The sequence below is a fragment of the Tenrec ecaudatus genome, chromosome X, assembly GCF_050624435.1.
Source record: "Tenrec ecaudatus isolate mTenEca1 chromosome X, mTenEca1.hap1, whole genome shotgun sequence".
Classification (NCBI taxonomy): Eukaryota; Metazoa; Chordata; class Mammalia; order Afrosoricida; family Tenrecidae; genus Tenrec; species Tenrec ecaudatus.
Genome location: NC_134548.1, coordinates 44,663,321 through 44,948,217, shown reverse-complemented (window position 1 = coordinate 44,948,217; position 284,897 = coordinate 44,663,321). Strand labels below are relative to the sequence as shown.

Below are 284,897 nucleotides of genomic sequence, written 5' to 3'. Positions count from 1 at the left end.
TACCGCCAAAAGACATTAGACTACCCCCCACTTACGGGTGGGAGAGCCCTGATGTAGAGGGTTATGAGATGCACTGTTGACTTCAAGATCAGCAGTTCGAAACCACCCGCCGCTCTGCCAGTGAGTACTCATAAAGAGTTCCAGTTTCGGTAACCCACAGTGGTAGCTCTACCCAGTCCCATAAGATCACTATGAGTCGACATGGACTCAATGGCAGGGAGTTGAGTTGACGTCTGGGTGGGAGTGTGGGTTAGTCTGGGTAGACTAGGGAAACAAATCCACAGAAACTCATATGTCTGAGAGAGTTTTATATAAAGGGTACGTGTACATTCAGAAAGCATCCCAAGCCAATGCCGCCCATGCCCATAAGTCTAACATTGGCCCATAGGTCCAACACCAATCCACAAAGTTCTCCTCCATCTCACAAAACACACACGATGCCTACTGCAGGAGGAAAGTCAAGTCAGTGAATGTGTAAGCATCTCCGCGCCGGCAGGGGTCTCCACACGGCTGCTCCAGCACCCAGGGCTGCATCAGGGCAGGTCCATGGGGCTTCTCCTTGGGGATGTCTTGCAGGAAGTGAGCCTTGCCAGCTGAAGCAGGGATCTGGCTAAGGCAGCTGCATCCTGGTCCGACTATCAGAAAGCAAGAGACCCGAGAACTCAAAAGGCGAGGCTCACCGAGCCATTTATCTCTCTGCCCTTTAATTGATCCCACATGTGTTTATCAGCCAGGTTGGCACAATAAACCTTAACTATCTCAGAGTCTTGTTTTGATTCCTAATGACACTGCTTGGAGCAAAGTCAGCACCCTCAGTCAGAATATAAGCCAGATGGGGATGTGGTTGTGAGGGCCTGGGGAAGGCAGAACCAATTAGAAACAGTGATGCCTGCCTTAGGCAGGGGAGTGGGGGGCCACACTGAGCTCACGCATTCTCTAGTCCTTTCAGGTTAGTGGGGTCCAGCTGCTCTCTCCCACCCCTGACTCCACACCTGCTCTCAGGAAGGGGTTTGGGGTCAGTCATTTACACCCTAGTATGAATTTAAGTTGCAGCCCTGGGAGTGTTGTGAGTTATGCATTGGGCTGCAGACCACAAGGTCAGCACTTTGCACCAGCTGCTCCATGGAAGAAAAATGAGGCTTTCTACTCCCATCATGATTGAGAGTCTGGTTGATGGCAATGTATATGAAAGTGTGCCTAATACAATTGAATGATGGATTGTCATAAGAGTTGTAAGAGCCCCCCCCCCCAATAAAATGATATTTACAGAAAGGAAAGAAAAGAAAAAAATTTAGTCTGGGAAACCCACAAGAACAGTTCTACTCTGTCCTGTCGGTTCGCTATGACTTGATGGCAGTGAGTTTAGTTGAGAAGGATTTCTAGTTTCATTATGGAACTAAACGTCTTTGGTCTCTTCTTTCAAATGCCACTGTGGATGGGAGGGAGGGAGGGGCGTGATGAAGGGAGAGAGTCACTGGTCATAGTAGGGAAGATGGGAAGCCGAGGGGAATGCCCATTTAAATATATCAGCCGTCCTCAGGTCTACGTCTCGAAGGCCAGGACTCCCTCTAGTCTCTAAGACCAAGAATGGGTGGGCAGGAAATGCTGCTCTGTGCATCCTGAAGGATTTAGAGCTTGCAAATGTGTTACACTGATTTTAAAAAAAGAAGAAAGTGAAAACATGCCACAAAACTCAGAAGAGATGGGCATATTTGACAAATCACTTCTTTGCAGTGAAATACGAGTAGCACGAATCTGGATCCGAGGTGGCAAACGGGTGTCCCGCAGCTCCATCCCAATCCAATATGTGCTGGGGGGGGGGCAGTCAGATGATCTGGCACACTGGTTCCCACCTGCCCACCCAGCAATGATTGACTGGCGTTTGGCCAAGGCAGTTGACCTCTGAGGGGACAGATGGCCCTGTTTGCAGAGGCTCATCAGGAGAGACCAGCCCCTAGAGAAGGACATCATGTTTGGTATAGTAGGGGGGTGGGGGAAAAGAGGGGCCTTCAGTGAGCTGGATGGACACTGGGGCTGCAACAATGGCTTCAGGTATCGGAACGATTGTGAGGATGGGACAGGACCAGGCAGTGTTTCCTTCCATTGTGCATAAGGTCACTACGGGTCGGAACTGACTTGATGGCACCTAACAACAACAACCATGGCGATGAACAACAGCCACTTTTAAAGAACTGTAAGTTAAGTTTTCGGTGGAAGTACAGCATGAAATGAAAAAAAAAAACCAATGCCATTTTTCCAAAAACATTTGGATGCTCCATGTAGAAAATGACAGATATCATCAGCATGCAAGATCAGTGAATTTGCAGAAACCAAACATGCCCATGCATAGGTGGAGAAAGAGTACCAGTATCCAGAAACGCCCTGCTGTTCCTTCCAAGTCTGTAACACCACAACCCCCCCCCCCAAAAAAAAAACAAAAACACTATCCTCCTAACAAGATTTGCCTGTTCAGGGACTTTACATACGTGGAATTATAGAGTATGTAGACACGGAAATCTGGCTTCTTTCACGTGCCATGACATGTTTAAGATAAATCTATGTCATGCTGATGCGGGTCATTCCTTTTCACTGCTGTATAGCATTCCAATGTGGAACCAGACCAGCGTGCTCTTATTGCATTGAATTTTGAAGACCATTTCTGTTGTTCCCAGTGTGAGCCCTTTAGTTTCCCAGTGCTGCCCTCGTAGAACATCAACATGGCTCGCTTTAAAGAACAGAAAATGATCGTCTCACAGTTCTGGAGGCTAGAAGCCCAAATTCAAGATGTCCGCAGAATCAAGTCAGTCTCAGTCTCTCTCTCTCTCTCTCTCTCTCTCTCTCTCTCTCTCTCTCTCTCTCTCTCTCTCTCTCTCTCTCTCTCTCTCTCTCCTCTACGGAAAGATCTTCCAGGTCACTTCCAGCTTCCAGCCTTCTTGGGCAGATCATTCCTCGCATGCTGTCTCCCCGGTATGTGTAACCCTGCCCGAGCGACTCTTCTTTTGATTAAACACCTCTCAGAAGTGTTTAGATTTGGGGCTCATCCTATTCCAATATGACCTCAATAACGTAACAGATCAATGTGTGCCAGAAACGAAACAATTTCCCCAAACAAGGTCACATTCACAGGTATTGGGGATTAGCACTTCAACTTCTCTTTCTAAGGATCACAATTTAATGCACAGCAGGAGCTGCTTACAGAATGCCAGCCACAAGCATTCTTCCACATGTCTCGGGGCCAACGAAGACACTCATTCTGCCGCATATCTGCTTTGGGACTCAACCCTTTCGCTGTACCAATCTGCCTTACAGAAACACTTGTGGACAAACACAGCCTGTGCGCCGGGGCAATTCTTGTGGCATTATTTGTAAGAGTGAGAAATGCAAAGACCTGCACTCCACGCCTTCTGGAGCCAAGGGGGCTGGATGCACCCCTGAAATGACTGACCTACAATTATCTTTAAACCTTAAATTGAAAGTATCTCCTGAAGTCTGAAAAACAGGCAATGCTTCTGCTTAACTGATCCAAAATGTGTGTAAGAAGTATCTATATGGGATCAAAGTGACAAGAAGAACTTGCAAAGTGACATAGGAACCTTAGGGGACAGTGACTTACTGTTAATGGGGGAGTGTCATGGAGCCACACGGCAGCCTGGTTGAAATGAAGAGCAGAGACTTTTTGCTGCTGAGCAAGGCAATTTGCAAATTGGGAATCAGGGAGTCCAGAGGATTCTGAACTAAGGGATGGTGGGGGTGGGGGGACACAATTCAGAGGGTTTATATAAGGAAAGATAAGGCACTGGAGTAAAAATTCAGTAGTTGGTTCACATTTAGATAATGATTACAAACTTGGATAGGGTACATCAGATTGGTAGGAGATTACAAATGTTTGCAATGTTGTTGTTGCTAGGTTACCAGGCAATCATTCAGTTGGTACATCAGGCCTCCACCATCATGAGACCTGTCCCATCCCCCAGCCTTGCATGACTGCCGAGAGGACCCGCATCGTTCTAAAGTTTATTTGAGTACATATTTGTTCTGAGAATTGTTTTAGACCAGGCAGGCAAAAACTCTGAATAAAGTAAAATTACATTGTTCTCTGAACTTGTTTACCAAGTCCTTTTCTCGGGGCACAGGGGAAAGTTACCGGAATGACAGGCTACATTCCAGATGCAGGGGTTACTGTCCTTTCCAAATAGAGTTGGCACCGCAGAGCTTAACAGGGCCACCATCTCGGGTCATTAACCTGAGCCCTTCCGTAACTGCTTGCGTCACCAGCGCTCCATGTATACAAGTAGGAGTATGTTGACCACACAACCCCCCAAAAGTTACAGCACCAGAAAGGGGGAGGCCTGGGAGAACAGTCGCGGTCCATCCTCCGCCTTTCCTCCCTAGCTCCCCGGAGGGGTGGTATAGAGGTGGCAGATTCTCCTCACCTCCTGGGTTCGCCAGAGCTCTGAGGCTTTGGGCCACTCCCTTCAACTGCCAGCTGCTTCCTATGAAACCAGCCAACCACAGTCTAGGTTCAGCCCCGAGGCAAGGAGGCAGCTGTCACAAGCCTTTCTTTCATCTTGCCCCTTTTGTTTGCTGGAATCCTTTGGGGTGAGGACAAGCGCCCAGACACCTTGGGCTCATCTTCCTTCCCCGTTTATGTAAGCAAGCCACTGTCTGAATGGAAAAGTCTGTCCGGCCTGGAGCTTGCCCTTGACTTATCTTACGTTCCCGGCCACCGACACTGGAACCTGTTGCATGAAAGCAAAGCCAAACCCCAAACCCTTGCTGACCGAGGTCGGAGTCAGAGGGACCCGCAGGATGGCTCCCAATTGTTCCTTGTTCTTCTCTGGTCACTTTCCAGCACCCTAGCTCTCCACCCCCAGTCTTGGGGTCGCCTCTATTTTGAGCCAGTTTGTCATTTTCCAAGTGAATTCACAAAAGAGAAAGCATGCCTTTTCCAAGTGTATGTGTGAGTGTGCATAAATACTGAGAAGGTTAGGTAGCTAAGACACAGGGATAGGGACAGATAGGGGGTGTCCCTCCCATGCCTGCACAGGCCCCCTACGGGAGGTTGGGAAGGAAATCAGGGGATCATTAGCCACCCAGGAAGATCTTAACTGAGCATGCTCCAATTAAGGCACCGCCCACCCCAGCCATCTTTACACCTGGGCAGCCCAAACTAGACCCAGGTGGGCTTAATTCAGCCCATGGCATCAACTGATAACCTTCAACCACGCCTCCCAGGTAGAGGTTTGGAACACCCTGGCGGTGGGAGACTGGTCCTTCTCTTCCTTGCCCCTGCTCGGGCCCCGTGCAGGTCTCTCTGGCCTCGGGTGAACATGTGGGGGGGCGCACTCCCACCGAGTTGCCGTGTTCAGCTGTGCGCCCCAGTGCGGCTTGCTTCGGTTTGGCACGCTTCCCTGAAATAGCCGGACTCGTTCGAGACTGTAAAACCTGAACCTTCGCCCCATCCTTCATAAAAGCCCACTTGGATCACAAACCAGGTTTCGGCATGAATTCTTTCTCGTGGGAAGCCAAGAACCAAGGTATTTCCCACCTGAGAAACCTCACAAGAACATTTCACAGAGGAGCCAACAGCATTGATTACCTTGGGGAATGGCCTGCGGGGGGGAGGGGAGGTGGTGAGGGAAGGGGCGGTTAGAGGCAGGAGAACTGACCTTTGAGGGGCAAAGTCAACTCTACCCTCAGTGACTACCTTGGACATCAACCGTGAGGTTCCATGTCCTTAGGCCACCCCACAACCTTTAGTCAAAGACTTGAGGGATTGTGCTTCCTTGAGGTGAAATTTTATGGACACCAATTTCCTTACCACTGCTATTTCCCTGTTGACAGAGGATATAAGCCCCTCTACTTACGAGCTCCTTCCCAGAGAAACTCCCCCTGTGGCAGGGCCAGTGTCTCCTGCGGGAGTGGGGACACCATGTTAAGGTACTTGATTTCTCCTCTCGTCTCCAGCCTATGCTGAAGGCCAGAGTCAAAACCTGAGGAGGGGTCAGTGGAGCCTTCCCAGTCTCTCCTCAGCCTACCCCCTCCTCCCACCCCCCTATCTCCACTCCCCCATCCTGGTGCGCTTTCCTTGCCCAGCCGCCCAGGAACCCCGCCTTCTGAAGACCCATGCTAGCCTTTATTCACTCCGTATGTGGCTTTTGGCGTGCCTGCTTTGCCATTTAAGATGATTAGCAGGCTTTATATGGGTGCGCCTTCCCTCCTCGACCAGGCAAGATGTTCCTTGGAGGTAAGGACTAATCCACAGCCTCCTTTGGAATCTGTGTAGCTCTCGCATCAACGTTTGTTTAGCAAAGGGTAAGACAGCGTTGCTGCCTTGAGTGAATACTAGACACAGCCTGTTAGGAGGTTGCTGAGAGGATGCACGCAAGCCTGGTGTGTCTCCCAATTCAGTGAGGCATACCCAAGCAGTTGCCACTGAGTTGATCCTGACTTGGTGACCCCATGGGTGTCATAGCAGAACTGGGCTCCCCAGGGATTCCAGTGGTCAGAAGTAGATCTCCAAGCCTGCCTTTGGAAGCACCCCATCCTCTCACCTTTCTGCTAGGAACCAATCACAGTAGCCATTCGACCCATCCAGGGACAGCCAATGAGAGAAGCCAAACCCGAACCCGCTGCCACTGAGGCGAGTCTGCCTCAGTGACGCTACAGGACAGAGCCGAGGCAAACTGCTCCTGTGGGGGTTTTGAGACGAGGCACCATGTCAAGAGCCTTCCTCGTTTGTGCCGCTCCTCCATGTTAAGAAGCCTCATGTCCTTTTCCAGCGACTCGTCTCTCCATCCTAAGTTCCAGTTATTCACTGATGCCTGCAGCCATCTCGTCGTTTTGAGTCGCGCCCCATCAGCAGATAAGATCCTGAAGGCTTTACCCCCACAGGCTTCACTCCATCCCTGGCAGGATGGTCCACTCGACTGAGAAGAGGGCTGGTCCTCACTCAGGTTTGGGTGCCTTCTGACCTGAGGGCCCATTCTCCAGCACTGTCTCTGACAGTGGTCTCTTCTCTTCAGTAGGCCTTCAGTACCTGACAATGTTTTGATGCTGTGCATAAGGTTGTCAGGGGCTAAGTCCCCAGAAATGGACAGCATATTCCTTCTGTGTTAGTCTGGGTACATTAGAGAAACAGATCCACGGAAACCCATATGTATAAGAGAGAGTTTTATATAAAGGGTAAGTGCCCATCAAGAAAACATCCCAACCCAGTGCCACCCAAGCCCACAAGTCCAACATTAGCCCATATGTCCGAAACCAATCCACAAAGTTCCTCCTCCGTGTCACAAAACACAAACAATGATGCCAAATGCTGGAGGAAAGCCAAATCAGTGAACGTGTAAGCATCTCAGCACTGGCAGGGGTCTCCACATGGCTGCTCCAGCACCCAGGGCTGTATTGGGATAGGTCCATATGGCTTCTCCTCAGGGATGTCTTGCAGGAAGTGAGCCTTGCCAGCTGGAGCAGGGAACTGGCTAAGGCAGCTGCACCCTGGTCCGACCATCAGAAATCAAGAGACCTGAGAACTAGAAAGGGAAGGCTCACGGAGCCATTTATCTCTCTGCCCTTCACTTAACCCCGCATGTGTGTATCAGCCAGGTTGGCACAATAATATTTAACTGTCTCCCCTTCTTCGTACTCTGTTCTCAGTCTGGAAGTTTGGCTGGAACCTATTCCCTTTGAGAGACCCTGCTCTATGTAAATGCCAGTGACATAACTTCTAGCACCACAGCAACATGCAAGCCACCAGAGTACAACAAACTGACAAATAGTGGATGGGATCAGAGAGTCTCCTCTTCCTCCCTCAGAGCAGTTGGTGGGTTTGAACCACCAACATTATGGTTAGTGATCCACTGTTTAGCCGACAGCACCAGCAGGGCTCCTTATAGACAACATAACCTTCCTTATATCTGAGGTCACCTTTCTAGACCTTCTCAGTTTTCCTGTCTGGAATAGGGTCCCTCACCACCGCCAGAAACCTGCATCTGAACTCATGCTCCTGCCCTTCAGGAAGTCAACCATCAGATTGCACTGGGCAAATCTACTGGCCAAGACTTCTTTCAAGTGTTTAAGATGCGGATGTCACTTTGAGGACGGAGCTGGGGCTGACCTCAAGCCATGGTCTTTTTAATGGCCTTGTGTGAAGGCTAGACGACGAATCCGGACTGAAGCATTTGAATTGTGGGGCTGGCAAAGACGAGGTCAAGTACCCTGGGCTGGCAAGGGAGCAAAGAAATCTGTCTTGTTGGAAGGGCAGCCCTGAGGTTCCTTCGCTGTGAGGATGAGGAGACCTGTCACACTGTGCTTGGAATGTTATCAGGAAGGACAGTCCCTGGAAAAGGGCCTCAGCCCTGGTGGAGCAGGAGAGTCCGTGGAAGATGAAAAAGACCCTCAAGGAAAGAGATGGACACAGCAGCTGCAGCGAGGGCTTCAAACAGAGCTACATTTCCTCCTGCTGCGCATGAGTCAGAATCGGCTCGACAGCCCCTTGCCACAGTGACAGCTTCTTTCTGAAGATGATCAGATCGCCAGCTCTTTCTTGGAAGGCACCTCTTGGTGGACTTGAACCTCGAACCTTTCTGTCAGCAGCCAAGCACAGAACCGTGGACACCGCCCACGGATCTAAGATCCCCAAGAAGGTTCCTGACCAAAAGGCAGTGGTGTCATACAGTACTCCTGGTGGCCATGGTGTTTTAATCAAGGACCAGGGCAGAGAGATAAGCATGCATCATTGGCCTGTGTGAAGCTCCAGAGCCCCCCTCCCCCTCCCAACCCGCACTGCAATGACACAGACAGATGCAAAGTTCTCTTCCCTATCCCAGCCTTCACTCTGCGGAGCTTAGTGTCCCTGCAGCGAGAAGCGCTAACTCACAATCTTTTTTTTTTTTTTTAACTAACTCAGTCTCTTTTTGGCACCGAAGGTTCCTGGCCCAAGGTGCAAACGTGCGGAAAGGAGAGGCAAATGAAGGCCTCTGGCTGGTGGCCCTGACACTTGGTTCTGAGTAGGCCCTTCCCTCTGTCACCGGCTCCCAGGTGGATGTGTGTTCCTCAGCTCCCCCCTGCGCTGCTACTTCCTATTTCAGTTCTCACACTTTCCCTCTGATGCCAGCTTCTGATTAGAGGGCTAGAAAACGGGCCCAGGGAGAGAACTAACTACATAAGTGGGGACAGAGAGCCAAGACCTGGCTTGGTCACAGTCTCCATGGCCTACACGGGTCAGTCTTGCAGACATTGGTGTCTTGGGTCGGGTTCCCTGGCAGCAGAGACCACAACGGGGTTTCTGGGGCAAGTCCAGCATTGAGTGGAGCTTTCAGGAGGAAGAGGTTAAGGTACAAGGAGACGGAGGGAGTCAGTGAAAGAAGCCAAGCCAAGATATGAGTTCCAGCAAAGTCTGACCTCAGTCTAATTCCACTGGGTGGGGGTGGGAGTGAGGGTGGAGGGATGGGAATGGGGCTCTGGAGTATGTATGAATGACATCATTGAATCATTCCTCACTATAATTGATGCAAGAGGACTAGGTCTTTATACTCCCATATCAGTCACCCATTATATTAGGCTGGGTTCTCTAAAGAGGCAAAAACAGTGACACTTATAAAGGAGGAAGTGTACCGTATATACTCGTGTATAAGCTGAGTTTTTCAGCACATTTTAATGCAGTTTTTGTGGTAAAATTGGGTGCCTCCGCTGATATTCAGGTCAGCTTATACTCAAGTATATATGGTATATCAATAAAGTAACTCATAGAGTTGTAAAAGTAGCTATGTCCAGTCTGGTTCAAGTCTGTGGATCAGATGCTGAGCTTCAGGATTTTCCTGACCCTCATAGCTGAGGAGGCACCGGGGGTTGAGGTGGAAGTGGAAGACTCTGATGAACCAGAAAGCAAGAAGACAAACACAGAAGCAGGAGGCCACAGGCTGATGGAGGCAGAGCAGATGGATCCTCGTGGATGAATCCATGAGGTCAGTCGCGTGGCTACAGGCTCAAATGAATCCAAGGTTGGCAGGCAATATGGCAGGCCATTTGCTCCAGTCCAAAGACAGAGATGGGTGAGACAGGTGCAGGATCCAGGCCAGCAAGAAGCGCTAAGCCTTCCCACAGAGTCTGCTTGAATAGGATTAGGCCACACCCCAGAGGAAACTTCCTTTAGGTAACACTCCACCCTCATCTTCCCACAGCTGCTTGGCTGCTCACAGCAGATTCCGTCATGGTGTTGATTATCTTACTGTAAATCACATCACGAGGGAGGCCTCCATTGCTAAAGTACTGAGAACACAGGCCCAGCCAAGCGCAAGAGAAGAAAGATGAAGCAGAGGTCCAAGTAGAGCAACCAGGCGGCCCCTCCAAAGCCACAGCCGCAGGAATATGGAATGCCTGAGGCCGGGACACTGCTACAAGCTGCTGACCGCGTGCTACCCACCGTTCCCACATCTGGAACTTCTGTCGCCATTCGATCGCCGAGAGACCCCTCACCTTGCTCACAACTAACCAGTCCGGCTTTGAGCCTTTGCCCTGGACCTACGTTTAACATTCTGGACTCGTTCTGCCCTCCGTTGTGGCTCGATGCAATGTGCACAATAAATCATCTCTTCTGCTGTCTTGGCTAAAGAATTAAAAAAAAAAAAAAAAACCTTAACTGTCATACCCATTGACTGCAGGTCACCCCCAGGAGAGGCAGGGAGACATATAAGCTCTAACTCACATCTGGAGAAGAGTGAAGCTGGGAGCCACACACCCCACAGCTGGGGTGGGTACGCCTTCAGTGCTGAAAAGCTGGGTGGACCTCAAGAGCATCTGCACAGGGCTGACCTCTCAAACAACATCAGGAAGGGAGGAAGGTAGACACAAGTAGAAGCTTCTGAGGGTTACTAGATGCCCTGCTGCTCCTGCCAGCTACCTAGTGCTGGAGTGAATGGGCCGAGAATAGGCTCGTTCTCGACAGGTCCAGGCAGGATGCTTGGGCAGGTGACTTCAGATGTGGGTTCCACCAAAGCCTAGCCTTCAGAAAAGGTTAAAATCCAGATGGTCACTGAAAACCACGACGTACGACCCTGCTTTCAACCTCTGGCCTGAGAGACCTCAGGCGCTCTCCAGAAAGCTCCAAGGCTAGCTAAGTGTACTGATGGGACTAACCCTCATCACGTTACAGCCAATTCTCTCATTTAATTCTCGCAAGAAGGAGTAAGGCACTATCATTTACCATCTCCATTTACAGAGGAGGCGCCCGAGGCCCAGAAAGGTTAAGCAGTTTACCTCAGTGGTAGAACCAGGAACCCAAGGAGTCTGGCTAAGGAGGGCTAGGCCTCTACCCTATACTGACCCTGGCTGTCCCTCTCTCTGTGAAAGACAGATGCTAGAAGGCCGGAGACCACCTCAGATGCCTTCAGGGGGAGGGGTGTTTATCAACCGAGGCATATATCAGCATCCCTTAGAGGTATTTGTTAGAATACCGAATCCTGAGCACATCCAGAACCGACTGACTCAATCCTGGGTTGGAAGGGTGAGGAAATGGCATGGGAGTCATGTCTGACCTGCTCTGGCTTCACTAGTGGGAAGGAGAACCCAACTCCCCATCTGCCCAAGGATCATTCCTCTGCGGCAGAGATCAGACATACCTCCACTCTCCAGCCTTCTTCCCTATTCTGACACTGACCATCCCTCCCCTGACACTCTACTTCTCTGCTGGATTTGATAATCTGTTGCAATTGCCACACAGAATTCACTGAGAATACTCACAATTAAGGAGACTGATTAGATAAATTAACAGGTTACTGCATATCGGGAGCGGAAAGCATTAAGGATGCATTCCTTTGTCTACAGCATGTCTCTCCTCAGCCATACCAGCAGCCACATCTCTCTCTCTGGTCCTCAGTCTCTCTGTCTCCTGGTCTTGGTGCTGCAGCTTCTGTGATGTCTGTCGCCTCCTCCACTTCAGGCAGGAATCTGGCATGAGTACTACTGGCTCTTTCTTATTCCTGGCCATGGGATTCCCATCCCAGCTTATGAGAGCTCACTTTTATATTCAGCAAAATGGCCAAACTGATCAATCCCGGAGTTAGAGTCCTCTCCACCTTGTTTGCATACAAAGGCTGCTGCTCGATGAGCTATGCCAGGTAACTTTACTTCCCTGTTAGGAGAAAACTGGAAGTCGACACCTTCACCAACCTTCCTAGGAGTTCTGATGCAAGGAGTCTGTCTGCAACTCTGAAAAACATCTCCAGTGAGTCAAAGGAAAGAGTAGAGACTGGTGTCTGGCACGCTGGGTTCAAACCCTGGCTCTTTTACGACCTGTGTGACCTTGAGAACATTAATAATCTTTCTTAGCTTCGATTCTTCACCACTATAAACGACTATAAAGACTACAACTTCTGAAGATTGTTGCGCATTTTAAATTGTGAATTATTATGATATGACATACTTCCCATTTTATGTATGCTGAAAACCTGTATATTTGTATTTTTTACATATGAAAATAAATGTTGGGCAAAGGAAGTAAAGTGGGGTGGTGGGATAGAGGAGGAGGAGGGAGGGGTTTTTGCCTTTTTTCATTCTATGTATTTTATTTGAATTGTTTATAAAAGGAACCTCCAAAAATTTTTTTAAAAGGAACCTCCAAAAATTTTTTTAAAGGAACCTCCAAAATGATCACATATGTACCATGATTTAATCAAAACCAAGAAGATTTCATAAAGGTGTCACACAAGCCATTGGCAATTGGTTACTAACCCAAAAGTTGTTGGTTCAAACTTAGTGAGTAGCTCCACATGGATCAAAGGCCTGTGGAAATGCTTCTGTAAACGTTGTTGTTAGGTGCCGTCAATTCCGTTCTGACCCCTAGCGACCCTATACACCACACTGCCCAGTCCTGTGCCCTCCTCACAACTACTCGTAAGCTTAAGCCCATTGTTGCAGCCACTGTGTCAATCCAGCTTGATGAACTTGCGACCCTTACTCTTTTTCACTGCCCCTCCACTTTACCGAACATGATGTCCTTCTCCAGGGATGAGTCTCTCCTGACAACATGAGGCGAAGTCTCATGAGTCTTGTCTCTAAGGAACATTCCGGCCGCACTTCTTCCAAGACAGATGTTTGTTCTTTCAGCAGTCCACGGTATTTTCTGTATTCTTCACCAGCGCCACAATGCAAATACCGTATATACTCGAGTATAAGCCGACCCGACTATCTGCCGAGACACCTAATTTTACCACAAAAACTGCATTTAAAATATGCTGAAAAACTCGGCTTATACACAAGTACATACAGGGTACATAGATGCTTCTTCGGCATTCCTTATTCATTATCCAGCTTTCACATGGATATGAGGTGAATAAAAATGTCACGACTGTAAACATTGCAGCCAAGAAAACCTTACGGAGCATGGTTCTAACTCTGTAACACATGGGATCACTATGAGTCAGAACCAACTAGGAGGCGATAGGTTTGAGGTGTTTGAATAGATGAGGCCTGGCACCCAGTAGATGCTCACTCAATTCTATCTGTGGGTAAGATTCAAATGATCATCCAGTATCTGTTGAGTGACTATTATGTGTTGTTAGATGGTCCCTAAGTAGTCTCTGGCTCATCGTGCCCCAATCTATGTGTATAACTGAAAGGCTCATGCCCAGCCCTGCGTCATCCTCACATTAAGAGCCCAGTTGTACAGCCACTGTGTTGATCAATCTTCCTGAAGATCTCCCTCTTTTCCCAATGTTTCTCTACCAAACACCATGTCCTTCTGTAGGGGCAGGTCCCTCCTGATAACATGACCAAAGTACGTGAGACCAAGTCTTGCCATCGTTGCTTCTCAGGAGCACTCTGGTTGTCCGTCTTCCCAAGACAGATGTGTTGGTTCTTCTGGCAGTTCCTGGTACTTTCCGTATTCTCCACCAACAGCAGCATAATCCAAATGCATTCATTATTCTGAAGTCTTCCTGATTCATGATCTTGTTAGGAACAGATTGCCGTGTTTAGTTCCATTGGGAGGTAAAGAGTACCAAAGTTAGGAACAGAAAAAAAGAACCTCTCAAATGTCCAATGGCAGTGTTTACTTTGGGTCCAATGAGTGATCCAGAAAATAAAGATTCTGCGCTGTTGAAATGCAGGAAGGAGAGAGAGGATGTCCAGCTGCCTCCGCAGACAGCCAGGGCAGGGGTGGCGGGGCTGGAACAAGGCTTGGCAGAAAGGAGATTTCATTAGGCAGAGAAAGGGGGAAGAAGCATTCTCCTGGCAGAAAAGAGCTTGGTTCTCAGGGCAAAAGGGAGATGCTGAGTGGACATTCTCGCGGGTGAGGCGGTTCATGAGACACAATAGTGCTCCACGTGAGGCAGGCAGAGTGGAATAGCAAATGCCAGCCTCTCCCTCCTCAACTGAAATGACATAATCTCTTCGCCCTTCTGCTGGTTGGACCACATGACGCCCAAGACCGCCCTTTCTTCATGTGGACCAGGCCTAGAATGGAAAGCCAAGTGCCCGAAGGAAGGGGAAAGGCCACCCTCGCCCACCCCTCACTGCTGGGTCTCAAGTAGACAAGGGCATGGAGGTACAGAATGGAGGGTGCGTGGTAACGTGTGCAAGGGCACAGCGTGTGGGTGCACACTCCATGGGAGACACATGGTGAGCGTGGGACTGCTGTGGGAGCGGGATGCACAGTGTAACGGTGGGCTGGAGTTCTGGCGCTCCTGCGCTGTCGTCTCCCAGGGTGAGTTAAGAGCGTGCTAACCACTTTCCAGAAGGCTAATCTCAGCGCGATTCAACAGCAGGTAGAGGAAAATCAAAGAGGGCAAAGTAGTCGTCCAGACAGCATGCCATCTGCCTTGGGTGGTGAGCCAGATGCCACAGGAGAGAGTGTGGTGGCCCCAGGAGACGTGGGAACACAAGGCCAGCGTTCCAGCAAGGAATATGGCTGGGGAAATTGACATTCCCAATAGCACCCTCGCTTCTTCCCTCAGCAGCCGAGTACCCTTCCATGGGGGTGTGCATTGGGCGGCCTTAAAAAAACACACAATATGCCGCCATCCTGCTAGCTCCAGTGCCTGTGTGTGTACAGGCAGGTATGTACACAGAGAGGTGGCGATAACCACCTTTTTCCAACGGTAAAGCTTGATTAGTTGAACACCACGAGGCCCTGGGAAATTGAGTTTAAGAGAGGGGGGGGTGTGGATAATTGGAACAGCATATAATCTCAAGACTGTTAAATACACAAGTCAGCTGAGCGCGCGGGGGTTTGTGGCGAGCTCTGATTAAAACGAAGTTTCTGATAATCAAAGTTTTAATGGCAAAGGCTCATTTGAATTTCTCCAGTCTAGCAGGGAGATTAGCTATCCTGTGCATGGAATATCTTGTGATAGATTCCATTCTTCTCCACCCCGGCGTGGGATGACATAAACGGCTTGTTAGAGATTTGTTTCGTCCCCAGTATTCTAGCCCTTTGTTCTGCCCCCAGCACTCGCCCGGAGCCGGACTGGTCCAGGATGTGTTGATCAGACACAACGAGAGGGAAAGTCGGGGCCTGCCATCTCGCTAATTTCAAAATCAAAGCCATCCCAAGCTCCCCAGAAGCCTAGAGCCGCCGAGAGATAGGCCAAGTTTATAAACTTCCCTAATTGTTTATTGCAAGGATGGCAATGACCCAATATCCCGGCCCTCCCGGGGCTTGAGATCAGAATATTTCCACCAAAAGACGATCTAGGCTGGAGTCTGTTTCTCCAGTCCTCTTTCCAGATGGCCGGAATATGCAGACATGGGGGGGGGGGAGACGAGGGGGGGAAGGCAGGGCGGAGGACACGAAGTCGCTGAGAATTCCCTTCCTGGCTCCAGGCGCAGTGCTTCTTCCTGTCCCTTTTCTTCTTCCCGTGGGACAGGTGTCCGAGGCCCCGTCGCTGTCCCCAGGGGAAATGGTCCCCGCCCGCCACCAGCTTTTCTCTTCCCCCTCTAGAAGGCTGACCCGTGCGAGCGGCACCTCTGAAACATCCTTTGGGAATGAAATGGCTAGAGCGCCCCTCACGTAGGCCCGGGCGGCGAGAAAGCGCTGACCTGGCACAAAGGACGCTGGTTTCTGCAATGGCAGGGAGCACGAGGGCCACATCGCTCAGGGAGGCCCGGAGCTGTGGCTGCAAAGCGGTCTGCCAGGAGCATTGCCTCGCCGCCGCCGCCGCCGCGCACTCCCCGGCGGCCGTGCTAGAGCTAGTTACTGCTAGCTACTGCGGGCCTAGCCATTCCGCCCTGCTCCTTGGAACACAAAGCCCGCCTGATTGCTGTCATTTGTCCCTGGCCCCTCGCTGTAAATAAACAGGAAACGTCATCAGAGCCAAACCAAACGCCCTGCCGGGAGTCCATGCGGGCTCCTGGCGACCCTCTAGGACACAGTAGAATCTGCCCCTGGGGGGCTCTGAGACTGGAACTCTTCACAGGAGTAGAAGCCCCGTCTTTCTCGGGAGAGGTGGCTTCAAACTGCTGACCTGGCAGCTAGTACGATGCCACCAGGGCAGACCGCAATGGCCTGAACTTGAGTTTGGGCACTATCACACTGATTCACTAACGCACCTGTTAGGTGAATGAATTTCCTTTCTTTCTATCTTTCTTTGGAAATGTGGGATTGTGTGGGCGTTTCAAGGAAAACAGGACGGCTGGCCCCTTGAAGCACAGCGTGGGGAGCCACTGTGCTGCTGTCTAAAGCCTCGGGGAAGGAATGATGTCACGGAACAAGTGAGGACACACCTCGGTGCCGGGCCTAATGAGAACGTCCAGAGGCAGGAGCTTGGAAGCTGAGAAGGCGCCCGTGGGTGCCTGCGGTCCAGGAGGGCGCAGAGGCGGCCACGCCCCTGGCTCCTGCTCCCAGCTGACAGGCTCCTCCCAGGGCAGGAAGGTCCGGAGAGGCCACGCCCCTAGCTCCTCCACCCTCCAATCCCCACCACCATCCACCCACCTCCACTCTGGCATCCACTCCATTTCCCTGGGGTAATGGAGACCTGAGCTGCCCCCACCCTAAGCCAGGATCCCTGTCCTGAACTCCTTGGTTTGCTTTGCCTTCATTGCGTAAATCCAGCTCTGGCCCCAAGCCACCGAGCATCCCAAGTCTGCGTCACCTCTGACACCACCAAAGGGTCACATAAGCCTGACCAGCCTCTGGGCTCCTGAAGAAACTTGGCACCCTTAAACCCCTTTCTGTCTCCCCTCCACTGGGAACCCGCTGTGTCTTTCAAGTATTGTCATTTGTCGTCAAGTGTGTGCATATCCCATCTCAAAAGATATTCCTTGGTGGGCTGAGTCCTTGGAGCTATTGAGGGGACTGTGGTCCCGGGTCCTGCGATTAGGGGGGCCCACAGGGGGCAAAGCAACCACTGGTGGCTGTCAGCTGCCACCCAGTCAGCCCCGACGCCTGATGACCCGACGACGACGACGGGGAGTAGAACTGCTCCCTAGCGAGGTTGGGACCTTTCAGCCATAGATCACCAGGCCTTTCTTCAGCAGCACCACTAAGTAAGTTCCAACCATGGCCTTGTAAGGAAAATCCCAATAGGGAGTTTGAACCGTGGGGAAAGAAACCCAACACCCTGCCTCCCCACCCCACCCCTTCCCCATGTACTTCCTCATTCCCTGAACGCACCCGCACCTGTTCCACGACCCCTGACCCCTTCCTACGTTCTTAACCACCTTGCCTGCTCTGGAAGTCCCTGCCTATTCCAATTCTGTGACCTTACTCTGCAGAAAAAGTATAAAAGTTACTCCCACCCATCACTCGGGGGCCCAGATCTTCCAGAACTTCCTGCTAGTTCCTTTGGGTCACCAGCCAATAGATTTTCCCTCTTTCAAGCTCTCCAAGAGTGCCGCGTGGCCATTCCTGAGGCTAGTCAACCTCCAAACCGAACTGACTGCCATCACATGGGTTCCAACTCCTAGCGACCCCACGGGACAGGCTAGAACTGCCCCCTGGGAGATTCCGAGAGTGTAACTCTTTTTTTTTTTTTTTTGAGTGTAACTCTTTACTGGAGTAGAAAGCCTCATCTTTCTCCCAAGGAGCAGCTGGGGGTTTCGAGCTGCTGATCTTTCCGTGAGCAGTTCAACTTGTTACCACTATGCCAACCAGGGCTCTGAGTAGAGAGCACTTAAGTTCTTGCACCTCGCAGGGACCCCTGGTTGGCCCTCCGGTCCCCTTATAAATCCTCCTCAACACATTCACCAGAGGTCAATCAGCCCCAGGCATTCGGAGGGAAGCGCCTGGAGCCAAGAGAACAGGGGAGGGCCAGTGTGGCCGGAGCTCCAGCAGGGAGGCAGACGGCTCGTAGTGTGGAAGTGAGGGCTTTCGGTGGGAGTAAGACCTTACCAGTTGTGGCAGAGTCTGAAAAGGGACATTGGCTGATGAGTGAGAAGTCACCTGCCCCCACCTCTCACTCATCCCTCCTGGCCTCCCACCTCCCCCCCACCCCGCCACCACCCTCCATAGCTTCCCAGGGGCAGGTCTGGGCCAACGGCAGGCTGGCAGAGCAGGCGGTCAGGAAGAAGAGCTAGCTGCAAGCAAGAGAGAAAAATGGACAAGCGAGCACCTTCCAGCATCTTTGGTCTGACCATAGTGACCTTCAGAGAGGAATGGCAGATGCTTCAACTCCACCTTCCAAATGCTGGGCAAATTTCTCTCCTGGCCGACTGGAATGTGGCGCCACAAAGGGAAGGGAATTCTGGGAAACATAGCTTCAAGTTAGGCCGGGTGTTCGAGTCGTGACGTGGCTAGTGCTCTTTTGCATGGCTGGTTTAGAGGGCAGACTGCGCTGCTGCCGGTCTTGGGCCGGTTCTTCATCCCAGGCTTGGTTGCTGGGCTTGACTCGCAGTAGAAAAGACCTTTGTCCAGTATCAGCTTCTAAACCTCACCCTCCGGCCAAATGGCACACGGTCCTCTCAATCCGGTGAACAGTTCCAAAGGGAGATTTCAGCTGAGAGACCCAAGGAGACAGGAAAGCAGCTAAGTATTGGTGGGTTGCCAAAGATTGCTACCTCCATGCCCCAGTCTCTGCTTACAGTGTGCCAGGATCGATGCTGCCTCCTCTTGGAACAGCCCCATGACTTCGGAGGCTGTTATCTATGGCTGCCTCGACAAATAGAGTGTGGCTGAAGTCATCCCTGGCAGGCGACCTGCAGGACTATCCATGCTTACTGCCATCGAGTCGATTCGGACTCCTAGTGACCCTACAAGGACGGTGTCACACTTGTCCTTTGACTTTTTTAGACTGTCGATCTTGACCGGAACAGCCAGCCTCATCTTTCTCCCACAGAGTGGCCTTGTGGTTGGCAGCCTAGTATTTCACCTACTGTGCCACCAGGGCACCTGTCACGCACACACCCTGTTCCCTCAAAACCCACGTGCTTAGAAATGCAGCTCCTGAGCTGATGCCAAGGGTTCCAGTAGAAAGCAAATGTTTTGAGAAGGATGAGGGCAACAAATGTACAAATGTGCTCGACATACACTGGATGGATGGATGGGTTGTGATAAGAGTAGTAAGTGTCCCCAATAAAATGATTTATTAATTAAAAAAAGAAAAGACAAGAAATGCAGCTACCATGCTGTGAGGAAGCCAAGTGGTCACCTAGAGAGGATTCCGTCAAGGATCTCAACGGAGCTTCCAGCCAACAGCCAACCCCACCCCTAGCCCTCGAGTGACACCCCTCAAGCCCCACCCTTTAAGCCACCACCCCTGACACAGCCAGGGGCAGAGACAAGCTGTCTGTCCCCTGACCAAACTGCAGATTTGTGGGCCAAAGAAAGGCTTGTCCTTGTTCTGAGCCGCTCAATCTGGCGTGGGCGACCATGCAGCAAGAGATCCCCGGGGTCTACGTCTTCGGGACCTAGACGGTCACGGGCAGGGTGGGAGGGGTGGGGGGTCAGCGTGGCCTGGGCATCATCTTCTGGGCTGGGGCTGCAGCGACTTCAGACACTCCACTTGCATGCACCCAAACCTCCAGCGCCACTGCCTCGAGCTTGGCCGCAAGATGAGACTTTTTGCACAGATCACACCCACCTGGGCGGTTTCTCTGCGTTCTGTGGCCGCTCTGGAAGTCTTTCCCAAGCAGCGCGTTTATTAATGTTGATCCAGCCCCGGACCGAGTTTGAAGAGGGCACATGTGCAGCAAGAAAATGGGGGAAGCAGGAGCCGGAGCTGGAGGCGAGGATAATTAAAGGTTAAACGCCAGGTTTGCACTTGGTATTTATAGAATTTTCCATGCTTGGTGTGAGGGTTTTCAAACCAGACCGTGTGGGACGCTCTTAAAGGAGGGAAAGGATTTTTTTTAACACAAAGAATCAAACGTTTTCAAAGGTAACATAATTAAACTGGCATTGTTCTTTCTGGTGACACCCTGTGAAGGTAGCTGGGGCTCTGTGAACCAAACGCAGGCCAGCCTAAAACTCTCTTTCCATCCCAGACTCCCAGGGTGGTCAACAGGGTGGTCCCCCTGGCCATGGAAAGCTAGCTTGGGTCCTGGGGGTGTAATGGTTACAAGTTGCGCTGCTAACTGCAAGGTCAGCAGTTCGAAACCACGAGAGGCTCCACAGGAGAAAGATGAGGCTTTCTACTCCCGTAAAGAGTTACAGTCTTAGAAACCCACAGGGGCAGTTCTCCCCTGCCTTGTTAGGAATCAGCATCAACTCGACGGCAGAGAGTTTGGTTGGGGGTTAGTGTCTGAAGGACAGCGAGTGTTGCTTATCACATTGGATGCCAGCCAATGCAAGTATAGGTGCCCAGGTGGCACCTGAATGGTCAGCTGGAAATGACTCAATGACACCTAACAACAACAAGGCCAACATGAGTTCCAGGGACAGTACCCGCGTCACTAACAGGTGCAGGTGCAGGCAAAGAGAACCTTGAATCGGCTCCGGTAGCTCCCGGCTGACAGCTGCTCAGCAGCAGCTAAAGGCAAACCCATTTGAATTCACTTCGGCTTTCCTTTCATGTTCTTCTAGCCTCTGGGTTTTGGGGTGGTTTGGGGGGGGGGGCAACATTTAATCCATTCCTATTTTCCATAGAGAACTTGGGGGAAATGACCATCTCTAGTTGTTATCTGATTTTAACATAGCTCGTTTGCTGTCCTAAAGGTTGGTTGGGGAGTGGGAGGTGGGATGGGGATGGGAACAGAGGAAGAAAGGCCAGGGATCACACACTACAGCCTAGTTACCGAGGGCTGCCGTCAAGTCAGAAAGGCTACTAAAAGGAGGTGGCTTTGAAGAATAAGATTTAAGGCAAAAGTCCCCGAGACCACGTCTGGATTCACAAAGTAAAGGAACTGAGGAAGTTGCTAGAGCTGTTCTTTCAAACCATACTTTCCGCCATCCAGTCGATTCCGATTCACAACGAAGCTACAGACCCTGTGAGTTTCTGAGACCACAACTGTTTACGGGGTAGAAAGCCTGGTCTTTCTCCCGCCGAGTGGCTGGTGATTTCCAACTGCTGACCAACCCGTAACCCACTATGCCATCAAATCTCCTCTCAGTTGCTCTTCAGAGAATGAATTTCTTACACTTGGCTAAAGATTCAAAGCGGGGCCTTGGCTCTGTGAATTCCTTCCATGGGTCTCTGTCCTAGCTTCGGTGTCTTCTTGCTATCCTTGGCATTTTTCTTTGTTAGTAGACAGATCTTCACGTGCCATCTATCGTGTGTGTGTGTGTGTGTGTGTGTGTGTTCTGGTTTTTTTTTATAAGACACTCCTCAGAAGTATGAGCCTTTATTTTTAATTTTTTAAATTTGTTTTTTGTTTTTAATGAGCCTTTTTATAAGACACTACTCAAAAAAAATCAGGAAAGGTATGCATCAGAGTTGTATCCTTTCCCCGTATTTATTCAGTCTGTATGCTGAGCAAATCATCTGAGACTCTGGACAATATAAAGATGAATGCAGCATTGGGACTGGAGGAAGGCATATTACCAACCTGCACCACGCAGATGACACAGCCTTCCTCCCTGAAAGTGAGGAGGACTTGAAGCCCTCGCTGATGAAGATCAAGGATTACAGCCTTCAGTATAGATTACAACTCAATGTAAAGAAAACCAAAATCCTGACAACTGGACCCACAGATAATGACAAATGGAAAAAAAAGATTGAAGTTGTCAAGGCAAGGATTTCATCTTGCTTGGACCCACCATCAACGCTCATGGAAGCAGCAGTCAAGAGATCAAAGGACCCACTGTGCTGAGTGTATCTGTGTATCTGCTGCCCGGGGTCTCTTTAAAGTGTTGAAAAGTGAGGATGTCATTTTGAGGATGAAAGTGAGTCTGAATCAAACATTGGCATTTTCTTTCTTTTTAATCAGCTTATTGGGGGTTCTTACTGCTTATCACCATCCATCCATACATCCATTGTGTCAAGCACATTTGTAAATATGTTGCCATCATCATTTTCAAAACATTTTCTTTCCACTTGAGTCCTTGGTATCAGCTCATTTTCCCCCCTCCTCCACCCTGCCTCCCTCATGATCCCTTGATAATTTATAAATTCTTATATTTTCATGTCTTACACTGACCACTGTCTCCATTCACCCACTTTTCTGCTGTCCCCTTGGCGGTGTGGGGGGGGGAGGAATATGTCGATCATTGTGATTGGTTATCCCTTTCTCCTCCCCCCCAACCTTCCCCTTCCCCTCCTAATATCGGTACTCTCATTATTGATCCTGCGGGGTTCATCTGTCCTGGATAAATATGAGCGTTTTCAAATGCCTCATACGCATGTGACGGCCGGATATCGGGTAAGGAAGACCAAAGAAGGATCAAAGCACTGGAATTTGGATACTGGCAAAGAATATTGAGGGCAACGTGGACTTCCAAAAAGACAAGCAAGTCTGTGTTGCAAGAAGTGCAGCCAGAATGCTCCTTAGAAGGGAGGCTGGTGAGACTGTCTCATGCGCTTTGGACCCGCTATGAGACGAGGCCGGCCCCTGGAGAGGAACATCCTGTTTGGTGAGAAGGTTAGGGAGGATGGCAACTAGACCAGCCTGGGTAAGGACAGGGGTGGAGCTCAACCTCTCTAACTGCCACAAGTACCTAAGTGGTTGCCATGCTAAACGGAAAGGATGGAGGGTTGGGGACTGGAGGTTGCAGTTCACTCAGAAGTGCCACAGAAGAAAGACTTGGTGATTTCCTTCCCAAAACTCGACCACTGACAACCCTAGGGCGCATTGAGCACAGTCCTGTTCTGACCCGCACGGGATCACCGTGAGCTAGAACTACCTTGACACCCAATGGCTTTGGGCAGCTGCGCCAGGCACTCTGGTTGTTGGAGGCCAAACTGAAAATAGGGAGTTTTTTGGTTGCCTAGTGATGCCATAACAGAAATACCACACGTGGGTGGCTTTGAAGAACAGAAATGCCATTTTTCACAGTTCAAGGGGCTAGAAGTCCAAACAGAGGACATAGCTGTCCTTCCTCGTGGGTGTCAGCTGCCAGTAGCTACCAGTGGCACAGGCACTAGAGTTCCTGGGCTTGCTGCCTGTCTCCTTGTCTGTTTTCCTCTTCCCTCTATGCATGTCTTTTTATAACTCAGAAGTAATTAGGGTTAGAACCCACTTTACATTCTTGTGACCTTATGAAGGTAACAAACAAAACCCCCCATTTCGAAAAACAAACCAAACCAAACCCCCTGAGTCGATTCTGAGTCATGGCAACCATTTAGGTCATAGTAGAACTGCCCCTGTGGGTTTCCGAGACTGTGACACTTTATTGGAGTAGAAATCCCTGTCTTTCTCCAGAGGTGCTGCTGGTGGTTTCAAACTACTGGCCTTGCAGTTAGCAGCTCAACTCGTAACCACTACGCCACCAGGGCCCCGGTAAGATTACTGCGGATCAGTGGTCCTCCAGCTTCAGCCTACATCAGATTCACGTGGAGGTTTTGTTAAAGCAGATGGTTGGGCCCCACTCCAAGCATTTCTAATCCAATAAATCTGGGGTGGAGCCTGATGCAGTCTTAGATGTTCCCTGGCGATGCTGCACCTGCTAATCTCTTGACTGCTGCTTCCATGAGCGATCTGGAAAAAAACAGAGAGTTTGCTGGGAAATGTGAACTTCATGCACGTGTGCGTGCGTGCGCGCACGTGCACACACACACATCTATCAATAATATCTCAGAAGCGACCTGATTTTAATTAATAACATTACAATGAAACAGCCAGAGAATAAAAAGAGACTTTCTGAGAATAAAAATTGAGCTTTCGGAAGTGTAACATTTGACAACAGAAATGAACATGTGAATCAAAGAATCGGAAGATGGCATGGGGGAAATCCCCCCAGGAAATAGAGAAAAGAAAAAAGACTTGAGAGAGAGAGCTTTTTAAACATCATTACCCTGAAAATACAAATGAGAGAAGTGTTGGAAAGCAAAAACATTAAAATAGAGGGGAAGAAAACATCAAAGAAATCACTCAAGTAAATTTCCCATACCTGACAGACATAAGTTTATAGATGAAAAGGACTAATGAGTACCTAATATATCTAATACACTGAATTAAAATGAACCTTTAAAAAACCCTCACTACTACTGAGCTGATTTTGACTTCTACTGACCCTATAGGACAGGGTAGTGCTACCCCTGTGAGTTTCTGAGACGGTAACTCTTTACAGGGGGAGAAAGCCCCATCTTTCTCCCTTGGAGTGGCTGGTGGTTTCCGAACTGCTGACCTTCTGAATTGCAGCCCTGTGTAAATGTATATTTCTACGAAACTCCAGGACACTGAGGACAGAGATTTAAAAGCTTTTAAAGTTTTAAAATGTATTTTATGTGCAAAAGATCAAGAACCAGAATGGCATTGGACTTCTCAACAGCAACTCTGAAATGTGGAGGGAAATGGGAAGATGCCTTCAACATTCGAAGGGAAATGATCTAACGTATCATTCTATAGCCAGCCAAACTAGCACTTAAATGTGAGCGTAGAAAAATATATCTCTGACATGCAAAGTCTCAAAGATTTCCTGCCCAGGCATCCTGTCTCAGAAAAATCCTGAAGGAGGTGATGCACGACAATGCTGAGAAAGGTCAAGAAAGAAGAAAACATGTGAGCCAGGACACTGGGAGTGCCGCCCGAGATAGAATGAGGGGGTATCTGCAGAGGAGATAACAAAGGGAAATCTTAGTAGGACGGCCATTCCCCGGTCACAAGGACCAACCAGTCGAGACTAGAGCTGCTCAGAACCCTCCTAGTGCCCAAGAAGAAGAACTTGATGGATTCCCTGGTGTGTTTGGACCCAGTGAGGGGAGCTCTAATCAACAGGAACAGAGCTTGGACCACAGTAATCTTCTCGAAGCTGGAGGCAGCCAGGCCATGGTAATGATGCTCAGAGAAGACAGCCAGGCCAGAAGTCAGAATGTCCACACAAAGATAAGGACTGGCTCCTGCCTCTGCCTTCCTCCACCAGCAGTCACATTCTCCGCCAGATTTGGGAAGACCAAAATATTTGGGTCAATTTTACCATGCGAAAAGCAGTGGGGTGATCATCAAAATTCAAATTCCTCCATCATCATTCCAAATGACTGCAATCGCTAGGGGTGGAATTTCAAATGTGCAAGTCTAGGTGCTGTCACGTGTCGAATTGTCAGGGGTAGAATTGCTGTTTGAATGATTGTGGTGACCACAGTTGTGTGGCACAGACCGTGCCGGAGTACCAGTGGATTGATCTATGCCCTTTGTCATTAACTCATAGTGGGGCATGAACTGATTTATGAGCAGGACCTTTTCCCTTCTTGATGATTTCTTTCAGTGGTCTGTTTAAACTCCAAATGAGACCAAAGGAAGTGATTCAACTGTGCTCTCCCCTTTTCCACCGCGGAACTGCAGTGCAAGTAAGTATCTCAAACAAATTCACTACCGTGGAGTCAACGGGGACCCTACAAGACAGGAGAGAGCGGCCGCGGTGGGTTCTGTGACTATAAATCTTTGCAGACTGTAACTCTCTACTGGAGTCGAAAGCCCTGGCTTTCTCCCAGAGACGCTGGTGGTTTCAACCTGCTAAACCTGAAGTTAGCGAGTTGCCCATCACATAACCACCATCTGCCACATCACCAACATTACCAATTCCCTAGAGTGCAATTTGCTTCTCTCTTAGTGATTTGCATGAAGCCTGATAATGGCATTCAACAGTTTTTATGAGGTAAGATGTAGGACTAAAGGACCCCTGGTGGTGTAGTGAGTTATGTTTGGGCTGCTAACTGCAAGGTCGGCAGTTTGAAACCACCAGCTGCTCCCCAGGAGAAAGATGAGGCTTTCTGCCCCCTGTAAAAAGTTACAGTCTTGTAAACCCACACGGGGCAGTTCTCCTCTGTTCTATAGGGACACTCTGAGTCAGAATCAACACCAGGGCACCGAGTTTTGTTTTGTTTTAAATCATTTCACTGGGGGCTCATTCAATTCTCATCACAATCCATCCATCCATCCATTGTGTCAAGCACATTTGTTGCCCTCATTTGAGTTTTGTTTTTTTGAGAAGAGGCTGGACTAATCAGGATGGAAAAGGTTCCCAATATGTTAGAATAAATGACAAGTTTAACCCGTGGTCCTCACAAAAAAAGTTCCGCAAATATACACACACAAAAGCTCCAAGACCTTCACTCTATAATATAATCAAGAGTCCTGTGTAGAGAACCCAATTTTGTGGCTAGCACTCTAGCTCCATCTTTCTCCTTGCCACTCCCCCCAACATCCACCAGCCCAAATCAGTGTTTCCCAGACACTCACTGTGTCAGAGGTAAGTCTGGAGGATGCCCTCCAAAGTCCCTCCCCTACCCCAATTCATTCTCCCCTATCAAGACCAGGGGTCACTCTGGATCTAGCCCAGACATAGTCTGACACTCCTGCCTTCGTGTCCCTGAAGCCCCACCCACATACCTAAGCACCTTTCTGGTCATGTACCAGGACAATTCACTGCCCATCTCTCCTTGGACTAGGAGGGAAGTGGGGCAGGGGGACGTGGAGAGTGGAGAATGTTATGTTACAGGTCTATCTTTGAGTTCCAGCCCTCAGCACACAATCTGGCCCTGAACCCCAGTGCTGGACGTCCTGGTTCTTCAACACTTTGAAGAGGTCTCGTGCGGCAGATTTACCCAACGGAATATGCCAGTTTGATCGCTTGATGACTGCTTCCATGAGCATTGATGGAGGAGCCAAGCAAGATCAAACCCTGCAAAGCAAAGCTCTCTATTGATCATGAGGTTATCTATCGGCCCACCTGTGAGAATTTGAGTTTTCTTTGTACAGAGTGTCACTTAGGAAATGTCCTTACAACTGAGTCGTGGTCACGTGGTGCAGAGGCATGATGCAGAGAGCCGAGCAGGAGGCCTCCTCCCTCCTTCTGTGTCAGCTTGTGGGGACTTAGAGCAGCTTCCAGGTGCCCAGTGATGTGGATTTACTAATCAGATGACCTCGTTTAACTTAACTCCCAAATGAGCCACTGGGCTTAAAAAGATTCCCGCCAAGGACGCATGTGTTCAGAATCACGTGGATCACATAAGCTCACCCACACAAGATGGAGGCTGAGCAGATGTTCCTTCTAGAATGAGCTCTTTTATCAGCCACATTATCGGGCAAAACCAACCATACTCTAATCAGATTGGAGCTGAAGCCAACCTCAGAACAGAAAATATCAAAAGGCCATTTGAAACACGAGCTTCGCATCCTGGCTGTTTGCATGAGGAGTCTGCCTCCCAGCGCACTCCCGTACAGTGGGGTTGACTGCAGAACGGGAGGGGAGATGCTTCCAGGGCAGAGAGCCTTGGCCATTCATAAGTACATGGGCTTACAAGGAAAAGCAAATACCTGGGAGTCATTATCAAATGGTTCAAACCAATTTCGGGTAGAAAAATGTGTGTGATTTGTTATCAAGTCATTAAATAGCAAGATCTAGCCGTAGGTCTAATAACGACCGTCATTTCATCGTGTTAATGACCATAAATGCTATTTGGAGGAGTCCATAATCGTGGTAATGTGATTCCAATGCTATCATCACCGTGGCTTGTCGCCTTCATTCGGAATGGAAGGAAATGTTACATTTGAGTTCAAGGCTAACGAAAAAGAAGAGATCCTTTCTACCGCCACCCTCCTTCAAATCCACAGGCCCTGTACGCCTTCTCCCTCAACCTCGGGTACAGAAAGAACCCCTAATTGCTAGGGGCCATCAAGGCAGTTGTGACTCATGGTGACCCTGGGTCCATTACTCGGTCCTGCACCATCCTCTCCACTGTCGCTGTTCAAGCCCGGTGTTGTAGCCACACTGTCTCGGCTCTAGAGCAAAGGGAGGGCTACTGGCCCCAGCCTTCACCGTCTTACTGCCAGGTGTTCAGTTAAAACGTCCTAGTCTTCATCTGATTCCGAAATCCTACTGAAGCGTTTATTACTTGCAGGCACACAGTTATGCAATCTGTTCTTGGAACTCAGTCAAGTGCCAGGTCTCTGCCCTCAGGATTGTCCACAAGGACGGGTAGTCTCCATTGAGGTGCATTCGAGTTCCAAGGAACCATGCTTCTGACCATCTTTTCATTTTTATCCTCTCGGTATTTTTTGATGTCCGTATGTATATATTAAAATATATCTCTAAGTCTGAATGTAATGTTAGACTTCCCCAAGACAAATAAAGATTGGATTTATACAGATACTAATCATCAAAACCAGACTCATTGCCACTGAGTTGGCTCCAACCCGTTGGGACCCTATAGGACAGAGGAGGACTGCCTGTGTGGGTCTCAGAGACTGGGACTCTTTATGGGAGTAGAAAGCCTCGTCCTTCTCCCCCAGAGTGACTGCTGGTTTTGAACTTCACTTGGTGGTTAGCCCGGCGCATAACCACTACGCCACCAGGGCGAGATGCTAAAAATGAAAACCAAAACAAACCAAAACAATGAGGCATTCACACCTAACTCATGGGGGACTCAACAGAACGGAACTCCATTAATTGGGGTCACCTACACCTCACGTGAAAGGTACACTGTGCATAGTTGGGGCAATACTTAATTGGCAAGATGTGATTAGTGTTCCAGCTAGAACGGGCACGGGTGTGCTCTGTTAGGTGGCAGGCCGCAGGGCACCACTTCCAGTGGTGCCAGCCACGCCAGTCACAGACTCTATTTCAGCTAATGGCAGAGTTCTTACTTGTTCTGGGGAGGAAAACGGAAGGCACCATCCTTGATGCTGATGAAGGAGCCCTGCTGGCGCTATCCACTCAGCTTTGAACTTCCCCAGCCGCTCCTGGTGAAGCAGGTGAGGCTGTCTCTTCTCATTACGAGGCACCGCCTCAGAAACCCTCTGAGTTGAAGTTGACTCAATGACAGTGGGTCCGTTTGGTTCTGCCAATGGGCTAATGCTCTGGCAAAGGAAACAAATGTGCTGTGGCAGCTATTTTGGGAGTGTGGAGTTCTGATTCGGGTTTTTCAAATTCTAAATAATCATCCCTTCTTCATTATGCTAGCCCACCTAATCTACAATATTGATTAAAGACAAATACACTTATGTCACGTGCTCTATACTGGAAAAAAATTCAAGTAAAGCGCAATCAAAAGAAGAAAAAAATAGGCACAGAGTCTTCTCCTCTGTGTTAGTTTTCTATTGCTGCATAACAAAATTACCACCCACCTAGAAACTTCCGACAAGACATTTAACAATACACAGTTTCTATAGGTCAGAAATCTAGGCTTGCTTCGCTGATTCCTCTGCTTAGATTCCCACAAGGCTATAGCCAAGACGGCAGCTGGGGTCGTGGTTTCATCTGAGGCTCAGCTGGGGAAGGATCTGCCTTTAACCTGATTAAGGCTGTTGGCCGAATTCAACTCCATGTGGTTGTAGAACAGAGTGTTTCCGTTTCTTGCTGCTTTTGCCTGGAAACCGCGCTTCACTCCCGGAACCTACAGGAAGTTCTTTGCCACAAAGGATCTCCCCATATGGCTGCTTGCTTTCTCAAAGCAAGAGCCCTGAGAAGTGCTCTCCCTCACAGGGGCTGTCACTGGATAGTCCTGGAACCCATTGCCAAGTAAGTAGGCAGCGGCCTCACCGGCTTTCACCGAGTGGATGCTGACTCACAACAGCCCTACATGGGGCTTCTGAGGCTGGACCTCTCCAGGGGAGCAGACTTCCTCCCCTTTCTCCCTTAGAATGGCTAGGGGGTTTGAACTGCTTATCTTGCACTTAGCGGCCTGATGCTTATCCAGTGGTGCCACCAGGGCTCTAGACTGCTGAGAAAAAAATCCCTGGGGTGTAGTAGGGTAAGGGTTCGGTGGTTCAAACCCAGTGGCCAATCTTAGAGAAAAAGATGAGACTGTCTGGCCCCAGTAAAGATTTACGGGCTCAGAATCCCTAAGGAATAGTTAGTTCTCTTCTGTCCTAGAGAATCACTATGAGTCAGAAGCACCTTAATGGCCGCGTGGTGGTGTTTTGTCTGTTTGTTTAAGATTGTTGGAAAGAGAGAAACACTTAGCCTGTCACCAACTAGTCACCTGAACCGATAGCCAATCAACCTCCAGATATATAAGTAAGACCATTGGGGTCTTGTATATGCTTACATATCCTCATGGAAGTAGCCGTCAAGAGATCAAAAGACACATCGCACTGAGTAAATCTGCTGCACCAGACTTCTTTAGAGCATGGAAAGGCAAGGAAGTTACTTTGAGGACTAAGGTACACCCCCCTCCCTCAAAAAAGTACCTCACTGCCATTGAGTTAATGCTGATTCATAGTGACACCCTATGGGTTCTAGAGACTGTCACTCTTTATGGGAATAGAAAGCCAGGCTTTCTGCCAAGGAGCAGCTGGTGGTTTCAAACTGCTGACCATGTGGATCATAGCCCAATGTGTAACCACTACCCCACCAGGGCATCTGACCCAAGCCATGGAACAAAGGAACATTAGTGGTGGACTGTGGCGGTTTTGATGGAACTCTGGCACTGACTGCAAACCACAGGTCAGCAGTTTGAAACCACCAATGGCTCAGAGAGAGAAAGACAAAACTTTCTACTCCCATGAAGAGTTACAGTCTCAGAAACCCACAGGGGAAGTTCTACTCTGTCCTACAGGGTCACCATGAGTCCAGTCAATGGCAGGTTTGGTTTGGTGGCAGTTTTAAAACATGGCCCAAATTGACAAGTTTCCCATCGATAGGTAGCATCTGTCTTCACCCTTGATAGATGGGCTTTTCACTGTTTCGGCCAAGGGAGGAGAGCAGAAGTGACACCGTGTGACTTCCAAAGCTGGGTGGGAAATGCCATGCAGAGTTGGCCTTAAAGTCGCAAGGCGTTCTTCTAAAGGAGGAGTGCCTCAGTGGAGAAAGCCTGGTCGGGTGCGCCAGCCAACAGTCACAGCGCCAGCCCCTCTCCAGCTGGCTCGACCCTCGGACTAGACCTGGGAGGGAAGCAGCCATCTGGAAAGGGGGTCCTCCAGCCTCCATCGGTTTTCCTCCCCCAACTGAAGGTCCACATCGAGGAGTTGAGACAGGCCGTCCCCTCTGTGTTCTGCCCAAATTTCTGACACACCAAATCCATACGCATATCAAAATGGTTGTTACTTCAGGACACTAAGTTCCCTGGGTAAGGACTAAGGTGCACCTGACCCAAGCCATGGTATTTTCCATCACCGTGTCTGCATGAGCAAGTTGGCCATTGAATAAGGAAGACTGAAAAAGAATCGATGCTGGCAGAGAACACTGAAAGTCCCATGGACTGTCAAAAGAGCAAAACAAGTCTGTGTTGGAAGAAGTACAACCAGCATGCTCTTTAGAAGCAAGGAGGGCGAGACTTGGTCTCACGAGCTTTGGGCATGTCGTCAGGAGAGACCAGTCCCCGGAGAAGGACGTCCTGCTTAGTACAGCAGAGGGGCAGCAACAAAGAAGACGACTCTGGAAACAAATCGATTGACACGTTGGCTGCAACAACGGGCTCAAGCAGAAGAACAATTGTGAGGAGGCACAGGACCAGGTAATGAATGTTTCCTTCTGTTCTACATGAACCCACTTGAGGGCACCGCACAACAAGTTCCCTGCATGATGCCAACAGTTAAGGGCTGAGACCAATAACTAACCAAAAGGTTGGCAGTTAGAACCCACCCAAAGGGGCCTCAGAAGAAAGACCTGGCAATGTACTTCCGTAAAGATGGCAACCATTAAGATCCCTGTGAAGCATTTCTACTCGGACACAAATGGATGGGGTCACCGTGAGTCAAAATGGACTTGACAGCAACTCGTTGCTGGGTAAACTCTAGGATAGAGAGCGTGTTGTACAGCAAGCGTAGAAGAGGCACTTCTTTTTTGATTTTTTGTTGTTTGGGGTTTTTTTTTAGAAGAGGCACTTCTATCGAAGGGAGGGAAGATGGATGCTGGGCAGGCAAGAGCAACAGTAGGACTACGCATATTTTTCCTTCGTCTCAATGGGAGGTGTGTAAGATGTGTCCTGAGCCACGTGTTGCTGCCGCAATGATCGTTGCTCCTTGCTCCTTCAGGGCTTGAGTGGGCTGGAAGTACGACCCAGCACGGTGGACCTGCAACTTGAACCATAGCGCCAGGAAGGGTTCTGCATTTGGTTTTCTTGTTCCGGTGCTGAGACTTCATCTTGGAGCACGGCTCCTACATTTACATTTTTGCACTGTGCCTTGCAAATTTGGTAGCAGGTCCTGAATGGAGCTTGAGCGGCCATCTTTAAGCCTAAGATGACCGTAGGGACAAATGGACGACACGCTCAACAGATAAGCTAGGTGATAAAAGGAGCTTGGATCTGTGGGTATTTCCTACCAATCTTGGGTTGCCTAGGGTGATGGTTCCATTTTATATCAACTTGATGGTCCCTGTATGGAACAAGGGATGGAGCCCAACCTCTCAATCAGGTTCTACCCTGGTGATGCCTCTCCTTGGAGCCTGTGAGTCTCTATAAGAGAGACACTGAGGAGGAGTGAGCTCGCTCTTGCTCCTCTTCACCTTCCTGCTTGCTTGGATTCGGCATCTGGCTCCAGAGCTGGAGGCCCATGTGGCCTTCCATTGCTAGGAGATGCCATATTGCTGCGGGTCTTGGATCCATGCGACTCTTCATCCACCAGTCTGTGATCTCCCAGCTTCCTGCTTTAGCTTCCTGCTTCATCCACTGGCAGCCACGGGCCCAGGGACATGAGTTGGACTGGGCTGGGCCACGTTGTGATATAAAGTTCTTTCATACACACACACACCATACACACATATGAGTGTCACTGGTTTTGTTATTCTACACAACTTAACCTAACACACCTACCACCGTGCCTATTATGTGACCGGGCCTCTATATTGTTTAGCCACTAACCAGCTGTTGGTGAGTTGACTCCAACTCAGAAACCCATGTGTGTCAGAGTAGAAGAGTGTGCCATAGGGCTTTCAGTGGATGGTTTGGGGAGAAGTAGATTGCCAGACCTTTCTTCCAGGGCACCTCTAAAAAGTCCAACTTTTAACCTTTCAGTTAGCCAAGCACATTAACGGTTTGTACCACCCGGGGACTCCTCTATCTTACTTAGGTTACTGTTATTTAGGGCTTTTTAATCACATCTCATTGAAACTAATCCCTGCTGAGATAGTGTGGGCGTACGCATTCACAGTCTCCCCTCCCCCACCCGCAAGTATACATATTCTGCGCACAGAGCTATTGAAGTATATTTCCCTGCATCCCTTTGAGATGGGTGTAAACATGAAACTGCTTTCTAGCCCACGAGATACAAGCAGAAATGCCAGGTGGGATTTCTAAGAAGTATCCTTAAAATGATATTTGGCTTTAGACTCCCAAGGCCAAAACTTAATGGTGAATCCGTCCTCTGGTACCTTCAGATTTTCTTCATTAGACATTAAATCTTATATGATACTTAGATTTTCAAAAGGGAAAGGTTGGAATTCAGGGTGATATGGCCAAAGACAACCCAATGAAAAGATAAGTGTGGTGGTTACACAATCTGTTGTCAACTTAAAACTATTAAGAGCAAAGGGGTGGAGTTTAGCCTGTCAATCAGGTGGCAACTTGATGGCCTCATTTGGAGGCACTAGGGAGATAAATAGCTCGTTGGAGGTGGGACACACACTCACTCTCTGCGAGACAGTTCTGTTGACAAGACACATGGAGCTACCCTGATGGAGCCCAAACCCTGGAGCTGGAGGAGTCATGTGGAGACCCACACCAGTGCTAAGATGAGCTGCTTCCACCACCACTGAAACCACAAGACTTTCCACCCACTTGCCTGTGATCTTTCTGCATTCAGTGCCATTGCATGTGTTGTGCGAGTCTGAAGAGGAATTTATAGACTGGTATCGGTCATATGGGCCAACATCGGACTTATGGATTTGATCTAGACTGGACTGGGATGTTTTCTTAATACACAATTACTCTTTATATAAAGCTTTTGCTTGCATACCGATGAGTCTCCCTGGATTTGTTCCTCTAGTCTATCCAGAGTAACACATTAAGCAAAGACCTTAAATAGACATTTCTCCAAAGAAGATATACGAGTGATCGATGATCAAAGGAAACGATGCTCAAAGCCACAAGGAGATATTAGCTCATACCCACTAGGAGGGGTAGTACCACAAAATGAATATGGGAGAGGCTGTGGAGAAGCTGGAACACACACCCATTGCTGATGGGGGTGAAAATGGTACAGCTGCTGTGAAAAGCATTTGAGGGGGTCCCTCAAAAATTTAATCATAGCATTACCATGTGACCCAGATTTCCACATATACTCGGAAGAATTGAAGGCAGGTACTCAAACAGATATCATTGTGCACCAGTATTCTTTTTAGTGTTATTCACAGTAGTCAAAAGGTAGAAATAATCTGTGTCTAACAGTTGAATGAATAAACAAAATGTGGTGTGATATATATATATACAATTACTATTATTCCTCCTTAAGGAGAAATCATGGTAAAATAGATAATGTACAAAAGGAAAATTATTATGAATCTATTTGAATGAAATATCTAGAATAGGTTAACAGAAAATAAAATAGTGGTTGCCATAGGCTTGAGGATGATGGACGAGAAGTATTGGTTAAGATTACGAAGTTTTTGCTTGCGATAAAGAAAAACTTTTGGAAATAGTGTTGATCATTGAACAAGGCGATTAATGTAATCGATGATAGCTGAATCATATACTTCAAGTGGCTAAAACAACAACAAAAACTATACCTAATACCATGGTAATAAGAAGTTATTCAAAGGAAGTGGATGGTCCGTTTGTGGCCTCCTCCATCTGACTGGAGGTTGTAAACATCTCCCCTCAAAGCATCACAAACACGGTTTGCTGTGACTGAGCTCTGAGAGAACGCACCCCCACTTCCATATTAATTATCTAATAGTGCATAACAAATCACCCTATAACTTAATGGCTATCATGGTTTATACTACTTGGCTGATTTGGCAGTTATGTAATGATGCTATTTGACAGTTATCTAATGGTATAGTTATCCCCCACTATGTGATCTGATGTGATCGGCCAATCCGTGGTAAGAAGATTAGGGTAGGATCCAACACGTCATGCGAGTCACCGCCTTGATTCAACATCATGGGAATTTCCCTAGGGTGTGGTCTCTATCGCCTGTTATCCCACAGGAAATTAAAGGAGAGAGAAGTGAACAGACAAGGCCGGATCTGAATATCACTAAGAAAGAGGAGCCTGGAGGGGAGTGTGTCCTTTGGACCTGGGGCCCCTGCACTGAGAACCTCCCAGGCCCAGGGGACGACTGATGCTAAGCCACACGGGAATCTCCAAGGAACAGCGGGCCCACAATGTTGAAAGGACACAAGAACATTTCCAGAGCAGACACAGAGAAAAAGCCTTCCTCTCGAGCTAGGGTCCTGAATTTGGACGTCTAGCCTGCTCAACCGTGAGAGAGTACATTTCTGCCGTCCACTTGTGGTTTTTCTGTTACAGCAGCACTAGATACCCAAGACAGTAGTTTAAAACAACAATAGGAATTGATTACATCACAAGATTTTTATGGGTCAGAAATGCAGACAAGACACAGTGAGAACAGCTTGTCTCCGTTGCACGATGCTCAGGAGTTCAGCTGGCAGCCTCGACAATATGGGGTTGGTACTGGCCATGGGTTGTGGGCCTCAGTTGTCTCCATGTGGGATGCTTGGGTGTCCTTACAAGATGGTGACAAGCACTCCACAAGAGGGCAAAGTAAAAATTACAACATCTTGTATAACAGGTCAAAAGCAGGCATCAATTGGGACAATGCTGATTCTCTGTAGAAGGGAACTGGACAGTGTAGGGGTGGGGAATGCCCGGAGGAGTGGCTCACTGAGACCATCTTCAGACTGGCTACCTCCCCACTCTGTCATCTCTAGTTGCATGCTCATGATAAGGACGGTGGGTCAGACAAGATCATGGGCTCTCCGACCCATGGCTTTGGAGAAAGGGACTGATCAAGAGACATCATCTAAACTGATTCAGATGTGTCTTCTCACATTCATCCCTGTGGATCTGGCCTCACCGTCATTAGCAAAATCATCATCATTGCCTCAGCCACTGTTACCAATTACTGAGCCTCTATGTACAGAGGCTATTAGGTATCCTACAAATATTATCTCTTTTTAATCTTGTCAACATTTGAAAAAGAAGCTAGGATTAGCCCCATTTTACAGATAAGGAGAGTGAGGTTCTAAAAGAATAAACAACTCCATAGCTAACTAGTGGCAGACCCATGTGGTGTACAGAATTTGATTGTACTTAAAAGAATGCAGTCTTGCCCTTGTTTCCCCGAGAAATAATTCTAAGCCCTTGGAATTTCCTGAGAAATTAAGGGACCTTTGTTATCTGAAGTATCTCTGAGGATTTTGGGTTAATGAATGAGGACTGGCCAGACTGGAAAGACCACCATAAGAGACATAATTTAATCTGTCATGCATATATCATTACATAGTAATGCCTGAGACCAATAAAGGTTCGGAACAGGGAGACTACAAGAGCTTCCTGGTTGGGAACCAGTGGAGAGGTCTGAGGGGCCGGCCCCAATCCCAGCTACATGGACAGCTGTCCCTCCCCCCAGAAGAATTTATTTCACAGGACAGCGCTGAAGCTACAGCTCAGGGAGAGGAACATGTCTGATCAGAGCACACGGGAGCAAATGAAGGAGAAGGAAGAGAGAGTGGAGCACATCCTGGCCCACCAAGCCTTGATGACGATATTCCCGCTCTGAGCAGCCAATGCACAGAGAAGACCATATGGTTGGCCACACTATGAGACACGACATCCCGCACTGACCCATAGCCCTACAGGAGACAACACTGGAGACACAGTGTGGGAATTGCACCCAATCTGATCCCACACACCGAGGCAAAACACTAAGGACATGCAGTAGAACAGCAAAGGAATGGAGCAGCGAAGAACCCAGAGAATACCAAAAATAGACTTTGGGGCCAGGGCTTGGCAACCCATCAGACTCGACCAGAAAATACTCATAAAGGCCAACAAGCAGTCCTTGAACTAACTACAAGCTTTTCTTGTTGTTGTGTTTTGTTCTGCTTTTTGTCATTGGCTTGTTGTTGTTTTGTTTTGTTTTATTGCTTGGTTTTGCTCTGTCTTGTTTTTGTGCATGTTATTATCTTGGCAGGTCTGTCTAAATAAGATAGGCTGGATGAACAATCTGGAAGAGAAAACAATGGGACCGACAGTTTGGGAGGACATGGGAGAGTGGGCGGTAGGGGGAAAGGTAGTGGTGTTAACAAACCCAGGGACAGGGAACAAGTGATCCAAATCGGTGGTGAGGAGAGTGTAGGAGGCCTGGTAGGGCTTATAAAGGGTAATGTAACTGAGAGGAATTACTGTAACCCAAATGCAGGCTGAGCATTATAGTGGGACAAGAGGAAAATCAAAGGAAATAGAGGAAAGAGCTAGGAGGCAAAGGGCATTTATAGAGGTCTAAATAAAGGCACATAGATATGTAAATATATTTACATATGAGGATGGGGAAATAGATTTATGTGCATATATTTATAGGTTTACGCAGATGGGCATTGGGCCTCCACTCAAGTACTCCCTCAATGCAAGAATACTTTGTTCAATTAAACTGGCATTCCATAATGCTCACCTTCCTGACACGATCGCTGAAGACAAAGCAGGTGCATAAGCAAATGTGGTGAAGAAAGCTGATGGAGCCCGTCTATCAAAAGATATAGTGTCTAGGGTCTTAATGACTTGAAGGTAAACAAGCGGCCATCTAGCTCAGAAGCAACAAAGCCCACATGGAAGAAGCACACCAGCCTGTGTGATCACAAGGTGTCAAAGGGATCAGGTATCGGGCATCAAAGAACAAAAAATCATATATTTGTGAATGAGGGGGAGTGCAGAGTCGGGATCCAAAGCCCATCTGTAGGCAACTGGACATCCCCTTACGGAAGGGTCGCGGAGAGGAGATGAGCCAGTAAGGGTGCAGTGTAGCAACAATAAAATGTACAACTTTCCTCTAGTTCTTAAATGCTTCCTCCCCGCCACCCCCCACTATCATGATCCTAATTCTACCTTACAAATCTGGCTAGACCAGAGTATGTATACTGGTACAGATAGGAACTGGAAACACAGGGAATCCAGGACAGATGATCCCTTCAGGACCAGTGGTGTGAGTGGCGATACCGGAAGGGTGGAGGGAGGGTAAGGTAGAGAGGGGGAACCGATTACAGGGATCTACATATAACCTCCTCCCTAGGGGACGGACACCAGAAAAGTAGGTGAAGGGAGACATCGGGCAGTGTAAGATATGACAAAATAATAATTTATAAATTATCAAGGGTTCATGAGGGGGGTGAGGGAAGGGAAAAAATGAGGAGCTGATGCCAAGGACTTACGTGGAGAGCAAATGTTTTGAGGATGATGAGGGTAACAAATGTACAAATGTGTTTTACACAATTGATGTATGTATGGATTGTGATAAGAGTTGTATGAGTCCCCAATAAAATGATTAGAGAGAGAGAGTATATATATATATATATATATATATATATATAGAGAGAGAGAGAGAGAGAGAGAGAGAGAGAGAGAGAGAGAGAGAGAGAGAGAGAGAGAGAGCGAGCTTCCTGGTTGGCAAAGAGGAAGTAATATACCCTCTTTGGGTTTTGGAAGCTCCACATTAGGAATCCTTCCAGAACCCACCCATGTGTCTCTTCCTTAAAAGGATCCTGACTTGTATACGTTTATATAAAAAGTATGTAATCATAAATATGATAATACTTTTTTGCAAGTTCTGTGAGTTGTTCCAACAAATCATTAAAAGTCTCACTGCCACCAAGTGGGTGCTGACACATGGTAACCCTATAGGCCAGGGTACAACTGTCCCATGAGCTTCTGAGACTGTAACTCTGTACAGGAGTCAAAAGCCCCATCTTTCTCCCTTGGAGAGGCTGGTGATTTTGAACTACTGACCTTTTGTATCACAGCCTGTGGTCGTTACATCAGCTGGAGTCAATTTGGAACTTAGGGTATTAAGAGTGAAAGGGTGGGGTCTCATCTGTCAATTGGGTCATAGCCAATGAGGCCTCTTTGTGGGCATGGCCTTCTCCTGAGGATTCTGGAAACTCCTGTATTTTCTATCTGGAGGTGGGAGACACTCTCTCTCTTCTCACTCCCTGAGAGATGCTCTGCCGACAAGACACTTGGCACTAAGTTCATAGACCCTATGCCCTGGGAACTGGAGGAGCCACGTGGAGACCCTGCCAGCACTGAGATATTTCTACCACCACTGGATCCACAAGACTTTACACCCACTGGCCTGTGATTTTCCTGTATTCCGCATCAGTACATATGTTTCATGAGTTTGAAGAGGATTTTATAGATTAGTATAGGACATATGGGCTAATCTCGGACTTGTGGACTTGCTTTGCACTGGGCTGGGATGTTTTCTCAATATTCTCACTATTCAATTGCTCTTGTATATAGAGCTCTTTCCTATACACATGAGTGCCCATGAATTTGTTTCTCTAGTCTATGCTGACTGACACACAGCCCAACACGTAACCACTACACCACCAGGGTGCCTTAGCAAATCATTAAACCACAAGATCGTGGGAACCAGCAGGCAAAAGTACAGGAGCCCCAGGGAGTTTCCTGAGCTTGTGGCTGGCATCATTAAAGGATCATGGGAATTTGCAAGTATCAGGTCAGAAGCAAAGGTGGCCTGTGGACTCCAGAGTTTTCTGCTGGTATCTGCTTATTTGGCAGTCTGAAGGTCACTGTCCTTTGTCCTTGTAAGCTCTGACTTAGCTCTGGGTAGCTGGGGTCAGTGAGAAAGAGGTAGCGTTGCACGGGCAGCTGGTGATGGAGCGCTTTGGAAAGTGGGACAGTTGGGATCTGATTAATGTTTACAGTGGGGGGACTGGATTTATGTTGATTCTTAGCCACGGATGAAGTTTACAAGCCAAGAGAGTAAAATCTGAAAAGGTTAGACCACTTTGGAGCTAGCTAGTGACAACCCTTGAATGCCAACGCAGAACTCTCTGGGCCTTTGTTCTGACCCGCACTGCCTCTGTGTCTTTCCAAGATGCCACTGCTTGAAGCCTTGGACATTTGTAGCTTGTAGGACCACTTTTGCTCTAGTCCTGCATTTAATGCTTGAAGGTAGCCCATCCTCACTCATACATAATTTATGAAATTTTGTCATGCCATTGGGGTTGATAATATCTCCTCTTAAAATTTGGTGAGTCCTAATACAGCGATAGGAAAAAAAAAACTTTGGTGAGGGGACAAGGGCAGAAGCAAAGACAGAGGACAGTTAGGGGTGTCCCACTCTTCAGTGCTTGTTCTTCACACATTTGGGGGAGACCGGCTGTAAAACCAGTATCTCGTAATAGGAAACTCCATGAAGACTCTAGGGCAGTGGTTCTCAAACTTTGACACACCTCCCCGTCACCCATGAATTTGCTCACCCATGAACTTGCCCCACTTGCAGAGCTTCAGGGACAGCAACTATGAGGGAGAGCCTGAGCCTCTGCATTCCTAAAAGTTCCCCGGTTATCTGGTTGTTGCTGTCCACGCCTGCATCGTGAGTAGGGATGTGCTGGGAATGAAGGCCTCGCCATAGGGTGCCTATGACTGATAGGGCACTCGGGAATTCATGTTTTCTCTTCTTTCTTGGTGCCTGGCCACCCTATGCCATCTCCCAGTTCAGTATGGTTGCCTGAGAAATCACCACCAGGTCGAGATTCTAAACAAGCGCTAGAAGGAACGGGGAAAAAAGGGTCAGGCCATTCCTTTTAAGGACATCTCCCAGAAATCGCATACAAGACGTCCACTTACATTCCAACGGCCAGAACATAGTTACAGGGCTATACTTAGCTGCAAAGGAGACTGGGGCGCACAGTCCCCCCAGCCCCCACCTGCTTGACGAGGCTCTGGGCCCTGCTAAAATTGTATTCTTGCTGCAGAGGGTTGTGGGGAGAGCGATTGGGGGAGGATGTGTGATTTCTGCCACAGGGACCTTCCAGTTGGTTGGGGACCAGGAGCAATCCATTCGCTATGCAATGTCCGTGTCGACCTGAGCATCCCTGCCCTCGGGGTCACGGGTACCGTCCGGCCAAGTCCGATGGCTATGCATCCCTTGGCGTGGCCTAGGGTCACATGTTCTCCATGCCGAGGCCGTGCACAGAGGATGAAAATGAAATTCAAAAGCTGGACACGGGCGTCTTAGCGCTCCTTCCCGCTGGTCTGGTTTGCTGACAGAGCGTCCCCTGGCCCCTGGTTCTCTGGCCTCCTGACATCGGGAAAGGAAGGTCCAGATATCAGCAGCGTTGCTGGGTGAGGGGTAGAAGGTTCCTTGAGGAGAGACCGAGAATACCAAGCTACTGCATTTAATTACAATCATCCCGTTATCGTGCCAGACAACGAAGGCTTGCTTACCCGACAGCCCTGGGATCGAAGGTGGGGACCAGGCCCTTTCCAGACTCCGTAGCTAAGAGGGCCAGGACAGGCTCTCATGGGAAATAGAACAGTGCCAGGATTCGAAAGGTGACACATTTTCCGCAAATCCCTGACTCCAGGATCCTATGTGTAAATCCAGCTCTCCGTGTTCGGACCAAGAGCCCTGGCGGCGGAGTGGGGTGCGCATGGGGCTGCTCCGCCCGAGGTCTGCAGTCAGAAACCCCCAGGCACTCCTCCCGGGAAAGACGAGGCTTTCGGCTTCCACAAAGAGTCATGGAGGCCCATCGAGGGCGGTTCTACCCTGGCCTATCCATTCGCTATGATTCCAGATCCATTCGGTGGCAGGGCGTGAGAACTAGTTGGTAGAAGTCGTAAAGAGATATTGCTGTTCTCAGATTAACCCTTCCAGCCACTGGGTGCCACTATTGATTTGTTCACATAACCAAACTGCAAAAAAGGCTTGACTCCCGTGGGGGGAAATTCTCAAGGTCAATTACTTTGGTAAAGCAGGAAATGAAAGTTCAACAGCAACAACCATCAAAAGCAGCCAGCCTGCCTGGGGATAGCAAGTCCCTTGGATGGATGTAGGTTATTTCGTTTTTGACTTCCTTTCATCGGGTAGTGGCCCCTAATGTTGTTTCTCTGTGTATCTTCTCCGTCTTTCTCTCGTCAGGAAACTGCAACACTGGGAATGGTGTGCTTTCTAAGGTCCTTTGTCGTTCTCCAGAAGAAGAGAGACATACGAGTGTGCTTGCTCCAGGACGCATGCAAATCATTTACACGGAATTCCATCGTCACCAAGAACAAACGTTTTTCAAACACCTCCTGCATATTCAGTAGCATTCCTGGGCGGTACAAAACGCTTTCCCCACTCAGCTGCTAACCTGAAGATGGACGATCCAAGTCCATTCAGAGATTCCTTGGAAGAAAGGCCTGCCTGGCAATTGACTGAGAAACCAGCCACTGAAAGCCTTACAGCGCGCCGTGTGGCTCTGAAGAACGCCACATGGCACGATCTGCTTGCCTTGGGTCTTCTGTCCCTTGCTGCTGCAGGCATCCCATCTGATGCAATCGCCAGCCAACCCAGGGTTCCAGTTAGGGTTCTTGGTGGTGTCGTGGTTACCCATTAGGCTGCTAACCGCAAGGTCTGTATGTAGTTCAAAACCACCAATGGTTCCTTGGGAGAAAGACGAGGCTTTCTACTCCTGTGAAGATTTCCAGTCTCGGAATCTCACAGGGGCCGTTCCACCCTGTCCTATTGGGTTGCTGTGAGTTGCCACCCAGTCTATGGCAGTAAGTGGGGATCAGTGGCAGGCGAGGGAAGAAATACAACCAGAAGGCTTCTTAGAAGGAAGGATGAGATGTGTGTGTGTGTGTGTGTGTATTGGTGCACAATACTTGTAGATATAGCACATAATAGTTATCTATTTGTGATGGATTAATTTTACTCAGGTTAATGTTTTCAAGGTTCTACCATGTTTTTGCATGTATCAGGACTTCATTTCTCTTTATGACTGAATCCATTGTATGTGTGTCCCATATATACATACATATGTATACACATATATAAAGGTGCATACATATAAATAAACTCATTACCATCGAGTTGATTTGAATTCACAGTGATCCTATAGGACAGGGTAGAACTGCCCCTGTGAGTTTCTAAGACAATTACTCTTTTTTTTTGGTATGTTTTTATTAAAGTTCTGAAGCGGCTTCATGGTGCAACTCCAGACATTTGTTCCAGACTCACCCCCAAGCGGTTCCTTGAAGCTCAGGTTTGGGAGAGAAGCTTAACAAGCATTTACATACCTTGTCCCTGCTGCAACTTGATCAGATTGCTTGTATTTCTGCACTTTGGGCTGCAGGGCCATTCTGTGGCTGATCTTTAGGCATGTTACTAGTAAGTCCAAATGATCTGGAGCAACCAGATTTTGTTTCTCCACTTCAACCACAAGATCCAGGAAAGTCTTGTCTTTCGATCGTTTGCCCCGGCCTGCGTAACCCTTCATGAGAAAGATTAATGAGGACACATCAGACTTGCCCAAGTCGTCACTGGTCTCTATCAACAGCGCCCTATCGTTAGGAACAAGGTGAGTGTTCCTGAGCAGCAGAGCCTCCTCTGCTGCTTTGTCCAGCTTCGAGCTCCGCTTGAGCAAGTCAACCCGCCTGACTCTGTACAGCCAGTCAACCCGCCTGACTCTGTACAGCCAGTCAACCCGCCTGACTCTGTACATCAGCTCAGCCAAGCTTTCAGGAGACAGCTTACCTTTCTCACTTACGATAGCCAAAAGGTCCCTGACATCGGATGGAGCCACATCAGCAGCAATGTTCTGGCACAAAAGTAAAAGCATCGCCTCCTCGGCTTCATCAAGTGCCTCTTCTACTTGAAGGATGACGGCAGCAGGGATGCGGTACAGAGTCATCCCAAGGAATGGCAGCAGTAAAACACCCGTCCTTCCCAGAAAAAATCTTGAAGCTACTGACCTCATCTGACGGCTTTCTTCACGTCGCTCGGAATCCTTTCCAGTACGGGAGTTCGTCCTGCTGTGGCCCGGGCTTCCCTCCAACTGGCCGTGGACAAGCCTGACTCTGAAACCACCGTGAAGAAGGAAGCAAGGCTGTTGTTCTTAGTGGGAGTTAAAAGCCTCATCTTGCTCCTGAGGAGCAGCTAGGGATTTGGGACTGCTCATCTTTCGGTTAGCAGACTAACTCATAACCACACACACACACACACACACACACACACACACACGGATGATGAGACATTGTCTCATCCCAAGAGACATGCTTTGGGCCTGCTGTCCAGGAGGGATGAGTCCCGAGAAAGACATCATTCCTTGGTAAAGCCGAGCGAGGGGCAGTGAAAAGGCAGAAGGCCTGCCGGGAGCTGGACTGACACCGTGGCTGCCACAATGGCTCCAGCCGAGGCAGGAGAATGAGGAGGCTGCGGGAGGAGAAAGTGTGTCCTTCTGTTGTACTTTAAGGAGCCTGTTGAGTCCAAACCAACGAGACGGCCCCGAACAAGGGCAGGGCTGGAAGGGAAGAGGACTCTGTTGATGGGAGTGGAGAATGTGGCCACGGCTGTTAGGGAGGGTTACACAACATGACAGATGCCTTTGCTTTCCTTGAATTGTACAAGTGACAAATGTGGACTTCGCAAATACAACATTCCTTCTATTTGGACAATGTGGTTGTTTTTCAAAGTCGTCCTAAACTCTAAGCTCAGCTTCTCCTACTGGAGAAGCCAGGACCTAGCACCACACACGCTCTCATTCTTCTTGGGAGCTTTCATGACCTTGGGCCCAGCCAGTGACCTCCAGACAGAGCCACAATGGCAGAGAGAAATCTCCTCACAGGCACAAGGCCCCGGGGGACCTTCGCTAGCCCAGTGGAAACCCCCTGGCAGCACAGCATTGCTCTGGCGCCCGTCCTTTCGCTCAGTGTCCGTTCGATTGTGACAATGACCGTTCACCAGGTACATTTCTCCTTGCCTCACCACCCAGCTGTGAACCTGGGACTCTGAGCCGTCCTTCACCCTGTGCTACCCTGCTGTCTGCTGTCTGCTGTCACAGATCAGTGCCAGCTTCCCGAGGGCAATGTTCTAGGCAAGGAGAATTGCTCCTGAAATTACAGGAGACCCCCCTAGGGAAATGACAAGGAGGAATTAATCTTCCCTCGCTATCTTCCAATGGGGCTGGTTCAGAACTGTTGCCTCAAGAAAATGGGCGCCTGGCTTGGGCAGAAGACACTCAGTTCACTACCACCCCCACCCCACCCCACCGCTCACCCCCGTCCAGCACTGCCATTAAGAAAGGGGCAAGGCCAAGGTCAAAATTGTCATGACTTGTGATTCTGACAGCCCCTGTGTCTAAATTTCCCACCGGTTTCGTAGAAATCTTGGATCACAGACGGGGAGTATACTCCAGCACTTCGCCCTTGGGAACTGCACTCTGCCTCCCATGCCAGGTTCTGTGCAGGGGACCCCCTCTCTGAGCTCCAGCCACTCAGCCCTGCCCTAGGCAAGGCCTTCCCCTTGGCTGGGCCCCTCTACCTGGAGCTCATAGTTCTCAGACGTGTCACCACAGGAGCAGGCACTGTACAACCCAGCCACAGTTCTGAGAAGTCCTAGTGGCCTAGTGGGTTAGGCACTGAGATGCTAATTGCAAAGTCAGCAGCTGGAAACCACCAGCCACACCCCAAGAGAAAGATGACGCTCTCTTTTCCTGGAAAGAGTTAAAAAAAAACACCACCACCTCACTGCCATCAAGTCAATGCTGACTCATAACAACCCTATAGGAGAAGGTAGAACCGCCCCTGTGAGTTCCCAAGTGTCTGACTCTTTGTGGGAATAGAAAGCCCCATCTTTCTCTTGAGGAGCAGCTGGTGGTTTTGAACTGCTGACCTTATAGGTAGCAGCCTAGCAGGACTCCTCCCATAAAGAGTTACAGTCTCAGAACTACACAGGGCCAGTTTGATCCGGTCCTATGGGGTCACGATGAGTCAGAATCAACGTGGTGATCACGAGTTTGGTTTGGTTTCCATGGTTCTACCCAATCCCCATAAAGCCTATTATATGAAAAAGCTGAGGTAGTGGGTTAGACTGGGTTCTCTAGAGAAGCAAAGCCAGTGATGCTTGTTTGCGTGTGTGTCAATGGAAAGAGATTTAGATCAAGAAATGGCTCCCACAGGTACAGGGGTGGGGAAGTCCAGTCTGGTTCAAGTCCGTGGGTGAGACGGTAAAGCTAGAGGCTTCTCCTGACTCGGGTGGAGGTTGATGAATGAGAAGCAGCTAAAGGAAGCTGTAAGACCACAGGCTGCTGGGTGCCACATTGAATGAATCTGAGATTGATTGAAAGAATGCAAGGCCGGCCGTCTGCCTTGGCTGATGGCTCCTGGGATCCACAGGGGTTGATGAAGCAGATGCACGGTCCAGATTCAGCAGTAGCAGGAAGCCAGCTTCACCATGCTGTCAATTTAAGAGTCAGCCACACCCTAAATGAAGCATCCCTCTACTATATCAAGACTGGCCAGATTAAGGAGGTGGCACCCAACCCTCTTCCTCCCACAATTGCTTGGCTGCTTCACAGAAGCTGCCACCCTGGAGCCGATCACACTATGTTAGATCAGATCATGCGAGAATCCGGGCCCAGCCACGTTGCCATAAAGCCTATCACAGGTACACACAATGGTTTATAACAACAAGCCTCCAGTGAAAGATAGAGTGCACTGACCAGGAATCAAACCCATGTCTCCTGCACAGAAGGCAAGAATTCTATCACTGAACCTCCACTGCCCATGAATTAAACTTGAAACTCACGACTATCCAGCCATCCTGACGCATAGAACCCTATGAAAAGCAGTGCCAACTCACTGCCATCGTGGCAATTCTGACTCATCGTGACTCTACGGAACAGAGAACTACCCCTGCAAGTTTCCGAGACTGTAACTCTTGACAGGAGTAGAAAGCTTCATCTTCTCCCAGGCAGCAGCTGGTGGTTTCAAACAGCTGGCCTTGTGGTTAGCAGCCCAATTCATGATCCCCTCTGCCACCAGAGCTCCTTACTAGTAAAAAATCCAGTTCTCAACGGCAACCACATGCGTGTTCGAGGAAATCAAGCAGGCACGCAACCAAATCTCATTGGTAATTACCGAAGACTGGAATGAGAAAGTCAGAAACAAAGAGGAAGGATCAGAAGTTGGAAAATACAGCCTTCATAATAGAAATGAAGCTGGACATTGAATGGTAAATTTTTACAAGACCAATGAGTTCTTCATGGCAAACACCCCTCCCCCCCTTTATTTTGGAACAGTGTGCACAGGAGCTGTGCATGCATACTTGCTAGATGGAATACACAGGAATCAAATGGACTATGCCTTTGGAGAAGCTCAGTATCATCAGTCAAAGTAGGAGCAGAGGACAACTGTGGAACAGATCATCAATTGCTCATATACAAGTTCTAATTAGAATTCTTCGATTTCCTCATTGAAGGTTGATGAGGACATTTGAATGCTGGTTGTAGTAATTTTAGGCATATAGTTACTACCCTAGCATAGACAGCATTGTACTTCAAGATAGATCTTTAAATATTCTTTTTGACAATTAATGCGACATCATTCCTCTTGAATTTGTCATTCCCACCATAAAATTGTCCAATTTAAATTGGTCAACACCAGTCTATTTCAGTTCACTGATGTCTATCAAGTTTTATGTGTTTCATTCCATTTTTGACATAATCTGGTTTGCCTAGATTCACGCTTTGTACACTCCACATTCTGATAAATAATGGGCGTTTGCAGGTGCTTCTTCTCATTTTGAGTAAGACTCCATCGGCAAATGAAAGTCCTGAACACTTTATCCCAACTACATTATTAAGGTTGACTCTCCTTTGAAGAGGCAGCTCTTCCTCGGTTGTAGGTTGAGTGCTGCGGCGGTGAGATTTTAAGTTAAGTTGGATTTGGGCGAAAATGTAGGTGTGGAGTCCAACTTATAAATCGGGGTAGTCTGGTGATGCCTCCTTGGGGTGGTGGCCTTTTTATAAGAGAGAGAGAGAGAGAGAGAGAGAGAGAGAGAGAGAGAGAACTTCTTTTTCTCTGCCCTTTGCCTTCCTCCTCTCTGGGACTCTGTGTCTGCCTCCAGAGGTGACCTCATGTGGGCCACCAACCTGAAGAACACTATGCCCTACCTTGTTTCCATTAATCTTGGAGCCACGTGACTCTGCACCAACCTGTGATTCTCCTGCTTCCTACTTCATCTTTCTGTGTCATCGGCCCGCAGCTACATGAGACTGAAGAGAGTCCAGCTAATTGGACCCATGAGTTCAGTTGGATGCCTTCATCAAGATGCCTTATTGCACAAGCAAATGTGGTGAAGAAAGCTGACGGTGCCCGGCTATCAAAAGCATATAGCATCTGAGGTCTTCAAGGCCTGAAGATAAACAAGTGGCCATCCAGCTGAGAAACAAGAACACCCACATGGAAGAAGCACACCAGCCTGTCCAGACTTGATTGCTGAGGACAAAGCAGGTGCATAAGCAAATGTGGTGAAGAAAGCTGATGATGCCTGGCTATCAAAAGATATAGCATCTGGGGTCTTAAAGGCTCGAAGATAAACAGCTGAGAAACAACAAAGCCCACGTGGAAGAAGCACACCAGCCTGTGAGATCACAAGGCGTCAAAGGGATCAGGTATCAGGCATCAAAGACCAAAAAATAAAAAAATAAATCATAGCATTGTGAATGAGAGGGAGTGTAGATGGGGACCTATGGCCCATCTGTGAGAAATTGGACATCCCCTTGCAAGAGGGCCACTGGGAGGAGACGAGCCAGTCAGGGTGCAGTGTACCAATGATGAAACATACAATTTTCCTCTAGTTCTTGAATGCTTCCTCCCCACCCCACCCCACTATCATGATCCCAATTCTACATTACAAATCCAGCTGGACCAGAGGATGTACACTGATACAGACAGGAACTGGAAACACAGGGAATCCAGGACAGATGAACCCCTCAAGACAAGTAGTGAGTGCTGATACCTAGAGGGTGGAGGGAAGGTGAAGGAGAAAAGGGGAACCGATTACAAGGATATATATATATATAACCTCCTCCCTGGGAAATGGACAGCAGAGAAGTAGGTGAAGGGAGACGTCAGATAGTGTAAGATATGACAAAATAATAATAATTTATAGATTATCAAGGGCTCATGGAGGAGGGGGGAGCAGGGAGGGAGAGGGGAAATGAGGAGCTGATACCAAGGGCTCAAATAGAAAGCAAATGTTTTGAGAATGATGAGGGCAACAAATGTCCAAACGTGCTTGACCCAATGGATGGATGGATGGATTGTAATAAGAGTTTTACGAGCTCCCAATAAAATGATTTTTTAAAAGATGCCATGTTGATATAAAATTATATATAAAGCTCTTTCCTATACATCTAGGAGTGTCACTGGTTTTGTTTCTCTAGACAACCCAGTCTAACGTAAGTGCCCGGCAACCTGCAGGGCTCACCTTCTGCTACTGGATCACACAATGTCCGGCTGCTATGCTAAAGACTTCCAGTACCTGATCCTTCAGAAATGGACCGCTATTCCTCTTTCCCAGTCTGCTTTCAGTCCGGAAGGTCTGTGAAACCTGTGAGTGTGGCTGATCCTCCTGGCAGCATAGCTTTCAGCATGACAGCAATGGGAAAACCCCCGCAGCACAGCAAACTGATAGATGAAAGGCGCGACTATTGGTTCAGAGCTCCATAAATGCAGAGCCTGAGATAAGGTTAAAAGCCCCAAATCCCAGTGAGGACCAGGTATTATGGCAGGGACCAGACCAAATACAGGGATACATATGGTAGACAAATAAAAAGGAGGTAGGGAAAGGAAAAAAATAATAAAGAAATGGGTAGCGGGGGCACAGGGCACTAACCCACCCAAGGGGAAGGTATTATTTACATTCCCACAGGGAAAGAGGGGCCAGACTTCAACCCAGTGCTCCAAGATGTGAATGCAACATGCCGGCATGGACTAGGGAACCAGTGTAGAAGTCTGAGGGGCTTGTCCCAATCCCAACTACTATGTGGACACCTGCCCCTGCCTGCAGAAGAATTTATTTCAGAGGACAGAACTGAATCTGCAGCTCCGGGAGAGGGACATATCTGATCGGAGCACACAGGAGCAGATGAAGAGGGAGGAGGAGAGAGTGGAGCACAGCCTGGCCCACCAGGCCTTGAGGACGATGTTCCTGATTAGAGCAGTCAGTCCACAGAGAGGACCACGTGGCCCGCCCCACTATGACACATGACGTCCTTCACTGACCCATAGCCCTACAGGGGGCAACAGTGGAGACACAGTGGGGAAATTGTGCCCAATCTGATCCTGCCACACTGAGGCAAAACACTAAGGGGGTGCAACAGAACAGCAAGGTCCTCAGGGAATGCTGAAAGTGGACTTTGGGGCCAGGGCGTGGTGCCCCAACAGACTGGACTGGAAAACACTCTTAAAGGCCAACAAACAGTCCTTGAACTAACTACAAGCTTTTTTTTCTTATTGTCCTTTGTTTGTGGTTGTTGTTGTTTTTGTCATTGGTTTGTTGTTGTTGTTGTTGTTGTTGTTTTGTTATATATTGTTGCTTGCTTTTGCTCTGTTTTGTTTTTGTGCATGTTATTATCTCCGCAGGTCTGTCTAAATAAGACAGGCTGAATGAACAATCTGGAGGAGAAAACAATGGGACCAACAGTTCTGGGGAGACATGGGAGAGGGGGAGGTGGGGGGAAAGGTAGTGGTGTTAACAAACCCAGGGACAAGGGAACAACAAGTGATCCAAATCAGTGGTGAGGAGGGTGTAGGAGGCCTGGTAGGGCGTGATCAAGAGTAATGTAACCAAGAGGAATTACTGAAACCCAAATGAAGACTGGGCATGATAGTGGGACAAGAGGAAAGTCAAAGAAAATAGAGGAAAGAGCTAGGAGGCAAAGGGCATTTACAGAAGTCTAAATAAAGGTATGTACATATGCAAATGTATTTATATATGAGGATGGGGAAATAGATCTCTGCGCATAAAAAAAGCCCCAAATCCCACTGCTGTTGAGTTGATTTCAATACACAGTGACACCATATAGGGTTTCCAAAACTGTAAATCTTTTTTTTTTTCTCTCTAAACCTAAAGCCACATTCAAAAAGCCCCTGGATGGAAGACCTGCATAGCCATCTTAAACCCAGATTGTGTTCCAGCTTTATTTTCTTCTTCATTATTTTCAGAGGCTTTTTAAAAACATTTTATTAGGGACTGACTCATACAACTCTTATCACATACATACATCAATTATGTAAAGCACATCTGTACATTCTTGCCCTCATCATTGTTAAAGCATTTGCTCTCCACTTAAGCCCTTTGCATCAGGTCCTCTTTTCCCCCCTCCCTTCCCGCTCTCCCCTCCCTCATGAGCCCTTGATAATTAATAAATTATTATTTTGTCCTATCCTGCGCTGTCCAGTGTTTCTCTTCACCCCCTTTTCTGTTGTCCGTCCCCCAGGGAGGAGGTCCCATGTAGATCCTTGTAATCGGTTCCCTCTTTCCAACCCACTCACCCTCTACCGTCCCAGTATTGCCTCTCACACCCCTGGTCCTGAAGGTATCATCTGCCCTGGATTCCCTGTGCCTCCAGCTCCTATCTGCACCAGTGTACCAAAATTGTAAATCTTAATGGGAGCAGAAAGCCTCATTTTTCTCCCCTGGAAAAGGTAGTCGATTCAAATTATTGACCTTGAAGTTAGCAGCCAAACAGGCAAACTACTACACCACCAAGGGTCCCTGAGAGAAGGGTATTGGTAGCTTTGGGGGAAAGTGATCCCAGGAAGTCTGTGAAAGAGTAGGGAAAGAGAGGCATTGAAGAGAAACCAATTTATGGAGGTGTTCAGGAACAAGTTCCCATGGTGGGCAACTGAGTATCTCCGTGGGGGCTCTCAGCAAGATTGTGTAGAATACTCCTCAGAACCATCCCCAGCCCTCACCCACGCATCCACATTGCCATGTGTTCACCCAGGGCTGTTAACACCACAGCGTCTAGGTGGCATGGTTATCACAGGCCTCTGGGGCCCATAGGCAGGGAACAAAGGAAAGATACTCTCCTAACCACTCTCCACAGCTGAGATGGGATCAGGAGCTATGGGGAGGGTATCAATGACACCCATTGTGGCCACCAACTCTTGTTGCCAGAGTGTTTCACTCACTTTTCCTTTTTCTCTACAAAAGGAGCCATCCTGGCACTGTACTGAAAGCTCTTGGATGGAAACCAAAGGGTCAACTTCCAAAAGGCTGCTCACCGGCTGCTCCTTCCCAGGGCAGAAAGGAATGGCAATCTTCTGTAAAGATGACAGCCTTGGAGACCTTTGGGGGGCAGTTGTACTCTGTCAGCACGGGAGATAAACAGCAACGCGTCACTGTGATGGTTAGCGTTTACGTCAACTACATATACCTGGGTGAAGGGAGGGGTGGAACTCAACCTGTCAATCAGGTTGCAGCCTGATGGCACCTCCTGGGGATGGGGACTTGGTAGAAGAGACACCCTGAGCAGGACCGAACTCTCTCTTGAGCCTTCACCTTCTGCTGGAGCTGGATCCTGTGTTATCTCCTATGGTGTCATTGATCTCCTGTTGTCTGATCCCAGGCGCCATCTGAGGATCGCTGACTTCATTTGGCTGACTTCGGACTCGTTTACTTCTGCATCCACCCATCTGGGGCCCCCCTGCTTCCCCATCCTGCTCCCCCATCCTGCTTCCTGTGCATCAGCTTCCACAGCGACCTGAGTCGGAGAAGTGGCCAGCTTCCATCTGACCTACAGACTCGAACCAGGCTGGACTTACCTGCATCTACAACTCTGTGAGCCGTTTCTTGATACAAATCTCCTTCTATACCCACACACATACACGTGGCACTGGATTGGCTTCTCCAGAGAACCCAGCCTGACACAAGCTCCTTTCCAACGATCTTGGGCCTCTGGGAGACTTCAGAAGCCCTCCATTGTGCCGATGTGATGGACCCCAATTGGGACGGAGGGAAATGGGTTAAGGCAGCCGAATGACTGGGGGAGAACTCAGCAAAGTTTCTTAGTATTTGTTTTGTAATTTTCCAAAACCTCATGAGAAAACCAGGTAGGCCTGGCTAGGGAATCTTTAAGAAAAAAAAGGTCTTCCAGAGCCCGGTTCTGGTCCCCACATGGGTGGAGACGCCCTTGGATTCTAGTGGCATTGAACAAACAATAACAGGTTAAACAAGGACTCTGAGCATGGCCACCAAGGCCTGGTTCTTCATGAAGGAGACCTGTATTTTTAGCTTCTTGTAACTTTCAGTCATCCAAATAATTACCTCCCCTTCTCTTCCCTGCAAGTGTATGGCATTGAAAACAAAAACATCACAACACATTTCCTTTCCTCCTTGCCTTTCCAGAAAGAAACCTAAGGGCCAGTGTTATTTTCTGCTTTTAATCACTGCTTGACAGGGATGGAAAGTTAAGTCATGTAATTGCTTTTGTGTTTCCTCGTCCTTTTCACTATTTTGGAAAAAAGAACTCGTTCAATGGATAAAATGTGGGTTTACACCAAACCCCAAACATCACGAGCCTTAATGGGAACCATGTGTGATTCCGGAGAATGTGCACCTAATTTGCTTGCGGAGAAGAAATGACAGCTCGGCTCTGCTCAGACACAGAGTGGGCAAGAATGATCCAAAAACCTGTCTGGGGACAGATAGCCGTTTCAAGGTCGCTCAAAGTTTTATATATATATTAGTGTGTGTGTGTGTGTGTGTGTGTGTGTGTGCATCTAGTTAAAACATCCCTCTGGTGGCCTAGTGGGCGTGGTTGGGTAGCTAAGCGTAAGGTCAGCAGGTGAAACCCACCAGCCACTTATATATTAGTGTGTGTGTGTGTGTGTGTGTGTGCATCTAGTTAAAACATCCCTCTGGTGGCCTAGTGGGCGTGGTTGGGTAGCTAAGCATAAGGTCAGCAGGTGAAACCCACCAGCCACGCCGAGAGAGAAAGATGAGGCTGTCTGCTCCAGTCAAGGTTACAGCCTCAGAAACCCAAAGGCGCAGGCAGTTCCACTCTGTCCTGTAGGGTCCCTATGATTAGGAATCGACTCCATAGAAGTGGTTTGTTTTGCTTTGTTTTTATAATGTTAAAAAATCAGGTGTATATTAGAATAGGATTCTTGAAAGCAAAAGGCTCCTCCAAAGACTCGAGTCCTAAACCACCTGTCCAGAATTGGAAGGCTAAGGAGCGCCTGGAGCCGCCTCTGGCCCCTCCTGCCGCCTCCCCACTTGATGGTCCGCAAACCGATGAGGAAAACGTGTGGCCCTCTGACAGAGGCCAAAACCAAGGGTCTAAGCCAATGGGGGCTGCAGCTGGTGCACGTCAGAGACCTCCCCAGCCCCTTTGCCCCTCCTCCTCTGCGGCAAGCCAAACCTGCGGCCCACGCCCACCCCTGAGAATAGCACCAGGAGCCTCGGGTGGGCTGGGGCTAGTTGCCAAAGGAGCTGAAAGACCCAGCGGATTCAAGGACCCTTGACTTCGGCTCCCTAGTTAAAGGCACATGTCCGTCCACAAACGCTGGCTGCAGCTGCACTTCCCCACCCCCCTGGGCGGACGGATTTATTTCATTCTTGCTCAGGGACTATCCACCTAGCTGGGTTTGGAAGCTGGTCCAAATGTTAACTTTGTCACAAAAGCTGATGTGCAAAGACTAGTGCTCTTTGTTTTCCTGAAATTAAAAAAAAAAAATTGGCACTCAAGTCTCCATTTCCACTGATGGTGGAAAACTTTAGTGTGCCTACTCACCCCCCTCAGGCACTGCCATTTCCAGGTAGTTCCTGTTGCAGTTGGTAACTGTGGTCTGCCCTTCTCCCCACCACCGCCACTGGTCCTAGCGTGAGCAAGTGGCCCATAGCCCACCCTTGGCACTCGCTGACCTCTGCCCATCTGATTCTCTTTAACTGCATACCCAGCCACTCCCAAACTTGGTAACTTGAAAGACACTCCAACCTTCTTTTGCTCATAAATCTGCAATTGGAGCAGGGCTTGGCAAGGACAGTTAGCTGGGTTCCACCTGGTGTCAGCTGTAGTGGCGTGAAGGATGGAGACTGGAAGCTTCTAAAACTACGGTTCTCAACCTGTGGGTCGAGACCCCTTTGGGGGTCAAACAACCCTTTCACAGCGGTCGCCCAATTCATCACAGTAGCAAAATGACACTGATGAAGTAGCAACGAAAATCATTTTATGGTGGGGGGTCACCACAACATGAGGAACTGTATGAAAGGGCCGTGGCATTGGGAAGGTTGAGAACCACTGGTCTAAAGGCTCTTGCTGGCCTTGACACTGACTGTAGTCTAGGACCTCATCTAGGGCAATCAGCTGAAACACCTCCACATGCGCTCTCATAGTCTAAGCTTTCTTACAATATGGTGGCTGGGTTTTCAGGGTGAGTGTACTGAGAGAGGGAGAGGAGGAGAGAAAGAAAGGATGAAGAGAGAGCGAGCCCTAGGCAGAAGCTAATTAGGCTTTCATGGCTTGATCCTCAGAAGGGATTTGTCATGGTGATCACAAAGGCCTGCCTAATGTCAAGATGAGACAGAAATGGCTTTCCCCTCGTGAGGAGGGAATGATTAGGTTCTGGAAGAGTACAACCCAAACGAACAGTCATTGAATCCACTCTGAGTCACAGCAGCTCTGTGGGTATGAGTGGAGAACTGTGCTCCATTGCAGAGGACGAGTTTTCTGAAGTTCATCACCCAGCCTTCCTTCCGGAAGTCTCTGGGATCATAAATATTGTTGAAGCTCCTGCCACAGACTTTGTGAACCCCCTGGTGAATACAGTCTGCCAAGACCATGCTTCCTGGTGCATTTCCTGCTAGCCTTTTTAGGTCTGCCATGGTCTCTGGTTCATTTGGTCTGCTCTGGTGCCCTCACCACTACCCAGAGGCCTCTGGTTCCCAGGCTCACAGACACTTCTGTGCCCATGTTGGGGAAGGGAGACATTTCCTGAGGTTCTATTTCATCATGGGAGAAAGAGGAGGCTTTTTACTCCCATAAAGAGTTACAGTCTCAGAAGCCCACAGGGGTAGTTCTACTCTGTCCTACAGCATAGCTATGAGGCAGAATTGACTTGGTGGCAGAGTTCAGTGGTTTTGCTTTGGTATTTCATCATCTTGAGGATTCTGGGAGGCTGCCTCAATCCTGATAGCTTGGAAGCTTCCTCAGCTGTAGCTGCCCTGGTGCTTGGCACGAAGCTGAATGCGAAGCTTCTCTCCGGAATTTGTGAACATTCCCAGTGACCCCCTTCAGGAGCTTTAGCCATCAAGTACTCATTCCAAACAGCAGGAAAGAAGAAACAGTCACCAAGGCAGGGTCCTCCCACTAAGGATCAAAGCCAAACCCACTGCCATTGAGTTGATGCTGACCCATAGCGACCCTATAGGACAAGACAGAACTGCCCCCTGTAGGTTTCCGAGACTGTAACTCTTTACAGGAGTAGAAAGCCTCATCTTTCTCCCACAGAGCAGCTGGTGGTTTTGAACTGCTAACCTTGTGGTTCGCAGCCCAACGTGTAACCCATTACTCCACCAAGGCTCTCCCATTAAGGATACGCATTACAAATTTTACACACCTTTGTTTTACGCTCTATTGGTCAGAGCCCTGTCACCTGGCCACATCTCCCTGGGAAACGTAGACCTTATTGGGGCCAGCAATGTGGCCATAAAAGTGTAGAACTAGTTTGCCAAGGAAGAAAGGAAAAAGGAATTTTCAGGAGAACCTCTATCTCGATGAGGGACAACGTTGAACTTGAGAGCTCCTGCGTAAATCAGAGTCAGTGATTAGACACACACACGCGCGGGAAAGTAGTTGGTAGAAGAGCATTTTCAGGAACAGATGTGTGACAGGAAGAGAGAGTTAAGATGGTCGAGGAAAAGCGGCTAAGTGGCAGATCCTTCGGGTTCAGGTTAGCTAAGATAGGGAGTGCACATCTGATTCGAGAGCTGCGTTCTGTTTTACATTGCTTTCCTTTTCTGGTGGGGGTTGGGAATACACGCGGCAAAGCGCATGTCCCCTTCAACAGTTTCTACAGTTACCACTTAGCGACACTGCTGACATTCTTGAAGTTGGGCAAGCATCTCCACCACCACCCCAGCTCCCTTTCTGGGTCGTTCCTCCCCAGTGAATGGCCGCCTCAGGTCTCTTATCTAATCGCTTGAGTTGGTGTTATCAGCGAGATTCCATAGAGATAGTTCTTGTAAGAGCTTAGTGCTCAAGGCAGAAATGTTTGCCTAGTTCAGCTGAAAGAAGACTGCAAGGCATATTTTTGGTTTAAGATTCCAAGCTTATTACCTCAGTGCAGCAGCTGGTTTCATCCAACTTTCCTGACTCCGGGAACTAGAGTACATGAGAGTCTGAACAGACAGAGTTTCCGAACCGACTTGTCAACATCTACAATTCCCACTGACAGGATGTCTTTCTTGGGTTAGAAGAGTCCATTCCACACAAATAGTTGAGTTCCAATTCATGACAGGAAAACAGAAGGCTGAACTAGCTTGATGGAGCCTTTAGCAGATTCCTCATTTCTGTCAACTTACTAGCTGGCCATCCTTGGTGTTATGGAGTGAATTGTGCCCCGCCACCACCAACAGCACCAAACGTCCGATCCTCTGTACCTGTGCATGTCACCTGGTTTGGAAAGAGGCTCTTTGCAGGTGTCATCAATTAAGTTCAGGAGGTTATACTGAAGACAAATGGGCCCTCATCCCTGCTGTGCAGGATCAGGTAGATAAGAGAGCATCACCCCGGGGAAGATGCCTAATGAGGACACACCCACAAGCCCAAGGTAGAGCTGCCTGGGGCTACCAGAAGTTGGAAGAAACCAGGAAGAATCTTCCCCAAAGCTCTTGCCCTCCGGCTGAGGGAAAGGGCTGAGCGAGGCAACGTCCTGCGTTTGGACTCCCAGCCTTCAGAACTATGAGACCGTCAACTTCTGTTCTCCGACACCACTTACTTGGTAGCATTTTGAGACGGAAACTTTCGGAAACTAAACCTTCCAGGCAACTTCTCTCTCTGAGCCCCAGCTTCCTTTCCAGGCCTTGTTGTGAGTTTTAAACCAAACCATGCGTGGAAAAGGTTCCCGGTGGGCTCTCAGGTGCCTTGTTAGTTACTGGTATTGGGGCATGTTGCATTTTTTTTTCTGGAGTGGCAAAGGGCCCCTCTGAGAGGAGGGGGTGAATGTGGCTATAGAGAGAGGCCTGGGACGGGAGGGAGAGGGGTGAGGGCGGAGGGTGGCACTTGGTACTGGGTCATCAGGGATAGAGCATAGATTAGTGAAAACCCAACCAAACCAGAACCCATTGCCAGGAAATCTCCACTTCATTAGCAATCCTGCAGAAGTGCCCCATTGGGGGACGCCGACTGCCACATCTTTCTTCTGCGGAACAGAATGACTGGTTGGATGCCAACCTTTCGATTTGCATCGGAGCGCGTGAACCACAACGCCACCAGGGCTCCTTTGGCATATGGATGAAGAATTGCCCCGGTAAGATTAAACGGACATCTAATATTGCACCACACAAGATGGCAGGCCGCTGCTTACCATAGAAACCCACGAACTGTGAAGGTTTGAATAGAAACTAAATCATCTCAGGTAGCAACAAGTCCAGGTCAGCTGTCCACTTCTGCAACGGTGGCCCAAGAGGGTCAAGAAGGAACCAGGGCCTTTCTCTGTCTTCTTCCTCCTCCATCCTTAACAGTGACCGCTACATTCACTCAAGGAAAAGAAAGCACAGCAGCAGAAGAAAAATTACTCTGCCTTCCCTTGGCAATTAAAACCTTTTGCCCATCGCCCAATCCAGGGTGAAATGTAGGTATCACCTGCTTTGAGAAACACTATCTTAGGGCCTCAGTAAGTGACTACACACCAGGCTGCGATCTGCATGGTCAGCAATTTGAAATCACCAGCAGCTCCGAGTGAGAAAAAAACTGGGCTTTCCCCTCCTGGGAATAATTAGAGCCTCGCCAACCCCCAGGGGGTTGCCATGAGCCAGACTGACTCCCTGGCAGTGAGTTTGTTTGAGGGAGGGGCCTTAATCTAAAGACTGTCAGCACGAAGGGGCTTGGAATGGGTACCTGGGGTTGCTTCGCTGGTGTGGGCTTTGTGGTCGCTTTGGTTCAGGAAACACGTGGAATCCAACGACACATGCAATTCAGAAATGGGGCCTACCCAAACTCCTTAGGACATTTCTTAACGTCTTAACTTTTCTATTGCTATAAGGTGACTGAGGGAGGGAGCTGTGTGTGTGTGTGTGTGTGTGTGTGTGTGTGTGACTTTTTATTTCAGTGAAAGTTTACAGAGCAAATTGGTTGTCCATTCAACAATTCATACACATTTTGTGACATTGATCGCAATCCCCTCGATGTAACCGCATTCTTCCCTTCCTCCAGGTGTTGACCATTGCTCTTTTGCTCTCTTGTCTTCTGTGCTTTACCCCCAGGCAAATGCTGCCCTTTTGATATCATCTGATTGGTTGTTCTCAGTTCTTGCCTCCCTGATCTTATTGCTCACCCTATAGGACTACCTTTTGGCTGCAAGTTAAGCCACTGGGGCGAATTCAGTTCCAGTCTTGAAAGGTGTCTAAGGATCACGGTCTCGGGGGTTCCACTAGTAAGCCTGGTCTTTTTTAAAGTCAGTTTTGTTCCACATGTTTCTACCACTCTATCTAGGGGCTCCGGCTGTGACTCTTTGAGAGCATTCAGCAGTGATGGCTGGGCACCATCTAGTTCTTATGGTCTTCGAGGCTGAGGTTCTTTGACACTAATTGTTTCATCATCGCATCTTTTTCCCTCTTCTTTGCTCCAGTCGGTGAGCAACCAATAGCTGGACCTAAGATAACCATTCACAGGCTGTTAAGTACATTAAAAAAAAAAAAAGACACCAGTACATACCAACGTGGAATGTGGAACATTGACTTAATGGTACCTAAAAGCCAAACGAAACTCAATGCTAGTGAGTCAATTCTGACCCACTAGTCGTAGAACTGTCTCTGTGGGTCTCAGACTAAATCTTTACTGGAGTGAAAAGTCTCATCATTCTCCCAGAAGAGCAGCTGGTAGTTTTGAACTGCTAACCTCAGGGTTAGCAGCCCAGTATGTAACCCACTACACCATGCTATGTCAATTGACCTTAGTATCCCCCTGGGACTATGGCCCTGCGCTCCCAGGCCCAGCAACTCATTCACTTAAGGTGTTTCATGGGTAAAAAAAAATTTGCATAACATTGCCCCCTACCTGCTCTATGAAATTCATGAGTATAGTTGCAATGCCTATAAAGGCAAATGTAGGAATGCCCTCTGGCAAACCTATAGCTATCTGTGGGTGTAGTCCCATTTACCTTCCCACCCGTGGGTTGCTTGCGTGTCTATGTCAATTGTTAGTAGTATGATTTCCATCTCTGCGGGATTGTGTATGTAACGGTTGTTACCTTTAACTCGCATGCCTCTCCCAGCGTCTTTCTCTGCCTCGATCCTTTGGTGCTGGCCTCCCCCTCATTGTATATTGACTTTCCCTTCACCCAAGTTCATACAGGTCGACCCTCTAGTTAATGATTTAGCCTCCCTTCCTCTCCCACCCCTGGTAAACTTCAAAGAACGATTCTTTGTGTGTAACCTTTTTGTGGCTTTCTATAGTACTGGTCTCACACAAGATTTGTCCTTTTGTGATTTCACTTCGCATAATGTCTCCGAGGTTCATCCATGTTAGGAGTTATTTCGCAGATGTAGCCTTATTCTTTAATGTTTCACAGTGTTCCCTTGTGTGTATTTCCCATCATTTGCTAGTATTCCATTGTGTGTATTCATCATAGTTGGGGATTTGTCAGAGATCTGTCTGTAGGTGGGTGGATTTGTTTCTGGGTTCTTAATTCCATCGCTCTATGTGTCTGTCATTGTATCATTTCGGTTGTTTCCATCTCTTTTGCTGTTGTGAATAATTCTGTGAGGAACACGGGTGTGGCCATACATGTCTGCTGATAGTTCTCTATGAAACGTCCCTGGTAGCGGGACTGCTGGATCGTACGGCATTTCTATTTCCATCTTTCTAAGGAAGTACCGCAGTAATTGCACCACTTTAGAGTCCCACCAAGTGTCCGAGGGTTCCGCTGTGTGATACCCCAGGTTTCCACACCCTCGCCCTCATTGGTTGTGTTCTTGGTTTGTGTTTTAACTTGGCTAGGACGAGATGGTATCTCATGGTTGTTTTGATGTGTGTTTTCCTAAGGGCAATTGACTGGGAGCATGATTTCACATGTTGGTCAGCCCCCTGAATGGCTTCTTGGGTGACCTGTCTGTTCTGGTCAGTCCTCTGTCCATTTTAAAAATGGAATTGCTTGTGCATTTGCTGGTGGAATGTTGACATTTCTATCATTTTAATAGTCCCTTGCCTGGGATGTTGTTGCCACATATTTGCCAAAATAGGTTTCCTAAGCTGTAGTTTCTCTTTTTCTTCTGGTGATGCCTTTTGATGCACATAAATATTCCATCTCTAGGAGGTCCCAGTCATCTCATTTGTCTTTTGCTATTTGTGCATTCTTAGGTATGTCTTGTTGGTCTATTTATGCCATATATTAGTCCTTTGTTTGCCACCATTTTATCTTTGATGATCTTTCGAGTTGGAGGTTTTTCATGTAGGCCTTTTATCCATCTCAAGTTAGTTGTCATATGTGGTGAGAAATCGGCTCCTGTTCCATTTTTCTGCAAATGGGTATCCAATTTTGCACATACCAAAATAAATGATCTTTTCCTCATTCAATGGGATGCAATCCTTTGTCAAAGATCTGCCATCTGTCGAACTGTCAAGTCAGTTCTGATTCCGAGCAACCCCAAGTGCAACATAACAAGCACCACCCAATCTCGAGCTAGATAGATTTGCTTCTGGGTTTTTAGTTCATTTCCATTGCTCTGTGTGTCCGTCGTTTCATTGGGTTGTTTTGACTTCTGGAGCTGTGTAGCAGGTTTTGATATCCGGAAATGCGAGGCCTATCATGGTTGTTGTTCTTTAATCGCGCTCTTTCCCTTCCCCTATAAAATTGCCGATTAGCTTTTCCATCGCTTTAAAGAATGATGATGGAAAAAAAAAAAGAATGATGATGGAAAAAAAAAAAGAATGATGATGGAAAAAAAAAAAGAATGATGATGGAATCTGGATCGCGATTGCATTATCTGTGTAAATCGTCTTGGGTAGTGTTGACATTTTAATACTGCGAAGTTTTTCTGTCCGTGCGCGTGGATGGCATACTCTTCCACTAGGTAAGTCTCTGGGTTTCTTGTACTGATGCTTTGTGCTTTTCTCTTTTTAGGTATTTTTGTTTCTCTGGTTAGATTTATTTCGAAGTATGTCATCTTTTTCATGGTTGTTATCAATGGTATTGTTTTCCTAATTTCTTTTTCAGAGTCCTCTTTGTTAGTGTAGGGGAATCGAGGTTGATTTTTGTATGTTGATCTTGTACTTTGTCACTTTGCTGAATCCATCTATTAGTTCCAGTAGCTTTCCTGTTGAGTCGCTGGAATTTTTTTATGTAAAGAATTTTACTTCTTCTTCGCCAATTTGGATGCCTTTTATTTCCCTTTCTTCCCTTATTGCTCTGGCTAGGACTTCCAACACAATATTGAATAGAGTGGTACTAAAGAGCATCTTTGTTTGGTTACTGTTCACAAGGGGAATGTTTTAGTCTCTCTCCATTGAGCATAATGTTGGCTGATAGTTTTGTGTATATGTCCTTAATTATGTTGTGGAATTTCCCTTCGGTTCCGATTTTTCTGGGCCTCTCGATAAGAATGGTTATTGAGTTTTTTCTTTTTTTTTTTTTTTTATATTGAGTTTTTTCAAATGCCTTTTTGGTATCCATTGATATGATCCTATGGTTCTTTTCCTTTATTTACATATGTGGCAGATTGTGTTACTAATTTTCTAATATTGAATTGATATGAATCCCACTTGGTCATGATGTACTTTATGGAGTGGATTCTCTTGGTTAGGATTTTGTTAAGAATTTTGGCGTCAGTGTTCCTGAGGGATATTTATCTACACTTTTCTTTTTCAGCGATGTGTTTCTCTGATTTTCATATCACGATTACACTTGCTTCATAGAATAATTTTGGTAGTATTCCAGTCTTTTCCACATTCTACAATAGTTTGAGTAGAATTGATGTCAGTTATTCTGTGAATGTCTGATAGAATTTGCCAGGAAGCCAACTGGGCCAGGACTTCTTGTTGTGAGTTCTTTTTTTGGACTGTCCATTATCTTATTTTCTTTTAATGAGTCCGTTTAAATTTTCTACCTCCATTTGTGTACGTTTGGGTAGATAGTGTGTTTCTAGAAATGTGTCCATTTCTTCTAGGTTTTCAAATTTGTAGGAGTACAAGTCTTCTAGGATTATATTATTGTTCTTATTTCAGTAGGTTGTGTGGGGACATTGCCCATTTAATTTCTTATTTGTGTCATTTGTGTCTTTTCCTTTGTTAAATTGCCAGTATTTTGTCTATTTTATTAATCCATTCAAAGAATCAATATCTAATCTTGTTGATTCTTTCTTTGGATTTTCTATTTATTTCTGCTCTAATCTTTATAATTTCCTTTCATCGGGTGACTGTTGATAATTTTTGCTGTTCTTTTATAATTATTGGAGATATTGGATTAAGTTGCTGATTTTGGTTGTTTCTTATTTTTGGATATGTGCATTTCTTGCTGCAAATTGTCCTTTGAGCACTGCCTTTTCTGTGTCCCAAAGGTTTTAATATGTTGTATTTTCATTCTCATTTGAGTGAAGGAATTAAAAAATTCCTCAAGTAATCCTCATTATTATTAACTGTTTTATGTGAAGTGGGTGAAGCTTTACAGAACAAATCATCAGTTTCACATTCATCTCCTTCACCGCAATCCGCTCGATTTACTACCCACTTCTTCCCTACTCCTGTCATTTTGCTGTGATTTGTGTGCGTGTTGTTGTCGTTGATGATTTCTTTGTTCAATATATATATTTTTCTATACTGAGTTATTTTTGCTTATGTACTTATTATTTTCTTCATTGTTCAACGTTCACTGAGACCATGGTTTTCTTCTTTGTTATTTTCGTAAGAAGGGTTATGAATGTTCTTTGCAGCAATCCTGAAATTTATTATCTTCCTAATTTTGTTAATGGTCTGTTCTATTTTGATATCATTTTTACTTCCTCGCCATTGGGAAGTTCAGTAACTGCATCAATTTTCCCTCTTACCACTTTGTAATTACCATTGTTCACAAACTGAGATCTTAGGTTCCTGATTCTCACTCTTGTAGATTTATTTTCATTTCGATCCTTCTACATTTGTGATAGGAGTCCTAGTGGAGTAGTGAGTTATGTGTTGGGCTTCTAACCTCAAAGTCAGCAGTTCAAAACCACCAGCTTCTCTGTGGGAGAAAGATGAGGCTTTGTAGTCCCATAAAGAATTATAGTCTTAGAAACTCACAGGGAGTAGTTCTACTCTGTCCTATAGGGGCCCCATGGGTAGCAATCAGCTCGATGGCAGTGAGTTATATTTTGCCTGATTTCTGGGTGAGGTTGTAATGTCATAACCTCTGATGTTGTCTGCTATTATTGATTCTCTGTACAGTGTCTTTTTAAGTTGGGTTCATTTGGTTGGTTGGGGTGTTGCAAGGTATGGCTGAGAGGGAGGGACGCTTCTTATCAAATATGGATAATATGAAAAACACTTTAAATAAGACTCCCCACGGTAGGCTCCTTGTGGAGCGTTACAACTAGGGCCGATTGGGACATGGCGGCTTTTGATGGCCCCGCTAAGCCTCTGCTGTCGCTGAACCCGCAGGAACAGGCCAAGTTTCAGAAGCAGGTGGCGCAGGTCTGCCGGCGCGGCCCAGCAAGAGAAACTCACACCTGGAGTCGTGTATGTGGATCACATACCGCGAGGCCTTTTCGAACCCCAGCTCAAGGCTTATTTCTCCCAGTTTGGTGCTGTTTCAAGACTCAAGTTGTCCAGAAGTAAAAAGACTGGAAATAGCAAAGGCTATGCCTTTGTGGAGTTTGAGTCAGATGATGTTGCCAAGATAGTTGCTGAGACCATGAACAACTACCTTTTTGGTGAAAGACTCTTGAAGTGTGTGATTTTATGCCACCTGAAAAAGTCCATGAAGATCTTTTCAAAGACTGGGATATTCCATTTTCAAAACCGTCCCATCCAGCAGTGAAACAGTACAATAAGAAACGAACACTTCTGGAAAAGCTACGCATGGAGAAGCGATTTAAGAACAAAGAAAAATTGCTCAGGAAGAAGTTAGCTAAAAAAGGGATAGTTTATAGTTTTCCTCTATTGGTTTTGCCGAAAAAGAAAAATCAAAATGTTTCAAACAGTGATCTTCAGAACTCTATGAATAGCCAGGACTCCACGCCAGTGTGTGCACCATCATATTTGGAAAGGCGAAAGTCTGAAGTGGCTGAGTTGAATGACGACGAAGATCATGAAATCATTCTCAAACAGCCTGCAGTTGATGTCAAGGAAGAGATTCAAGAGACGCAACCCCCACCTGCAAAGTCAGGGAGAAAGAGAAAACGGAAAAGCAAACAGTGACTCTGAATGCATTCTGCAGCTTTTGAAAAACGGGCAGTTTTGGTATTAGGTCTGGGGGCAATAAGATGCAGATATTGGCACAATTTTTTAAGGACAAGGACTGTCCAAGTGAACAGATAACTGTTCACCTCCCCTTGCTCAAATACAGGGCTCTGGCCATGGCCTGCTCATGCTGCCTCTTCAGCCCGCTGATTTTGCGTTGTCTTGATATTTCAGAGTTCTCTGTAACTTATATTCAAACAGTGACCAGCAAATAAACTTCCTACCATCATTAAAAAAAAAAAGACTCCCCGCATGTCTATCAATCTCAACCTCTCTGTCAAACTCTATCTCTGTTCTAATGATAAATAATATTCCAGCATCCAGGGATTTGCTGAAACAATTAGCTTGCTTAATTCCTGACGCCGTGCAAAAAAATGCTTTCTGTTACAAGTTTTGAAAAGCTCCACTTCCATTGGCTTAAATACTGATTGGAAGACGTATTGGTTCATATTCTATCCCACACAACATCATATAGATACTTTTTAATATAGGTTCTGTAATTCATGGCAATAGCCACACAGAACTCAACAGACAATGCTCCTGATTAAGAGGTTTGTCAAGGAAGTTAAACAGGTTACAATTCAGGAGGAAATGCTCAGGGTACAGTTGTTCAGTCCGGACATGTTACTTACAAAGTTGGTTTAGGGCTGCCAATAAATGCCCAAAAGGCATACCACTCCACTGTAAGCCTTACCCTAAAGGCATTTAGCTCAAGCTTCCTAGGTCAGTGCATCCAGCTCCCTGAATTAAGTACCCAGGGACACCCTACTGCATAAGCCAGCCTCCTGCCCCAAAGCTCTCAGTTCTACTTGCTCTGTGGGCTGAGAAGTTCATTCTGTCTAATACCCTGACTTCTGCTTCCGCCGCCGCCGCCGCCGCCGCCGCCGCCGCTGCTGCTGCTCTTCTGCCTCCGCTCTGGTGTCAGAGCTGTCTTCTGGATCAATGAAGTTCACTGTGCAGCAGGGATCTTGGGGTCCAGAGGATGCACTCTACTCCTGGCTATTGCTGATAGTGAAATTCCCCCGTCCTGTTTCTGAAGAGGCTCATTTTATACACAGTGGGATGGCCATCACAATGAATCTTGTTAATAAGCACTCACAACTGAGTCCTATCAGTATCTTCTCCCAACCAGCTCCATCAGAAAAAGGTCCTTTGGTGAGAGTCAGCGAGACTGGCTAGAAGAGCCACGTTAAATAATCCATGGCCGTGCAGCCACATAGCCTAAACGCCCAGAGGAAGATCAGTCACCGGGCAAGCTTTGATCCAGGAAAAGAGTAATATCACCAAGACTCTACTACATCCTCATTTCAATGCTCTGCCTGGTGAGGTCCAAGCTTCATCCTCAAGTTTGTTCACTGAAGAAGACATTGATGATGTCCCATTCCTTATCCCCTGGGCCTACTTGAGCTCATCTGAAACTTCAGTGGACCATTTCCGACACTCCGACACCTCTCTGCCTCACACCCTCATTTCTCTGGGTCTCTGGCTGCAGGCTTTCCCCTGCATCAGAGAAGCTGGCGCTACTGAATGCAGTGCCTTCGTTTGGTAGGGAGACCCTTGCTCTCCCTGGAGATACAGATGTGGTTTGTGTTGTATCTCTATCAGGCAGGGCTGCTAGAGATTATCTGGCAGACTACAGTGGGCCAAACATGGCCAGCTGCCTGGTTTTGTAAAGAAAGTGTTTGGGGAACCTGACCACACGTATTGGTTTCTGTGCTGTCGGCAATTGCTTTTGAACTACAATGAGTCAGTGCAACGGAGAGAACGGCCCCCCAAGTTTAAAGGATTTACTTTCTACCTGGCCCTTGACAGGAACATCTGTCAATCCCTGGTAGAGAATATCAGTCCTGGAAATCCATTTAGGCTGCAAAAATGCTATTTATTGTCTTTCAGAAAAGTTTGGTTCCTTTTAAAAGGAAACAATATGGAAAATTTTTTGTGTACACATCTTATGGGACTGGTTTGCAGTTCGGGGTGGAAATGGGGAAATGAAGCTGAAGTTGAAATGGATGCACACAGCAATGTGGACACTGTTTCAGGAATTTGAAATAATTACCTTAACTAGTTCTAAGCGATGACTATCCCACAAGATCTTTAACATGAGAAGCATTTCTAACTAGCATGTCTTCTTAATAATTTTGTAGAAAGCTATAAAAAGTGTCCTTAGTGGGCTCAAGATGGTAAAATAACTTGTCCAAAGAGACACAGTTCATAGGTAATAGAACTTAGTATCGAGTCTTCTTCTATTTTGGTTTTGCATTTTTAATTGTTGTAAGATATAAAACAGAAAGGAGCCCAGGTGGCCCAAGGGTTTAGGGGTTGGGCTGCTAGCTGCAAGGTCAGTGGTTCAAACCCACCAGCCACTCTGTAGGAGAAAGTTGAGGCAGTCTGCTCTTGTAAAGATTCACAGTCTCAGAAATTTACTGGAGTAGTTCAATTCTGTCCTACAGGGTCACTATGAAGTGTAATTGTCTTGATGGCAATGGGTATATGTGATAGGTAGGCTTATTGTGCCAACCTGGCCAATAGGAACATGTGGGATTAATCAGGTCGCAGTTTGATTGGAGAGCAAAGAGATAAATGGTTCTGCAAGGCCCACCCCCTCTCTTTCTCTCAGGTGATCGCAGCATGGGTGCTGCTGGAGCCAGTTCTCTGCCTCTACCTGTGGATCGTGTCGCTAGAGCTTGAGGTTCCTTCGCCATCCTGCTGGTGTGTACATCGCTGGAGCTTGTGACTGGTGGATTCCGTGGCCTTGAATTGCTTGAGTTCAATATCCCATCCAGGCCTGTTTCGTTAAAGCTCCAGAGCTACTGACTGTTGGTGACCCCACCCTGCTGCTTGCTGCCTGTGGGCAAACTGCTGGCCTTGCCCCAGGGAGGACTCTGGGTCTGCTTCCTTGACCTTGGACCCAGCAGCCCATGTGCATTGAAGGACTTCTAGTATATTAACTGTTCCATGGAAGTGAGTTGAACTGAACCCTCTGTACTGCTGTGTGAACTGATTAACTGTGATATTCCTTCTTGCTGTGTAGACCTATCCTCAGATAGATAGATAGATGTAGATAGCTAAAATCATAAGTGTCCTGGTTTCATTTCTCTAGAGAACCCTGCCTAACACAGTCTATATAGTAGAACATTTGCCACATCCACACGTTACATGTACATCCACAACCATCTCCACTATTTGTTTCCTAGTGTTGTCATCACCCATAACAGAAACTCATAGCACTCTAAACCTCCAAAAGAATGACAATAAAGTCAAAGTGATAGAATGTAGCTATCACTGTAATCTGCCCAGAGCATATTCTCACAGCCCTATTTGCAGATACTACCCTTGTTGCCTTGGGTGAACAACTCCAGCTGTAGAGCTCTTCAGGACAGGACGTAATGCCATCCTGCTGCCCACTTTGGAATTAACACAGCGCTTCCTCCCAGACAGCAATCGGCGCACGGAGCAGAGACGTGAGACCCAGAGCCGGCCAACTGGAGGTCCTTCCCAGAATTGTCTGTAGAAGAAGGAAAAAGGTAATCCCAAACTCTTTGTTCCATTTGCTATGTAGCAAACAATATCAAAATGCAGCATCACAAAACAACCATGTTGTTATGCTCACAGATTCTGTTGGCCAGGAGTTCTTACAGGGCACATGGGGAGTGGATGACTTGTCTCTGCTCCCTAATATCTAGAGACTGGAGGACTTAAGCAGGAGCCCTGGCGGTGTAGTGGTTATGTGGCGGGGTGCTAACCACATGGTCAGAAGTTCAAAACTACCAGTCGCTCTGCTGGGGAAAGATGAGGCTTTCTACTCCTGTAAGGAGTTACAGTCTTGGAAACTCACAGGGAGAATTCTGCCCTGTCCTGTGGGGTTGCTATGAGTCTGAATGGGTTTGGTGGCTATGATGAGTGTGTATGAAGGCTGGAATCATCTGGAAGTATCTTCACTCACATGTCCAATGGTTGCTGCTGGCTGGTGGGTTGGAACCTTAATTGGAGCTTTCGGCCAGAACACCTTCACCTGGCCTTCCCATGTGCTTAGGACTTCCTTGCAAAATGGTAGCTGCAGATCGCTTATAAAGCAGCTAGGGACTCCAGATACAATGTTCTCATCTGCAAGATGCAAACTATCATTTTTAAGGACCTAACTTTGGAAATCACATAGTATCATTTCCACCAGAATCACAAGCTTACCTCAATTCAAGGCAGCACACAGACTCCCAGCCTTCAACGGAGGAGTGGCAAAGCTGCATTGGAAGATGACTCTTTGGAGTGAGAGAAAGGTTGCTGACAATCTGCCACTCCCTCCATTGCCTTGTTCTCAGTGGGAGAGACAATACCTTCGGCCTTGTTTCCTGGAGTCATTCCTTGCATATTGGAAGCTCTCTCCAGAACATTCTCAGCTACCTGATCCAAAAGATTTTCTTTGTTTCACCTCAACCGATCTTAGTTGGCTTTCTCATACTTGTGACCAAGAGTTCTGACTGATAAGATAAATGTTTTTTTTATATTCTGAAATACATCTTGATTTTGAAACTGAGAGACCATTTCATTCACCCATCTGACCGATATGCATACAAATCTGTAGGCAAGGTGGTGTGCTAAGTATTGCTGAGAGTTGTTGTGATGGTTAGGGATTATGTCAACTAGACAGTCCTGAATAAGGGCAGGAGGGCTGGAGTCCAACCTATCAATTGGGTCGCAGACTGATGGCACCACCTTGGGGGCGTGGCCATTTGTATAAGAAAGAGACCAAGTGGAGTCAAATCCTCTTTTGGATTCTGCTGGAGTTGGATCTTGTACCTGGTTCCTCAAGCTCTTGTTATGTTGCCTGCGGATCCCAGGAGCTAGCAACAGACTACTGATGGAAGATTCATTCAGCTAACTTTGGATTCATTTACCTCTGCCTCTGCCAGCCTGTGGCCCCATACTGCCTCTGCTTTATCATCCTGCTTCCTGTTCCTCAGTTTCCATGAGTCAGGAGAAGCTTAACTTGAGCCAGACTGGACTTACCTACTTCTTACACTAATGTGTAACCTATCCCTCAATATAACTCTCTCTCTACAAAGTATCCTCATTGGTGTTGCTTCACTAGAGAATCCAATCCAACGCATGTGGACAGGACAATGAATAAGACACACTCCCAACCCTCAAGGTATTGACAGGCTGTTGTTAATGTCAGCTGCCGAGTCCAGGCACATGCATGGGGATGCATACGCAACCAGAGGATTGGACTGTTGTGATCCAAGGAGCTTTCATGAAATGATTTACCACTGACAGGTGATAGAGGCTTCACATGGGGTCTCTTGACTAGGAATTGACCTCAGAACTCCAATGGAACGCACGAATTCCCCAACTGAACCATCAGTGCCCCCCTTTTCAGGCTATTAGCAATGATAAGCTCAATAGACTGGACTATGTTGGTTAGCAACATCATTTTTTTTTTAAATGACTAAGGGTTAGTTCCCTTCTGGGACTCTCAGAAGGACAGTTCATGCCCAAAAACCTTAAGACGAGGCTTACCTGGAACCGTAGTGGTACAATGGTTAAGCACTCAGCTGCAGCCCAAATGGTCAGAGGTTCAAACTCACCCTGAAGCTCTCCAAGAGGATGATCTGGCAATCTGCTCTCATACAGATTTCCGCCTGCCCTTGTTGTTAAGGACTATTGAGTCTGTTCCAACCCATAGCGACCCTGTGTGCAACAGGACAAAACACTGTGTGGCCCTGTACCATCCTCACAATTGTTCCGATGCCTGAACCCAATGTTGCCTCTGGCACGATCTCTGATAATGTTCCGTTTCCATTCATCACCACTTCAGTATCTGAAAACATTTCCAAGTCACTCATAAGATTTCAGCCTAGAAAACCTGATACCCAAACTCACTGCCATTGAGTCCAGGCCGACTCATAGTGACCCAGTAGGACAGAGTAGAACTGGCCCCATGTGTTTCTAGGACTACAAAGCTTTACAGGAAGAGAAAGACTCATTTTTCTCGGAATGACTGGTGGTTTTGAATGACTGATCTTGGGGTTAGAGCGGCTAAATATTCAGAAACCATCTAAGTGCCCAGCAACTACTTGACCAGCGCTCTTCTAGAAAACTCAATTTTTAAAAAGACTAAACTCACTGACATTGAGTCAACGACATGGTAAGAGAGGGTAGAACTAAAAAAAAAAAAAAAGAGAGAGAGAGAGGGTAGAACTGCCCCTGTGGGTTTCTCAGACTGTAACTCTTTATAGGAATAGAAAACCCCGTTTTTTTCTCCTGAGGAGTGGCTGGTGGTTTCGAACTGCTGACCTTGTGGATCCCAATCAAGCAAGTGTGTAACCACTACCCCACCAAGGCTCACCTAGGGCAGGTCTACTCTGTCACGCAGGGTCGCTGTGAGCCAGAATTGACTTGACAACCGACACCTAACCACAACAGGACGTGGCATCAGACAGATGAGGTCACGAGGGAAGAATGTCTGAGATCCGGGCATGAAGGGAGACAGAGGCTGTTGGTTATGCTGCTGATGCGAAGCCCCGGGTCTTCAGTGGTAGGGCCAGCTGCCTGCTTGGGATACATTGGATCTGCTCATAAAGTTGGAGGCGTGCCGTGGCTCCAACGGCGTTCAAACACCGCCAGCCACCGTGTAGCCGTTCTTATTTGTGCTGTTCGCCTGCCCAGATCCAAGATTGATAATCAACTGCATGGTATCTGAGCAATAGTTGCAATTCCGCTTTATACGGCCCCCGCTCATCGACTTTCCTTCGCTGGGACTCACCCGTTCCCATCGCATCTGTACGCAAAGGTCACGACCTCTTTAGAGAAGGGGTCCGCTGAAGGGAAAATAGCAAGTCAGACGCGTGGAAGTGAGAGAATTTGGTTCATAAAATAAAACTCAAGGCGACAGAAGGCAAAGGGAGTTTCCGTTGTTTGAAAAGGGGCTTTCTCAGCACAAGCTTGGGAGGGGAAAAAAATGTTGATGGTTTATGCAAATGAGAGAGGAAATATGCCCCGAGGGGTCTCGCACAGGAACTCCTGTCGGAATTGTGGATTCGAGGCTGGCTGGGGCTCCGGTTCACTCTGTGACTGGGCCTGAACCATTTAACCTCTCTGTTTCTAAGTACCCTCATCCATAAAAGGCAGCTAACGATGCTGTTCTTCCTGCCCCTGAAGGGGAGGCAGTAAAAATGAATGAAATGGCGGGGAATGACTTCTAAGAGCCATCGCTGAGAAATACAGCATATGGTCTTAATGAGAGCTGGTTTCTGCCACAAATTTTTCCACCCTGCTCCCTAGGATCGCTCTAGTTCCCGTGGCACCGACATAGACGCCTCTCTTCATAGCCCCCATCATTCCCACCCACCCCCGCCCCCCAGAATCAGCCGTCTCTCCGAGGGAAGCCCAGCCTGCAATGGGCAGGCTTCTGAGATTGAGGAGGGTGGGGGAGGCTCCCAACTCTTTTCTCACCCCCGCCCCCAAAGCCAGGCAGCCTGGCTTTTCCGAGGCAGTGGGGATTTAAAATATTCGGTCCCATTGTCAGCCCATGTGTTGGAACATGTGTCAGATCACGTGCCCGATCATTGCTTCAGAAAATATGGTTGCTCACACCTTCACAGGAAAGGAAGCACCTGCTAGCCCACTCCAGCCCTCATTGGGGACAAGCAATAAAGCCATCGAGAGACCCATGGATTGCTTTAGCGGATTGCTTGAGGGGGAGGGGTGGTGTGAGTTCACCATCATTAGGTGCTGGAGGTTGGGGGAGGGGGGGACCGACTAGCTAGGCTTGTATCTGGCGCTGGTTCCAGAAAGTAATAGAACCCTGGTCCTTTAATAGGACTGTCCCTGGGCTGAGCAGTTTGCAGTCTTGTCCGTGGTGGTGGTGGTGGTAAACTCACGGCCATCAAGTGGGTGTCTACACAGGGCGACCTTACAGGACAGACTAGACCTGCCTGTTGTGAGTTTCTGAGTGCAGTTCCGGGAGTAGTTCACCTCATCTTGCTCCGGTGGAGCGGCTGGTGGTTTCGAATGGCTGACCTTGCAGTTAGCAGTCCCACATAACCTATGTCCCCAGGGCTCCCGGTGGGAGTGCTAACTACCATCAAGTTGGGCCCGGACTCCTGGCAGCCTCTGTGCAATGGAATGAAACGCCGCCTGCAGCCTGCCCCACTCCCCAAGAGCAGTTGCGAATTGGACCGCTGTGAGCCGCAGGGCTGACTCCGAAGTAGATGGTTAGGTCTTTCTTCCTCATCTGTCTCGATCTACACGCTCTACTGAAGCCAGTTCAGCATCACTGCCGTTGCACACTCCTCCCCTGGCACACCAGATGCAGTGGCTGGGAATCGAACCTCAGTCTCTCCCATGGAAGGTGAGAAGTCCCACCTGTGTCTTCCTGCTCACAGTTTACTGGGAGAGAAAGACGGGGGGAAAGTCACCAGTTGGGGGGCGGGGGGTGCATTGTGCTGTAATGAGGATAAGCACAGCCTATGAGAACGCAGGGACGACTTCACAGAGGTGGTGATGACGTAGTTGCGTGCTGAAGGATGCACAGGAGCTCTGCGGGGGGCATGTTTAGGCTGGGTTGTACCACAGAATGAAACGCTGCCTGGTCCTACGTGATCCTCCTCATTGTTGAGCCAATTCGTCTTGTGAGGGTCTTCTTTCCCCCGACCTTCTACTTAACTAAGGATGTCCCTCTTCAGGGACTCTCAGGCCAGACTCGCGGTTATGAGCCAATGCTGCCTTCCAGTAAGCCTGTCAGGACCCTACAGGACCGCGTGGCACTGCTAGGGGGGTTCCAGGACTGCTTAGGGCAGCAGAAAGCCTCGGCTTTCTCCTAGGGAGTGACTCGTGGTTTCAAACTGCAGAGCGTGTGGTCTAGCAACCGACCTGGCCTCCAAGGAGCATTCGACCTGTACTGCTTCCAAGACAGATCGGTCTGTTCTTTTGCCGGTCCATGGTGCTTTCTTTTATTATTATTAACAGTTTTATTGACACATCATTGACAGTTATCCAGGACAACTGCGATCATGACCATATCAATTTTAGAGCATCCTCCCGCCGTGGTTAATTCAGCTTTAAAATGAGTCATGCAATCAGTCAGTTCTAGTGGGTCCCCGCCCCCCCTGCGCCGCCGCCTTCATTTCTCATTCCTGAAATCCCCCTTTCCCTCCCTATCAGCCACTCCCCACCCTGGCATCCCCTATCACCCCGGCATCCCCTATCACCCCCTGTATCAGGCAGCATCACTACGCAGCCGCTTCTCCTGTGAGTCACAAATTGGGAAACCCAACAGAACAACCAAAACCAAAATTGAAATACAGTGGTAAGGAGGAAATCATTAATAAAAAGACCAAAATACAAATACTGAGTAAAAAAGAAAAGACCCCCCCCCATCAACATTCAAAAAGCCAGGGAGGAAATTTCTGTCATGGAACCAGTAAGAGATACTTGCACCCAGAACCAAATCAGATTGTGTCTCTAAGGAGGTCAATTGGCCAAGTACTGAGTCTGATCTAGCTGCGTCATCACGAGGACAATGGTCCCTGCCTGACAGTGAGCCTCTTCCAGACTCTTGCCTGTGGCTACAGCGGATCTGCCAGCAGCTGGGTCTGACCAGCTACTCTGCAGATGGGATTATGCTCCCACTGTCCTCCACAGCCTTCTACAGATTGGGTGTTCACAATTTTAGCTCTGATACTTTTCCCTTTGCCGTATTTGTAATTGTCATCTTCGGGTGACACAACCTGGTATGCTTCCTCCGTGTGGAGTTAGTTGCTTTCCATAGCTTTCCCAAGCGCCAACATTCAAATGCACCGATTCTTCTCTGATCTCTGGAATCCCAAAATTATTGGTTCAGGGTCTGCTTTGGGAGATACCCCAATTAAGAGAGGCGTGAAAGTGAGTGAGAACATGTATGGCATATTAGAGGTGAGCAGGGCTTGCTCATGAGGTTTATTATACCATGCAAAGCGGGTTGAATTTCATCAAGGTGTTTGAAAGCCTTGAACAAATGGAAACCGAGAAAGGATGACAAGGTCTGGTTCTCATTTCACAATGGCTCGGTGACCCTCCGTGCAGAGGGAGTCAGGGAGAGCCAAGAACTAGATCTGTGAGAGTGCAGGGAAGAAATGAAGGCGTCAGGCAACCACAGAATGCACCATCTGCAGCGCTTGATGGGAGTTCTGCTTGACCCAGCTCTGGTTTGAGACCGGGGCCAACACTGTGGGAAGACGAGGCTGGGCGAGAAATCCTGAGGGAGAACAGGACAAGCCACACAGGGGACAATGTCCAGGAAGCCAGGGAAATGGGAGTCCCACAAGAAGTATCACCAGGGCCAAAGGCTGCAGCGAGGTGGTTGTGACGATTAAATAAGTCAGGGCTTAGTGCTTGGTAGACATCCTCACGGAATCCGCACAAAACCCTACATGGATTTCTGTGACCCTGCTAGTTAGATTGGACCGGGGGGATTTCCTCTGTGTACATCCCTGCCAGCAGCAAACAAGGACAGTGTTGTTTCTCTTTACAATCTGGATACCTTCTATTTCTTTTTCTTGCTTGATCGCACTGGCTATGGGTTCCGTCACAATATGAAATCAGAAGAGTAATGGCAGGTGTTTTTGTTTGGTTCCTGATCTCAAGGGGAAAGTTTTCAGTATTTCACCTGCCAGTCTAACATGGGTTGGAAATGTTTGCGTACAGATTTTTTAATCCCCTCCGCTGGAGAAAGAGGTTTTCTTCACCCGTAAAGAGTTACTGCGTCTCCGAAACTCACAGGGGCAGTTCCCCTCTGCCCTATAGGGTCGCCGCTATGAGTTGGCATCAACTCGACAGCGATGAAGTTTTTGTTTTTGTTTTAATTACATAGTGGTCATTTTATGTTCTTTTATTTATTTAAATAGTTATTTATTGGCATATATTTCACCCATCCTGCAATTCAATGGTTCAATTATATGAAAGAGAGCCATGTAATCATCTCCACAATTAATTTGAGAATGCTTCCTTTCTTGTCCTCTTTGCCATCAGTCTCCCCTCCCCCCAGAGCCATCAATGCAGTCACTCTCTCTGTAGCTCTCCCCACGCAGGAGTTCGTCTACAGAAAACCGAATGCAGACAAAACCGTCCACTGCACTCTGCATGACAGCAAGGCCATTCCCAAGCCTGGTCTGTGGTCAGAGGGGAGGCCCCAGGGGCTTCATCCATGTGGGGACCCTGTGAATGGATTTGGGGCTACCACTGTCATCCGTGGCCTTCTGAAAAGCTCTGATACATGCTGGTCATTTTCAACCCATTCATCCTGGGGCTGTTCATTAGGTAGTCATGGGTATCTGCAATATCCCCACTTCCGTGCTTACTCCATGAAACCGAGCTGAGCAAATCTGGTGGGTGACCATAATCTAACCACGTGAGTTAACCAGATTCATAGTTACGTATTGAGACAACAGTTAGAGAAGAGTCGATTCACTCTAAATTCCCTATATACCTTTGAGCCTTAAACCTTTCAATTAACAAAAAGGGGGCATTGACAGATCATTTTCATCGTGGCCTATCATCTTGGTATCACTGTTGAATAATGCCCACAACTTGATTTTGACTTATAGCAACCTTATGTGGCAGAGTAGAACTGCGCATGCACACACATGCACACATAAACCATGATTTACTGGACTGTTGCCAATGAGGCCATCTGTTCCCATCAAAATTTACAGTCTCAGAAATCCTATAGATCAGCGGTTCTCAACCTGTGTGGGTCACAAACCCTTTGGGGGTCGAACGACCCTTTCACAGGGGTCGCCCGATCCATACAAGTAGCAAAATGACAGTGATGAAGTGGCAACGAACATAATGTTATGGTTGGGGGTCACCACAACATGAGGAACTGTATTAAAGGGACATAACATTGGGAAGGTTGAGAACCACTGTTCTAGAGTGAGAGTAGGAAGGGGGAAGAGGAAATCGACTTCTGAAAAATTAGCCACGGAAAACCTTATGAGTCACAGTGGAGCATCGACCAGTAGCTGGAGAAGGACATCATGCTTGGCAAAGGGGAGGGTCAGTGAACAAAAGGAAGGCAATCAGGGAGATGGATGGGCACAGTGGCAACACAGTATTCAACTTTATAAGGCCCAGGGTCACAAGGATTTACAATCTACTCAATGGCAACAAATTGGACTGTTTCCACAGCAGGCACCTCTGCACGTGGATTCACAGAGAGTGTATCACATTAGACATTGTGACAAACCCTCAGTGCTCCATAGACTTTTCAATGGTGGATTTGGGGGAACTGGATTGCCAGGCCTTTCTTCCGAGGTGCCCATGGGTGGATCAGCACTTCCCACTTTCTGATTAGCGGTCCAACACATTCAAGGCTATGGTAGAAGATTGAGTCAGAGACTTGAGAGTCTGTTCCTGGTTCTCAGGGAATTGCCCCTTCTCTTCTCCCCAAGGCTTAGAAGCCCAGTCTCTTCTCTGATGCCACCGTGGCAGGTGGACCTGTTCCCAGCTGAGTCCGGCCAGTTCTTTTTCCTGGGAACTGAGGAGTGATTGGCAGAGAGGAAGCTGGTTGGTTCGGACTGGGACAGCTTCATGGCTGTGGGCTAATGCGGTTGTACAGGGCTCTCATTCAGAAGTACCCCCAGGCTGAGGGTGTAATGCTCTGCTGTGGCTCTCTTGCAATTCTGGGCAATTGCAGCTTCCACTGTGTATTTTCTAAGTGAACTTCAGTGGGACAAGGGAAAATGAACCTAGGCTGGAAAGCTTGGCTCATGCCTAGTGCCATTTCACCCTGCCTTTTGGACTGCCTCTCTAAGATGGATTTTCAGCTGCTTTCCTTGCCCAGCAGGAGTCTGGGTGCTACTGTGGAAGACTTGAGTTTCACTGTGCTCCACAACATCCTGTGAAGGGGGCAGGTGACAGCCTTCGGCACCATCCTGGGGAGGGACCAGGCTGGCAGGGTCATGGTGTATTTGGTGCCGTAGGCTCGGCAGGTGGAATGGCCCGGCGTGGAATTTACACTCCCTTGACAGCCCCCAGTTTGCCATGGTGAGGGCAATAGGCCTAGGGGAGGCAGGGAGAGTGACTTCTCCATGCTGGCCCCTAAACAAACCAAGAATCTCACTGCCATTGAGTCAATTCTGACTCACAATAACCCTGTAGGACAGGGTAGAACTGCTTCTGTGGGTTTCCAAGACTGTAACTCTGTACAGGAGCAGAAAGCCTCATCTTTCTCCTGAAGATTGGCTGGTGGTTTCAAACCATTGACCTTGCAGTTACCACTGACATGTAACCACAACACCACCAGGGCTCCTAGCCAGGACCCTGCATTTTAATTTTCTAAAGCAAGCAAACAAAATCTAAATGAGTTGCTGTCTAGTCAATTCGCACACCAGGATAGAAGTGTGCTTCCTAGCATTTTCAGTGGCTGATTTAGGGGAAGTACTTCATCAGATCTTTCTTCCAGGGTACTTTCTGCGTGGATTCAACCCATCAAACTTTTGGTTGAGTGTTGGAGTCCTTAACCATTGACGCCAGCCTAAGCCTCTTTTCCATTTTGTGCTGGGCCTCCCAAATCACATACCCATCCCTGACTGCGAGGCCAGCGTAGTCTTGTATGTCAGGCCAGGGGCAGTCAGTCTACAGAAAGAGAAAGAAGCCAAGCACATGAAATCACAGAGCTTTTGCAGAATACATGTGGCCCCAGAGAAGGCCAAGTGGGCCCCTGAGGGGGGTTGATCCTCATGTCCTGGGCCGGGGAGGCCTGGCTGTATGTTTGTGCTTGTCTCCTTCCATTTAATTATGGCTTGGTCCTTGTGTAACTAAGAACGGGTTTCCCTGATGGCCAACTAAAAGTTCCCTCACCAAGATTAAAACAAACAAAAAACCAGCTGGGGCTCGCAGTTCATAGTATCGGGTGGCTGTCCCAGACATTGCCATTTGAAAGTTGTTGCTGTAAGGTGCCATCGCGTCAGTTCTGAGTCATAGGGAACCGATGCACAACAGAGCAAAATGCTGCCTGCTCCGGTACCAGCCTCACAATTGTTGCTGGTTTTGAGCCCGCTGTTGTAGCCACAGTGTCGTTCCATCTCACTGAGGGCCTGGCTTTTTATCACTGCCCCTGTTCTTTACCAAGCCTGGCGTTCTTCTCCAGGGATCCGTCTCTCCTGACCACAGGTCCAAAGTACATGAGCCCAAGGCTCGCCATCTTTGCCTCCAAGGAGCATTCTTGTCTGGCTGTATTTCCTCCAAGACAGATCTGTTTGTTCTTTGGCCATTTCAATGGCTCTGTGATCATGGGCAAGTTAGTGCTTCTCTTGGAGCTTTTGTTTGCTCAACCTGAAAACCCCAGATCTAACTGCACTAAAAGGAGTCTTGATGATGCACCAGCTAAGCACTTGGCTGCAAACGAAAGGTTGGTGGTTCAAAGACCTGGTGGTCTGCTTGTGTAAAGATTCCAAGTAACCCAAGCATTGCCACTGAGTCAATTCCGACTCATAGCAACCCTCCAGAGCAGCGGTTCTCACCTTCCTGATGCCGCAACCCTTTCATACACTTCGTGTTGTGGTGACCCCCAACCATCAAATTAGTTTCCTTGCTGCTTCATAACTGTAATTTTGCTACTGTTATGAATCGGAATGTAAATATCTGATATGCAGGAGGTATTTTTGCTGTTACAAAATGAACTTAATTAAAGTATAGTGATTAATCACAAAACAATATATTGTGAAATATTTATTTCTAATTAGAAATGAATGAAGTTTTGTCTTGAAGCATGGTGTAGCACGGGTAACAGTCTTCATGCCCGGTACTCACATGTGGATGTGTCTGCATGTGGGCGGACCCATCTGGGGCCAGATAGAGGAGTGGTATCTCGGTTCCTAAGACCATCAGAAATATGTGTGTTCCAAAGGTCTTAGGAAACCCCTGTGAAAAGATCATTTGACCCCCAAAGGGGTCATGCCACACAGGTTGAGAAGCGCTGCTCTAGTTCATTAATGCTTCCCCCACACACAGTATCGTGACCCCGATTGTACCTTACAGATCCAGCTAGACCGGAGCATGTACGCGGGTACAGATAAGAGCTGGAAACACAGAGGATCCAGGACAGATAAACCCCCTAAGACCAGTAATGAGGGGAGCGATACCAGGAGGGGAAGGGGAAGGTAAGGAGAGAAAGGGGGAACCTGATCACAATGATCTACCTATAACCCCCTCCCCGGGAGACAGACAACAGAAAAGTGGGTGAAGGGAGACAGCGTAAGACATGAAAAAATAATAATTTCTAAATTATCAAGGGTTCATGAGGGAGGGGAGGGTGGGGGAGGAAGGGAAAAAAAGAAGCTGATGCCAAGGGCTCAAGTAGAAAGCAAATGTTTTGAGAATGATGATGGCAACAAATGTACAAATGTGTTTGACACGGTGGATATATGTATTGATTGTGATAAGAGCTGTATGAGCCCCCAATAAAATGATTTTTTTTTAAAGTTCCAGTCTGGGAAACTCACTGGGAGAGTTCTATCCTGTCCTATAGGATTGCTGAGTTGGCATTAGGTTTGGTTTGGGGTTACAGCTAGAAGTGGCTAATGAGGAACGAGTAGAAGGGTTTTCTCATTAGGTCTTGGGCATGGGTGGGACACCTGAGAATCTTTTTGGAAGGAAGCTGACTCAACTGGAAGGGGGTGCCCTTGGCTCCTTTCCGCCCCCTTCTTGTTCCTGAAAGGCAGAGCGCAGCATGGTGGCATAATCCCACAGAAGGGATGAGTCTGGCAAGGGAGGGCGCAGTGATTCCGCAAAGCATCCTCCAGGACCTATATCAAGGCAGTTGGATGAGGCGGCGGCAGCTACAGCACAAAGTCCGCCTAACGGAGGTAGAGCGATAGGACTTGACAAGCGGGACTCTATCCTGTGCCAGGCAAAGTAGAATGCAAGCTCCAAGAGGGCAGGGGCAGGTCTCCTTTGTATACTGAGGCTGGCACCGTGCTAGAGACAAGATGGGTAATGAATACCTGATGTTCTGCAAACAAGTAGCCCTGGTGACGCAGTGCTGACTCGCTGGGCTGCTAACTGCAAGGTGAGCACTTTGAAATCACCAACCACTCTGTGAGTAAAAGATGAGGCTTTCTATTCCCATCAAGAGTCACAGTCTCGGGAGGTAGGGTGGGGGGTGGGAGATAGGGACAGTAAGGGAGTTGGGAGAGCAAACAGTGTATTTGGGAGGTGGGGAAGGGAGCACTAGAAACTGATTGTGATTACATAAATCATTTTAAAAGCGATTTAACCATTAAAAAAAGTTCTAAAATTGGGATGATGTTTATATAAGTATCCTTGATATGATTGAACTACTGAATTGTATGCTATGTGGATTATATACCAATAAAACTGTTAAAAACAAAAAACGAGTTACAGTCTCAGAAACCCATAGGGGCAGCTCTACACTGTCCTGTGGTCAGAACTGACTCAAGGGCAGTGAGTTCGGTTCAGTTGCACGTGTGAATGTAGAAGAGATGAAGAGCGCTCAGTGAGTCCTTGGGGAGCTTTAGTCCTAATTGGAAGCAGGTTCAAGGGGTGAGAAGCAGCCATTCACCACCCACCCCCACACTCGACAACATAATCCAGAGAATGACTCCCAAGTATGATGTCACTTACTTAATGCCACCCGTCAGTGTCACGCTCAGCCCCAGCCTGGGGTTTCGAGTCTGGGGAGAAGACTCCCGCGGAATGCCACCCGGCAAGAGCTTTTGCAAACACTGGCTGCGATGTGGTTTGCAGGCCAAGTTAATGCCACGGTTTCTACAACATCACTTCCTCTGCAGCGTGAGAAAAGAGGAAGAAAGCTGGCTGTGTGACCCTGCTCTTCCCCCAGGGAAAGCACAGCTCCGTCGGAAACAATACAAGCAGGCCTGTGTGGAGGGGAGACTTTTGTCTGAGTGGTCAGGGCTTGCTGTGTGCTGGACTTCCTGCAGGGACATTCGGGCGCTTTGCAGAGAAATAAATGCTCACGTGCAGCACGACCAGCCTAGAACACTTTTATGAGCCTTTTCCCCTCCCCAGGCTGTACACAGATAATAAATCAAATTAGCGTCTTGCACCTCTGGTTCAGCACCACTTGTCACCTGTCCCCTCTGCGCCTAGGGCCAGTGAGTTCCAGTCAGACTGTTCTCAAGTACACGCGGGCAAACGTGGGGTGAGGGCCTGTGACCTCCAAAGAAATCATTTGATGCTTCCATCCGGTGTTGGTGTTGGTGGCAGGCTCAGATTATGGGGTCCTGCTGGCCACCCCAGACCCGAGGGTAAGAGAAACAGCTGCAAATCCAAGCTTATCACCAAGACTAAATAGGTACTTGTGAGAGGTTGGTGAGCACAGTGACCCCAGGTGTTTCAGGGTATAGCTGGCCCCATGGGACTGTCTTGGCTTTCAGCTTCACAAAGGAAAGGTCTGCCAGGCCTTTCTTCTGTGCAGCCACTGAGTAAGTTCGAACCATCAGCCTTTAGCTTAGCAATTGATTACAAGCTTTTGGGGCCAACCAATCTCCTCGGGAGGTTTTCATTTTTTGGTGAATCCTCTCTTTTTTATTTTTGGTGAATCATCTGAAGAGGAGCACCTGTCAAAATAGACCATTGTCAGGGAGAAAGAGAGAGGTCAGAAGGAAGGAAAGAAGTGAAGGGACTATGAATCACCCCAACAGCGAAGAGTCATGTTGCTACTGCACTGTACACTTGGTGGTATGTCTTACTCCTCGAAGGTATTCAACAGATGGTTTATGGATCGATGGAATCCTTTCAGTGAAATTTGCCTTCGTCTCTGGTTGCCCAAACAGTGACATAGAAGAGATCTGTTGGCTAGGTTGAGAAGCTTGGGGAAGAATCAGGGGAGGGGGATAACAATATGATATAAAAATACTTTCTATTGGACTGTGGACTATCAAAATGGAAGGATTTCTTTTTCTCCCATCACCTCCTCTCTTGGACCACCAGAAGGAGAACAAATGACCACACAGGGCATTCATAGCAGCTCTCCTAGTAGCTGTGTGGTCCGGGTACATGGCCGCTGGTAAGGAGAGCAACGTGGCTCTTGGTGTCACTTCTGTGTCCCTTGAATTAAAAGATAAGATCTGTTCCCCCTCCTACCAGCAGCCTGGGGTGGGGAGGGAAGCCTACGAGGCCTGTTGGGTGGGTGTCCTCACTTCCTCTCTTGCCATATCTTCACTATTCCTTCCAGATTGTTCCACCCTGAGCAGACGCAGCCTACGAAGCAGGAGCAGGGTGGGAAAAAGATGAGCGTGGTCAAGTAGAAGCTGTTCGATGGGTGGGGAGGGGGAGTAGTGAAAATCTATATTCAAATCTATTTTTAAAGAAAAGTTTCCAGTCACCTGAAAATTCAGGGGGGTGGGGAACAAAAAAAAGTTCAAGGTGAGACTTTCTACTCCCATAAAGAGTTACAATCTCAGAAAGCTACAAGGGCAGCCCTGCTCAGGTTCTCTAGAGTTACAATGAGTCAGAATTGACTCCATGACAGTGAGTCTTCGGCTTGGTCCAAAAGGTACAAGTTGAACCTAGTGGGTGACATTGTGTTGGAAAGGGATGACTAGGTGTTGTGTACACTGGTCTGTACTTTGATTCCGAGAAAAGTACCATAATCCAATGTGTAACCTCCCTGGATTCAGAGAGCCTGGGTTCGAATTCCTGCTACATTATTTAACCAGGAGGGTAACCCTGATTGGGTCTTGCGGAAACGATCTTTCTCTATGCCTCAGTTTCTTGATCTGTAAAGTCGAAGGGCTGGTGAAGAACTTGGCATAGAGCCTGGATATCTGAGCTACAATGATTTAGCTCAACGCTCCCACCCCACCCCACCTCGGCCAGATGCCTAGTCCACTGCGGGGTGGGCTTGCCCAGGCTAGCCCTGGGAATGGAGAAGTCTCTAGACCAGCAGCCATGTGCGTGTGGGCTTTCCGGGCGCATGGCTGCCCACGGTGCCCTCGGGCCTCCCAATAGTCCAAGATGGCACTTTGGAGGAAGAGAAAGCGCGTGAAGTGACTCCTTCGATCAAAGGCACCCCCACCTCCCTCCACACCACCCCTCCCCCACCAGCCCGGCGCGGAATGAAATCTTAGAAGCCGCCGCTACTAGGTTTGAACGGAATGCCGGAGTCAGAGGAAGCCAGAGCTGGTCGGCCCGAAGGTCAGCGAGTTGTTTTGAGTTCTCGTACCCGGAAGGGGGGAGATAGGACGCCGGGGCCCGAGAGACCCCGCGTCAGAGCAGAAATTGTGCTCCGGAACAGGCAGCTCAGCGGAAGCCGCAACGGGGGCGGGTCACGTGCGGCGGTCGGTCGCGGCGCAGCTGGCGGGGGAGCTGGCAGGGACAAGGGCCCGGCCGGGCCAGGCGGGGTGGCGCGGGGAGGCGGCGGGGCGGTGGCGCGGGCGGCCGAGGGTGGGACCGGAGTCCTCGGGGCGCTGGAAGCCAGCGGCTCCCCGAGCCCAGAGCGAAGGCGGCGCGCGATTTGTGGAAGGGCGTGTGTAGGGACCTAGGGGGTCGGATTCGGCATTGTGTGGCGTCGGCGGGACGGAGAATGGCAGGGGAGGGGAGGGAACGGAAGGCGCCCCCTCCCCCCGCCGCGGGAGGGGCGCTAAGCGGACCCACGCGGAGACCGCGCGGGCATCTGAACGCGGAGAACGGAGCGGCGGCGCTCCTGTCGTCGCCGGCCTTGTTTTCTTCTTGCTGGCAAATCCCGGAACGACCAGCCCGCCGTCCGGGCCTGCTTCCTCGGGGCGCCTCCTTACGCCCGGGGGAGGGTTCGTGGCGCCCCGCGACTCCGGGCCCGATCGGCCGAGCCCGAGAGGCCGCGCTGCCCGGCCAGGGAGGGCTGTGGTGGAGGCGAGCGTCCGGGTGCTCACAACACAAACATAAACACACCCCGCCCCGGAAGAGCGAGGGAAGACCGTGGCCACCTCGGGGGCTCCCCGGGCTTGTGGGCGAGTTGGGGGACCTCGGAGAGGGAGAGCGCTCTGTAGAGAAAACCGTTGGGCCCGCCTTGGAGCCAGAAGTGACCTCGTGGCCAGGGGGGGGGGGTGTCTGGCACTTTCCCAAGTGGCGCGCGCCCCTCGTCTGTGGGAGGGAAAAAACACAAACTTGGCCACTCGCCAGAGCTCTGGAGCATCCCCCCCGCCGCCCCCGGGCACCCGAGTTGTCCACGAGGTTCGGGTCCCCGGGGCCTGAAAGAGTGGGGTGGCGTGGGCAGGCCGCGCACCGGGCAAAGGCATCCACGACCCTCTCTCCCCCCAGCCACCCAGTAGAGGCGCGGAGCGATCGGTTCGCAAAGTTTCCCGCCCGTCTCACTTCCCTGCTCCCCAGTCGGGAAAGGGCCGTTTTCCCCTAGGTGAGGACGGTGGGATGGCCTGGGCACAGTGCTACTTTCATTTCCCGCGACCCAGTCGGGAGCAGAGCCTGAGCCGCCAGCCCGGTTCGTGTCCCCAGACCGGCGGCGCTTGGCCCCCCACGACCTCACGTCTGCTTTGAGTGCGGCGGCGGGGGCTGTGCAGTGTCTGGGGCGACTCGAGACGCCATTTGCATCCTCCCTTCCCCCCCCCCCAGGTTGGCGGGGGCGGGGGTGTCGCCCGCCTCGGAAGCGAATTCCTGGCAGTGACACTGATTAGATGCTATGTCGGTACGTGCACAGAATCGGGGTGGGCCTTCACCTCTCCTGTGCGCGCACACTTTCTGTTGGAAAAGTTGCGTATTCCCCCGCGCCCCCCGCCCACCCCCTGTCGCCGCACAGCTGCTGTCTCCCGGGCAGAATTAAGCAGCACGTTTGCTCAACCCCAGGGAGAGACTAGCGCCGGCGCGGGAGGCCGCCGGGCCCGGGCCGCGAAAATCCAGCCCTGGCTTTGCGGCGAGCTGCCTAGTGCGGCGTTTACGCGCGGCGGGCCAGCCGAGGCCGGGTTTCCATCTGCCCCTTTGCCTCCGTGTTAAGTTCGCCGGGAAAACCCAACGATCCGTGCAGAGCCCCTCGGAGGAGACCTCCCCCCTCCAACCCGAGCCTGACCGGTGGAAAAAATGACAGTATAAGTCATAGCAGGCTGCTCGCGAGTATTAATGCGACCGCCTCTGTCTCCAGCGCTTGGGGAGGAAGGGCGCCCCGCCAGGAAACCGCCTGAGGAGGAGCCACGAGGGCCGCCTTCTCCTTCTAGGCTAGGAAACGTGGATTCTCAGAGGGACAAGACAAATGTGATCAGACAACTGCGAGAACTTATTCCGTCTAAATACAGGTTGTTCTTGTATATTTCCAGCAAAGATCTGCCCTTTTTTTTTTTTTAATCAAGTACACGTTGGGTGTGTTATATTGTGAGAACCTTAGCTCCTTGCCTGGCATAAGGCTTGTACGGAGATGCTGGGCAGAACACGATGCTTCTTGGCACGGCCCCGTGTGTGTCCTCAGAAGGCGTGGTCCCCTTTGCGCCCCACCTTTGAGAACCTTTCATCAAAAGACAGTTTGCTTTAGCTGTGGTTTCCCTTCAGAGGTTTGCTTACTCCCTGCAAACTCCTGCCTAGGGACTAACTGGCTCTGGGGTTTAGCCCACGTTTGTGTCTCTCTCTCTCTCTCTCTCTCTCTCTCTCTCACACACACACACACACACACACACACACACACACAAACACACACACACACACATGCTGCCACCGCCCTCGGGCGCACCACGAGGCTCTGCGAAGGAGAAATGTGAACTCTGCGGGTGGCGCTCGAGAACTGGAATTCTGATTTCAGGCTGCGGGTTTGTCACGGGCTAGCCCTAGCCGCCGCCGAGGGCTTGTGGGAGGTGGGGGGAGCTGGAAGGGAAGCCCAGGAGGTGACCCTGAAAGCCTCGGGAGCAAACCCAGAGGCGCCCGTGTCTTTGTCTTTCTTGAGGCTGGCAGACTGGCACGCACATAAAGATCCGATAAAGATCTCGGGAGAACAGTCAAGCGATTAGACCAGCGCTGGCCGCCGCTGCAGAATAGAAAGGCCGGTGGTGTTGTCTTCGAAAAGAAAAAGGCAGCCCCACCTAGAGATATGAGTGACCTGGGAGAGGCTAGGCTGGGAGTGAGTGGCGCTGTGGCCACTTCAGCCCCTTATTAGTCCCGTTTCTTCCTCCTCCTCGGCTAAGAGACCCCATGTCAAGTTGGAAACCTTTGGAAATTAGGAATCTGACCGAGTCTGTCCGTAATGCATTTGTGGGTCAGTAAAATGTGGCCCACCAGTGGCTCAAGACAAAGCCTGCCCCTCACCAGTCTTGGGCCAGTGTTAAACACCAGCCAAAGTACCCACCCCCCTTGGGACAGGGGGACGACCCAGAGCTCCCATGAACTGATTTATACGAGGTGGCCTTGAGCCATCAAAAAGAGTGGACTGGAAGTACCTGAGTCCGCTGGAGACCAGGCTGGTTGTCCAAGGCCACAGAGAGAGGATGCATAATGGCTCCAAAGCCCTGTCAGGGAGCCTCTTGGGGATCACAAGTGACCCCGTGGAAAAGCAGGATTCAAGAGCTCTTCTATCCCTACCCCAACTTCCTGCAGGCCCTTCGAGAAAGCCCAGTCCCCAGGCAGTGTGTTTGGCTTGGGGCTAACCAGCCTAGACAGCGAGAACTCGGTCTGCCTTGTTCATTGAAATTCTGTGGCCAGCAGGGCCCCTTTCACTTGGTCTGAGTCGGCTGGCTCCCTACTGGCTCCTTGGTCACTTTAACCTGGATGTTTTCCTTCCCTCTCCCCACCCCCACCTCCCTCCAGAATGCCAGTTGTCACAAACATAGGCAGCACTAGGTGCCAAGCAGAAGCCTAAGCACTTGATGTAAATGAGCTCATTTCCCCACCCCACCCCCACCCCACAACCCTAGGAGATAGATTCAAGTACTGGCCTCATTTTACAATCAAAGAACCCTAGTGGCTGCTGCTAAGGGAAGGTGGGGTGAACTAACGACTTTAAGCGGTCTGGGTTGGGCGAATGAAACCGGCCCAGAACAGTTCAGAGGCTTGCTCTAAGCGGCACAGCAGCGTGGGATCCGGCGGGCAGGCCGGGACTGTCCCGAGGGAGGGCCGTGCTGCCTCCTGCATTCCATAGTCCAGATGACTTGTTTGGGAGTTTCTTAGTTTACCAAGGAAACTTCCCGAGCATCACGCAGAAACGTGTCACCCTGGCTGGGGGGGGGGGAAAGGAGGGGGTCAATGGAAGGCTGGGCAAAGCCTCCCCTGCTCCACCTCCCTAAATGGCATCCGGCGGTCACGTCCGCCGGAGGTGACTGGGGTCTGGGGACAGCCGATTGCCGAAGAACTCCTTATCGCCAAGTGTCAGTGGGCCCTGGCGGCGGAGCTAAACGGCCGCCTGCGGGGGCGGCGGGGTCACGCTGGGCCCCGGGCTCCGGGCGTGCCCACTGGCTCCTCCCGCAGAGCTGGCCCGAAGCCCGTCGACGCCTCCCACAGTTCTGGAGTCCCTCCCCCCTCCTTGAGAGCCTCCAGCCTTGAAGCTCGGGGATGGGCGTGGGGACTCACCGTCACCCTTGCCACCCCTAGACACCTAACACACACACTACACACACACACACACACACACACACGTGTGCCGGGCCTCCTCTGCCTTCCCTTCCTGTCCAGCGCGCTTCCGTAGCCCTTGGCAGTTGTGTGCTGCGACTGGGAAGTGTTGGGGTGGAGGGGCAGCACTGCGCCCCAACATCTGTGCGCCCGCTGGCACTCCGGGAGCCTTGGGCCAAGCCACACACACAAAAAATGGGTGGGGGTGTACATTCCCTCTCCCGCCAAGGCCCGCTGGGTCCTGCCACCATCTGCCCCGGCACACAGGCACACACCTCCTATGGCTCGTGGCCTGATGCTCCTGTGTGGCCCTGGCCCGAGTGTGTATGTGACAGGGGGTGGGTAAGCTCGCGATCGAGTTGACACTAAGGGGCTCAGCACCCACCCCTTCGAGCTTTGAACCACTGGAGCTGCAGCTCCGCGGCTGGGTGGGCACGTCCCCGGCGAGCAGAGGTCCCCTGCCCTGGCTACTCTGGCCGCGGGCAGCGAAGGGTGACCTGCGGTTGGCCGGCCTGGCACACTCGCCCGCGCTTGGGAGCCGAGGGAGGGAGCGCGGCAACCCGCCCGCCTCGAGGCAGAACACACGCCTTTCCCGGAACCTTGAAACCCAGGGGAGCCGCTGCCATCTTCGCGTGACGAGCAGCGAGACGCCGGTGATTAGGTGTTTCTTTCCGGCTCCCTCCCCTGGTTGCGGCTCTCCTCCTTTTCACAGGGCTGGAAGAATACAACGTGGAAAAAAACCACACACGACTGCGCTCGCCACTCGCTCTCTTTGCCTGTGCAGGCCTCCCGGGGTGGGCGCGTCTGGGCGAGGGGCCTTCTGCTCCCCCCATCCCAACCAGCTTGGGACCCCGGGTGGGAGGCCAGGGCCACAGGCCTTGCTTTTCATCCACTTAGGCCCAAATCTCCGAGTGTTTGGGGGAGGGGGATGTACATTGTCGAAGGCTTCCGACACCCCCCCACTTTAAATCTAAACACAAGAATCACAAGAATCCCCCACCCACACCCGGGACTAATCCCGCCGCCCCTCCTGGGATTAACTCGGCTCACAGGTCCATAAAACACTTCCGGCGCGGCCAGAGGGTCTGTCTGCAGAAACGCTTTAAAATTGCCCTGGTGGGGGGGTGGAGGGTGGGGGGAGTAAACTGATGCTTACAAAAGACCTGGCGGTTTGGTTTGCCGGCTGTGTGTCCAAGGAGCTACCCCAGCCCGGAGGGTGGCCGGGTTCCAGGGCCCAGAGAAGGATGCAGCATAGATTCAGTGGCTTGACTGGAGTCACTGACCATTGCTTGGTCACGGGTGGAGTTGGGGGGCGGGAAGAAGCGATTTTCACATGGCTGACTGGTTCCAGTTCCATGAGAAATAGTAGCTTGCTGAAACTGGGGGGTGGGGAACTAAGTCTCCCCATCTGTCAAACAGAAGCAATTACACTCATCCTGAGTAGAGAGAGGTAACATGTTGGGGCTGCAATCCCAAATGTTAGCAATTCGAAAACACAAGCCACTCCACCTGAGAAAGACGAGGTTTTTTTTTTTTTTCCTACGCCTGAATAGAGTGACAGTCTCAGAAACCCACAGGGGCAGTTCTGCCCAGTCCTGTAGGGTGGCTGTGAGTCAGCATCGACTGGATGGCAGTGAGTTTGGTTTATTTTTGGCTTTTGCTCACCCCAGTGGGATTCTGAGGCTCCAGAGAGAGACTAGCTTACAGTACCTGGTAAACCTGCCTTACTGTGGTCGGTGTGAGGTGCTGAGGGCCCTAGAAAAACAGTCCCTGGCTGGTTTGCAGGTGAGAGAAAAAGGCAACCCCAAAGCAATGTTTTTAACCATTTTTGCTTTTCCCATCACTTCAAATTCAGTTTCTGGAGTAATGGGAGACACTTTGCAAAGTGCTTAAAAAAACAAACAAACCACCTTGTCACAAATTGGAGGCAAAAGGCCCCTCCACTGGGTCAAATCACATTTTAAGAAGAAACCCAGATGAAGAATATAAATGTAACGTTGCTTCTTGAGTTTGCACTTCTGTTATTCTGGAGAAATGCCCTCAAAAACACCCACACACGATGCGTGAAGTGGGCCTGGATGTAAGCCTTGGTCAACTAAGAGGCTGGGAAATGTGTACAGTGAAGGCTAATGATTGCAAATGAACAGCCAAAGAAAGACCGGAGCCTGCCTCTGGGCCCTGAAGGCCCAGAGCTGCTAAAACTGTGCGTGGGAGGGGGCGACCTTCCCCGCAGATGGGCTCACGCAGCGTGACCGGTCCCAGGTGGCGCCCAGGCGTGCTTGGCACTGAGGCCCCGACTGTGCACTCAATGGGCCTCGCCAGTTGCGAAAGGGCGGCCTCTGGCAGGACCGCCCACGGGTCCTCCTCTCCCCTTCTGGCCTAGGGCCTTCAGGCCCGGTCAGCCCGCCTCCACCCTCGGCCCCTCGCGCCGGCGCTCGCCTCGACCTGGCTGGCATCCAGTCCCAGTCCCAGTCCCGAGGCCTTCCCAGCCCCGCAGTCCTGGCTCTTCCCCCTCGCGATTCATTTAGCAGCAGCGCAGAAAACCTGTTTACCTCCGCAGCCCTGGGCGACTCGGTCTGCGTAACAAAAAAAAACACCCCAACGCCAGCGCCGACCAGTAGGGGGGGATTGTCCTATAGATTATCTCTCCTGATTTTCTTTCTCTTTTTTTCTTTCTCAAACCACAAGGCTGGGTTAGAGAGGGGGTGGGGTGGCATGTTGCTGCTGTTTTTTAAAACACCATAGTTGAAAGAGAAACAAAAGCCACACAAAAGCCGTTTAGGAGGCACCCAGGCTGGTTTTACATATAAAAAGTGCAGCGAATACCAAGGGGGCCCCCAGCAGCGATCAACTAAAAGGTTGGCCTGGCCAATTTCCACAATTAGCAGTTAATCTGTTATCTGCGATCTGCAAACAAGTTTGGGGACTCCAAGGACACCGGATTCTCCTTCCAAGCGACCGCAGATCTGTGGGGCGCGTCCGAGGCCCTCGATTTCTCCCAGGGGGAGTCCTTCTTCCGCCTGCGTTTCCCGAGCTGGAGGACTAACTTTAACCGCCGAAAACGCGCCTGGGCAGCCTCGGCGCGGGTGTCAGCACCGCCCCCTCGGGCCGGAGCTGGTCTGTTTCGGGCAGATTTCTGCAAATTGATTTTACATAGAAACACGATTTCGTGGCCTTCCTAATTTTGCACAGTAAAGGTGGGAGTGAGTGGCAAAAACAGAAGTGGGGCCCTCGACTCAGAAAGGCAGCCCGATGAGCGGCTTCGCCTTCCCAACTCCAGGCGGGTGCCCCTAGCCCCCCAGCCCACCGCAGCTTGTGCGCCGCTGCGTCCTCCGCGGGCTAGGGCGGGCGGGGGAGGCCGGGAGGCACGAAGCGCCTGGAGCCTGCACGATGATAAATATTGCGCAGACAGCCCATAAATAATTTGCATTATGTTCAGCTGACAACGCAGGGCGATTAATTTTAATAGCTACATATTTGCCTGGGCTGCTGCTTTCGTAGGCCGCGTAATGAAAGGCGAGAGGCCGCCCTGGCTCCGCGCTCACGGGCCGGGAAGGCAGCCCGGAGGTGCCAGGGGGGAGGCAGGTCCCCCCCCACCAAACTAGGTCTCCTCCAGACTCCCCCACCCCGGGGAGGGGGGCCCGGGCTCGGGGCCCAGCGCTAGCCCTCTGCCCAGCGGAGTGAGCGCGCCACCGGAGCACCCCAGGCCTCACGCAACAGGAGCCACCATCATGCTGCTACACGTTCGTCTGTTCGGGGAGAGCCACTTGTGGACCAGGAGCCCCCCCAGGGCGAGACTCCCCAACCCAGACTGAGGCCCCAGGGAACTCCGGGAGGCGATTTCACGTGCCAGCGGTGGAGGACGGGAGCGGAGGTGGTGCTGGTGCTCGCCCCCGCCTATAGGCCGCCGGGCCCCAGCCAGGCGAGGCTTTTCCGCCCGGCGGGCGGGGGCTGGAGCAGAACAAAGCCTGGCCGCCCGCGCGCCCTCTCCGCGCCCGTTCGTCCCGGAGGCGGACTCCCTGCCGGCATCCCGCGCCCCGCCGAGACGCCCCCACTCACCCACCCACCCCCAGTCCACCTCCAGAGCCTCGGGGCACAGCCCCGGACACTGAACGAACGGCAGCTAGGGTTTTCTAGGCGCTCTTAAAGAGGGGTGGGGGGAGGAGAGCAGCGCGGCGAGGCGGTCCCGTGGTGGCCGGGTGCGCGCGTGTGCGTGTCTGTGTGTGCGTTCCGATGACAAAGCCCTGCCGCCGCCAGCAAGCTCCGGGCTGCCCGAGCTCTGGTGGAGGAGGGGCAGAGGAGGCGGGGAGCCGCGCTCCTAAGGAATCGAAGCTTCTTGGAAGAAAGAGTTCATTCATGAGCCGGAGGAACCCTCCCGGCCTGGCCAGGTGGAGCCTCCCGAAGCCAACACCTGTGTGTTTTCCATTTTGGAAACGGGCGAGTGCATCGATCATTACCATATTTTAATTGCCTTTCGCAAAGGTCATCTCTAAATATGGATTGCAAGGACGCTTGGCCAGAGGGGGTCTGTAGCCCCTTATTATTATTATTGTGTGTGTGTGTCTCGCCGCTGAGACAATGCGCTCAGCTCTTCCCCAAATGCCAATCCGAGGGTGTCCGTGCGCGCCCGCCAGGCGGTCACGACGTGCTGGACCCACGCGGACCGGGTTGCGTGCACAATAAAAATCTAGCAGGCGGTGCGGGCCGTGCAAACCCACGGCCTTTCTTTTTCAAAACGGTGGTGGGAAGAGACTTGACAATAATAACACGCAGCAGGATTGAATCAGGGCGGGAATAAGAAAAAGGGGGGAAAAACACCCAAAAACCATTTTCCGCTGCTCGCACAGTGGCCGGCGAGGTGGTGGTAGTGGTTAACCCATGTGATCCCTGCCAGGGCTTTTCGGGCCGCCACGGGGTCCTGCGCAGGGACAGGTGTGAGGAGCGGAGGGGCTCCGGGACTGCCTACTGCTCCACCGAGGCCTTCGCGTTGTTTTAATATTCATTTCTGCCCTTAATTCAGCACGGTTGTCAGTTGCAGTGACGTGGAACGCTCGTTGGAAAAGGCGAAAAGAACGCTGAGATTTGTCAACTTTGAAAAGTCTGCTTTGCCTTCGTTCTCATCGCGTTCAGAAACCATTGCGTCAAGAACCTCTTAGCGGGAGAAGGACGCGTGGGAAGGTTGGGGGAGCTTCCTGGAGTGTGCTTGGCCCCAGTTGGGCAGCAGTCATATGCTGACCCTGACTTTCTGGAAGGAACCTGGCATCTCTGAGCCCTGTTGCTACGTCTGGAAGGCCAGGCCTGACTGAACCAGGCTCAGGGGTCTCCCGAGTCTCTGAGAGATGGAAGGTTTTGTAAGGGCCCTGCTTCCTGCTCGGCCCCCACCCCCCAACCTGGCCTCCTGGCCTCACCAGCAGCCAGCTCTGCCTGCAGGGAGGCAGAGCCAGATGACTGGTCCAACCCCCAGAGACTGCAGGGCTTTCTCCTCCCCTGTAATCATAACCAGATGCACTTAAGCGCCTTTCATCAGAGGAAGCCCAAAGCCCTTTAACAGACTGCAATAAAAGCCTTGCTCGGCCTACTAGCCTGCTCAGTGTCTGGGCCTCTGCGCCCATTTCCCAGCTGAGTAAGCCTGGGGGCTGCAAGTAGGACCAGGTGAGGGTGTGTGTAGTCGGGGGGGGGGGGGGGGGGGGGGGGCCTCGTGGCCAGAGGCCAAGGAGGTCTAGCCAACCAAAGTCACCTCTCCTGGCAAGCAGGAGCCAGGATCCCTACTAGATGTTTATGGAGCAGACCCCAATGACAGGTCAGGAGAAACAGACGTAGCCAGGCCTGAAGTTAGTGCCTAAAGAAAGACTGGAAGAGCAGCCTTCTTGAGAAGCAGCCAGAAGGACTAGGGGCGTTGAGGGTTGAACGGCAATGATGTGGAAGACGATCGCAAGGGCTTCGTTGGTGCATGAATCATCTTGCTTTCAGAGTCCTTACCTCACTAGATTCCAGCCTGGCTTCTACCTAGATTATGAGCTTCCCAAGGTCAAAATCACAACAAACCTCACTCCCATCGAGTCAATTCCGACTCATGGCTCTCCTACAGGGCAATGTAGAACTGCCCCTCTGGGCTTCTGAGACTATGACTCCTTATGGGAATAGAGAGCCCCATCCTTCTCCCTCGGAGTGGCTGGTGGTTTTTGAACTGCTGATCTTGCAAAGGTTAGCAGCCCAACATGTAACCACTACACCACCAGGGCTCCTATCCCCAAGGGCTGGGACTGTTTTCTTGCTTTTTGCAAGCCTGGCACAGGACCTGGCACAAAATATGGAGCCAGAATGTTTTGGAAGCTCCAGGGACAGTGAATGACTTTGGAGCAGAGCTTGCTCAGTGAATATAAAAGATCTCTGTGCCTCAGTTTCCTTATCTGTAAAATAGGGGTCGAGTTGAAATAGGCATGTAGACCCCCAAACCAAACTCGATGCTGACTCAGAGCGAGCCTAGTAGAACTGTTCCTGTGAGTTTCTGAGACTGGAACTCTTGATGGGAATAGAAAGCCCCTCCTTCTCCCTCGGAGTGGCTGGTGGTTTCAAACTGCTGACCTTGTGGTTAGCAACTCAACTGGTAACCACTGCCCCACCAGGGCTCCAGGAAGTTAATAATAAGCTTTTACAGAAAGAGCAGCGGCAACAGTAGCGTTGGTTATCTCCCATTACCTCAACTCAGGATGTCTCACATATGACTCCTGGAGCTTCTCCAGTGCCAGACTCTATGGAATCTTTAATGTTTGTTATTAATTTGATCATAGAATACTATGTAACAAATAGAGTTGAACATTGCTTAAGTGTAATATTTCTAAGATTATATGAATGGGAACAAAACTGTCGCTTAGAAACTTGCTACATTGAGTCAACACTGTTTGTCACCACTTTACTAGTAACTGAATGGAAGCCTTTTTTGATTTCTTTTCCTTTTAATTGAATTGGGATTTTATTCTCAAAAAAGTTCCTGACATGGGTTCACAGATACTAATTTACCACACTCTTGTAGCTCACGCACCAGAAATTTTGACAAAACTGGTGACTTAAAAGACACTAGGACCGTCAAAAACAATAGTATGTGGTTGTAGCCAGTTCAGACTACGTGCTTGAAAACCTCATTGGAATTGGGTAAAAATGACATACACGCTTTTCACATGTTGTCCTGAGAGACCAGTCCCTGGAGAAGGACATCATCAATGCAACATTGGATGGGGCGCAGGACCAGGCAGTGTTTCATTCTGTTGGGCACAGGGTTGCTATGGGTCAGAACCAACTCGAAGCACCTCACAATAACAAGTGACAGCCTTGACAGGATCATTAGAAGTCTCTCAAAGTAAATTAGCATCTCATTTTAGCCTTGTAAATATATTAATCCATGTACATTCGGCTTATGAAAAGTGTTTTTGGTGTTATGATTGCACTGTTTTTTATAAAAACAACACACTTCTGCAAAAGTACTGCACAGACATTTTCTATCAGTAGGTGCCTTGGAGCCTGTTCCAACTCACAGCAGTCTCTGTCCGATGGGATGAGACACTGCCAGTCCTGTGCCATCTTCACAATCGCTGCCATGTGGGAGCCCACTCTTGCAGCCACTGTGCCCATCCATCTCCTTGCGGGTTTCCCTCTTTTTCACGGACCCTCTGCTTTCCCGAGGATGGCGGCTTTCTCCAGGGACTGGCCGGTCCTGCTAGCATGTCTAAAATATGTGAGATGAAGTCTCGTAAATCAGCGCTTCCAAGGAGCACTCCAGCTCTTCTTCTTGGAAGACAGATTTGTTTGTTCTTCTGGCAGTCCATGGGACGTTCAGTATTCTTTGCCAAAACCGCAATTCAGAGGCATCAATTCTTTGGGCTTCCTTCTGCATTGTCCAGCCTTCACATGCACGGGAAATGATACCACTGACTGGGGTCTGATGCATGCACCTTGGTCCTCAAAGTGACATCTTCGTTTTTTAAAGAGGTCTTTGTGCAGCAGATTGGCCCAATGCAACTCTTTGTCCTTTTCTGTCTTAATTACTGCTTTTCTAGGTGCTGATTGTGGCTCCAAGTCAAATTAAATTCTGTTTTCTTTTTCAAATTCTTGAGGGCCTCAACTTGTCTCTTATTTATCCTGATGTTGTCTTGGTCCAGCTGTGATTGTTAAACCACACACTATCCCCTTGTTCTGTTTGAACAACCGCTTCTTGGTCTCTGTACAGAATCCCCAGGAGCTCAGTGAAGTGGTAACCATCATGTATTATGGTCCGCACAGTCAAATGGTTTTGCCCAGTCAATGAAGCATAGGTAAATACCTTTCTGGCATTCTCTGCTTTCAGCCAAGAGCCACCTGATGTTAGCAATGATCGCCCTTGTTCCATGTCCTCATCTGAATCGGTCTGAATTTCAGGCAGCTCTCTACAGATGTACTGCTGATTTTTTAAAAACAGGCATATATAGTCGTTTTCATGTACCGCCACTGATGGTCTCACTCGATGCGATCCACTCCACCCCTCTCACCCCACTGTCTACTTAGTGACACCCTGAAAAAGAGCCCTTGCTCCCCACGGAATGAAGGCAGTAGGTTTTGAGCTCACTGTGGTGTGTAAGTGAAGGGTATAAGATTCCTGAATGGCCTTAACTGGGAGCAGGGTTACTGGCCCGGGTTTTGGGTAGGAAGAGAGAAACCAAAAAAAAACAAAACAAAACTCACTGCCATCAAGTCAATCTGGCTCATAATGACCCTGTAAGACAGGATGGAACTGCCCCTGTGAGTTCCTGAGACTCAACTCTTTATGGGTGTAGAAAGCCCCATCTTCCTCCTTCTAAGTGGCTGGTGGCTTCGAACTGCTGACCTTGCCATTAGCAACCCAGTATGTAACCACTATGTCACCAGGGCTCCTTGGAAGAGAGAAGTGCTCCTAAAATGTGTGTCCCAATGCCCATGTGATCTGTGGCCTCACAACCTCACCTTCCAGAGGAGAGGTACCTCCCAAACTGTGAGGTTGGGGGTGCATGTCAGCCTTTGGACTCTGGAAGTGACAAAGCCCAGGCTCTCCTGCGACAACTATGAGTTGTGATGGAGCCCTGGGGATGAGTAGGTGACAGTCCTTGTAGGTGATGGCTATTGGGTGGTCAGGGGAAGAAAAGTCCCTTCAGCCTATGCCTCAGCAAGTTCCCTCCCGCTGACTGTTGGTGGGACTGTGCTGCCCTCTGGGCTCCTCCTCCCTTTCTGGCCCACCGTGTAGCTCCACCTTCTCCCTCCCACCCACCCCCACCCACCCCCACCCACCACAGACCCAGGTGGGCAGATTGTCTCCTCCACTCAAAGTGACTTTCCTCACCTGCCTGTTCCCTAGCTGCCCTGCTTACTGCCGGAGCAGGACCTGGAGTCTTCACCTTGACCTCCTCAGCCCTCTGGGTTCCAGGTGTCTTGTGACCCTTCTACCACTTTCCTGGAAGGGCATCCCTGTCAGGTGGGCTAGGAGTGCCTGCTTCCAGGAGGAGAGGGGTGTGAGGAGGGCACAGGAGAGGGCGTAGCTGCTCAGCGCTGTGAGTGCAACCCAGCATGTGTGCCTCTGGGCATTCTGAATGAAAACCATGTGTGTGTGCTAGTGCCGGGCTGCGGGAATGGGGGGGAGAGGGGGGCAGTGCTGAGGCAGGAGTTGGAATGAAAAGGTATGGGGCGGGGAAGAAGACTATGAAGTAGCTGATCCTCCTCCTCCTCCTCCTTGAAGAGAGAGACAGAAAGGGGGTGGAAGAGCTGAAATGGAGAAAGCTCTTGCTCACCTGGTGTAGACCTGGGGTCTTTCTCCTGTCCTGCCTGTATATCCTTGCCCAGCATAGGCCCAGAGGAACCCGAAAATGAGGCCGGGTCACCAGATCCCTGAGGTCAGATCTGAGGGGGAAAGTGGCTGTCCCAAAAGGAGGTGATCAGGGATGAAGATCTGCCTTCTCAGAGAATGACGACTGGTGATGGACGATCCCCTGAGGGCCACACATGGGGTCATCATCCCACGCCCACCTCCTTCCACGGATCAGCAACCTGCTGTCCAGCTGATGGCCTCTCGCTTCCTGTCATGAAGTTGAGGTGCAGAAGCAATTCAGTTGTGCCCATCGATTCTGTGGCTTAGTAGTTCCGTGCAAAGACTCCAGAGGGGTGAGGGGTAGGAAGGGTGGTCTGGAGTCACCTGGTGGTGGCGTCTTCGTCCATGTATTGGGCAGAGTGGATGGCGGTGTTGGCAGGTCCTTAACCGTGTGTCCCAGAGCACTCGGAGGGCACGCTCCTTGGGCCTGAGGGTACTTACCGCAAGGTCAGCAGTTCCTTTGGAAACCACCAGCCTCTCCACAGGGAGAAAGATGAAGCTTTCTACCCCTGTAGAGTTAGTCTTAGAGACCCACACAGGAGACTTCTAGGGTGCTAAGAGTCGTCATCAACTTGATGGTAGCGAGGTTTTGTGTTTTGTTTTTTTCCCCCCAAAGCCATGGAGTAGCCTCTGTTCTTCAGCTCTAAGCCCTCCCAGATTCCAGAGGAATCTACCTCTCTGGGTGAAAAGAGCGTCCCCGAACCGTGTGGCCATTAAAAACAAACAAACAAAAAAACATCTCAGGCCCTCGGAGTGCTAAGCTTCATTAGCAATGGCTCTAAACAGAACAGTCTACTGGATAACAGGAGCTGCTACCCCCCAGAGGGTGCCTAAATTATGGGGGGAAGGGCAGCAAGCTAAAATTAGGCCAAGATAAAAGAACTTGAACTCAAAGGCAAATATGGAGTCTCTGGAAAAACGGAAATTTATTAAAACACACACACACACAAACCCAGCTCTTTCTGGGAGCTTACCAAGCATAGGGAATTGGACTTGGGGACAACGGGCATCAGATGGCTTTTCAGCCCTTCAGGCACTGAAAGGGTAAGCAGGTCAGAGAGGGCTCTGGCAGTCTGTCTCGAACCCAGATGGCAGTCTTCCCCTTGCTGTCTTGGGGGAGATCTGGGGCAACCCTTCCTTGTTCCAGGCAACGTTCTTCTCACTAGTTGCCTCTGTCTTCATGATCTAAAACTGCCATAACAGAAATGCTACAATCAGATGACTTTAAGAAGTCGAAGCGTATTTGCTCACAGTTCAGGAGGCTAGAAGGCCAAATTCAGAGCACTAACTCTGGAAGTGACTGCTAAAGGACAAACAAACCTGTCTTGGAAGAAATGTGGCCAGATTGCTTCTTGGAGGCGAGGATGGCTAGACTTTGTCTCACATGCTTTGGACCTGTGGTAAGGAGAGACCTCCAGTCCCTGGGGAAGGAGCTCGCGCTTGCTTGGTAAAGTAGTGAGGCAGCGAAAGAGAGGAAAGAGCTCAATGAGATGGATCGACACAGGTCTACAACTACCAGCTCAAGCATAGGAACAACTGTGAGAATAGCACTGGACCGGGCAGTGATTCACTTTGCTGTGCATACAATCATTAACTCCAAGAGCTCTGGAGGGAGATTTTTCTCTGCCTTAGAGATATCCGTATGTCTTGGCATCAGTCTTGCCTTGGGTCTAGGGACTTCTCAGCCCAGGGATCTTGGGGCCCAGGGACACAATCTGTTCCAAACCCTTCTTTATTAGCGGTACTGTGGCCCCTTTTTCCCTTTCTCTCAGCTCCATTCTCTCTCCTTTAAGCTCTTGTAAGACAAAAGATCAGACAGGCGACGCCCCAGGGAAAACTACATGGGATCTGGGCTGTGACATGAGTTAAGGGTGTTACGTCTCACCCTAATTCCCTTACAGCTGATTGGCTGATTACATCATGAGAAATGATTACTCCATTACATAACTGCCAAATGACATCATTACATTACTGCCAAACCACTGAGAATCAGGGCCCGGCCAAGTTGACACATATTTTTTGGAGGAGGGGGGCAGGGAGTGGCAGGAGTCAGGACACAATTCAATCATGACATTCCACCCTTCGGCTCCCATCCCCCAAAGAAATTTATGTTCTTGCCCCATGCAAAGCATTTTCACCCTATCCTAATAGTCCCCAAATCTTAAATGAATGCCACGTCCAAATTCTATCCAGGACATACTTCTTTATCTGTGAATCTAGAGAACAAGTCTCCTGCTTTCAAAGTACAGTGGTAGAACAGGCACCAGGGAGAGCTTTCCTTCACAAACGGGAGGAATTGGAGGGAGCAAAGGGATCATGACAAACAAAATCACCGATGGAATAATTTACATTAGCTCGGGAGGCTCGGACATACTCCTCAGTTCTCTGAGACCATCTCGTCACCAGGCCCTCTAGACTCCGGGTATTGGTAATGCCTTCTGGATTCAGAGGGGAAGCCTTGGGCTGCAGTCCTATCTTTCAGCCACTCTGGGATGGCAACTCTGCTCCCTTAGCTTTGGGGGGTCCCATTCTCCTAATCCAACTGAGTGACAAGCCCACTGCCAAAGCCCCTGCAAGCCCCCTTCTTCCCTAGCTCCCTCTTCAGCTTTGGCCAAAGGATCCAGAACCATCCCCCTGGTGTCCGTGCAGAGTAGTCCCGTGTTCTGAAACTGAACTGGTAAAGATCGGACAGAAAACTAGGAGATCCTGGGCCCACCCTTTGCTACTGAGGCATCTCTTCTTCCTATTCTTGTCTCTCCAGCTTCTGCTTCCTGGTTCCTTGGCCTCTCAGCACTCTCAGGCCTCTAGGGCCAAGCCAAGCAAGCCAGGCTCTGCCCAGCTCAGGCATGTGTTACACCTTACTCAGCAGTAGACCGCCTGTTCAAAGGGATGTGTGGGTCATCTCCAATACCCTCTGGCAGTGGTCCCCTGGTTGTCGCCACCATTTTTCTACTGTTGCTCGAGCCATTTGCAGTTTTGCAGCTCTCCTCCCTCCCTTCTGAGCCCTCCGCAGAATTGCCTTTGAATGCCAACTCTAGCCCCATCAATGCAATCTAGTCTTTTACCATTAGCCATCTTAAATTCTTAGAGTCTCCACCCATTACCCAATTCCAAAAGCGCTGCCGCATGTCAGGTGTCTGTTAGAGAGGCACTGTACTCTGCCAGTACAATATTCTGACTTCAACAGCTCGTGGCTGCTGCAATAGAAATGCCACAAGTGGATGGCTTTAAGAAACAGCTCCAAAAAAAAAGTTTAAAAAAAAAGAAACAGCTCATAGTTTAGGGGGTGGTTCAGGCCACCTGCTCCAGGAGGATTTCTCTCTTCCTCGACTTTGAGGGGCGGTCCTTCCTTGTCTCCTCTGATCATCTGTGGGGTTGGCATCCCTTGGAGATCTCCATGTGTCTTGGCATCAATCTTCCATGGGTCTACGAAGTTCTCAGCACAGTGACCCCAGGTCCAAAAGACATGGCGCTCTAGGCTTTTCTTTTGTGCTGGTCCAGAAATCCCTCCCTCTCTTCTCTTTGTCCCCTTTGTATCTCTTATAAGACAAAAGGTGATACAGGCCACACCCCAGGGACACTCCCCTTGCAATGGGATCTGGGGTATGACCAGAGTAAGGGTATTGCATCCCACCCTCATCCCCTTACAGCGGGTTGGCTGATCACATCATGGGGGTGGGGGTGGGGGCGGTGATCATGTCATGATCTCACTGCCAAACCACTGAGAATCAGGGCCCAGCCAAGTTGACACATGTTTTGGAGGGACACGGTTCAAGTTGTGACATTTTCCAAATGCTCCACCCCCAACATACAAATATTCTTATTGGCTATTAAGCAGAGAATGTAGTAGTCAATGGATTTCCTAGAGCAAGTGTGGAAAAAATAATAAACAAGTCTAACAATATATGACTCTGACACTGTTGGTCCCCACCTGTAGGCGTGGTTTTTCAAATCCAGCTAGCCTAGACAGTATTGTGACTGAAAGGGGCTGGGTACATCTCTAGGGCCCCAGGTTCCCATTATCCTTGTCTCTAACCCCTGAATGGAGAGTTTGACTTCTAATTTCATGCTAGGGGTTTCATGGGCAACATAATTGTATTTGCCTCTGCCTTTGATCTGCTATTTCATTGTGGCTCTACTAGGAGACAGCGAGAGAAACGTGGCAGAGAAACACGATTTGGTTTTGCTCTGGAATTGGCAGTGATTATTTTCACTGCCTCCCTTAACGAGGTACACCTTCTCCAAAGCTGAAGTCTTGTCCTTGTCTGGTTTTTGAAAATCCTAAAGGCACGCATGCCCTTTGTCTTGCTCTTGAAGATTTCATGTCCAGTAAAGTGTAAGCTCAGGTGGCCGGGCTGCTAACCGCAAGGTGAGCAGTTTGAAACCATCAGTCACTCCATGGGAGAAAGATGAGGCTTCCAGTTCCTGTAAACAGTTACAGTCTAGAAAGCTCACAGAGGCTGTTCTACTTTGCCCCAGAGCCAGTGGTTCTCAATCTTCCTCATGCTGCGACCCCTTTCATACAGTTCCTCATGTGGTGGTGACCCAGCCATCAAATGATTTTCGTTGCTACTTCATCACTGGCATTTTTTTACAGTTATGTTTTCCGATGGTCTTAGGCGACCCTTATGAAAGGGTCGTTCGACCTCCAAAGGGGTTTCGACCCACAAGTGGAGAACCGCTGCCCTAGTGCGTCTCTCTGAGTCAGAATCAATTCGATGGCAATGGCTTTAGAAGACTTGGGCATGAAGTCCCCAAGTTAAAATGGACCTGGTTCACTCCAAGTTTTGTGGTGTTTGCTCTGCAGGGCCAAATAGCTCTACATTGGAAACTCAGATTGAGTAGGACCCTCATGGGCCAGAAGTAACCAAGTGTCAGGGTGACCTCTGGAATTTAACTGGTTTCTCAGGCAGGGCTGCCACAGCAGGTTGTGCAGAATGTCCAGAGCTCCAGACTCCCCTCTTCCCCCCCCCCCAAAAGGCTTGAGGAGAGCACCTTTCTCCAGTTCTCAGAGCCTAGTAGCAACTCTGGCATCTGACCAGAGTCTCTGATCAAGAAGACTAGGGCAGAGGTCAAAGGGGCAACTTGGGAGCCTAGTGGGCCCCTAGTGAGCATGCCTGGGCTTACCCTGGAGGCTAGAGCAATTTTTACTTGGCTTTTCTTTTCTTCTTTACCTCGCATCTGTGGGGTCCAATGTTCATGAGTGACTAGCTCCCTCCTGGCCTTTCCTAGGAGCCCAGATGGGGTCATGGTTACGGGCTAGGCTGCTAACTGGAAGGGCAGCAGTTCGCGACTACCAGGCCTTCTGCTGGGAAAAAAGAGGAGGCTTTCTACTTCCATAAAGAGTTAGTCTTGGAAATGTACAGGGGCAGTTCAACCCTGTTCTATAGGGTCGCCATGAGTTGGAATTCGCTCCATGGCAGTGAGTTTGTTTTATTTTGGCTTCCTGGTTTTTATCTCAAGTAAAAACAACAGCAAAAAAAAAAAAAAGTGGTGTCACCTATCTATGGACCTTGTGTGGCCAGCAAGGTGAGATTCTTCCTGGGTGGTGGGTGTGGGTGATTTGGTTTATGCCATGGAGTCAGTGGCTGTCCCATGTCAGTTTTTGAGGCTACAAATCTTTAAGGGAGCAGAAAGCCTCATCTTCTTCCGCATAGTGGTTGGTGGATTTGAGCTGCTTACCTTGCAGTTAACAGCTCATTGCTTAACCCACTATGCCACCAGGGCTCCTTAAGCCCCTCATAGGTGCTACAAAAGCATTTGACACCCTAATAAGCTAAATGTGAACTAACATGCCCCGTACAAGTTCTGGATGAGAATTTGCATTTCCTAGCCAAAATTGAACCATTGCAAAGAAAAACTTTTCTGGTATAGGCAAAAGTTTGGTCTGGTCAGGGAGGCCTTTGGGAGTCTTCTTTTTTTGGGGGGAGGGGTGTCTTCTTAACAAGTCCTATAGAGCGGGTGGCAGCTGATTCTCGATTCACGTCTAAATTGGGCAGCTCTGGTACTGGGGATTCCATGAATGCGTGCTTGTTAAAGGTCTTTTTACAATAAAGACCTAACTAGCCCCTTCTCCGGAGATACTGTTTAGTTGACTTTTCTCTTAGAAGCAAGACTGTGTGGGCTCGGAGCCCTAAGTCCATTCACCGCCATCTCCCTTGTTGCTTTCCACACTTTGGGGTAATTTGAGTTCATTATGTTGGCATTAATACTGACTACCCCAGTGACATGAATGGTGATTCAAACCCACACAGCAGAACTGTGGAAGAAAGGCCTGGCGGTTTATGTCTATAGAGATGAAGGCTGTGTGAGGTTGGGTTCTCTAGATGAAGTAAGACCAGTGACACTTTTATATGTTTGTTACAGAAAAAGATTTATATCGAGAAATGGCTCACACAGTGTAGAAGTCGATCATTGCAGTCTGGTTCAAATCAGGTTGCTCGTGACTTGTGGAAGCTGACAAATAGGAAGCAGGATGACAAATGGAGGGGGGTGGGTTGGGGAGGGGGTGCACACACTGGTGGAGGTAGAGGTAAATGAATCCAAAGTTGGCCAATGAATCCACCATCAGTAGTCCCTTGATGGCCAGCCAAGTCTCTCCAATTCTCAGCCTCTCAGCCACGTGGTCCCTTGGCCTATACATCCATGGGCCAGGAAAGTAGGCCAGTGGTTGCGCCCGTGGTTCCATAATCTCAGTCCAAATAAGGAGAAGGCACTCCAGAGTCTTGGTGTTACTCCTCTGAGTCTCCTTGCCATAGGCTCTTGTACATCTGGTCTCCATGGCCTCCACCACTTCCGACAGAGTCAATACTGACTCGGTCACTCCATAAGACAGTAGAACTGCCCCTGTGAGGTTCCCAGACTGTAACTATGGAAGTAGCAAGTCCTGTCTTTCTTCTTCGAAGGGGCTGGTGGCTTCAATCTACCGACCTTGTGGATCATAGTCCAATGCGAAACCAGTATATCACCAGGGCTCCGAGACGTTGATAGAAGAGCCCTATTAAGAGATTTCTTTGCACCACAAGGCCCCATGGAGCTCATTTCTACTCTCTAACACAGGTGGCCTGAGCCGGGATGGACATGATTTCATTTAGCTGTTGCAGGACAATAGTTCCAAAGGACTTTTGTCACTCACTGCCAGCAAGTCCATTCCAACTCACAGCAACCCTCAAGGCAGGACTGAGGGACAGGACAGAGCTACCTCTGGGGGTTTCTGAGTCTTTAAATCTTTACCAGAGTAGAGAGCATCATCGTTCTCCCTGGGAGCGGCTGGTGGTTTGGAACCTCAGATCTTGTAGTTAGCAGCTCAATGCTTAGCCCACCAGGCCACCAGGGCTCCTTTTAAGGGGTGTTTAGTTATATACATTATTGTGTGTTTTTAATGTTAAATTAAAAAAAGGTGCTTTAAAAAAAAGGTGCTTTCACAATGGACTGTCTGCCCATAGTTTATTAAGTCAAATCCTATGTAAAGATGTAACACACACACACACTCACTCACTCACTTACTCCAGTCACCCGTGGGTCGGGACCTTGGGCACCAAGGCACACACTGTTTTTTTTGCTTGTTTCTTCTGGAGGGTATCAAGGTATTTCTAGAAGTGATATGTAAATGTGGCCTTCTGGAAGCATCTTGACCTCCCAGCCTGGGTGAGGAAGATTGGAGCCCTCTGAGCTCACTTCCCCTTTCCCACCGTCACTATAGAGCTCTATCACAATTTCTTATTAAATTTATATCCTGTGTTTACTTTGTGACTACATATATATTGTTCGCTCCTGAGGCAAATGAGCGTCAATGATAACATTTCCTTTCTTGGATGATTGTCTCCCTCCACCCCACCCCCCAGTTAATAATTGCCTCATTGTTTTTTTATTTGCTTAATTTTCTCTGACCTGTGACTGATTTTCTCACACTTCCCAACTCTGTGGTACAGTGTCTTGCCTGTTCAAATCTTGGGGACCTCTACAAATGATGTGGATCTTTTTCGTTGGTGGTGATGGTTTGTGTGGTCAGTTTTCTTTTTTTTCTTTTTTCTTCTTTCCTTTTCCCTTCAGTCCCTGTTTTCTTTCCCTCGGAAATCTTTTGGAGATTTTGAAAACGTTTCCTTTTATGAAGTGTGGTGGGAGTTTTAGCCATGTCAAACAGGAGAGATTGGGTTTTAATGGAAAATCGCACCTCTGCCACCCAGCTAATGCTAGGAAGTCAGAGTTTCTGATTCTTGCTATTTGGTTTTGTTTAAATAAACATTCGCTATGTTTCCTAAACACCAACCTTTCAGAAGTAACTGGTATTCCATGGGACTATCTACTGTTTGTAAATTTTTATCTTTTCCTCCTTTCCTAGAAATGATTCTATACTTTGGCGGGTGAGTGTGGGGATAATTTTTAAAATAATTTATTGGGGTCCTCAGGCCATGTAAGGCAGGATTTAGGAGCTTTATTTACGTTCATTTATGTTTTCATGCCCTTTATTTGTGTTTAATTCGTCATGTATAAGTCTGAAAGCCCACCTAGACGGTAAATTACTTGAAGGCCAGAGCTTTTTCCTTTTAATAACAGAAGCGTCATCCTTGTCCTTTTGGAGTCCCCTAGGACCTAACACAGCGCTTTCCTGCCCCATAAACACGAGTTACATTAAAAATAAAAAAAACTCAAAGAAAACAGTTGCATTCTTTTCTAATAAAGATCCTTAAAAAAAAAAATCCTTAAATGGCGTAACATTTCAAATTCTCTCTTGCCCCAAGAGCAACTTAGAAATCTCTTGAAAGATTGGGACTGGGCTGCAGGCCTCCAGTTCTTCCACCTCCGGGGCAGCATCCCAAGTTCGGGGGTGAGCGGGACAGGGCGCTGTGTGCGGTCAAGGTGACAACGTGCTGACGGTTGCAGGAGACCCGGGAACGAGGTCCTTTCCTCCGGATCCGAATCCCATTTGGCGTTCGGGAAGGGCCAGGTACAGGCCGAGCTGGAACTAGAGGCGGCCGTCCCCCTTTCCTCCACCCGAGATCGGCCGTGGCCCGCAGCGCGCAGAGGGCGCCTGAGGGAGCGGGAGCAGCGCCCGGCGCGCACACCGCCCCAACAACCTGGGTCCGCCCGCCTGGGCGTCTCGGTCCGGCCTGCGGCTTCGCTGTCGCACCGCCTGGGGCAGCGCTGCCCGCGCGGGCCCGGGCCAAGATGGCGACGCGCAGCCGCGCAGCCCGCCCGCACCCCGCGGGGGGCCAGTCGCGGTGCCCCGCGAGCCGGTGCACGGGGCTGTGCCCCCCCCCGCCCCAGGGAACACACTGCCCCTCCTAGGCCCACAGTGACCCTGAGGGCTCGTCCCTGCGACTTTCTCAGAGCTCCTACGTGGTGAGAAACCTGAAAGGTAGATGTGGGTATCACCACCCAACTCCCAAGACCCCTGTTAGGAGGAGGCAGGGGCCGACTCGATGGCAAAGACCCTTCGACGAGGAGGTTGGCTGCTGGCCTGCACACTGCGGACACAGGGCCAAAGTGGGGAGGCACCCAAGGGGGCCCAGTGGCACCCCGGCACCACTTGGGCGCACAGTTCCTCAGTACTGGTGGCCGCAGGGTTGAATGGCACGCCCCGGGGTTGAGCCACCAGAAGCAGACCTACTGAAACCAGGGAACCAAAGGCCACACCATGTGTTGGATGCCTTAACTTTGCTCTGGCATCACTGTTCGCTGGATGCTGTAGGCTCTTACACTTCCAACATTGCAGAACTTGACAAAGCTCCCGAGGGGCTGCCTTCACTTGAGGTCCAGGTGACCAGAAATAGCCTGGGTGAATGCACTGCATTCTGAGTAACCCCCCAGCCTTGCCCATATTGGGAGGTCAGAAACTACGGCACACACACACACACACACACACACACACACACACACGCGCGCGCGCGCGCCATTGACCCCCACCCTACCCCCTCTGCCCGCAGTGGCCAGTGGTAGGAATCAAGAATGCAAGGGGCTGGAAACATTGCCCCCGGCCTCCAGGTTATTGCCCCAGATAACCTCCCGCTGGCTCAGGGCCCCCTCCAAAGTATGCAAATCGCTCTCAGCTCGGCAGGAGAGGCTGAAGGTGCGGTTTTCTGGTTTTGTTTTGGTGAAATGGTCATTCTGCATAACACTGCCACTGGCTTGTTCTTATGGAGAACACTTCCTCCACCCACTTGTCTCAACAGTCCTGCCTTCATTCTGCAGCCCCTCTTAATCACTCTCGCTTTCCCCAGTTAAGGCAGCTCTTTGTAAAAATACAACCAGAAAACCGAGGTATGGCCTAATCCCTAAGCCCTCCCTGGTCCTGGCCTTCCCCGCCGCGGGCCTGGAGCCTGGTGGGCCCTCCTGGCTCCTGGACTGTTCGCGGCCAGAGACGCTTCTGGCTGATGTGTTTGCTGTGCCTTCCCCTGCACACTTGTTGGTACTTTTTCAGACGACTTCACAAAAGAAAGAAAAAAAGTATTGCATACAAGAAAAAGTTCCAAATGGTCTTTTGGAGGCAAGTAAGTCCCTATGGATTCAAGTCACCCAGCCACCACACTCACCATGGCCTTTTAAAACCAGAGAACCAGTGCCAACGACTTCGCCTTGACCTCATGCCCACCGAGTTCTCTCTCAGAGCCAGCTGCGGTGGCCCAGGCGCCTCAGTCGCACCCACCCCCAGCCCTACCCAGTTCGGCTGCCCCTCCCGGGCGGGCTCAGTGACCATAAACGGCCGGGCAGGCGGCCGGCTGAGCTGGTTCGATGACGACTCCCCGGAGACAGCTGCCTCGAGCGGCAGGCCCCATCTGGAGCGCAGCTGAACGAGTTAAGCCGCCCCAGGCGAGAGCTGCCTGGGGTGGGGCCTGGCGGGGAGAGAGCAGGGAGGGAGCCCAGCGCAGCTTTGGCCTCAGGCTCCTCCAGTGGCTAGGGAAGAGGGTGGGCCTAAGACCCCTTCCCTAAGGGCTGCGGGAGAGGCCCGGAAGATTCCTGCCTGGGATAGGGGACACACTGAACCGTGCGGGCGTGAAGCTGCAGCACCGGGGGACCTAGGAGCCTGCGCCCTCGGTTGGCGAAGGCCCTTCTGAGCTGAACTGGCAGCAAGGAGCCCCAGCTCCTGGGGGTGGGAGATAGCCCTCGAATGTTGTGGGCCAGGAAGGCATGGCGCTGGGTGCAGTCCCAGGTGCTCAGCAAAGGTTTCTCGCCACCTCTAAGCCAGCCCCCCACGCCCCGAATCTGGGCAGCTTAGGGCACCACCCCAGGCTCACAGGGCTCAGCCCCGCCCGACCCCCGCTCGGCCTTCACAAAGGCCGCGTTCGGCGGAGGCCTTACGCTGAGCGGCCACGACTCTCAGATCTTTAATTACACTCGGAGCCCCTACCCTTCCCCCTACCCCATTGTCGGCTTCCAGCCCTTTAATCAATTTCACGATATTAAATATTAATTTCCCGCCAGCTAGGCTTTCTCGAATAAGGGGGAGGGCAGGGCAGCTGCGTGGCTTTGCAGGGTGGGACCCGGGGTAGCAGGGCACGGAGGACAGGCGCGTGTTCCTAAGTGACCTGCGCCCTCCACTCGGAGCTGGAAGGCGGTGGAACTTGGCGAGTTGTGAGCGCTGGGATGCAGGCCTCCGGGAAGGGCAGCGAGGGGCGCCCAGAATCCCGGCGTGCTGAGCTCCGCATCCAGCACCCCCTCCCCCCCAGTCTGCCTCTCGCGGGCCCGCGGCGCGGCCCGATGATGGATCGCGCCTGGCGGGGGTGATTTGGTGTTGATCGCACATTATCACTGGCAGGTTGGACTGGTTGCTGATGGACGACTTCTAGCGGCGGCGCGGCAGCGTCTTCAGACACCGCGCGGGGACTCAGTCGTTCTGCGAGGGCCTCTCTCCTCGGAACCATCCCCACCCCACTTCCCGGGGCCAGCAGGGTCCGAGCGACCCAGTGGGGCCTCTGTGCACTCAAGGTCGCTGGTCCCGGCCGGGGCCCGGGGCCATAAGAGGGGCAAGGCGGGGCGCTAGGACGCCTCTCTCACTTCCTCCCCTGGCTCCTTTTCCTTCCCGGGTCCCTAGCTCCCCCAGCCTGCTTCCCTACCGAAACTTGGAGGCCTGAGTCTATCGGCGGGTGGTTTCCCAACCGCCCAGCCCAGGCCCCGGAGGACGGGCTCCCCCGCCCCCTCCCTCTCACGGGGCTATCCGCACGGCAGCCGAGGAGCTGCGGTGCGCCCCTCCTCGCCTCTCTTTCTAAAGTGCCTGCGGATACAAAAGCGGTTTCGTAATGCCTTCCGTCTGCGAGAGCCGGAGGACCTTGGCTGACCTTTCGGAAACTGATTGCAACTGCCTGTTAACAGCCCCTACTGACCGCACCGAGCGGAGCGGAGGACAATCATTTAAGTGACAGACGGCGAGGTGGCCCCAGCTCAGTCGAGCGGCCTGGTTAAGCCCGCCCCGCCCCCCCCCCCGTGTCCCCATGAGCTCCCCCTCCCAGCCTCGGGCGCACTGCAGGCTGTGGCGGGCGCTCGGGCTCGGTGTGTGTGTCTGTGCGGGGGCGCGTACGAGCGGGGCCGCGCGCAGATTACCGGCCGGCGGGTTAACCCTTCGCCAAGCGGCCGGCTCCTTTGAGGCAGGGCGCCGCCGGTTTAATCTGCCATCTGCGAAAGAAGAAGAAAAGAGCCGTCTCCACCGACTTTCCCTAATGGGCAAAGTGTCCCCTCTTAGCGTGCCCGGCCGGAGCTGCGTCCCTGCCGCTGCCCGGCAAAGATCCCGACCCCGGGCTGCTCTGGCCGGGCCTCCAGTCCCCTCCCTACCCCGCACTAACACACACACACTGGGGACAGTCCGGAAACGGCGCGAGGCGTCCGAACGCTCCGAGGGGACGTGGGTGTTCCCGGTGTTTTTTGTTTGAAAACTGGAGAAAGGGGGCAGGGGGGCGGCGTTGAGAAGGCCAGGTGGGGGAGGGGAGGCTGGTGACCGGGCACCTCGGGCTACGCTCGCTCCCTCTCTCGGGAGAGATCGCCAGCTGCTCTCCAACAGGCAGCGCCCTGAAATCTATTTAAAGAGAGGGATAGGGGAGGAGAACAAAGGGGGAGGAGGGGGCCGGCGAGCGAGCGGAGCCTGGGCGAAAGGGAGCGAACAGGGAGGATCCGCCGCTCCGCGGGCACACACATCTGTACACTCGGCGATCGATGGGGAGAATGGATAATATTTGTCAGCTGCAGACCTTTCTCTCCCCGGTTCCCGGGGAGGGGAGGGGGCGCGCAGGGGGAGGGGCGGGCAGGCCAGGCGAGAGAGGCCGCCTCAAGGACAGCGCGCTTCCCGCTGCAGCCACTCGGAAACCCAGAGCCATGAAAGCCCGGGGATTTTTCTCTTATTATCATTATTAATTATTTTTTATTATTCTACAGCAGTCAGCGAGCCCTCGGCGGCGCCCCTCCCCCGCCCGCCCGCCTCCTCCCTTTGTTGATTCTCAGCTGTGAGAGCGGCGGCCCGAGCCGCCACCGCCACTGCTGCCGCCAGATCTGCTCTCGCGCCCTCGGTCGCAGCTGCGGCCCGGGAAGTCCGGACTGTGTCCCCACCCCCCACGGCGCGGCGCGGCAGCCCCGCACCCCTCCTCGCCACCCTCCACCAGGCTAGCCGAGCTTCTCCTGTGCCTGGCGCTGCGGTTCCGCGTCCCCGAAGCCCAGCCTAAGCGCTGGCTGGCTGCAGCCACCCCAGTCTCTGGCGGAGCAGGCCGGGGGCGGGGGGGGAGTGCTCTCTCGCCCCCAACCCCCTCCCCCGCGGCTGCGCTCTGATGCTGCCGCCTTCCCCACACATGGTCTTCATTTCGCACACTAGCGGCGTGCTTCCTCTCGGCTCCACTCCTCGGGGCTTTTCGGAGCGAGGAGGGAGGTTTAGAGGAAGTTAGAAACGGCGAGCCCAGGGGAAAGGGGGGAAAACCCGGGCTTGCACTCTGCTCGTCTGCAGCCTGCGCTTCTAGGGTGCAGGGAGCACCCCGGTCGTGGCGGGGAGGGGGCCGGCGGGGCTGATGTCCCCTGCTTCCGTAGGTGCCAAAGAGGCGAATCGATGGGGAGGAAAAGCTGCCGGCTGGCAAGCAAGCAAAAGCCAGGTTTGCTTTCGCTGGTCCCTTTGCCTCCTCTTCCTGGCCAGGGTAACACTGGCCCTCGGCTGGACAGCAGAGCTGGCATGTGATCCCAAACGGGACCAAAGACACCTCAGATTGCCTCCCATCCTGCACAGGCGTACTCCTTTCTCTGGGTCTTTGCATGTGCCCCCGTGAAAGCTCGGAACTGAAGCCTCACAGTCCTGGGACTCGGGCTCACATCGCTCTTGGGGATGTGAGTGTGTGTGTACAGAAAGCGCCAATCGGGGTTTACTTCTGGCAGCCCCCACCTTCGTCTGCCCATCGTCCTTCTATTCCGGCCCAGCCTGCGGCAGCGTCCCCGACTGCTCCGCGGTCCTGGGCAGGGCAGGAAGCTGGCACGGCCGCCGGCTGGGCAGGCGCCACTTGGCCGGCCTGGCTGCCCGCTGGAACTCGCGCGGCACCTTCGAGCAGCGTTGGGTTCCCCGGTCTCCCGCCGGGTCACCCTCAGCAGCTTCCCCACCCCCACTCTGCCTATCAGCCTTTCCGGGGAGTCTCCCAGTGTACTCCCGCCCTCTCTGCTTTGGCTTTTCTCCTCCAGGGTTTGTCTCGGGAGCCCCGTAGCGCAGTCAACCGCCCTTCCCGAGATTCAAAAAGAAGTTTTGTGTTTCCCCGGGGGCAGCAGCCTAATGCTTCCCTTGTTTTCCGGAACAAAGCAGACATTCAGTGGGGAGGGGATAGGCGCTGCCTCCCTCCTCTCCCCTCCCCTCTCCTCCCCACACCAGTCCGCACCCCTGCAGGTTCAGATCTCTCGCTGGCTCCTGGGCCCGGTGGCCTGGAGGTGGGGCCCTTCCCTGCCTCTGCTGGGAGCCATAGAGAAGGCGACATGATGTTTGGGTGAGGTTCCCAGCCCGGGCGGGGAGGGCGCGCACGCGGCAGCTTCCAGCGTGCTTGTGCTACTTACTGGAAGCTCAGCCGCCGCCACTGTCGCCTGACAGCATGGGGCACCCGCGGGCTGCCAGCTCGAAGGTGGTGCGCCGCTGCGAGCCCTCGGGCACTTTGCCTCAGGCCTCTGCAGCCCCAGGACCAGGGCACACAGAGGAACCTAAGTTCTCCAACCTCCTGTTCCATCCAGACCCTCAACTAGGGACTGTATGGGGTGTTATATCAAAGGGACTCAGGGGTGTGTGGGGGGGGGGCAGGCAAGGCTCAGGACAGATGCTGAGCTGAGCTGAGCAGGAGCACGCCCCCTCCCAGGGTAAGTTCTGCCCAGAGTGCACAACCCCACCTGTCCCAGCCCACCCTGCTCGGTGGAAACCACCCCCACCCACCCAGGGGTAGGAACCTCGCTGAAGCTGCCTTAGACCCCGTCTACCTCTTTCCCTCTCTGGGGCCTGTGGCTGCCCCGGCGCCTCCAGTGCGGCCTGAAACTTGATCCCGTGTCGGAAGGGCGATGTGTAAACACCAGGCGCGCTCCGAGAGCCTGCGGGAGGGGCCAGCCAGGGCCTCCCGGGCAGCTCCCGGCCCTCCGCGCCCGCCTGCCTGCTTGCCTGCCTGCTAGCTCGCCACGGGCACGATCTGCAGTGCCGCCGCCTCGCTCCCTGCCTTCCCAGTTGGCTCGGCTAATTGGAACTGCTGCCACCACCACGGCAGCCTCTTGTTGGATTTTCTAGATCGCAACCGTTCAGTCGTGGCTGCCTACCTCTCCCCTCTCCCCCTCCCCCAGCTGTTATCTCAGGCCGGCCTCCTGGTGGTGGTGGGTACCGCCCCTCTGCTGACCCCGGGCCTCAGGGTCCACGTTCACCCCAGCACTCTCTGAGGGTGTTTTTGCTACCAGACTTTGGAGGGGAGGTGGGCTCCTATCTGAACGCTGAGGCTTGGCGCCAGAATCTGAGGCTGGTGGTATTACTACCAGGAATCTTGTTCAGGGAATCCTTGCTAGTGGCTGAAAGCCAGGTCCTTTGGCCCCAAGAAGAACTCCGTGAGAAACTTCAGTTCATACCAGAAAAACATCCCAGGAGCCGGGCTGGTGTATAACTGGGACCTTCTTCTGTTTCGGTGGCTCTGGATTTGGGACTTGTTTGTTGGATGCAGTTGCCCTTCAAACGAACACCTTGTACAGAGCCTCCCCCAAACCCAGGTGTCCCTGGTTTCTGGTGTCTCCCTGGGCCTTGCCAGGCCACAGCTGGCCCACCCTCTTCCCTTAAAAAGGTGCCTACTACCCTAGCCACATGTCCTGAGCCCTGCAAATTGGCTGGTCTGCATGGGAATTTCGGGGGTGTTTGCTTGCTCCGCTGAAATCGTGCAGATAATCCTAGAATGCTTGAGCTAGGCCGTAGAATCGTTTCCTTCCAGTAGAACTTTGGCAAGTAGGTCTCACAGGGTCCCATGTTGTGTGGTCACTGCATCCCCAGCCCAAATGTATACATATGCACACATACACAAATTGCCCAGCCAACTCCTTGGCCTCTAGGCCTGAGAGCCCACTAGCAGGTGAGGCTCTGTAGCAGCCTGTGAGGGCTCAGAGAAGCAGGGGCGAGGCAGGCTGTTCCCTCCCTTTAGCATCCTCTGGTAACTAGGAGGGAACAAAGACCCCAGGCCACCAGCAGCTTTCATTTTTCTAACTCCATCCTTTCTTCTTCTGAGCTTTTACTTGAATTACCATTTTGAAGTGACCTCTCCATCTATTTGCTGTCTGAGCCAAGTGTGGAAAGTCCATGGAGGAAAAACGTTAAGCTCCGATCTAAAGGACAGCTATAAAATGAAGGCACCAGAACTTGGTGTCTCAGATGGCACTTCAGGCCATCAAGGGCACTGTGCCCGCTGGCATCTGAAGCCTGCCAGGCCTGTTCCAATCAGATCATCTAAGTGAGATGCCCATGATCAAGTCCTCGTGTCCCTCTCTCCAGCAGCAGGACAGAATTTTCTCATGTTTCTTCCACCCTCGGGTGGGCAGGGGCGCCAGAGGTTGCCCTTCAGCCCCTCCTCCCCCTCTTTAGGTGAAATGTATCTCTGTGTTTTGATAAAGCAGGGAGTCAGTTGTGTCCCTTCGCAGGCTTGCTAAGATTATGAGACCCCAGGAGCTAATTCTTTTCCTGCCCGTTGAACAGATAGTAAGGATTCTTTTTCTGGAGCAGGAATGTATTGATGACCTAGCCTCTTTCCCTTCCATTCCCCTCTGTCAGCACCTGGCCCTCTCGAGTAGGTGATATGTCTTGAGGATGTCTGTCCCTAAGGTGCCTCAGAAGTCATGTTTCTTTTCCTGTGCAAAGAATATTCCCAGAGCCATTGGACTTCCTAGTTGATGTTTCTAGCTGAACGTTTCTGCCAAGAACTCCCATGAGGCGTTTGGTGATGGGTGGTAAGAAGAGTCAGAAGACAAGAAGCATCATCTTGGTGGGAGAGTTGCATGTGCCTGCCTGTGGGTCTCAGATCCCAGTGAGCCAAAGTGCAGACAACAGCAAACTCCATCCACCTGGTAGCCTTCTTGGAAACATGCCTACCCCCACCCCTCCACCCCCTGACCTTTCTCCTGCAGTAAATCCTGAGGACACTCTAGGTCCTTGACTCCAGATAGGAATAGTGCTGTTTAAGCATCTTCTTCTGGAGCTAAGCTGCATTCACAACTCCCCGCTTCTTCCCCTGGCGCTGGGCTCCGCTTGGCTGAACTTACCCGCTGAATTTACCGTCCAGGGCTTTTTAGAGGAGTTGGTTAGGTTCCTGAAGACCAACCAAAGAAGCCCAGATCACACTGTGCTGCCTCCCCAGGGGGCCCCAGCTATTGATTTTTAATATCCGTATTCCATATTGTGTATTAAATATTGAATCCATGCACGAGAGGATGTGATGCAAATCGCCAGCCGTGCCTGAGATTTTAATAGTTGTTTTATTGCCCGGAAACCACAGTTGGACACAAGGCATCCTGCAGCCCAGGCTGGGGACAGGGAAGACAAGCAGAGAGGAGGGTGGAGCCAAGAAGTGGGGAATGGGGGAGTCTCCCTCCCCCAAAGGATCCAAGACCTCTTGTGGAAGAGCCCAGCCCCAGCAGGAATGCTCAACCTGGGCAGACAGCAGGGAGTGGGGGCAGTGAGGGGGGCTAGCACCCCAGCTGCTGTGGGAAGAGCAGGGCTTGTTGTGTGAGACCTGGACAGAGGAAGAGGCGTGGGGCTGTAGCCTTCCTTCCTGGACGTTCCTAACTAGACTGTTAATTCCTGTCTAGCAGACTCCCACCCCCCTCAGTCTCTCTCTCTCTCTCTCTCTCTCTCTCTCTCTCTCTCTCTCTCTCTCTCTCTCTCTCTCTCACACACACACACACACACACACACACACACACACACACACACACAGAGCTACTGAACAGGAAAATGAACTTGAGGTAGAAAAAACAGGCTTTGGGCTTCTACCATCACTCTGAGCTCTGTAAGCCCAGCCCCCTCTCTTAACCTCTCTGGGCCCCATCTCCCCGCCTCTGCTTTGGGGACTAAGGCTGTCTGCCTTGGCTCCCTCACAGTCCGATGTAGAGGCTGGTGCAAATGAGATAATATTGGGGGGGGAGCTTTTGTAAACGGTCAGGGAGGCTGAAGGATTAGTGTTGGTTTTCCCTTTATATTCTCCCTTGTCTGCAGCCCCAGCCTCCTGGCTGGGCTGGCTTTGCGTGTTCATGTATTCATATTCTCTTCCCCCCCCCCCCCGCCAAGCACCCCATGAACTCCCTTTCCCATTGAGGAAAGGCCATAATGCTTGGTAAAGTCCAGGATCAGTGGGGAAAAGCAGAAGTGCTTCAGTGAGGAGGATTGTCCCGGTGGCTGCCACAATGGGGTCACCAGCAACCATTGTGAGGATGGCTCAGGCCCTGCTCGGCCCCGGTCCTGGTTGGTTCACGTTCCGTGGTACTTAGGGTTGCTGCTGTGAGTCTAAATGGACTCAGGGGCACCTCCGCTCCTTCACTCAGAGGCATAGGTGAGGTGGCTGACATCAGTTAGTCAGGTTCACGGACACCCTACTGGGAGACTGGTAGGGTCAGAACCACCCTGCAGGGGGGGACTCCTGGCTTTTTCTAGGAGAGGAAAGTGGAGGCAGCTTCTGGGACTGGGGAACTGGTGGGGGTCGTGGGGGGGTGACTAGGGGCCTGCTGGAAGGATCCAGTGGTGATGGGTGGGGGTCCTGCAGGGCACTGTTCCTGGTGGCCTTGATCCCAAATGGCAGGGCAGTTAGGGCCTGGAGCTGGGCTGTCAGTTGCAAACTCAGTGTGGGGTGGCAATCCCTGGCCTGCCTTGTCAGATGAACAGTTGTTCAGAGAGACCAGAGCTTTTGGAGGGTCAAGCACACTTGACAAGTTCCCAAACTCTCTGGGCCTCAGGGAGGGTTGGGAACCAGAGGGGTCCAGAATAGTGGAGACCACATCTGGGACCCTCCCCCCACATCTGCTGGGATGGCCCAAGTAGATTGATCAGGTTATCCTCAGGCCCCACAGAGACCAGCCTTGGCAGGAAGTCCCACTGGGAGGCCACTTCAGGGACCCTGGACATCCGAATAGGGTCTGCCAGGTTGAGCCAGCCTACGAGCTCCTGGGAACCCGGTTGGCCTTGTGTCCAGGCTGCATCTGGTCTGTCTCCCTGCCAGACTCTCCCCTGTCCTCCCAATCTCCTACGTCTGCTTGCGGCGCTCTGGCTTGGCGTACTGCAGAGTGAGTCTCAGCTTTTACATTGGCTAACCGCGCACGTGTGGCTGCCTGCCTGCCTCGTGGGGCTCCGGCTCTTTGGCACAATCTCCGAGGCCGGGTGGGTGGGGGTGGGGAGGTTGGAGGGCGACTTCTGGCGTCCCCACCCCCAACGGATAGATCCCAAGCCTTGGCAACCTCTGGGGACAGACAGCGACCCCAGGTTTGGGTTTAGATTTATCAAAGCAAATCCCACTGCCATCAGGGCCGCCCTCAGTCTTAGGCCTCAGCAGAAGCTTCAGTGCGATCTCCTTTGCAGCATTGAGGGGGACACTTCTGAGAGCTCTGGAGACTAGATGCGGCCTGCGGTGGGGGCGGGGGGGGCAGGGGTCTACAGCTGACTGGCAAATTGGAGGGATTTGTGGGCCCCAGTGGAGTGCCTGGCATGTGTGTGTGTGTCAATGGTAGGGACCTTGGTAGGGCTTACCCCCCACAAAATGGGGAGGGTGAGGGCATTCTGGCTGGGGATCCCTGCGAGCATCTTAGGCCAAAAGGCAGGTGAAGTCCCTCTCGGAGTCCCCCTCCTTCCTGGGGCCACACTAGGCTAGTGTTTTGGGCAGAAACATGGCCAACTCCTTGAAAGTAAACTTGCCTCAGGGGGGACGGGGGACGGCGGCGGGGGCTGCGTTCGAGAGGCCGGGAAAGCTTGTGTCAAGTTTCAGCCCCTAATGACACTCCATGGCAAGGTGCCAAGACCCTGGGTAGGGCGGCGGGAGGCGGGGGGCGAGTCGTCGCGTCCGGAGCCCCCCACCCCCACCCCGGAGGTCGCCGGGGCCCGGAGGCGGCGCGGGCGGGGGCCGCGCGCGGGGAGGGGGCGCGGGGCGCGCCGGCAGAGCGGAGCGGAGCGCAAGCATCTTCCGCAATCCATTCATGCACTGGAGCGCGTGCAGAACTGCTGATCGCTGCCATTGTTACTCGCGGGCGGTGTGGGAGCCGAGCCTCCACTCTGGCGAGAGATAAATGGCCTCTGACAGCCCCTCCTCGCCCAGAGAGCTCCTCGGATTTCACCGCGCGGCGGCTCTCAGGTCTGTGCTCGCTTCCCGGTGCGAACCTTTAAATCAGCCTCGCGACCCTCCCTCCTCTCCGGCGGCGCCCCGCGCCCCCACCCCCAGCCCCGAACCCCGCCCGCTCGCTCCGACCGGGCTGGGCCGCGGGCGCGCTGCGCGCAGCCTCTGCTCCCCGCCCCGGCGCGGGGGGCCAGGTGGGGGCGCCGAGAGGACTCGGGGGGCGCGGGAGGAGGCGTCTGGCGCCCCCCGCCCCGGCTCCGCGCCTCTCCAGAGCGGAGCCCCGCGCCCCGCCTCCGCGCCCACAAGATGGATCAGGCTACCGTGCGGAGAGCGGGCTGTAAATATTTAAAAAGTCTCTCGCGCGCCGGCGGTAATGGCTTTCGCAGTCGGAATGTGTGCTAGGGGAGGCGAGAAAGGGCGAAGCGTGGGCCGCGTTGCGGGGCGGGGAGTCGTCCCCGCGGTCCCGCTGAGTTCCGAGTGGGCTGCGGGGGCCGACTTCCCCATTTCCCGCTCTCGGCCTCCCCGCCACCGTGTCCCATGAGAGCGTCGAGAATGCCCGCCTCTCGGGAACCAGAGCGTGGCAGAGCGAGGGAGGCCTAGATGAGGTGACCCTGGGGCCACCTTCCCTTCCCGGGTCTTTCAAGGTCCGGGACTAGAACTGAGCCCTGATCCCGGTCAGCGTCTCGCTGATGCGCCGGGGAGGGCGGGAAAAGCACAGGTCCGAGCCCCCAGAGTTTGAGTGGCTGCTGCTGAGGGGGCCCTGGGCCCACTTTGTGCCTTTGCGCCCCTCCCCATGATGCCCCTCTTCGGCGTTGATCCAGTCGGGATCTGAAAGTAGCTTTGTGGCTGCCAGGACCAAAGCCTTGGGAGATGGCCGCGCAGCGAGATGGGGTGTGTGTGCGCACGTGTGGGGTGCGCCCAGGCATAGTGCGGGTCCCACGTGGACGTGAAGGGCGACCGTTTGCTGCTTTGGCAAGTGTGGGCCTGGGAGCTTTAAGTCTGAGGCTGGCCGGAGGGAAGGAGTGGGGGAGGGGGACCTGCCTTCTCGGTCTGGAGAGGCTTAATGGCTCCATCGCAGGGTGTGTGCTTCCAGAGATTGTCGCCTCCCCCAGCGACCCCTCCCTGGCCGGGCAGGGATGCCGCGTTGCTCCGGACTGGGGAGGGCGCCTGGGTTTCTCGCGGAGAGTTCGAGGCGTACGGATCCAGATCGAAGCTGTGCCCCTGCACTCCTCGCCCCGCCCGCCTGGGGACCCGCCAAAGTGTGGGTGCTGGCAGCGTGTTGGGGCGCGCCGGGGCTGCTCTCGGCGGCGTTGGAGTGCGTGGAGTCCCTGACTCCCGGCCGCTCGGCGCTCTCCGCTTCCCGGGGCTTGTGTTGCGCCCTTCTCTCGCTTGTTTGTCTCGTGTGAGCCTCGTAAACCGCCCTGATTTATTACCCAGACTAAATGCTTAATTTGTGAATATGAAACAGATTAAAAGGGGCGGGGGGGAGGGGGCTTGAGGTCGGCATATTTTAGCAATCAGACCAAAGCCGCCGGCAGATGTTTCAAATTTGTCGACATTTTCAGGCTCATGTGGAAAGCCAGCCAGAATGGTCAAGAGGTCCTTTCTCCTTCCTTCAACCTGCGAACTTGGCAATGATCAAAAGGAGGTGATTAGTAACTCCGGAGAAAAGACACCAGCAGGCAAGGAGTTAACGGAGACTGGGCCCTTCACCTCCAGGACCCAGCTCTGAGAGCCAGGCTCCAAGAGCTAGTCCACAAAGACAAGAGGGGTTCCCCCATCCCACTAAAGAGACACAAGTCCTAGAAGCCAACTTGGGAGAGCAAAGTAAAGGGTCCTACTAAAAGTTCATTCAGCAAATAAACTTCATTGGCGCTAAAACAAACAAGAAAGATGGAAACTCCAACTTAAAATAGCCAAAAGATCATAAAAAAGAAAAAAAACCCACATTGCTTTGATGTGGCCAGAGCTAGTGCTTGATTGAGCCCCTCCAGCAGATCCCTAAAGCCATCTACCTAATTCTGGGAGCACCCTCTCCCTTTGAAAAGACCCCTGCGTGTGGACAGGCCCCTGGGTTTTTTGTTTTGTTTTTCTTCTCCCCGGGCATTTGTCATTTTTCAGCAACTTCACACATCAAAGGCCAGGGCCGCAAGGGTTCTTTACAGCTCCCTGGTTCCAGCCGCCCAGTGAAGCAGACACAATTTCTAGAAATTGGCCTTCTCCTCTGGGTTTTGATTGATCATCACGATATGAGATTATTGAAAGTCTAATGTCTTATTTCACTTTCTCCAAGGGGCGAGGAGGGGACCGTTGATTGGAAGTCAGGCCACGTGAGGACTCCGGTCTTGTGCAATGATATTTCCATTTACCAGGATTTATCAGCCTCCAGAAGCTCCGGGGAATCTCCTGCCTGGTCCTTCTTGTCCCACCTCTCCCTCCTCCCTCCAGGGCCTGGCTTCAGTGGCTGTTAACAGATATAGGCCACACACTTTTGGAGCCTCCCTACTTGGAGGGGAAAAATGGCTGTGGACTAAAAATAAGGAAACAAAAGATTTTCTTTTTGACAGGCTTATTAGAACTCAAGAGGTGCCCCCTTTCTCCTTCCACCCCCCAACTCTGGCCTTTGTTTGCCACCCCAAACTTTTTTGTTCCCCGTTTACCTTGATATGATCCTTCATTTTATTAAAGTTGATTATGGCTCCTTCGTCTTGTCCTCAGCCACACAAAGGCTGAGGGAAAGTCAAAGAACGTGTTAATTATATGTTTCTTGTAAACTGACTTTTCATTTCCCCCTAACACATTTAGTTGGCTTGGTGTTTAGTTTAACACTCAATTGCTGCAAATATGCTGCTTTAAAAAATGCTGTCGTTATTAAAACAAATAAATGAATTCAAAGACCTTTCTAATTTCAACTCGCGTGGGCTAGAAACAGAAGAGAAAACGGAAAGCGAGAGCAAAAAGCAGGGAGGGGGAGAGAGAAGAGACCAGAAAGAGCTCTCTCTCTCTCTCTCTCTCTCTCTCTCTCTCTCTCTCTCTCTCTCTCTCTCTCTCACACACACACACACACACACACACACACACACACACAGAACATTCCTTCTGCCATCCCTGTCCCCCCAGCCAAGGTAAACTGGTCCATACAATTGTCCCTGACTGCGCCCTGTAGCTTGCCAACCAGCCCTCCTGGATTTCCTATCACTTGGTGCCTAAGGCAATCATTAGCTGAGAAAGGACAACCTCCTGTACCTGTAGCACCCCATCATTTACCAGCCAGGGGGGAGGCCAAGGGGCCACTCTGAATTGGGGCTGGGTCCCATTTTGCGCCCCCCAGGGGTCCTTTGGTTCCTGCCGCTGGGTGCATCACTGCCTAATTAAACTCTATCCAGGGCGATGTGCGCTAAATATACAGAGGCTGAGAGGATGCCAAGAGGAAAAAGCAGTCATTATCTGGGCCCAGTGAGTTTTCTGCAGGTGAGGAGGGAGGGAGACCCCTCTGATCACACCCTGGTTCCCTCAGCCCAGCCTCGAGTGCACATTATCACTCATGTGAAAATCAGGGGACGTGTGTGTATGTGTGCAATCCGTAGCCCACACATATCTAAACAGGACCTGTGTCTACTAGCCACGTCTGCCACCCTCCCAAACAGACCATGCTGGCTGCAGACAATGGCTCAGGTGCCCTTGGGGCGCTGGGGTTATGGCTCAAGTGCCAGGCCCTGTTGACTGCTGGAGTGGGAGCCATATAAATAGTTGTGGGGACCAAATGGATTAGATGGAGACAAGAGCCCAAAGACCAGGTGTGTGTGTGTCTCTGTCTCATGAAGCTAAGCCAAGCAGAGGATCAAGGGACAAATCTCTCCCGGACCTGCACTGTCAGCAGAGGAAGACCAAGCCCCCACATGCCCCCCACCAGCCATCTCGGGATTAGAATGGCCTCACCTGGGGATACAGTGGCAGCCAGCAAATGGGAATGCGCCAACCCCCTATGTCACCCAGCCTGAAAAGCTGGTTCAGGGGTCACACTTCTGTGGCAAAAGTGAGACCAGAACCCAGTGCTACCTCCTTCCCCCTGGCTTCAGGAAATCAGGTCAGACGGAGGAAAGGACTTCAGTGAGAGAACAGGACCCAGAGTTCGTAGGGTCGCTGCAGAGGCTGATCTTTGAGTTATTTAGCAAGCATTTCCTAAGCCCGGGCTGGACCTGGGGGGCCTGCAGCCCGATAGAGCACCTCCTTTCACAGGCCCAGTCTTGGAGGCTGAGAAGGCAAGGGGAGTGGGAAAGGGCAGGAGGAAGCCCAGGAGTCCCAGCTTCCGCTTTGAAATGCAACTCGTGGGGGGGGGCGGGGGAGGAAGAGGCCTAGGAGGTCAAGACTTTGCCTTCGGGTGGGGGGGGCTTCCATTCATCTTCCCCTGAGGGCTTGACTTGGTTTCTCCTAGTTGCCCCCCCCCCAGGAAAATTATTCTGATGTAAATTGAGGAGACAACTCAGATAGCTTCCGCAGTTTGTACATCCTCTCTCCGCGATGTTGCTTAACCCCCAAAGCTCCAGACTCTCCAGGGAAGCTGGCCAGGGAACCTTGCTCCCCGGAACAAAACACACACACAACGCTCGCACGAAGCCCGCAGCTTCAGCACTGGAAGCAGTGTCTCAGCCCAGAAGAGGGGTGCCGCGCCCCCTCCCTGTCCACCTGCCCCTTGGGGCAGGCTCAGTGCGATCACAGGTGCTCTCCCTCCAACCATCTGGCCTGGGCCCAGCCTCTGCTCTCCGTTTTCCCTAAGCTGAGGCGAAACGCGCTAGAACGTTCAAAGCACATTCCTAAACACTCGGGGAGCACTGTGGGGAAGTGAAAACAAAGGTGCCCAGGAGCGGTGCGGCGGTTCAGCTTACAGAGTCTGTGGGCCAACAGGGCTGGCCCAAGTTCAGTCAGACTCCCTGGCTCAGGGCCAGCCACGGCTGGCAGCGGGCCCGCCGGAGCCCACCACTCAGGCCCTTGCAGCCCCCCAGACCTGGGCACTACCTCGGACAATACTACACGGAAGCCCTAAGAAGCTTCCAGGGCCCTCCTCCTTCCCAGCGACGACGTGGCTCCCTCAGAGGCCCAATGGCTTTGACCTCTCCCCTGAGAGCTTCCCTACAGTGACTGGGTTACCAGGGGGCAAACTAGGGTCTCCTCAGTTCCTGGGGGTGACCCAGGACTCCTGACTGGTGGCCCCAGGCCTTGCACAGCCATATCTATTTCTCCTCATGAGCCTCCTCTCCCCAAGTGTTTGTGTGCGTGTCAAAGCTGGGAAGCACTGCTACTTGTGACAAGTGTTCCCCACGCATACACATGGGGATGGATACACACATGAACACACACGCACTTTCATTTCACAAGCATTTTTTGGGGGGTGGCTCCAGTTGTGCTGACACCTGGGGGAGTGGCTGAGAGAGACCTCAGATTACCAGGCCCTTCTGGGGAGAATGTTCAACCGCCTTAAGAAAGAGAAGCCCCTCATTTGCCCCAAAACAAAATTCAGAAGACAGGAAGGGGCAGGAAGAGGGGCAGATGGACTTAGGGAAGCCAGTGAAGACATGGAAAGCGAGGAGAGTGCCCTTACATTTCGGGATGGGGGTGTCACTACAGACATGGAAATGCATTGAAATGATTGATTGAGAAATTGACCAGCACGGTATACTTTGATCCAAGCCACAATAACATGTCCCCCAATCTTCCAAACTGAGAGATATTAAACCCCTTAGTGCTGGAGACCTCATTGTGCTCAGGAGGGTGGGGGCATCCTGGCTGTGGTTCCTCGGGCAAATAGAACCAAAACAAGACACCGAACTCATGGCCATGGGGTCCATGCCGACTCATATTGACCTTCCCTATAAAGCAGGCGGGACCTGCCCCTGTGAGTTTCTGAGACTGCAGCTCTTCCTGAGTAGAAAGCCACGCCTCTCTCCCAGGAGCAGCTGGTGGTTCAAAGTTCTGATCTGGCCTTAGCAGCCTAACGCCGAATCCACTATGCCACAGCTTCAAAAAGTTTGTGGGCAAAGGGAATACCGTGGAAATTTTCTGTGAACTTTTGGAAGGAGCCTGCTATTCTTTAAGCCACTGGCCGATCTTGTGTTTTTCTGAACAGTTGAATAACCAGCGGTGTCGCCCCTCAGCCCTAACACTCTCTGGAACAACCAACCAGAGGAACAGGGATTTGGGAGCTGAGTTCCACTCACTCTGGAAGCTCCACTCAGATGACTTCCCACAGCAGATGTTCTGGGTAATATCTGCATGTGGCACAAGGCTAAAAAAAGGTGTGTGCCGAAAAATGTCTCCCACCGCATCCCTCATGTGCTCTCGCCAGCCGACCACCGCTCCTGGGGTTTCGCTTACCCTTCTCAAGAGAATCCATTTAAGCTGATTTTTCTAATTTTAAAAATGTATTTTGAAAAATCTTCAAGCCCCCCGAAAAGTTGCAAGACCACTGCAATGAACACCCATATACGACAGCAGATGTATGCAACATGCCTAGTCTTGAAAGGAATTCACAACCCCTCCAAAAACCTGAGTTAATTTCTCTTAAAATGTGACTTTCCCACCATATCAGTACTGGCACTTCATACATAAAAACCACTGCTGACTCTTAGTGACTTTGTAAGACAGAGAAGAACTGGCCCTGTGGGTTTCTGACCTTTCTCCCTCGGAGAGTCTGATGGGCTCTGGGTAGCAATGCAATGCTTAACCCATGGTACCACTGGGTTCTTTGTACATAAGCCCAAAATCAAACCCACTGCTGTTGAGTCGGTCCTGATTCATACTGACCCTATAGGTCAGGGTAGAACTACCCCTGTGGGTTTCTGAGATTGTAATTGTTTTCTTTATAAAACAAAATCATTTTATTGGGGGCTCGTATAACTCTTATCACAATCCATACATACATCCATCGTGTCAAGCACATTTGCACATTTGTTGTCATCATCGTTCTCAAAACATTTTCTTTCTACTTGAGCCCTTGGTATCACCTCCACATTTTCCCCTCGCTTCTCTACCCTCCCTCACGAACTCTTGATAACTTATAAATTATTATTTTTCCATGTCTTACATTGTCATTCCTTTTGTTTTTGTTTGCCCACACTGTAATTCTTCATACAAGTAGAAAACCTCCTCTTTCTCCAGGAGCTTGCCTGGTGGTCCCGAACTACTGATCTTGTGATTAACAGCCCAATGTGTAATCCACTCCGCCACCAGGGCTCCTTCTCCTTGTACATAAAACCAAACTCACTGCCACTGAGACAGTTCTGACTCATATCAACCCTGTAGGACAGAGAAGAACTGCCCCCTATAGCTGTGGCTATAGCTTTTTTGGGTTTTTTTTTTGAGACTATAACTCTTTAGGGCAGTATAGAGCCTCATCATTCTCCTGTGGAGCAGTTGGTGATTTCAAACCGCTGACCTTGCGGTAGCCGCCAAAACCACCAGGGCTCCTTTTTCTTGTACATAGCAAATCAAACTCCCTGCCATGGAGTCAATGTCGACTCATAGCGACCCTCCTGTAGGTTTCCACGTCTGGAGTAGAAAGCCCAGTCTTTCTCCCTGGGAGCTGTTGGTGATTTACAAACTTGCGATCATGCAGATCGCGGCCCAGCAAGTAACCACTGCACCACCAGGACTCCTCTTCTTTGTACATGCTGGACGACATGTAGTGTAGCTGGTGGGGTTCATTAGCACAGACTCTATAGTAGCTCCTGCGTGAGTGGGTGGGGGACATTGGTGGTTCAGTGGTGGAATTTGCACTCTCCAGGTGCAGATATAATTTTTGGCCAATGTGCGCATGCACTGCCACCGCCACCCATCAGTGTAGCCTTGCATGCTGCTAGCATGCAGACCAAGTTTCAGCAGAGCTTTCAGGTGAAGACAGACTAAGAAGAAAGGCCAGAAAGGCCAGGTGATCTACTTCGGACACTCAGTCAATGAAGACCCTCTAGATGCCAGCGGGCTGCCCAGGCCATCGTGTGTGGGTTGGCCCTGACCTGAGGGCCATTGGCTGGTAGTTAACTATGGCCCAAATTTAGGATCAGACAACCTGGCTTAAAAACCTGGCCCAGCTACTTTCATAGATGTGTGAGCTTAGGCAGTTATTCTTTGCACCTCACTTACTCCATCTGTAAAATGGGAGAGCGGGCACATGACAATATCTGTTTCCTAATGTTTCACAAATGAGAGGGCTTAACGGGCAGTGGAAAGCCCGGACAAATCGTGGCCCACCCAGAGCAAGTGCTTAATAGGTACAGCACCCAGAGCAAGTGCTTAATAGGTACAGAGAAGTTGTGCGACGTGGACATATTTGGTATTGTCTTGGTTGTGGCTGCATCTGAAGTCATTTGGGCTCTAGTTAATGGCCTCTGAGTTTTCATTGGTAACCACGAGAGAGGGCCAAGGCAACCAGGAATGGGGCTTCTTCATCTTTTCTGGCCTGAGAGAATTGCCTTAGCTCAGTGCGACCTCGGAGCTGAGACAGCGCAGCATACAAGCGACGAAGGCTTCCCGTGGACAATTTCCACATGCATGGAGTTTCTAGCTGGGCTTATTAAAAAGACATTTGGAGGAAAAGTCTTTTTTTTTCCCTCCTCTTTTCCTTTTCTTCATTTTCTAGCTTGGCTAGTTGATGCCCTGCTGCTAGAACCATCTAGAAGAAAGAACTGGCATTTACTTTAGACACAAACCAAGCAACAGTGTCCTAGTCTCCCCAAGGGAGGTCTAAGCTAACAAAGGCCTGTTTTAGGCCCAAGTCCAGGGTCAGCTGGAGCGAGGGGCTCGATCCCTGGAGCCTCACTGTCTGGCGAGTCAAAGGGGGTCTTGTGGACCCCTGAACAAAGTTGTCTGTGATGTCCTTTGCAAAGGAAGCATCGAATGGTGGGTGTCTTAAGAGTCTGAAGCAAGAAAGGACTGGGGGAATAGATAAAGGAACTTGTTTAAAGGTATACTTCACTCTATGCTGTAAAATACTGAGCCTAATGTTAGGCTTTGACGGCAGTAATATCTGACCTTGACATTGTGGTGTTTCTGCCATATAATTTAATTAACGTGTGATGCCGGCCCAATGCCAGAGAGGCAAACGTTCTGACAGCTCTTGGAAGCCGCCTAAGTCCCTTTGAAGTCCTTTCCCTCCCTGCCCTGCCCCTGCCCCCCCTCCTCCCAGTGAAATCCTGATACAATGTATACAAATGTAGCGTGGCCTTGGTTACCTTCTGGCAAGCCACCTGCTGGCTTTTCACGGTTTCAGAACCCTGTTGTGGTTTCAGAGCCTGGGGGAGGAGACAGACACCAGGAGGGGCACCCTGGGGAGAGACTAACTCTTAGGCAACAACATTGGGAGGTCTCCTGGCTCAGATTTGACCTTCCTCCCCCAAATATTTCCTCCGACTTCACCGTTGCCTATTGCCAAGCCAATGGGCTGCACTCTGGAACATAAATTAGAAGTCATTCACTAAAGAGGAAAGGGACCATACCAACCTATTCGCCCTATAATCATTGAGTACCCACCACACCCCTACCAAGGCTTTGGGCATTTATTGCAGAGAATAAGACAAGACCTCAAAAAACCCAACTCCCTGCCAACGAGTTGATTCCGACTGCCGGCGACCCCATAGGACAGCATCGAACTGCTTCTGTGGCTTCCCGAGACTGTAACCCTTTAGGGGAATAGAAAGCCCCATCTTTCTCCCGAAGAGTGGCTATGGGCACAAACCGCTAGCCTTGTGGTAAAGCAACTCGGTGAGGAACCTACTAACCTAAAATGTTTTCTTGGGGAGCGAATGAGAGACAGCAGAGCAGATGGGAGCTTCCCAAAGTTTGTGGGGGAAATAGCATGAAGACGTAATGGAACTTTTTTTCCCATGAACTTTCTGAAACTCCCTCGAATAAGCAAAAACAATACGATACTTCTGGTTGTGATAAAAGCGATGAAAAAGTAGGAGTGTGGGATTAAAGGATGTAGGCTGTCCTTTTCGATGACAGATTGGGCCTTATGTATCTTGGGTGGCAGAGAAACTGCCATGACAATGTTGTAAAGCATCCCACCCCAGACTTAGTAACTCACATCAGTCAGCTGTGGTGAGCTGATCTGGACTGGACTGCTAATATGGGTTGGGTTCAAGTCTGCCCCCTGTGTCCCTCATCCTTCCATGGGTGGCTGCACTCCGGGACCTGCTCTTCTCGTGGTGATGGCACAAACGCATGCAGTGGAACCAGGACCTGATGGTCCAGGCTCAGAACCTAGGCATTGTTGCTTCTGTCCCCAGCCCTTGGCCTGCCATCAGTGTCACCAGGGAAGTGCACTACACCTCTGTGAGTGTGTGTGTGTGTGTGGGGGGGTGTCAATTGCCAAGTCACATGGTGGAGGGTGTGGCTACAGGGTGGGGTGAAGAACTGGGAACATTAAGAGAATCTGAAACAGATGGTTGAAACCAAAACTATCTGTCTCCAGCTATGACATTTATATACTCTAATACATAGCTCTAATGGTAAAACCATCTTTGTGGGAGTCTGCTGTTTCAGATGGCAATTGAAGTAAATCCATGTAATAATCACATATTCCCATCCCTGAGGTGGTTTATGATGGGACTAGAGGCTTCTGGGTCATTGCCACCAACCTCAGGAAACTTGAGAAGGCAAGTCACAGCCATTCTAATGCTGAGGGAGAAGGCCCTTTCCTGCTGCGCTTCCACAGACAAGTGGGAAGGCGGAGATGAGACCCAGGACTCAGCAGGTTGCCTTGTGGAGTTCTGAGCCCTGCTTGGGTCGCACACATCAAGAGCAGGATCCCAGCGGTGTCACCACTGGGCCTCCTTACTAACTACATCCATATCTCGTAGCTGCAGGATGCCCGGGGTGGTTCAGGCGACTCAGTCTGATGGCCACCCCATGTGTGTCCGCAGTCAGACTGCACACCGCGGGGTTTCCAATGGCTGTGGCTTTGAGGGAGTAGATCACCAAGTTTCTCTTCTGCCGTGCCTCTGGCGGCACTCCAACCTCCTCCCCCACAGGGACTCCCTCTAAGCCAAGGACAAAATAAACTCACTGCCATCGAGTCCATTCTAAGTCATAGCGATCCTATAGGGCAGAATAGAACTGTCCCTGTGATTTGTGAGACTGCCACTTTTCATGGGAATAGAAAGCCTCCATCTTTCTTACACAGAGCAGCTGGTGGTTTGGAACTGCTAACCTCGCAGTTAGCAGCCCACGTGTAACCACTATACCAGCAGGGCTCCCATCTGTGAAATAACAACGTGGCAGGGCTGTCTGTGCTCACCAGGTAGAAGATACCAGCCCCTTTGGTTGTTTGCAGTGCCTTTATCCCCAGTCATATCCCATCTTTCCCAGACTCCCCTGAACGATGTGAGGATCCCTAAATGGTTCTTCCAAAAGTGACCTTTGTTTCTTCTTTTTAACCAGGCCCATCTTCAATGACTACGTGCTCAGCTCTGGACCTTTAGGAAGGGAAGTTTACTCTTCAGTTGATTCCAATGGTTAATGGGATCCACATGCCTTTGTCCAAAGGGATTCTAATTGAAGGAGCCCGCCGTATCAAAATGCAAGATGGCAGTGTCAAGGCTTACATCTTGTAGGCAGACAGAATGGAGCAGCGGGGCCGAGCTGTTGAATGGTGGGTCTGACGGGGCTTAGGTCATTTCTTACTTGGGGAGAATTCTGGCTTCAGCCTCCTAAGGTGTGTGAGGTCATCCACCTCTTAGAACTCTGCCTGGATCCGAACTGGAAGGGGGACGAGCCGCCTGGAGTCGCCTTCTAGACCAGCTGGCGTCCTGAAGGGTGTTGGCATTCTTCAAACGGCAACTTGGTCTCTGATTTCACTTGCACCTGTACTTGATTTCACCGTGTCTGTCTTGAACTTAGCAACTTTTTAAAAAAACATTTTATTAGGGGCTCATACAACTCTTATCACAATCCATACATATACATACATCAATTGTATAAAGCACATCTGTACATTCTTTGTCCTAATCATTTTTTCTCCTCTTTTCTTTTTTTACATTTTATTAGGGGCTCATACAACTCTTATCACAATCCACACATATACATCCATCCATTGTATAAAGCACATCCGTACATTCTTTGCCCTAATCACTCTCAAAGCATTTGCTCTCCACTTAAGCCCTCCGCATCAGGTCCTCTTTTTTTTCCCCCCTCCCTCCCCGCTCCCCCGAACTTAGCAACTTTTGAAACACCCTCAACTTTATTTATTTATTTCTCGGTGTCAATTTCTTCACTACTCTCTGCCTCAAAGGCTCGCTCCCCATTAGATGATGAGGCGGAAGATGCCAATGATAAGCTTTTTTTATGGAAGCAAAAATAATTGTACTGAAAAGTACACATGAACGTGCAGCTTGAGGAACATACCCGTGCAAGTCAATGTCACCAGAAGTGTTCCTGGGCCTCGTTCGCGGGACTTTGCTATGGGTAGGCTGCTGTCCAGTTGGTCCCTGTTGTGCTCTGTAGGGTTTTCATTGGCAGATTTTCTTAAGGGGATCGTCCGGCTTTTCTTCCTAGTTTGCTTTAGTCCGGAAGCTCTGCTGATCCCTATACAGCATCCTACCAACACACGAGGGGTAGTCCCCAGGAATTGAACCTGGGTCTCCTGCGTGGAAGGCAAGCATTCTACCCTGCTCTACCCAATAACTGTTATCCTAACTACTAACCGCATCAAATTAGCATTGCCTGCTTCGGTACTTTATATAAAGCAGGGGACACTCTGGACTTTGGGTGTGTGTCTGATTGCTTTTCTTCAATATTATGCTTGTGAGATTCAGCCACATCGTCTACAGCAGGATCTGTTAATTCTCTTTGGTGTGTAAAAGAGCCTTAGGGTTAAGCATTGGGCTGCTAACTGCAAGGTTACTCACCAGCCAGATGAGGCTGTGTGTACGCATCAAGACTGACAGCCTCATAAACTCAAAGGTGATAGAATGGGTTATATACTGGGCTGCTAACCTCAAGGTCAGCAGTTCAAAGCCATCGAGTACTTCGAGGGAGAAAGGGGAGGCTTTCTATTTCTGTAAAGTGTCACAGTCTCAGAAACCAACGGGGGTGGTTCTACGCTGTCCTAGAAGGTCACTATGAGCCAGGATCGACTCGATGGTCATGGGCCTTTGTTTTATTTTCTACCGTGTGTGGCAGTCCACGGTGCGAATAAGCCACATTTTGTTGATCTACTCCTCTACCATTGATGGGCATTTGAGCAGTGTAGGGTTGGGACTCTTAAGAATCGTGCTACAATGATCATTTATGTGCCTGCCTTGTGGATCAAGGTGGACATTCCTATAAGTATACTCAGAGTTGACATTCCTGGGCCCTTAAAAAACCAACCAAACTCACTGCCGCCGGAATCATAGCGACCCTCTAGGATAGGGTAGAGCTGCCCCGGTGGGTTTCCTAGACTATAAATCTTTACGAGAGCAGACAGCCTCATCTTGCTCCCATCTTCACATTGGGCCATAAGCCGTGCATCTGTTCCCTTTTAGCAGATAGGGTCAAAGCGTTTCCCAAAGTGATGGTACCGATTTACACTCCCACCAGCGGTGCAGGAGAGCTTTTGTCAGAGCTTGGAATTTTTTTACTTTTTCTTTTCAGCTCTTCTGACGGACTTGATTTAACATTAAGCTCCGAAAGGGCAGAAGAAGTGCGTATTCATCTTTGAATCTTTTTTGCACAGTGTCTTCTGTAAAACCACCAGGGGTGGGGGTGGGGTGGGGGTACGTTAGTTTCTGGCCTGAGAAATTTTAAAAGCCCAGCCTTTTCTTTTAAGGTACAATCAGATCTGGAATTCGACCCTTGGGCTTTGATGATGATTAGGGAAAAGAAGACAAGCAAAACAACTACTGCCACTGAGTCCATTCTGACTCATCGTGACCTTGCATTTTCTGTAAATCTTATGGGAGCAGAAAGCCTCAACTTTTTCCAGTGGAGCTGCTGGTGTTTTTGAACTGCTGACCTTGTGGTGGCAGCCCAAAGTGATTGCCATCAAGTTGATTCCAGCTCATAGGTACCCTGGAGGACAGAGTAGAACTGCCTGTGTGGGGTTCCGAGGCTCCTCTCTCTCCTTCAGAGCCGCTGGTAGGTATGAACTGCTGACCTTGTGCTTAGCAGCCCTACCTTTAATTCACTTGGGCCCCCAGGACCCTGTCTAAGCCACTATGGTTGTTGTTCCTGGGTGCCTCACAGTCAGGCGTGGTGATGTTTGAGCCACTTGTGGAGCATTAAGAACGGCTGCAGCCCATCCCAGACAAGCTAAATACACCGCCACACAAACGCCCCGCTCACTGCCACCGAGTCCACCCTGTACGACAGAGAACTGCCCCAGCGCATTTCTAAGACGGTAACTCTTGACAGAGTTAGAAAGCTCGTCTTTCTCCCACAGCGGGGCTGGTGGTTTCGAACTGTGGACCTTGCGGTTAGCGGCCTGACGAGTAACCGCTAGGCCACCAGGGCTCCTCCTTTGTACCGCCATCCTTGTGGTGAAATGCAGCAAAAGACATATTCGGAGGAGCCAGCAGGTTCCATGCTCATGCTCCTTCACTCGCTGTCCAGTTCTGGAAACTGAGAATATAGAAATTTGGATTAAGCTTCAAGGCTCCCCACCCCTTTCTACCTGTCTCCTCCTCTCTCTTGGTGGCAAGCCCAGAAGGCCCCTGACAGCTCACCCCTCCTCCACAGAGCTTCTTCCACATGCCGGTGAGGCCCTGTGATTAGAGTTCATTTTCCCAGTTCCCCTTGCCATTGTCACAACCACAAAAACAGCGCATCTTCTCTCTCTTATCTCCTCAGTTCACTTGCCAGTTCCTAGGGGGCAGGGACCACTGAGCCCAGGAGGGTGGTAACATACAGGGTTGCTCAAAAATAGCTGTTGATCAGATGCCCTACCGTTAAGTTCGGTCCTCCAGTTGGGTAGGGGTGGAAAAGACTTCTTAGCCGCTGGGGCTCAGAAAGTCTAAATCGAATCAGATGAGCACATATCTGGAGTGATTTCCTGACATGGAATATATGTAGTCTGGAAGAAAAGTATGCAGATCGCCTCCAATGGTCTGGGGTAACCCGGCTAAGCCATGAGGACCCACTGGCTGGCTCCCAGATTCACTGCCTTAGTGTCACCGGAGGTGCCAGGTGGAAATGCAGATTCCTGGCCCCATGCCTGAGAATTCTGACTCAGTAGGCCTGGGGCGGGGCTTGGAAATTTCTATCTTTAACACTCGCCACAGCTAACTCTGACGCCAGAGCCGGGTTTGGAAACCAGTTGAGTCTGAATAGAATGTTCTCTTGTAGAGAGTGACAAAAATGCCAAGGGGTGTGGCGAATAAGGCCCGTGATGTAATGCTTTGGATTTAGCGCCTCGGTGCTGCCCCTACTCACCCTGCCAAGCCTCCATTTGCTGGTCCGTGAAATGGGCACAATACCATGAATCTTTGTGGGTTATCCATGGCTAATCAACAGTCGACTCCCAAACGTCACCACTTAAGGAAAACTGCTTTGTTTGCCTTGCCGTTCTTATGGGTCAGGACTTCTGGGAAGGGCTCAGCTGGGAGGTTTTGACTTGGACCATTTTTTGAGGTTGCAGTCAGTCATCAGCTAGGGCTGCAGCCCTCTGGAGAAACCCCAACAGGGTGCGCGCCCATGGCTAGCTCCGCTGAGGCTGGTTATGGGCTGGGCCACCTGCATAGGGACACTCTAGCATGCCAGTCAGTCTTACTTGGCCACTGACTTCTTCCAGAGTGAGTGCCCCAAGGCAGCCAGGAGAAGAAAGATACCTTTAAAAAAAAAAAATGATCCAGCCTCAGGAACCTCACTGTATCACTTCCATTGCACGCAGAGCCATCGAAAACCCACCCGAATTTCCAGGGGTGGGGGTGGGGTGTCAGAGACCCCTCCCACTCCTTGGTGGGTAGAGTGTCAAATAACTTGGAGCTGTGCTTTCAACCAGTCCCAGAATCTCATGGGGGGTGGTTAGGGGTATCAGATGAGATCGCTTTGATGTGCTGGCCAACTGTGAGTTTCCCTTGTTCTAATTCGAGGCCCGGAAACTCAGAGGGCACAGTCAGTGCCAGGAGCCAGTTTCCTTCTGCAGTTGTCCCTGTCTCCTGGGCTGGAGGGATGTGGATGAGAGAGTCTGGAGCTGAGAGCAGGGCAAAGGAAGACCATTCAGGTCAGCCTCCAAGGTTCCCAGAGGCAGATGCCTTCTAGGCCTGGATTGGGGGTGCTCAACATGAGGTATCTTGAGGAAGAATGCGGGTCTCCAGCTGGTGCTAAAAAGTGTGTAAACTCAAAGCGCCAAGGTAACTCCAACTACTGGTGGCCTCAGGTATTGCAGAGTTGCTGTTCAGGATTGGAAGGCCTTTCCTCTGAGGTACCTCCGGGTGGGTTTGAACTGCCAACCTTTCGGTGACTAGCCCAGTCCTTACCTGTTTGTGCCCTCCAGAGACTGCCATCCAGTTACTTGTGACTCACCGCAGCCCTACAGGGCAGACTCGAACTGTCCGGCAGGGTTTCTGAACCTGTAAGCCTTCACCAGCGCAGACAACTTCATCTTTCTCCCTCAGGGCAGCTGATGGGTTTGAAGTCCCAATCTCAAAGTTAGAAGACCAATGCCTAACGCCCAGCACCACCAGGGCTCTTTTCTAAATGGGTAAGAAACCAAACTCACTGCCATCCAGCCTATTCCGCCTCACAAGGACCCTGGCTCCTGGATCAGTACTCACTGCCATCCAGCGCATTCCAACTCCTAGGGCTCCTGGCGCTCTGGGGGTGTAGTGAGTGACGTAGGGGGCAGCTCGCCCCAAGAGCTGCAGTTTGAAGCCACCAGGTGTTCCTCAGGAGAGAGAGGAGGCATTCTATTCTAGTGAAGATTTACAGCCCCAGAAGCCCACAGGGGCAGTTCTTCTATCCTAAAGGGTAGCTGTGGATAAGATCTTGTCAAATAGAAGGCTGGGAAGGCTTCCCAGAAGAGAGCAGAGCCATAAACCACTCCTTCTGGTGTCTCTGCTTTTCCTCAGGGGGAGCTTCTAGTTTCCTGTCACCCAGCCACCCCCAGGGCCACCGTTAGCCCCGCTTTCAGCAGCTCTGTTGTTCCCAGTAGGATGGTTGGTTATGACTCATCTGCACAAGGAGGCCACCAGAGTTTGGTCACCAAAGTTCACATGATTGGGCTCCTTTTCTTTCTTTTAATCATTTTACTGGAGGCTCTTACGACATTCCATACATCAGTTGTATCAAGCATATTTGTACATATGTGGCCATCATCATTTCCAAAACATTTTCTACTTGAGTCCTTGGTATCAGCTCCTCTTTTTTGCTCCTCCTTCCCTCTTCTACCCTCCTTCCCTCGTGAATCCCTGATCAATTATACATTGTTATTACTATTTCACATCTTACACTGTCCATTCTTGTCTCCCTTCACCCACATTTCTGTTATTCATCCCCCATGGGGGGTCTATATATATGCAACCTTGTGGTGGGTTCCCCCTTTCTCCCCCTTCCCACATCCACCATCCCCCTACCCTTATGATATCGATACTCCCACTACTGTTCCTGAGGGGTTTATCTATCCTGAATTCCATCGAGAGCTCTTATCTGTAGCAATATGTGTTCTCCGGTCTAGCTGGATTTGTAAGGTAGAACTGGGTCATGGTAGTTGGGGGGGCAGAAGGGGGAGAAGCATTCAGGAACCAGAGGAATGATGTGTGTTTCATTGGTGCTATACTGCACCTTGGTTGAATCATCCCTTCCTTATAACCCTTCTGTGGGGGGATATCCAATTGTCCACAGATGGGCCTTGGGTCTCCACTCCAAACCCCCTCATTTGCATCAAACCCCCTCGTTTGCATCAATAGAGTTGTTTGTTTTGGATCTTTTGATACCTGATCCGTCACCACCTCATGGTCACACAGGCTGGTGTGCTTCTTCCATGTGGGCTTATTTGCTAGATGGCTGCTTATTTAACTTCAAGCCTTTAAGACCCCAGACCCTATATCTTTGATAGCCGGGCATCATCCTCTCTCTTCACCACATTTGCTTATGCACCCATTTTGGCTTCAGCGATCCTGTCCGGAAGGTGAGTATCAAAGAGGGCCAGGTTATTAGAGCAAAGTGTTCTTCTGTTAAGGGAGGGGATTGGGCTCTTTCTACTGACCCATCATTAAGCTGGTGGGAGAAGGATGAGGCTTTTCACTCCCATCATGAGTGACAGTCTCGGAAGCCCACAGGGGCAGGCCTGCCCTGTCCTATAGGGTTGCTATGAGTCGGAATCCCCTCCACGGCAGTTCCAGGGTTGTTTTTTTTTTTGTTTTATCACCCAGCTGAGGGAGAAGAAAGGTGCAGCCCCAGGCCCCATATCTGGCCCAGGATCACCAGGAAGTGAACACACCTCAAATGCCAGGAAGGGATTCATATGCGGGTACCCCAGGAATCCCCAGCGGGACAGGGCTCAGAGGCCACACTGCAGGCTGTCACCCCTTACTTCTCCATGCCTCATTTTCTCATCAATCAAATGAGGGTACCAAGGCACCCACCTCAGAGTGTAAGGAGGAAACAAAGGGGTGCAGGGCACGGAACCTTGGGTAGGCTGCCCCTCCCCCCTCCCCCACGCAGTGTTCAGTTAGTTAGGCTGGTCTCTATAGTACAGATGTAGATAAAGAGAGGCCTGGCAGGAGCTGAGGTCAGCAGGAGCAGGTGTGAGGAGGGCAGGTCCTCAATGAGGAGCCCCCAGGCCAGAGGATGGGTCAGGGAGCAGCATGCATCTTTCAGGGAGCCATTCCCAACTGCCCCCTGGCTGCTCCCGACCCCAGGGACTTCCTCTATTCCCCTTCTCCCTGAGGCCTTTCCTGGCAGCTTGGTCCGAGTTCTTCCTCCTCTTTACCTCTGTGGCTTCAACACGCATCCCCTCTGAGAGGCCTGCTCCTCTGAGAGAGAGCACTTTACCAGTCTCCCTCAAGTCAGTTCCGTAGCCGGGCAATCCCATGTAGAAGGGTTGACAACAGCTGGTTTCTGATCACCAGCCTTTTCTAGTACTTCTGGGTGGACGCAAACCTCCGATCTTCCCATTGGTCCTCCTTTAGAGGACCAGCTCCTCCTGCTTCCAGTCACTAGGGCAAATGGGTTACTCATTGGGCTGCTAACCATGGGATCAGCAGTTCGAATCCATCAGGGGCTCCTCTCAGGAGCAAGGGGGGCTTTCTACTGGTGTAAAGCGTTCTAGTCTCGGAATCTCACGGGGCAGTCCTACCCTGTGCTATCGGGTTGCTATGAGTCAGCATCGACTCCATGGCATTGGGAGGGCCATTATCCCTCTTCCCATCGGAAGTTCAGGCTCACTAGCTGTGTGGTCTTAGAAGAGCTCCTTACGAACCTTCTGGAGTCTCAGCTTCTCTGCCTGCAAAACAGGGAAGTGACGTTGTGTGCTAGCCTGTTGGGCCCACACTTCTTCCGTGAGGATTAACTGAGACGATGCATTAAATCTGCACCTGGTACTTCCTGTCTGCTGTCGTTGAGTCAGCACCAAACTGCCCAGGCCTGTGCCAACCCCGGATTGTTATCCTCTCAAAGTGTGTCATTGGCTGAGATTTAGGAGCCCGCCAGGCCTTTCTTCCGAGTCTGCCTTCATTTGGAAGCGTTGCTGCAACCTCCTGAGCATCATAAACGCAAACCAAACTCACAGTCCTGGAGTCCATTCCGACTCACAGTGAACCTGTAGGCTAGAGTCGAACTGCCCCATGTGGTTCTTCGACTGGAACTCTTCACGGGAGCAGAGAGACTCTTCTTGCTCCCGACGAGTGGCCAGTGGGCTCAAATTGCTGACCTTGCTCTTAGCAGCTGTCACCTAAACCACGCTGTCAGCAGGGCTCCTGTTCACCATTGTAGCCACACACAACCCTCCACGGACAGGCAGTTTGGTGGCTGTGCTTGAAATTCATTGGCCAGAAATCAAGCCTGTTCTCTCCCATGTGTGGAGGGGGAGAATTCTGCACTTGCTCTTAGGGGCCATTGAGCTGATTTGGACTCAGAGTGGCCCCAGGTGACAGAGTAGAACGTCCCTGTAGGGTTTTCTAGATTGTTAGCTTTACAGGAGTCACTGGGCAGGTCTTTCTGCCGAGGAGTTACTGGGGGCTGGGGAGGTTAGACCACAACCCTTTTGGTTAGCCGCTGAGCTCTGAGCCATTGCATGCCCCCACGGCAACTTTCCTGGTATAGCCCACTGCCGCCAAGTTAATTGGACTCAGAGTGACTTTATAGGCCAGAGGAGAATGGTCCATCTGGGTTTCTGAGAATTGTATACCAGCATCTTTCTTCTGCAGGGCACCTAGTGGGTTTGAACTGCTGACCTTGAGGTTAGCCTCCCAACCACACAACCCACCAAACCACTTTACCTGGTACTTGAATAAAAAAACAAAAAACACCAACAAAAACCTCACTGCCATTAAGTCAATTCTAACTCATGGTGACCCTATAGGACATGGTAGACCTGCCCCTATGAGTTTCCGAGACGGTAACGCTTTACGGGAATAGAATGCCGTGTCTTTTTCCTAAGGATCGTCTGGTGGTTTTGAACTACTGATGCTGTCGTTGGCAGCCCAACCCAGAACCACTACGCCACCGGGAGCAGCAAGACTCAAATGCCGTGAGGCCAACCAGAGATCACTGGAAAGCCGTTAGGGAAGAAACCGTTCCAGATAAAAGGTCTTTCCCTTTAACTTGAAACCTTTTCCCAGTCTTCACTGGGGCATACTTTCTTCTGCAACTTTTAGGTCTACCTTCAAATGGACTGAGATGTATCAGTTTGCTAGAACAGTTCTAATGGACTGAGATGTATCAGTTTGCCAGAACAGTGTAACAAAGCACTTTAAATGGCAGTGGCTTTGGTGTCATTAAAATGTACGTGTCAAAATCACTGAAACACGCAAGTCAAAATTGCTGAACTGATGCACGTTCTGCTGTGTATAGCCCCAACCCCGCCACCACAGATTAAAAAAGGTGAAAATGTGGTGGCCTAAATCAACTCTCCTTCCTAATGTTGCCTTACAGTTCAGGAGGGTTGGCTAGGTAATGGCTCTGCAGGTTACGCCTGGCCTCCCTCGCGCAGCTGCAGGGGGCTGGAGACGCAGCTGGGGCACAGCCCCCAAATGACATCGCACACCGCCTAGCTAGCAGTTGGTGCCAGCTGCCAGCTGGGGTGAACCTTGGCTCGTCTCACTGTGGCCTCTTGCCCTCCAGTACGTGAGACTGATTTCCTTACAAGGGAGGCGGAGGGTGGAGCAGGAAGCAGCACGCTTTCTTAAAGCCATGCCCCAGAAGGCCTGCAGATATCACCTCTGCAGTATTTCCAGTGGTCAGTGCAGTTGTCGTGCCAGCCCAGACTCTGTTCACGTGGTTGATTGTTACCAGGTCAGCTTCAACTCATGGCGACCTTGGGTAGAAGAGACCAAGACGCCATTCTGGCCCAGGCCATCTTGGTGATTCTGGGACTGTTTGAGGTTATTGCTGCCCATTCTGTCTCAGGGAGAGTCTCCTGGTGGCTGCAGACCCTTTACTGGACCAAGTCTGATGTCCCTTCCAAGTGGTTGGCCCCTCCTGATGCTGCTGGCCAGCCGGTTGCCGCCGAGTTGATTCTGGCTCACGAGGACTCTTCACATTGCAGAGTAGAAATGCTTCTTGAGGTTTCATGGGCTCTGATCTTTATGGAAGTCGATTGCCAGGCCTTTCTTCTTCGGTGCCACCGGCTGGGTGTGAACATTTTTGCTACCTAGTTAAGTGTAAGGAGCCCTACTGGCATGGTGGGTTACACATTGGGCCGGTAACTGCAAGGCTCGTAGCTCGAATCCACCAGCTGCTTAGTGGGAGAAAGATGAGACTTTCTACTCCCGTAAAGAGTGACAGTCTCAGAAACCCACAGGGGCAGTTTACCCTGTCCTATAGGGTCACGGTGAGCGGGACGCCACTTGATGGCAGTGAGTTTGGTTAGGGAGTGTACACGATTGGTGCCACTCAGGAGCCCTGGCAAAGTGTCTTTGTTGATGGGTTATTAATTGCCATCGAGGTCATTCTGCTTCTTGGTCACCCCCCGGGCACTGAGCAGACTGGCACGCCTTAAGGTGCTTATAGCTGTGATACTTTGGGAGCAGGTCGCCAGATCTTACTGTGGGTGGGTTCGAACCACCAACCCTTCAGCGACCCATCTAGCATTTAAGCATGCTGGGATGTTGAGTCCATTGCGACTCACAGTGACCCCATGGGACAGAGCTGAAGTAGCCCATCGGGGTTCCTGGGCTGTCATCTCTGGGAGAGCAGATTGCTGGGTCTTTCTGCCACAGAGCAAACTTTGGGTGAGCAGCAAAGTGCTTAACAGTTGCAACACCAGGGCACCTTCTGACGCGTCCGACCCACTGCTCCCGAGTATTCTGACTCACAACTCACTGCCATGGAGTTGAGGTTGACTCATAGCGACCTTGTAGGACCAGGTAGACCTGTCCCTGTGGGTTTCCAAGAAGGTCACTCTGCAGGATTAGAAAGTCTTACCTTTCTGTCGAGGAGCAGTTGGCGGGTTCATCTGGCTGACCTTGCAGCTAGCGGCCCAATAGGTAACCAGCACAGCACCAGGGCTCCGCCTGAGTGGCTAGTGGGCCTGAACTGCTGGCCTGAAGGTTAGGAGCCCAACAGAACCATCTGCCAACGAAGGCTCTGTTCCGGCTCCCAGTGACCTGATGGGGTTGGAAACCTTTGTGCAGCAGACACTGGCACTTGGTAGTGCCGAGCGGCAAGTGGGTTTGAACCCTCATGCTTACGTGACAGGGTTTTGAGGAGGGGAAAGGAGCAATACCGAAGGAGCTTCAAAGAGTTCGTGGAGGGGGGCGGGGGGCGGGAGCGGACAGCAGCGTTCTAAAATTCATACGGTCATGATTGTACAATTCTTCTCACTACGATTGAAGGATTGAATTATATGATATGTAAATTATGTGCCAATAAAACTGTTGGGTGGAAGAAAAGCTCATGGACAGAGTCCACTGTCCTTTTACGCCATTCTTTCCCCACGAACTTTTTGAAAGCCCCTCGTGGGTGGTAACCTGCCCACTGCGCGGTTAGCGAGGAATGACCCCCGACGCTAGGCCCTAAGCCTCATGCCTCGACTCTTTCATGTAGGTCCTCATGTGGTGGTGACCCCCAACTGTAACATTGTCGTTGCTACTTCACCACTGTCATTTTGCTACTGTGATGAATCGGGTGACCCCTGTGAAAGGGTCGCTTGACCCCCAGGTTGAGAACTGCTGCTCTAAGCCCTCCCGTCTGCCTCCACAGCAATGGTGGTCCACACCACACAGGTGCCTCCTCTTGAGACGGCACTACCTCTACCTTGCTGCCCTCCGCCTCAGTCGCCCTCGAGGGGACTAGGGGATGTCCCCCAGAAAGGCATAAGCCAAGCTGGTCCCACTTGCCTCATCCACTCTTCTGTCTTCCATCTGAGCCCCCATTCCCCAGGTGTCCCATTGGCTTCTCCAAGGCAGTGCCCCAGCGCGCATGGCTTACCCATTCCCAGGCCCTGACGGGCACACATGGCTGCTGTTGGTTGTTGCCGCGGAGTCCTGTCTGTGACTCACCGAAAGCTCGGTGCCGCGGAGTGAAACCAGCCCCGCTCTGCGTCAGCGTCACAATTGCTGGCACGTTCAAGTCCACCCCTGAGGCTATTGTGCCAGCCCGTAGCCCAGAGGGTCGCTCACGCCCTCGCTGGCCCTTGCATTCACCACACAGGGTGTTGTCCCTGCAGCTGCTGTGTCCAAACGAAGCCAGCGGGACAGTGTTCCAATGGGATCCGTCCATGGTTCCTTGGCGAAGTCGGCAAGTAGAGCCTCAGGCCTTTCTTCCTAGTCTGTCCACTTCGGGACTTCTGCTGAAAGCTGGCCAAGCTGGGTGACCTTGCTACTATTTGAAATGCGAGCGGCGGTGATGCCAGCTTCGTACGCAGCACAAGCCACCCTAGCACACCCCACTGACGGATGGGGGCTAGGACTTATACATAACCCGCTGCCGTCCAGTTGGCTCCGACTCATCGTGATCCTGTAGGGCAGGGCAGAACTGGCTTCCTGAGACTGGAAATCTGCAGGGGAGCAGCCAGCCTCATCTCTCTCCCTGAGAGCAGCTGGTGGGGTTCAAAGTGAGGACCCTCCAGTTTGCAGCCTAACGAGGAAGCACTGTGCCACTGATGCTTCTTTGGGTTTATATGCACTCCCTCAGTCTCACTGTCATTGAGCCGATGCCGACTCGGTGAGCCTATAGGACAGGGTAGAACTAACTGCCCCTGTGGGTTTCTGAGATTGTAACTCTTGACGGGAGTAGAAAGCCCTATCTTTCACCCAAGGAGCACCTGGTAGTTATGAACCGCTGACCTTGTGCTTAGCAGCCCAATGTGTAACCACGTGTTTATGATCTGTTTATAGAATAAACTTGGTTTAGGAATCTGAAGCCCCTACCTCAACAAACCCACGACATTTTCAAAGCCCAAAGTTAGAGAAAACCCAGTGGGAGTCCTGACACCGTTTCCTACCTAGAGTCTCTGGTGCTTTTTCGTACACCTGGAGGGTCCTGACCTTCCCTGAGCAGCCTTCCTTGCCACATGACACCCTTCAAGACGTGGGGCTTTTGACAACGAATCTGCTGAGGACTAGGGGAACGGTCAAGCTGGCAGACAGGAATGGATTCTGCTCTCCGTTCTTTCCCTCCTCTGCCCAGAAACCCCTTACACACACGCACACACGCACAGGCACACATTTGCGCAAGCACACGTATGCGCGCTTTCTCTCTCTCCAGGAAACTGTTCCCCATGTTAGCCTGCATCTCCTCCCAGCTTTGCTCCTGAGCCAAAGCCATGGAGGAAAGACAGCCGCAGCCACGGCTTCCCCTGGAGAGAGAGCGAAGCGTGTGGAAGAGAACTGGCATCCAAGGATAAGGGTGGATAAGGTCCTGCGGAAGTTGGAAGAGCTGCCATCTTGGTTGGAGCGCGGATGCACATACTTGGGAAACTGGGTTGACAGGAGTGGACCAGAAAATATGGGGAAAGCCAGCGCCCCGCATCTGAGCTCCCCTCTTCTCAGGGCAGTCCCACTTTCAATCCACCTCTGTACACCACTGTGAACCAATAGGGAAAAGGCCCGAACGGACTTTTTGTTGTTAGGTCCTTATGACATCTGCTCCGACTCAGAGTGACCCATGCCCAACAGACCAAGACGCTGCCCGGTGCTGCGCCATGCTCACCAGTGTTATGTGGGAGCCGCTGTTGCAGCCCCTGTGTCCATCCCTCTCCTTGAAGGGCTTCCTCTTTTTTGCTACCCCCTCCCCACTTTGTTCACTATGGTGTTCTTCTCCAGGGACTGGTCTTTCCTGACAATACGCCCAAAGTACATGAGACAACGTTTCAATCTCCTCCCTTTGAAGAAGCCTTCTTTCTGGCTCTGCTTCTAACAAGACAGTTCATTCTCCTGGCAGTCCATGATAAATATTCTTTGCCAACATCACAATTCATAAGCATCCATCTTTCGTGCTCACGGTCCAGCTTTCACATTGCGTAGGAGGTGAGAGGGTTGAGTGGCAGCTATATCTGATGTCCTCTGGGTGCACAAGGGAGACTCCACTGTCACACCAGCCCAAGGCTGACCGCTACAAGACACTCTGCTTCTCTGCAGGGTTCACTATTCCATTGCAGTTCCACACAGAACTCACAGACAAGAGGCCCAGTTAAGAGGGTTTATTAGGGAAGTCAACAGGTAATCACAGCCAGGGTCAGAAAACATGAAGGATGCAGTCATTGGTCTACAGCAACACCTCTCCTCAGCCACCAGCCAAATCTCTCTCTGGTCCTCAGCTTCTCAGCCACATGGTCCCTTGGCCTCTCGTCTCCATGAGCCAGGAAGCCAGCCTGCTGTTCTGCTTCACAGGCTCATGGTCTCAGCACTGCTCCTGTGCTCTGTCTCCTGGTCTTCTGGCCTCAGCCTCTGCCCCCGCCACATTAGACAAGGATTTGGAACGTGCTGTGCCGGTGGCTCTTCTTTCTGGATGGTTCCCTTCTGTTTCAGAGACGGTTCATTCTTATAACCAGTGGCAAATTGACCAATCGTCTCTCAGTGTTTCACATGCCCTATTTGCATAGGGACACCCAATTATTTGGTTGGAGTTATAGAGAAATGGGTCTCTCTTTCACTGCCATTGAGTTAATGCCAACTTGTAGCGAGACTATAGGTCAGGGCAGAACTGCCCTTATGTATTTCTGAGACTATAACTCTTTATGGGAGTAGAAAGCCTTGTCTTTCTCCTGAGGAGTGGCAGGTGGTTTCGAACTGCTGACCTTATGGGTAGTAGTGCAACTCATAACCACTATATGCCACCAGGACTCCTCAGAGAAATTGATAGAAGAGCCATAGTACGAAATGTCACTTTCCCACAGGAGGCGATTAGAAATACAATGGCTTGAACCAAGCCTACCTTAATCCTTAAAGTGACATCTTTACCCTTTAAATGCTTTAAGGAAAAATAAACAAATAACACTTTAAGGAGGTCTCGCAGTAGATTTCCTGACTGCTGCTTCCATGGGTGTTGACTGTGGATCCGAGGAAACTGAAGTCGTTGACAATGTCAGTCTTTTCTCCACTTATGGAGTCGTTGCTATTGGTCCAGTTGTGGGGATTTGGGCTTTCTTTGTTGTGGTGAATTCCATACTGCAGGGTTTGCTCTTCATGTGTAAGTGCTTTGGAGTCCTCTGAGCTGGCAAAGTGGAATCATCTGCATGTCATATGTTAATGAGCCTTCCTCCAATCCCGATGCCTGGTTCCTCTCCACATACTCTAGCTTCTTAGATGGTAGCTGCAACGCACAGGACTCTCTAATATGGCTCTTCTAGTCATACTATAAAGCTCACTTGCTGTCATCGGGTCAATGGGGACTCATAGTGGCCCTGTAGGACAGGGTAGAACTGCCCCCGTGAGCTTCCGGGGCGGTAACTTTTTAAGGGAATAGAAAACCCCAGCTTTCTCCCAAGGGGCTGCTGGTGGTTTCAAATGCTGACCTTGCTACCCCAGGAGGGCTTCTAGGCATCACCTTTGCTATTCCCAACAAGGGACCTTTGTTTGCCTAATGGGTCTGTGTAAGAAGATGGGGGGAGATGCTGATTGAATTATATTCAGTTGTGAGTGGATTGTGAACAGAGTTCATTATGATTGCCATCCTGCTGGATATAAAATCGGTCATCTCAGGAGCAGGAAGGGGGAAGAGCCAGGAGTGAAACGTATCCTTTTGGACCCCAAGATCCCTGCCGATCGTACCTCCTTGATCCAGGAGGTAACTTTGACCTTAGAGGAGCGGCAGGGGAGCGGCAGTAGCAGGACCAGGAGCCAGAGCATGAAACAGAGAGGTGGCTTCCAGCCCACAGAGCTAGTCAAGCTGAGTGCTTTGGAGCACGAGCTTGGCTTGTGGAATGGGGTGCCTCTGGGCACTTAATGGGGGGAGGTAGGTTTGCTGGGTCATGGAGCTGGAGCTAAGAGCCTTCAGGTTGATGCTTATAGGAGAGTGGCATGCCCTTCGGACATTTATTGGTAGCCCTAAAAGAGCTTTGTAACATGGCCCTAGCAGGACAGAGGCCAGGCCAAGAGGCTGAGGGCCAGAGAGAGACCACCCTTTGGACACAGCAGAGAAGACACTGTGTTGACTGAACAGCCCCCTTATCCCGGGCATTTCTCACCTGAATTGTTACCTGTTCACTTCCCTAATAAATCCTATAATCACGAGCATCCTCTGTAAGTTCTGTGTGGCCATTGCCATGACTTACAGCACCCAGTAGAAAAGTAGAGCTCAGGGAAAGCAGAGGGCCATGGGAGGGACACTGGGTGTCAGAATAGGATTAGGAAGCGGGCAAGCATGTCTGACCTCTGCCTTATAGCAACCAGCCTCGGTCATTGTTCGGCGCTGTCAAGTCAGTTCCGACCCGTAGTGACCCTATGTATGATAGATCGAAATGCCGCCTGGCCCTTTGACATCCTCACAATTGTTCCTGTGCTTGAACCCATTGTTGCAGCCACTGTGTCAGTTCATCTCGCTGAGGGTCTTCTTCTTCTTTCCTTGCCCCTCTACTCTACCAAGCACGATGTCCTTCTCCAGGGACTGGGCTCTCCTGATAACATGTCCAAAGTACATGAGACCAAGTCTCGCCAGCCTCCCTTCTAAGGAACCTTCTGGCTGTACTTCTTCTAAGGCAGTGGCCCTTCTTGAACCCATTGTCATCCAGTTGATGCCAACTCATAGGGATTTCATGTATCAGAAATACACTGGTGCTCCCTAGGGTTTTCAGTGGCTGTGCCCTTTCAGAAGGTGGTTGTCAGGCCGTTCTTTCAAGGTGCTTTGGGCCAAATTTTGGTTAGCAGCTGCGCATGTTAACCATTTCCACCACCCAGGAGTCTATAGCCCTCATCCAAAGCCACACTTACTGCCAGCAAGTTGACTCTGACTCACAGCGACCCTATAGGACAGAGTAGAGCTGCCCCCTGTGGCTTTCCATCATAACTCTTGTTTGTTTGTTTGTTTGTTTGTTTTAAACGTTTTATTAGGGGCTCATACAACTCTTATCACAGTCCATACATATACATACATCAATTGTATAAAGCACATCCATACATTCCCCGCCCCAATCATTCTCAAAGCATTTGCTCTCCACTTAAGCCCTTTGCATCAGGTCCTCTTTTTTTTTCCCCTCCCTCCCCACTCCCCCCTCCCTCATGTGCCCTTTGTAATTTATACATCGTTATTTTGTCATATCTTGCTCTATTCGGAGTCTCTCTTCCCCCCCCTTCTCTGCCGTCCCTCTCCCAGGGAGGAGGTCACATGTGGATCCCTGTAATCAGTTCCCCCTTTCCAACCCACTCACCCTACACTCTCCCAGCATCGCCCCTCACACCCTTGGTCCTGAAGGTATCATCCACCCTGGATTCCCTGTGCCTCCAGCCCTCGTATGTACCAGTGTACAACCTCTGCCCTATCCAGCCCTGCAAGGTAGAATTCGGATCATGGTAGTTGGGGGAAGGAAGCATCCAGGATCTGGGGGAAAGCTGTGCTCTTCATTGGTACTACCTCGCACCCTGACTGACCCATCTCCTCTCCTAAACCCCTCTATGAGGGGATCTCCAGTGGCCGACACATGGGCCTTGGGTCTCCACTCTGCACTTCCCCCTTCATTCAATATGGTATATATATATATATATATATATATATACATATACATATATATACACACACACATACATATATATACATATACATATATATACACACACACATACATATATATATATACACACACATATTCTTTTTTTTTTTTTTTTGCATGATGCCTTATACCTGGTCCCTTGGGCACCTCGTGATCGCACTGGCTGGTGTGCTTCTTCCATGTGGGCTTTTTTGCTTCTGAGCTAGATGGCCGCTTGTTTATCTTCAAGCCTTTAAGACCCCAGACACTATCTCTTTTGATAGCCGGGCACCATCAGCTTTCTTCGCCACATTTGCTTATGCACCCATTTGTCTTCAGCGATCCGATCATGGAGGTGTGCAGCCAATTATATGATGATTTTTTGTTATTTGATGCCTGATAACTGATCAGGCATCAAAGTAGACAGCCTCATCTTTCTCCCATGGTGGTTTCAAACTGCTGATCTTGAGGTTCGAAGTTCAACTTGGAACTATCACGCCACCAGGGCTCCTTAGACCCCCCCCCCCACTGACTCTAAATGCAGCACCATCCCACATGCTCTGTTGACGGATGCCTGGAGCACGCCCCCCGCCCCGTCCCCCTTTCACCCACATATGGCTTAGTGGCAGGCCAAATATGATAGCCCCGGGAAAAGTTGTATCAACCAGGAAAAGAAATAAGCCAGGGCTTGAAGGACAGAGACTGAATGGGGGCTGCTAATCTCTATGCCCCCCATTTAAGTCTCTGCTTGACCCCTCGTGGATGTCCGCAAACCTCTAGAATGGAAGTTAAGCAAGGGACTCGAACTCTTAGGTCTCAGAGCCCAGGAATGAGGTCAGACGTGATAACTAGTGCGCTATGGCCAAGAGCTCCCGACGAGCCAAGCAGCTCTGCTAAACTGGAACATGGTTTCCAAACGGTCTGGCTGGTCAGTCAGGCCTGGGGCAGCTACATGTGACACTGGGCTTTGCCCCAACGTTGGGCCCTATTAAGCAAGCATACCGTGATTCACTCAAGACTGTCGTGTTGTTGGCCTGGGGGGTGGGGGGGAGGTTGCATTCTGGGGCTGTCCAGCAAAGGCTGTTGAGGACATCCAGCCCCAAGCCTGAGTACAGGCCACGGTGAACGCCTGGGCAGCGGTTTCAGTGGTCCTCCGGGCATGGGGCAAAGAGCCTGCTTCGGTGCAGTTGGAAGTCAAGAGCTCTGGTGGCATGGTGGGTCCCGCATTGGGCAGCTAACCACAAAGTCAGCAGTTCAAAACCACCAGCTGCTCTGCTGAAGAGAGATGAGGCTCTCTGTTCCTATCAAGAGTTAGAGTCTCAGAGACCATTCAACTCTGCTATGGGGTCACTAGAACTCTGACAGGACTCCAGGGCAGAGTGCTTAGTTTGGTTTCGGAGACTGGGAGTGTGTAGCCACAGAAATAAAGAAGACAATAAAGTCGCATTGAAATGTACAGCATCGAAAAGCAGGGGCCATGGTGTGGAATGTGCTGGAAGCTGGTCACTGTAGGGGTTATGGATTGAGGTAGGCTCCTGTTTGTCAGTAGGGGGCTTTTCTTTGGTTGTGTTCACGAGGTCATGCTGGCTCATTCCTTCGAGGTGGTGTCCCATAAAAAGATCATGAAAGACACAAGCACGCGTACACAGAGGAAGGCAGATGGCACATGAAGATACTTGTAGATGTAGCCAAGGAAGGCTAAGAAAAATGCAGGGGCTCCAGAAGCAGGAAGAGACAAGGAATTCCCATCAAGCCAGAGCGAACATGAGCGTTCAGCCCTGTGTGTGGTGTATTACTTGCCATGGCTTTTCTAGTCCTCACCTTGGTAACGCCCCCAGATGGCTGGGTGGGAACATGCAAATAAGGTATATGAGACGAATTAGGCATTCGGTCAGTTTTGCTGTTTCATGGGATATAAAATGAGCCACCTTAAAGGCAGGAGTAGAGAGTTCCAGGCCCACCAAGACAGAAGAGCTGTAGAGCGGAGCCCGTCCAATCCCTGTATGGAGAAGAGGGGCGGCGGCAGCAGAGACCATAAAACAGAGTGGTGGGTTTCCCAGCTCATGCAAAGTCTAAAGCAGAGTGTTTTGGGGAAAGAGGCTGACTTGCCCAGTGAGGCACCTTTTAGGCATTTATATCAGCTTAGTAAAACTTACCCGAGCAGGTCAGAGGTTAAGGGGCTGTGTGACTGAGAGACTAAAGACCATAGAGAAGCTTAAGTAGAAAGAAAATGTTTTGCGAATAATGTTGGCAAGAAATGTACAAATGTGCTTGACACAATGGATGGATGTATGGATTGTGGTGAGAGTTGTATGAGCCCCCAATAAAATGATTAAAAAAAAAAAAGACCATAGAGAGGTATGCCTTTCGGCAGGCAAGACTGTGAAGAAAACTGTTGACAAAAGAACTGTATCCTTATTGTTTCTTATCCTGACTTGTAACCTGTTAGCTTTCTTAACAAACCTCCCTAATTGTGAGTGTGGTCTGTGACTTCTGTGTGATCATTGTAATGGATTATCAAACCCAACAGAGAGTTTGAGTGGGAGGAAGGGTTGTGTCAGTATAGGGGTCAGACATGGCTGCCACACCATATGAGCACCCCTACCAGGGCCCTGCCTTTAGACTTCTAGCCGCCTAAACTGTGAGCGAATTAACTTCTGATCTTCAAAACCACTAACTTTGTGGTTTGTTAAGGCAGTCCTAGGACCTTAAAAGAACACAAGAAGCCAAGAGAGAGGACATCTCATCAGGTGACGTCCCAGGCCCGGATTCCTCATGGATTAGGTGGCTAGTGTGGCCCAGAAACTTTCCGCCATCTAGTTCTCATTTTCTTATTTGGAAAATGAGGGTTGGACCATTAATCTCAGGCCCCCTGGCACTCTGCTGCATGCACCCCTATAAATGGGCATAGATACAAGGGGCTAACGTAGTCACCTCATTTCAAGAGGTGGGCCATCCCAGGACCTCCACTGGTGGCTCTAGAATGTTGGCTGAGGGCAAAGAATGTTCCTGGAGGGTTGGTGAGGGCTGGAAAGACTTCCTGGAGCAAGTGGGCTTGACAGATGGGCAGACGTGAACTCAAGGCGGTTCTCTCACCATGTGTAGTGATGCAAGGGATCAAGCGATGCAGTTGCCAGAAGACTGCTGGGGCGCTTGGAGCTCTGTGCGACCCAGGCATCCCGGCCTGCCTTCTCTTCCCCAAAGAGCTCAAGGCCAGTCCTCTCTCCAGCCCTATGCCTGGCACGCTCATCTCTCACCTCCATCGAACTCATTCCTCCCCAGCCCTCATTTACAGAAAGAGGCCTCTTCACCTTCGTACCCAATGCCACCGCCCACTACTTTAATCACATCACGCTATCCTCTTTTATAATTTTTTTGTAGCACCCATCACTATCTGAACTTATCTCCTTTATTTGTCTTCCATTTATGGTTGGCCTCCCCTGGGATGGGGACCTTGTCGAGCCTGTTCTCCTTGGCACCCTGGCAGCCCCAACGGTGCCTGATCCAGAGGAAACACCCAGTAAAGAGGCGATGAAGCAGATGAATCCTTTCTGGTGGGAATGCTAGACTGCAGAGACCTGTGGTGAAGGGAGGGGCGGGCGAAACCCAGGGAAGGTGGCTTTGGAGGAGGTGGTGGTTGACTTGAGTTCTGGAAGGTCAGGCAAAGGGAGTCAAGGATCTGGGCCAGGTCCTGGGAATGTCCTGATCTGGAAAGAAGCAGGGAACAGAGAAAATGTGGAACTAAGGCCCAAGGGATAGGTCCTCTGACCCTCCATGACCACATGGGACTCTTTATTGTCCCTTACACACTGCAGGGTCCTTCCCTCCATAAAGCCATGGTACTAGGCTCTTGTCTCGTCTGGCAACATTTTCTCCCAGAATTCCACTTGGTTCACTCCTTCCACTTCAGAGCCCAACCCTGAATGCCGCCGCCTACCCTGAATTCTCTAGACTTGTCCCCACATCCTCTCTTCCTTGTGCATCCAGATTTCTTTCTGTGTCACCTGTCACCTTCTACCATCTAAGGTGATTTTGAGAAAATCTGTGTCCTTGGCTTTTCATGGTGGATCTCTCTCTCCTGTGAAATATCAGCGCCTGAAGGGCAGGCCTCTGTTCTGTCCCCAAGGGCAGGCCAAGTGCCCACAGGAGGGCCAGGTACACACCCCCGGGAGTCGTGGTGATTGGTAATTGTCGCTGCTGTTGGCAGCAGTGTGGGAAATGGGTGGCAGAGGAACAGGAGTGGCTGAAGGGGATGGTTAGGAGGTCAGGGTGCTCAACCTGGACAGAATGGGTGGCCCCTAGGGCTTTGTAGTGCAAAGAAAAAACAAAAGATTTCGCAGTGATTCAGGTTGGGGAAATGAGGGGGCTGGGGAGGTTCATGGATTGCATAGTTCAGGAGATGGCTGGGAACCTGGAGAAGCAGTAGGTGTGGGGGAGGGAGGGAAAAGGGCAGGTCTGAAGAGGAGGAGACAAGGGTGCTGGTGAGGGACTAAGTTTAAGGCCAGCTGGGGGAGTTCCTGCAGCGAAGAAGCCTGGCAGACCCGCAGTATGGGGCTGAAAGCAAAAATTATCAGTGATATTCAGGATATGTTGCTGGGCTACTAACCTCAATGTCAGCAGTTCAAATCCACCAACAACTCCATAGGAGAAAGATGAGGCTTTCTACTCCTGGAAAGAGATATTGCCTCGGAATCCACATGGGCAGTTCTCCCCTGTCCTATAGGGTCTCTATGAGTCGGAATTGACTCAATAGCAGTTAAGGGTTTTTTTTATTTGCTCTGTCTCTAGTGTTCTTCTAGAATGTTCTTCCTGCTGGCCTGCTCAGCACTTCACCTGGAACAGCCATGCTCTCCTGCAGTGAGTTCTCCTGCTCCGGAGCCTGCAGGTCTGGTCAAAGTCTTATTTTCCCACTGTTTGTGTGTTTTAAGATTGTATTCTTGTTTTTCATGTTGTTAACATGTTCTGCATGTGCGGCACACACAGAAGCAAGTATATCAAGAGACACACAGCTCGACAGCTTTTTCCACAGCACATGTCCAGACAGCCAGCATGGACATCAAGATGCAGAAGATGACCAGGCCCCCCTCCCGCCCCTCCCCTAGCATGCCCATGGGACCTGACTCTCCTCCAAGGGGAACCCCTGGCCTGACTTATTCTTTTTTAATCATTTTATTGGGGGCTCGTACAACTCTTATCATAATCCATACATCCATCCATTGTGTCAAGCACATCTGTACATTTGTTGCCCTCATCATTCTCAAAACATTTACTTTCTACTTGAGCCCTTGGTATCAGCTCCTCATTTTTCTCCTCCCTTCCCACCCCCCCCAACCCTCATCAACCCTTGGTATTTTATAAATTATTATTATTTTTCATGTCTTCCACTGTCCGATGTCTCCTTTCACCCACTTCTCTTTTGTCCATCCCCCAGGGAGGGGGTGTTATATGTAGATCCTTGTAATCGGTTCCCTCTTTCTACCCCACCTTCCCGGTATCACCACTGGTCCTGAGGGGTTCATCAGTCCTGGATTCCTGTGTTTCCAGTTGCTATCTGTACCAGTGTACATCCTCTGGTCTAGCCAGATTTGTAAGGTAGAATTGGGGTCATGATAGTGGTGGCGGTGGGGGAGGGGGAGGAAGCATTTAGGAACTAGAGGAAAGTTGTACACTTCATCATTGCTACACTGCACCCTGACTGGCTCATCTCCTCCCCGTGACCCTCTGTAAGGGGATGTCCAGTTGCCTACAGATAGGCTTTGGATCTCCACTCTGCACCCGCCCCCCCCCCCCATTCACAATGATATGATTTTTTTGGTCTTTGATGCCTGATACCTGATCCCTTCGACACCTGATCACACAGGCTGGTGTGCTTCTTCCATGTGGGCTTTGTTGCTTCTCAGCTAGATGGCCGCTTGTTTACCTTCAAGCCTTTAAGACCCCAGATGCTATCTCTTATCTCTTTTGATAACAGGGCACCATCAGCTTTCTTCACCACATTTGCTTATGCACCCCCACCCCCACCCCCTGGCTGGACTTCTAACCTTGCCTTTACACCTCGACATAAAAGGACTTACTGCACAAGTCTGAATTGTTTTGCATAATGTTTACTCTGTGGGCTTCACCTGTGTTGTTGCATGCTGTTGTATTGTACAAATCAGTCTTCCAACCAATCTCCGGCTTTTAGAAATACCACCTCGCCTGGCAGTCTCTCTACTGGACCCTAAAAAAAGGAGAAAAGCATGAGAGCACGCCCACGGTCATGGCAGTGCCACCACAGCAAGAAGAGAGACACGACCTAAATGCCCGTGGGGGGGGGGGGGTAGGGGAATGTATGAAGAAAACTGTGGTCTCGGCATACCAGGGGATATTCACTCAACTCACGGCCAAGGAGCTGATGCTGACTCACAGACACAGTGACCCTGTAGGACAGGGCAGAACTGCCCCTACGAGTTTTCAAGACTAATTCTTGACAGGAGCAGAAAGCCTCATCTTGCTCCTGCGGAATGGCTGGTGGTTCCGAACTGCTGACCTTGCAGCGAGCAGCCCAACGTTCCACTTTTGATTCCTGGCAGCAAGCACCCAACCCGATGTTTAGCAGAGCCCTTGCTGGAAACACCGCTGCTGTCCTCTCCCAGACGCCAAGGGTTCATCTAGCCAATTATGTTTGGTAGAGATGGTGATAGTGGGATCCAACTGCTGGGCTCCTTGCGGCTGATTTTGAGAAACCGACGGTCACACCTTTCTTCCTCGTCTGCCTTAGGATGTCCGCTGAGCCCCATTTGGCATCATTGCAACATACATGCTGCTACCAAACGCACCACTGAGGGATGGTGGCTGCTTGGGAGGTTTATTAGCCAGGCAGCTCAGATGAGAACTTCCCAAAACTTTTCCCGAAATGTTTCCAGGTCAGGGGAGGACAGAGTCCTATGCTGTCCTACAAGGTCTCTATGGGTTGGCCTCAACTTGATGGCCGTGGATTTGGTTTGGTTTGGTGGTTAGCAGGGAAGGAGTGGGCGTCATAAGACTGGTTCTGGAGATTAGGGCCAGGTTCTAAGAGCTTCTGAGCTCCAGGAGGAACAAAGTAGCTCAGGCCCTCAAGTGTGAAGGAGGTGTGAAGGGGCCGCCTCCTTGCCTACCAAAAGGACATTTTAAATGCCTTCCCCTCCTCCCTCCTGAAAGACTGGGAGGAGGGGTCCCTGCATTGGGGGAAGAGACAATTCCAGTTCCCTGGTCTCAGAGGTGGAAGCTTTGTGGTGTGCGTGCGTGTGTGTGTGTGTGTGTGTGTGAGTGTGTGCACCAGAGAGAGAGGAGGCGGTACACATAGTCAAGTGTCCTTCCTGGGAACCCATTTCTCTAAGGCTCATCCTTCTTAGGAGAGCCCGATGATGCACTAGATTACATGTTGGGCTGCTTGCTAACTGCAAAGTCAGGAGTTTGAACCTACCGGTGGCTGCAGGAGAAAGAGGAAGCTTTTGACTCCCGTAAGCCTTGGAAACTCACAGGGGCACTTCTACCCTGTCGGATAGGGTCGCTATGAGTCAGAATCAACTGGACGGCAGGGAGTTTGGTTTTTGAGTATTTTAAGTGCTGCGTGCTGTGAAATCAGCCATAAAGGGTGGAAGGAGGAGGCCTCTGAGAGGCACAGAGACCTTTGAGCAGTCCAGAGGCCAGAGAGAGGGCCAGCGACTTGCCCAAGGCCACACACCAAGGGAGGCAACCTTTGAAGTCCGGTCTCTTGTCCCCTCCTTGGTTTTTTTCCTTTCCTGCCTGCGTGCCACCCCCTCGACTGACAAAGAGGCTTAGTGTTGCCAACCAAAGAGCTGCATTACCTCATTTCTTGAACGGCGTTATGAATTCAGCTCTATCATGTGGAACGGGGCAAAGATGTTGTGAGCGGGCATTGCATTATAATTCATGTCCCACTTCTTCTATTTATCTTTGCTGGGCTTTGTGTATCTTTGGAAGCGGCCCTAAATCATTATTGGAACAAAGTCGGGAGAAAAATGATAATATATAATTACAAATGAGGAATAGACAGCAGGAGCTTATTAATTGCCGTCCCTACCATTCCTGGATTTTGGGGTGTTTTCAGACGAATGAAAGGAGCAGGCCTGGGGTGCTGGTGGTGGTAGTGGGTGTGCACCCAGCCCTAACCAGGCACAGCACCCACTGCAGGCGTGGCCCCACGTGATCTGCCGGCTCGGCCGGCGGCTGAGAGTATTTACTCTCTCCGGAGGAGAAATTCTGGCAACGGTTGTAAAATAAACCCCAAAGCCAGGGAGAAGCTGAAGAGAGAAATACTCGGCGGTGCATTAATCATAGTCGGCAGACCGAGAGCAGAGGACAATGGCTGGTTGGAGGAAAGACAGAGCTAAATTATCTCCGAGACGGATCTTCCCTCCTTTGCACTCCCAGGCCAGCCAGTGGGTCAGAAAGGGCCTGGCCCTGACCTGCTGAGGGCCAGCAGAGAGTGACCAGCCTGCGTTGTCAGAGAGGGTGGGCCACGCTGACCACCCTCGGTCGTGGGGATGACCCCAGAAGCTTTGCTGGGTCCATGTCATGACCAGCTACAGAGGAATGAGATCTCTCGGGGAGCCTGCGGAACAAATTCACGGCCTTCATTTCCTCGGGGGATAACATTTGTCTGCTTGTCTGCGGGTTGGGGGGTGGTGGTGGAGCTTTCTTCAGATCTGCATGAAGGACTCGGTTCTGAGGAGCCTGTGGAATTGGACAGAGGCCCGAAGCAGACTAACCACAGAGCCCTGGAAACATGGAGAATTTAGAGGTCGTCCATCATCCCACCATCACGGTGGGGCATTGACTGCATGATACTCTGGTATCAAGGTGGAGTTCAAACCACAGTTGTCCAGGCAAGTTCATTATCCTCTGAAGCTTTTGCTTCCTCATTGGCAACAATGGGAATGGTAATGCCCCAAACAAACCCACTGCCATTGAGCGTGTTCTAAGGCACGGAGACCCTATAGCACAGAGTGGACTTGATGGCAGTTGTTTTGTGTTGTGATTCTAAGAGTTGAGTTGAAGAAAGCTTAAGGACCTTCTTCTCCCAAATCTAATGAGCTCTTCAGCTTCAGCAGGGCTAATAGTGGACTCCTCGTAGATTCCTCCCACCCCCAACTAGCTCTCCCCAACCAGGGACCAACATTGCCCAGCAGTGTGAAAGGACAAGGTGGCTTTCTCTTCCCCAGACAGTGCCATCATTGAGTATGTCTCACTGCCATCAAGCTGATTGCGTGCGACTCATAGTGACCACACAGGGCAGCGGAGAACTGCCCCTGTGGGTTTCCAGGATTGTAACTCTTGACCCGAGTGAAAAGCCTCATCTTTCTCCCTCCGAGTGGCTGGTGGTTTGAAACCGCTGCCCTCGAGGTTAGCAGCCCCACGTGTAACCCTGTACGCCCCAGGACTCCCCTGAGTGGAGCACCAAGACATAAACGGAGCCCGAGAATGGCGTTTTCGGGGACTTCTTTGCCCCAGGCCATTTCAAGCATTACCTGGAAGGCAGACAGCTCTGTATCCAGAACTGCTCTGGATCCCATGGTGAACACAGCAATCACGGAAACGGAGACCTGCTGATCCCGGAAAGAAGCTGACCCCTTTACAGCCTTTGCTGCAGTTGGCAAGTTTGCCAGGACTCAATTGGAGAAGCAAGGTAGCAGCTGAGGATCCCTGGTGGCAAAGTGGGTTAGGCGTTGGGCTGCTAATTGCAAGATCAGCAGTTTGAAACCACCAGCCTGCTCCATAGGAAAAAGAGGAGGCTTTCTAGTCTCATAGTTACAGTCTCTGGAGGGAGAAGGGGGAGAAAAGGGGGAACCGACTGCAATGATCGATGTATTAAAACATGCCCCCCCCACTCCAAGGGGAAGAACAACAGAAACGTGGGTGAAGGGAGACAGCGGTTGGTGTTAAGATAAGAAAATAATAATAATTTTAAATGTATCAAGGGTTCACGAGGGTGGGGGAAGGAGGGAAAAAATGAGAGCTGATACCAAGAGCTCAAGTGGAAAGAAAATGTATGTTCGGAAAATAATGATAGCAACATATGTACAAATGTGCTCAATACAATTGATGTCTGGATTGTTATAAGAGCTCTAAAAGCCCCCAATAAAAGAAGAAAAGAAAAGAAAATCCTATGGTTGACAACAGGAAAAATAAAAAAGCGACAGTCACGGAAACTCGCTGGGGCAATTCATGATTTTAGAGGGTCACGAAGACTCAGAATTGACTTGCTGGTAGTGAGCTTTTGAGTGAGAGAGGCAGCATCTGACCGCTGTTGGTGGTGGTTCGATTTATTTGGTAAACTACATATAAGATCGAATTTGCTGCTTTGTGTTTCCGCAGATGACTCAGTAGCTTTAATCACATGCACTGTGTTGGGTAACTGTCACCACGTTAGAGTTCCAAAGCTTTTCATCAACCCTAACAGAAAGTCTGTCCCCATTAAGCAATCATTTCCCCTTATTCTCTGGTCCTCAGTCCCTGGTCACCTCTACTCTACTTTCCAGTTCTCTACATTTGCCTCCTGGAAGTATTTCGTGTATGTGGGTTCATGTGATATTTACCTTCTGGTGTCTGGCTTCTTTCGCTTGGATGACTCTTTTCAAGAAGCACTCCCTTTAGAGCATATAAGACCACTTCCCTCCTTTTCGTGGCTGAATAGTAGTCCATTGATGGAACCCTGGTGGTGCAGTGGGTTAAGTGTTGGGCTGCTACCCATGAGGTCAGCAGTCTGAACCCAATGTGTAATGGTTACACATTGCACTGCTAACTGCAAGGTCAGAGGTTTGAAACCACCAGCCATTCTGCAGGAGCAAAATGAGGCTTTTGCCTCTTGTAAAGAGTTACAGTCTCAGAAACCCATAGGGGCAGCTCCACCCTGTCTTATAAGGCCTCTGTGTGTTGGCATTGATTCAAGGGCAGTGAGTACAGATATCTCTCAGTTTGGTTATCCATTCATCTGTTGATGGACATTTGGGTTGGTTCTACCTTTTGGACATTGGATAAGGCTGTGATGACATTGGTGTACATGTGTCTGCCTAAGTCCCTTGACTTTAAGTCTTGGGGCCTATACCTGGGAACGGAATTGCTGGGTCCTGTGGTCATTCTGCATTGACTTTTTGCAGGGACCACCAAACTGGTTAGGGTTTGGGGAAACTGTGTATGTGCAAACAATATATTCTACAGATCAGAACTTAGGTTTGGATTCAGGCAAGATTGTGATCGCTAAATTCAGCTACATCAGCTAGATAGGGGTGTTCCTTGTTTGTTTCTTTTGGTATGTGTGTGTGTGTGTGTGTGTGTGTGTGTGTGTGTGTGTGTAACAACTGTAAGCCTCAGTGTCCTCTGCTATAGAATAATAGCAGCCAGTCCACAGGGTTACTTGGGGAGTTCAGTGAGATGGCTCAGGAAGTGTACCTAATAAAGTAACTGAAAACAGTGAAGGCCCTCAAACAAGAGCCAGTTGTATCCTGTAGGAACCCTGGTGGCATAGTGGGTTAGGCATTGGGCTGCTAACTGCAAGGTCAGCAGTTTGAAACCACTAACCCCTCTTTGTGAAAAAGATCTGGCTTTCTATTTTTGTAAAGGATTACAGTCTTGGAGATCCACAGGGGCAGTTCTGCCCTGTCCTACAGGGTCCTTCTGAGCCAGCATTGACTCAATGGCAGGGAATTTGGGTTTTTTGAGATGCCCAGGTAGCATGGTGGGTTATGCACTGGGCTGCTAACCACAAGGTCAGCAGTTTGAAACCACCCGCCACTCTGGCGAGGCTTTCTACTCTTGTAACATTACAGTCTCAGAAAACCACAGGGGCAGCTCTCCCCTGTCCTGTAGGGTTCTCCATGAGTCGGAAGTGATGACTGGATGGTGTGAGTTGCGAAATTAGTCCTGGTTGGAAGGATTTGCTTTGCTATCACATTCATTGTAATAAAGGGCCTGAAATCGAGACAACTCTAGTTTCCCAACAGTCAACTGGGACCAGACCTTGCACTTCAGCCTTCTGAAGGTCTCAAAGAGAAAGGCTGTCTTGACTTTCGTCACCTAGTAAGGATCACAGGGTTGGCACCAGTCAAAGCCCTGGAAGGGGGCTCTGGTGTAGGTTTACCTTCTCTTTTCCTCTCACATCTCCTGGGGGTGACACTCAATTAATTGTTAGCAAAATGCGGACCTTCAAGGCCTCCCCACCAGCAGGCACGCATAGGCCCCTTGGCTTCTCTGAAGCTCCACAGGCCTGCATCTCAGGCTTCCCACTGGCCTCTGCAGCGAGGGAGGGCTCCTGGGGGCGACACCTCATTTGTGGACTCTCTCCAGCCTCCATCCTCACCAGAACTAGAGCAGCTTCCTGCAGATCCAGGCACGCCCTGTGGCCTTTGGCACTCACTTCCAACAACTGCCTTGCATTCTTGAACTTGGTGCCTCCTCTGGTCAAGATACAGAATACTGATTCAGAAGTCATGCATTCACTTCATTTTCACCAAATATTTGTGACGGTCAATGAGGGTCCGTCAGAAAGTATTGTTACAAAATCTAAGATGCCTGTGTGAAACAAAACTATCAAAATGTAAAACAATTGTTCCTCCACTTAGGTTTGTGCCCATCTATTTCCATCTCTCTGTCCCTGCAGAGCTGAGCACTCTTTGACTTATATCATGTCTCGTCCAAAGGGCAGACTGGGCTTCCTCCAGGGACCCAAGTCGTGTTCCTTTGAAATGTCCTTTGAGTTCGGGGAACAGAATGAAATATGGAGTGGTAGGACCAGAGCTGTAGGGTGGCTGGGGTAAGACTTCCCTCGGAAAGTCTCATAGGATTTGCTCCTTGGAAGACTGGGCACTTGCAGTGTCGTGATGGAAAAACTAGCCGGTGCAATCTTCCTGGCCTTTTTCTCACCCAGTTTTCAATTTTCATAAAACTTCTTCCGTGATTGCCATATGTCCTTTACAACAACCAATCAAAACGCCACCTTTTGGAATCACCCTCAAATAGTTGCCATAACCTACTGAGCTGATCTTTCAGCCTCGAATTTCACTAGCCTAGCAGGTCTCCTCGGAAGCCAATTTGGATTGGATCGTGTTCTCTGCATTGCATTAGTGTATCCAAGACTCGCCCCTGGTTGTGATTCATTCAGTGAAATTGTCTTCATTAGCTTGGGTCTCAAGGAGCCCTGCTGGCGTAGTGGCTACACATGTGGCTGCTAACTGGAAGGTCAGCAGTTCAAAACCACCAACTAGCTCAGAGAGAAAGACGAGGCTTTCTACTCCTGTAGAGTTAGTCTTGGGAACTCATAGGGGTTATTCTACCATGACCTCTAGGCTTGCTCTGAGTCAGCTTCCATTCTGATTTCATGGCAGGGAGTTCGGTTTTTCAGAATGAGTGCAGGAACTAGCCAGGGAGTGATGGGGATGCTAAGCCTTGTGCAGATATTTGGATTTTTTTCGACGTGCATTGGGAACTAGCAGGGCCTGATATCCAACACAGGTTTAAAAGATCTTTTTGCTCTCCCTCTGGCGAGAAGGAAGCGCCAGGTGAAAGACTTAGGGGTGGGGGCGAGGGTGCTGGAGGAATGAGTTAGCAGTGATGATGTGTTTATACAGTAAAATTCCAGGAGCCTTGGCCAAGGTGAGGCCCATCTCCTGGGACTGATGGAAAACAATGGAACAGAGGGGCAGTGATAGGTTTCACTGAGCAGGCACAGGACAGCTTGTGCCACGGCCCCTATTTATGGAAATGAAGCAGAGGCCATACCTCTGGGCATGCGGACCTGGGGGAGGGCTATCCAATAGCACTGATGTTGGGGGGCATATGTAAGACGCACACAAATGTATCTATAGCTCTCTCCACACTTGGTTTTCACACACATTAGAAAACATGGCACACATGGGTGGGTCCGTCTGCATCTTGGTGAGGTTTGGCTTGGTTTTACCCTTAACAATAGACCTTGGGGGGTCTAGTCCATCTGAGGACAGAACACAGATCATCATTTTCCAAAAGAGCGACATCACAGCCATTGCTGGACATTTCAGTTGTGTCTAATCTTAGGCATTTGACAAACAAAGGTGCATGGAATGACCTTATCCTGGTCCCTGCGAACAACTTCAAAATTAGCTGCTTTTTCCGAGTAAAACACAATGTAAGATGGTGGCCCGTGGCGGGGCACCTTTTCAAGAGGGGCAGCTGTGTAGGGGAACAGATAAATAGGGAGTGGGGGTGGGAGGGAGGGGGTGGTTAAGGAAGGGGCACTGGAAAGATAGAAGATGCTTCCAGTGAATGAATATAACAGATAATTCAATAAAGAGTACATGGGGCTGTGTGGGGCCAGGGAGGCTGCAACCAGGAAGAGACCCTTTGAAGGGAATATTGCAGCAGGTGGAGAAAGAAAGATGACTTAAAGTCCAGGGAGGCCCTGTGCCGGGTGATGGATGGACACGGGCCTCTCCAGAAGGTAAGACCACAGCAGGGAAGCTCTGATGTGTCACTGAGATGCAAAAATGGGCAAAGCTGGCCACTGGGGCCCCCTTGCTGGTGGACTTTGTTCAGATTGCCAGAGGTTCCTTGGGTTCCTGGTAAGACATTAGCCGGGAGAGAGAAGAATGATATTTTGCCTGCAATTTGTAAATTTTTCCATAGGGATTAAATGACCTGCCTGTTCTGGGAGGCTTAAAAAACAAAACAAACAAACCCTAAAATAACTAAATAAAAATCCCAAGATTTTCTAGTCCTGATGGCTTTGCTGATGATCTTGTAAATTGTATATCTAATCAAAGGCATTCCTATGGCTTTTTTTAACCATTGAAGAGCCATTTAAATGTCAACATAAGTGATTTGCTACCAAATAGTACTGTTTATACATTACTTCCCCTAATAGACCATAATGATTCATAAGGAGGCATTTCGTACCTCTAAATTGTAGGCCTATTGAAATATAAATTAAGATGATAAATAATTTGACCTTACCTGAAAGTACTAAGTATTTACATGTGTCAAATACGAAATTACTCTGAATATCAGGGTCCCTAAAAAGACAGGCTTCCTCTCTGGGCTGAATTCAATAAATAAAGCTGGGGTTATGAATTTCCCTTAGAGTGGGGGGTGGGGAGAAGGGATTATTACACAAAAGAGCTGGTCCAGAGAACCAGTCAACTCGGTCTCACACATCTCCCATTGAGCTGTGTGTGTGTGTGTGTGTGTGTGTGTTTGGGGGGGGGGGGTCCACACCTGGAGTGCCCTGGCGGATGCACGCAGCTCTCTGCACTCGCTCGGCGAGCTCCCCTCTCCCCACCTCCAGCATTGCCGCTGGAGTTTCAAAACATGGAGTTTCCCCAGGAACTTTGCCAGGCCGAGCTCGCGGCCCTCGCGGGTCCCTGCAGCGGGATTCGCCAAGTCGGCGGCGCCGGATAGCTTCCCCGCCCCCACCCGCTCTAGGGAGCCGCTGACCTCTCGGCCTCCCGCAGCTTCGCCCGACTCGCGCTCGGCAGGCTTTCTAACTCGAGGGCGCGGAGGCTCGGGGGCTCGGCGCCCTGGCCCAGGCCCCGGAGGGTGGCAGCTGGGCGCCCTCCGCGGGGGCCGGGCCGAGCCCGCCTGCTGGGCCTGTTTGTTTGCCGCGGCCGCCGCCAGCGCTCGGGGCTGGGGCTGGCGAGCTCTCCCCCGCCGGGGCCAGGAGGAAGCTAGGGGGGGTCCCCGAGGCGGCGGCGGCGGCGGCGGCGGGACGCAGGCCCGGGCGGCGAGGCTGGAGGTGGCCGCCGCTCCGGCTGGGTTTTTGTTTTGTTTTGAAGCCGGGCGTGGGGGAGGGGCAGCACCTTGTCAATGAGAAATTTCCTGTTCGCAAGACTCCGCTCGCCTAGTTTCTGTCCTGCCCTTGAACTGACAAGCGGATCTCAGCTGCGCTAGCGCGCACCCCCCCCCCCACCCCAGAGTCCAGTCGGGCGCGCGCGGGGCCGCGGTGGGGGGCGGCGGGGCCCGGAGACCGCCGGAGCCCGGCCGAGCGGGGCCGCCGCCTGCCCTCGGGGCTCCAGGGAGCGCGGAGCGGAGCGGCGACTAATCTGTGACTCCGGGCCTCTTGACGCGCAGCCCGGGCTCGCCTCCCCCTCGTCCCCCCCGCACCCCCCCCGCTCCGGGCCCCGCCGCGCCGAGCTCCGCGGAGCGAATCGCGCGTGCCAGCGCCGCCGCCGCCGCGTTCCCGGGAGTGTGGGAAGCGGGTCGTGGCTGGCGGCTCGCAGCCGGCTCCACTCGGCCTCCTCCAACCCGGGCCCGGGTGTGCGTGTGGTTCCTTCCCCGTAAGCACTTTGATCTGGGTTTCCGACGCGCCGCTCAGGAGCCAGGGCGCCGCGGGCCTTTTAACCCCCCGCGAGGAAGGGGGCCTTTGGGCAACGCCGGGCGGGATCGGTTTGAGTTGGCAAACCGGAGCCGGGAAGAACCCAGCCGGATTGGTGCAGCTGCACTAAGCGCAGCCGGCTCTCCAGGAGAGAGCAGGCCGCGAGGCCAGGGGACAGCTCGTTAGTGTTCCAGCCCGCCCGGGGGCCGCGCTGGAAGTCCATCTGCCCAGCGAGGCGAGGTGCTGGTTCGAAGGGCTCGGAGCTTCAGGAGGGCATCCGGAGGCTCTGGCAGGACCTACCTCCTCCTTGCCGTCCCCCCCACACCCCCCCCGCAGTCGGCTAGCGCGTGGACCGCGCCAACTAGGGCGGGGGCATTGCGCTAGCCCCGCGGACTGGGCTGTGGTCGTCGTTCTGCCCCTTCCCCGGCCTCGCGGGGGAGTTAATGATTGATTTACTGGCTCCGCGCGGCCGGCGCCCTCCCAGCTATTTGCCCAAGCTGAGGAGTTGCTGGCAGGCAGCGCAGAAGCCAGGAGAGCCTGGGGTCAGTCGGACCGGTGAAGGGAAAGACCGGCCCCTTGGTTAGCCCCCACTGGGCGGCCCGAGCCGTGTCGGGGCGAACCCGCCTGAGGCCCGGGCCGAGCGAAGGGAGCATTTGGAAGCGTCACACGTAAACTGGTAGGCAGCTGGTGATTAGGCCGCCCGGTTTTATGAGTCATAATGGGCCGCCCGCCTGGCCCTCAACCTGCTCCCAGTGGACCCGGCGCGCGGGGGCCCAGGCAGTGGACCGTTCCTGGCCGCACGGAGGGGGTCTGCTCCGAGGGGGTGGGGGGGCTGACCAGAGACGGCCTAGCGCAAGATTTCCTCTCCTTTCTCGCAGAAGGCAACACAAACGCCCTAAATCTAACCACTCCGACGCCCCAAGGCTCCACACAGACACATCAATAAGGATTTCGCCTCCCGCGTTCGAACGCACTGAAACACTTGTCCTATTTTTATGCAAATGACACCACACAAATAGATCTCACAGGCCTCGGAGAGGGGCGGGAGGAGGAGGGGCGCTGCTGCCCCTGCCAGAGGGCGGGGAGGGGGAGGGGATGCCAAGCTCGCACCCCAGGGCCTGAGCCAGCTCGGGCGCAGCGGGACTGGCACTGGCCAGGCGGCCCGCCCCGCGCGCCATGGCTCCCTGCCAGCGCCGCCAAGTCGGCCGAGTCCCCGGGCTGCCTGCAGAAGCGGATTAGGGAAGGGGCGAAGCGAGCCTGTGACTAATCGCGGGGCCTCGGACCGGAGCACCAAGGCCATGTGCGACTGACAGGATCGACACTAGCAAAGGACACGGCGACGCCTTGCTTAATTGCAGGCTTAAAAAATTGCCGCCTGAGCAGCTCCACTGCTGCGGAGAGCCTCGGCTGGCGCACAGGACTGGGGAGCACGCCACAGGGGGCGATCCGGAGTCCCCGCTGCGGGGTGGGAGGTCTCTGGGATCAGGGGACCTGGTCCTCGCGATCCCACTCTGCAGCACCGCCTCACCCCACGTGCGGACCGAGCAGCTCCCTGGGCCTGGGCTTCCGACCCCTCCCCCGGTTGGAGTTCCCGCAACCCGCCGCCCCTCGCCCGAGATGGTGTACACGGGTCTGTGCTGTTGGGCGTGAGGAATTCCAACAAAACCTTAAAATAAAAACTACACACAAGCAACACTTTTTCTGCCTTCTCCATCGGCCGATACAAAGCCCCAGTGGTAAAAGGGAGAAAGGGAGGGGGAGGCAAACGGGGTGTGCGAAGAGCGAGGTTACCCGGTGCCAAAAACGCAGGGCTGACCCACGCCTACCCTCCTCCCTCTCCCCGCCCCCCCCCCCCGGGTCCCAGTCCCTGTGGCTCAGACCTCCTTGGAGCGCTGAGGCCTCGGGTAGGGGGTGGGGAGAAGGGGGAAGCGTCTGCAGGCTGGCTGGCAGGCGTGTGTGTGTGTGTATATGTGTGTGTGTGTGTGTATGTGTGTGTGCGCGCGCGCGGAGGGGGGCTGTGGAAGGCGGGGTGGCGGGGAACCCAGAGAGAGAAGTTTCCACCACGCTTTGGTCTGCTGCTGCTGCCAAAATCCCCGGCCGCCGCCGCGCTCCCCCTCCCCGCCCTCGCCGCCTTCCGTTGCCACCACAAGTTTGGTTTAACGAGAGCTCGGGACAAAAGCAAACGTTTTCTATAGACCCGGAAAACAAAGGGGAAAGAGACGCGCGGGGCCGCAGAGAAGCTGCCGCTCGCGTAATGGTGCCGGGCCGAAAGCAGAGCATTAGAACTGCAAAAGCCGCGCAGGCGGGAGGAAGTGCGAGGCGGGAGGCGGGGAGGGCGGGCGGGGGAGGGGCGCTGCGCCATGTTTCCGTGTCACCCGCCGAGTTGCCGGCGCTGGGCTCGGCCGCCGGCTCCCGCCTGCCTCCGTAACAGCAGAAAACGTGCGATTAGCAGCCAGACAGGCGGGGACTCCGGGCCCGCGGGGCCGCCGCACACGCCGCCCGCGGCCGGGGTCCGCGCCCCCCCTCCCGCACCCCGCCCGCCGGGTAATCATCTTCCTCGCTGCAGCGCGGTGTGCACGCTCATTAGAGCTGGGAGGCTTTTCTCTGCGCACTCGCTCGGCTCCCGCTGGCAAAACAACGCCTTCCCCGGCCGGGCCCAGGGCCAGGAGAGTCGGGGCGGGCAGCCGGAGAGGGGTGAGGCAGGGCAGGCCGCGCGGGTCAGCACCGCAGCCGGATCCCCTCCGGCCCAGGAGATGGGGGAGAGTCCCCGGCCCCTCCACTGGAAGAATCGCAAAGTCCGCACCGGGTACCAGACCCTACAGGATGGGGGCCTTTGCCAGAGTCGCCTCGACCTACTCCCTCCCAATCCCGTTAGAGTGGGGGCGAAGGGGACCAGAGTGTCTCTTTGGGCAGCGGGAGCGGACACTGTGAAGGCGCCCAAAGCAGGTTTTGCCCCATCTATCTTGTGAACGACCTCCTCGGGCCAGAAGCCAGGTCCCAGGGGTGGAGGCGCCTAGACTCTCAGAGGGAGACCCGGGCCCCCCAGCAAGCTGGCAGACTTCAGGCTGGATCGCCCGGAAGGAGTAGGGGATGGGGACAGTCGAGGTGCGGCTGCGCCTGCCCCCGCGCATTGCATCCCCATTTTCTCCTCCGCGATCTCGGCACACAACACTGTAGGCAGCGTCTCAGGCATCACCAGCCCAGCTGCAGGGCTCGGGAGCAGGTGTTCCTGCCCGGTCGGAGCGGCGGCTCCGCGCCCCTCCTGCCCCAGCTGCGGGGCGGGTCGCTTATGGCGGTGGCAGAAGGAGGTCTCCCCAGACCGAGTGGAGGGTCCTCGGGGTTTAGATGGGGATGCCCCTGTGGCCAGGGCAGCCGCCTGGGTCAGGGAGTGATGGGGGTGGGGGTGGTGATGCGCTGCCAGCCCATATCGAGAACCGCCCGGAGGGCCAGCGGAGGCCGTTCGGGGCGGCGCGAGGGCTTCCGGTCCCCGTGACTGCGGCGGCGGCGGCGGGGCGGCCGGGAAGTTCCCGGGGCGGCCGCGAGGAGCACCCTCCCTCGACTGCCGCCGCCGCGTCGCTCTCCAAGCGGCGCCCGAGGGGCCTCTCTTGGCGTCTGGCAGCGCCGCGCTCCGTTCGCGCGGGAAGACGACGCAGCGGGGACAGTGACTGCAGGGTGGTCCCAGCCCAGCTCGGAGCTGGAGAAGGGGAGGCGGGGGCCGAGACCCCGCGGGCGCGGTCGCGCGCGCCCCCTCGCCCCCTCCCCCCTCCCCGCCGCCGCTGATATGGCGGGCACGTGAAGCGCAGCTCGGCGCCCCGGCGCCAGCCTGGGAGCGGCCTGCCCCGCCGGCTCAGCTTACCCGCGGGCCCAGGAACGCGGAACCGAACCCGGTCGGGCCCCGCAGAGCCCGCGCTCTCGCCCCCAGCTCACCGCCGCCCCGCGCCCCCTCCCCGCGTGCGCCGGGCCTTGGGGCCGCGCCAGACGGCTCGCCCGAGGGGAACTCGGCTGACTAATGGGACGCGTGTGGGCCTTCCGTGAGGCCCGGCTGTCAGCGGCTGCCCGCCCGCCCGCTCGCCTGCTCGCTCGCTCGCTCGGCGCCTACGCCGCGGCCAGGCTTTTCGGGGAAGGACGAGGGAGGGATTTCCCCGCTCGGCGGTTTCAGCTCCCCGGGGACAATCCGGCCGCGGCTGGCTCCTGGGCTTTGGGTCGGGCCGCCTGGCCCGGAGATGGGGAGGACTAGGTGTGTGCAGGGCGCCCAGGTGCAAGCCCGGGATGGGGAGCAGGCCAGAGGCTGCTCTGTCCGGCTTGAGCCGCCGGCCTGAAAGCCTGTGATCTGGGCTAGCCCCTTGGGCAAGGGGAATTCGCAGGCCGCCCCGCCGACCTGGACCTGGGGTTCAGTACAGCAGTACATCGACAAGCACCAATGTTTCGGGGAGCCCTTGGGGACATTCTGGTGCGGAGAAAGGCTTTTCTGCGACTCTCCAAGAGTCTAGTGTGGCTGGCAGTTGTCCGGTGCTGAAGGGGCTGTAAAAATCCGCAGTTGCTTATGATTTCGCATTCACAATCACTTCATGTTGACATAGTTACATGACCCTCCCAAATTGAACTACCTGTTTAGTTTCCACACCGGAGCGCGAGGGTGAGACGCCAACATCGATCAGTCACTAGAAGGAAAACCCGACCTCGAGCGGAAGGTTGGCTGCAGAATAAACCCTCATCACGCATCCCTGGTTTTATTCAGCCTAATTACACTAGTAATCCTGCCCCCCACGAGAAAGCCTGAAGCCCTGACGTCGAGGTGTGACTCTTCCCTGGGGAGCCCCGCGGATGGGAGGGGGTGGGGTGGCTGGTGGGAGGGGAAGTGGCTTTTAAATGTCACTCCCAAATGAAAATGCTTTCCCCTCGCCTTTTTCTGATGCAGTTTTCCAAAGGAGCATTTTTGCGAGATAAGGAGTGACCGATCAAAATCGCTGAGGGGAGGTTGTAAGCAGCCGCTTTGCCCCAGCTTAGCGTTATCTTATCTTTCACACTTGCATGGCGAGGGGGGAAAAAAGGGGGCTTATCTTTATCCCCACCCCCTTCTCGCCCGTAATTGCTAAAAGACACTGGTGTGTTAAAATCAGAGGGTAGGAGGTCTCTGGAGGGTCTGTGGCAAAGGAAGGTTCTAAAAATGTGGGTGCTTGCAGGCAGTAAAGGGTGTCAAGAAAGATTCTTTCCCCCGGGCCTTTCTAGCTCAGTGTACAGGGGCCAGTTCTGGTGAAAGGTCCGAGTGCCACATTTAAACAGAAGAAAGACACTTCTGAGACCAGCCTTGGGGTCGTGTGGCTATGCTAGGCCTCGATTTCCCCTTTTACTCCTCCCCTTCATCTTTCCCCAGAGCGGACCATGCTAATGGCGGGTCTCTAGTTGAGGCCTCTGTCTTGGTGTTCCCCCCCCCTCCCACTTTCCTCTAAACACACCCTCTTTTTGGAGAGGGGGGAAATGCATGGCTGGGACACATGGCCGGCTGGAAATCATTAAAATATATGCGAGTGTCTGCAAACACACACTTTTAAATCATGGCGTTTCCCCTCCACACTGGTATATTTAAACTCCAGAGCGAGCTCGATCTCCTCCTTCTCAGTCGTTTGTCTGTGTCACCGACAGGCCGCTAATGGCCGGGCTTCCAGGCGCTGTGCATTATGCATTAGCCTCCTCCCGCCGCCGCACACAGAAGGTTCTGTCAGGCCTCGCAACACAAACCACCCAGCGCCCCCGCCTCCCCTTCCCCCACGACTCGAGGCTGGGGGCTGCCAACGCGCTGGAGACGCGATCGCGCGGGGGTAGAGAAGCGGGGGGCAAAGGCAGAGCAGAGTGGATCAGCACTGGGTAAAGTGGGTCGTGGATTAAGCCCTCTGGGATCTCCAACCCTATGCAAGCCCCAAGCTTGGCTCCCGCGCTGCGACCTTCTCCAAGCAGCTACCCCCCCCCCCACTCCTCGCTTCTCCTGCTCCCCGACTTGGTGGGGACCTCAGAGGTATTGAGAGGCCGACCAGTACCGCATTTCCTTGGACTGTCTCAGGGAAGAGCAAGGCCGGGAGCTGGTGGAGCCCTCAAGTCCCCCCAGTCCTAGGGGATTCCGAAGGGGTTGGGGACCTCCGCAGGAGAGGAGGAAGGAGGTTGGATACAAAATGGCTGGACAGGAGGTCCGCGTTGGTGGTTCCCGCCCCCTTTCTTCCTGGTCCCCACTCAGTGCCCCCAGCCGGGTGAAATATGCTCAGGATAAGCAGCCAGGGTGGGCCGGGTCGCCCTGGTTTATCAGCAGAAGCATCCGGCCCAACTAGGCGGCTCAGAGGGCTCTTAAACTGGGGCCAGGGGCCAGGGGGAGCTCCGAAGCCACCCGTATTTCCGCTCATTTGGCTGACACCTACCCCCAGCCTTGCGCGGTGCACCCACCAGTGCCTCAGTGAGGCGCTCAGGCCCACCCTAACCGACCCCAGGCCTGAAAATCCCTGGCCCAGTGTGATGTGAGGCCTGCGCTCTGAGGCCTTCCACCCCCAAACGCCCAACCATCTTCCAAAGGACAGAAAAGAAAAGCAGGCTTCTCTTTTCGACCCGGTGACCCCAAATGCCTGCCTTCTTCAGTCCTAGAAAGCAATTGCATTTCGATTTTGCCAGAGTTTTCAAATCCCCAAGTTGGTCATGGGAACCTGGGGTTGGTGAGGTGGGCCAGTTAGTGTCTCACCCTCAGTGTAACAGTAACCAGAAGACCCTCAGCGGGAGAGTTCTCACTTTGTTGCTATTTTTAAAAATAGTTCACACTCCGGGAGGGAGGGGAAAAATACGAGGAGCTGATACCAAGGGCTCAAGTAGAAATAAAATGTTTTGAGAAGGATGATGGTAACAAATGTAAAAAAAAAAAACCCCAAATAACAGTACTAGTTCACACTAACAGGTTGCTTATACTGCTTACCGTCAAAGTTCCAGTAAGATAACAGAAAACACCTACAGTATCTGCCATCCAATAGCCAGTGTCATAGGCCCAAGGACATTGGGTCTTTGGGACTGAATAACTTTAAATTCTACACACACCTTCCAAACCAACCCTCCACACCCAGTTAGGGGCACCTCTCACTGCTGGCCAGTCAACAATACTGACTCATAGCAACCCTATAGGGCCCAGTGGAAATGCTCTCTTCCGTTTCCAGGAGACGCACATGTCATATCATGGAGCAGCACAGCTCGGGTGCCTCCAGGGCTCTTTGTTAGGAGCCCAGGGCTCACCCCTAAAACATAGGGTGCAGTTCCGATCTTGATCTCCACACACCTTCTCAGTAGGAAACTTGGGCTCCACTCCCTTTCCCTCCCTCTTCCTGCCTCCTCTTTCCCCTCTTTCATTGAAATCTCCCCCCACCCAATCCAGGCCAGGCGGCATAGTGGCTTGACACGCCCCCACCAGTCAGCTCCTGAGGGGCTCCTGGGAGTGGAGGGAAGGTGGGAAGCCTGGAAAGGGCCTGGACTCTGGCACACATGCTGCAGGCCCCCGTGGGGTCCCTAGCTTCCGGAGCCCCTTTCCAAGTGGGATCATCAGCTGGAATGGTCCTTCTGGAGCTTTCTGCTTCTCTTCCCTGGAGCAATCCAGTTCAGGACCAAAAGGTGTAACCCTAGTTTTGGAACGCCTTGGAGGAAACCCACATTTTCACTCCTGGTGAGTCACAGTTCCCCTTCCCCCATGCCTCTTAAACCAGAGCAAGCAAGCAAACAAACAAACAAAAAACATTTGCTGTGGATTCCAACTCATAGAAAGCCTATCGGAGCAAATAGAGCTGCCCCATAGGGTCTCCCGGGCTGAGGTCATCACATCATTCTTCCCTAGTGAGGCTGGTTCCTTCCAAACACCGACTTTGGGGCAGCACCTTTGAACCCCTGAGCCACATAGGAGCTTACTAAGATTTTTGCCTTCAATCCCTTGGCGTTGGAAAAGGTTTGCCTCAGAAATGGCCCAGTCGCTCTTTGATCCCAGCAGCCCACAGGAGGTGAGAGTCTCTAAAAGAAAAAAAGAAGTGGGGTGGCAGCTGGCACACATTTTGTCACAGGTGCGTTTCCTCGCCTGTTTGTCTCCAGTGTCATTTTTTTTCTTGCCCTCAGCCTTCCTCGAAGCCCCCTCGAGTTAACATCCACCCCCCTTCATTTTCTCACACGGACTTTTACACTTAGACAAACAGGCCCTTTGTCATCAGCCCTGGGAGGCTCCTTGCTGTCGCCCAGTTCCTGGGTTTCCCAAAAGTTCTAGACCGTTACTTGAGTTACTTGACTCAGAACTCTGGGAAGAGCTTCTGCCTGGGGGGAGAGGTAGGGAGGGCAAGGGGAGGGGAGAGGAGGTGGCCTGGCACTGAGCCAGGGCCTCCATGGTGCGGCCTAACCCAACCGGAAGAGCCTGGCACGGCTCCTCACTCACCCCCGGCCAGCTCCGCTGCACGGCCCAGAGCTGCACTGTGGCCTCCATCACAGTCAGTGCATTTCTCCCCCAATGCCCAACTTCAGCCTTCCTGGTTATTTCAGTCTTATTTTGAATGAAAGCACTGTTGCTACAATACAACCAGAGGTTTTTTCTCCAGCTGTGGTGCGTTCAGTCTAATAACTTTTAATGTCTGGCCCTAAAATTTCTTTATATAAAAAAGGCTTTACAGCATAATAGTCCAGGTGTCTTTCTGCTTGTTACTCGAGATTAAAAAAATGTGTGGATTAGCTTTCAGCGACATCCAGGCCCCCCCCCCCAAAGATCAGGAAGAAAAAGGTGTGCATTCCATTCTGCAGGCTCGGTCCTGGAAGCTGGCACTGGAGGCCGGACTCTGGTGGGCACTGGGTCCGCCTCTATTGCATCAGTTGTTACAAGCAGCTCTGAAGCATGAAGATTTAATTCTGCCCCAAGTTTCGGGTTTCAAACGGTAAAGATGTTTCACTTCTGCTTTGAGCAGGGCTGTTTTTACAGCTCTGTGCTGAGAACAAAAACAGAATGAATAAAATCTCACCTAATCACCAGCCTTGCGTCAGTAGTCAGGTCTTCATTTTGATAAGGGGAAAATATCTGCTAGCCTGAGCTGGTGTTGGCCCTGACCTTGACTTAGTAATCAACTTGAGGTGCTTTTGATTATTTGAGGCGTGGGGGCACTCCAGGAGAAATAGAAACTTTCTGTGTGGATTTACAGGCCACCTCCATTTCGGAAGGGTGTCTCATCCAGTCTGCACCATCTTGTCCTTGGGCAGAGACTACCTCTTTCTTCCCCGGGCTCGCCCTCCCTCCCCCCGCCCTCGCCCCCGCCCCCGCCTAGCAGCCCGGGAGCGAGCAGCCAAGTGGGGTCACCTTTGGCAAGACGTCCAGGCTGGAGGGAGGGATACTGTTAGGCCAACAGCCCCTCCCCCACCCCTTCCCGCCAGCTTCACGCCGAGGTTTCTGGGCTCGCCCTTGAGGCTCTGCTCCCCAGGAGGCCGGAACCTCTGCTCCGCGCTTCCCCCAGCTGCTCACTGCCCCCGAGCCCGGAGCCGCGCCAAGCGCGCAGAAGAAGCTCAATACGTGTCAATTGAATTGAACTGCTGCGGGCGCAGGCTGTACGCAGCCGCCGAGCACGGATCAACACGACGTTACCGAGTGGAAATTTATGGGGCGTACGGTCTGCGCCAAAAGTTGCTCCCTGCCAAGGAAAATAAAACGCTAGAGATGATCTTCTGAGGCCGGGGTGAGGGGCCAGGGCAGACCCTCCAACCATCGGAGATGCAGACCCAGAAATAACCTCGAACCAGGAGAAATGCGAGCGGATCCCCGCTTCGCAACCCGCCCTCCTACCGCCCCTAGCACCTCGGGGGCTGCACTCCATCACCACCTCTCCAAACAATTCCCACACAATTGAAATGTCCGGGGAACTGGGGCGCGGAGTTCAGGCAGCAAGGTAGCTGTTGCCCCGGGTGGTGTTTTCGTGTAGCTTAGAGGCCCAAGCACGAAAAGGCTCCTCCGGGAGGAAGGGGTGGCCCGGGTTGTGCTAGGCTGGGGTGCGCACCCAGCCGGTCCTGCCTGGTCTCCGAGCGGCCGAGAGCGCAGCGCTGGTAGCAAGAGGCAGCGGCGGCGGCTGCCGCTGGGGTTTGACAGCTTTGGTGGAGCGGAGTGCGAGGAGCTTTATGGTAATTGCGGTCCTCCACTGGCCTTCTGGGTAGCAAGGGGAGTCTCGGCGCGAGGCTGGGAGAGCCGCCCCCCGCCGCCCCCCGTCCCCTGGGCTCTGGCTCTGGGGGCCGCCCGTGCGGTCGCCACCCGAGCCGGTCTCCGGTTCACCCAGGACGTGCGCTCGGGCCCGGCGTGCTTGGCCAACTCGGCCCACAAGGGGGAGAGAAGGGCCAGGGGCGAGGGGGTCGCCACCCAGGAGGTACCGGGTTCGGACCCCGAGAGCCGAGAGGCGCCTGGCCGGGAGTCGATGATGGCGGGGGAAACTCGAGCAGACCTTTCTGGGGGAGTCACCCCTCCCGAACCCCCAGCACTCGGGCGCCGCAGCGGAGGGGGAGCGGAGGCTGGGGAAGCTCAAACTTGCGAGAGCTGGAGGCGGTGGCGGGCGGGCGGCTGTCGCCCGAGCGCTGCGCCTGCGGGGGGAGGGGAGGCGGCTGCTGGGAGGGAGGGAGGGAGGGAGGCAGGGAGGGCGGGCGGAGGGAGGGGGAGGAGGAAGAGGAGGGAACCAGGGAGGGGGACGCGTTGGGATCGCGGCGTGCGGCGGCAGACGGAGCCCGGGCTCCCAGCGGCAAGGTGAGGCAGAGCTGCGCTCCTCGCTGAACGCTGGCGGAGCTCGGCGGCTGCGGGAAAGACGCGCCGGAGCCCAGACTGCGACCGAGAGCGGGAGCAAGGCGGGCGGCGGCGGCGGAGGGGGAGCCCGCGAGCCGCCGGGCGGGGAGCCCAAGCCGCGCTGTCGCCGCTCAGGGACGACTTGGCCAACACACTCACACACACAGACTCACACACTCAGCCCAAGCGGGCGATCGCGGCGAACCGGCAACATGGCGCTGGGGCTCCTGCCGGAGCGCGGGCAGCAGCAGCAGCGGCGGCGGCGCGGGAGCTGTTGAGCCCGGCCAAGCCCGGTGCAGCCGCGGGAGCCCAGAGGACCGCGCGGGGCTGTCGCCACCTGCCCGGAGGCGCCGAGCCCGCCCCGCCCCGCCCCCACCCGGCCCAGAGCCCACCCCTCCGCTGGGCCGACCCCGAGGGCAGCCGCCTGGCAGCAGACTAGCCCGGGAGGCGAGCGAGCGCGGTGCCGCGAGCGGGCTGCGGGCAGCCGGGGACAGCAAACTTTGCTCCTCGCGCTTCTCCGGCCCGGCTCCTCCGCGCGTCCACGGCGCCCCCCCGAGTCCACCTCTCCTGACTCGGCCAGCGGTCCCTCGCCCTTCCGCCTCGCCTCTGCTCTGGGAGTGGGGGGGGGGTCGGCAAAACTTGGAAGCGCCGGATCGCAGGCTCCCTGCCTACTCCCCTGCGGGGGATTTCAGGTCAGTGCCCGGAACACCTTTCCCGGGGGAGACCGCGGCGGGCGAGCGGCGCGACGCGGGCTGCAGTCGGCTCGGTCCTCCGGGGCCCCCGGCTCGCCGCGGGTGTCTCCTCCGACTCTCGCTTACCCCGCGAAGCTTTCTCCTTCGCGCTTCCCTTTGGTTGCCTTGTTCGCTTTCGTTTTTCTCTCACGGCTCTTAAGTTATAAAAAATGCAGCCAACCTAAGAGGCCCCGCGTGGGCAGCGGGAAGGGGCGATGCGGAGGGCCCGCCGCTTCCTGGGTGGGGGAGCGGCGGGAGCAGGGAGTTCGCGGAGTGGAAGTTTGCAGACTGTGTGTGTGTGTGTGTGTGTGTGTGCGTGTGTGTCTGCGCGGGAGCGCGGTAGCCGCGGAGCGCCACGAGTCGGGCGGAGGGGGGGGCGGCTGGAAGCTGGGAAGCTCGGCTCGGCGTTCGCTCACGAGCAGGAAGGGGAGGGCGGCGGGTTCCCGTCTGCCTTTTTTTTTTCCGACTCGGGGGAAGAACTGTAAAAACCCCCAGTCGCCGCCTCGCCTCTCGGGGGGGGGGGGGTGGGGGGAGCCGTTCCTTCGAGTGGAACGACAGCCTGTGCGTGCGTGCGGGTGTGTGGCGGGTGCCTGGGGCCGAGCCGAGCTCGACCTGTCGCTGGAGCGGCGCCGCACTGCTCGGAGGGGAGTCCCGGGTTTCTTCTCGACTTGCCCCAAAGCGCGAGTCACGTGTACTAAGTGGGGGTGCTACTAGGAAACCCAGCTGAGTGAATGGGGTTCGGACTGCGTCCGCCCGCCCGCCAGGTCAGACGCTTTGTTTTGTAAATGTTCTTTTTCGATTCTAATCCGTGCCCCCTCCTTACTCCACCCGGCCCCACACCCTGCGGTGCGGAGTCGTTTTAAGTTAAGAGCCCCCAGTGTGGGGGCTGCGGGAGCGGCGGGGACCGCGGCGTGAAGTGCGGTACGGTGGGGGAGCCCCTTGGGCTCTTGGCTGGGCAGCGGGGAGCCTGGGGGGAAGCTCACTTGGGCGTGTGCGTGTCTGTGGCCAGAGGAAGTTGATCCCCCTCGGAGGTTCAGTGGGGCGTGCAGCTCGGAGGCGGTGGGCGAAGAGAACTTGCGCACCGGGGCGCGATCGAAGGCAAAGGGGGAGGGCCGGGCGCCGACGCGCTGCGGGGCCAGTCCTCGGAGCGGGCGGGCGGCTTCGCTGCGGAGACTCCGTCAACTCGGGGGCTCCAGGCGACGGCGACGTGCGCCTGCTGTTGACGGAGCCAGCCCTGGGGCGCCGAGTGTGGAGTGGGGCGGCTCGAGGCACGCATGGTCCCAGCGGGCTTCCAGCCGCTCGCACGCTCGAGTGGGCACGTTCCCGAGTCCCAGAGACGACAGAGTCTGGCCGCCCGTAGGCCGAGGCCGGGCGAGGCTTAATTTGCTGTTAATGAATCTTTTCCAGAAAGTCCGTGATCTCAAGCTGGAGGCTGTGAGTGCCCGCGCGCGGGGGCGCGCGCCGCCGACGTCTGGAGGGTGGGGGTTGGGGAATGAAGAGGGAGGAAGGAAAGAGAAGGGAGGTTGTGTTGTGTGTATTTAAAAACAAACCTTAAAAAGAAACCAGCGCGCTTCCAATAGGTACCTCACAGCTAGTCTCACTCTGTCTAGACCAGATGGCTCTGGGTTTTCGCTTTTTTTTTTTCCTTCAAATTTTCAGGCGGTTAGGAGAGGGCTAATGGTATTTGGTTCTAAGGGCTAGACTCTCTTTGAGCAAGCCTTAAAACCGCCTAGGAGTAAAAATGAGGAGGAAATGGCCCACTCAAGAAGGTGGTGGGTGGTGACCATAGACAGACTTGGGTATTTCTGGCCATCTGACACTTCCGGTGGCACTGGAAACGGACACTGCGGGCCGAAATCAATCCTTAGGAGGTGTTGCATTCGCTTTTGCCAGCAGAATTGTTTGTGTGGAAGGCATTTTAATTGTCGGCCTCGGAGACTCCTGGACTGGGCACCTCTCACTCCCACTTTTTATCTGCTCTGGGCTTTGCAGTGTTTATTTGGTCACGGTTTCACGGGGTAGAGGACGGACTAGAGATGGCGGTGATTAGTATGCCGTCCAGGTTTAAATTCGAAGCTGGCCTTCCCTTCGTCTTCGTGGCTACGCAACTACACGCCCAGATTGCCTGGGGTGTTTGGGGGAGTGTGCGGGTTTCGGGCGCCAAGCGCTTGGTGGGCAGGTCGGGGCTAGGGGCTCTGCGGGCCCCAGCGCTGTCCTTTGAGGCGCTGTCACCAGTAGGTGACTGAGAGTTAATTAGGAAGTGTTCTCCGGATCAATGGGCCGCACAGCTCATTAGCGATTCTCTCCAGCCCTTTGCCGGGCCGACCGGGCCTCCGCCTCCCACACAGGCCTGGGCACCGCGGCGCGGGCTGCGGAGAGCTGCGCTGGGTAGTGGGGAGGGACCGGGCCGCTAGGGACGGCGGGGAGGTGAGTAACTTCGCGTGGCGGCGGGTTGTGTGCGGCGCCGCGAGATCCGCACAGCCCGCTCTTTCTTCCTGCTCTCCGTCTCCTCGACTGTGTCTTTAACTCGCTCCCGTTCGCGTCGCCGCCTGGCTGCTCCTCCCTCGCCTATCTCTTGTTCTCTAAGCACGACGCCTGTGCTCCCCGCCCAGTTTGGGATTAGACAAGATAAAAATAGGACTGCCCAGCGCGCAGGGAGCTGTGACTGCCCTGGCAGCCCGGCTGGCGAGAGCGCAGAGGGTCGGGGCCCGGGAGGATCGGCCACGCACTCTGGGCGCCCAGCCCCCACCGGGCCCTCCCCACCCCAGCCCCCCCGCAGGCGCCGTCAGGCCTCGGGGTTCTGTCCGCCGTGAACCGTACGAGCTAGGGGACCCGGGCAGGGGCTTCGCGCTCTCGCGGGTGTTGTTGTGTGCCTGTGATAGATCGGTCTAGACAGGCATGCAGGCTCCCTCCCGGCTGAAGGACGGGAGGGGTGGTGGCGGGCGGAGGCGGCAGCAGACTCCCGTGAGCAGCAAGTGAGCCAGCTAGCCAGCGGGCCCTTGGAGCTGGATGGAGGAAAGGCTGCGGGGTTTTCCTTTAAAGGGGGTGGGGGTAGTGTAATGGGAAGGGGAGCCCTAAAACCGAGTCGAAATTTCTGGAGGCCAAGGAGCCCCCCGAGGGGCTGGGGCGGGGTGTGTGTGTCTAGTTTTCCTTTTTCTTCCGTGTGTGCACGCTCACATCTTGGTGCTGCGATCTCGATTCTTCGACAAACCAGAACCAGCTGTGCCCGGTCTCCTTTGCCCTGGTCCTTCTCACTGGGGGAGCCGGGGAGCCATACCACAGGCACCTTCACCCCAGGAACTGAGTTGGGAGGGGGCCGCAGATGTGGACCTGTGCTGCGGGGAGAATTCCGGCCGTGTGTTCCAGGACCGCTGCAGGTCGGCTCCGAGCTGAGCTGTAGGGTGGGGTGGGGTCCTTTACGGAGACAGCTGCTGGAGAGAGCGCCCTTGAGTTGCCTGTATAAATAGACCCACTTTCAACCATGAACTTGAAGGAGGGTGTGTGTGGTGGGGGAGGGGTGGTGGTGCTGCAGCAGTGGAGACAGGCTCCAAACCGAAATGGGACTCCGATGTGTCTGAGGCCGATCGTATGTGTACACATCGGTTGGGTCCATATTGGATTGGTTTTTTTAAAAAAGAACTGAATACAACTCTACAGACATTTGTCTAGTTCTTTACAGAGTTGGCATCGGTGGACCGGTTACAGATGAGAGCGGCCGCACCCCTCCCCCCAATATAGAATCAGTCCTAACACTTGACTCTGGCCCCTCACCCCTGCTTCTCTCATTAGGAGGGTCTGTGGTCAAAGGGAGATGCTTTGCTCTACACAGCAAACTGTACTGGGGTGGCCTGGGAGTGGACCGCCAAGGATCCAAGTAGTAGGGGAGGTGTGTGCATTTGGCAGAAAGCCTCAGATTAAGATGTGGGCCTGAATGACAGGTGCTGAAACCGATCAAGACACTTGGGCTCTGGTGCCCACATGGAAGGGGGGCTTCTGAGGAGATAACGAACTGGCCAAGAGGAATGTAAACATGGATATGCAAATCCAGAGACTTATCGATTATTGGGAAGAGGGGTATCCTATACTTCGTTGAGCTGGAAACTGGGCCGAGTTTTAGAAAATGCGCTCTGGAGACAAAAGCCCATTTAAAGGTGTGAAGAGGGTCACTTGGAAACACACAAAAAAAACATTCATATGCATACATCAATGCTTAGACACGCAGGATGAATGACAAAAACCACCTCCTGGCCTGCAGGGAGGGGACACAAACTGGGCCAGTAGTAGGGAGCCTCCCCCTACACACACACACACACACTCACTCACACACTCACTCACTCACTCTCACTCACGGAAATAATGTATTTTGGCTGGAAGGCAACTGAGGGCAAAGCCACCTTGCCAAGGGTGGATAGCTCTCAGTGACACGGACAACACTTGTAGTTACCTTTTTTTACCCCTTCTGGAGTGGGGGAAAGGATATGTGTTGATCACGAAGGAGGATTTCTAAGAGATTTTTGAGTTCTTGACCTTGAGTGGCTGGAAAGCTAGAGGGCTAGCTTTCCACTCTGGCCTTGAAGAGTAGATAATACTGCTTGGGGTCTTTCCTGCTAAAGTGGCGGGCACTGTGCTGGGCTGGACTGGACTGGGAGAGAACTGAAGAAGTGTAGCTTCTGGAAGGAAGGCAGGAAGGGGAGGTATGCTTTCGTTTTGATAGGCACCACTTTTTAAAAATTCTCCCCCGGGGAGATCTTGCAGGAAAGGCCTGTGGAGGGTGGGTTAGCAGGCGCCTCTGTGACCCCAGACGCACACGTAAACTCCAGCAAGGGTTTGGCTCGCCCGCGGCGTCGATTTGCCGCGGTCCCTCTTTGTCTGAGCCCAGCCGGGAATTCCAGCTTTTATTGGGAAGACCGCACTCGGGTGGGGCCCTCGCCGGGCGGGGCAGGGCTGGGCCGCGGGTTGGGCGGGAGGCTTGCAGGCCGCAGCGCCTCCCGAACCCCAGTCCGGCCAGCATGTTCCTCCTGAGCGCCCTCCAGCCCTGACAATGCCACCCTGATGGTTTCCTCGAGGGCGCTGGGCCCGGCCTCCGTGGCCAGGCGCCGCCGAGAGGGCCACTCCTCCCCCGCCGACCCCGGGCCGCCCGGAGCTCAGAAGGCCCTTTGTTAGGCTTCGAGGTCACACTCGTGCCCCTGGGGCCGCAGAGGGGCGGGAGAGCCCGACTCTGGCCAAGGAGAGTGCTTCTCTCCGGCCCGTTCGCCCGCCCGATCCCGGGGCTGAGGCTTGCCTGGGGCCGGGCCCAGACCGGCGTGGTGAGGCGGAGGTCGGCCCTAGCCCGTCCGGCCGCCTCGCCAGTGTTTGTGGCCCACGGGATTCTGTTAGCAAAGCTGGCTGCCCTTGCCGAGGCCTACGTGGCGACGGCCCGGAAGGAGGGGCCACTGGGGCCAGTGGTGTATGGTCTCCTCTGGCCGCCCCCAGGTGGTCGAGCCCCCCCTGCCCCGGTCGTGGCAGACCCTGAGCTAGGGGCATCTATCGCCCACACGGAGTCCGCTTGGCCCGACGATCAAGGGGGGTGGGGTGGGGTGTGTGTGTGTGTGTGTGTGTGTAGTAAGTAGCTCAGGAAGGGTTATTTGACTTTGTTGTGTGGATTTCATTAACGGTGCTTTTCTGCAAGGTATCTGTCACCAACCACCTCTTTGGTGTCACAAGCTCATCACCGCGAGGTCTCAGTGGAGGGTCGCAAAAATGGGGGACCTCGTGATTATTTTCTGCAGAGCTGCCTCGCCCCCACCATCACCCCTCCATACTGGCTTCCTGTGCTCCCCTGGATCCGACTTGCGGGGAAGTCCGCTAGGAGAAGATCCTGACAGCATAAAATATAATTTGTGATCTAAAAGACAGTTTCCAGTATAATCTCATTATGCACACAGACTCCCGGTGTTATTTTGTGGAAGGCGGACAATGATCAATTTACATTGACCCGGGGCTGGGCGAGCTTTTAGATGGTAATTGCCATATTGATTTGCATGCAAAAAGGAGACCTGCTAAAATTAAAGACCGGAAGCTAAATTAAACTAAATTTATTGTCTAGGTGCAAACCAGAGGAACTGGGGGAGGGGGAGTCAGGTCCGGGTGCCAGGGGGAGCAGAGCAGGTGAGAGTCCGGGAGCTAGGGGGAGGTCATAACTTTTTCAGAACGATCTTTGTTCCTGTGATTTCCTAATATGGAGTAGGGGGACATGTTTTGGGGACTGGGAGACTCAGCGGAAAAGTTAGAAACAGGCATTGTTGCATTCAAGGCACTGGGGTCTTTTAATGCTAATAGTAACTGCGTGGGGGAAGGGAAGTTTATAGGGTTATAGGGGTCTTCCTGCACCATTTCCGGCACCCCCTCCCAGTTCTATTGTTCTGCCGGAGCACTCGCCGTCTAGCCAGGAGCACCAAAAACTTGTATCCGAAGAGTTGTTTTTTTGCTTTTTTTTTTAAAAAGGAAGCCGTCCTTCTCCTTCCCCAAGCGGCTGCGTTGGGGGTTCGGGAGTTCAGCGCTGTTGCGAACACTGCTCTCCTAGGCTCGGAGGGGAGTCGGTCGTTTCGGAAACCATCAACTCCAGGTGGACTTAACTACGCTCCGTGGGCGCGGGAGGGCAGGGGCGGGGGAGTAAGCCTCCACAGGGTCTGAAAGAGCCTGCACGGCGTCATCTCGGGAATGGGGCTGGAAATCCTGCCCCAATCGATCGCCTTGGTCCGAAAGTTTTGAGGAAAGAGAGGAGGCGAGAGAAAGCAAGCCACTTGCGGAGCCTTGGCCCAGAGCCAGCAGCGTTCGGACCGCGGGGGCGTGTGAGGCTGGCAAGCTGAGCGGACGCCGGGGGGCCGGCCAAGGCCTCCGTCCCTCTTGCCACCGAGGCCCTCGCCGGCCCGCTAGCCTCTCAAAGCCATTTAGCACATCCGGAGTCTTGTCGTCGACGACAGCAGCCACCCGTCCCGGCCAGGACGCCGGGCCAGGACTCCTGCCACGGCTACCGATCCTCCGATGTCCCCACCCTTCCTCAAGGAGCTGTGCTGGAAGGCATGGTCGGTGTAGGTGATCCCAGAGTATCTGACCGCCTGGGGCAGATCTGGAAAGTGAGGAGGGAGCTGGCGGGATTGTTTGCGGTTGAGGTTGGGCCACCCAACATCCTCCGAAAGTGATTTTTTTGGACACGTGGTGCTCCAAGTTGGGACAATGAAAGAAAGACTCCCAACTCCACCCTTTGTCTCTTTTTGTGGGATATCCCACTTCCTGCTCGTACCCCCCCTCCACTTTGGTCCCTGGTGTTTTTGTTTTAAGCCCCAGGAAAGGGCTCTTTCTTGTTCTATCTGCCTGCGTCATTTGATTTATTGCTTTATGTGGAAAAAGTAAGGTGGTAAAACCCAGTGACTGACCACCCACTCTTTTCCTGTTATGGGCTTAGGGAAGAGGCGTGAGGAGAGTTGGGGTGCAAGCGGTGACCTCACGCCACAGGGTGGAATCCGTGTCAGAGTTGTCAGATGTAGGAGATAATTGTGAGAGGCTTTCCATGGACCCAGTTTCCTGAGTGTTGGAGACTAGGGTCAAGGCCCCTCGTGGACGAGCTACAGAGAAATTAAATTGGCTGATAACCTTTTAGCCAGCACACATGATCCTGAAGGAAGCGCCAGCCTTCCTTCAAGAAAACGGCGTATTAAATTGGGAGTTTCAAATGTGGACTGGCTCCTGCCGACCACTCTGTTGCCCGTTTTTCCAGCTGTGTGACCTTGGGGGCATGTTATTTATGGTCTCTGAGCCTCAGTAAGGGTCTTCATTGGTGAGACTGGGAATAATTATCCACCTTTAGGATCAAAGAAGAATCCTGGGCACATAGTAGGCCCCAAAGATTAATCTTTGCTTTGACTAACGGAGCTGCCGCTCATCTTCGCCCTTGAGGACCTGCTGGCCCAGCGACCTGAGTGGAAGAGCACCCCTCTTAGGGGATTCCTTGGTGTCTGCCACTGTGGGCTCCTCTTTCCCTTTGTTAACTGTGTTTTGCGTTCTGCTTTTTAAAAGGTTCCAGATGAGAGGACTTGCATTCCCCCCTTAAGTGGGACCACGATATGGTTAGGATTGCTTCCAGCACATTGGTGATCTAGGTGTCAGGTGCTGGTTGGACAGTCTTGTCTTCATTATTCCAGAGGGAAGGAACCCCATCGCTAGAGAGGAGAGAGACTTGGTTGGCAGAGAAAGGTGCGAGGAGGTGGCCCGGACCTTAGAGCCTTAGAGGTGCTGTGGTTGGTTTGATAAGGGATTAAGTCCGGATGTTGTGAGGTCTTGGTGTGGTTTTCAATAAAGCCGGCCAGGGATGGCTTCGTGTGTGTGTGTGTGTGTGTGTGTGTGTGTGTGTGTGTGTGTAAATTCCCAGCATGGGACGAAAACCAGACCTGTATGGCTGTATGGATCCAGGCCGGTAGTAAGCTACTGTGATCAAGTTTCCTACTCAGATCCCAGAGGGGAAGTCAGCATTTGATTGAAGCTACACTTGGTTCTTGACTCTCTAGGGATGCCTGCTATGAAACTGGAGCCCTCCCCCTCCTTTTTCCCTTCTTCCTTAAAAGCCTTTGTGCTGAAAGAGCTTCCGTAGGCACGAATCCCTGGTCCCTCACTAAAGAATCCCTTATAGCCAACGCTGACATGGCTTTGCGAATGGAGGGTCTTACCGGGCCAGCAGTCCTTGGCCTGAACCTCCCCACCCCTGCCCAATCTCAGCTCTCTGTTGTGGTTGTATAAACACTGGATTCACTAACTAGTCTGACGACCCTTACTTCCCCTGTGCCCTCCTGGGAGGGGTGGGGGTGGCTGTGGACCCTGAGTGAAGGCAAGGACCAGGAGGTGGATCCCAGGGTCTGTGTCTTCCCTGTGACAGAGGCCGACAATCAATGGCCAAGCTGGGTCAGGCAGAGAGTGAATTTCCAGCTTTGGGTTGACTTTAAAACTTGGCTTCTGGAGAGAAACTCCTAGGCATCGCACAGTTACGTACAAATGCAAATGACCAATTTTGAAATAACTCTAGGCCAACGTCGTTTATAGGCCAGAAGAAATGAAGTCCAGAGATGTCCCAAACTCTCTAAAGCCAAGCCTAGCTGGCCCTCCCATAAACACGTGACATAGTGCCAAGGCCTTTCCAGTCAACACACCCGTGGAACCAGCAGTCTCTGTCCTTTTTATTAACAGCACTTTACACAGCATTTAACAAGCACAGCCTGCCCGCCTTGCGCCCATGTCTCTCTCAGCCAAAGGAGAGGTGGGAAAGGTGGGAAGTAGATCAGGCAGGTGGGACAGGGTTGGTGAATTTTCTGCTGGTTCACGAGAAGGCAAAAGGTAATACTTGTGGGAATTAGCCCCCAGTCCCTCTTTAAGTGGCCACCAAGATGGAAGTTGCTTTGATGGCGTGTGTCTGGTCCCAGCATCCATTCTGCAAGGTAATACACAGAGCGTGTTTTGCGATGCTACCTACCAGTCTCTGGTGCTTTTCCAAAGAAAAAAAAGTATTTGTCTGGTATCACTAGTCTATATTCCTGGTGCAAAGTTTATAACGAAAAGTAATGCCTTTCTTTAAGTAATAAAATGAGCCTTGTATGATTATTTAATTAAAATCTATTTAAGGACCGATTAGGCGTGTAATTTGCGCTAATAATGACGATTATGGAAATGTTCAACTTAACCAAAAATCATAAAGGAGACATTTTGATCAGTGGGGCGACCACTAAGCAGGCAGTGAGTTGGGCCATTTCTGGGACCCGGTGAGGCCAGCTGCCTAGGGGCCACAAGACCACCTGCCCTCCGGCAGTGCCCAGCAAGATCGGTGGGGCTGCCCGACCCCAGGCTGGCAAGGGCAGGCCAGCCTCCAGCTTGTGGGGTCCATAAAACAGCCCTGTGGGTTCACACACCCTTTATTCGCATTGGAAGGAATGGGCTGGGGGAAGGGTGCTGCCCTGGGCTGGCAGGAGTAGAAAGGTCCAGGAGACCACTGCTCCGCGCAGCAACCTGTGCTCAAGGGCTGCGCTCTCTGGCTGGAACCATCAGCACTGACAAACGGAGGCTTCTTTGGCTAGCCTTGGCAGGAGGGGGGTGATGAGGTGGGAGGGGGGGACGGAGAGAGAGAGGGGGTCCCTTGTTCCGGAGAAACCTGCCAGCTGCTGGGCTTGGTGAGAAGGCAGACACAATGCTGCTGTTGTTGGTTTGATCTCTAACTGTGGATTGTTAGTCTGGCTTTAACTATGTGGTAAGGGGGGAATGTGAAGGCTGTTTACAGCGAGTGCAAATAATGTGACAGCTGTTGGCGCACGAGCAGCGCTGCGCCTCCCCGGCACTCACACAAAGCGCGCACTATGCCGGCCAGCGGAGGAGCGGCAGAGGTGGCAGCCACTTGCTGGCCCAAGCTTCCTCGGATGAGAGACCCTCTTGGGCCCTCGTGACACCCACCCCCCACCTTTCTGAATTCCCAGGGCTTGGCCCATGGGGACGGTGAGGGGTGGGGAGTCCTCCAGCAGAGCTGGCCGGCCTCCTGCCTTGTGGTTTCAGGAGAACTTATTAGAAGGAGCTGGCAGAAGGCCTGGGGGTGGGGGTCAGCAGTGCCATGGGCTACAGGGCTTTGGCCTGGATCTGTGAACCTGGGACCTCAGCTGCTCATGACAGGGTTTTGAAGATTGGCGAAAATAACCTGTGCCCTAAGTAAGCTGGTTGGGAAGCATGTGTTAGTAACAGAAGGCCAGTCCCCCCGCCCCGCCCCCCCCCCGCCCCCAAGGCCCTGTTAGGCTCAGGCACGCCTTCAGAGCCCTTTCCAGTACTGGAAATGCAAGTACATGGAGGTTCAGGCCCCTAGGGGCTGTGAGTGGAGGGGAAGAAATCAAAGTGTGGGACAGGTTGCCTGCCCCCCGCCACCCCTTCGCCCCCCCCCTGAACTGCTCTTCCCTAGCCTGCCTGCTCTTCGGGGTGCATTTTTGCCTTTAGTTGTAGGGCGCAGAGGCCTGAGGTCTTCCCGCAGCACCACCTACTCTGTGACTTACTACACTCGCTGCCGCAGCCACAGGTCGTCGCTGAGCTCCTGGTACCGTGCCAGGGCAGTCAGACAGTCAAGAGAGCCCTGGGGGACTGAGGCCACCGCTCAGTCAGCCCTGGCGAAGTTCAGCTAGTCCCAGCAGGTGACGACGTAGAACCTTGGGCTGCTTCTAGGCTGTCCTGGGGCAAGCAGGGTGTCAACACTCCTCCTTTCTCCCTGCCAGCCCCCTTGGACTTTAATGCCACATCCTGTCCTTCTCCAAACCTTTGGACCCTGTGCCTACGGTCCCCCGGATGTTTGCTAGTCGAACCCCCAGCCCCCTTCTCCCAGTCAGGTTTCGAGTTTTAACCCGGACTTCAACTCCTCCTTGGTTCCTTCATGGGGAATTGGGAGATGCTTCTGGAGTGATACATGAACTTCGGTGCCAGTTCTATAAATTGGTCTCTATTTATGACGTGTGCCATTTTCTGTAGGAATGTTGCTTGCAAAACGAGTTTCGCCTTGGAGGAAAGGCGGAAAGATAAACAAGCTTGCAACGCCAAACCACTGGCAGTCTTTCCCTCCTTCCAGCTCTCTTAAAGCAGCCAGGCTCCATTTCCAGGATTATACTCCTGCTTGCGAGGAGGGACTCGTGGGCTTTCCCCCCCCTTCTTCCCTCCCCCTCCTTCCCCAAGCAAATGCAAATTAGAGAAAAATAATTTTCTTTCAACGATATGCAATGTATTAGTCACTTGTTATCGTGCTCCGAGGCAGGCCTCATTTGCGCGTCTGCCAGCTCGCTCACATCTGCTCAGCGCTGTTTGGGGCATTTTAACCTTGGCGGTGTCGTGTCTAGTCCCACGGATCAAGGAGGAGTAATTAAGCTCTGAACAGCTACAAAAATTCATGGGCCCCCATCTAGACCGCGGCGGTTTCCCTGCTTTGTTTTGGATCTTCCCAGTTCCAGGATTCAGCAGCAGACCTGGGGTTCCTATTGTTTCTCCTAGAGAAAGTGGGTTCCCCAATCTGGCACTGGCCCTGGTGTCCCCCCCCCCGCCCTTCCTGGGACTCCCAGGGGGTGGGGTGCCCTGCTTCTGTGCTTCCCTCTCCTCATCATTTAGGTGGGAAAAGTCCCTTTGTGCTTCCTGGGTATGCAAATGATAGCTGTTGTTATTAGCGTTATGGTGGAGCCAGGTCCTTTCTTGGTGTTGTGTGTTGAGGGGGTGGGGTGGGGAACAGGCGATGCATTAAATGGCCGTTTTATTCCTGCGCTGTGGAGACTGGCGAGCATTTACGTGGCCTCTGGAGGTTTCCCAAAGCTGTCATTGTGGCTCCGCTCCCAGGTTGTAGAGATAGTGAGTGGGGACTCAGCTTTGTAGGGGACCAGACTGAAAGGGGGGTGTGTGTATGTGTGGATCTCCTAGGTTTCTGATGCTCAGGCACCTTCTGTTGAGGGACACCAGCTTCCAAGTGCACACTCACCACCACCACCCATATCCACACGTGGTTCTCTGTGGCACAGCCATGAAATAAGGGAAAGAGTATTAACCCGTGGCCGGAGGCAAGAAGAGGAAGTAGGTTCGTGTGTTCCTGGAGAGGGAGAGAGGCAGGCACAGCTGACCCAGGGCCAACGCTGTGTCTGGCTAGAGGGGGAGGGGGTTGGCCCCAGAGGTTGCATCCTTTAGCACCCACAGCCCCCCCCCACTTAGAGTTGGTGGCCCTTTCCCACGGCCATGGTGCCTCTTCTGGGCCAGCTCCTGCTGGTGGCAGTGAGGAGTGAGGGAGGCTGAAGTTGGCCGGATCCTTGGCTGGGTTCCACCACTTGCCCTGGACGTGTCCTCCTCATTGGAGCCTCCAGAGGTGGGGACCCGGGAAGTGGACCCCACAGCCTTAAGGGTGACGTGGGGTGAGGAAGTTCAGCTCTCCTTGGAGTTCCTGGAAGGCCCAGCCTGGAGTGGGTGCAGGCTTGAGGGTGTGTGTGTGTGCGGGAGGAGGAGGAGGTCAGGAGCCCGAACGTACGTACGTGTTTGTGTGTGTGTGTGTGTGTGTAGAAAATCCCTTTGTTGCCAACCCACAGTGCTTTGGGGCTGGGCTGGAGGCGGGAGGCACTCCTCTTTCGCTTGCCTCAGCTACCACCAAGTGCCAAGTTCACTCACGGAGCTTGTGGCTTTTTACCTTGTGGCTTTCAGCTCTGATCCAAGCTCCTGGGAAGGACACAAGGAAGGTTCAGGTGTCCAGAAGAGTCAGAGCAGTTCAAATCTGCCAGCCCCTCCCCTCACAGTCTCATTCTGCTTCATGATCTGTTACTACTGGCTGAACTTGAAGACCCCCGCCCCCGAGGCAGTAGCAGCTGGTGACCATGCACCACCCAGAAGAGCAGGATCATGGCCCCTAACCTCCATCAGGCACCTGCAGGGTCGGGATGGAAGAGAAAGGAGGAATGGCCCACCATCGCCCTTAGAAGACCCAAGGCATACCCAGGAGCCACCTCTAGTCTCCCCTAGACTTCCGATAGATAAAGCAGCACTGAGGACCCACGGAGCAGTATGAGCAGCACACATCCGGAAGAATCTTCTCATCTCCTCCCACCCCCACCCCACCCCCACCATCCTAAAATAGGAGCGTCTCTCTCCCCCCACCCCCCCTCCTTTGACACCGGGAGCCAAACCCTGCTGTGCGTGACTCAGTCTGAGCTTGGAGAGGCCCCAGCAAGGGCTGTGTGGTTAGCTTTGGGCTTCCGTGAAATCCACACAACTCTGTTGAAGGTCACCCCCGACCCCCCATTGCCCAGTCTCAGCCCTTTCGCCAGATGGGGTGAGGGGTGGCGGTGGCTGCTGCGACAAAAAAAAACCAACCAAACCAAAACAAAACTGGGCAGCGGTTCTGGGATTTGCTACTGCGTTCGTTCGGTGGAGTCAGCTGGGATTTAAACGGGGTTAAGCGTGGCCAGCATGCAGTTTCATTCCCTGGAGACCATGGCGCCTTCTGTTGATATAGATGAGGAGGCCAAGGCTGGAGATGTTTACCCACCAACCAAGGACAGCCTGTGGGTAGGGGTGGGCGACAAAAAAGACCCTACGGATAAAACTAAAGTGCGCAGGGAATCCCTGGTACCTGCTCACCATGAAGTGAGAATACATCGTGGTCATTCCTATCCCCCCACACACACCTGTCCCTGGCCCCCAACAGTATAACTGCCCAATAGGGCCAGGTGACCTAATAGGAGACCCTCTGGGCAAACCTAGAGGGGTTTTGAGGAGAGGGTCTCCATTTGTGTCAAGCTGGGAGGTTGGGATGGTGCGGGGGAGGGGCTTCCCGTTTGGTGGGAGCGGGCTAACTGGCCTTCACCAAGAGCTGTGGTCATGTGGGCCGGCGGAGTGGAAAGCCACCCTGTGCTGCCCCCTCCCCTCCTGCTCCGGGCTTTCAGCCTGCTATTGTTCTACTGGGCCGAACTCAACTCTTAAACCTCCTTCCTCCTCCCAGAGAAGTGTCCCTGTGGGCAGGAATTGGCAATGAGGAAGTGCTGCCCCAGGGGGTCCCCCTGGAATGTCTTTTATGCAGAAGGTAGCACCCACACCCACTGCCTTCCACTGACCTTAAAGGACAGCAGAACTCCATGGGGTTTCCAAAGCTGTCCATCGGTGGGCGTGGTCTGTCTCCTCCTCCCATGGGGCAGCTGGCCGGTTAGTAGCAGCGGGCACTTAACTTTTCCCTCTTCAAGTATGGCACCACTGGGGCAATTCTTTTAAACCTCCCTCTCTCTGACACATCCCCTCCTCCCTGTGCCAGGCAGCTCTCCAGTTTGTGTTTGTGAGTTGCCAACCAGGCCTCCCCAGGACCAGGTGTTCCCATGCGGGGCATCCCCTACAATCCAGTCTGTTCTCCAGAAGCCAGACACTTCTCATTCACCCCCACCCCCTTGCCCCTTCTCCACTACCAGCCCAAAAGGGTTAAAACCCTGAGCCAAGGTGCAGCTTTGTAGCGCACACTGGAAACAGGTTCGTACTTGTAAAGTGCTTTTTCATGAGTGACTTCACACATCTTGGCACTTCTGGAAGCATAGCCTGCTGGGGGGCGGGGGGCGCTGCATTGAGAAATAAGGCCAGCCGACACTCGATGCTCATGTGTGTGGGAGGAAATCATTTGGAGGGCTCTGTCATTCTGTCATCCAATCAGGTCATTGGACCCTCGCCTGGGGGGGGGAGGGGGAGGGCAAACTCCACTCTGTAGCCCTTGATGGCCTTAGGGAGAAAGAGACCTCTATCACCTCGAAAGGGGGTGGGCTGAGTAGTGCCTCTTCCTTGTTTCTCTCTCCAGTGTCCCATTTTTGTTTTGCATCCCAGAGAGAGGGGAGAGGGGCCCCTGTTATTCCAGGACGGCTTTGGTGGGGGTGGGAGGATGGGTCTGCTCTTGACTGTCACCTGGAGAAGGGTCCTCCTGCCCAGGCAGGCCATTTCTCATTGGTCCTTTCCACTGAGCTCCATCTTGGGCCAGGAGCCTGAAGAGTTAAATCTTCAGCTCGTTGCAATGAAATTATGGTTGGCAGTGGCGCCGCTGTTTGTTCAACAGACCTCCACTTTTAAACAGTTCACAAGAAGTTCATGGGGCAGCTAAAGATTATAAATGTGTGTGTTGGTGTATAGCCCTCCGCGGGGTCCAACAATGGACCCCTGCCCCTTTGGCCGCTTGATGTGCAATGCTGTTACCCACCCCCACGCTCTCACACCCTGATGACGCCGAAAGGCACTCTGGGCTTCAACACTCCGTCTGACCCTGTGCATGCGAGAACACTTCATTCTGACTGCTTGGTGTCATTTTTTCTGCACAGCATTAATATTGAAAACCTCACAGGATGAGTCCTGGAGAAGGGGAGACACTCGGAAACACCCCAATCCCAAGCGGCTGTGAGTGGCATCCACCTCAGTCCCAGCTACCTTTGTGGAAGAAGAGTCTTTTTGAGGGAAGAGATGGGGGGAAGAGGGAAGGTGCTGGCCTCTTTTTGGATGGGCCAGGTGCTCCTTGGTTTAGTGGGAACCTCCTTCCAATGACCTAGGTGACACGTTTTGTTTTTCTCAGTAAGGAGCCGGGAGGTCCTTCTTACTTAGCAAGGTAGCCACTCTAGGAGGTGGCTTGTGTACAAGGAGGGCAATTTTTTTAAGCCTTGGAAATCAGAAGATTGAGGTCCCCTCAGCATATGCTTTCTTCTCTCCACCCCCCCCCTCGGTCCCTTTCTTTGGGGTTTGATTGAGTGACCCTTTTGCTCCTAATTAATTTCAGCTTTTCATCACAGCAAGGGAATGGGGTGATGCGGCTCCACTGCTGCAGCCAATGACAGAGGCACTTGAGAGGCAAGAAAGGTGGCCCCTGCCCATACTAGCCTCCACACACCCTCTCAGACAGTCTTTTGTTAGAATGGTCCACAGGGCTTGGGGATGGAGGGCAGGCACTAGAGGTGCTGCGCTCCTCCCCCCACTTCCTCAACATCATGTCAGTCTTGGTTGAGGGTCTGGCACCTAGCCCTTTGGGGGGAGGGTGCATTAATTGCTTACAAATTGGGCAGCTAACCGCCAGGTCAGCAGTTCAAGACCACCAGCTACTCTGAGGGAGAAAAATGAGGCTGTCAGTCTTGGGGAAAACCCCAAAGGGGCAGTTTCTACTCTGTTCTGTAGGGTCACTCTGAGTCAGAATCAACTCGATGGCAGTGAATTTGGGTGTTTTCTTTTGTACGGTTTGAGGGTGTGCGCAAAGAATCTTTCTAGGGTAACTGCTTCTGGGGAGCCCCACCCCACCAGCGGTGCACCTGCACATTCAGGCTTCTTTCATTGGACAGTAGAGCTTGCCAGGCAAAAGAAATGCATCAGGTTCACCTGGCTCTTGAAGTCTACTTTCACAAGAGTCCCCAGACCGCCGGGGCCTCCAGCCAACCTGGCAGGCTGTTCCTGCCCTGGGTGGTAAAGTGTAACAGCAAGCATTTGCATATGTATGTTTTGCTGCTAACAAAGGAAATGTGTGGACTTCAGGAGCTTTCAAGGTTTTAGAAACTGGGTGAGGGAGGAGGAAGACCAGTTCCCCTAAAGAAGGGCACGCCAACATTTCCACGCTGAGTCGCTGGGTCTCCCTCATCAAAGCCGGGGGCCGGGGCCAGAGCAGGGGGTTGGCTGCGATGTGTTTTGTGCGCAGGGAATTGCAGAGGGCCATCGGTCCCAGGCTTGAAAGGCTCCCCTACTTATTAACCCAGCATTTAACAGCAGGATATGGGCTGAAGCGCAGTCAAAAGAAACGGCTCAACCTCCAAAGAGCAATTAAAATCCTGCACGAGGATAAATCACGCGCCGTGATAATCCTGTTAATAAAATGCAGCTTGTCCTGACCCTTCACTCATGCAGCAAACTAGAATGTGATGTGGGTGGGGGTGGTGGGCAAAGAAGGTAAGGAAAGGGGGAGAGGTGGTCTTGGCTTCTCTGCCCCAGCCACCTTGCCCCCTCCTTCCTAGGAGGTGGAAAGAAGCGGCTTTGGGTTCTCCGGTGCCAGCAGCTAGGAGCCCATCAGCCTGGGCTGCTAAGACTTGTGCGAGCTAATGATTTCTTGTCCCCAGTGAGCGGGCGTCATTGAATTACTCAGCCGCCTCCTCTGCAGCTCCCAGGCAAAACCACCCGGGCTAGGTGCTTAATCTAATCTAGGGCTCGGGTGGGGTGGCTCACCAGCCCACCGACTCGTTTTTTAACCCTCACTGGGGAAATTGCACTGCAGGCGGCCCCGCACTGAAAGCACGGTGGGGTTGGCCCCAGACATGCCACTCCTGCCCATAGCTGGGGCTCGTCCAACCAGCCCCCTCATCCTTTCAGCCCCAAGAAGGATTTCCTGTGGGAATCCCTGGGATTTGGCGCCACACACTTGCAACCCTTCCTAAAAGGGACAGGAAGGGGAAGGTGGGCTCTGCCGGTTGCATGCACCTTGATTTTAATCTTTCCCCAACCCCGGGGGCCTTCCGTCTCTGCCAAGGCCCATTGCCCCTCACCTGGACCCTTGGGACCAGGTGTGCCCCCCTCCCCTCTCCGCCTCTGTAGAACATTCACTGCAGTCTGGCACCCGAGGCTGCACCAGTAAGAATTGTCTAAGAAGAGGACCTTGCTCTTGCCCAGAGTGAGCCCTAGCGACACAATGCTCAAGTGCCCAGCGGCCAACCTACCGCCTTGGGGGGCGGGGCGGGGCGCAAGGTTGGACTCTGTCTTATAAGGTTGCTGCATGTCAGAATCAACTCAGTGGCAACAGGTTTGGGGTTTCTTTTTTGGGGGGTTTTGGGTTACTCAACCTCCTGGCTTTTTTTTTTTGTAAACAGACTAGACGCCTGAAAAAACAGCTGCTGTCCGGGAAGACGACATGCTTTCTGCAACGCCCCTGTATGGGAACGTTCACAGCTGGATGAGCAGCGAGAGAGTCCGCATGTGTGGGCTCAACGAAGACAGGTGACTGTCCCTGTCTGGTGGAGGCCAGGCTGCCAGGCCCTTCTCTCGGCCCCTGAGAGTCGAACTGCTGCTGGGCTCCCAGCAGCCCCTTCTCCCAGCCAGAGCGGGTCTAAAGGGGGTGGGCGAGACTGGTCCTCCCGCCTAACCGGTGGCCCGTGATTTACAGTTTTAACAGGCAACCCGGCTCAGCGAAGCATTGCCGCCCTTTAAAAGATTAGCCCCTAAAGCGGCCTTTCAATGCACTTTCGTCCTTAATTTATTATTTCATATTTATGAAGGAGAATTAATCCTAGCCTATACGCTGCTTTAACTCTAAATGTCAGGAGCATGGGCCCAGGTGGATCGGCATTCGATGTGCTTTTAAAACAAATAGTTTGCTCAGTAATAAACGGGGAGGCGGCCACCCTGTGCCGCATCTGAGTGCCCAGGGTTTCGTGTTGTCTTCTGGATTTGAGGGGCACACTCTCCCCAGCCCAACGGTTCCACATGGCTTCCCAATTGGCCATTTGGAGGGTGGGGTAGAGGCACTTAAGCAGTAAGGCGATTGAAGCAGCTCTTCGGGGCAATGATGAAACTTTCCTGTGCCGCATGTCAGTGCGTTTTATCTTTGGGATTTGGGAATTGGCAGTGAGCCTTTTCTTTATCGATGCTCTTTCCGATAACAAGTCCCAGGGCAGCCGCACCAGCCTGGCACAGATGTGTAGCCTCCTCTTCAGCTTGGCGCAGCTGACATTCATATGCTAGTCGCGTGTGGCATGGCGCCCCTCCCCCCCAATCATTTTGATCAAGGCAGTCGAATAATGCTTCGTTGTTGCCATGGAAACCAGTTTGGGTAGGGCATGGTAGACACATGACCGGGCAGAGGAAGTTTGTGGCGCCTGCCCTCATGGACGCCGCCAGCATTTGGACCACCTTTGGTCTTCGGTGACCATTCTACGGCTTCATTGTCTACCCTTTTTTGCCGTTGGCCAGGAATGAGAGAAATGGGTTGGTTGGTGACTTCCTGTCCACCAAGCCTGGCCCTACCCAGCGAGTTAAATCCCGCCCCCGGGGGGCGGGGGGGCGGAGAGGGGTCTTCAGCTAGGGCTTAGAAAGCGGAATTTGTTCAAACTGGAGAAGGTGTTCATGAAGTCGGTGTGTCCTTTCCAACAGGAAAATTCCTGTGAATGATGGGGATGCTTCAAAAGCCAGACTGGAACTGAGGGAAGAAAATCCTTTGAACCACACTGTGGTAAGAGATTAATGGCCATGTGTTGACGCGGTATCTGTCAGTGATCTGTAATCAATGATGCATTATTTTGCATACATTAAAGGGCTGTCTCTGATTTAGGGCAGGACTGAGTAGGAAGGCGGCTGTGAGGTCCTCCCAGAAGTTGTCGTCAGGCCTTCCCGAGGGGTGGGCTCACCAGAGTCAGTGGGCCCACTTACTGGTGGGGCTCCCTCTGATTGCACTCATGGCACGCCCCACCAGAGCTTCCAGTTGACCCTCTGGTCTACCTTTCCAGTCAAACATGAAACAGCGGGACGGTGTCTAAAGGCACCAGCGGGAGAAGGGGCTTTTGAGAGGACGTCACCACGGTTTGACCCACGGCCTCCTTATTGATTTAGAAACAAGCCTGGGTCTTCCCTTTTAAATAAATGCCTTCCTCTGTCTGGGAAGGGCAGAACACCCCTCCCCAAGCAGAACTGGGCTGGGGGGGCGGGGTGGGGAGGGGGGCTCCATCAGGGTGGCCCCGAGAGGAAGGGAGTTGGTGGCAGCAAAGAACTTTTGCTGAGAAAGAGCAAATTCCAGCATTGCTAGGTGACTGCATTAACGTGTGGGCCAGAAGTCGAAAGGGACCAACATTTTCCATGTTCTCCAAATACTTGTTAAACACGAGGTGAGACGGGAGCAGGCAGCAAACCAGCCGAGGGAAGGGCTTGGGAGGGAGCAGGCCCTAGGAATCCTTCCTTGAACCTTTTATCCTTTATTTAAATTCAACGGCAGAAAAAGCATCCTCCTTGTGCCGCTTTTCAGGTTACTGTTGTGCGGACCGAGAGAGCAGGGCTTGGCTGGTGGGACAGACCACCCAAGTAACTCGGGTTCTTCTTTTCTGCAAAGGTGGACGCCGCCCCGCCTCATCGGATTGATGGCTTGGCAGCTCTGAGCATGGAACGCAGCGGCCTGATCCGAGAAGGCCTCCGCGTCCCAGGAAACATCGTCTATTCCAGTTTGTGTGGACTGGGCTCAGAGAAAGGCCGAGAGGCAGCCACAAGCACCCTAGGGGGGCTTGGGTTTTCTTCCGAGAGAAATCCAGAGATGCAGTTCAAACCGGCTACCCCGGAGACCGTGGAGGCTTCTGCCGTCTCTGGAAAGCCTCCTAACGGCTTCAGTGCTATCTATAAAACACCACCTGGAGTACAAAAAAATGCTGTGCCCTCGGCGGAGACCCTGGGCTTGGACAGGCCTGCGAGCGACAAACAGAGCCCTCTCAACATCAATGGTGCTAGTTACCTGCGGCTGCCCTGGGTCCCTCCGTACATGGAGGGGAGCACACCAGCCATTTACCCTTTCCTCGACTCGCCAAATAAGTATTCACTGAACATGTACAAGGCCTTGCTACCTCAGCAGTCCTACAGCCTAACCCAGCCACTCTACTCACCTGTCTGCACCAATGGGGAGCGCTTTCTCTACCTGCCACCGCCTCACTACGTCAGCCCCCACATCCCATCATCCTTGGCTTCGCCCCTGAGGCTCTCCACCCCGTCGGCTTCCCCTGCCATCCCGCCTCTTGTCCACTGTGCAGACAAAAGCCTTCCCTGGAAGATGGGGGTCAGCCCTGGGAACCCAGTTGAGTCACACGCCTACCCGCACATCCAGAACAGCAAGCAGCCCAGGGTGCCCTCCGCCAAGTCGGTCGCCAGTGGCCTGCCAGGGGACACGACGCTCCTGCTGCCCCCCTCGCCTCGGCCGTCACCCCGCGTCCACCTGCCCACGCAGTCCGCCGCAGACACCTACTCCGAGTTCCACAAGCACTACGCCCGGATCTCCACCTCGCCCTCGGTCACCCTGTCGAAGCCATACATGACGGTCGGCAGCGAGTTCCCCGCGGGCAGGCTCTCCAATGGCAAGTACCCAAAAGGCCCCGATGGGGGCGAAGGGGCCCAGCCGGTTCCCGGACACGCCCGGAAAACGGCCGCTCCGGACCGAAAAGATGGCTCCTCCTCACCGCCTATGTTGGAGAAGCAGACGGTTACCAAAGACGTCACCGACAAGCCACTGGACTTGTCTTCTAAAGTGGTGGATGTAGACGCCTCCAAAGCTGACCACATGAAAAAGATGGCTCCCACGGTCCTAGTTCACAGCCGCGCTGGAAGTAGCTTAGTGCTCTCTGGAAGTGAGCTTCCGAAGGAAACATTATCTCCTCCAGGAAATGGCTGTGCTATCTATCGATCTGAAATCATTAGCACGGCTCCCTCCTCCTGGGTGGTGCCCGGGCCAAGTCCCAACGAAGAGAACAATGGCAAGAGCATGCCACTGAAAAACAAAACCCTGGACTGGGCCCTGCCACAGCAACGGAGTTCTTCCTGTCCCCGCATGGGCAGCGGCGACGCCGTGGTCAGCAGCGTCTCGGGGACTGTGTCGAGCGCAGGCCGGCCGGCCTCCGCTTCCCCAGCCCCCAATGCCAATGCAGACGGCACCAAGACAGGCCGGAGCTCTGGGGACACCACGCCATCCGTCATTCAGCACGTGGGCCAGCCCCCAACCACGCCTGCCAAGCACGGCACCAGCGGCAAAGGTGCCAAAGCCGGCAACCCAGAACCCAGTTTCAAAGCAAGCGAGAACGGCCTGCCACCAAGCTCAATCTTTCTGTCTCCGAATGAGGCGTTCAGGTCGCCCCCCATTCCCTACCCCAGGAGTTACCTCCCTTACCCGGCACCCGAGGGCATTGCGATCAGCCCCCTCTCCTTACATGGCAAAGGACCTGTTTACCCTCACCCAGTCTTGCTCCCCAATGGCAGTCTATTTCCCGGGCATCTGGCCCCAAAGCCTGGGCTGCCCTATGGGCTGCCCACGGGCCGGCCGGAGTTTGTGACCTACCAAGATGCGCTGGGGCTGGGCATGGTGCACCCCATGCTGATCCCGCACACGCCCATCGAGCTCGCTAAAGAGGAAAAGCCAGAGAGGAGGTCCCGGTCCCACGAGCGGCCCCGCTACGAGGATCCAGCGCTCCGGACTCGGTTCTCTGAGATGATGGAAGCTAGCAACACCAAGCTCCACGCCGAAGTCCCCACCGACAAGAGCCTGAAGGCCAGCGCCGGTTGGAACCAGGGAAAACCTGTGGTCAAAAGCGACAAGCTCGTCTACGTCGACCTTCTCCGGGAAGAACAAGATGCTAAGCCAGACACAGCTGTGTCCAAAGCTGGCTTCTCGGCCGAGGGCATGGGCCAGAGCGCAGCAGAGCCCCCCAAGCCCCCGACCGAGCCGGGCTTGCAACAGCACCGGGATTTCATCACCCTGCGGGAGGAGCTGGGCCACCTGGGGGACTTCCACGAGACCTATACGTTCAAACAGGCCCCGAGCCAGTCCATTTTCAGCTTGAACAAGGACAATGTGCCGGCCGGCACCAACAAAGAGACTCTGGGGGTGCCCGTCACCGCTCCGTTCCTCGAACCCGCCCTGGGGGGCGATGGCCCCGCCCTCGCCTTCGGCAAGACCCCCGAGGAGCCCAAAGCATTTTGCATGAGCAGCGCCCCGCCCTCGAGCGTGGACGGCCCCCCCACCTATACCAAAGATGGATGTGAGGGTGCCGAGTGCAGCGACGGCAAAGTCCTGAAGCCCAAGCCATCCAAACTGGCGAAAAGGATTGCTAACTCCGCGGGTTACGTTGGTGACCGGTTCAAGTGCGTCACCACCGAACTGTACGCGGACTCCAGTCAGCTCAGCAGAGAGCAGCGGGCACTGCAGGTGAGCCCCCCACACCCCAACTGCAGGCCTCTTAGCAGCTTGGCAGTTTCTTTTGTAATCATGTAACCGAGGATGGTGGGGTGGGGGTGGACCGGCAGGGCAGGCCCCCAGTCAGCCGTGGTTAGTGCAGCTTGTGGTACCGGTCGAATGTATGAAGCGTGGCCAGTGAAGGGGAAGCGAGTGGTAGACTCCGGCATCTGCAGGTACATGAAGTTATGCTGTAGCTTTGACAACTCCACTCGCAAACTGCTAACGTCGTAATTATTGCGAAGGCTATAATCTGATGGAGGTGCATGACGATGACCTATCAATTGCTTGGATGTCACGGCTTTAAGAAGGCTGTACGTGATAGGTGGTGGAGATGCTTAGCAGCCGCATGTCTATGGGATTCGTGCAAAAATTTTTCCACCAAAAAGAGAATCAATAGATATGTGTCAATTATAGATAAATAAGCTTACAAACAAAAACCACAATGGAAAGGGAAGCTGGCATATAAAGGGGTAGAGTATGTATTTTAACTTGCTAGTAAATGATGATCGATGTTGTGTAGGAATTTCCTAAGATATTTTACGTTTAATTAAAAGATGAATAAAGCCAAATTGTTTTTGCGATGTTAAGAAAAAAATTGGTTTATGCTTATAAAAATGGATGAAATTATCCAAATGATCCATTGAGTACCCATTTTAATTACATAGATGGAAGGATTACAAGAGGACAGTATTTTATGTCTACCCGCTGCTTACTGTGAGGTCAGTTCTTCAAATTTTTATTACTAGAATCTTACATAAACCTTTTTGAGTTTACATTTCATTTCCAAATATGCCGAGGGAAGTTTGTGGGCCATGGTCGTCTCTATTCATTGTGCATTTTGTTTTCTTTCCCGTGTTGTGTTTTTGTTTCGTTTTGTTGTTTCTCTGCGTTCTCCTTGCGTTGTTTTCCCCTTTACCTTGCCAAGCGATTGTCTGTCTCTTGACAATAGTGTATGCATTCGCACGCATACACCCCACACATTTCTCCCTACCCATACGACTGCCTAGAAATGTGTGGCTCCTTATGTAATCAATACTCTTGACCTTGTTTCCTGTTAAAAGTTTCTCAGTCTCTTGAGTGATGTCTCATACAATTGTGGTTGGTTTTGGGCAAACTTTCCTTTGAAAATAATTTCCATTAAGGTAAGGCCAAGGAACTAGCTTTTATGGTAAGGTGGTGTTGGTTGTGTTTTTTAATTTTGTTGGTTTTGTGTTTGCCTTTGTGTTTTTTTTTTCATCTTTGTTCTCTTTCTAGCGTGCAATGATGCGCTTCTCCGAGTTAGAGATGAAAGAGCGGGACGGTGGCCACCCAACAACCAAAGACTCCGAGGTGTGCAAATTCAGCCCTGCTGACTGGGAGAGGCTGAAAGGAAATCAGGACAAAAAGCCAAAGTTGGTCACCCTGGAGGAGACTGGTGCTGACCAGAATGACAGCGAGAGATGTAAGTAACCCTCAGCAACTTGGGTGTTGAGGACAGGCTGTCGCGCTTTGCCCGGAGGCCAGGGGGATGGGAGAGGAAGCAATTCCCCTCCGATGGTCCCAGGGTCCCGTTGGCGCCCCTGCTCTTTAAGAAGGGGCCTGCTTTGCTACCCTCGCAATGAAGGAGCTGATTGTCCTTTTGAATGGTGTGTCCTCCAGGAGTGAAGCATCTCTGAGGGGTTATTGTCCTGGAGTTAGCGACCCTCTAGTGGGAAGGGTACACAATGTAGCCAAGGCCAGGCAGTGCTGGAGGTCAAGTGTGGCACAGGCAGATTTCGTTTAGTAGGGATGGAATGCTTCCCAGCCAGAGGCACCTCATGGCCCTCTCATTTCCTGACCTTCTCTCCGTCCCCCACCCCCCTTCCCCGCCATGGTGAGGAATGGACAATTCTGGAATTGACACCCCAAAGGCACGGGATCCCTTGAAATACCACCAAGAGGCATGAGAGTACCTTAAAACAAGAGCACATCCGGTTGGTTTGCCTCCATTGGGAGTTGGCAGCTGAGTCCAAGAGAGCATAATGTGAATGAGGGGGTTCTTCCCCCAAAGGGCAGCTTGCGTTGGGAGAGGGGGACGTGAAGAGAAAGTTCTACCTAGCACATTTCTCTTCACTCCCGCCACCACCCCAACTGTGATCCACTTGAACTGCCAGATTGATGAAAAGCATGTTGGCTGTAAATGGGGAGCTTGGTCTCCATTTCTCAAATGTGGGCAAAGGCGTCTAGGGCCAACAAAGAGGAGAGAAGACGGTGTGTGAAGCCTTTCTGAGAGACGACAGGGCAGTTGGGTACATTTCAGAGCTTGGTGCCACTGGTGTGCCCGCCCGCCCACCGCTGTTGATGACGTTTGAGAACGTTCGTGGTCTGGGAGAGCATGCTCCTTACCTCGCTCCCTCAGTTCCCAAGGCAGAGGAGGACCAGCTTGTTGCGAGTAAACTCCAAAGAAGAAAAATCTGCTAATAAAGTGGTGGACTTGGCCCAGTGTGAAGGGCTCTTGGGAGTGGCTGAAGTGAGGAGATGAGGGCAGACCGTTGGATATGGGAAAAGGACAGTTCAAGCCCTCCTCCAGATTAGAACCCGCTCTCTCCATAATACAACTGTGGGCTTGCAGCCTTTCCCATCAGCCCTTGGAAAGGTTTCTCAGAGGCTTGGTAGAATGGGCCAAAGCCGAGGTGACAGGAAGATGCTGAGGGAAGTGGGAGGAAGAAGAGGGCAGGGAGTGTGGGTCAGCCTCAAATTTCCTTGCCCTTTGGTTTGGAAGATTCGGCTAAACAGAATCTGGGTTTGGCTGGCACTTCTGCCTCACCACTAGCCTTTCCCTTCTTCCTGAACGGAGAGGAGAGAAGTCCGTGTGGCCAGCTTTGTCCCAGAGTCCCCCGCTAGCCTTGCTGCTGCCACGCTCCCCTCACCCAGGACTCGGGTCATAGCCTGGACAGCTGGTGCTAGAGCCATTGAGCTGCAAATGAACTGGGCCATCCTCTCCTTTTGGCTCCCATGCCTCCCTTGGGTGTCAGTGTGGCAAGAGGACCAACCCACGAGCAGATGTGAGCTGGAGTGGAGATTGCGGGAGGGCATAGGTCGCTTCCCAGAAGCCTTCCTCCATCTGAGGAAGATCTCGGACCTGGCGGGAGTGGGTTCATCTGCTGCCTCGGGGGCGCTGTCTTGTTGAGAAGTCTGTCCGTGTCTTCCCCCCACCCCCCAAAGGGAGTTAACTTGAAGTACAGTGGTCTGGATGTTCACTTGCTCTTTATGTTAGTGCGGGTGGTGGGATACAGCTTTGCTTTCAGTGAGAAATGACACATTCAGAAGAGCCGCAAGCTTGAAAGTTAACTCATTTGTCACTAGCCACTGTCGGTGGCTTTTGAAAGATGGAGAGGGACAAGAACGAATTGACCCCCTTAATCTTTCAGCCCAGAGTGTCCATTTTCCTTCCAACCACCTGGCTTACACGAACATAGTGGCCCTCCCCTGTGGCCTTCTTACAATTGGAAGAAACTAGACAACTAGGTAGACTAGAGAGAGAGAGTTGGGAGATCGTTGAGTGTGGAGCCGTACAAGGACTTCTCACAACTTCAGGAAACTTCTGGTGGAAGCCCTGCGAGTTATAGAAATGCTTTGAGTGGAGGACAAACTCCTAGTGCCTCTTCTGAGAGGGTCTGAGTGTTACCGAGGTTCCTTTCTGCTGGAGGTGATCGATAGTGCCTTCCGGACGAGAGAGTTAAAATTCTGGGTAGCCCTCAAACATCTGAGCACCCTCCCATCTTGTCTGGGGCTCACTGGGCTTTGTTGCCACGGAGACTTGTAAATGTTGCCATGGCGATGTTTCTGTGAGGTAATGCTATGGCACAATCATGATAACTCATGGGACGCATGTGCGCGTGTCATAGTACGCTGTAGGCAAGGAGAGCAGTATAACCAGGGACTCATCTGCTGGCACCTGACTGAATCCGGGGACCAAAGGCACATGGCTAGGTGATTTCTAGAAGAGCCAAGAGTAGCAGCCATGTTGGAGCCTGATGGTTAGAAGCCCTGCTTGACCCCTTGACACCCCCCCCCTTTTTTTCCCTTTGCCCCTTTCCAGTCTACCCTCAACCGAAATCTTGGGGTGGTTACTGGTTGAAATGGCCACGATGAGGTGGAGACGAACACGGAGCTTTTCGCCTGTCCGTCTGTCTCTGGCGGCCATGTGTATCTGGGCCCGTCGGGGTTGGTGGTCTTCGGTTTTACTTCTGGACCGAGGTCTGCTCTTGGCTTCCCTGAGGGAAGGAAGCGCTGAGCCTTCGCCCTGAGAGGTTGTAGTGAAAACCCGCTCCAGCTTTCAGGTTTTTTCCTCCTAATGCCTTGGGGGAGGGGATGGGGGTGGCAGGGGGACTAGCTTGGGAAAAGATCCTCTCAGAGAAGTGGAAAGGAAAGCAGCTAAACTATGTGTGGGGGTGGGTGTGATTTCAATGAGCGCCACATTTAGCAATGGAGGGGTCCTGGTAATAGTCTAGCATGGAGACCCACAAGCCTCCAGCTCAGGGGTCCTGGGTGAAGAAGTAGGGGAGGGTCTGGAGGGACAACTGAGGACCGCAGGGAGGGGGGGCTGCCCCCAAGGCAAGTAGCGCTCAGCCTCCCAGCAGGCTTTTGTGGGCAGCATTTCCACCGGCCAACCCGGGAGCTGGGGGCCCCAGAAGTTGTATATGAAGGGAGTGCCTTCAGGAAGGAGGGTGGGTTACCAGATGGGGAAGACAGCGAGGGCCCCTATCTTAGAGGGGCTACTCTTGTTGAGCGAGCCAGCAGCCTGGCCTGTGGGACAGGGAGATAGGGGGTTCCAGATGGTCACTGCTCATTCTGGTCTGTGAAATAAGTGGGCAAAAAATACTGGCCCTTTCGGGAGAAGGTTGGGTGATTGAGGCAGGAAGTGTTGGCAGTGAGCATGGACTCGGGTGGAAAACCTTCACCCGGAGAAAGACCACAGACTTGACTGTTCCCTGGTGGCAGAGTGGTTACGAATTGGGTCAGCAGTGTGAAACCACCAGTGCTCCTCGTGAGAAAGATGAGGCTTTTTACTCCTGTAAACCGTCTTGGAAACGCAAAAGGGGTTGGTTCTACCCTGTCCAATAGGGAATATCCTTAGGAGCCCTGGTGGCGCACAGTGGTTAAGCACCCCGCTGCCAATCAAAAGGTTAGCAGTTCGAACCCACTAGCCACCCCTCAAGAGAGGGATGCAGCCGTCTGCATCTCTGTCAGGGTGCACAGCTTTGGAAACCCAATTGTGGGGGGGTCAGTTCCACTCTGACCTACAAGGTCGGTGTGAGTCAGAATGGACTCAAAAGGCAGCAATGTGTATGGGGTGGGTGGGGTATTAAATAGAACCGCAAGTCTAGATCAAAATGTTAGCATTGAACCTGAAAGCAGACTGACTTTTCATCTGATTAGGGACTCTGGAGAGCATTGTGATGTCACCAGCTCACGCCCGCCCCGCCCCACCCCCCTGAAACCTTCCTTACCCAAAGCAGGGAACCAGCCCCAGGTCCCAAGTGCACAGTATGACAGCTCTTCTCATGGTCCCAGCATGGCCCTGCTGCATCTCCTCCCCCTTCCCTTCCCCCAGGGCTGTCAGGGAAGGCAAGCGACATAATTAGGAGGAGACCCACATCTCGAAATCTTATAAATACAGGGGCGCACATAAATGCCAGCTGCTTTGCAAGTCCTAGCCTCCTTTTGTGACAGCGGTTCCCGGCCTTGCTTAGCTTGTATTTATGAAGGCCACCCCTGGGAGGAGGCTGGCTGTAATATTCCCACTTTACAGCTGAAAGGGGGCCGGGTTGTAAAGTGGCGCTGTTACCGCTAGAGCGGTTAAGAGGGTCACAAAGCAGACGAGATGAGAACCCACAGCCCGCCGGTGCGTGTCCCCTTGCCCCACCACTGAGGCTCTCAGTCCCACCCACCCCCGACCCCACACACACACTTGTTTGCAGTCTCCTAGACAGGGCTTTGGAGCTTCAGCTCAGAGCTGGGGGGAAGCCTGGGTGTTGGTTACTACCACTGCCACAGAGCAGTCTATTCGGATCCCCTGCTGAGGACAGGCTACCATGAGCCAGGTGCTGCCAGGGCCAGGTGTATCTCAGAGGTGTGGAGGGGCGGAGAGGGAGAAGGTTGGTTCTTAGTCCAGATGGTGGATCGTGGAGAGTTGGCACACAGAATGGCAGGGAGTCCACTCAACCCCAGTCATCGCAGCCTCTGCCTTGGGACCTCCAGAAAGGGGAGGCACGCTCCCCCATGGGTTAGAGGACAGACTCCCCCAGGCCAGGGAGAAGCATACCGCCAGCAATGACTGCCACTGAGGGCCAGGGGTGCCACCAAGAGGAGAAGGGTTCCCCCAGGGCACAGACCCAGGCCAGGAAATAAGGACGCTGTTTGGACATCAGGGGTATCTAGGAACAGGCTTATTGTCGCTCAAGGTCACCAAACTCAACTTCCTGGTGGTGTGAGGTGCAGGATCGTTTCTGGTGGGATCAGGGGAAACGCTACAGTGATTGTGAACGGCAGTAAATATTGTCGGCTAAAAAGAACGCAAACAGCAAGACAGTTGATGGGTTAGTTCTTAAGGTGAAACAGAAGTAGGAAGTGATGTTGGGCAGAGGGTTGAGCCCTGTGTGCCAGTGTGAGTGGGGTTGGAAGCGCTGGTTTAGCCTGTAAAAGGGAATCCCACACCTGCAGCTTGTCCAGATTTCTCCTGGATGCAGAAGTGTGAAGGAAGTGACAGCTGAGGTGACTTCTGTCCCCAGGGTCCCCGAGGGGCTAGGGGCTAGGGGGCCTTTTTTATTTAGAGCAGGAAAGAAAGGGCTCCCCTTCTTGGGTAAGAAACGGAGCTCGCTCTTTGGCGTGGCTTTTCCCTCCAAGTGTGTGAGGAGGCGGGGGGGGGGGGGGGGGAGGAGGAACAGGGGACGGACAAGCCCTTTGGCATTGCCTCTGGACATGTGCCTGGGCTGAAGCGCCTTCCCTTGGGTCATTTCAGGCCACTCTTCCCAGCAGCCTGGGTCCTCCCTGGCTTCTTGCCCTCCCTGTTAGCCTCGTAGCTGTCCTTTGGGTGGGGGTGGGGGTGGGGGGGGTCTTTGGTCTGATTATGATGTCATCAGCCTACCAGTTGCTTCAACGTGAAGACCTGAGTCGATGTTTCCATAGAGATTTTTAGGTCAGTCTTAGCTTGATTGGATCTAGCGGCTGAAAGAAAGGAATATTTATTTATTTGCTTAAAGTGTGTGTTGATGGTTCCCTCATGAAAAGGTAGAGGGAAAAACAATAAGGAGTCTGAGGCACCAAGTCCATGCGCGTCTTGCTGCCTTCGGAGATTTCTGGTTTGCTAGTCCAGTGGGTCAAGTAGGCTTCCTCTTCTCCACGGAAGCCAATGTCCTCAGGCCTCCAGGTCCCGCTCGCTCCTCAGAAGACCCTCCCTGCACGTGGTGCTCTTGTGGCCTCTTCATTTATGGATTCTCTCTCTCCCACTCTCCCCAGGCGAGTATACTGCTGGCAACAAACTTGATCCATTTGAAACCCAGGAGAACAAAGAACTTCCTGTGGAGAAGTTTTTCGTGGAGAAGCAGCCGCTGAGCGAGTCACCTACCAACCCAGCGGCGGCGGCGGCAGCAGCAGTGGCAGCAGTGGACATGCCCCACAGCCCCACCCTCCGGCTGGAGCGCAAACGCAAACTCTCAGGGGACAGCAGCCAAACTGAGACCGCCACAGATGACATGGCGGAGGACCCCTTGCTCAAAGCCAAGCGGAGACGGGTCTCCAAAGGTGAGCTTAGTTGGCTGCAGTGGCTGTCTGCTTGGGGGTGGCGGGGCTTGTGCATGCGGCCAGAGGTGGACGGTGTGGGTGTGGGTGTGAGGCGCGCTGCCCATCCTAGATGCCCCCTTCCCCCTTTAGAAACTTGTAAGAGAGCGGGAGTGCCCCAGGGATTTGGAAATCTGCCCCTACCCCCAAACCAGATGTAGGAGTTCAAGTCCAAAGATGGTCCCGAACAACTCCTGAGGCCTGGTGACATACGCTCCAGCCAAGATAGCAACCACCCCCCCTCCCCACCCCCTTGCCCCATTAGTGATGCATAAGACAGATTGTTCCCCGAAGGGGGCTTTTTGATTAATTTGTAGTTATTTTTCCATTAGATGACTGGCCTGAGAGGGAAATGACAAACAGTTCCTCTCACCACTTAGAAGACCCACATTATAATGAGCTGACCAACCTGAAGGTGTGCATTGAATTAACAGGGCTCCATCCTAAAAAGCAACGCCACTTGCTGCACCTTAGAGAACGCTGGGAACAGCAAGTGTCTGCAGCAGAGGGCAAACCTGGCCGACAAAACAGGAAGGAAGTGACCCAGGTAGTTGAGCCTGAGCTCACTGCCCAGGGCAATAACACGACTGAAGAGAAACCTGCCAGGAAAAGGTCAGAGATCAAAGCCAATAGAAGCTGGTCGGAAGAGTCCCTCAAATCCAACGACAGTGAACAAGGTATTCCAGGCTGTGCCGCCCCCTCCCCCGTCCTCTCCTGTGGGAGACACCCTTTCGTTCAGGGGAGAAGAGAGTACCAGAGGGGGACTTTTTAGGGCCATCGAAGTTGATTGTTGACTAGAATGTGGCAGGCAATCTTCCAGAATGTCCAGTCACAGCCCCTGCCCATATCTCCCCGCTTCCTTTAGAACGGGCAGTGAGGACAACAGTGGCCAAGACAGAAGCTGGAAGTGGGATTCAGGTGGCCTCATTGCTGCCCCAGGCCATCTCCTGGCTGGACCCAGCATCCCCAGCGGGTGGGAGTTAGGGGGGAGAGGCCCAGACGAGCTTGCTTTTGCCCTCCCTGCCCAGGCCCTTTGAAGCAACTTGCCACTTGATCTTTTGTGGGTTTACCTATTTGCCGTTTAAATATGGGATAATTAAAATATTAGTGCTTTGAAAACATAATTGGTATATCTTTAAAAAACCCAAGCTGCTCCAGTGATCAGTGTTAACAATGGGCTTTTCTTTCCGCACTGGCTACAACTGTGTAACGCCTGCTTCTTCTCTCCCCCCCTCTTTGCCTCCTGCCCACCCCCCTCTGGATTTAGGCTTGCCTCCCTTCCCCGGCTCTCCGCCCATGAAGAGCCCTTCATCCAGCAATATAAACGGCAAAAAACAGACCCAGCCAAGCTGTATACCAGCCTCTAGGCCGCCTGCCAAGCAACAGAAAATTAAAGAAAGCCAAAAGACAGATGTGCTGTGCGCTGAGGAAGACGAGGACCACCAGGCCGCCTCCCTGCTACAGAAATACGATGCCAGCGAGAAGCCATCCGGGAAGAGACTGTGCAAGACCAAACATTTGATGCCTCAGGAGCCCAGGCGGAGCTTGCCGCTGACCGGGGACTACTATGTGGAGAACACCGACGGCAAGGTAGCCCTTGGGCCTGCGGGAACGCATCCTGGTGGCTGTCTTTTGGGGATCCCTCCCCCCAAATCCCCTTCCTATCTTAGAGGTACTTATCTGGGGAGGAGAGTAGAGTTGAGGTTTAAATTATAGGGAAATTAAGCCTCCTCCTCTCTCATGTACACCCTCCCTCTTTCTTTTTTTTTTTTTTTAAGGGAAAAAGGGTGTTCTTCCATTGGGGTTGGTCACCTGGGCAATGGGTATTTATTTTATACCCAGACGTAAAGGCTACTCAGTCTCGGTCACTGAGTCGAGTCTTGACTCACAGCCTTGACTGTGTGCCCTGCTTGGTTTTGGGACAGGTGACTGTGCGGCGATTCCGCAAGCGACCAGAGCCCACTCCGGAATATGACCTGTCGCCAGCCAAGCCAGAGCAGAAGCCCTTCGACCGTCTGCAACAATTTCTTCCGGCTTCCCAGTCTACCCAGCTGCCGTGCTCCACTTCCCCCCAGGAGACGACCCAGTCTCGGCCCATGCCACCCGAAGCACGGAGACTGATTGTCAACAAGAACGCGGGCGAGACCCTCCTACAGCGGGCCGCCCGGCTGGGTTATGAGGTGAGTATTGGGGTGGAGGCACCCTTGGAGTCTTGGGGAGGGGTGCAGGAGCCTCCCCCACCCCCGAGGGGCTGCGCAGACTTTCCAGCCGGCTGTTGGTGTGTGTCCTCGGCACCATCGGGCCTTGAAAAGAAAGGTCTCTCGGAGGTTGGGCTCATGTTCAGGCAGGTAGTCCTCCTCACCACCCTCCAGTTTGGCTGGCTTATCTCTGATGCGCAATCTGCCATAACCCAGGGCTTGGCGACGGGGAGAATTTTAATGAGCCCTTTTGGATTCTGATTAGCAAGGGGGAGAGAGATGAATTGCAGGGCTTAGGCGGAGCAGGCTCTTAAGGGAGCGGAGCCACCGGGAGGGCCGGGCCCTGAAACCGTCTCTGACTGAGCTCCTGGGAGTCCCAAACTCGTTGCTATCAAGTCACTTCCAACTCTGTGACCCTGGCAGGCGGAGTGGAACCGTCGCTGTAGGTGGCCGAGACTGTAACTCTGTAGGTAGTCCTGGGGGTGCGGTGGAGGTTATGTCTCGGCTACCAACCGCCAGGTCAGCAGTTCGGGTCCATCAGCTGCTCTGTGGGAGGAAGACAGGGCTCCTAATGAGGAGGATCGTCAAAACCAAACACAGAGCAGCCTCTAGGAGGAGCAGGACTGCCCCCATGTAGTTTCCAAGGTGGGGCTCCTACTGGAAGCAGATTGCCACATCTTTCTCTGAGGAGCAGTTGGTGGTTTCCATCTGGGCACCTTTGGGTGAGGGGCCAGTCTGCCCTGGAGCACTTGGTCACTGTGCCACGAGGGCACCTCGCCGAGGGTAGCGCATGGAACGCTTTCAAGCGCCTCCTATGGTGCTAACAACAGTCTTCACTCTCCGATGAGGAAGCTTGAGCCCCCAAACGAGTGGATTCCGGCACGTAGCGAGTGGACCCTGGCCAGGACAGACCGGAACCGATACTTCAAGTTTCTGAGACCGGAAAATTCCGGGGGGCGCACAGCCCCTCTTCCTCTCTGAGAGCAGCTGCCGGACCTGGCGGATGGCAGCCCCGTGCTTAGTTCACTGTGGCACCAGGCCTCCCTACCGGAGGCCCACAGGGCTTCAATGATGCCATCCTACCTTGCCCAGATTCAGCCCTGGCCCAACATATCTCCTTTGCAGTTCAAACACCCTCTGCTAGATAGATGGCTCCTCCTGCCCTGGCAGCTCCCCCTCCCCCACCACACACTTGTCACTTGAAATTGTGATGCAATAGTCCACAGGGCAAAGACATTTGTTAAAATACTGGCACCGGCCCTTTGGGAGTTGAATGGTGAAAATAAAAATGTGGCTCTGAGCCGCAGGCGGGAGGAGAGGAGGCGGCAGGATGGAAGCCAGGCAGGGCTTGGGCCGAAACCTTTGCTCCCGTACCTCACCCTGCTCTTCTCTCTGCTCGTGTCCTTTGTGCCTTGAGCCCTTCCTGGTGTGACTGCCCAGTAGTGTGCTCTGCACCCAGTCCCTGCCCCCCCCCCGCCCGTCCCTGTGGAACAGCTGTGTGGGCGGGGAGTTGGCAGTAGGTGAACACCCCCTGCCTTGTGGGGTGGTTCTTTGAAGCCCTAGCATTTCTGAGCTCTCGGGTATTTTTGGTTCTGGTTTGTATCAGCATGTCTCGTGTGTTCTGCTGTTTTGCTTTGCGATTGCCTAATGATCTGGGAGAGAACTCTCTGGAACGATTGGTAGTTCCGTTTCTTGCGAATGAAAACTCCAGGTGGTGGCTGCTAGTGGTTTCCCGTGAGCTGAGAGCCGCAGCACAGAGCAGCTGGGGTAGATGTTGCGTGTACTCCCCTTCCCTTCCCAGGAAAGCGCCCCGACCTGACACATGCTGGGCCTCTCTAAAGCCCTGGCCAGGCCATGGCATCATTGCCAACACTTAATAAGCCAGAGGTAAACGCACACTTACTCAGGCTTCCTCAGTAGTCTGTACTGAACAGTTTCACTCTTGCTCCTTGGCTAATCAAGCCCAGCTAATCGTACTGCAAGCTCGCCCTCCACTTTGAGGCCAGAGACGAAGAGATCCTTGCTGGTCTTTTGAAAAAGCAGTTTCCATTTTGTTACCCTTTAGCTGGGCCACAACAAGCAGGTCACGTGTGGTGTTCCAGGTGTTAAGGTGCCTGACGTGGCAAGGCTCCAAATTAGCGGACGGGTTTCCCTCAAGTTAGGCTTTACCCCCACGGCTGTTTCCACCTTAGCTGGAGAAGGCCCTGTGTAGTGAGAAAGGCTGTCCCAGCAATGTGTCACAGTCTTTTGGGAAACCCCACCCTCTGGCTTCGGCTCCATGTGACAGAGCTGCCCAGACATTCAGTGGCGGGGGGGGGGGGGGGGGGGGAGGTTGGCGCAGGAGTCAGGGAGAGGAAGCCTGCTGGGTCTTCCTTTAAAATGAAAATGTGGAAGGAAGCACATTCTTGTGCGTTTCGTAGTGATGGTTAAATTTTCTATGAATTGAATAAATCATGTTTTTAAAAAAGTTAATGAGGCATTGAATTAATTAACAATGTCGGGTTTATGGCCTTTATGGTTACATTTTGCGGTTAATGGCATTCGGTTTAGAGTCGCTTGAACAGAATTGTCCAACAAAACCAGTGTGCTTTTGGTTTGGGAATGGCTGGGCTGCCTGTCAAACGCTCTCACTCCTAGATTAGAGTAGGAAACCAAGATGTCAAGACGTGGAGTGGACGGACAGGAGAGTCTCCGCTCCCAGCCATTCTCACCCATGGTAGTTGATGACACACCACCGATGAAAGGGCTACCCTCTTCTCAGCTCGGATGGGATAGTTGGTCCACTTGGCCCCAACAGAGAGGCTCATAAAACTCATACCCTCGGCCATCTAGTCCATTCTGACTCTTAGCGACCCTACGGGACAGGGTAGAATTGCCCCTGTCAGTTTCTGACTGTAACTCTTCGTGGGAGTAGAAAGCCTTATCGTGATCCCCAGCGATTTGCAGCTCAACGCACCTAGAGAGGGTCACGGGGACACTGAATTGGCAGCCCTCAAGCCTGGGGGCTGTGGGTCAGCGCTTTCAAGTCTTCCCAGTGCGCCAGTTCCCAAGAGACAAGCGCTGGCAATCGGGCACTTCTGGTTGACTTGAACTTGAGATCTGTCCTCTCTGGTCCTTGATTTTCCCCAAGTGTCAAATGTGCTGGAGGCATCCTCATTGGGCGCCATGAGCAGTACCGGGTCTGGAAAGGGCGTTTGACTCCGTGGAGTCAGGGCAGCCCATGACAAAGTCTGACCTGGCTTAGCCCCCCCTCAGCCTTAGGAGCCATGGAGTTTTCCAGGTGAAGGCCATCCATGATTGGCAGAACAAATAAACCTCGGCTTGACAGGACAGCGGGCAGGCCGCTGGGATCCGGGAAAATTGATCTGTGCACAGCAGTCGGTGGCGCTCGGACCTGATTCTGGCGTCACGTGACAGGGCCTCTCCCTGGCTGGGGTACACAGCTCTCATTAGCTTGCAGCCGTCCACTCGAGCCTGGCCAGGGAGGGCCTGCTATAAGAGCAGCAGCTTCATGCGGTATCCTGGATACCAGTGCTCAGGGCAGGTGGCCTGGGAGCCCAGAGGATTGTGGGCTTTCTGGCAGGTTAGGTTCTGAATGAAGAAACACATTCGCGGGCATGCTTTCTGTCATCCACCTCTAGTTTCAGAAAAGGAGCTGCCACCAGGTATTGATGCAGATTTCCCAGAAAGGAACATGAGGTTCATAGGGTGCACATCTGGAACATTCTAGTTAGCACTCCAGTGAGGGGGCGTGCTGATTGACAGGTCCCAGAAAGGCATCTGGCTTTTTCAGAGGCCACCCGCACCTTTGGGCACGTTAGAATGACCCCTGCTTAGGGCCGAGCAGATGAGATGCTATGAACGGTCCAAAGGGCAGAGCCCCCTCTGGCCCCACCAAGTTCCCCCTTAGCCCACTGACAGCCCTCAGGACCCCGCAAGTCTTGGGTGGGCATGGCTCATCAGGAGAAGAGTCGAATATGTATTCACACCATGCTTGCTGGCAGTGGGTTTGCCCATTCCCTTGTGTCCGGAGACTTTCTTAGATAGGCAAGCATTGACTTTGCTTAGTGAGTAAGCTTCGTGGTAAGAGTTTAGAGTTTAGTCTCCCAAAGAAGGAAGATTCCTGACAGTGATTCGCAGGCAGAGTGTTGACGCAGAACGCTGCTTTCTGAAACAGGGGCGTTGACTTGGGTGGTTGTTGTTGTTTTTTTTGGGGGGGGGGCGGGGGGGCTCTTTGGAAGCATTTGGCATGGCTGTGTGGCCTATCTATGTAGTCATCCACCCTGCCTAGCGAATCCATGCTGTAGGATGGCCGGCTCGGGGCCATTTCTCTCAACACCCCTCCACAGGTTTTGTTGACTCTTGAGTTTTGGCAGAGGAGGAAATAAATGGGAGCCTGGGGAAGTTCTGACACACAGGGCCAGGCAACTGGGGCATTGGCAGAGCCAGGTGTCCAACAGTCCTAGACTACAGTTAATCTCAGCCGTAAGCCCAGCCCTCGCCTGCCTATCTGGGCCCCAGGGGTGACTGTCTTTGGAAGCACATACTAGGAAAGGCTGATGAAGTCACTCCGGCAGGGGTGCATCTGGGAAGTGTTCTAATGGCGGCCTCTGTCCCCTCTCCGCAGGAAGTGGTCTTGTATTGCCTGGAGAACAAGATTTGCGACGTGAACCATCGAGACAACGCTGGTTACTGTGCTCTGCACGAAGCTTGTGCGAGGGGCTGGCTTAACATTGTGCGCCACCTCCTCGAATATGGCGCCGATGTCAACTGCAGTGCCCAGGATGGAACCAGGTCAGTGGTTGGTCTGGCGCTCAGACCGGGCAACAGGTCTGCTCTCGGGATGTGCCGGAAACCCTGGCGGAGAGTTAGGAGGGTGTGTGATGACACTGATGATAAAAATCTGGAATTGAACCAGACAGACCTTTCTGGGCAAATGAGATAGGACCATCCACAGTGGGTCCTTGGGGTTTCCCACAACAGTTTCATGTTCCTGGGCCTCAAGCTGGTGCTGGAAAGTGTTGTGGGCTTTTTCTGACTGTGACCTCTCAGGAAGAGAACAATCCGGAGCGACCCTAGTCGGACCGGGTTTGGGCATCTCCATTTATTAGTGGGGTATGCTTGTGTCTTTGGCTGCCATGTGCATGTTTGCTAACTGGGGCTTCTAGCTGTATGGAACTTCGGGGGGGGGGGGGGTTGTTTCATTTACAAACCCTGGCCTTTCCCCTCTACTTCTTGTTCTCTGAATTTTTGTGTTCTTTCAAAAAGTTCGGGCACCAAGCTCCAAACCCTGGGGAAGAAAAACTGCCAGCCGAGATGGAGAGAAAGAAACAGGGGCATTTTGTTGATGCTTCAACCCCCTCACCCCCGCCCCCTTTTCTTTTCCTCGGCATTGGCACTGCACAATAGCCCAGAGGAAAGTGCCCGGGGGCTTTCTGCTCCCTGAGGCCTTGCCAGGGCCTGTCCCAGTCCTTGCACTCCAAGGTCAGGCTAGCACAGCCCCCCACTGTCTCCATTGGGGCCCCTCTTCCTCAGCTAGAAACCTTGGTGGGTGGTGGGGTGTTTGCCCTCCTCCTCCTCTTTCTGTGTCAAGGAAGGACAACGGGGTCAGGGCTGCTGTATCCCTGGGGACAAAGCTTGGGGAAATGTTGAAGCCTTATGAATAACCAAGTGGTGTTGCATGTTTAAGACCTTGGGCACACAGGCTCGGTTATTAAATCAGCATATTCAGACTGTTTTTGAACTGAATGTCCCAAGTGTACAGATTGTACCGAGGAGAGGGTAGCTTGGGGCCTGCCGTGACCCTCCTTCATCCCTGACCCTTGCTTTGGCTCAGGCTCTGGTCTTAGCATCTTCCTAGTTGGGTGAGTGTGAAGACTGCGGTCGCTCGGGTTGCTAGGACTTCCTGACACCGTCATAAAAATCGCCAAAGTGAAATTCATTGCAAATAGCATTCCCACCAGAGAGACGGTGGCCAGGGTTTCTGTTTAGGCAGATTTGGGTGGGAGGGCTTCTTTGAGCAGAAGGTTGATGACTCACGGGTTAAAGAAGGTATTGGAGTCGGGCTTTTGGAGAAACGGTTGAGTCGGCTGTTTCCCTTTTTCCCTATGTATGGTGTGGTTGAGATTTCCCCACCCCACTCCCCCCTGAAGACTTAACCTTCATACTGTCTGTCACTGTATGTCGCAAACAGTTCCATTTGAGACTTGAATCCCCCCCGGCCTTGGATTAAGGGAGATTTGCATTGGAGAGTGAGGCCTCAAGTTGTCCCTTGACCGGTTCTGGAAAAGACGAGGTGTAGGAAGGGAGGCCAGTCTGTGCCTCGGCCTGGCCCAGTCCCCATGCCTGGAATGGCAGTCAACGTGCACCTCTCTTCAACAATACAATAGCCTGTCCAGAAGGCTTTGCGTGCGCATTCACTGGGAGGGCTCTTGTGGTCTGCGGCCATCACAGGCTCAACCCGCGCCCCCGCCTGCCTCTCCCCAGGCCTCTCCATGATGCCGTCGAGAATGATCACTTGGAAATCGTCCGCCTGCTCCTTTCCTATGGTGCTGACCCCACTCTGGCGACGTACTCAGGGAGAACCATCATGAAAATGACCCACAGTGAACTCATGGAACGTTTTCTGACAGGTAGGGCCCTTGGAGCCTACAGCGGTGGGGTTGAAAAGAATTTTGCGTGGGCAATGCACATGGACCTTGCCGGGTGGGAATTTTTTGTTAAAAAAGCTGGAGCTGTAATGTTTTCAGGACAGCCTTGGTGTGGGGTGTATAAAATAGTACTCTAGTGCTGAGTGCTAATTATTTTGATTAGCTGTCGCAGCTATATTTGCTTTGAACTCTTTTATTGGTCCTAATGTTTTAAACATGTCCTAAAGTGATTTGCATTTTCTAAAAATGCCTTTTCACCTTAGGCAGGGCTCGTCTGGCTGTGTCTCTAGTCTGGGGGGGGGGTGGCGGGTGGGGGGGGCTGGCAGCTCTATCAGGCAACAAGGGGAGGGTTGGAGCAGCTCAATCACCAGAAGAGAGTGCCAATCCCTTTGAATTTGCGGATGTAAAACCACCCCTACCTTGTGCTGGCGTTTTGTTCTCATCCGCGGATTTTATCTTGTTGCTTCTCTCCCCCCCACCCCACCCCCCCCACCCCCGTGGCTTTTTCCAGATTATTTAAATGACCTTCAAGGCCGAAGCGAAGATGATACCAGTGGTTCCTGGGACTTCTACGGCAGCTCTGTGTGCGGTGAGCACTGTTGGTCTTTTCGGCCCAGTAGTACGAGGCGCAGTCACTCTGGCAAGGGGTTGGGGCTCCTGTCTTATTTAGGGTCCCGTTGGAGGGCTGTGGGCCTCCGGCTCCCGCTCACTGCCGACCTTTTGTCCCTGCCTTAGAACCGGATGATGAAAGTGGCTATGATGTTCTGGCAAATCCCCCAGGACCGGAAGACCTGGATGACGAGGACGATACCTCTAGCGATGTGTTTGAATTCGAATTTTCTGAAAATCCACTCTTACCGTGTTACAACATCCAAGTGTCTGTCTCCCAGGGGTGAGCGCGGCCAGCATGGGCGTGACCAGGGTGGGGTATCCCTTTGAAGCAGATGAGGGTGGGTGAGCTCGGGCTAATGGAACATGAAAATCACTAAATGCAGCACATCTCCCCCCCCCTTCCTAAATAAAAAGCAGGAGTCAGTTCAATTGCCCCAGGTAATTGAGGAGAGAAGGCACAGCATGTTAAATTGTCCCCATCAGGCCACCACCAAGGCAAGTCGCACCCAGAGGCCAATGGGCATTGACCCTTCTCGAGTACAGCCCGTGACATCGCTCTATGAGGCCAGACTTGCCCCGGGGCCACAAACCAACGGGGTTTTCCCATGAAAGTTTTCGCAGCCCCCACATCCGTGGTCTCCAGGATGTCAGCGTGTTGTGGTGTCTAGTCTTGACCTTCCAGCTCAGTCCCCAGATCTGCTGTGTGTCCAACGCACAACAGATATGCTTCTGGCCTCGGAAGCTGTTATAAACGAATAGAGCACTGCAAATGGCCACACTGGCTGAGGTCTAGCTATCACAGGTGGTGCTGATAAGACCTCAGAAGCGAAGGGCCTGGGGCCTCTGTCAGCTGCGGAGCAGGCCCGTGAGGCGCTGCCCCCAGTGAGGCTCCTCCTCCTGTCAGCACGGGTTGGGCCGCCCCAGACCTGCTGGAAACAAAGCCTTCCCCCCTCATCTAGAAAGGCCCCCAGCCTGGGGGAGACACATCCGTGGTGGGGGGCTTGCTCAGACCGGTGGTCAGTTAATGGTGGGGGAGCGCTTTTCCCGTCGTGTGTCCCCAGCCTGAAGCCACTCTCCTTTCAATTCTTTAGGCCAAGAAACTGGCTATTGCTTTCAGATGTGCTGAAGAAGCTGAAAATGTCATCCCGCATATTCCGCTGCAATTTCCCAAATGTGGAAATTGTCACAATTGCAGAGGCAGAGTTTTATCGGCAAGTGTCGGCCAGTCTGTTGTTCTCTTGCTCCAAAGACCTGGAAGCCTTCAACCCTGAAAGCAAGGAGCTGTTAGACCTGGTGGAGTTCACTAGCGAGCTGCAGACTCTGCTCGGCTCCTCCATGGAGTGGCTCCACCCCAGCGATGCGGCCTCTGAGGACCACTGGTGAGCGCCAGGCCCGCTGTGTACAGTGTGACATAGTGTTAATCCTTGTGCATATGTGTCATAATAACGGCTATTTCTGTAAAGAAAGGACACTATTACATATGAGAAATATCTCTTCTTTATATAAGAGAAATGACTCCCATTGGAAGGACTTCGAAACATGTTTGTTTGATGTTGGGGTTTTTTGGTTGTTGTTCTTTTAAGCTTCTGTCAGTTTTCATGACGTTGTTATACTGTTGCTTTACTTTCCCATGCACACGTGTTTGGGGGTATGTTTGCCTTTGCCTAGAACCTTTCTTGTTTGGGTTTGGTTTTAATTTTCGCTGGTTTTGTTCTGCTCTTCGTTTTTTTTTTTTTGTTGTTTTTTGCTCTCGTCTTTTTAAAAAAGTAGAGGCCAAGCAATTCCACACTTTGCCGTGTTTGCATCAGCGCTCCCGGGATAAACGCTGTAACTGTTAAGAAGCGGTCAGCTTCGTGTGACTGGTTGGGGGAGCTGACTGGGCGGAGCTAGCTTGGTGTTCTTTGTTTATGTTTTGTTTACAGAGTTGCCTGCTCAGGCCAGGTAAATGCTATTGGATGTGATCCAGTAGGGTGTAATATAAATTAAAACCATATCCACACACAACAACTAATTGTAAGAAACTTTTATATCCTAATTTAAAAGCTGTGAAATTCGTTTTCACGCATCAAAACCGGATTGTTTATATGTTTAAACATTTTATGCTCTTATTTAAAGAAGACTTTGAGCTATTTTTTTTCTGTACCCTGTAAAATATGGAAAACTAACAATAATAATGTTTGAGGTTGCTTGAAGATGTATATACGACTAAAATTTTCTGAATTGTGTGTTTATGTTTGAGATCTGTGTTTTAACTTTGTAAGTAAATTCTCTGCCTTTGTATTTATATTTTACAAAAATTTTCTTAAAAGGCAATAAACCTGTTGAGGAAAGGAGAACCTGGAAGTGCCTCGTGTCCTATGTCTTCCGCTGAGACGGCCTTGTCACCGATCTGATTTGAAAGGATGTTAATAATCAAGTCCATATCGAGAACTTGAGAGCAATTTATAGTCTCTATAAACCAGAGCGAGCCGGGCTTTCCGAGAGACCTTAGCTGCCCAGTGCGACGTGGAGGTCTAGCCTGAAGCCTCCGTTGCTGGGCGTGTGTTTTTATGCCTCTGATCCCTCTCCTCCATCTCCTTTGATGCTTTTGTAGGCCTTTTCATTGCCTTTGGCCTTGATGTACGGCCGTGGCAGCAGCACGGCCAGCCCTTTATCTTTGAGAAGGCTTTTTCCTGAATCAGCTTTTGTGTGTCATTTCTCTTTCTCCGTATCTCAGATGTTTTTCTGGGACCTTGGGGATCAAGTCCAAACTCCTTGGCCTAATAGTCAATGCTTGTTGCATCTTATCTCTTCCACCCTACCACACTTAACTTTTTCCAACCATGTCTGTGCTGGGTATATGATCTGTCGGTCCTCAGTTGCTGTTTCCGCACCCTTTCATGCCCTCTTCTGCTGGGAGGCCTGGAGAGGGGGAAACGACCTCTCCCGGACACCCTGGCATGCCGGTTACTGTGTGCACATGGGGCTTGGCGGCAGAGGAAATGGACCAGTGGCGCTAGGAAAGGCCAGTGGCGGAGGGGCTAAGCCGGAGGGATCAGGGAAGAGATCACAGAGACCATGTTGGGTCTAGAACTATGTGGAGACTTACAGGGGGCAGACACGTAAGAAGGGACTGGCAAATACGGTGGCCGGTGGGGAAGGTGAGGCCTTGTTGGGAACAGTGGGTTACAATCCAGTAAAGTGAAATAATGGCTAAGCACGCTGACAGAGGAGACACCACCCCCCCCCCCCCCTGTCTTGGAAAGACTTTGAGTACCAAGTGAAGCTTGGAATTTATCTTCGGGGCAAAAAGTAGCTTAATAAACTTGTGCTTTGGGTTTGGGGCTTTTTTTTTTAATTTGAAAAGTATTTAGTGTTTTCTAGCACAATGATTTTGGAATATGTCTGATCCCCGAACTTAAAAAATACAGGCATTCATGACAAACACCTCCCCCCGCCCCTCCCACTCCTGAGCGACTCTTGCTAATAATTGCCTGAACTTTCTGGTGTTCTGTTTTTGTTTTTGTGTCTTTGATTTTTCAGGGATTTACCTCAGACATCAGGTGGTAGTGGAAACCTGAAAAGAGCATCTCGGAAGAGCGGTAAAACAGACCTACGAGATGGTTTAAGCTAAAGCGGACCGGCGAGGTGCGATGAGGTGTTCGTGAGCATCCAATTTATAAACAAAAACACCAGTAATAAACAGCACTCAAAAGCCTGTGTGGGTCCTTGTATTGGGGCAGAAGGCAAGGAGAGGACCCAAGACCCACTGAGAATGTTCTAGCATGGGTGAGGCCATTTGATCAAGACAAGAAACCAGATGGGACATGGGTGGGTGAAGGCAAGTGGGCAAAGCCGTGACCCTGGCTTTGGGGACATTGAAGGTGGTGCTTTACCCCATTATGGTCCATTCTTGGAAGAGTCACGAGTGGTTGGGAAGTTAGCTTTTACGCAGCTGATGAGGGGTCCGCATGGCTGGCTGTGGCACCTCAAAGTAGAGGGGCTCACTGATTCTTCCAAAGGGGGGCCGGTTGTGCTCCTGGCTGTGAGGGAGCTCTTGTTGGAGCTGGAGGGGAGGGCGTCGTCACACTGGCTGGGAAAGACTTCCCCGTGGACACAGGAGCCATCCCGTGTATAAAACCTAGCACCACGTGAGGTGGGGCTCAGCAGCTTGAAGAGAGCCTTGTGTAATAAGTAAGTCAAATGGAGTAGCGACAAACCTGGCGGCATGCCCTGGGGGCCTAGAGGGGTGCAGCAGAGGTAGAAAGGAGATCACCCAGGGGATAGAGACAAGTAAGGTCACAGGAGGTGTCAAGAAATTGGCCTTTCAGTGGGAATAGCCTGCGGAGGTACGGAGCCTGGTCCTGTGGGCAGGCAGGCCTGGGTGGAGGGCGGGGGCGGACCCCTGGGTATAAAACCAGAGTGAAGGGAGGCTCCACTTTTATGAAAGTGTCCCTAAAGATTGAGGCCCTGCCTTGACCCCCCTCTACCCTGCTGGCCACGTGGACATGACAGCGAAGTCACATCGGACCCTCACGAAGTGTGTAGGCCACCCCACGGCTGGAGGGACTACAAGAGGGTGGCCACCATGTCGCCCCTGGATCACTGCCTCAGCTTGTGAGAAATAAACTCATCGTCCGTGTGAGCCGTGGTTATTTCCCGGTTTGCTTGCTTGCTTGTTTTGTTCTGCGCTGATAGTCTAATCTCATCTTGATAAGCTAGCTTGTCATCCGTGTGGACTGGAGCAAATCACCTTGCACCTGGCCTTTGGGGTGTTGTTTTTGAATCAAGATTAACCTAAAATTTGAAGTAGCCAGAGATGAGTGGAATTCACCGATGGTGTAGTCAGAGTGGTATGCAACCGGAAGAAGGGACAAGAATGGAACTCTTAACTGCTTCAGCAGGCTCGGCAGAACATAGCACAACCTGAACCGCCCTGGTGAAGAAAAAAAATGCGAGTCAGGCTGGCTCATTAAGAAGGGAGCAGAGACTTGATGAGATTGTTTTATTTGAAAAATGAAAAGTTGAAACAACGACTTTCAAATAGTTACATGTGGAGGGAGAAGGGTGCTGTCACTGCTGCCCCACCCCCAAGTCCCCTCCCCACACACACACCCAGGACAATGTGAAACAAATCTAGTTGGTGGGACAATCCACAAAAAGCAACTTTGAAGTGACGGAACATTCCATCTCTTGTATCATCCCTGGGAGTTTACCCTCAGGCCATAATGAACTACAGAAATATTTTGTGTCCTGTGATCTCTGTCCCAGAAGGATCAGGGAAGGGTGTAGTGGCATTCTTCCATCTTAATCTCCTCCCCCCACCCCCCACAGCTCTGTCCAAGGAAGTGCTTGTCACCATTCTAGACGGAGGCACCTTCCAGAGCAGTGGTTCTCAACCTTCCTAATGCCGCAGCCCTTTCACACGGTGCCTTAAGTTGTGGTGACCCCCAACCATAACATGATTTTCGTTGCTACTTCGTAACTATCGTTTTGCTATTATGAATCAGGCAGTCGCTGGACCCCTCCCCCCCAAGCGTCGCCACCCACAGTTTGAGATTGTCCTGGATTGTGGTTTCTGAGCATCCTTTACTTACTGAAACAATGGCGGCTCCTTTGAGAAATGATTGCTTTTAAAGGAAGGGAGCATATGGGTAGATGCCCTGCATCCTTATAAATCCAAGCTCACTGCCATCCAGTCGCGGTCAACTCGAGCAACACTAGAAGACAGGGTAGACATGTTCCTGTGGATTTCCAAGACTGTACTAGAGTCAAACCCTATCTTGTTCCCAGAGGGGCTGATGGCTTTGAACTGTTGACCTTGCGGTGAACAGCCCAATGCACGAGTAGTCACTCCTCTACCAGGGCTCCTCTGAGCCCTTACATGTCAGAATGACTCCATAGCCAACCCGAAGAGGACTATTCACATTGCTTACGCGTTCTTGATGCGCAAAATATCAAACGATCTGAAAACTGGCTAATACAACAGTCTCCGGCATGTCTCCTCCCTTTCCTTTATAAGGAGCCTTGGGGGCAGTGGACTGGCAATGCCAAGGCCCAGATTGGAGCCCGGCAGCCCCTCCAGGGGCTCTAGCCCACACAAGTGCAGCGCAGGCCGCCTGAGGGAGAGAAGTTTCCAATGGCTACATTTTTCAAAGGCAAAGAGAAGCTAGTCAAATTCCCTTCTTAAATTGATTTTCATTTCTACCCTGTATACTCCAAAATATCACCATGCCAACATATCAATATAAAAATCATCCGCAGAGCCTTAGGTTTGGGTAAAAGGAAGGAGTTTTAAAAATCCAGCGTATGCTTTGCTTGCTGCACGTTTCCATTAGGACGGGCCACATCTCCAGTGCTCAAGTCTCAGGTGTGGCTGGCTCCCCGAGTGGACACCGCCAGGCTCGAACCTATGAGGAGCACTGAGTATTTGGAAAGCCCTTTAGCTTTCAACCATCTCTGGAGGAAATCATAAACCCTCTCGATTTGCCACGGACTCGGCCCGGGGAAGATGGAAAATAGAGCTTTCGCTGAAAGAGCCGTGGGTAGCCATTGAGTGGGCCATGGCTACACATGAGTCCATTGTCATGGCGCTGTTCTCTACTGCAACCCTGGTGGTAGCCGTGTTTATCACTTGAAAAATAGTGTTTATAACGGCAAGGTCAGCAGTTCGAACCCACCAGCTGCTCTGTGGGAGAAAGAGCTCCAGTCTCCGAAACTCGGGGACAGGCCTCCCTTAGCCTCTAGGCTCGCTCTGAGTCAGCATGGGCAGGGAGTTTGGCTTTCTCTCTATACTTGAATGCAAGTTTGGATTTGTGCACAATAAAATGTCGGAAGGATTAAATGTGATCATAAACGGAGAGTACCAAGCACAATGCCTAACACATTGTAGGCCCTCGATAAATGTTAGCTTCTCCCACCTTTTAAAAAAAATTCATCTTATTGGGGGCTCGTACAGCTCTTATGACAATCCATCCATTCATCCATTGCGTCAAGCACATCTGTACATATGTTGCCATCATTTTCAAAACGTTTTTGTTCTACTTGAGCCTTTAATATCAGCTCCTCACTTTACCCTTCTCCCTCCTCTCCCATTTTTTAAAAGTTTTGTGCTTTTCTTTTAAAAAAAAAATTTTTTTTTAAGGATCCTGAAATTAACCTCCCCCGACACCCAAAATTGAGATAGTTCTATCTCTGGGGTTGTTGGATGATGCCGATGGTCAACATGCCAACTCTGCTCATAGACCAAGGTTGAAGGTTTGAACCCTCCCTCCCACGGGTGCCCGGGCGGAAGACCTGGTGATCTATCTGCTTAAATAAACTAGCCAGGGAGTCTGATGGAGCATCGTTCTCTAGCGCAGGCAGCCATCTTCAGTCTCGGTTCAGGGGGTTTCGCTATTCTATTTGCATCGTTGAGAATATGCAGAGCAGAACACACAAATGCAGCCCGTTCCACATCTACAAGTCCTTATCTTCTGAGCTGTTTTTTCCCAGGAACATGATCTCAGGGCTCTACAGTTCCTATCTAAGCCGTCCTGTCCTCAATTTGATCTCACCTAGATCTTCCAACGCCGCCCCAGGCAAACATTCTTTTCTAGCTAAGGTAAGCTTCTGATTGGTTTTAAGTGAACTTAAAGGTGATACTTTTGATTTACAGCTTGAAGGTTATCTCAGGGCAAAAGATTCAGGGATTCCATCAGCCTCCATGGGTCCAGAACATTTGGATCCCAGGATAATGTGAAATCCTGGTCTGCATTCCATCACCACCCTAAAAATTATTCTACAGAACAGGCTAGAAGTGTTTCTTTCACCAGTTCATACAGACTTTGTTTCCGCTCAACCGTTGCAGACCTTACAATGCACCCCTTAACTCCCCCAACCCCACCGGCCTACAACCCCACGGCTGGTTCCTATTTCCATTCCTCCCCCTTTTCCTAACCCCCTGCACTTTGTCCTTCGGGAAATGCCTCCCTTTGGATGTGGAATGGTTAATTATTTCTACTACACGGTTGGACCTGCAGGGTGACCAAGGCTGTCTTCTTGGGGTTTCCACCAGTCTCTCTGACCAGGAGCCTCTCATGGTGTTGACTTTTGGTCTGCATTTTGCTGCCACTCTACCCAGGACCTTCTAATGCCATCCTTGTCATAGCAGTTGATGGTGATGACCGGGCACCACAGCGTTGGGGAAATTGGTGTTTGTGGGGTCCATTAAGCCATTGGAGAAGGCAGCTTGTTTCTTATTTCTTTACTATCTGGTAGCATAATGGTTACGCTAACAGCAAGGTCAGGAGTTCAAAACCAGCAGTTTCTCTGCAGGAGAAAGATGAGGCTTTCCACTTCCATAAAGAGTTACAGTCTTGGAAACCCATTGGGGCAGTCCCAGCCTGTCCTGTAGGGTCACTGTGAGTCAGAATGGACTTGAAGGCAGGGAGTTAGAGGGGTTGTTATTATTAATTATTATTATTATTTACTCTCTGGTGAGGACTTGTTCACTGGAAAAGCAGAGAGAGGAACCCTGGCGGATGCTAGCTATCAGCGGGAATGCCTAGAGAGGGGAAGAATAGAGTCAAGACTTCTCTATTCCTTTTCATCTAGCTTGTCCCTTCACACCAAGCAGATCTTTATTCAAATATTTAAAAGAACAAAATGCATCCATAAAGGCAAATGCTGAATTTGAATATAAACAGGAACCGAAGAAATGATCACTGTCATGACAGAAAAGTATGAATCTACGTGTTGAATATGGTTGTCCAGCTGCCCAGCCTTAGGACAAAAAAAAACTCCAATGGCATCTTGGACTGTACGTAGGAGCTCGCTCGCTGAGTGTAGTTCTACAAGTATTTCATGTGCATTGTCAGCCCATTAACCCACCGCCACAGAGCCAATTCCAACTCCCGGACATCCTCTTTATCAATGCTTCTCAACCTTCCTCACGCCTCGACCCTTTCATGCAGTGCCTCGTGGTGGTGAGCCCCAACCGTAAAATTATTTTCGTAACTGTCATTTTGCTACTGTGATGAATCAGGCGACCTCTGTGAAAGGGTCATTCAACCCCCAAAGGGGTGGCAACCCAGAGGTTGAGAACCACTGCTCTATAAGGCTTCTGAAGTGGTGAGTCTTTATGGGATCAGACAGTCTCATTTTTCTTGCTCAGAGCACCTGGCAGGGTTGAACCACCGACCTTGCAGTTAGCAGTGCAAAGTTCAACAGATATTGCCACCAGGGCTTCGTATGCCTTGTTGAGGTTAGGTGCTGCCCAGTTGATCATAGCGACCCTGTGTCCAACAGAATAAAACACCACCGGGCCCTGCACCGGGCCTCTTGCTTGTCTTTATGCTTGAGCCCATGGTTGCAGCCACAGTGTCAGTCAGTCCGTCTCATCTTGTTGAAGGTCTTCCTCTCTTGCTGCCCCTCCGCTTTCCCAAGCATGATGTCCTCCAGGGACTGGTCTCTCCTGACAACATGTCCAAAGTATGTAAGATGAAATCTGGCCATGCTTGCCTTTAAGGGGCATCCTGGATGTCCTACCTCCAAGACAGTCCATGGTACTTTATATATATATATTTTTTAATTGGGGGCTCATACAACTCTTCTCACAATCCATCCATCCATTGTGTCAAGCACTTTTGTCCATTTGTTGCCATCATCATTTTCAAAACATTTGCTTTCTACTTGAACTCTTGGTATCAGCTCCTCATCCCCCCTTCCCACCACCCCTCCCTCATAAATCCTTTATAAATTATTATTATTTTGTCATGTCTTACACTGTCTGACGTCTTCCTTCATCCAATTTTCTGTTTTCCGTCCCCCAGGGAGGGGGTTATATGTAGATCCTTGTGATCCGTTCCCCCTTTCTATCCCACCTTCCCATTCCTCTCCTGGTATCACTACTCATTATTGGTCTTGAGGGGTTTATCTGTTCTGGATTACCCATGTTCCCAGTTCTTATCTGTACCAGTGTACATCCTCTGGTCCAGCCAGATTTGTAAGGTAAGATTGGGATCATGACAGTGTGTGTGTGTGGGGGGGTGTAGCATTAAAGAACTAGAGGGGGGTAAAAAAAAAGAACTAGAGGAAAGTTGTATGTTTCGTCATTGCTATACTGCACTCTGACTGGCTCGTCTCCTCCCCGAGAGCCTTCTGTCAGGGTCCAGTTGCCTACAGATGGGCTTTGGGTCCCCACTCTACACTCCCTCTCATTCACAATGATATGATTTTTTTTGTTCTTTGATGCCTGATACCTGATCCCTTCAACACCTCGTGATCACACAGGCTGGTGTGCTTCTTCCATTTGGGCATTGTTGCTTCTCAGCTAGATGGCCGCTTGTTTACCTTCAAGCCTTTAAGACCCCAGACGCTATATCTTTTGATAGCCGGCTACCATCAGCATTTTTTCACTTTTACTTATGCATCTGCTTTGTCTTCAGCGATTGCGTTGGGAAGGTCAGCATCATGGAATGCCAGTTTAATAGAATAAAGTGTTCTTGCATTGAGGGAGTACTTGAGTGGAGGCCCAATGTCCATCTGCTACTTTAATACTAAACCTATAAATATATGCACATAGATCTATTCCCCCATCATATAAATATATTTACGTATGTACATGCCTGTATTTAGATACCCTATAGATACCTCTATAGATACCCTTTGCCTCCTAGTTCTTTCCTCTATTTCCTTTTTACTTTCCTCTTGTCCCACTATCATGCTGAGCCTTCATTTGGATTTCAGTATTTCTTCTCAGTCACATTAGTCTTGATCAAGCCCTACCAGGAGTATTACACCCTCCTCGCCACCGATTTTGGATCACTTGTTATTCTCTTGTCCCTGGGTTTGTTAACACCACTTCCTTTCCCCTACCTCCCCCTCTCCCTTGTCCCCCGGAAATGTTGGTTCCATTTTTTCCTCCAGATTGTTTATCCAGCCTATCTTATCTAGATAGACCTGCAGTAATAATAATATGCACAAAAACAAGACAGAGCAAAACAAAACAACAAAAACCAATGACAAAAAGAAGAAAACCCTGTAAATAATTCAAGGTCCGTTTGTTGACCTTTAGGTGTGTTTTCCAGTGGAGTCTGATGGGGGGGAGGGCACGCCCTGGCCCCAAAGTCTATTTTTGGTATTCCCTCGGGACTTCTTTGCTCTGCTCCCCTTGTTCTGCTGCACGCCCTTAGTGTTTTGCCTCAGTGTTGTAGGGTCAAATCGGGTGCAATTCCCACACTGAGTCTCCAGTATTGTCCCCTGTAGGGCTATGGGTCAGTGAGGGATGTCGTGTCTGTCTCGTAGTGGGGCCGGCCATATGGTCCTCTCTCTGCATTGGCTGCTCTGAGCAGGGAGGTCGTCCTCAAGGCTGGGTGGGCCAGGATGTGCTCCACTCTCTCTTCTTCCCCCTTCATTCGCTCCCATGTGCTCCGATCAGACATATCCCTCTCCCTGAGCTTTACCTTCAGAGCTGTCCTTTGAAGTAAATTTGTCTGGGGGGAGGGGTGCCTGTCCAAGTAGTTGGGATTGGGGCCGGGCCCCTCAGACCTCTCTACTGATTCCCTGCTTCATGCCGGTATGTTGCATTCACATCTTGGAGCACTGGGTTGAAGTGTGGTCCCTATTTCCCTGTGGAGATATAAGCAATACCCTCCTCTTGGGTGGGTTAGTGCCCTGCTCCTCCGATCCCTGTTTCTTCCCCCCTCCCCCCTCCTTTTTAGTTGGTTACCCTATGTACTCCTGGATTTGGTCTGGCCCCTGCCATAATACCTAGACCTTACCCCAGGAATGTTTGTATACAGTAGCTTTTTCCCTATGCTCCCCCCTTTTAAAATCATTTTATTAGGGGCTCATACAACTCTTATCACAATCCATACATACATCAATTGTGTAAAGCACATTTGTACATTCATTGCCCTCATCATTCTCAAAACATTTGCTCTCCACCTAAGCCCCTGGTATCAGCTCCTCATTTTCCCCCTCCTTCCCCACTTCCCGCTCCCTCATGAACCCTTAATAATTTATAAATTATTATTTTTTCATATCTTGCCCTGTCAGATGTCTCCCCTCACCCGCTCTTCTGTTGTCCGTCCCCCAGGGAGGAGGTCACATGTAGATCCTTGTAATTGGTTCCTCCTTTCCAACCCACCTGCCCTCCACCCTCCCAGTATCGCCATGCACACCACTGGTCCTGAAGGGATCATCCACCCTGGATTCCCTGTGTTTCCAGTTCCTAGCTGTACCAGTGTACATCCTCTGGTCCAGCCAGATTTGTAAGATAGAATTGGGATCATGATAGTGGGGAGGAGGAAGCATCAAAGAACTAGAGGAAAGTTGTATGTTTCATCGTTGCTATAGTGCGCCCTGACTGGCTCGTCTCCTCCCCGAGACCCTTCTGTAAGTGGTCTACAAATGGGCTTTGGATCTCTACTCTGTACTACCCCCCTCATTCACTATGATATGACTTTTTGTTCTGATGATGCCTGATACCTGATCCCTTGGACACCCTGTGATCACAAAGGCTGGTGTGCTTCTTCCATGTGGGCTTTGTTGTTTCTGAGCTAGATGGCCGCTTGTTTACCTTCAAGCCTTGAAGACCCCAGACGCTATATCTTTTGATAGCCGGGCACTATCAGCTTTCTTCATCACATTTGCTTATGCACCCATTTGGCTTCAGAGATCGTACCAGGGAGGTGAGCATGCAATGATATGGTTTTTTGTTCTTTGATGCCTGATAACTGATCCCTTCGGCACCTCATGATCGCACAGTCCTATGCCCCTTTTGCATTTTTTTAAGCTTACCTCAGCGGATTCATGTTGTATTTGCCCTTTTTTGCTTGCCTTGCTTTGCTTAGCTTAATTTCCTCCAGTTCTTCCCAATGCAGCAATGTGCTTCATGCGTTCATCACTACCTTTTAGGGATATGTAGTACTCCATTGTATTATGTACCACCATTTTTTCATCCATTGGTCTGTTGATGGAAAGTTGCGTTGTTTCCAACTCCTGGTGATTGTGAGCTGTGACACGATGAACATTGGAGCACAGATGTCTGGCTGTGGTTTGTTTCTTGCCTCTTCTACTTTCAATATTCTTCGCAAACACCATAGTTCAAACGCATGGGTTTTTCTTCAGTCTTCCCTACTCCATGTCTAACTTTCACATGCACAGGTGGTGATTAAAAATACCACGGGCCTGGGTCAGGCGTGCCTTATGCATTGAAAAAGCAGAAAATAATTCATTGGTAATGTTGAGAAATATTGGAAGAGAGAGAGAGATGTGTGAAAGGGAGAGAGATGGCTGTAACGTTGGATTTGAATTGTCAGCTGGAAATTTAAACAAAATATGGAATTTCATGCTCTGTTCAATAAAAAAGGAGCCCTGATGACATTGGGCTGTTAACCAACAGGTCGGCTGTTCAAACCCACCAGCCACGTGGAGGGAAAAAAGATAAAGCTGGCTGGTTCCATGAAGAGTGACAGTCTGGGAAACCCTAGACAGGCTCCCTATGAGTTGGCATCCACTCAATGACAGTGGGTTTGGTTTTTTGGTTATTCACTAAATGAGACTAAAAACGACACCCTCATAGCCATGAGCACATTTAGCACACCGTTGTTGGTTTCTAAATACCATTTCCCACTGTTAACGAACCAAGAGTTGCTTGGAGAAATGGCTGGCCCTGGATCTGTCGCAGGACAGGTGCAACGTGAGGCTCTGCTGTTAGTGAGATCACTCGCCTCCTGATGTGACCCCACACAAAGTCCACATACAACCTCTAATGTTCTTGCCCCTAAACGAGCAGTTGGAATCCAATCAGGGGAAACAGTCAGATAAATCCAGAAGGTGAGTGTTAACAGAACCTACAAGTCATTCCTAATCAAGAAGCTCACATTCCCATCACCCCCTAAAGCCCTTGACATCCAACCTGCTGTCACCCTAGGTAACCACTGATGGAGTTTCTATACTGTAGAGTTGGAAGTAGGGGAGGGGATATAAATAAAGACTATAAATTAAAAGGTATTGGAGAAACGTTCATTTTCTTAGTGGTAATGGCATTGTGGTTTATGTAGGAGAACTTTAAAAGGCCTTTTTATGTGATTTAAGTGAAGATGTACAAAGCTGATCATCAGTTTTACAATAGACAATTTCTACACATTTTGTTTCAACCCATCCATTTCAAACCCCTCAGTGGACCATCCCTTGTCTCATTTCTTCCCTGTTTCCATCCCGCCTTCTTTCCTAGCTCTCAGCTCTTGGGTAAATGCTGTCCTTTGAGTCTTAAATGGTTGACTATTCTGACGCAGGGGTGATTTCCATTCCAGACCTGAAGAATGACATCAGAGGGGGAGGAAAGGGTGTCCCACCAGTCTCGGTCCCCATCAATAAACCCAATCTCTTTTATGATTTGGGGTGTTGTTCGATACTTTTCTCCCATTTTATCCAGCGCCCTCTAATACAGTGGGTCTCAACCTTCCTAATGCTGTGATCGTCTCATACAGTTCCTCATGTTATGGTGACCCCCCCCCACACACACCATAATATTATTTTTGTTGCTACTTCGTAACTGTCATTTTGCTACTGTTATGAATCAGGAGACCCTTATGAAAAGATTGTTTGACCCCCAAAGAGGTTGCGACCCATAGATTGAGAACCGCTGCTCTAATATGATCCTTTCCAGAGTAGTTGGTAGTGATAACCGGGCACCATCTACTTCCTCCGGTTTCCGGCTTGTGGAGAATGTTGTTTGTGTGGTCCATCAGTCCACTGGACTCATTGTTTCCAGGTGCCTTTCCTTGTTCATCACCTGTCTTTCCTCTGAACAGAGAGACCGATATTTGTACTTTAGGTGACTGCTCATAGGAGAATGTGCTTATTCTTTGGACATACCAAGAAGAGGTTTCAGGGTGAATTCTTAGGATGCCTGCAATTTACTTACTAGTATGCATGCACACATACATTTGTAAAACCACATGGAGAGATAACAAAAGCATGGTGGCATATCAATCATTGTTGAATCGACATCAAGGTATATTAAACTGTTCTTTGACCTTTTCTATAGGTTTGGAAAATTTCTAATTGATAAGCTCAAGTGGGGAAAATGATCATTTTCATCTCTGACTTTTCTCACTGTCTCTCATAAGGGCTTCTTCAGAGACGGAAGAAATAGACAGGCTCCAGCGTGAATTTATCACCTTGCCACTCTTCCTTTGTCTAGTGATATTGCAGAATTTGGTGGAAAACAGAAGGCCCAGGAGAGTTGAGCAGTCCCACCCCACCCCCCCCAGCCCCACAGTTCTCTCCCAAAGTCCAAGCCTGATCAACACTGGGACCTGGCCCCGTTACTCATTCAGTCTCGCTCTGCCATAGAGTTGATAGCAACTCATAGCGACCACATAAGACCAAGTAGATCTACCCCTGTGAGTGTCTGAGACTGTGACTCTTGATGGGAGAAGAAAGTCCCAGCTTTCTCCTGAGGGGCTGGCTGGTGGCAGACCGTGAGGATTGCATCCCAATTTGTTTCCAGAGCCTTCTGGTGCTGGAGAATGGAAGGATTTCTCTGATGGTGAATTTTTCAGCCAGGTGGAACACGGCTGCTGGGGAGAGGAATGCACTACTTAGCTCTATAATACAGTTTAAATTGTGAGCACTCAGTTTGCAGAAGGCTATCGATGACAGTGGAAACTCTAAATCTTCCAAGTTGGATTAAGTCTACACATGGATTAAGTCTCCACTGAATTCCTTCTAACCATTAACCAGCAACAGTCAACAGCCTTGCCCCTACTAGCCCCAATAAAAGTTTTTTTTTAAAGAAAGAAAGTGAATTATTACCACACCCTTGGCCAGTCCAGGGAGGGATGGCCTAGCCCTCAGGGGGTTGCCTGGGTGAGTCTTTGATGGAACTTTGGGGTACTAGGATTGCCTTGTTATGAGTTACATCCAGACTGTCTTGGTAGGAGGGTCCTGGCCCTATCTGATAAGCTCTTCTGTAGAGCTCAGTGTGTGTCCCAACCATGGGCCTCTTCCTGCTTCTGTGGCCCAGCCTGCTCCTGGGATGAACAGATCTGCCACCTGGTATGCTTCTGTGACCGTACCCTTTTCCCTCCCAGGTCCTCCTGAAGTCTACGATTCCCTGTCAAGTCTTGGACTCCAATAGGACGTTCATTGTAACTATGGTCTCCCTCATCAGGATGGTGTGCCTTTGTCTTGTCTTTGCCCTTTTGAAGATTTGATAAGTGAAAGAAAAAGAAAAGACTTAATGGTCTCTAAAATTTTGAGATTTGGGATCTCTGTCATCCCCCCGCAACAGATCATAGACCTTTGTCTGCAGGTTGCTGATCTGACTGAAGGCAGGTCAGCTCCAGAAGCAGGCCCTCTGGCTCTACTCCAAATGGAATCTTGCTAGTCAGTGACTGAGCACTGCGGGGCCGTTAGGGTAGGTAGGCCTGATCCTGCCAGATGTGGGCAATTTCAGCTCAAGGTCTCCCTGGATCCCAAGCCCACGGCCCTCCAGTCGATTCCGACTCATAGCCAATACGGATCCTATAAGACAGAGTTGAACTGCTTGCTAGACTGAGTCTCTCCAGAGCTTCCTGAGTGCCCGGTGGGTTGGAACTGTAAACCTTGTGGCTAGCAACTCCACACAATTCCTTCCCACCAGAGAGCAACACAGGAAGAGGGGCGCTAGGCAAACCCTGGGATAGGAAATGAATTTGGGGTTGGGAGGGGAGGGGTGGTCCAGTGGAGGAAAGCAATGGTTAGCAGAAGAATTAGGAAGGAGGAAGAAAGGGGGGGAAAGAGAAAGAAGAAGTGAGCAAGCTAAGGGGAAGGACGTTGGAAACATAGGTGGCTTGTGACAGAAGGCTGTGAGCTCCTTTGAACAACAGGATGAAAATTGGGCTTCTGGCCTCCAGGGAATAGGACCTGTGTCTAGAGTCCTAGAAGGGAGCTCCTACTTGGTTGCAATTAATCCTCTCTGCCTGCCTCTGCTCCGAAGACTCACCTTGCTCGGGGTGGGAGCATGACCTGAAGGAATTTTGGAGACAACTGTGAGGCTGGCTGCTGGCTTCCCTGGGCCTCTACCTCCCCCACCCCGGGCTCTGCCCCCTTGGCAAGGTCTACCTAAGCACGAACAAGTCCTCTGACCAGAGGCTTGGCGCTAAAACGGTTGGGACAGGGAAGGACAGGGATCTTTCTAAAGTGGCCCTACTTGCTGATATGCCACTCGATTTCCATTTCCCGGAAATGAGCCGTCTTCAAGGACCATGCTCAGGGTCAGACTAGAACCGCCGAGGCAGGCATGAGGTTGGGGTTTTTTAAGGGTAAATGCATTTCAACAAAGGGTGGACTTGAAAGGTTCAATGAAGGTTCCTGCCTCTCCTTCCTTTGGTCCCCTTTCTCCTTCGCTGATTGGGTCCCTCTGTCCACTTACTCCTGTTCCTCTCTGTTCCAGTTACAGTGGCTGCCTGGGGGTTACATCAAGATGTCACGGTTTGGATTGTCATAAAAAATACACAAATATATTAATGGATATGAATGGAGAGTACAGAAATAAACTCTTCCATCCATTTGTGGGCAATGGAGTTTGGACAAGGATACAAGAAGAAAGAATAACATTTTTTTTAACAAATGGTAATGAGACAATGGAATTTCCACATTCAATGGATGAAGTTGAACTGGACCCCTGCCTCACGCCATATACAAATATTAACCCTAAGAGCTAAAACTAGAAAACTCTTAAAACACAGGCAAATTCTTGTGACCTTGGTCTCCAAACCCACCGCTATTGAGTCAATTCTGAGTCGTAGAGATGCTAAAATAAAACAAACAAAAATAACTCACTGCCATCTAGTTGATTCTGACCCATAGGACAGGGTAGAATTGCCCCTATGAGTTTCCGAGACTGTAACTCCTTATGGGAGTAGGACGCCTCGTCTTTCTCCCTAGGTGGATTCAAACCACTGACCTTGCCATTAGTAACCCAACTTGTAATTTACTATGCCACCAGAGTGTCCATGATTTCTGAGCTATGACATCAAAAACTTAAACAAAGGGGAAAATAAATAGATCCACTGGATTTTCTCACAATTAAAAACTTGTGTGCTGCAAATATTACCACCAAAAAGAGAAAGAACGAAAGAAAAGCTAAACCAAAGAATGAGAGAAAATATTTGCGATCATAAAGCTGATAAAGGACTGCCATTCGGAGTCTACAGGAAGTCTTTTAACAAAAACCAAACTAACTGCCATCAAGTCGATGTCGACTCACAGCCACCCTATAGGACAGGGCAGAACTGCCCCTGTGGGTTTCCAAGACTAAATCTTTACCAGAGCAGAAAGCCTCCTCTTTCTCCTGAGGAGCTGAGGGTGTGTTTGAACTGTGGGCCTGGTGGTTAATGGCGCAATATGTAACCGAACATGCCACCAAGGCGCTCTGACTGATGATGGTTGCAGGGTTTCTTTGGGGGATGATGAAACTATTGTAAATTTGATTATGATAATAGTTGAGCAACTTTGTGGAAATACCACGACCATTGAATTATGACCTGAAATGAGCTCGTTTCGTGGTGCGTGATGGAAAAACAAGACAAACAAAAACAACCTTCTTGTTTTCTAGCGGGGTTTCTTTTGCTCACGATTGAGCAGACCTCAATTGAGAGAGTGCCCCCTGCTTTGCTTGATGGCCTCTGGGGACTGAACGGCTGGGGACCAACCATCTGGAGGCTTTGGATGCTGGCTGTTGACTAGGACAGAGGTCCTGTTGAAGTAGTGGCTATGAGTTAGGCTGCTAACCGCAAGGTCAGCAGTTCAAAACCACCAGCGGGGAGGAGAACTGAGCCTTTCTACTCCTGAAATACAGCTACAGCCTCAGAAACCCACAGGGTGCAGTTCTACTATGTCCTATAGTGTTTCTCTGAATTGGAAGTCAGCTTGGCTTGCGTGTTTGTTTGTTTGTTTGTTTGGGCTGGCTGGAACGCCTACACTGTGTCTGTGACCTAGGAGTCTATACTAGGGTCCTAAAGGCAAGCACCCTTAGAGAAGAGGAGGGGCCACATAGGCCCAGTGTTACCTTGTAGAACCTACCTTTGAAACCTCCTGGGGTCACATTGGTCATAATCTAATAGACAGCTTCAAAAATGTCCTGGAAAATGGCCTGCAAAGGTAATGACATTTTCTCCACATACTTCTTGAAGCTCCCAAGTGTTTGCTAGATGTAAGTAGCTGATTCCAGCCCATACTCAAATCTCAAACTTACCGCCATTGCGTCGATTTAAGCTCATGGAGAGCCTATAGGGCGGGATGAACTGCCCCGGGAGTTTCCAAGACTGTAACTTTGTACGGGAGTAGAAAGCCTCGCTTTCTCCTTTGGAAGGGATGGTGGTTTCGAACCCCTGACTCTGCAGTTAGCAGCCCAACACATCACCCATGACACTATCAGGGGCTCCTGGCTCATACTCAAAAGGAGGCAAATTACAGCCTACTATTTGTGGGGAAAGCGTGGAAGAATTTTCTAACTGGGCTCACAACCCACCCCTCACCCTTCTCCCTGCACAATCTCCGAGTCTTGACCACGGGGAAACCACTGTCAGGTGCGCCATGTGAATGCCTGCAGGGGCCACAGGCAGGGTGTATGGATTAACCCTGTGAGCCAGGCATTTGTAGGTCTCAGTCCGGGGCCGTCCCAGAGGGTGGCAGGGACAGCGAGGAACGGGGCAGCATGTACCCTGCTAAAAGGGGCCAGGCGCCGCTGCTGCAGAAGAGACGGCAGCAACGGTGATTTTTATGTGAACCCCCCACCCCCAATCATTCATGGCACCGAAAAAACCTGTGTACGCCAAGCTTTACATCATTAGACGAGACCAATGGGCAACCAATTCCTTCTGCATCGTCTGTCCTTAGTCTGGAAGCTCTGCTGAAACCTGTTCACTGTGGGTGGACCTGCTGTCATTTGAAATATCAGTGACATGGCTTCCAGCAGCACAGCAACACACAAGCCACCACAGTAGGACACACTGACAGACACGTGGTGGATGCGCAACCCATGCTCGTGCATGGGCAAGGGGCACTTAAGAGCTCCAGCAGTGGAAGGAACAAACAGATTCGTCTTGGAAGAAGTGCAGCCAGAACTGCCCCTGTGGGTTCCCAAGACTGTAGCTCTTGACAAGAGTCAAAAGCCTCCTTCGTTTCCCAGGGAGTCGCTAGTGGGTTTGAACTGCTGACCGTTAGCCGCCCAACACATAACCCACTAGGCCACCAGGGTTACCGCCTAGAACCCTCCCTGGAGAAACAGCTCGAGAGGGCCAGTCAGCCACAGGTTGGAGATAATCTCCTGGTAGATAAAGAAATGAATTTTCAAAAAGAAGAAGAAAGGAAAGAAAGAAATGAATCCACTGTCAAGTGTAAACTTAAAAAATGTTCTTAATTACAAAATTTTAAATTATTTATTATCCAAATGAACTCCAAGTTCAAAGGAGATAGAACAGGCCAGGATTTGGTGACTAGCCTTTCCATTTATTTTTTTTCCCCAATGACTAGATCTGTTGTTATTGTTGTTGTTGTTGTTGTTGTTTTTCAAATAGTCCAGGTGTTTGGTTGCTCTTTTTAAAATTGTACAGTATCATGGACATCCTTCCGTGTTCGTTACTCTACTTCCTGATGATTGTGTTTGACGATTAGCTTCGTCTTTCACTTGTCCGAGGACTTGGTTCATCAAGATCCTGTGGTGCCATCAGGAATGGCATTGGGTCTGACTGCCCAACACCATAGCCAACAATCCCCGACACAAAACCTGTCATTGCAGCCGCAACAAAAGCAGCAAGGCAGTGGCTTCCATGAGAGAAGTTTGCATCTCATTCACATTCAAGCTACTCCCAGGTAGATGTGCAGCGTTGGTATGAGAACTACATAGACATTTGGGGGAACCCATTCCTTTCGATCTCTTGGCTCTGCCCCTCTCAACACAAGCTTCCACCTCATGGCACAGCACAGCGGCTGGAGCATTGACCATCCTCTTCAGCTTCCAGATAGCAGGGAGGGAGGAAGCTCCCCCCAGAGACTCCATTACTTCCTTTAAGGACATTCCCGGCACTTCATTGAGAAGTTGGTCATATGTTCAGCTCTAGCTGCAAGGGAGGCTGAGGATCATCTGGATCCTGAGTGTCAGATATCCAGTTAAAATTCCAAGAGCTGAAAATTCAGCCATGAACGTACCATTTTTCAAAGGCAAAGAGCCAGGACCGTTCGGGGATTGGTGAATTCAGACTACGGAAAGCTCTTGGGACAAAATCCCTGACTTCTTCCATAAATCAGTTGCACAAACAAAAGGGAGGAAGGGAAAGGGAGACTGTCTGGCTTTGGAAAGATCTAAGTGACACATTAATAATGACATCCCAAATGGGACCAACTGGAAACCACATTGTGAGTCCATTCTGGATAACGGACCCCTGACTACACTTACGATCACAAGGAGGATTGTGATTTTTGTGAACATGGATGGTTTTGATAATACGAATGATTGTCTATTGTTTTGAAAAGCATAATCTTGACGGTGATTTGTTTTTTAAAGAGCACTTTGAGCTCTTACATTTTAGAGATTTTTTTAAAAAGCATTTAATGGGGGATCGCACAGTTCTTAGCATACTCCATCCATCCATCCATTGTGTCAAGCACATTTGTACATATGCTGCAGGTGGAAGGAACTCTCTCGCTCACTGCCATCAAGTTGATTATGACTCAGCCAGCCTACAGGACAGGGTAGACCTGGCCCTGTGGGCTCCTGAGACTGCAACTCTGTCTGGGAGTCAAGAGCACCAGCTTGCTCCCTTGGCGCCGCTGGTGTTTTTGAACTGCTGGCTTTGGAGCGTAACCCTGCCCCCAGGGCTCGTCCTGTGAAAAGGGCCAGACTGTTACCCTCTGTCCTGTTTGACAGAGAAAGAAATGCAGGCGCCAAGAGTTTCAGAGACTTCAGGAGGTCACAAGTACCCGTCGACATTTTTCTGGTCTTCCCCGTTTTGAGCCACGATCCGTGACATCGGCAGTGATGTCCCTGTGCCAGGTCTTCTTCTGAATTGGCCTTGAATTTCTGGCAGCTCCCTGTCAATGAACTGCTGCAACTGTTGTGGAACAATGCTCAGCAAAAATTTATTTGCCTGTGATTTTAAATGAGATCGGTAGATAATTTCCGCATTCAGGGGGGCGGGGGCGGGGAGTCTCCTGTCTTTGGAATGGGAACAGAAAGGGATCTCTTCCATCAATGTGGCACAATGTGCAGTCAGTGACGCAGCGGCTGCAGCAGTGGACGCAAACCTAGCATCTGTGAGGATGACACAGGGCTGAGTAGGCTCTGCTCTGAGTGTCTGTCGCGGACCCACTGAGGCCGCCTAACCACCACAATGAGGAGACCGCAGCGAGTCTAAGCCAGAGGACGGGAACTGTGTCAGCCTTTGACCCTCAACACCTCGCACTTTTCCTCACAGTATCAAAACAAAACCAAGCTCCCTGCCAGCTAGTCGATTCCGACTCACAGAGCCCCGATGGCACAGGGTCAAACTTGTTCCCGTGGGCTTCTGAGACTGTAACGCTTTGTAAGAGTAGACCGCCTCCTCCGTCTCCTTCAGAGGTGGCTGGCAGTTTTGAACTGCTGACTTGGCTGTTAGCAGCTCAACGTGTAACCATGCAGGACGTTGTACCAATCTTCTAAGCTCTTCTGTCCAGCATCATGTGTGTGTCCCAGCCATGGCCCCATCCCTGCTTCTGTAGTCCAGCTTGCACTCGTAATGAGTAGATCTGCCACCAGTCAGGCTTCTGTGAGCGTGTCCTGTGCCCTCCCAGGTCCTATGTAAAGTCTCGGACACCATTATGATCTTGTCCTAAGGGTCTCCCTCTTCCGGATGGTGTGTGTTTGTCTTTTCTTCGTTCTCTTTAAGACCTAGGAAATGCTCTCCACAATTCTACCTTGCAAACCTGGTTAGACCAGAGGATGCACAGTGGTACGGATCAGAGCTGGAAACACAAGGAATCCAGGACAGGTAAACCCCTCAGGACCAGTGGTGAGAGTGGCAATATCGGAGGGAAGAGAGAAGTGGGGTAGAAAGGGGGAACCGATTACAAGGATCTATATATAACCCCCTCCCTGGGGGACGGAAAACAGAAAAGTGGGTGAAGGGAGATGCTGGGCAGTGCAAGATATGATAAAATAATAATTTATAAATCATCAAGGGTTCATGAGGGAAGGGGAAGTGGGGAGGGAGGTGGGGCAGAAAGAAAAATGAGGAGCTGATTCCAGGAGCCCAAGCGGAAAGCGAGAATTTTGAGAATGACGAGGGCAACAAATGTATAAGAGTGCTTTACACAATTGATGTACAATTGTGTGGATTGTGATGAGAGTTGTATGAGCCCCAATAAAATGATTTTTAAAAATTATATTTGAGTTTTGGGGCCACTTTTGTCCCCTGTGACAGCAGTTAGCACATAGATGGAAGAAACGGAGAGAAAAAGCCTGGGCCTGTCATTAGGTGCCGCCGAGTGGGTTCGGTCTCACCGCACCCTTCCGTATGATAGAACTCAATGGCGTCTGGGCCTGCGCCAGCCTCACAGCGGTCGGCGTGTTGAAACCCATAGTTGCAGCCACGGTGTCAAGACGAGGCCTAGTGCATGGGGAAGGGAGTCTCCTGCAGTCTCCCAAGAGTTCCTTAGGATGGAAGACTGAATGTACCCTTATGGCAGGGTGGGGAACCTTTTTTCGGCCAATGGCCATTTGGATATTTATAACATCGTGCTCTGGCCATACAAAATGATCCACTTAAAAACGATCCTGCTATATATATATATATATATATATATATATATATATATATATATATATATATATATGTATGTATTTTTTGAGCCTGCTATATTTAGTCCAACATTTAATGAACTCACCCCGAATGTAATGGCTAAAATGATTTCTCTTTGGTGAGTTGTGTGACGTTAGCCTGGATTGATGATTTCGAGGACCTTATATGGCATGGGACTGGACACTCTCCCACCCCTGCCCTAAGTGGTACTAGACACCCAGTTAGCTCAGAAGACCCCCCACCAGCAAGGCACAACCCAACAGCCATGTCTAGATACACCCCACCCAAGTCCCCTCCCAGCTGGCCCTGCGGGATACCTTTCCCTTTCGAGGTGCCAAGGGCCGCCAGTCTGACATTAAGGGGAGGATACACAGTGAGGTGTGGCCCAAGCCCCGGAACCAGGACCTACCCAGGAAACATAGATTCTATGCCAAGTTTAGAAGGAGGAGTTGGGGGGCTGGTGGTGTGTGCATGGCAGAGGCAGGAGAGAGGGGCAGTCAGAAGATGACAATCATCAGCGGGAAGGCAGACAGTTTTGAGGCGAGTCAGATGACAGCAGCAGGCTTGTCAGGGCCTAAGAGGCCTACGGTGAGACTCTGGGGAGCTTATGAGCTTTCCGGCTTAAGCGCATGTCCTTGGCGTCTCATTTCAGGTTGTGCCTGTGTCCTATCTTATTCTACCTGCTGGCTCTGGCAAACAATGATCCCGATAAGCCACAGAGGAGATCGGGATGGAGGGTGGGAAATGACTGTGGGTGGGCACAGGATCCTGGACTCCAGGGGGACCCCGAACATTCTCAGACTAGAACTAGAAAGCCAATTTCAGATTAAGCATCACTTTCCTTGCAAAGATGGCCACGGCTCAAGCCCGGGTCACTGTGAGTTGGCGCCTACATGATGGTAGCTAACAGCAACAACTGCCTGCTGCGTTAGTAGCTGCAAGAAGCCCTTGAACCATTGCCACTTAGGGGCATGGATGAGTTGTTCCTGGTGTTGGCAGACTTACTGGAAAGTCACTGTGGTCACTTTAAAACCCTGCTACTTATTCCTTGGCCTGCCTCCATGGAAAGCCTAGGCGCTCCAAGTCCTCCTCTTGAATCTGGGCTGACCTCAGCGACTTATTGTAACCAATCGAATATGGTGGAAGGGATCTGGGTCACAGACGCCAACACGGGCCCACTTCATTCACTGGAAAGCTTGTGCTAGGGCTCTGAGCGGCTGTGTGAAGAGTCGGATCCTCGGAGGCCGCCACATCATGAGGAAGCCCAAGCCATGTTGAAAGGCCACATCTACATGCTCATGGAGGCCAGATGGCATTGATTGCCAGGCATGTCGGGGGAGATCCGCCAGTTGATTCCACCCTAAGATGGAACGCCAGGCCCAGCCGTGCGGTTTTCCCAACTGTAGCTGCGGACCCCACAGAGCACAGGCAAGCTGGGCCCCATTTAAATTTCTGACTCACAAAGCCTGGAAGCATAATCAAATGATGGTTTGACACAAGTAGGTTTTGGGGTCATTTGGCTTTCACGCCAAGATATCATTGTCAGGATGTGAGTCAAAACCATGAAATCCTAGTGCCCCCAAGTTTCCATTATGGACACACCCAGGCAAGACCTAAGGGCTAGACCACCCCTCCCTGGACTAACCAGGGCTGTGTAGTAATTCACTTTCTAATGACATTGCTTCTTAATGGTCAGAAGGAACTCAGTGGAGTCTTGATCCACATAGGAACTCCAAAGTGGATGTGGACCTTCCACTGTTAGCTGTAACCTTCTGCAAATTTAGTGTTCAGAATGTAAGCTGTAATATAACACAGTCTGAGAAGCTGAGCTAGATGAACAAGAACTCAGCTCAGGATTGGAGGGAGGGGGACTCATTCAGAACCTGTCACATAGAAAGTTGATGGTGCCTGGCTATCAAAAGATATAGTGTCTGGGGTCTTTAAGAACCTGTCACATAGAAAGTTGATGGTGCCCGGCTATCAAAAGACACAGCGTCTGGGGTCTTAAAGGCTTGAAGGTAAATAAATGGCCATCTAGCTGAGAAGTAACAAAGCCCACATGGAAGAAGCACACCAGCCTGTGTGATCACAAGGTGTCGAAGGGATCAGGTATCAGGCATCATCAGAACAAAAACATCATATCATTGTGAATGAGGGGGAGTGTGGAGTGGGGACCCAAAGCCCAGCTGTAGGCAATTGGACATCTCTTTATGAAAGGGACGATGAAACATACAACTTTCCTCTCGTTCCTAAATGCTTCCCCCTCCACACACTCTCATGATCCCAATTCCACCTTACAAATCTGGCTAGACCAGAGGATGTAAACTGGAATTGGAAAAACAGGGACTCCAGGACAGATGATCCCTTCAGGACCAGTGGTGAGAGTGGCGATACCGGGAGGGTGGCAGGAGAATGGGGTGGAAAGTGGGAACCGATTACAAGGATATACATAGAACTTCCTCCCTGGGGGACGGACAACAGAAAAGTGGGTGAAGGGAGACATCGAACAGTGTAAGATATGAGAAAATAATAATTTATAAATTATCAAAGGTTTATAAGGGAGGGGGCCTGGAGAGGGAGGAGGAAAAATGAGGAGCTGATGCCAGGGACTTAAGTGGAGAGCAAAGGTTTTGAGAATGATGAGGGCAATGAATGTACAAATGTGCTTGACATAATTGATGTATATATGGATTGTGATAAGAGTTGTATGAGCCCCTAATAAAACGATTAAAAAAACAAAAGAACCTATCACAGATAGATGGCCCAACCTTGCTTGCTGTAATCGAGCAGGATTTGAAGTACTGGCTGATGAAAAGCAACAAGTACAGCCTTCAGAGTGGATTGCAACTCAATGCAAGCAACAATAATCCGCTTGTCCTCACAACAGGCCCGATAGACAACATCATGATGATGAACAGAGAAGAGGTTGACATTGCCAAGGATTTCATTTTGTTTGGATCCACAATGAATGCTCAGCATGATGCCTTGCACAGGGCACAGCTGTTGCGCAAGACCTCATTACAATACTAAATGAGCAAAGATGTCACTTTGAGGACTAAAGGGCATCTGACCCAAGCCATGGGATTTCCATCGGTGAAGACTACTGAATGTGCATGGACTGCTAAAAGGACAAACCGATCTGTCTTGGAACAATGATGCATGTGAAAGTTGGACCTTGACTAAGGAAGAGCTGAGAAAAGTTTATGTATTTAAATTACGGGGTTGGCGAAGACTTCTGGATGGACTGTCAGAAGAACAAACAAATCTGTCTTGGAGGAAGTACAGCCAGAATGCTCCTTAGAGGCGAGCCTGGTGAGAGTTCATCTCCAGCTGTCAGGAGGGACTGGTCCCTGGGGAAGGACAGTATTCCTGGTAGTGAAGGGAGTGGGACCCTCCAGGGACCAGATTGACATGGCGGCTGCAACAATGAGAGCAAACATATCAATGGCTGTGTGGGTGACACGTGGTGGTCCCTGCTCAACCTGCTGCCTCTGTCACTGGACTCCCAGTAAGCCTTCTCCATCATCTTATAGGCCACTCTGTCCCATGTGAGTTCTGCTTCATAGCGCTTCCTTCTCTGCAAACCTCGAGGTTACACCCGAAGTCAACTCATGTTTGGCTGAAACATCTCAAAACTACCCTCTTCTTCCTCCCTGAGCCCCAATTCCCTCAGAGCCGAATCCAGCCCCTTTGCACCCGGCAGTCCTCTCTCCCTTCAAAACCCCAGGGCTTCTGAATTCTTCTGCGAGACCACTGTGAAAAAGAGGTGGACAAACACCTGGGTCTTGAAGGCCAAGTGGGGTGGGATTCCTGGGAGCAGGGCGTGCTGTGAGCTTTCTCCACCAACCTTTCCAATTTTCCCCTCCTCCCCCGCAACCCTGCTCCTTCTCTGAGCCCTGTCAGGGGAGGCCTTGAAGCACTTGCTGATGGAGATCAAGGCTGGCAGCCTTCTGTGTGGACTACAACTCCGTGTCAAGAAGACCAGAATCCCCTAAACGAACCAATAGGTACCATCGTGATACATGGAGAAAAGGGTGACCTCACCAAGGAGTTCATCTTGCTTGATCAATGCTCATGGAAGCAGCAGCTGTCAAGAGATCAAATGACCCACTACATTGGGTAAATCTGCCGCGCATGCCCTCTTTAAAGTGTTGAAGTGCAAGGACAGTGCTTGGAGGACTAAGGGGTGGTGGACAAACCGTGCCGGCATTTCTTCATGGTGAGAGTAAAGGAGGGTGACAATCTCATCTATCACTCCGAGGTCACTCATCTGTCGCAACCCTGTGGTCACTCTCTATCCACTGGCCACCTGGTATGCCAGCAATCTACCTGCTGGCATTTGCACTGCCTGTCATTCAATGGTAAGACGTTTGAGGCTGGGAAGAACAATTTCTTTGTATACCCTCAGTTCCAGTACCAGAGAAGGCCCTGCCTAAAACACCAGCCGATCCTTGGCGAACAAATGTGGCTTTCTACTCCCATAAAGATTTAGTCTCAGTAAATAAAATAAAAATATTTTGTCTCAGAAACATACAGGGCCAGTTCTACTCTGTCTTATAAGGTTACTATGAGTCAGAATGGGCTCAGTGGCAGTGAGTGAGTCCTTCGCAACCCTGTTCACCAAGAAAATGGAAGTGGGCGGGTCACTCTTGCCATAGGGAAGCCTACAGCAGGGGCCCAACCGTCCAAACCCGTTGCCAGCACATCAATGCTGACTCCTCGGTGTGTCCGACCCGGGGAGAATGGGCCTCTATAAGTTTTGCATGGCTGATATTTTGGAAGTAGATTGCCAGCTCTTTCTTCCTTGCCCATCTTCATTGGAATATTTTACTGCAGTCCGCTCAACAGCTTAGCAACATGTAAGCTTCCACTGACAGGGAGTGGTTGCACATGAGGTGGTAGCGGTTGCAAGCGATTGTCTCAAATGAAAGGCAGCAATCATCCCACTGAACCAGAAGCGTCTGAGAAACGCATGCAGGCTCCCTCATGGGATTGGGTTTCTCGGGTTGGAGGCTTAGGGTCATGGTTTCACGAGACATCCCCGTTCGATGGGCTAATGGTGTTCAGTGCTTCTGTCTGTTGCATAGTAGCCGGGTCCTTCAAAAGCTTTCAAGCTTCCAAGTAGCCATCCAAGGCAGGGCACTTGGTCTCTGGTCACCTAGACCCTTTCTAGATCCTTTCACAGAGGTCGTCTGATTCATAGCATGATTTTTTTTTCTTTCCATAATGTGCTCTAAGGCAGTGGTTCTCAACCTTCCTAATGGCACGACCCTCTAATGTTGTGGTGATGCCCCAACCATAAAGTTCTTTCCATTGCTAATTCATAACTGGCATTTTGCTACTGTGATGAATCGGGTGATCCCTGTGGAAGGGTTGTTCGACCCCCAAAGGGGTTGCGACCCACAGGTTGAGAACCGCTGACCTAGAGGAGCAGAGGAAGAGAGTCAGAAGTAGGAGTTATATGCACGTGACTAACTGTCTTCATGACAACCGTCTCCTTTGCCACGAGACCAGAAGGACAGAATGGTGCCTGCCTATCATCACTGAGCATTTTGATCAAAGATTCTGTAGAAAAATCCTGATCAAAAGGGCGAAGAGCCAAAACCGAATTTCAAATGCTCATAGACTTCAGGCTTACTGAATCTGTGGAGGCTGTTGTGCTGAATGGCTCTTGATATCTCCCCCCCCTCAAATGGATAATCTATTTATTGATTATCCCATGACCTTTAACTGCCCCAAATGGAAATTGTCCTTGTTGGCGATATGGAAATTTCACTCTTGACACCTTAAACCTTACACCCAAACTGTCCTTAATAAGGTCTCGAGTAGTTTTGCTTAACTAGTAAAGATTGTCTCTGCCTTGAACACTGGGCTCTTTTTAAGGCTCTCTCTGTGGGATCCAATCAAAGCAGCAACTCGAAAGAGTCGATAGGAACCTTAAGGGGGCAGAGAGTTCATGTCAATGAGGGAAGATCAACTCCGAAACGGAGGATGAGAAGGGTTGGACAACTTGAACTCTCACTACCACCGAGTTGATTCCAACTCATAGTGACCCTCTAAGACAGGGGAGAACTGCTTCAGTGGTTTCTGCAACTTAAAAAAAATCGTTTTATTAGGGGCTCATATACCTCTTGTCACAATCCATCCATACATCAATTGTGTAAAGCACATGTGTACATTCATTGCCCTCATCATTCTCAAAATATGTGCTCTCCACCTAAGCCCTTGGCATCAGCTCCTCATGTTTCCCCTCCCTCCCCGCTCCCTCTCCCTCATGAACCCTTGATAATTTATCAATTATTATTTTTTCATATCTTGCCCTGTCTGATGTCTCCCCTCACCCGCTCTTCTGTTGTCCATCCCCCAGGGAGGAGGTCACATGTAGATCCTTGTAATCGGTTCCCCCTTTCCAACCCACTCACCCTCTACCCTCCCAGTATCGCCCCTCACCCCCTGGTCCTGAAGGGATCATCTGCCCTGGATTCCTGTGCTTTGAGACTGCAGCTCTTTACGGGAGTGGAAAGCCTCATCTTTGTCATCTATGACAGAAGAACGCAACGGGAGTCACGGAGTGCGCTTTCCTGTGTATGTGTATGTTCCACTGTAGATGTTCTCAACAATGACAAAAGTAATTGTTGTAAGTGATAAAAAAGGTAAACATCGATCTCTGTGCATCAAGACGATGACAGTATCTTAGTGAGCTCATGCTGGTACCACGGAAATACCACAAGAGGATTGCTTTCATAAACAGAAATTGATTCTCTCACAGTTTAGGAGACGTCTGGATTCAGGGCTCAAGCTCAAGGGGAAAGGCTTACCCTCTCTGTTTTCTCGGGGGATGTCTTTGTCTTCTTTCCTCATCTGTGGCTTGGGCATTCCTTGGAGATCTCCATGTGACTTTGTAGTACTCTTCCTTGGGTCTATGAAGTTCTCCGTGCAGTGACCCTGGGTCCTAGGGTTCGCTTCATTCCCAACTTCTCTTTGTTGGTGGTAGTCAGCTCATTTTCCCTGCTCACTTCTCTCTTGTAAAATCAGAGGATGTGACTTGAGCAAGGATGTGGAAACCAAATGGAGGGAAACCACACCATACTGGGATCATGGTTTAGGCATGTTGACGTTTGTCGGGGCGCACAATTCAGCCGACTAACAGCAACTCAAGATTAGATAAGAACCTCAGGGGTCATTGCGTTTATGTTAATGGGGGAATAACAACCCAAAATCTGCCTGAAAGCATATATAGAGAGCCCACATGCAGAGGCCAGGAGAGAGCCAAGAGGGAAAGAGACAGAGATGCCCACGGAGACCCCATCCGACGGTCCACCCCATTGGAAACCCTTGAGATTGCTTGGAACAGAGATGAGCCATCCCGCTGAGCCCTGCCCACAGGCTTAAGAGCACAATTAATGACTGGTGGTGTTTTAAGCTACTACATTTGGGGGCAATTTGTCATATAGTTAGAGAACCAGAACACTAATGACAAATTAAACAGTGGGCCTTACAAATGCCATCATTTCCAATTAGTGATGAGTGTTATCAATAGATTGAGATACCTGCACCCACTATTACATGGTATGGGGTATCTGTGATTTCTATTGGAATGGTTGCCCACCTTTTGGACAGAAGGAACTGTTCAATCTCAGTTAAAGGTTAGTGCAAAGACAGACGAAAAGTATTTCCTATCCAGTTTCACTAGTCCACCCCCAAACGCAAATTCTATGCACGGACCCCCAGTGCAGAAGCCCTATTTTAGAGAGAAATTGGGGCAGCCTTTTGATGACTGATTCTGTCCTTCTTAAGAATTCAGTGAGGCTGCCTGTGTAGACAGCTGAACAGATTGTATTTTTATATGTGCTTAACCGGAAGCTTTAAAAATACCCTCCCTCCTTTTGTTCTCCTCCTCACTCACTGATGTTCTTTCTCATTCTTTTTCCACGCCTCCTCTTCCGGCTCCTTCGGATTCTCTGCTCTTCATCATCCTCAGAGGCTTGCAGGTCACGCCCACCCCCACGCCTCCAGCCCCAGCCACGCCTCAGGCCTGGACGCGGAGGAAGGTTCTCTCAGCCTTCAGCCATGCCTCTCACCCGTGGCTTTGCAGCAAGAAGGGACGTCCTAAAATTCCAGCTTTAGCTCCAAACCACTGGTTGACGCTTGTAAGCAAGAGGGACAGAGCTTCTGTGACAAAGACGTGTCAGAAGCAGGCCCTTCCCTCCCGGGCACTGTTAATTTTATCATCTTTCCCTGCCTCGCCCAAACTCCAGCCACAGAGATCGACTTGATGTTCGGTTCCATAGAGTGGTTTCTGACTCATAGGGACCCTACCTAACAGTAGAGCTATCCCAGATGGTTGGTGCTGTGGGTTAGGTATTGGGCTGTAACGGCCAGGTTGACGGTTCAAACCCACCAGCTGCTCTGTGGGAGAAAGCTGAGGCTGTTTGCTCCTGTAAAGAGTCATCCTCACCCTGACTTTGAATTGCATAAGGTAGGTTTGGCCTGGTTTTATATTTCGTGGCAGTTGAATCATCCGGTCAGAGTCTTCTGTCTGGCTGCTTCCACTCAACAGCATGTCTGTGAGGCCCATCTGCTTGGGTCTAGGTAGTTGTAGATCATGCAGGTTCACGGCTGTTCCATCTTCCACTGTTGCTCTCCATAAAGTTAGGTGCTGTGGAGTTGTGTCTGACTCACAGTGACCTCCATGGAGTGACCTCCATGTAGAACTATCCCATAGAGTTCTCCAGGCTGTGATCTTTATAGGAGCAGGTCGCCAAGTCTTTCTTCTGCAGAGCTGCTGGGTAGGTTCAAACCAGCGACCTTTCAGCTAGCCATCAATCACACAACCATTGCATGGCCAGGGTTCCTTGCAGGACTCTCAAAAAAGTTAAGCTCACTACCTCCTAGTCGGTGCCAACTCATAGTGACCCTACAGGGCAGGGCAAACCTGCCCCTGTGGGTTTCAGAGAGTGTCACTCTCTATGGGAGTAGAAAGCCCATCTTTCTCCTGTGGAGTGGCTATTGGTTTCAAACTGCTGACCTTGGCCGTTGCAGATCAATGTGCAACTCACCAGACCACCAGGGCTCCTTTGGGTGGATGCTTGAGAAATCTCCTTCCCGTGATTGTATCCTGAATGTGACAAAGTGCAAAAGAAGAGCTCATCATGTGCAAATGTGTCCCAGCTTCTTCCTTCTCTCTCTCTCTCTCTCTCTCTCTCACACACACACACACACACACACCAGTGGTAGTGTTCTGAGTTACACTTTGAGCTGCTAAATGCCAAGCCAGCGGTTCAACGGTTCAAACCCATCAGCCATCCTGCGGGCAAATGATGAGACTGCTCGCTTCTGGAAAGGTTACCAAGTGGTGGAAACCCAAAGAGGCAGTTCTACTTTGTCCCATCAGGGCGCTATGCATCCGAAAGGACAGGATGACAGTGGGCCTTCCGTTTCCGCTTTAAGCAGACGCTGGGAAACGGCTACCAGGTTGGCAGCTTTGGGTGAGCAGCTGAGAGCTTGACTGCTGAGCCACTTGGTTACATTTTAGAGCGAGGAGTGGGTGGGGCTGCCTCATTTGAATATGGGATGGTGTGGTTACTTCTTTCATAGAGCGGAGACTTTGTTTCTGGTCCCAGGACAGGAAGTGACTTGAGTCATTTAGGTCACACTCCAAATGTTGGAACCTTTCCATTGTTGAAAAAGCCCAGAGCAAACAGAAAGAAACGATCTTCTTTTGACGCTTGGAGACATATCTGTGGGGAAGTCACTCCCCTGGCACTGAATCCACGTTCTGCCTTTTCCACTTTGAGTGGCTTCTTGCAGCGGATGAGTGTGCATTCTGTCTCATTTTGACTCTACTCCCCACCCCCGCCACCCCGCACTGGTTCCTCTTTCCAAGTTGAAAATGATCACAAAATCTTACCCAAGGTCTGACTTTCATCTCCAAAGTAATCAAAAGAACTCTAAAAATGGGTTTACTGTTTCCGTTAGTTTATCATCACCACGGGGGCTCCCAAACTTTCTCTGGCCGTATATTAGGGTGCTAACTCTTTCCTCCTGCCCCCAGCCAGCGACTTCATGCAGTCCTGGTGGATTTTTCGAAAATGGTTCTCGGGGTTGAGAGAAATAGGCGGGCAGCTTGGCAAAAACGCATCTGCCCACCCCACCCCTTCCACTGCAGCCGCCACCACGCATCCCACCTCTTCTCCTCCCCTTCGTCGTTAGGCACATGTTACCCACTCCCCTTGGCTGTAAACGGTTGATTATTCTGATGTGTGTACCTCTCCACTGGTATTGTTCCCCTCATCGACTTGTTTACTGTTTGGTGGCAAATTGCGTCATGAGGGTGGGTCCATGTCTAGACCTGAAGGGTGACGTAGGGCCAGTCTCAGGGATTCCGCCAGCCTCCATCCAACCGGTGAGCACAGCATCTTTGATGATTTTGAGGTTTGTTCCGCTGTTTCTCCCACTCTATCCGGGACCTTGTAATGTGCTGCCTTTCAGAGCTGATCCTTGTGGTCGTCGGGCACCATCTCCAGCTCGTGGACTGACGTCTACGTGGCTCACTGAACTGTGCCCATGCGTTTGCCCTCTTCTTTCCTCCAAAAATCCTGGTGGCAGAGTGGCTACACGCTGGGCTCTGAGCTGTTTGGTCTGCAGTCTGAAACTACAGGGCACTGCTCGGGAGACCCATGGGGCTGTCTACTCCCGTAATAGTTCCAGTCTCAGAAACCCACAGGGGCAGCTCTACCCTGTCCTATCGGGCCACTATGAGTTGACATTGACTTGATGGCAGTGAGTTTGGGGTAGGGGGTAGGGGGTGGCTTCTTTCCTCCACATAGGGAGAGACTAAAAGTTTTACCTTTGATGGCTGTTCACAAGGCTCCAGTCGTAAAGGCTAATTTTCCATTGAAAAAAAAAAAAGCACTGTCTTCATGCTGGGTTGGACTGCAAATCCTCATGGAGCGGATAGCCACGCCTTTCGCCCTCCGAGCGGCTGGTGAGCCCACACTGCTGACCTCTGGGTTAACAGCCCAACCCTTACCTGACAAGACGTTCACACAAATATAACGAACACCTGTCAAAGATTTGATTTCACTCATTCATTAAAGGAGACAATTTCAAGTAGTTCCAAGGAGAATTCAAAGGCCAGAAACATTTTATAGGATCGGAAATATTGAAAGACATTTGTGAACAGCTTTCTTGGTGGGGGGGGGGAGGCGGGGGCCAGGGACGGGGGGCTTGTCCTTTCATCAGCTCGAAGTTATTTGCTTGTCTATAGGTAAGAAGTGGAGCCCTGATGGTGTAGTAGTTAAGCGTTGCGCTGCTCACCGCAAGGTCAGCAGTTCAAAAGCACCAGCCACACTGTGGGAGAAAGAATACATACGCTTTCTCTCCCCCTGAAGAGTCTTACAGAACCGACAAGGCAGTTCGGGCCTGTCCTATAGTCCCCACGAGTCCTATAAAAACCACTGAGTCACTATGATGGCAGCGAGTTTGGTTTGGGAGGCAAGAAATACTCACATGACTATTAGGAGTTATGCCCTGTTGTTAGTTGCTGTTGAGCGTGTGCAGAGAAAAGGCCTGGCGATCTACTTCTTAAAGAATCCAGAGACTAACGCAAACCCTGTGGAGCGCAGTTCCCTTTCAACGCTCCAGTTCCTTTTCAACGCTCCGGTCAGCAACTGTTGGAATCAACTTGACAGTCTGGGTGGGGTTTTTGTTGTGGTGGTGCATGCTACTCCTAGCCGAAAGGGTGGCTTTTCAACCCCACCCAGGGGCACCTCAGAAGAAAGGCCAGGAGACCTGCATTGGAAAGGCCACAGCTTCGCAACTCCCATGGAACAGATCTGCTCTGCATGCCTCGGGGGACCAGAAGTCAAGACTGACCAGGCAGCAGCTAGCAGCAATCACAACCATGTCACCAACCACCCACGATGAGGTTAAGACAGAGAGCACTGTGCCGCCCCAGAAGCTTCTCAAAATGCCACCCAGGCACTGCAACTATGTGCCCGTAGCCCTGGGGAGGTGGGCATTTCTCTCTGCGAAATTTCTTTCCAAAGTGAATAGAGTTAGAAGCACTCTCAAGCGTCCAAGGCCATAAGAAAAACAGGTGGTGACGTGCAGCGGACCGGCCCAGGACTAAGGCTCAAGTGAGGAGGAGGCTTCAGCCCTTGATGGGGAACCTGGGGAAGTAGGTTGGCAGGAAAAGAATCTGATCTCAATCAGCAACATTGCCCTGTCTGAAATACACTGTCTTTATATGGAGAGGCCTCAGCGGGTACCTGCAGACGGGAACCCTATCTAGAGCCACTGAGGCAAAAAAGGCTTTGAGGAATCTTTCAAGTGGGCCAGGGAGACGTCTCTCACCACCCACCCCACCCAGCCCCCCTCCCACGCACCCCCACCTCCCTCCCAATCTGCTTCACCCACTGCTTTACAACTGCAAGCTGATTTCCATGCATCATACTTGGTCCTAATTACCCTGGCTCAGCCTTTCTTCCTCGGGCCGGAGCAGGAATTTTAAGGGGTTCCTAACAAAGCAGGTCCCGAGAGCGCACAATAGTGGCGGCTCCCCGGAAAAGGCTGGGCACGCAGGCCGGTGTCCCGGTTCCTCTCCTTGCTGGAACCCAAGTTCCTGGCCTGTTTTGTGAGCTCCCCAGGTAGGTACCCGAGTTCCGCCACTAAATAGATTTTCCTTTTGTTGTCACATTAATTTGCAACTCATTAATAGTGACAGAAGTGAGGTACTGCACCGATCGAATTTGCATATTCATGAGTGACTTATTATTAAACAAATAAGATTTTCCTATCTTTGAGAGCACCCAAAGTAAGTCTGAACAGTACATTACACCGGCCTGGATGCTTTATTCTCTCTTTAATATGTTAATAGATGCAGTTGATTTCTTTAAGTAAATACGCATCTATAAAACAACACGTACTTTATAAAAAAGAAATCATTTAAATAATAATCCATTAGCAAAGTTGGCAACAATTTAAGAGGAACAACCCATTAATACCAACGCGTGAGAATCAATTTGTGAATTTTAACTTGGCTGGGTGGTGGGCTGCGGCCGACCCAGGGCGGGGGGCGGCGGCGGCGGCCCGACGGGAATTTGGGCGCGCTTACAACATGACACGGAGTGTGCTTCCACAGACAGGGCGGCCGCCCGCGCGTCTTTCAGGTGCTGGCTCCCAGCAGGTCGCCAACTGCCGACGTCTCGGCCCACACCCGGCGTTTGGCCGGCGGCCGCACGGGCTGGGAACCGGGGTCTGAAAGCAGGCCTGAGCGCCACGTCGGCTGGGCGGCCAGCCCGGAGCCCTGCGGCCCCCCAGCAGCCCGGGGTTAGCGCGGTGGGGGCGGGGCGGGGGCTCCGGGCCGGGTGCCCTCCCCGCCCCCCGCCAGCACAGGCTGGGTCTCAGCTGGCTCTCCTGCCGGGGTCAGAGCGGGCTCCCCCCGCCGAGGCCCGGAGCGCGGGGCCAACTGCGCACCCTTATCTCGGCCGAGTCAGACACTCGCCGCGCGGAATCTGTTGACATTTACTATTGTTCGCCGGAGTCCAGCGCGGGGCGGGGGCGGGGGCGGGAGGAGAGGGAGGGCGGCAGGGGGGTGTGCAGGCGCGCAGGGAGGGGGGAGCGTCGTCCTCGCTGAAAAGAAAAGTAGCCTGCGGGCCCGGAAGCTTCCACGCCGGCTCCTCGGGGCCCAGGCCGGGAATGGTGGTGGGGGGGTGTGCAAACCGAAAAGTGGGGTCCCGAGTATGGGGGGTGGGGCTGGGGGCGGCTCCAGCCGCACGACCTCCGGTGACCCGCAGGACACAAGTGCATTTGTGCCGAGCCGTGGCGGGGATTAAAGTGCCATACGGCCCGGGAGAGGGGGGCGAGGCGGGTGGAAAACAACTCCCCGCGCGCACAAAGCGCGCATTGTTCCGGCCACCTCCATTATGCCGCGCTGTAGCCAACAGCCCGTTTCGCAACTGCCCGGCCGGCCTTCGGGCGCGCGCGCGCGCACTCAGGAATCCGGCGGCCCAGGCCCAGGCTGGGAGGGGCCCGTGAGGGTGGGGGTGGGGGGCTGGCGGCGTCTTCTTCAACTCCGCTGTGCCTCTACTCAGGGCTGGGCCTTTTCTCGTCGCCTCTTCCTCCTTTCCTCCCCGGCACTTTTCCAGGTCTCCGACTCCTCGGGCCTGCCCGGAGCCCGCCCGCGAGCCTGCAGCTCCCGCGGAGAGGCGGCGACGGAGGGGGTGCGCTCTCAGTTGCTGTCACCCGCGGATCGCACCCCCAGGCGCGCAGCGTTTGCCTCTTCTGCCGAGGACACGTGCGCGGGCGAAACCATCCCGTCTTCCCAGGAGAGGCTCCCAGCGCGCCCCCAGCCCCGCCTCTCGGGCTCCCCAGCACGTCTCCCAGCCCCAAGTGGGAGCTTCGGGATCCCGCGTCGCGCGGCTGGGCCTGCCCTCCCGGGCGTGCCAAGTGGGCCAGTTCGGCCGCCTCCACCCTCACCACCCCGGGGCCTGGGCCCTGTCCTCCGCCCAGCCTGCCTCCCCCTGCCCTGGATCGAGAGCGGGGGCCCCTGGGATCCTGCACACTCCTGTGAACGGGGTTGGGGGTAGGGGGAACGGCTGCGCGCTCTCCCGGGTGGGCAGGTGGGGAGCGATGGAGCTGGAGCCCGAGCGCGGCGAGCCAGCGCGGTCTGGTTTCCTTTACGTTTACAAGCTATAAATAAACTTCCCTTTGGGCGGATGCGCGCCGCGTCCAAGGGCGGCTTCCCGCCGAATCGGGAGGGTAGTTTATGATCCGGCCGGGAGCGGGTCCCCGCGCGGCCTGAACCCGGGGTGGGGCGCTGGCTCTCCGGGAGCTCAGAGGTCGGCCGGGAGCGGCCAAATGACCCTCCCCTCCTCCGCAGGGCCGAGGCGCCTCAGGCGGAGGGTGGGGCTGGGTGATTTATGAGCCGTCACCCCACCCCGCCCCTCCCGTTTCACTTGTTTTCCTCGTCCGCCCCAGCTCCTACTCGGTTCCCAAAGCCTCGCCCCCAACTCTGCCCAGGGACGACTTGGCGATTTCAGGTTGCTGGGGCGCTCACCCCAGTCCGAAGAACTGTGTCCCCCGGGTGTATGGGAGGCCTTTGGGCCTTCACCCCCATACCCCTGCCCCAGGCTGGGACGCCCGAGCGCGCTGAGGCTGGGAGACCCGCAGAGGCCTGGCCGCGAACGGAAAGGCTAGTCGGCACGGTTCCGGAAACTGCGGGCCTGCGGGGTGGATCCCTGCTCCCGAGGTCACCGGCGGCCCACGCCGGAGCAGAGGCCTGTGAGCCAGAAGGACCCAAGTCTCGGGTCCCCCCTTGGCCAGGGCCTGGGTGTTGGCCAGGGCCTGGGTGCACAGCTCCGCTAGAGAACTAGATTTGGAGATGTAGCGCCCGGGCTGGCGTCCATATGCTGTGCCTTCTGCCTTGGGGTGCGCCATCTCGCTCGGCCTAGTCGCTTGCCCACCCTGCAGGGACCGGGGCCTGGGTGTCCTCGAGGCTTCAGCACACGTTTGTGTTTGTTGGGAGGGGGCAGGACTAGTGCACAAGCTGGCTGGGAGGTGAGCTCATCAGCTGCTCCGCTCATTTCCGCTGGGGAGGCCACGGAAGAGAAGTGGCTAAGAAGAGGGTGCGATTCGGGTCCAGAGGCAGGAAGGGGTGTCCCCGGCCGAGGGATTCCGTAGAGCGGAGACCCAATGCCCTGCCCGCGCCGCGCCAGCTGCGCCTGGGGCTCGCACCTCTGGACCCCAGTTTAAGTCCGTGGTGTGCAGGGAGGCTCCTGATGGTGACATCCTGAGCCAGGACCACCACCCCGGCAGCCCAGAGCTCCCCTCCCCCTCGGGAAGCTCTGGGTCCAAAGGACCAGTGTGCCCGCCCTCCCACCACCGAGACGGGCCTGGGGTCGGTCCGGGGCTGACCGAATTAGCTGGGTCCCCATTGTTCCCCAGGGGGCCAGGAAGCTGACTCTCTAGGGCAGCCCAGAGCGATGCCGCCGCCGCGGCGTGCTCTCTCGGCAGCCTTTACCCGAGTGCTTTATTTAGACAGGCTTTATTTACAGTACACATGTTTTCGGCTCGTTATTCCGGAGGCGGGAATGGGAGCCGGGCAGAGCCGGTCTCCCCGCGAGCCTCACGTTGGGAGGGGGCTGTGGCGGCGCAGCCCAAAGCTCCTACTCCGCCTTGCTGTGCATCACAATGAGATGCGAGGAAGACAACTGAGGGAAAGCAAGGAGGGGCTGGGAAGGGGGTGGGGCACAACCCACACTAAGGTGCGACTGCTTCCTGGCCATTTGACAGCCCTCTGGGCGCCGAGACCCAGAAATAGTAAGCAGTTTTGTGTGAAAAGTGCCTTTGAACTCCCATTTTTGGCCGGCGGCTTCCTTGCTACCAGGCTTTTCTGCCGCAACCCAGGCCTTGGGCACTGGCCTGTGAGGGGCCTCGCCTGACTCCTGAGTGGAGGTCGCAGGCCAGCCTGGCTCGGGGAGGCTTCGCCGGCTGGCCTGCTGTCACAAGCCTGCTTTTTGGCAGCTACTCAATAAGTAGGGTGGTCCGGTTAGGGGCTGCAGGAAATTGTCTGAGCTAGATTAAATATTTTACAAAACCTTCGGGGGGCCCACGGTTGACTGGAAGCTGGCAATGTTAAACCAAACAAAAGTTAACGAGCTTGCTCTCCTGACTTTTAGGCAGTGCTCAGAGAGAACTAGGGGTAGCAAGTTTGAGTGGAAATCCAGTTCTATGGCGGTGTTTTTTCTCTACCTAGAGATGCTGCAGCCAGGCCCCTTGCAGATCTTGGGATGGGATGGCAGGAAGGCCCCTTCAGGGAGCCTCCTTTGAAGGTGCGGGAGGGGTGTCTAAGCTGATGTGATCACCTGGGACAGCTGAATTGAAGCCTTGACGGGTTGGTTGGTTTTCTTCAGGCTCCAGTGTAGAGTGGAAGAGTGACTTTGAACTCCCAGGAGACTTGGTGGAGAGGAGCAGGCACTAAGGCTGGTTCTCTGAGCCACCCAAAGGTGGTCTGCCACCTGAAGGCCACCCCCTGGGAAAAAGAGGCTTTGCCATCTGGAGCCAAGGGCTCACAGCTGATTTTCTCTTGCTGGTTTTCTGGGGGTTGTCAGCAATGATTCCGCTCCTCAATCGCCACATCTCTTGGTCCCTGTCCCCCTGGCCTGGGGGTGGGGGGGGGAGGTGACTTCTAACCATGTGCTGGATGGCTACTCCATCCCCAGGCCAAGCCGAGCTCTGCAGGCTACAGCTGAACCGTGGCCCCGAGAGAGGAGGCAGCAGCTTGGGCTTGACCTTTGTGGGAAAGGAAAGGAGAAGGCCAATTTGCTGCCGGCAGCTCCGCTGGTGTTGCCACAGCCTAACAGCTTGGTCAGGAGCCTGTAAGGGGAAACCAGCACGGGGATGCAACAGAGCTGTGTGGTGTGTGTGCTGGCCTGGCTAGAGGCACAGTCCGCCACACCAGGAGCTGGGTTGCCTGTAGACTGGGGCCTCTGAGAGGCTGGGGGCAAAGTTGAGGATGGTGCAGTGCAGGATGGGGTCACGGTCTTGGGAGAAGACAGTCCCTAAAGGAAGCTGCTCTCAGGAGGGGGGCTCATCACATGGGTGGGTGTCCCAAGCAGCGTAGGAAAATAGAGCCAAGGAAGAATAGTGGAAGGACAGAGAGCCTGGAGCCCAGGTGGGTTATAACCTTTACTATTGGGCTCCAACAATGGGCTGAAGCATGGCTGATGGGAAGATGTACAGAAAACAGGGTCACTATGAGTAGGTGCCACCTGGATGGCACCCAAGGACACTTTGGAGTGGAGTCTTGAGACGGAGGCGTCCCTGGAGGAAAAAGTCCCAAGAGACCTCCGGTTCAAGGGCCTCAGAGCGAGCAGCCCAAGCCCACCTAGGAGTGTGCTTCTGGGGAAGGCTTGGGGGGAGTGCAGGAGACGCTGGGCCCTGGTCAAGTCCTCCCAAGAGGGGTGGACAGTAAAGCATGTCCCTTAAGCCACCGGTGGCTGCTGTCTTTGCGGGGAGTGAGGCTTCGTAGGTGCTGCCTGGGATGGGGCTGGAAATCATTGTTTGAGCCTGCACCAGCGCTTCTCCAGCGGGTCGAATGCTCCACGTGGCCAATTTTCGTGTCTGGGGAAAAAAAAAAGCACAGAAACAAAACCATATGACAGGGCTGGGCTGCAAACCTGCAAGATTGAGAGGGTGGGGGAGGGTAAAATGTGTGTGCGCGCGCACGCGGGCGCGCGCACGTGTGCGCAAACCTGGAAGCTTGAGAGTGGGGGAAGGGAGGGTAAAATGTGTGTGCCTGTTGGGGTGGAGGCGCCCAACTCCTAAAATTTCAGCGATTTCCTAGCGGAACTCCAACTCACTCAAACGATCCCGCAGCCCAGCGCTGGCGGGAGGGTGGATTTACAGCCGAGAGGCGCGGAGCCTAGGAGCGCGGAGGCGCAGCCCGGCAGACAGCAACCGCAAGCCCTCGGCGCGAGCCGACTGTTTGCGGAGGCTGTGCCCTTTCCCCACGTCCTGTCCTCTGAGAGGGGAGAGGTGGGTCCCAGGACTCGCTCTGCGGGAGGGGGGGGCGGAATTGGAGAGAACAGGGTTTTCCTCTGAGCCGGCCTACCCCAGGAAGGCACTCCGCTGCCTCTTGCTTCTTCCTGAGATTCATTTCCTTAAAAATTAGGAAAAGGAACCAACACAACACTTCACCCAGGCTGGAACCTGTCCCCACCCCCCTATGCCCTCCTCGCCTCTCCACGCTTTCCCTCCCCTTCTTCCTGTGCTGGAGCCAGCGACGATCACTTCTGCCACTTATTGCAGGCCGGTGTCCGGGCGCTTTGTTCTCCTAGGGCTCACCCCCACTCTATCCTCACCCCACTAAGTCAATTTGGTCCCCACCCTTTATTTGCCACCCCCATCCCCCTGCCCCCAGTTTGTGCACACAAACAACCCGGGACTCATTAGCATAGGCCTTGAGCCGGTGGACTGCGAGACTCCCTGCATGCTGGGGCGCTGAGCTTGCTTAGGTCTCCAGCCAGCGGGCGCACCTGGAGCGTGGGGGGAGGCGCTGCGGGGAGCAGTGCGGGCTTTGGGGCAGGACCGGGGCGGGCTGGGACGCTGAGGCCGCTCAGGGCAGCCGGAGCCACGCGAGGAAGGCCCCTCCCAGCGCCCAGTTGCCGCGGTCCCCGGAGCAGATGGCAACTTTGTCTCCTGGTGTGCGCTCAGCGACTTTCAACACATTCAAAAGACAGCGCTCAGCCTGTCGGGGAAGCCTCGCTGACATTCAGAACCGATTAAAGACCCGAGACGGTGCCAGGCGCAGGGGAGAGTTATGAATTAATCATGGGGGTTACCGATATCTGAAGCTCCCCAGGGCAGTCCCTCTATTATTAAGCAGCCCCTACTGCCCACTCCTGGCCGCGCTCCCCCTCCCACCTGCAAAGGGGAAGGCGCAGCGCCTTTTGCGCGGCTCCAATTAACAGCAACTGGGTAACGAGAAAGTGTTTGCCCTGCCACCCTGAGTGCGGGCTCAGGCCGCGCCTCTAGGCCTGCCAGACGCGCCCCGGGCGCAAAACTCAGCCTCTGGGACACGCCTGGGGTGATCGCCGCTCTCCAGCCTGCGGGAGTGGGGGAGCAGTGAAGCGCGTTCTCAGGCCGCCAGCCGCCGCAGACCCGGTTGCCTACACCTCCGCAGGGGCCTGGCCCCGACCGGAGGGCAGCGCCCTGAGCACCCCCCTCCCCCCAGCCCTCACCGGAGTGCTTGTGGTTTCGGGTTGTGGCCCTGGCGACGTTCCAAGCCTGGAAAAAACGAGGTTCATGTGTGTTGTGAAACTCCACACAGACCCTGGGCCTCCTTGGAGGCTCGCGGGCTGGAAGGCCCATATTTCAAGCTGCCAGAAGTCACCCTAAATGACCTACACCCCTGGGAACCCAAGCTCGCATCTCTGACCACCGAGTCCCCCGGCCTGCATACTGTTAAATCACACACCGCTCTAATCTCCCCTATTTATTTCCCGGGCCTGCCTGGCCACAGCTTTCTGCAAGACAGCCGTCTTCGGGTTCCTCTTGCTTCCAGAGGGGCCATAAAAAACAGATGGTCTCATTAGGAACAATTTATGCATATATATTTCGAAGAGTTCAGCAGAGCCGGGGTAGGATTGCAGCCCAGGCGTCAGGCAGGAGCCAAACATCACCACTTGCAAATGTTTGCAGTTTGCAAAATAATGGCCTATCCAAAGTAGCTAAGCAACGAATGACTCAAACACTAGAAGGTTCGATGCCAACATTATCACACGCGTCGTATTCCTTACACCGTCCACTCCCGCCACTGGTTTTCACAGGGAGGCTTGCAGGCCTCGCGCCCCTGTGCCCTTGGCTTGCTTTCCACAACGAGTTCCAACCCCCAAGTCTAATCACTTATTAATTATAGAGGCAACTCGAGCAAACCCAATTACCCGTCGGCCACTCTTCCCAGATGGGAAGTCTGCCGCTAAGGCTCCTAGGGTGGCCCAATTTCTAGGGAGTCTTATTTTGCGTCTGAGTTCTTTTTTGGCTGGTGGTAGGCCAGTGCCCCTTCAGGTTTCCTCTTCCTGAACCGTCTTACTGGAGGGAACTCCATTTTCTTACCCAGTTTCCTACCATTTTCCAAGGAGACATCCCAGCCACTCAGGAGGCGCTGCATTCAGGCGAAATTTACTGCCCCGCCAGGTTTAAGCCTTAGGCGATGCAGACCCGGAGCTTGAATGGATGAAGCCAGAGAATGAGTCCTATTCATTTGCAAAAGACCAGCAGTTTTCTCCGGTGGCTGCCCCTGGCTTCTCTGCCCTCCCATGAGGTCTACTTCTTGGCTGGGGCACACGCGTGTTGGCATGAGGTGGCCCAGGACACGGACCAGTTTAGCCCTCCCCTTTAATGCTGCCACAGCTCTGACCGTAGGGCAATGATAACACCGCCCGCCTAGGACTTCACAGCGAGCATTTTTATATGTGGAAGGTGCTCATGGTGGGTGATGCCTTTATCCCGCTCTCCTCAAGACTAACAGTTTCCGAAACCCACAGGGACAGCTCAACCCTGTCCGACAGGGTCGCTATGAGACAGAGTCGACTTGATGGCAGTGGGTTTTAAAAATGAATATGATATAAATATCCATATATATTCCAAAGTTAGTGGGGAAATGCCACCCCATTTATACATGTCTTCAGACCCTGTCTATAGCCACGCTTGAGATGGGCATCGTTTCCCCCATTTTGCAGATAGGGAAAGTGAGGGCGCGAACTCCCTCTCAAATGACGAAACTAGTTGAAAATGAAGCTGGAGTTTTCGTTCACAGCTTCGGGGACACCTTCCAGAATAGTATAAACCGTAGGCCGGGGGAGGGAGCGCTCGGGGGACCTGCAGAGGACGCCTGGAGGGGTTCGGCCAGTGGTCTGGACATCGGGGGTGGGGTGGGGTGGGGGGGTGACGGGAGTAGGAAGGGACCCGGGAAAGGAAGACGCGCCCGGGACTTGGGGCGCGGCAGTGCCTGCGGTGGCTGGGGGCAGGGTGGCGAGGCGAACTTCGGCTGGGGGGGTGGGGGGGTTGTCTGGAGCCCTTCCCGGCCCGCGAGAGTCGCTCCCCAGGCGGTGGGACGCGCTGTGCGGTGCGGCGAGCTGGACTGGGGGGCGGGGGGGGGGCACGCGGCGGGCAGGGATCTCTGAAGTCCCCCGAGGCAGTTGGCCTGGGCCGCGATTCCCCGGCGCGCTCGCTAAGATGGAGCCAGCAGTTCCGTGGAGGAGGGGCGGGAGGGGAAGGGAGGGGAGCGGGGAGAGGGATGCGCGGGCGAGCTGGTAACCGTCTGCAGCGAGGAGTGTAATTGCCCCTGTGACCGCGGGCGGCGAGGGCGGGGCGCTCGCCCAGCCTCCTTCTCCCCTCGCCGCCGGAGGCGCGGAGCTGGCTTTTGGCTGGAAACGCGCGGAACACCTCCCGGGCCTGGCCGGCTCCGCGGCGGGCGAGACCGCTCGGAGTCCTCGGCGCTCCTGCCCTGGGCCTTCTCGCTGCGCGCCCACCTCGGCCCTTACTCCCCGGGGTCTACCCAGGCCCCAGCCTCCCTTTTGCTTGGGATGCGCCCCAGTCGGGGCCTGGGGCGGTGGTCAGCTGCGCCCCAGTGACCCCGCCGCCCACTTCCCAGCTGAACAGCGTAAAAACGGCTCGGCGGGCCGCGCCCGGTGCTGGGTGGCCTACGAGCCCCACGCCATCCCAGGCCCGGGTCGAACCCAAAGCCTGTGCACTTGAGGCTGCCCCAGGCCACTCTATTTCCACTTGGCCCAGCGAGTCCGAGCGGCACTCCGTCCCGGGTTCCCTGCTTTGGAAAGGCAGCCCCGCAGTCGGCGTGTGCGCTTTGCCCCTCGGTGGTGGGCTCCTGGCCCTGGGCCGAGCGGAGGGGCCGGGCCAGAGGTTTGGATGGGGGCCCAGGCCGGCCAGCGATCCCGGAGTTTGTAACCCGTGTAGTTTCTGGCTTTCACGGCTCGTTTGCAATCCTCCCACAGGAAGATGTCTGCCAAGGAGGCCTTTCGGATCCCCGCGCGGCCACCCTAGCTGTTGGGAGTGGGGTGTGTGTGTGTGTGTGTGTGTGTGTGTGTGTGTGCAGCCACCAGCAGACCCCAGAGGGGACACCACCCCTGGGCCCACTCCTGGTAGCCTCAGAATGAAGGCAGCGAGGGGCCTGGCACCCGGTGCGTCCATGCACCCCAGGCCTCGGCCCTGCCCGCGCCCCCACGCCCCTCTGGTGCCTTCCTTCCTGCCCCCGCCTGCTGGAACTGTTAACCCAGGCAGGTGACGGCGCCCTGACGCCCGTAGTGCCGTGGTCTTTATACCTCGTGAGTTCAACACTAATGAGTTATGGGTTGGCCCACGAAAACATAATGTGTAAATTAGGAATTTAATGATGTGTAAGATTAAAAGCTGCGCAGGGTTGCATTTATTTAAGGCTGCCATCTTGTGTTCGCTGTGAAATTACTTGGACGACATTGACCCCCCTCGCCCCTGGCGCGAGAGCGGGGGTGGTTTCTATGGGTTTCAAGCGAGGGATTTGAGGCCGCTTGAGGCTTTTGCTGGTTAAGAGGAGGCCTCTGCGCCTGCCTGGGTTAACGGCCCCCAGATCAGGCTTGGCCAGGTCTACAAGGTACCCAGTTCCTGTGACGCTCCCTGCTCCTATCTGTCCCGTTGCTCTCTGCCTTGCAGGGCTTGTTTCCTGGATCCAGCAGCACCTCTTTTTCCACAGGTTAAATTTTACCCAATTCCCTTTCATTTGTCCATGCTGCCAGTGTGGGGTTTGCCCATCAGGGCCCCCAGACATGGCTAGGCCTGCAATCTGGACCCTGAACCGACAGGTTTTGCTCACCTAGATTTCATCTCACTTTCTGTGTTTTCCTTTTTCCGCAACTCCAGCAGAAATGGGCATTCCCAGGCCAGAGCGCCCTCCACCCCAGTCTGATTCACAATGCACCCCACCCCACTCCATCCCTGTCTGTCTGTCAGCTGTTACCAGACTAAGATGGACTAGGCAGAAATGCCTGGTGAGCCCTCTCAGAAATCCACCTTTGAAAACCCGTGTGGATCACAAGGAAGGGCTGGCTGTGCTTTGTTCTGTTGGGCCTGGGCCTGGGGGAGGGGTGGACTCCAGCTAACAGCACAACAAGGGGGTGGGGATGGGAAGCAGCTATTTGTTGTTCTTTCACTTTGACACTGGAGCTTCCTGGCCTGTGCCAGCCTGCGTGGCCACAGGCCAGCAGCCACCCAAGCTTGGTTCTGTTGGTCCCTGCCTATGGTAATCGTGCTTGGGAGATGTGTCACCGGGAATTTTCTTTAACCAGCAACAGTTCCTCATGATGCATGTAGCTTGAGGCACGCCCCCTCCAGTGCTCCTTCTCTGACCCCCCCAGGTAAGACCAGATCAACATGGCCCGCAGGCCAGGTGACTACCAAGTGGGACGCCTCACGCCCACCAGACTTGAGGTCTTCCCCAGCATCTGTAATAACCATCCGGAAGGGAGAGGGGCTCTTCCTGCCAGTGTCAGCTGGCTTGGGATGGATACAGCTCCAGTGTTGCGCTGGGCAACCTGGAGAAGAAAGGATTGAGAGCTGTGACCTTTTGTTTGGAGCAGAGGCTGGCCTAGGGGGAAAATGATGGCTTTTGGCTGCCTGCACTGTCATTTCCAGGTCTTGAAAGAGTTAATGGGAGAAAGGCCCTTCCTGGTTTGTCTGTTTGCTCAGGCCAGAACACTTATCTAACCAATCACCGAAGGCTTATAACTTTAGAAGCTTCATTATCTCTTCCTCTTGGCCGGGAGTTTCAGAAAACCCCTGCTTAAGTAATCACGATAATCCTTTCAAATACCTTAGGGTCTGAGGCCATTTGGTGTTCCCACTTGAATCCTGTAAAAAAAAAGAAAAAAAAAACCTTGGAGCAGAGGAGGCGGCCTCTAACAGAGTTGCCACACACCCTCCTCCGCAGGCTTCCTTTCTGATGCGGATAAGCAGCCCAGATCCACTTTTTAAATGTGGCCCCGGGTTTCTGAGAAATTCACTGGCCAGGGCCTGGGAAGGAAAAGATAAAAGAGAAACCAGGTGGGGTCAGGGAGAGCCTTGTTTGCTCTTTTGGTGGGCACGTGAAGAGAACACCTGACCTCCTTGGGGAGCAAGCGGGCAGGAAGCCCATCTAGTTGTGAGCAGATATGGGGGGGGGGGGTCAGCCTTAAGGGATGTTGATAAGACTGGGTATTAGAAAGACGGACTCTTCATTCCCTGCACCCCTGCTACCACATTATCATGGGTGCCTCTCCTCTTGTGCGTTGTCTCTGAAGGGGTCCTGCCCTCCTCAGCTGAGACCAGCCTGTGAGGGGAAAATGAATGCCCAGCTACCACCTCTGTCCTTAGCCACCCCATCCCTGAATCCAGCTGCAAGGCTCTCCAACAGCCTTTATGAAGCCTGGCTTCTTCCAAAGCAGCCCTGGTGGTGTACTGGGTTTGGCATTGTGCTGCTCATCTAAAGGTTGGCGGTTCAAACCTGCCAGTCACTCTCTGGGAGAAAGACGAGGCTGTCTGCTCCTGTTAAGTATTTACAGTTTTGGAAACCCTGTAGAGGGCACCTAAGAGTCAAAATTGACTCATTGGCAGTGGGTTTGTTTGGTTTGGTTTTGGTGGTGTAGTGGAAGCAGCCATCAAACATTAGGTAAATCGATTGCACAAGACCTCTTTAAAGTGTTGAAAAGGAAGGCAATTTGGGGGGGACTCAGGTGAGGCTGATCAAAGCCATGGTATTATCTATCACTTCATATGCATATGAAAGTTGGACCTTGAAAAAGCAAGACTGAAGAAAAATGGATGCATTTGACCCATGGTGTTGGCAAGTAATCTTGAAAATACCATGGACGGCCAAAAGAACCAACAAATCTGTCTTGGAAGAAGTACAGCCAGAATGCTCCTGAGATGCAAGGGTGTCGAGACTTTGTCTTACGTGCTTTGAACATGTTATCAGGAGAGACCCATCCCCGGAGAAAGACATCATGCTTAGAAATGTGGAGGGGCAGTGAAAAAGAGGAAGGAAGGGTCTCTATGAGGCGGAACTGACTGCACAGCACCTAATAACAGGAGGGTTAAGGCTGCGCTTCAAACTCATCGGCTGCTCCTCCAGAGAAAGGTGTGGCAAGTCTGCGTCTATAAAGATTAAGCCCAAAGCAAATCCATGGCCATCGAGTCAATTGTGATTCATAGTACCCTTCATAGAGTTTCTGAACCTGTAAAGCCTTATGGAAGCAGACAGTCTCATCCTTCTTCCTCAGAGCAACTGGTAGATTTGAACCACTGACCTTGAAGCTACTAGCAGCCTAATGCGCCACAGTGTTACTTCAGGGCCCCTCTATTCTGTCCTATAGGGTTGCTGTGACTAAGAGTCAGAATAGCGGATCGCCCCTCTCCCCCACCTGCAGCGCCCCGCTCCTCTGAAGAAATTCCTCACAGAACTTCACAATAGACTGGCCCAAACCTCCCTCTTCCCATTTCTGGAAACTTTCTCCAGGCTTCTGTTTGGTCCTGGATCACATTATTCCCGGAGACGCTGGAGTTGGATGCTAAAGAACTCAAGGCCCACATCTGGCCATTTTGGACCGGATCGTATAGTGGGTTTACCAAGCACTGGACTGCAAGATTAGTTGTTCAAAGCCACCAGCCACTCCGAAGGAGAAAGACAAGGGCCCCACTCCTACAGAGTGACAGACTCGGAAACCCACGGGGTCCGTCCTCCTCTGTCCCTTAGGGTCGCTCTGAGTCGGCATGGACTGGAGGCCAGGGAGCTGAGGTCTGGCTCACAACTTCAGTGGGCTGCTCCCTCTCTTGCCCCTGGGGTGCCCAGAGCAGGAGCTGGTTTCCACAGGGCTCTAGGCAGACCCGGCTTTCCCTCCCTTTGGCAGGCCAGGGTTGGTCGATGTGTGTGGCTAAGGTACAAAGGCTGCATTTGATTGAGTGGGAGGTTTGGGTGTTGATGGCTTTTCCAGCAGCTCCTCCGCAGAACCAGCGCCTTGTTTTTGGCTTGTGCAACATGCTCCCCTTTCTAGCTTCAGAACCCACTTTGCTTGGGGAAGCCCTCCCCCCTTCAAGCTCAGTGGGGGCTGCGGGGTGTCATACTGACTCTGGCTCTTGGCTACTTCAATGGGTGAATGGATCATTGGAAGCCCATTCCCTTCTGGTCCGCTGTCATTGGTTCAGAGATGAGGAGGTAGCCCAAGAGATCCTTTCAGAGTTTGCTGCTTCTACTGGAAATGGGAAACTTGGCTTTCTGCTGAGGAGACCAACAAAGGCAGGCTGGCCGCCTGAGAAGGAAACCTCCAGGAGACAATCTCGGTGAGCTGAGCCCCTGGATCCCATTGGACCAGAAACTAGTCTTGCCTCAGTCACATGAGCTCAATTCATTCCCCTTGTATGCTCAGATCACTTTGACTTGGGGTTTCTGTCATTTGCAATTGAGAGTTAATTTGCCTGCCCCTGGGGTTGCTCACGAGTCCTGTCCACAGGCTTGGCGCGCTTATGTCTGGAGGAACATCGACCCCAGAGAAGTCTCCCACCACAGTGTGTACGTGGCCTAAGGAGCTTTGCCATCTCTTGCATGGTTAGTGCTCTGGTTTCTGATGGCTCTGACCAAGATTTCAAGCTTTGCTTTCAACCTCCCTAAGCTGTCCATCCTCCCAAGAGTAACATCCCTTCTGGCGTTTTCGATTTTGTTCCCTTGCCCCCTTTCCAAGACCGTTTTCTCTGCTCTCTCGCATTCCCTTAACTTGATTGGATACATTCTACTGGAAAGACCCAGCTCTCGCCAGGGTCTGAAGACAGGGCTCAGCCCCAAGGAAGTGTCTGGTAGTTGCTAGCTTGTGATGAGGTGAATGACATCCCAGCCCCCACTCATGCTGCCACTTTGCCTTTTTAGAGTATTTCCCAACACCCCGAAGTCGTTCAGGAATCCTCGGTCAAGATCTGAAAAAGGGGTGACCATCCTCTTGGACCCTGGCTAGGCAAATGTGGGTGGTCCCTTCTCCTCCCATGACAGGCAGATCTGTCATGGTGTAAGATCCTGAGAATCCTGGACCAAGAGATAAGAGGCTCGGTGTTTAGACTCACGCTCATTCCAATGGGGCTTTCTACCCTGCCAAAGAGTTTCTGTCGGGGAAGGGAAGGTAAAAAGAGGAGCTGATACCAAGGGTCCAATAGAAAGTCAATGTTTAGAACTTAATGATGGCAACATATGTACAAATATATTTGACACAATTGATGTAGGGATAGTTATAAGAGCCCCCCAATAAAATGATCTTTTGATAAAGGAAAAAAAAAAGAGTTACAGTTTCAGAAACTCACAGGGGCAGTTCTACCCTGTCCTACAGGATCACTCTGAGTCAGAATCAACTCAACGGCAGTGAACTTGGAGTTGAGCAGACTAAAGCTCACTGTCCTTGAGTTGATCCCCACTCAGAGCGACCCTATAGGACAGAGTAGAACTGCCCTTTTGAGTTTCCTCGACTGTAAGTCATGACGAGACTCGACAGTCCCATCTTTCTCCCTGGGAGCGCAGTCAGCAGGCAATGCATAAGCACGGCATCGCCAGCACTCCATCCTTTCTCATCCCAAACCAACTGCCACAGTCTTCAACCAGCAAAAAAACCAGTTGCCGAGGAGCTGATGCCAAAGGTGCCCAAAGGTGTCAGAGTCGACGTCTGTTCCACAGGGTTTTCCAGGGCCGCATTTTCAGAAGTAGATCACCAGGCTTTGCTTCCCAGGCACTTCCCGGGTGAACCTCTAACCTTTTGGTTGGCACCCACTCACTCAGTGCCATGAAATCAAGGACAACCCCTAGGGATCCCGGTGGAAGCGCCCCTGTGAGTTTCCAAAGTGTCACCTGTCTCCCACAGAGAGACTGGGGGTTTTGAACTGCCGACCTTGCGGTTTGCAGCTCAGTGTGCAGCCACTACACCACCAGGACTCCTGTTTGGGTTATTAGCTGATGGTATTTAACATTTTCACCACCCAGGCAAGCTCCCAGGCTCCCAGGCTCCAAGGGGTGACCATGACTCCATTCTGGCCAGTGAGAAAGAAGCAGTGATCTCTGGGGAAGGCTTTCCCGTCCTTCCCCAAATAAGGCAAAAGCTGGAAAGGAAAAGCCCTTTGGGGGCGGTGAAAACCCCATAGAACAGTCCGGGACCCCGCCCCCTGGGCTCATAGTTACCTGAGAAAAAGAAATCCCTCACTCCTCCAAGCAGTCTATGGCATCCTTGGGGGGCTCTTACAGCTCTTATAACCATCCAGACATCAATTGTATCAAGCACATTTGTACATATGTTGCCATCATCATTTTCTAAGCATTTACTTTCTACTGGAGCCCTTGGTATCAGCTCCTCTTTTTACCCTGTCTCCCCTCCACGCGCGTGAGCCCTTTGTAAATGATAAATTATTATTTGAGGTAGTTAGTTGATTGTGCCAGCCTGGCCCATAAACACATGCGGGGTTAATTGAAGGGCAGAGAGATAAACGGCTTGGTGAGTCTCTCCTTTCTAGTTCTCAGGTCTCTTGCTTTGTGATGGGCGGACCAGGTGCAGCTGCCTTAGCCAGTTCCCTGCTTCAGCTGGCAAGGCTCACTTCCTGCAAGACATCCCTGAGGAGAAGCCGCATGGACCTACCCTGATGCAGCCCTGGGTGCTGGAGCAGCCGTGTGGAGACGCCTGCCAGCGCTGAGAGATGCTTAAACATTCACTGACTCGGCTTTCCTCCTGCAGTCGGCATCATTGCGTGTGTTTCGTGAGATGGAGGACTTTGTGGATTGGTGTGGGACATATGGGTTAATGTTGGACTTGTGGGCTTGGGCAGCACTGGGTTGGGATGTTTTCTTGATGTGCACTTAACCTTTATATAAAACTCTCTTCTCTACACGAGTTTCTGTGGATTTGTTTCTCTAAAGTACCCAGACGAACACATTATTATTTTCATATCTTACACTGACCACTGTCTCCCTTCCCCCACGTTTTCTGTTGTTTGTCCCCCTCAGGGTGGGGTGGGATGGAGGTTGTCGCCAGCATTCTTAACCAATACACCTGCACTGGGATCCCAGCTCTGCCTCAAATTTGCTGTGTGGCTCTGGGCAAGTACCTGCAACTCTCTGGGCCTCTGACGTTCCATTTGTAAAATGAATGTTATGGGAGTCGATTCTGCAGAAGTTTATTTTTGTTTTTATAACACAAACATTCAGATTTCATGAGTGCAGCTTCCTGTCTTTCCCTTTTATCTTTATCATGTAAGACTATCTCAGTCTCCCATCCAGTCCCCCAGCTTCCAGATCTGTTCTGCCTTCGAAATTCCACACGCCACCCCCAGATACATCTGGACCATAGGGAGCCTGCTGGGCCACCCTTGAAAATTGGCTGATGGTCTTCCTTGCCCACCAAATTGAATCCCAAGTCTTTTGACATCCAAAGCCCGTGTCCTGACTCAGGCTTCCCGAACTGCTTCTGTTCCATGCTCTGCTGCCCCAGCCTTCTCTGCCCCACTAACCTCACTGCCGCCTGCCTCGGATTGCTGGCCCTCAGCCCGCCTTGGGGATCAACTCTTTTTTAAAAAGAGTTGTTTTTTTAAATTGCGAATTAGTTTTGGGGTGGGGCATACAGATCAACTTTTGCTTCAAGGTTGATTTCGAGGTTTTTCTTTGCTCTGAAACGTCTCTCCCTTGCCACCGCTCTCTCCTCTAATCCTAAGAGTGGTCTTTCTTTCCAGCTTGAATTCCCAGCCTTCTGTATCTGGGTGATTCACTCCGGCTTTCAAGTGTTTGTTATCCTTTTCCTGCAACTGCGGCCTTCATGATTATGGGTTCTGAGCATCTGACACACAGCGTCTGGGACACAGTATGTACTTAGCAAATGATTCGTGGTTGGAGAGAAAGAAGGGGCCAAATCCCCTTGCTTAATCTGGAAGATATAGGGGCATGGGTTCACAGGTGGCCAAAGATAGGTGCTATGTCCTTCAAGGACTCCTAGACTTTTTGATCTGCTTCAAAGGTCTTTGAACACCACGTTGAGAAGCCAAGTCTTTGGTCAAAACAAGGTGGGAAAAGCTCTAGATTTAAACATAACCTTGAGGGCATGTAATAGGTAGTGTAACAACCTCGCTGTGTAACGAACAACCCCCAAATCCTAGAGGTTTACCACCAACACTCAGTTTTCCATCATGGATGGTTGTGGCTTCTCTCTTTCAGCCTAGGGCTTGGGTTTCCATGCCATCCTGTGGTCCAGAGTCTCAGGTCGAAACAACAGTAGCAGTTCCTCTCATGGCAGATGATAGGAAGCCATGTGACACTACAGAAGCCCATTTGGGACCTCTCCTTGTCCCGGGGTTGCTCACCATTTTATTGTTCATTCAAAGCAAGCCACAGGGTTGAGTCCAAGTTCCATGGGGTTGGCAAGTACATATAGGGAAGACAAGGGGCCTGGGGTGCAGAGGTAGGAGTGAAGATTTGCAAAGCAAGGGGCAAGAGTCTACTTACAAAAGTCTGGAGCCAAGAGGGGTGGGATGTACCAGCTTGGGAGCACACAAGAAGGTTGAGAAAGGTCTCTCATTGTCATCAAGTCAATTCTGACCGATTGGGAACCTTTAGGACAGAGTAGAACTGCCTCTGTGGGTTTCTGAGACAACTGTAACTATTTATTTTAAAATCATATTCCTGGGGGCTTGTACAGTTCTTATCACAATCCATCCATCCATCCATTGTGTCAAGCACATTTGTACCCATCATCCTTTTCAAAATATTTTCTTTCTACTTGAGCCCTTGGTATCAGCTCCTCTTTCTTTCCCCCTTCCCTCCCTCACCCTCTTACCCTCATGAACCCTTGATAGATTATAAATTATTATTATTTTCATATCTTACACCGTCTGATGTCTTCACCCATGTTTCTGTTGTTCATTACCCTGTGTGTGTGTTATACGTTGATCATTGCAATCAGTTCCCCCTTTCTCACCCCACCCTCCCCCTATCCTCATGGTATCAATACTCCATTACAGCTCCTCTTTTTACCCTGTCTCCCCTCCACCCTTGTGACCCCTTTGTAAATGATAAGTTATTGCTTGACGTAGATAATTTATTGTGCCAACCTGCCCATAAACATACGTGGGGTTAATTGAAGGGCAGAGAGATAAATGGCTCGGTGAGTCTCTCCTTTCTAGTTCTCGGGTTTCTTGCTTTCTGATGCGCGGACCAGGGTGCAGCTGCCTTAGCAGTTCCCTGGTTCAGCTGGCAAGGCTCACTTCCTGCGAGACATCCCCAAGGAGATCTGTCCTGGATTCTGTGTGTTGTGAGCTCTTATCTGTACTAGTGTACATACTCTGGTCTAGTAGGACTTGTAAGGTAAAACTGCGGTCATAGTAGTGGGGCGGGGGCGGGGGAAGAAACATGGAAGAACGAGAGGAATGTTGTGTGTTTCATAGGTGCTATGCTGCACCCTGGCGGGCTCGTCCATCCCTTCCTTATCACCCTTCTGTGAGGGGATGTCCCATTGAGACTGTAACTCTTTATGGAAATTGAAAGCCTTGTCTTTTTCCCATGGAGTTGACTGGTGGTTTCGAACCACAGACCTTGTGGTGAACAACCCAACGCATAACCACTCCACCGCCAAGGCTCCTCCAGAAGGCTCTAGATCAGATTTATTATCAAGTCCCGGGAGAGAAGATGCTGGAGGCCGGAACCAGAAGCTACCACGTGTCCTTTATGGTTTGTGTGTCAAGTGCTCATAATAAAACTGCACACTGCTCTAAAAAATAACATAAAATAAAACCTGAAAAAGCCCAGTCTGGCAGAAGTGGAGGCTTCCTTGCCCAGGTGCGGTTAAGGACACTGAAGCGACTGTGGATCTTGCAAATCAATTTTTCCACCTCAGTGATTTTCTGCGCCCCTCATTCCACTCTTCGTTCTTTGGGGGGAAGAATTTGGATGCTCATTTTCTTATTATGAAATATTGGACTGTGGGACAGCCTCGCCTTTTCAAAGAAACCGCAATTAAGCTTCTGCAGTGTAGAGTCTTTTCTCCTCGGCGTCTCCCGTTGGAGTGTTTCAAACCCCAGAAAAGAAAAAGAAGAGAGCAGCAGGGATCATGGGGTGCCACTGGAAATGCTTCCAGGTTCTCCTCCCTCTCCACTTGTCATGGAATGGATTCATGGATTCTAGAGGGGAAGGGAGAGAAGATGGCCTAGCGAGTCCCCATATCTCCGGGCCGGTGATGACCCCAGAGGGAGCTAGGATCCTGTCACTGTGGATGAAGGCATCCCAGCCTTTCTCAGCTAACAAGGGCTGATAGTGCACCTCTCTTCTCTTCCGAGATCTGGGATGAGAAGTGGGTAGCTTGAACTCTGCCGCGGTGGAAATATTTGCAGCACAGACATTGGCAAAAACTACAAATGAACCCTCCCTTCCTTTCCCTTCCCTTCCCTCCCCTCCCCTCCCCTCCCCTCCCCTCCCCTCACCTCCTGGTGAGTCTGTTGTTAAGCCTTTATCAGCCCATCGCTGCTACTGAGGCAGCTGCTGCTACAAAGGCAGGGAGAAACAATGCCATTGAAACCTTAGAAGTGTCTTCTCCAGGTTCCTCGGAAGTCAACTGGGCCTTCCTTGTAAAGACAACCTGACAACTTTTGAGATGGGGGGCGTGGACATAGGAGAACCAAGGGGTGTCTGTGTCTAAGAGCCACACAATTCTATGTGTGTCCCACTCTTACTACAGGACAGAAGCCTTCATGCACTTGATTTTTCAATCCAGCTAAGCCCCAAGCCAGGCTGATAGGCTGCCACCTGGACAGGGGGGACCTGTCGTGGGAAGGAAAAGAGAAAATGGTCCAATCTGTAGGGGCCACCCCATAGCTCTCCCTTTTCCTCTTGAGCACACATTTGTCATCCATCACCTGAGAAGGTTATCAATCTAGCCACTGTTGGAAAGCTCCAGAACGAAGTGAATGGAATTAAGTGTATGCCACGCGAGAGGGCACTGCTGGCTGATTCCCTTCTATCTCGAGCGTCAAGATGGTTTAGGGCTTGCTTGTCGCATCCGGGGCCACAAGACGTGTTTGCTGAATGAATGAGTGAGTGAGTCCATGCAGCAATCGCTTGGAATGAGTCTGCTCCTTTCCCCTTGTGTTTTCATTCACAAGACAATCTCAGAGCACTCACCTTGTGCCAGACACTGTGCGCCCATCGCTCCCTGGGTCTTGGCAGAGATGGCTCGCCCTCAGCTGGGTGACAGGAGGGTGAAGCCTGGGCCTCCTCCTTCCTGCTCCCCTGCCCTGCCCACACAAAGCCCATTATGAATTCCTGCTGCTGCCGCCGCCATCACCGTTGGTCCTCTGGCACTGTGTTGGCAATCTCCTGAGGAGAAGGAATAATTTTGTCTCCTGTCATGTAGCAAAATAAAAGCTTTTGGCAAGCATGAAGGCCGGGAGGCCTCCATTGCCACACATGTAATTAGAACTTTGGGCTAAACCTATCCCTGAGGAGCCAACCATTACATTTTAAGGCACTGGCTTTTTTTTTTTGGTTTTGTTTTTTTAATTAAAAAAATCGGTTCACTTCATTCCCTCTGATGACGTCATGGCTGAAAACAACACACAGTTCTTTGCCGCTTTAAAGGAAAGGGGAGGATTTTGCGTGCCTTTATTTTTTACTTGAAACCCTTATGAAACATGACTAGAGCCCTCCAGGCCTGGACGGGGAGCCGGAGCCGGGCATTTTTCTTCAGGTGCGGGGACCATTACAAGAAATGCATTCTTAAACCAGGCCTGCTCCCAGCACAACCATTTCCACATATGGATATTAATTTATGTGATCACTTGAATACAAGCGCTCAGCTGTCTCCATAAGTTATAGAAGCAATCATCCCAGGGAGCATCGGAGATACCGAGAGTCAATTCTTGTGTAATAATTTCATATTCGAGCCAGGGATGCCAAATCACGGCCCCTTTGGATAAAATGTAGGCCTGTGCAAATGCTCCCCTCCCCCCTTTTATTATTGTGCATTTTATTTCTCCATAAAATACGTTTATGCCCTGGAAAAACAAACCAACCCAGGGGGCCACGCTGACAGTGTGATGCAGGGGGTGCCTTCTCAGTGCTGCCCGGAGCTTCTGACGCAGCCACTGGCAGGCACCACAATGGGGTGCTTCCGGGAGCTGCCGAGAAAGGCCTCCTGGGGGCCCCAATCTGAGGAGGTGGAGGCGCCAGACAATCATGGAGCCTCAGAGTGGAGAGAGGTCATCTGGACTCAATTCCCATCACAGTGGGAATTCTCTAGCCCCTCCTCCTTGAAAAGGAAAAAAGAAAAAAGAAAAGAAAAGAAAAGAGCCCTCAGCTTTATTGAGATGTAATTCACACACCTACAATTCACTCTTGTCCAGCGGGACAACCCAGGGGTTTTTACTCAGTGTCAGCCATCATCACAATCACTTTTAGAATATTGTCATAGTTCCCAAGAGAAACCCCAGGTTTCCCCCAATCCTTTCCCCCCTCAAGCCTTAGGCAACCACTAATCTAGTTTCTGTTTCTATAGGTCTGCCTGTTCTGGACACTAGATTCTATGATTTAAGACACGGAATCATAGAACACATGGTCTTCAATGACTGGCTTCTTGCACTCGACAGAATGGTTTCAATGTCCATCCATGTTAGGGCACGCATCAGTATGTCATTCCTTCTTAGTGGGTGAATAATATTCCACAGTATAGATCCGTTGCAGTTTGTTTATCCACGCATTAGGTTATGGACATTTGGGTTATTTTCTTCTTTTTGGCCATTATAAATCACGTGGCTGTGAGCATTCATATAAACTTTCTTTCTTTCTTTTTTTTAAGCAAAAGGGAAGAAATTTATTGGAGCCCATACGGGAAACCCTGGGGGGGGGGGACCAGCATACCCAACTGTGTAGGCAGGATCAGCAAAGAGTCATACCATTCGCTGTACCCCCATGTCCCAGAGGGACTCCCCTTGAGCCAAGCCCCAAAGCCCCAGAACTGGCTGGGGGTGGGGATATATAAACTGTTTTCTGTTGAAATAGTTTTTTTTAATTTTTCTTGGGTATCTTTAGGAATGTAGTTTGAATTTTGGTGCCGGTGAAGAATATTGAAAGCCTCATGGGCTTCCAAAGGAATAAACAGATTTGTCTGGAGAAAGTACCAGCAGAGTGCTCCTTGGAGGCAAGGCTGGCAAGACTTCATCTCAGGTGCTTTGGACAAGTTGTCAGGAAGAGACCAGTCCCCGGAGGAGGACATCCTGCTTGGTAAAGTCGAAGCGCAGCCAAACAGAGGCAGGCCCTCGGCGACATGGCTTGGCACAGTGGCTGCAACACTGGGCTCGAGCATGAGAATCCTTGGGAGGACGGCGCAGGACCAAATGGCATTCCTCTTTGTCGGGCGCAGAGTGGCTGTGAATCAGAACGCACTAGATGGCACCTAACCACAGCAACGCCAAAGTGAAGTTGCTGCGTCATATTGTAATTCTCTGTTTAACTTAGTGAGGAACTGCCAGGCTGTTTTCCACAGTGGTTGCACCACTTTACAGGAGGGTTCCAATTCCTTTGATAGTGTTCTTGACAGATGTTTGCCCGGGCTCTGCTGAAATACCTTTAGTGACATAAGACTCACTCCTTTGCTAGGTTTCCCATTCCAGTACAGGCAGTCCCCAGCTTACAAAGGCGTTCCATCCTTGAATCTGTCTTTCAGTAGAACCTGTCTGCAAGTTGGAACCAACTTGGTCCAATGTTTGTCTTCCTTTTTTAAAAAAAAAAAAATCCTTTTATTGGGGGCTCGTACAAGTCTTATCACAATCCATCCATCGTGTCAAGCACATTTGTACATTTGTCGCCATCATCATTCTCAAAACATTTGCCTTCTACTTGAGCCCTTAATATCTGCTGCTCATTTTCCCCCTCCCTCCCCACTCCCCCCAACCCCGTGTTTGTCTTCTTATAGAGTGTATATATATCTACTTAGTATGCAGAAGCCCTGGTGCTGTAGTGACTACGCATTGGACTGCTAATCTCAAGGTCAGCAGTTTGAAACCGCCAGCAGCTCTGTGGGAGAAAGATGAGGCTTTCTACTGCTCTGAAGAATTCTAGTCTCAGCAGCCCTCGGGGGCAATTGTACCCCATTCTAAAGGGTCGCTCCGAGTCAGAATGAGCTTCACGGCAGTGAGGTTTTTGTTTATATACCTGCTATATGTAGTATGTAGTGTACTTTCGATGCATAAAGAACATTAAAGAAAGATTTCCAGATGCACTAAAACAAAACATCTTAAACACAATAATAGAGTAGCAATACATTAATAACAGTGTTTGGATGCACATTGACAAGGAGCATCCATTTGTTATTATGAGGCATAGTATACCTTTCAGACTTGGATTGTGATAGGCTTTAGGGGGGGCTGGTTCTTAACTATGGGTTGTACGTAAGTCAGACTGTTTGTAACCTGAGGCCTGCCTGTGTTATAAATATCTGTTTGTAAGGTCGTTTATAACTCCTACCACGATCAACTCCCCGTCAGGCCTACTTGATGGCCTGAGTATTGTCCTCTGGATATAAGCTATGTAGGAGAAGTTGCCTTCGCTGCTCACACAGCAGCCAGTAAAAGAAGACCACACTCTTCCCCAGTGAAATTGAGGGCGACTAGGCTGTAGACAGAGCTGAACTAACTCACAGGGTTTCCTCGGCTGTCATCTTCATGGCAGCAGATTGCTGGGTCTTGCTCCCGCAGAACTACGGGGTGGGTTTGAACCATCAACCTTCGGATGAGCGGCTGAGCGTCACGGTTGTGCCCCACTCAGGGAAGACACGGGCTACCTGAAACATGAAAGCAGTAAGGCTTGCAGAGTAACAGGATCAAGGCCTTCTTCCAGGGGCTCCCTTTGTCAGCCCTGCCATAAGCCAGGAGGATCGGTGGCATTTTGTAGGATAGTTCTGCTTTGGGATCTCCTAGACCGATTTTCCACGTCTCTTATCTTTTTCTCTTGTGTTTTCTGTCTTTCATGACGCCCTGTGTTCTGGAATGTTCTCTTGGCTTTTTCCTTCAGGCCTTCACTCCGTTTTTTGGTTTCCTGTCATCTCCCTATGATTAATTTCCAAGAGTTTTTTCTTTCTCTCTGCTCGCAAACACCATCTTCTTGCTTTGTGGATACGATTGCTTCGAGAACCTCTCAGAAGGTAATGTTTACCGTGTTATTTTTTTCAAATGAAAGTTTCTCTTCTGTTCACTAGATTGTGTTTCCTCTAGGACGGCTTTTTCTGTTGACTCGGTCTTTCTCTTTCACGTTACAGGCGTTCTTCAGATGCGCAACGATGGTGGCTGTGTCTAAGAACCCCTGGTGACATCATGGGTGCCGCACGGGGCTGCTAACCCAACGGATGGTGGTTGGAATCTAGTGGCTGTCGCAAGGAAGAAAGATGAGACTGGCTCTCTGCGCCTGTACAGACTGAGCCCCTCAGAGGCCCTAGGGGGCAGTTCTCCTCTGCCCCATCGGGCCGCTAGGAGTCCGAATAGACTCGGTGGCTGTGGATTTGGATGTTGGCTTGGTTTGGCTATTTTTTTTTCCCCTGTGGAGCAAGAAGTAGGGAGACCATAAACACTGGCTCAGGGTGCATAGTTTGGGGGTGGAGGCTGTTGGTTGGGGTACACTACTGTCTCCCCAAGGTTGAAGGCATTTCTCCAGGGCTCTCGGAATCGACTCCATGGCCATGGATTTGGTTTTGCCTGGAACAGACACACAAGCTCCTCCGGTTCTCCTGAGACCCTGTGTTCACTTTCTTCAGAAACCGGTCTTGTTGCCATTGTTCTCAGGAAGTGGAGGGGTACACTTCCGTTATCAATGGGAGAGCAAGAATCTGGCTCCCGGTTCTACCCCTGGGGGGGGCGGGGCGGGGGGGACGGTTTTCCAGCGGGAGACCTTTAGTCAATCCCATTTCCAGCCACACTTCCCACTCCTACCCTCGGGGGGCCCCCACAGTCTCCGAGCCTGGAGCCTCTTCCTCGCGCCTGTGAGGACTCCAGCTGCGGCTCTCTCTGCTCTGTGTCACCTGTCACCACTCTTCCTCTGCTCTCCGTCTTCCAGAAATGTGTTGAAATCTCTCATCTGCTGACACTCCCCCCCCCTTTCCTTATTGTGGTTTTCTTTTTTACCTTTTTTTTGGGTTCCTTCCCAATCATATTAAAGGGATCTTAAAACGAAGGGTGAGAGAAATGTGTCCCCCAAGTCTGTAAAACAGATAATACACACAAAGCCTTTTGCATCGTACCTCTGCTCAGACTGCTGCCAGCTCCTCTTAAAGTGATGACTTGTCGCCTGTCATGTCTCGGGGTGTGGGGAGAGGGGTGTGGAGGCGGTCAGCCAGAGGGGGATGGCGAGCCCGCCATGCGGACAGGCAGATAGGGAATGGGGGAACTGGGGTGGTCTCTTCCCGTGACTCTTCGGTGCCTCACCTGCAGTTTTGCCCCCGGACCATTTGGCGAGTTCAGGACTGATTTTAAATCGCTGGAGTGACAAATGAATGCATCCTTTGGGGAGAAATGTCAAGCATTCAACCAACTTCACTTCAAATCCAACCCCCTGCATGCTCCTGTCTTCGCGTGGGAGCAGACTCCGAGGCAAGGATGAACCAAGGGTGGTGGTGGCTGCTGTTAGGCGTCTTCAAGTCAGTTCTGACGCAAAGTGACTCCACACTCAAAAGATGGAAAAGCTGCCCCGCCCCGTGCCGTCCTCACCATTGCTGTTAGTTTGGGGTCCGCTGTGTCGCTCCATCTCCTGAGGGTCTCCGTCTTTGACTCGGACCCTCTCGTGCGTCCTTCTCCAGGAACTGATCCCGCCTGTTGACATGTGAGAAGTATGTGAAGCAAAGCTTCGCTGCCCTCACTTCTAGGAAGCATTCCGGCTGTCCTTCTTCCAAGACAGATTGGTTTGTTCTTCTGGCGGTCCATGGTCCTTTCAAGCTTCCTTGCCAAGACCGTAATTCACAGGCATCAATTTTCCTCCGGTTTTCCTCAGTCACTGCGCAGCTTTCCAGTGCCTATGAGGCCACTGAGATTGCCATGACTTGGGTCACGGGCGCCTTCGCGGCCACAGTGGCATGTTCGCTCTTTCACACTGGGAAGAGGGCTCGGGTAGCAGGTTTGCAACACGCTGCTTGGTTTCTTGACGGCTGCGGCCATGAGCATTGACTGGGGGTCCGAGTGCAACGAGACCCTTGCCAACATCAAGCTTTGCTTCGTTTATCATGACGTTGCCTATGGCTCCAGTTGGGTGGATGCTTGTGTTCTTTATGGTGAGTTCTAATCCAGACCGAAAGCGGTTGTCTTTCATCTTCATCAGTAAGTGCTTCAAGTACAAGCAGTTTATTCGGGACGTGTTCCCAGGAAGCACCAGTGAATAGTGAGGTGGAGAAGCGAGCCAGGGAAGGGCAGAAAAGGTAACCAGTGAAGGAAACTTAACAGGTAAGTTCTTACGGTGGGCACCTCGTGCGTGCTGGGGTGCAGTCATGCTGCAGGACTCTGGCCCCCAGTGTGCATTGTCTCGCCCAAGAAACAAGGGAGCGGAACCATCCATGTACCATAGGCACTCCTTTGCCAAGCCTGACTATGGGGGTCTTGGCCCCGACTTCTGAGACCATAGCTTGTAGGGTCATTTCTACATCTCGAAACACAACACATCATAGCATGTCTCTTCTGTAGTCTTTTGAGGATGATGGTGAGGAAGCATCTTCCAGCACTCCTCCTGCTTCTTCCATTAAAAAGCCCTATCCCATTCATTGAACCGGGGGTGGGGTGGGCAGTGCTGGAGACTTGGCTTGTACTGGCTTAAACTGGGGGAGCCCGTGTGGCACAGTGGGTTCCGAGTTGGGCTGCAACCCCAAGGTCCGAGTTCGAACTCCCCAGCTGTTCCACAGAAGCAAGAGGAGGCTTTCTACTGTTGCAGTCTCGGAACCCACAGGGGCAGGTGCCACTCTGGTCCTTAGCGGGTCGCTATGAGTCGGAATCTGCTCCAAGGCTGGGAGTCGGGTTTGGGTTTGGCTTCAGTTGGCCGAGTGTATCGCTTTCCAACTTTGCATTCAACGATGTGGGAGCTTGGAACTGGCCACAGTGAAAATATTTACAACATAGGAATTGCCAACAATCAGGGCTTTGCTTCTTGGAGAGCCAGTTGTTAAACATTTACCAGCACGTCATTTCCAGTTTAATGGAAACCCAAGAAGTAGAGAAACAAGCTAAACAACATCACAAGGAAGCCACCTGGCCAATCTAGAAGGTTAGCTAGTTTGCAGAACAACGACTAGGCTGGCTGCTTTTTTTTTTTTTTAAACAAGTCAGAGTCATTAAAGACTTGAAAGATGTTAAGGGAAATAACCACATGAAATGTGGAATATGTGGAACCATATGGAATGTGGGTACTGGTTCATGTAGACGGTTGTGGGTCCGTGGAGGAAATGTGAACATGTCCTCTTAGATGAGATGGACATTTACTGACATGGAGAGGTGGAGCATTTGTCTGGAAGAAGCAGGCTGCTGATTGTGGCTACAATGTGTAGATGCTTGTGCACAAAGATCCAGAAGGATATGGCGGTAGACAGAATTCTTTAAAAAAAAAACCCGCATTTTCCCCCTGTCCATCCCTCCGCAAGATTGCACACCCTCGCTCTCTGAACCCGTGACTGTGATGGGATATCGCTCCTGAGGTTATGTTATGTCATATGGCATCCAACCCCAAGCAAACTCAATGCCGACCCTCAGAGCGACCCTCCAGGACACGGCAGAGCGGCCTCAGTGGGCTTCTCAGATTGTGGCTGTTTAGATCTTTCTCCGGAGAAGCTGGTTTCTTACCGATGACCTTGCAGTTAGCAGCCTAACTTGTAAACCCTACGCCACCCGGGCTCCTTTGGTTGAATTACACAGTGGACCTGAAAATGGGGGCGCTTATCTGGGTGGATCCACCGGAATGCCAGGAGCCTTAGATGAAAGGAGTGAGTCCTCTCTGCGGGCAGCAGCAGGAGCAGGCAGCACATTTCAAAGCCAGAGGACAGAGGCAGCGTGAGTGGAAATGGTGAAAAAGAGCGGACTTCTACCGATCCCCCCAGTGACCTCGGACGGGGATTCTTCCCCAGCCTCTGGCTTTTTCTCCCATGAGCTTCTGAGCAGGGAACCCAGGGGGTCCTCTCTCCCCCCAGCAACTGCGAGCTGGCAGATGGACTCGCGCTTTGAGAAGTGAGCGATCGACGTGTTGTGGTTCCTGGCTTGAAGAAATCAAGAATCAGAGAGGGACCTCTAGGAGCCAAGAACAGAGACCCCAGAGACAGCCAGCCGGGAAGTGGGGCCTCAGTCCTACAGCCACAAGGAACTGACTTGCACCGACCACCCAGGTGAGCGGGTTCTCTCCCCAAGTTCTCAGCCTGCTGAGGACTCACCCTCGGCCGAGTGATACGCGGAGCGGAGAGCTTGGCCAGGTCCACCCCGACTTGTGACCTGTGAGGTCATCAGTGGCTGATGTTTAAGTCACAAACTGGGTGGTAACTTGGCACACAGCAGGATGAATGAATACGGATCAGCCCTCATTTGTTGTTGAGTTCACGGCAACGCAGGCCAGCCTCGCGTGCGTCAGAATGGAACGGCCTTCTGCAGGGGTTTCCCCCCAGGCCCCTGCGGCTGGATTCGAACAGCCCATCTTTCCATGGACAACCGAGTGTGCGATCATTTGCATCACTGAAGGATTCCACTAAGAGAATCTCTCTCTTTCTCTCCCTGCCATGGAGTGGATACCAACTCACAGCGACCCTCTAAGACAGGGTAGGAACTGCCCCTGTGGGTATCCAACACGGGAGCTGTTTGCAGGCATGGAAAGCCTGTCTTTCTCCCTCGGAGCGGCTAGTAGTTGCAAAATGCTGCCCCTGCGAACATGTGCAAGGTGGAAGGAAACCTGTGAGGCAAGGGCAATTCAAATATTTCCCACTGAGACAAGTGTAGAGGAGGGACAAGTCTGCGCTCTTGCTAGAGGCGGGAAGCTTACGCAGCCTGGAAACCACACGCCAGCCCCGTCAAGCTCTGTCTCTCACAGGTCTCACTCTATATTTGATTTAAATTCTCGTTTTGCCTTCTCTCACAAACAAGAAAACAACAAACAGAACTCTAAATCCTCCAGCCTTCTCCTGAGCATGAAGAGTCATCAAGTCCTGCCGTTAACTGTGCCAGGCCGCTTTATCCTGGCACATCAAAATACATAAGCATAATTATTAAAAAGTCCGAGTCTGTGGACCGCCAGCAGTATACAAAGCAGGCTCTAGGAAGGGCTGATCCCACATAATCCTTTCCCTGCTTTGGCTGCAGCTGAAAACAAAAGCCTGGGAGGGGGCTGGCTCCTGGGTGCCTGGCAACTTCAGCCCTCCCCCAGCCCACAAAAGCCCGAAGGCTGGGGGAACCCAGGGCCTGGCTGCTTCCTAGGGCCAAGAAGGGGCAAAAGAACCCAGGGCTGGAGGAGGCAAAGCTGCAGGGATTGTCTTCCTGGACTGAGCTGCCTGGG

The 284,897-nt window shown here is 51.8% G+C and overlaps 2 protein-coding genes and 1 pseudogene across 12 annotated transcripts; 2 read left to right on the top strand and 1 right to left on the bottom strand.

The window, feature by feature from the left end:
- Positions 1–43,648: 43,648 nt before the first annotated feature.
- LOC142434948 (CASP8 and FADD-like apoptosis regulator) lies at positions 43,649–44,281 on the bottom strand. Its single transcript, XM_075539524.1, has 2 exons — positions 44,079–44,281; positions 43,649–44,024 (listed from the first exon to the last, which is right to left on the bottom strand). The coding sequence occupies exons 1-2, from the start codon at positions 44,279–44,281 to the stop codon at positions 43,649–43,651; spliced, it is 579 nt and encodes a 192-aa protein (XP_075395639.1).
- Positions 44,282–65,143: 20,862 nt separating this feature from the next.
- LOC142434167 (MKI67 FHA domain-interacting nucleolar phosphoprotein pseudogene) lies at positions 65,144–66,015 on the top strand (annotated as a pseudogene).
- A 19,017-nt stretch (positions 66,016–85,032) lies between these two features.
- On the top strand, positions 85,033–221,721 carry BCOR (BCL6 corepressor). 11 transcript variants are annotated; one of them, XM_075539699.1, is made up of 16 exons: positions 85,033–85,186; positions 195,663–195,789; positions 196,942–197,020; positions 197,891–200,737; positions 201,433–201,486; positions 202,022–202,208; positions 208,247–208,531; positions 208,900–209,244; positions 209,835–210,157; positions 210,493–210,747; positions 215,393–215,559; positions 217,252–217,397; positions 217,927–218,004; positions 218,151–218,307; positions 219,119–219,406; positions 221,550–221,721. In XM_075539699.1, the coding sequence occupies exons 2-16, from the start codon at positions 195,704–195,706 to the stop codon at positions 221,638–221,640; spliced, it is 5,388 nt and encodes a 1,795-aa protein (XP_075395814.1). In that variant the 5' UTR covers positions 85,033–85,186; positions 195,663–195,703; the 3' UTR covers positions 221,641–221,721. The 11 variants fall into 11 exon arrangements, with proteins under 11 accessions (XP_075395814.1, XP_075395813.1, XP_075395815.1 ...); XM_075539698.1 differs by lacking the exon at positions 85,033–85,186 and adding an exon at positions 120,094–120,211; XM_075539700.1 differs by lacking the exon at positions 85,033–85,186 and adding an exon at positions 176,486–176,533.
- The last annotated feature ends 63,176 nt before the right edge of the window (positions 221,722–284,897 follow it).

Bases quoted from the DNA above. Each gene is read 5' to 3' on its own strand.
- LOC142434948 (XM_075539524.1), bottom strand. From the start codon at position 44,281: ATGACTCTGTACCGCATCCCTGCTGCCGTCATCCTTCAAGTAGAAGAG. The intron at 44,025-44,078 runs GCGGGTTGACTG...GTACAGAGTCAG, and splicing joins GAGCTGATGTACAGAGTCAG to GCGGGTTGACTTGCTCAAGC.
- BCOR (XM_075539699.1), top strand. From the start codon at position 195,704: ATGCTTTCTGCAACGCCCCTGTATGGGAACGTTCACAGCTGGATGAGC. The intron at 210,158-210,492 runs GTAGCCCTTGGG...GTTTTGGGACAG, and splicing joins TGGAGAACACCGACGGCAAG to GTGACTGTGCGGCGATTCCG. The intron at 215,560-217,251 runs GTCAGTGGTTGG...GCCTCTCCCCAG, and splicing joins AGTGCCCAGGATGGAACCAG to GCCTCTCCATGATGCCGTCG.